Below are 288358 nucleotides of genomic sequence, written 5' to 3' on the forward strand. Positions count from 1 at the left end.
TTGTGACCCGGGCACGGGGGGACCGCAGCCTACCCTGTCTTATTTTGATATCCTGTCTGCCCTCTGTGACTTGAGATCGGTGCTGTATCATGACTCCCACAGGCTATGTGAGAAACTCGATGCCATGGCCCCCGACTCGGAGCAGACTCGGGGGAACTGTTTCCAGCAACATTCGTACACTTCCCCGTTGGTGCCTGGGATTGCAACGGTGTTATCAAGTGTTTCCAATGTTGGTGAGACCTGGAGCGACTGGATCGGCTCGCGCAGAAGGCGGCTTACTGACTCTGCCTGCGATACATTGTCTGCACATTCGGGGACTGCTTCTTTGTTTCCATCACCATCATCGGCAATGGGACGGCTGGCTGAGCAATTTCTGGCCCCCTTGAAGACTCTCTCGTTAAAGCCTACGTTTTTTCCCCTGTTGTATCTGTGCTATCGGGAAAACTTTGCGACCTTTTTAGTTGGGCTTAATGTATTGATGGGTATTCAGCGCCATCCATTTTGTAACTGTGAGTCTCCCCCTTCTTCTTCGCATCCATTTTGTCTCTTTGTTGTGGAGGGGGTTGGCACTCGGCGAGGGGTGTGTCCTGAGATATATCCGAGATCGGGCCAGGGTTAGGCGGGTTCTTTGTCCTATTGCGTTCCCCCTTCTCCCACGATTGTGACTCCTTATGGTGGATGATTACACGGGGTCACCCACGATCGGGCCAGGGCTCGGGGACTACTTTAGTGTTATAGACAAGTTGACGGACTGGGACTAGGATGGGACTGCTGTATATCTGACTTATTCGTATATTTGAAATGTCTCTCCCCACCTTCAGTTTTGATTGTCACCATTGTTGTGCTGATGATAATTGTGGTTGGGGCTGTTTACGGGGCCGGTGGAGACCGGGAGTATGTTATGTTTGGCTCCTCCCACCTCTTCTGAGAGTTAGAGAGTGGGATGGTCCTATCCCGCTCTCCTTATTCTCTTTCCCACTTGGGGGTTCTCTTGGGGCGACAGGCATGCCTATGGGGGGGGGGGTGGGCCGTGGCCTTCCGCTGGTATGCAGGGTGGGGGGTTGGGCTGTGTTTTATGTTTTCTCTTTGTTTCTATGGCCCTCTTTCTTTTTCCTCTTCTCTTCTGTTTCTTTTTCTACATTTCTTCTTTTCCTTTGGGGTCGGGGTTTGGTGTTATCAAGGGGTTTATTGCATCGTAATACTCTGTGACATAGCGGTTGGCCTTCGCTCTTTGAGGACGGTGAAATTGCTTTCTGATACATGCCTTCCTCTATTACGCCTCCTTCCGGGTGCTCCTTGAATGATGATGTCTATCCTGGTCTATTATTAGCTTCTATTTTCCTTGCAGTTTGGTAAATGGTACTCCACAAAATCATAAAATTAAACCTTTTTCTATCCTCATGTTATGGTTTTACGCTCCATACGATGCAATGTGTTCAGAGATGGCTCCAACGGCGTTCTGCCCCAATGGTTCTTTTATATCCTTCTCCGATATGTCATAGCGGCCGGCCCGGTGGGGTTGTAGGCAGATGCTGTGTACTGTGCTTTCTATAAATAAAGGTTTAAAAAAAAAAAAATAATAATTTAATGGAGTCGAGGGATTCGGGTAGAAGCGGTCTAAACGTTCTCACTTGGAACGTTAGGGGCTTCTCGCAGCCACGTAAAACAAGACAGATCTTCGCTAGCCTGACAAGGTGGAATGTGGACATAGCATTCCTACAGGAATCTCACCTGGCACCACACACGCATGCTCAGTTAGGGTCAAGGTGGGCGGAAGGGGTTTACAGGGCCTCCTACTCTTCTTACTCTAGAGGGGTGCTCATTTTGGTGAAGCGTGGGGTGGGGTTTGCGACACACACTGTAACACAGGACCCATCTGGTAGATTTGTGCTGGCATCGGGTACTTTGAGGGGTCAGCGAGTAACGTTGTTGAACGTGTACGGTCCGAACACGGACGCCCCGGACTTCTTCCGGGAGGTGTGGGAACACTTACAAAAACACAATAGCACACACATATTATGTGGGGGTGACTGGAACATGACTCTCCGTGACGGCTTAGACCGATCAACTAATTCCATAGAACAACACAAGCAATCACGCATACTGGTGGGTCACATGATGAAAGATCTGGGTTTAGAGGATCTTTGGAGGTTGAGAAACGCTAACGCATCTGGGGCTACGCACATAACAGCTTCACATAACAGCTGGTCCAGGTTGGATTACTGGCTTGGCACAAAGGACCTGGCACTATGGGTCCGTCACCTACAGGTGCTGCCCCGCACACTTTCGGACCACAATCCAGTACTATTACAATTGGATATTCCTCGATATGTGCCCCCTCCCTTTCAATGGCGCTTCAACTCGCGTGCCCTAACTGACACGGTCTATGCAGATACCATTAAAAAGGCGATAAAGGATTATTTTGACCTTAATGCTCCGTCAACTGACGACCCCTGCATCCTATGGGAAGCATTCAAAGCCACGATTAGGGGGGTCTGTATTGTCACCACTTCAGGGGTTCTTAAAGATATTCGGGCCCAAATACGCAGATGCGAGCGGCAGATGAGAGACCTGGAATCCCTATATGAGTCCACCCAGGATATCTCCCACCTAGCCAAACTGCGGGAAGTGCACACTGAGCATGCGGATTTTCTTGAATCCGAAATGAAGTACCTGAACCGTACGCATGTGGCTAGAGCCTTTGCAGAAGGGGGTAGGCCGGGAGCATTTTTGGCTCGTAAAATATGTACGGGTCGAGGTCCGACTACGATACTCAGGGTGAAGTCCAAGGAGGGAGTACCACAGACCCATGCTGCAGACATACTAAAATGCTTTGTTCATTCCTTTGAGTCACTGTACAAGTCCCAACCCACGGCCCCAGCTGCTGACACGTATGACTACCTACACGATGTGGCAATTGGATGGCTGTCAGATGCGCACAGGGAATACTTAGCTAGGCCTATCTCGGCGGAAGAGGTAACGGAGGTAATAGGTTCGCTGCAAAATGGCAAAGCACCCGGCCCGGATGGGTTCACCTCGGAATTCTATAAACAATACGCGGACATTCTCGCACCACACTTAGTAGACATGTATGGCACCTCATTTGAGAAGGCAGTGCTCCCCCCCTTGCTGCGCGAAGCCATGATCATCACTCTCCTCAAACCATCTAAAGATCCGGAAGAATGCGACTCATACCGACCACTATCCCTGATCAACGTGGACTCGAAAATACTTGCCAAGTTAATTGCAAAAAGGCTGTCACCCCTGATGACAAGTTTAGTCCTGCCGGACCAATCTGGCTTCGTGCCTTCCAGATCGACCACACACAACACTAGGACTCTGTTTGCACTCTCACACTACCTCCAGCCCTCGGTCAAAGCGGTGGCGGTCATGCTTGATGCCGCCAAAGCTTTTGACTCCATTGAATGGCGATATATGATCACTGTCCTGAATAGAATGGGGTTTCCGAAGCGATTTGTGCAGTGGGTCTCCCTGCTTTACACCAAACCACGTGCCAGAGTCAGAGTTAATGGTTACGTCTCGGATCTATTTGAAATTGAGCGGGGGACGAGGCAGGGCTGCCCACTCTCACCGCTCTTATTCGCGTTGGCACTGGAGCCGCTGGCCTGTCTGATAAGACAGAACTACAAAGATTCGGCACTACACTTCATAGCCAGGCCGCTTCATATTTCCTTATATGCGGACGACATGCTACTGTATGTCCGTGACCCTGAGACCCACTTGAACACACTACTCCGGGAATACATCCGATTTGGGGGCCACTCGGGTCTAGCTATAAATTGGACCAAATCATTTATAATACCCCTCACTGACACCACCTCTCCCTTTGTGGTAGATTTCCCACTAGAATGGCAACAAGACCCGATCAGATACCTGGGGGTCATATACCATAGAGATCCAGAGGAGGTGCTGAGAGCAAACTACGGCGTGGTGCTCTCTAAACTGGAAGACAGTATTCAGCGCTGGATACATCTGCCCCTCTCAATAGCAGATAGGATAGCGGTCGTTAAAATGAACATACTGCCCAAACTGCTATACCTGTTTAACAACATCCCGATCGCCCCTCCGCAGGCTATATTCCGGCGGATACACTCCCTGGTAAGCACCCTGATTTGGGCTGGCAAGCAGGCCCGTGTGGATCTGCGGACTCTTACACTGCCGCTTGCGCAGGGTGGTTTCAGTGTGCCTGATTTCCTCCTCTACTACCTATGTGCGCAGGCGCAATACGCGGCGTATTGGTACCATGCAGTTCCTTACCTCACCCATGTGGCTGTGGAGGAGAGTGATGCGCACCTTGTTCCCCTCACGGCAATTATCTCACATACACGCCCCCCGCTGCATGCTAGGGATATTAACACAGTGGACACTACGGTCAAGGCTTGGCACAGGCTGGGGCAGCTGGCTCATAAGACCCCACTGTACGCACCGGCCATGTTGCTGCACCATCATCAGGAGCTATCAGTCACTGGGGAGGGGGTCGGAATGTCCCTCCTGCGCAGAGCTGGAATTGACAGGATGGGGGACGTTTTTCAGGGGGGCGAATTCGTGGGTCTTGACAAGCTGGGATATGTTCAGAACCAAACACCCATGTTTCGCTTTACGTATTTCAGACTCACTAGAGCCTTGAAGGAACACTACCCAATGTTCCCTTCGGAACCTGCATCCCTTGCACCACTGCAACTATTGATCACAACTAACGATTTGTCACACCTGGTGTCCAGACTTTACTCGACTGCACAACTAGAAATAGCTGGACACACATCGAAGGCAAAGGGGAGGTGGGATGCACTACTAGACACGCCGTTAACTGATGAAGAATGGGCTAGCGCTTGTGCCCTGACACAGATACTGACACCCAGCGGCAATTTAAGGATTATTCATTTTAAATTCCTTCACCAAATTTATTACACACCGTCGAAACTGCTTAGATTTGGGTTACAGGAGGAAGATAGATGCAAGAGGTGCAACAGGGAGGGGGCGAACTTTGCACATCTGGCATGGGACTGCGCTAAGATAGAGAGTTACTGGGTAGAGGTCACTACTACATTATCTGTTATTTTGGAGGAGGAGGTGCAGTGTACGCCTAAGGTCTGTCTGCTGGGAATAGTGCCGCAGTTCAGAGCATTGAAGCGCAAGTTCTGTGCCATAGCATTATTACTGGCGAAGAGGCAGGTGGCACAATGCTGGCACAGTCGAAAGGTGCCTAAGGTGCAAACATGGTTACATGACATGTCCACATGCCGAGACAAACTACAAACGTATGAGGAGCTGCTACCGGCGAAATCCAGGCCAAAAAGTATTTGGGGCTATTTGGAGGAGTATCTCGCTTCCCTGCAGACTGATGAGGTGACCTGACACTTGCATTGGTTTGATCGAACAAATGGGTGGGACACCGCAAGTATATGTGCAGGGTGGTGGCGGGCTTTTGGAGGGACTTGTGTTATCATTACAACTGAAGAGTAGCATGTGAGGTTCAACTGTACGGTCTAAGTTGGGGAGTGTTGTTATACGGTTTTTGTTATAAAAAGTGAAAATGTGAGACTCATTTCCTTTACCAGCTAGTGGCCATACATAAGACACGCGACGAAGCACTGCATTGTAATGCAGAGGTGTTAATGCGCAACAATCATTGTCAATGTTGGTTACTGATATTAACGTAGCGAGCCGGCCCCAGGGTTGTAGGCTCATGCTGTGTCAACTGCTTTATGACAAATAAAGGTCTTACACAAAAAAAAAAAAAAAAAAAACAAGCTACAATCCTGTGGGTATAAACACCAGTATCCTCCCTGGTGCTCGCTAAACAAGCCACAATCCGGTGGGTATAACGCCGCGTTCCAACGACGATCACTTTCCTATGAATACCATTAACTCTTCTTCTATTAGGGAATCTCTGGTTACTTACTAAAGATGGAATACTACGATATTATGAGTCACCACAATAGCCAAATTAGATGATATGCGACTTATCCTTTATGTCAAGGGCTCCTCTCTCCCTCATTATTCGGTCACCTCTTACCTGATCGGGAGTTGCATCCGTTCGTGTAATAGTAACTGACTAAAAGAACAGGTTACCTTGTTTATACAAGAATAAGAGGCACATGTCGGTTCCCTAAGAACTGGGGTACTTTATTAATCATATAATAATATCAATATAACATTATACTATAACATATAGCCTGCAAAGAAAAATGAAAGGTTAAAATGTGCACATTACAAAGAAAGGGTCGACATCACCTTATTAATGTGAAGTCTGGATTCAGCAGTCATCTAGGTTCCCTTCTCGTCTGTGCCTTGGCTCTTCTTTAGGGTCACACCTCTGCAGTCACGGATACATGTCTGCACCGCTATGCTCTGTCTCCTTCTCCTCCCTCCAAGTCACTGAAACCTTCCTCTCATCAGATGCTTTCTCTCTGGCTGTTCTGCACTACTCCTCTCTCCTCTCAATCACGGACCATCTTCACTTCTCGGCTTCGTTCTTATAACTCGGTTTCAGCCACTCTGGTATTTGTTCTTCTGACTAACTGCTTCACTCGGAGTGCTCTGATCTTATAGGTCAAAGCTCGCCAGCTGCTCCAGCTAAAATGATTTCAATCTGTCTAAGAGAGTATAAGGTTCTTGGTCTTTCTCGGACTTCAAAATGGCGACTTTCTGCCCTGAAATAATTAATGGCATTGATGCTAACGGCTAGCTGCCGCCTACAGACTGACTCATTCACTGCCTCATGCTTTCAGTAATATGGAAGCTTGTTCCTTCATGGAAAGTTACGGCCATTAACCTGCCGCCCACCAAATTCTTGTACCTCCCTGTACCAAGGACACGTTCCCAGCCGGTCGGCCTGATGTTGTGTCTTCGGAGTGGAGAAAAATACAGTCTTTCGATAAGGGCCGGCCTGAGACGGTTCTCTCCAAGCGAACAACACCTCGTAACTAAAACATTACATTTGACCTAAAAGCATCTCAAGCTGCCGGGGCAGAAAGAAAGATGGAGTCTCTCCCGTTTGAGGTCTACAAGGCCCGAAATAAGAAAAACTCCATAGAAGGTATACTAACACTCTTGCAAAAGGACGGAAAATCACTAATACTAGTGAATCTATCCCCTATCATAAGTTTATAAGCCCTGATCTAAGGAAAAGGGTACGGAACTGTATTACTATGCCTGGTGAATAGGCCCTGTCTTTAGTTCTAATCCTTGCACTAGAATGATAATAGACTGGAGTCACCTCCAATCATCTTCCCTCAAAGGAGGGCCGAAAAAGTCGGTCAGAATACTTCACCCTTGACTTTAGTCTATTAATCATTCGTTAAATGGAACTCACATCTGTGGAAGAATAATATGAAACAAAACTAACTGATCTATTTCTCGTACCGAATCTACAGTATTGGAGTAGGGAAGGAATACACAGAATAAAGCAGCAAATAGCTACTAAAACACTAATAGCAATCATAATACCCCCTAATATCTGTCGTAAAGAATGTAAGTCAGGTAACCAATTGAAGAGCCAGTCAAACCAGCCCTGGTCAATGTGTTTTCTAACCTCTTCAGTCAAGTCATGAAGTTTGTCAATATGAGCCTGAATGGATTTAGTGTGATCGGACAAGTTAAAGCAACAAAGACCTTCAAAATCTGAACAATCATGTCCATGTTTAAGTAAAAGATAATCGATGGCAGCACGATTTTGCAAAATAGCTCTGCGTTCACCCTGGGCATCTAATACCATATCAGATAAAATTGTAGAAGTATGATTAATTGACTTGACCATCCAGCAGGCCATTTTCCCAATTGATTTAGCATTATAGACAGCCAATGCTGGGACACCAATAATCGAAATAGCTAGACTAAGGTATTCATACTTGGAATAGAGATGTAAGGAAGAATCACAATCCTCATGTAACATCATAGCATCACAAACTACACGGGAATAGGTATTAGGATGTGAAGAAAACATCAGTCTAGTGATGGTACATGGGCTTCCGGAAATATTTGCGGGCATATAGGGCCAAGAAGTATTGCCACAGGAGAAAAGCCAACCAGAAGGTAACAACATTGTGCGATAATGGCTAGGGGCAACTACTATACTCTTACAGGTCATATTATTTTTAACAGAAGCACATGACTTTGGAGGTCTTCGGGAACACAAAGTTCGTTCATGGGCTGAAAAAGAAGTTGCTGCCTTCAGCTTCAAGCGTACACATTCAGTAATTGCATTAGGATCACAAGTAAGGAAAAAACACAGATCACCCTGTGTGATATTATATGTAGTGATTTGGGAATGAATCGGGGGCGTTGAATCTGAAAGTATAGTACATAAAGGACAGTATTCGTGTGCGGCGAAATCACCAAGAATTACATTGGGTCGGGCATTTGATATATTAAAAATATGCGTTAAGAGTTTCCAGTGACGCAGGGACAGCAACCAAACAGGTCGCTAGAATGTCAGTTACTGAACGCATGGGTGTCAGGCAAAAATGCGGGGAATTGGTAACTCGTTTAGCTAAAGTAGTCCAAAAGTTAGATGATGAATCCCACGCAGCAAAGGAAAGCGGTACTCGGGTTCTCGAATCAACCAAAGTCTGTGGGTTCCCTCATTTCCCAACGTAGCAGACCAAAAGGAGTCCAACGCCGACACATCCTGCAGCAACAGTCCAGAGAATGATCTGAAAGAAAATCAAATACAGGCATTATTCATTCTCATAGGTAACATTTGTCAGCCGGGACAGCTTCCCAGACATATTTCCCTGGTCTCATTACTAGAATGGTGTTGTCATGACCGGTTGCAATAATTTCAGGTTGTTCAGGGGGATTCTTAGGCGAATGCACCCATATTCTCGCTCCCGGATTATCCGTAGAGCCAAATCCTTTCTGTCCTCGCACAGTTAGCAATGTTGGGGCAGTGCCTTTCTGAGTCTCACCACTGAAAACAGGCATAATTAGCAATTGAGCAACTCGGTCAGTCTTTTGAATCGATAAATCAACCTCACTGCTGTTCAGCAGGAGAACCTTAATCTCTCCCTGATAATCACTGTCAATGACTCCTCCAAGTACTTGAATGCCTTTGAAGGCCAGGCCCGATCTAGGGGCAATCAGTCCAAAATTTCCAGTTGGTATACAGACACCAACACCAGTCTCAATGATAACTCGATCCCTGCTCTTAATCACAGTGTCATTTCTGGCATGCAGGGCTAAGACTGCGGAACCTGGGGTTGCTCTGCATGGAGCCAGTGCTCCGGGGGAAATTTCCCAGTACATTACAGTATTGCCAATGGAGTTGGGCTTTGCATCAACAGCTAGAGGAAGTAAACGCATTAATGGAGATTCAGCATTCAAAAAGGGACGATTATTCAAAATTAACAGTGCTTGAAACAAATAATCTCTCCAATTCTTATATTTATTGTCAGTTAATTTTCGTAATTGATCTTTGAGCAAACCATTCATTCTCTCAATAAGGCCCGATGCCTGTGGATAATATGGTATATGAAACACCCATTCAATGTTATTTTCCACACAAAATTCCTGTACCAATATTCCACGAAAATGGGATGCATTGTCAGATTGAATTTGAAATGGGACACCATAATAGAGCATAATCAATTCCAATGTTTTAATGGTATTCACTTGGGTAGCTTGTTTACAAGGAAATGCCACTAAAAGGCCACTGTAGGTATCGACAATTGTACAAATGTATTGGCAGTTTTTACTCATAGGGAGTGGACCAATATAATCAATCTGCCAAATTTGAGCGGGCAATTTTCCTCGATGTAAATGACCTTTAACAATTTGAGGCACTTTTCGTTGCCTAGAATGTTGACAATGCAAAATGGTATCTTTAATCAAATTTAAAGGAATATAAATTCCTCGATCGGCGGCTCACCTGCTAGTGGCTTTCTCTCCAAAATGTCCTGCTTTCTGGTGGGCCCATTTTGCCAATCCCGCCAAATCAGAATCTTGCATGTCCACCACTGCCTTAGCAATTTTAGATTTCTCATCTGCAATGTTATGAAAGAATTTGTCGAGGGAGTCTATCGGGGTATGCGCCTCCACATGAAAGATTGTCACAGTACTTTGTGGGAGCATTTCCCAAATTTCTTGCCATAATTCTTTTCCCCACAGTTCTTTTGAATGCAATTCCCAATTATGAGAATGCCAGGTTGGTAACCAGACCGCCAGTCCATTAGCAGTGGACCAGGAATCAGTAAAAATGTGACATGTGCCAGGTAATTCTTGTTTCAGAACTTGGTAAACTGCATATAATTCAGCGAATTGACTACTCTTTCCCTCACCGGTTGTACTCAGCAATTTTTGTGTGATCGGATTATAGGACACTGCCTTCCAATGCCGTTTCTCTCCTATGAACCTTGCTGAACCATCCGTAAACCACACATGTTTTCTGTCCTCCAAGGACAAATGATCAAATGGCTTACCCCACTTAACAGGAGATTCCTGTACTACAGGTACGGAGCAATCACTCCCAGTCTCAATCGATGGCGCCTGCGCCACTTGCTCATGTAAAGATGCTACACCTTTTGGACCCACACGCGCCCTATCTTGAATGTACCACTTCCACTTAATCACACTCGCTTCTTGAGCATGTCCAATTCGATGAGTTTTCGGTGAACTCAGAACCCACTGCATAATAGGAATTTCAGGTCTCAAAATCACATCATGTCCCAGAGTCAATTGCTCGGTATCCACTAGAGCCCAATAACATGCAAGCAACTGTTTCTCAAAAGGTGTATAACGCTCACCAGTCTCAGGTAACTTTTTGGTCCAGAAACCCAATGGTACTTTTTGTCTACCTTGTTTTTGCCACAAACTCCAATTTGCATAAAGACCTTGCACGGACACATTTAAATCCACATCACCATCGCACACAGGCCATAAATCCAAAGCATACTGAATCGCTTCTTTTGCCAAATTGAACGCATTTTGTTGTGGTTCACCCCATTCAAACACATTCTTTTTGCGAGTGACTCGATATAAAGGGGCCAGTATCTGACTCAAATGTGGAATATGTTGGCGCCTGAAGCCAAACAAACCAATGAAGCTCCTATTTCTTGGGACTGCAAAATCCAAAACTTTTTGTTTGACCTGTGGAATCACCTCTCCATGACCTTCATGCCATTGATGCCTAAAAACTTTACACTTTGAGATGGACCTTGTAACTTATCGGGATTAATTTCCCAACCATTCTCACGTAGGCACTCAAGGATTTGATCTAATTGGGTCTGAACTTGATCTTGTGTCTCACCTTGAATCAAAATGTCGTCAATATAATGACATATCTTAATTTGCGGGTGTACAGGTACTTCGAATAAATGTTCCGCCACCAGCCAGTAACAGATCGTAGGACTGTGTACATAGCCTTGGGGAAGACTTCTAAACGTCATTTGACGTCCATTCCATGTAAAACTGAATTGTTCCTGACACTCGGGGGCAATCGGGATTGAAAAGAAAGCATTAGCAATATCAATGGACGCATACCATGTACCTGGATGCTTTTTTGATTCTTTCAATTAAAGTAATAATGTCCGGTACTGCAACAGTCAAAGGGGGTGTATGTTTTTTCAGTTCGCGGTAATCAACAGTAATGCGCTAAGAATTATCACTCTTACGCATGGGCCACACGGGATTATTCCAAGCAGAAGTAACCGGAGTTATAACTCCTGCATTCACTAAATCTTGAATTGTAGCACTAATTTCTTCATGACCACCTGGAATACGATATTGCTTCTGAGAAACAACCTTTGTAGCCTGAGGAATTTTTATGGGGGGCATTCGTAAACGACCAACCCGTACAGGTCTGGACGATATAAAATGTTTAGTTCCAAATTGATAACAGGCGTCATCTAAATGCAAAGTCATTCCTTTTAAAATGTCAATTCCAATTATGTATTCCAAAAGTGGCACAACTAATACGGAATATTCTTTTTGGGGAATTCTGCCTATTCTCATTTCAAGTGCAGTTTGCACTGCGGGGGTTTCCTTCCCACCTAAACCAGTAATTGTGAAAAATTGGCCTTTAAACTTCTTTCATTTTCCATGAATAAGAGTGGCCTCCGCTCCCGTATCTACCAATGCTCGGGCCCTTTGTATATTACGATGTTTCCAAAAAATTTCAATATCTACATAGGGTCTATTGTCTTTGTGAGCCCACCTGCGCACTAGAGCTTGACCTATTTCCTAGTCATTTTTACTGCGTTCTGTCAACCAGGACAAATCAGGATAAATACTCTCATATTTCTTGGGTGTCAAAACATCATGTTCATATCCATCACCATTACGAAATGGATTCCTGTCATCTGTATGATATTGTGAATTTCGATCGGAAAGTCTATGTCGATCCTCCCTTCTCCTCAACTCAGGGGACTGATCCTTTTCCTCTCTATATCTGCTGTTAACACAATCATCTCTCCCCCTTTCTCTTTCCCCCTCTCGCCCTCTCTCTCTTTCACGGCGAGGGGACACATTATGCTCACGTCATCTATCACCACGACGATCAGAATCATCACGATGCCTTTCATCTCCACTGTCAAGAGAATATCCACGATCACATTCATTCTTTCGCACACGTCGGGCACCCTCCTTCCGATCCAAACAACGCTTGCGAAACAAGTCCCACAAGCGATTATTAGGCTCACCATCAATGTCTTCCTGTTTTATACCATCAGCCAACAGTGCAAGAAACATATCACGTCTAGAGAATTTATGCTCACCAGGAGTACGAACTTCGGGTCTTGACTGCCTCTCAGGTTTAAACCAGTCACCCAACTCACCAAGCTGACAAACAGATTCAAGCACCATAGACAAAGCATTGCCAGTTTGATTGATCAACAAAGTCATCATAACCTGTTTATAAGCAACAGGGGAAGAACTGATGATGCGATTACGCACAGAAGAAGTTAACAACCCGTCCAGCAGCCTTTCAGCCGACTCAGAAAAATCGCAGTTTTCATCACCTCCTCTTTCAGCCGCTGCGCCGCATCGCGCAAGGTGTACCACGGCTTGTCATTCACAGGCCAATCAGATTCAGTAGGGTATTTGTGATTACAATAAAAAAGCAAGTGGGGGGGTCACAGGGGAATATTTAACGACCACGGTAGCTCAAACCCCTATACCAATTGAAAAAACACACAAGAGTTACCTGGTCCAAAAAATTGCCTGTGTGTTGTGTCGCGCCAAAAAAACGCTAAACCAACATGTCATTACAATGATAATGCTGGGTTGGAAAAAATTCCCATCAGCTCACCCTTTATGGTGGAGTATCGTCATGTGGGATACATGTCATAGACCCAGATCTCTCCCAGCGCACCTGGTAATGATGCGGAGATGGATTTTGAAAAATACTTTTCCAAACCACAGCATTTCAAAGGAAGGACTGATGGAGTGCAGTGCTCGTGAAAAAGAAAAGTGAAATATACATAAAATTGGCTCCTGAGACAAAAAATATGTTTATTAGGTATTATCTCAGGGTCAAGGTTAAAAGGTGCGCCCTATAGTCTTAAATAATAACTACATAATGGCGCAGTGCATAGAGGTCGACATGTTTCAGCTTATGTGGACCAGGAGTCCAAGCTTTCTTCAGGACCTGTTGATGTTAGGCATCTGCATTATGTGAAAAAAATCAATGTGTAGACAATATGGATTAATCCTACCAGAACTTTGAGCCCAAATGTTCAAAGGTAGTTATCCAACTATTCTTGATTTTCCTAGAGTGAAAGAAAGCAACAAAGTGTAAGGTACGCATGTGGTATATTGGTGATTAAAACACAACACAACAAAAACTGGCAAAGCGACAGATAGATTCTCTACGCCCTTCAGAAGATATACAATTCTCCTGATTATAGTCCCTTAAATTTTAAGGAATTAAACATTTAGCTGTAAGTTATCACTCACCCAGGGTTCTGTGGGAAAACACCTCACCTCACCCGGCACCTATTCGGGAAGAAGGAGGCCCCGCTCTGAAATGGAAAAGTATTGAAAGACCTCAAAAGATTTTTAAGGTACACAGTAATAATACTGAACTGATCCAAAACTATTTACTAACTAATACCAGTTGATTAAAACAGAGACTCAACCCCAAAGGAGATCATGGTAATGACTAAGCATAGAGATGGCAATGATTATAATGAAAAATCCAATTTTTTACAAAAATCAGAGCAAAAATAACTCCACTTAGGAAAGACATCCTCTCAGTCTAATGGAGGAAATGTTAACCAAGAGCCTGATGGCTCTGTGACAAATTAGTTTAGGCTCTAATAAGTTGTTGCATGTGAGCCAAGTATCCAAATCTTAAGAGCACTGGAGAAAGGCACAGCTCCCTACTTGTAAGGTGATGTGGTTGAGGAGCCCTACCTGTCCGTCGGTACCTCGAAGGCCAGCGTCCGAGCAGGAGTGAAGGTAGTTGGAAATTCCTCTGACTGCTCCTTATATACCGGAGTACGGGAGGTAATTGATTACAGCTGGCAGAGGAATGGGAAAATATCGCGCGGCTACTGCGCATGCGTCTGCAATCAGCTGTGCAAGGGGGCCGTGTTAATGCTTCTACGCGCTCGTGCAAGCGTGTAGTTCGCTGCTGTCTTACGCCCGCGCATGCGCGGAGCAGCGAAGCACGGAGCGCATGTGCGAAAAGAATAGCAAGGCTCGTGCATGCGCGCTGGCTGTACTAGCAGCGCTAGAGTGTTAGATAGAGCAAGGGAGTCGCGCAAGCGTGCTGGCTCCTGTGGCGGCGCTTGGTCTTAAAATGAATAGCGCGCTGCAGTCTAATAGTGTGGAAATACATGAGGATTGCGGTGAACTGGATTAAAGATGAATGGGTTTGTGCGCTACATATATTTCAAACCTGATGTTAAAATAGATGGAGATTAGGACAGATAAGCTCATTAGATAGTACTGAGATGAGCTTATGGTTTCTAGACATCGAGTGGTCTCGTATACTGCATGTAATATTATACCCTCATTATGCCCTTCCCAAATAAAAGGGGTTCTTCGCAAATTAAAGGGGTAAGAGTGAGAGCTCATATATGAATGTATGGTGGACATAGGTGGACTCAGGATATAATGCACTAATATACCTGTGTAGTAGAATAGTTACTACTGGAGTTGTGACACTGTATTAAAAGAATACAGATATATTGTTATTCAATGCCTTAAAGAGAAGATCAAATATGATTAAAGGCAGAAGATAGTGTACAGTACAGTATCTTGATAAACGATTGAAAACAGATGTCAGTTATAAAGACGTCCACGGTATATCATCGTTAAGCCCCTTGGAATCAGTTTGGAGCTGGAAAACCCACTTCTGTTCTTTTTTGAAAAGGAATTTAGATACATCACTTATATGAGAGGGAATATAAGGATGTTCCAGAACAACCCATCTCATTTCATCTGCTGTATGTTTGCAATTCAGGAAATGACTGGTAAGTTTTGTCGCCTGTTTGTGACACCGGATGGTACTCTTATGTTCCCCAATTCTTAATTTAATTTTGCGTGTAGTGTATCCAATGTATCTGAGGGAACATGGACAAGTGATCATGTAGATGACATTTTCTGTGTTACAATTTGTGTGTTTTCTAAGAGCCCATGTCCTCCCTGTCCCTAGATCTATCAAGTTGGTTTTGCAGGTCTGGGGACAAACACTACATGATCCGCATGGATGGTGACCAGTAACCGGAGGCAGATCCCACAGAGTTGTCGGTCTCTCAATGTTCTGTGTCCTAGGTCTTGTGTGGACCAATGTATCACGTAAGCTGGGTGCTCTTTTGAATGAGAATAGTGGTAGAGGGATATTAGCATCCGTAGTGTTCAAAATACCCCAGTGTTTCCGCACCAGTTTTTGCAGTCTGTTGGATTGTGCATTAAAAGTGCTGACAAATGTTAATCTTTCAAGAGGTGGTTTGGGTGGACGTCTGTCCAACAGAGCCTCGCGGTTGTTGTTCAAGGCTCGTTTCCACGCTCTTTTCACAAGATGTGAAGGATACTTGCGCTCCTGCAATTGGGTAGAGAGGGTAGTAGCATGCTTATTGAATAGTGTCTGAGATGAACAATTCCTCCTGACTCTGAGGAATTGTCCCACTGGAAGGTTCTCTTTCAAAGAGCGTGGGTGGTGGCTATCGAAAAGCAGTAGGGAATTTCTTGCCATAGGTTTAGAAAATAGTTCACTTTGCAAACCACCTGCTTCTGGAAAAATGGACAGATCTAGAAAGGAATTTGTGATTACAGCCATCAGTCGCTAACTGGAGCAGACTAATTTGGCCTGCCAGCACCCCTCCTGCTCACCCCTCCTGCTGATTTCAGACAGTGCTTCTTCACGCTGCGCCAGACATCGCCTGCAGTTCTAGCGCCTCAACGCTGTCTGCGCCCATTGCCTGTCCTGTGAGAGCGCCTGGTATCGTTTAGCCGAATTTGTCACTTTATGTAAATTGCGCTGCATTGAATTTAATGGTGTATGGCATTTGCGCTGCATTTATTTAAGTTTATTTGCCCCCTTGAGTGTGTTCGTGCCCAGTTTCAGTTTCCCTTCCTCCATTTGTTTTGCTCGTGGCCCGTGGCTCCTCCCCGCCTCCCAGCTGCCCCTCCGACCCACTAGCTGAGTTAGAGCACTCCTCCCCTGGCTCTCTGTGACCAGCTGGACTCGCTCCTCGACGGTCGCTCCCTGCCTCACTTCCCTACCTGCCAGCACCCCTCCTGCTCACCCCTCCTGCTGATTTCAGACAGTGCTTCTTCACGCTGCGCCAGACATCGCCTGCAGTTCCAGCGCCTCAACGCTGTCTTGGCGCCCATTGCCTGTCCTGTGAGAGCGCCTGGTATTGTTTAGCCGAATTTGTCACTTTATGTAAATTGCGCTGCATTGAATTTAATGGTGTATGGCATTTGCGCTGCATTTATTTAAGTTTATTTGCCCCCTTGAGTGTGTTCGTGCCCAGATTCAGTTTCCCTTCCTCCATTTGTTGTGCTCGTGGCCCGTGGCTCCTCCCCGCCTCCCAGCTGCCCCTCCCACGCTCCACCCCCTCCACTCACCATTTAGGACAGATGAATCAACGCGCAGCGTCCACGCGCGGCGGCCGCGCCGAAGGTGCGCCAAAGGTAAGCCCGTCTACGCCCGTCCGCGCCTGGACCCCAGGCGCCAGACCCCCTGGCCCCCGTACCACCCACCCCACCCGCACTACATACGACGCCTCCACCCTCTTAGCCCTAAACCCCGGCCGACTCCCCACTGTCCGGGACACACCCATGGACCCTTCACTTGCAACTCCTGCAAGTATGACGGCACCACGACCAACTCCTCATCCACGAACACCAAACAGAGCTCCGACACTAACCACCTTAAATGCATCTTGCTCAACACCCGCTCGGTCCACAGACACGCCATCGACCTTTGGAATCTACTTGACACCATCTCTCCGGACCTCGCCTTCCTAACAGAAACATGGATGAACGCCTCATCAGCCCCAGACATCACCATTGCCATCCCGGACGGCTACAAGATGATCCGTAAGGACCGCACCAAACAAACCGTAGGAGGCATCGCTATCGTCCACAAGAATTCCATCCGCATCTCAACCAGCTCAGACGTCAACCTCGCTAGCGCCGAACACCTTCACTTCCAGATCCACACCGACACCAAGACCACACTCAGAGGCACCCTCCTATACAGGCCTCCAGGACCCCGTGCACAATTCAGTGAAGACATCACTGACTTTATCACCCCACACGCCAGCCCCTCCGAGGACTACATTCTATTGGGAGACCTCAACTTTCACCTGGAAAAGAGCAACGACAGCAACGCCACCACCCTTCTGGACAATCTCGCCAACCTCGGACTCAAACAACTTGTTAATCCCCCCACTCACTACGCAGGCCACACACTCGACCCCATCTTCACCTCCAGCAAACATATCTCCTTCAGTCACACCACAGTTCTCCATTGGATGGACCACAGCTGCGTTCACTTTCCCTACAAAAAGACCACAACCCACAACCATCCTCAACCTACTCTGCAAAGAAACTGGAACTAAATCACCATTGACCAGATCTCCTCATCGCTTCTTCAAAACCCCCCTGCCCACTCTTCGAACCCCAACCAAGCAGCCATTAACCTCACTCAATGGCTAACCAACAGCGCCGACAACCTGGCACCTTTGAAAAAACGTCAAATCAAAATAGGCAGCAAAATCGCTCCCTGGTTCAACGATGATCTTAAGAAATCCAAGAAACTCTGTCGCTCCCTTGAGAAGGCCTGGAAAAAAGATCCAAACACCAGCACCAGGGACGCCTTCAAAAACGCCACCCGCATACACCACCAACTGATTCGGACTGCCAAGAAAGCCGCATTCAAAGACCACCTAGACAACAACGCCCACAACAGCAAGTAACTATTCAACATCGTCAAAGAATTTACCAACCCCTCAGCCAACTCCAACGACATCACTCCCTCTCAAACCCTTTGCGACTCCCTAGCTTCGTTCTTCTACAACAAAATCGCAGACATCCACAACAGCTTCAACAACCAACCCGGAGACCAACCCACCCAACCTTCTGCCGTACCTTCACCCCCCTTGAACATCCTTTATGACTGGAACCCAATCTCCACTGAGGACACCATCCGCCTGATGAACTCCATCCACTCAGGATCCCCCACAGACCCATGCCCTCACCACATCTTCAACAAAGCAGACTCCATCATTAAACCACATCTCCGAGACGTCATCAACTGCTCCGTCAACTCCGCCACCTTCCCGGAAAGCTCGAAACACGCCGAACTCAGCGCCCTTCTGAAGAACTCAAAAACTACCACCCCATCTCGCACCTTCCTTTCCCGGCCAAAGTCATCGAGAAAGCTGTCAACAACCAGCTCGCCCCCTTTCTCGAAACCAACAAATCCCTCGACTCATCACAGTCCGGAATCAGAGCAAAACACAGCACTGAGACCGCACTCATCGCAGCTACAGACGACATTCGTACTCTACTGGACAATGGAGACACAGTCGCCCTCATCCTCCTTGACCTCTCCGCAGCCTTCGACACAGTCTGTCATAGCACCCTGCTACAACGCCTCAGAAACATCGAAATCTAAGGAAAAGCACTGGAATGTATCACCTCGTTCCTTACCGGAAGAACTCAGAGAGTCCGCCTTCCATCATTCAAATCAGAGGCCACAGAAGTCATTTGCGGCGTGCCACAAGGATCTTCACTCAGCCCCACCCTCTTCAACGTATACATGAGCCCCCTCGCGACCATCGCACGCCAACACAACCTCAACATCATCTCCTACCCTGATGATACTCAACTGATCCTCTCACTCACCAAAGACCCGGACACAGCCAAAACCAACCTACATGAAGGAATGAAAGAAGTAGCCGAGTGGATGAAGCACAGCCGTCTGAAACTGAACTCAGACAAAACAGAAGTCCTTATCTTAGGTACCTCCCCCTCCGCCTGGAATGACTCTTGGTGCCCAGAGGCCCTTGGAAAAGCACCCAACCCACCGGACCACGCAAGGAACCTGGGCGTCATCCTGGACTCCTCACTCTCGATGAACGGACAAGTCAACGCCGTCTCATCATCTTACTTCAACACTCTTCGCATGCTCAAAAAAACATTTCGCTGGATTCCCACCAAAACTAGAAAAACGGTCACCCACGCACTGGTCACGAGCCACCTGGACTACGGAAACACCCTTTACGCCGGTACCACCGCAAAGCTTCAATAAAAACTCCAACGCATTCAGAACGCATCAGCCAGACTCATACTAGACATCCCGCGTAAAGACCACATTTCTAGTCACCTGAAAAACCTCCACTGGCTCCCCGTTAATAAGAGGATAACATTCCGCCTCCTAACCCACGCTCACAAAGCACTCTACGAACTTGGACCCGAATGCCTCAACACACGACTTTCCTTCTACACCCCCTCCCGCCAGCTACGCTCCTCCAACCAAGCCCTTGCTGCTTTACCTCGCATCAACAAAACCACCATGGGAGGAAGATCCTTCTCCTACCTGGCAGCTAAAACCTGGAACTCACTTCCCACTCACCTTCGCCTCACTCAGAACCACCTAGCATTCAGAAAGCAACTTAAAACTTGGATATTCGACCAGTAATTCCCCACCCTTCTCCAAGCGCCTTGAGACCCTCTGGGTATGTAGCGCGCTAAATAAATTATCTGACTTGACTTGACTTGACACCAACATTATAATTACGGAAATGATCCTGAACAGTAGAATCAGAACTCAAAGAGCAAAATTTCAAGGCATCTCCTGCATCTAACATGATACCTGCAGCGCCTAGCTCATAAAGGCGCACCATCCACGTAAGCAAGGCCTCACCAGGCCGTTGTCAAAATTGTTGCAAAATGTCACTTACTTCCTGTTGCGTAAAATCTTCCAAACTATCCATAGCAATGTCATTTGGAGCAGCAGGAGTTTGTTGTAATTTTCGCCGAAAGACCGGGTGCGCAGAAACCTCCGGACGAGCATCCGAAGAAGCCCGATCCATAGATTTAGAAGAACAAGCAGAATGAGAAACGTCATTAGAACGGGAAGAGCGACCACGGTCGCCGGAATCATCACGTGTATCACAGGAAGCAGATTTACAGTCACGTCCGGAGCGAGAAAACTCGCGCCTGTCAGATTCCTCAGCCGAGGAACCAGAATCATTCGAGTCCCAGATATTACCATCCCATTCATCAAGATTCCAGTCCTGCCCGGCTTTCGCCACGACTAGACGCACCTTCCGTTTGGAAACACGACCACGACGATTCTTATATTTGTATTTCGCAATTCAAACAGCAGCCCTTTCGGCAATTGTTTGATAAGTTTAAAGTTTGTCGGCAAGCAATTTATTTTGATATCGCAAAAGAGTATGAGCATTCTGCACTTCAACAAACTTTTCTTCCATATCCACATATTGCTTCTGCAATTTCAAAAGTTTCTCATGTACAATCCTGTACGCAGTTAAAACAATCCAACCCCTGCGTCCTAAAATAGGAAGCTCCTCACCCTTCACTACTGGTGCTTTCTGCAAACAAGAAATCACAGTAGCCGGCTCTGCCAGCTCAATTCCAATTCTCACTCAAACCAGTAGAATCGGCCCACTCACGGGCCAAGGCCTCGTAAGGCGTCGATTCCCAGCCGGGAATTTCAACAGGCAATTTAAAAGTAGATTTTGATCTCCGTTAAAACATTTTGACAAACCAAAAAGATATATACAACAATTAACAAATAATATACAAAATAAACCACGTACAAGCCGTGCGCAAACCAACAAGATAAAAACAATACAGCGCACACAGGCTTCGTAAACAGTTCGTGACGCCAGATGTAACGACCGGATTCTCGGACCAGATAGAATCAGCTCATCAGAGCACCACCAACCCAGCCAGAACGTAATCACCTCCCTCCTTAGGACCTATTTACAACAGGTATCTATGTCTTCTACCCAAGGATGGGGAATTAGCAATGTACATGCTTAGGTTTTCTACAATATCACACTCATACCAAGTAGTCTCGCGGCAACTTAGGCCCAGACTATTCTACCCTGGGGCAGTTCTGAATATATACCATTACACCCTGGCCACAACCAGTGCTCACTCAAGCCACAATCCTGTGGATATAAACACCAGTATCCTCCCTGGTGTTCACTAAACAAGCCACAATCCTGTGGGTATAAACACCAGTATCCTCCCTGGTGCTCGCTAAACAAGCCACAATCCGGTGGGTATAACGCCGCGTCCCAACGACGATCACTTTCCTATGAATACCATTAACTCTCTCTCTATTAGGGAATCTCTGGTTACTTACTAAAGATGGAATACTACGATATTATGAGTCACCACAATAGCCAAATTAGATGATATGCGACTTATCCTTTACGTCAAGGGCTCCTCTCTCCCTCATTATTCGGTCACCTCTTACCTGATCGGGAGTTGCATCCGTTCGTGTAATAGTAACTGACTAGAAGAACAGGTTACCTTATTTATACAAGAATAAGAGGCAAATGTCGGTTCTCTAAGAACTGGGGTACTTTATTAATCATATAATAATATCATTATAACGTTATACTAGAACATATAGCCTGCAAAGAAAAATGAAGGTTTAAAATTTACACACTACAAAGAAAGGGTCGACATCACCTTATTAATGTGAAGTCTGGATTCAGCTGTCATCTAGGTTCCCTTCTCGTCGGTGCCTTGGCTCGTCTTTAGGGTCACACCTCTGCAGTCACGGATACACGTCTGCACCGCTATGCTCTGTCTCCTCCTCCTCCCTCCAAGTCACTGGAACCTTCCCCTCATCAGATGCTTTCTCTCTGGCTGTTCTGCACTACTCCTCTCTCCTCTCAATAACGGACCATCTTCACTTCTCGGCTTCGATCTTATAACTCGGTTTCAGCCACTCTGGTATTCGTTCTTCTGACTAACTGCTTCACTCGGAGTGCTCTGATCTTATAAGTCAAAGCTCGCCAGCTGCTCCAGCTAAAATGACTTCAATCTGTCTAAGAGAGTATAAGCTTCTTGGTCTTTCTCGGACTTCAAAATGGCGACTGTCTGCCCTGAAATAATTAATGGCATTGATGCTAACGGCTAGCTGCCGCCTACAGACTGACTCATTCACTGCCTCATGCTTTCACTAATATGGAAGCTTGTTCCTTCATGGAAAGTTACGGCCAGTAACCTGCCGCCCACCAAATTCTTGTACCTCCCCATACCAAGGACACGTTCCCAGCCGGCCGGCCTGATGTTATGTCTTCGGAGTGGAGAAAAATACAGTCTTTCGATAAGGGCCAGCCTGAGCCGGTTCTCTCCAAGCGAACAACACCTCGTAACTAAAACATTACATTTGACCTAAAAGCATCTCAAGCTGCCGGGGCAGAAAGAAAGAAGGAGTCTCTCCCGTTTGAGACCTACAAGGCCCGAAATAAGCATAACTCCATAGAAGGTATACTAACACTCTTGCAAAAGGACGGATAATCACTAATACTAGTGAATCTATCCCTTATCATAAGTTTATAAGACCTGATCTAAGGAAAAGGGTACGGAACTGTATTACTATGCCTGGTGAATAGGCCCTGTCTTTAGTTCTAATCCTTGCACTAGAATGATAATAGACTGGAGTCACCTCCAATCATCTTCCCTCAAAGGAGGACCGAAAAAGTCGATCAGCACAGGGAGCAATTCAGAGCATTGTGGTGTGTGATGGCTGAAGCCTGCAATTTAATGATCTAGTAGCCTCAGGGAAGAGTGGTGGGTAGGTTTGTTTCCGTTTTACTGTCTGAAGAAGAATGCATGCTACAGTTTGACAAGGAGTCTGAGTGAGACTTGGGTGGGGCTGTTAAGTACAGAATACATATTTCTGAGGGGTGATAGCAGTACTGCTCAAAATAAAAAATATTCTAAAGTGCTTAAACCATCATTGCACTATTGTATTAGGTATGGATTACATTGTGCAGACACTTTAACTGGGAGGGAAAGGAAAGAACAATGGAAAAGAAGGAAGCAGGTAGAGGTGTTAAGCATGAAAGATAGGCGCAAACAAGAAAACATATAAAAAGAAACGTGAGGAAAGAGACGAGATGGATGTGAGAATCAGACAGATGGGGTAAACAAGGACTGGGAAGAGTGAAGAGTCCTGGAGAAAGCAGAGAATGAAGTGCAAGAAAACAAAAAGTGATACTAAGGGGAAGGGAAGAAAAGCAGACCTTGAGAAGCTAGAGTAAAAGAGGAGAGAAAAGAAAGTGGTGGGGAAAGACAGGAAAGTGAAAATAAATTAGTGATGCGAGAGACAGAAGACAAGCATTTGCAATGCAAAAGGTCTCACATTAGTAAAAGTTTGAGCTTTTGGCGTTGCAAATAATAATGCAACACCAATAGCTCTAATTTTCAGTAAAGCGAGACCTATAGAGTCGAATGGGGTAGAGTGAAGTGGTGTAGTATAGAATGGAGTAAAGTATTATAGAGTAGAGTGGAGTAGTGTAGCGTGGAGTGGCGTAGAGATGAGTAAAGTGGCGTGAATTGCAGTAGGGTGGCAGAGAGTGACATAGAGTGTCATAGAGTAGAATGTCAGAGTAGAGTGTCGAAGAGTTGAGTGGCATAGAATAGAGTGTCTTAGAGGGGCATAGGGTGGAGTGCCATTGAGTGTCATACGGTGGAGTATCAGAGTGGCATAGGGTGTTGTAGACTGGTGTGTGATAGAGTGGTGTAGTGTGGAGTGACGCAGAATGTTGTGGCGCAGAGTAACTGTGAGAGAAGTAAAGTGATGTAGAGTATAGTACGTTGGAGCGGGATAGAGTGTTGTAGAGTGGAGTGGCATAGAGTGGAGTAGAGTGCCATGGAGTGTAGTGGCACAGAGTGTCATAGAGTGGAATAAAGTAGTGTGTCATAACGTGGAGTGGCATAGAGTGGAAGAGAGTGGCTTGTACTGAGCTAGAGTGAAATATAGTGTTGTAGAGTGGGGTAAAGAGGCTCAGCGCCAGGTAACCTATGGTGTCAGTGCTCTTTATAAGTTTAGCTTAACATTAACATTAACATAAAGTGGAGAAAAGTGGACCATCATAGAGTGTTGTAGAGTGGAGGTCGTAGAGTGGAGTGGCATAGAGTGGAGTAGAGTGAAGAGGCATAGAGTATCACAGAGTGGAGTGGCATAGAGTGGAATAAAGTAGTGTGTAATAAACTGGAATGGAGTAGAGTGGCTTATAGCAATCTAGAGTGAAATACAGTGGAGTGGTGTAGAGTATGGTAGTAGAGTGTTGTAAAGTGGAGTAAAGTGTCATTGAGTAACAAAATAGACAGGCCTGTTTACAGAAAGCGGGCACTTCTTGTGGAAGAATACAGTAAACAGGTGCTGCTCTATGGGAGAGGGAAAAACATGCTGAACAACCTAAAACAAGTAAAGACAGCAAATAGAAAACAAGCAAATGTGAGTTACAAACTACTAATCTAATGGTTATTCATAGGCAGAATGCATTCTCAGGGAAGCTTTCAGTAGTTCCCCAAGAAGTCATAAGCAAGGATTCGACTTAAAAAGAGAGTCATTATAACTTGGGCTAGTATCACCTTGGCTGATACAGCGCCTTGTTTATTGATGCTCCCTAGCAGGGATTGGGTGATCAGCAATAGGAAAAAAGCATGAGAGGAGGTGTTGGGAAAGAGACAAAGAGAGAGAGGCATTAGCAAAGAAGGTTAAAAACAGAATGAACAGGAAAAAGAAAAGATAGAGAGCGAGATAGAGAAGATTGGAAAATAGAAGCAGTGGGAAAAAAAGAGGAGGTGGAGTAGGAGGGGCGACAGAGAAAAGTCAGATTGGTAGTGCGAATGAGAGAGAGATAACAAGCATTTACAATGCAATGGTCTCTGCATTATTAAAGGTAGAGCTATTGGCATTGCTCATGACATTCTTTTTTCATTTTCTTTTTTTTAAAACATAAATAAATGGGATTGTCATTTACGCAATAGGTGAGCATTAGAGAGTAGTAGAGAGTATTCGCGGATACAAAGCCACACACACAGAAAGCCCCACAAACACACACACACACACAGCCCCACACACACAGAGCCACCCCACCCACACACAGAGAGCCCCACACACATACTCACACAGAGAGAGCCAGACACACAGAGGGAGCCCCCCATACACACACAGAGCCCCCGACACACACACACACACAGAGCTCCCCACACACACAGAGAGCCCAACACACAGAGAGCCCCCCACACAGCGCCCCACACACACACACAAATGAAGGATTAGAAGTAAAGAAATACAAGCATTTGCACTGCAATAGGTCTCGCATTAGGAAAGTTTGAGCTATTGGTATTTTAAATGACAAATTTTATATTTATGTGTTGTGTTTGAAAATAGCGAAATTAATAGCTTTGTCATTTACAATGCCAATAGTTTTAACTTTTGCAAATGTGACACCTATAGCATTTGTAATGCAATATGTGTTGTATTTACGTGACTTAGAAGTATTGATATTACAAATAACAATGGCTTTTAATTTTTTTAAATAATTAATACTCAAATAAAAGTTATTATAATTTATAATGGCAATAGCTTAAACCTTTGTAAATAACTTTTGTGAAGATAATGTTCAGTGTATTTTATTGTGGCGAAAATCCAAGAACAGAAGTGAAATATTAACATCTTTTTGTGACATTTGTAATAAAGTTTGAAACATTGAGAGAACATATTTGAACCAGTTGTTGTTGAATGGTTGCACAGATTGATGCTGTGGTGGCGCTGAGTGATGTTGTGGTGAGGACGAGTGATGATGAGTGATAGAGTGAGGGCGATAGACAGATAGAGTGAGGGCGATAGACAGATCGAGGGTGAGAGAGGGTGAGAGGGTGAGTGAGGGTGAGAGGGTGAGTGAGGGTAAGAGGGTGAGTGATGGTAAGAGGGTGAGTGAGGGTAAGAGGGTGAGTGAGGGTGAGAGGGTGAGTGAGGGTGATTGAGGGTGAGAGGGTGGGTGAAAGGGTAAGTGAGGGTGAGAGGGTAAGTGAGGGTGAGAGGGTGAGTGAGGGTGAGAGGGTGAGTGAGGGTGGGTGAGGGTGTGATGGTGAGGGGGTGTGAGGGGGTGTGAGGGTGATGGGGTGTGAGGGTGTGTGAGGGTGAGAGGGTGTGTGAGGGTGTGACGGTGTGTGAGGGTGAGGGTGTGTGTGTGAGGGAGTGTTAGGGTGAGTGGGGCTGTGAGGGTGAGTGGGGGTGACGGTATGTGAGGCTGTGTGAGGGTGTGAGGGTGTGTGAGAGTGAGGGGCTGTGAGAGTGAGGGGTTGTGAGAGTGAGGAGGGGTGAGAGAGGGTGGGTGAGGATGTGTGAGTTGAGGGGGTGTGGGTGTGTGAGACAGAGGGTATATGAGACTGAGAGGGTGAGAAGGTGTGTGAGGGTGAGAGGGTGAGTGAGGGGAGGGTGAGTGAGGGGAGGGTGTGTGAGGGTGAGTGAGGGTGTGAGGGGGTGAGTGAGGGTGGGTGAGGGTGTGAGGGTGAGGGAGTGTGAGGGTGAGGGGGGTGAGAGGGTGTGTTAGGGTAAGAGGGTGTGTTAGGGTGAGAGGGTGTGTGAGGGTAAATGGAGGTGTGAGGGTGAATGGGTGTGTGAGGGTGAATGGGTGTGTGAGGGTGAATGGGTGAGTGAGGGTGAATGGGCGAGTGAGGGTGAGAGGGTGGGGGCGTGAGAGGGTGAGGGGGTGAGAGGGTGAGGGTGAGAGGGTGTGTGAGGGTGAGAGGGTTTGTGAGGTGAGAGGGTGTGTGAGGGTGAGAGGGGGTGTGAGGGTGAATGGGTGTGTGAGGGTGAATTGGTGTGTGAGGGTGAATGGGTGTGTGAGGTTGAATGGGTGTGTGAGGGGGTGTGAGAGGGTGAGAGGGTGTGAGAGGGTGAGAGGGTGTGACGGTGTGTCAGGGTGAGGGTGTGTGAAGGTGAGGGTGTGTGAGGGGTGTGAGGGTATCTGATGGGTGTGAGGGGTGTGAGGGTGTGTGATGTGTGTGAGGGTGTGTGAAGGTGTGTGTGAAGTTGAGGGTGTGTGAGGGGTATGAGGGTGATGCAGTGTGGGGGTGTGTGAGCAGGTGTGAGGGTGAAGGGGTGTGAGGGTGAGGGTGTGTGTGAGGGTGAGGGTGTGTGAGGGTGAGGGGGTGTGAGGGTGAGGGGGATGTGTGAGGGTGAGGATGTGTGAGGGTGTGTGTGAGGGTGAGGGGGTGTGTGAGGGTGAGGGGGTGTGAGGGTGAGGGGGTGTGAGGGTGAGGGGATGTGAGGGTGAGGGTGTGTGTGATGGTGAAAGGGTGTGTGAGGGTGAGATGGTGGGTGAGAGGGTGGGTGAGAGGGTGAGCGAGGGCAAGAACTGCCGGTTTAATGACGCCTGCATCTGTGGTTAGGTTTTATGATCAGAATCTCACATGGAAAATCTTTATACACTACAAGAACCATTACTAAATACTGTGATCAATGTGCAATACCGGAAAGGATCTGATTTCTTCCAGAGAAACCCTATGTTGAAAATATCCTGGCCTACAAGATGATCACTATTTTTGAAGATCCGGATTAATAGGAGACTGCACAATTGCTCTCCCCAGCCTGTGAGATCTTAGATCTCACATACTCCACGGATCTAGCAAAAAATTTGCAAAATGCGTGCGTTAATGAAGCGCTTCTTATCCAAAAATACAACAGTCCTAATTTTCAGTCTTTGCTGTAGAGCTCATCGAATTGACTTTGTGCACCCAGAAAGAATGGTACAGGGGTTAACAGTGGTTAATGCGATCCCTTCATTGTATTTGCTACCTGATCTTCTCAGCCAATCAAAAAAAACACAACCAGACAGAGATTCAACAGCCAACGTTGCAACTTTGCCCCTTAAAAAAGCCATTGAGAGACTCCCTCCGTCCCCTCCATTGTGATAGTCTCCTGGGTGCTTCATTTGTTTGTGGCAGTAAATCTACCTGCCACGCCCGTCCCCACCTCCAGCCCCCGCCAGGGTCCCCCAGACTCTCACCTTTAATCCTCCGGCTGTAAAGACCGAGACAATGCCTGAGACCCCTCATCAGCGGCGTCCATCAGAGGCCTCACCCTGACGGCATGCTTACCTGCATCAGGCTACCCCCTCCCGCCGCCCCTATACATTCTAGCTCGGTGAGGTCAGGCAAGCAAACACGCTGGCTAAAAATAACAAGCTCTTGCTGCAATACTACACACACGTTGTGTTTTGTAATCTTTGTTGGTGTATGTGCGCTGTGTTACTCATACAGCCCCGCTTTTGTCTGCTCAGCCTGTAAATGCTTTGCCACTTTGGTCAATACAAGTCCGACACTACTCCTCGAACTATCCCCCTCCCACCTCCAGTGTATTCCAACAGCCCTTGCAATCTACAGGTTTTTCACTTCCTGTCCGCGCCTGTTGACGACACAAGGACAAATTCCCAAGGACATGACTGGCAGGGCTATGGCAATGCGTCTTTGTAGGCTGCACAAGGCAGCGGAATTGCTTCATGCACACGTGCAACACAGTACAGAGAGGCGCTCTTGATACCAGAAATATTCAGTTCTAACCGCAGAAAGACTCTTGTCGCAGCAGAAATATCTACGATTTTCATTAGAAAAATGTTTAATTCTGATAACACAAACGGCTCCTAACAGCGGAACAATTACATTTTATCAGCAAAAAAGTAATTTAGTTATAGTATAAATAATGAATTCTAACATCAGACAAAGGGCACTAAAAAGATCTATTACGAATAGTGATTCATAGGCGATCACATTTCAGTAGCAGGGGGCACAACCAGGAACATTTTGACGTTCCTTATTTTGGTGCTAGTTCGAAAGAGAACAGCAAATAAACATCTTCATCGCCCCTCTAGGCGCCCAGGAACCATTTCCCTAATTTTCCAGTTTTCTGCCTCTTCCACAGCCATGTTTTACCTTTTGGCCACAGCGCAGCTGATGTCGGGATGTGCAGCCGGAAGTTCGGGTGCATTAAGACTGTATTGGGGCGGGACTTCCGTTTTCTATGGGAAGCCCGCGCCACGGAGTGACTGGACCAGGGAAGCAAAACTGACGCGGGGCTCCCATGCCCGAGGGAGAGCCCCGCGATGGCAGAAGTCAGAAGAGGCGGCGGCCGCCGATGCGGTGAGTGGGGCGGGGCGGGGGCAATGTGCGTGTGTTTATGTTTGTGTATGTGTGCGTGCGTGTCAGTGTGTGTGTTTTCAAGGCTGTGTGTGTGCGTTCAAGGCTGTGTGTGTGCGCGCGCCGTTAGTGCATGCTGGCTAAGTGAAAGCGGGCTGTGAGTGTATTTGGAAGCACGTCTGCGCAAGCGTGACTCTTTAGAAGCGCGTCCACGGACCACAATTTGCGCGTGCCCCAATCTATCTCCCTTGGCAGGTATTTCAACAGCAATAGGTCTCGGCCGAGACCTAAAAAGGGAAGGAGCAAGAGAAATGGGCTACAAAGGGTGTGTACGAGAGAAAGTATAAGAGAAGGGAAGAGAGGGATAGAGAAAGAAAGAAAGATTGTGTGAGTGAGAGAGAGGACTACATTAGCGCTTGGAAGATAATTTCCAATTATTCTGTTTCCAAGGCCCAGACCTGACTCTAAACCACACATTAAGCCAAGGATGCAGCTATAACTTATAACCACTGATCTGTCCCCGCATTGTGCTGTGAGCAGGATATCTGTTTGGGAGCGACCTCTGGAAGTCGTGAGTAGATACAAGATGTAGGGCAGGGAGCCCTGCGAACACATAAATAGATTATAATAACGTAGGTCACCAGAGTGTTCTAGTCAAGGACACAGGAACAGAGAGGGAACACGGAAACTGGGAGTAAGAGAGGACCGGGGAAGGACAGGACTGAGGAAGAAGAGGGGAAAGGGTGAGACGGGTCTTACGAGCAGGGAACGGAATGGTCTACAGGGAAAGATAATGGGAAAATCTAACAACAGAGGGAACAAAAATCAAAAAAGAGAGGGAAAAAAGGAGGGGAAAAGTGAGAAAGAAAAAATGAATGTAAAATGAGAAAGAGAGAGAGAGCAAGACACCGAAAGAGTGATTGAGATTAAGAGAGGAAATAAAGTGGTAAAAGAGAATAAGAGGAAAAGAGAGCAAGCAAGGTGTAAGCTGAGAAGAAATGAGGCCATTACCTGCCGCCCAGTCTCAGAGGCCATGTCTGGGCGAGTATTAGCAGGTCCATATGAGGGTTGAAAAGAGGCAGCCAGCACTGGCACAGATCTCCATCGGGCAGTGATGCTGCCTCAGAGGGCTCAACCAAAAGTACATTGGACATAGATATGGCATCCAGCGAGTAGAGAGACGAAGATGGCAGTGCAGCCTTTTGAGGAAAAGATGTAAGGAGAAAGGCGTGCATGCGTTGTGCTGAAATGTCAGAGGAAGGGAAAGCGGAAGCACGCCATTCGCGCATTTAGGGAGCCGAGCCGTATGCTTGCACATCTCCTGTCCTCCGTACGCACACATCTGCTGTCACTTATGCTAACACCGTTAGCCCTACACGTGCACATCTCCTGTCTTCCCTACACGTGCACATGTCCTGTCCCCCTTCGGCACAGAAAACGGCAACAACAGGTCTCACCACGGCGAGCAGGGCATGCTCTGCATTGCTAGGCAAGACCTTAAAAAACTGTGAGGCTCATTTAAGAGCCCTCGCGTCACTTTTACGCCGCTGGTGCGTCACTTTTTGTGACGCACCAGCAGAGTAAAAAATGTGCCTTGCTGCACCATTTTTACAAAGTGACGCATCTAGGTATTTGTGGCACTTTGTAAACCCCTGCGCCACATTATACCTGCCCCAGGTATAATGTATGCAAGGGGGGCGTTTTGACGCAAGAAAGCGTCATAGAAGTGACGCAGTGAAATCTAAAAGATTTCACTGCGTCATTTCTTGGATGCTAATGCGTCAAAATCTTACGCACCCTCATGGCAGGCGTAAGACTGATGCAGGCACTAACAACATGGGACTTGCCCATGTGAAAGTACACATTGCTGGAGTTGTGTCACTTTTGTGACACACTCCAGCAATACGTCACTTTTGCACCTACAGATACGTCAGAAATACTGATGTATCTGTAACTCCTTGCTACATGATGCGTCATACTGTAAATATGACGCATCGTTAGTGTCGCAGGGAAAGCTCAGTGAAACGTGACTCATCGCTGTTTTCACGCAGCGATGCGTCTCTTTTCATAATGAGGCCCAGTGCATGAAGGAAGAACTGGGAGCAGGGAAGAAGAGAAGCAGAGGAAGAAAAGCAGATAATGAGGGAGAGCCAGAAAGAGCATATACCTCTCTCTTATAACGTATACAGTAATAAAATATATATTTGAGGTGAGGGATGACGGCTGTAGCATTCCTGGGCCTGCCTTACCTAATGTATATTAAATCTTTCATTGACCTAGGGTTTTAATATTTTGTGGCAGCACAATAGTTATACCTGATAAGTGATAATAAAGTGTCAGTCAAAACCATCAGGATTAAGTTTTGGTGGAGAATCACAATCTGATAATTAAAACAAATAATCACATAACATGATCAGGTTTTGAGAACAAAATCCCACTGTCAGCTCTTTTGAAATGGAGTTCCACATTCAACCGCTTTCCAAGAGCCACATACGGACACACTTTTACAATAATAAAGCATAAAATTCAACTGAGCCTGCCTTGCTGGCGTTTAGCTAATACACCCCACTCAGTAGAGGCGGGCGAGCATTGATGGCTCAGGGTGAGGTCCTCTTGGAACCTCAAAACAAAATGAGACTAGCTTTCCTAGGAGATGTGGTATAGTGGCTAGAGATGACAACCCTGGCACATGGGAAACTAGCAGTGATGTAGCCACCGTGTCATGGGCCATATTGTACAGAAGGAAGCACCCTCCATGGCTGTTTGAATTGTAAAATACAGAAATATTTAGGGTTCAGTGGGGCATTGTGGTATATGTGCCCCAGTGCCACTGCACTTATGGGGGCTACACTCCTGGGACTGAAAACACATAGACCAGTCATACCCAACACTTACCACATCAGAACACTTCACAACTTCAAACATTCACTGCATCAGAATACTGAAAAACAACAACTCACTGCATCACGAGGATCACAACTGATGGAGAACTACACCATCAGGGCACTCGCAGCAACACACTACTCAAAAGGTGGAAGCTTGCATCAAAACTCCAGAGGTGAAACATGTTCATCCCTAATTTCTAGTGATCTCGATCTCAGTCTGCTCAGAACTTGTTCGCTTTGCCTTGCTCCTGATTCCTTCCCCTGTGAGTAAACTATCCAAAACATCACCAGAACGAGCTCCTCTTGTTTCAACCCACTGACTGGAATGTAACTTTCAGTTGCCTTTACAAATACTCGATTTCCCTGTCCAGTTAAAAAGGAAACGTTTCTTATTATTTTACCTTTCAGTGACATCATATATCCACTGAGGTCCCCAGAACAGCACCTACCTCTGCTCCAAGCCACTAAATCATTAAATAAATTGTAGATAATGTGAAAAGTGCAAGGATTTTACCCTCAGAAAATTGCAATTAGGATATGCACCAGTGACTTATAATTATCCCTTGAAAAATTAGAACTGTAATACAGCTTGTGCCATTAAGCATCACTTCCGGTTTTCTGCTGAGTTGCCGGTGGTGCACTTGGAAAACGTCTCCTTTAATCGGATGCAGAAGTCAATAATTCTCCACTCCATCCAAAACAGAAAGCAATTATTACCAGACCTGTCCTGCTGGCAGAGATGAGAATCCGATCTCTGTGTGCTTAGTTACAAACCATTTCCACAGCCATACACTCTGCCTGCTTGCAGAAAATGAAAAGCGCGTGAAAAACCATACCCACACTTTGAAAGTGCACAATGGCTCCCCCTCACTCTCGCTGTGTGCCAATGGCCACTGAACTGTTTGAATATTTAGGAAAAATGCTGTTAGTTTTGTATACGTATACAAGGTCAGTAATTAAAGTGAATGGAAAAGAGAGCACATTTTAAAGAAATATTCAATTCAGTCGCTAAGGTTTCTTAGGTAAGTTTACTCTTTATGTTTTAGTCGGTTTCAAACTCTATTGGAGAAGGGGTTGGAGCCCAAGTCTGGCATGTGACATATGCCATGACATATGCCACAGCATGTCACATTTTTTGGATATGTTGTTTCAGGAATAACTGTGTTAGAACCCCCTAGAAGTGGTAGTGGGTTATTTTAAAGACTTATCTTTTGTCTGGGTTGATTAAGAAAAAATATATTTAAAAAATACAAAAACATACATCTATATTTGTTTGGAGGGTCTTGAACCCGTGTCCTCACACGTGGTTACAGTTTGTACTTACCACTACACTATCTTATTCAAATACTGTAGCTAAACATTTTATGGACAACACAGACCGTTTTCCATTTCCACGCTGTTTTGCTGCTACCACAAATCTACACTTGATTTTCTTTACTTACAAACAAATAGCCACTCTTTTCTTCCACTCTCAGACTTGCCCCATGCATTTTATTTTCTTACACAACCATTCCCAAAGTCTCATTCCCAAAATTAAGGGATTCCTTTAAAAGCAAGCCTTGCCCCCACCCCCGCCAAATGCCACAGCATGTCACAAATGTCTGACATGCCCTGGCTTCACTAAATAGACCACAAATCTCACAGACACTGCTAGGGTTGATTTACAATAGGGCATCTCTCATTTGGGTAAAATAGAAGAAAAATTATAAAAGTCGAATTTTCTTTGCTGGGGTTTGAACCCTTGTCAAAAAGCACTGAGAGCCCCTGTCTGTTACCACTGGACCATCCGCCCTGCCAAAAACTGCTTGGCCAAAGCATTTATGTCATTGAAAAAAGGCTGTTGTCCGTCTTCTATGTCATTTTGCTTTCACATGCCACAAATCTACACTTGATTTTCGTTATTTATAAACAAATAGCCACTCTTTTCTTTCACTCTTACACTTGCCCCATGCATTTCTCTTTCTTACCTAACCATTCCCAAAGTCTCATCCCAGTAATTAAGGGATTTCCTCAATAGCAAGCCTTACCCCCCCTTCCACATGCCACAGCATGTCACAAATGTCTGACATGGCCTGGCTTCACTTAAAAAGCCACAAATCTCCCAGACACTGCTAGGGGTGGTTTTACAATAGGGCATCTTTCATTTGGGTAAAAAAGAAGAAAAATAGAAAAAATTATAAGAATCGAATTTTCCTAGCTGGGGTTTGAACCCTTGTCAAAAAGCACTGAGAACCCCTGTCTGTTACCAATGGACCACCTGCTATGCGCAGTTTGTTTGTCCAAAGCTTTTGTGTCATTGAACAAGGGTGGTGTCCGTCTTCTATGTCCATGTCGTTTTGCTTTCACATGCCACAAATCTACAAATAGCTACTCTTTTCTTCCACTCTCAGACTTGCCTCATGCATTTCTCTTTCTTACCTAACCATTCCCAAAGTCTCATTCCACAAATTAAGGGATTTCCTTAATAGTAAGACTTGCCCCCCTTCCACATGCCACAGCATGTCACAAATGTCTGACATGCCCTGGCTTCACCAAAAAGGCCACAAATCTCACAGACACTGCAAGGGGCGATTTACAAAAGGGCATCTTTCATTTGGGTAAAATAAAAGAAGAATTGAAAAAATTATAATAATCCAATATTCCTACCTGAGGTTTAAACCCTTGTCAAAAAACACTCAAAGCTCCTGTTAGTTACCACTGGACCATCTGTTCTGCATAAAAGCTTTTTGTCCAATGCTTTTGTGTCATTGGAAAAGGGTGCTGTGCTTCTATTTCCATGTCATTTTGCTTTACATACCATAAATCTACACTTGATTTTCGTTATTTATATACATATAGCCCTTCTTTTCTTTCACTCTCAGACTAGCCCCATGCATTTATTTTTCTTACATATCCATTCCCAAAGTCTCATTTCAGAAATGAAGGTATTTCTTTCATCGCAAACAATGTCCCCCTTCCGCATGCCACAGCATGGCACAAATGTCTGACATGCACTAGCTCGACTAAAAAGGACATAAATCTCACACACACTGCTAGAGGATGATTTACTAAGTGACAGCTAATTTTATCATTTCCATATTGCTTACAACATTGTAGTGTAGTTCCTATATTCCCAATAGGCTCTGCGCATTGGAATAATATATCCTGTAGATTAGACGTAGGACTGAGGTCTACTAGGTCTCTATCGTATACATTGGACTTAATTGTGAGTGCCAGCTAGCTCAGAGGTCACTAGAAACGTTCTCGAATTCACAAGAAGGGATTAGTTTCTGACAACGGCATAAACATGACAACTTTGTTTTCCCAAGATAAAACTGATCATCAGAGTCGTGGAAACAATAGATAGATATTTCACTCAGTCAATCGTGCATGCTTCGTTTCACCAGAGGTGCAGAGAAATAGATAGATGGGCGTTTTCAATAAAAAGGTTTTATTGAAAAGTCTTCTTTCTCAAGCATAAGAAATGAACTGCTACAATTGTAAAACTGGCTGTGAAATATAATGCATACAGTATAATGAGTAGAATAAAATAATACTGTAAGAGCATTGTATGGTTCCTAAACTATGGATAAATACATACATAAATAACAGAGGCTAAAAGTACTCAACTGGTGCTTCTAAAATACGCCTACCCCGTTTTACCTTACCTAAGCTTAGCAATAGGGAAGTAGTAAGTGAGGTGTAGCATAAATAGAGTATCCTTTTGCCAAGAATCTGTCCAAGATTTCTCTTAGGGTCTAATCAGATCGGTACCTTAGTTTGGAATGAAGAAGGTCAGGCTCAGGACTCGATTTCCCAGCAACCCGCAAGTGTAGACTTGAAACACTGGAGCTGGATTTCTCTGCAGGAGAAAAGACAGCGTCTCTCTCAGTGCTTCTGCTGGAGGGTGGCTTCCTTTGGCATTTGCTGTAGCAGGATGCGTCGAGCAAGTAGATAGTCGAACTGCTCCAAACCACTGTGTGTTTGCTCAGGCAATTGTGGGCATATTTATACCTTGAAGTTGCTGAGTTTGACGTAAAGGGTGGACATAATAACCTCATTAAAGACTCTCATTTCTTTGAAAACTCCATGCGTTCTTGGACAAGTCAGTTCTCAAGCAAGGGAAAGTCCCTAGCTGCTGAAGCCGAGTTTTCCTGGAAATCGTTGTAGATTTTTGGAACTAGTGCAAGTAGCCCTGCCGTATTTGGACTGCATGAGTTATGACTAAATATGGTTATGATTCTTATGCCTGTATAAGGACATGATGATTTATACCTATATAAGGGCATGAATCGAGAAATTTACAATGGTGTCCTAAAATGGTTTACAACACCCACTGCTAATATGGTCATCTAACAGTAAGTACTAAAACATAGAAGCTAGAGTATGTGTTTTTACAATCCCACCCAAAAAACTTGAAATGTATTTAACAAATGGTCGTTCACAAAATGAGCATTTGTACAGTATGCATCTAAAAGCAATGATTTCATTGTAAGCATATGATATATTAGCAATGCTAACCAAATGAATCACAAAATTTACATTTATGAAATGGCTCTAGATACAGAAAAAAAGTTGAGACCATCCCATAGCAGAATATACAAGCTAGTTTGATTTGTGCATTAGGTCAATTTTTTTTCTAGGAAGTATACAAAGAATTCATGTTCTCTAAGACTATTTCTACTTTAAGCAGATTACTTTGTGCCAAAGTTCAGTCTGTTTTGGAAAAAAGTCAAATTAAATTGAAATGAAATAGAGTTCCAAACTTGGAAGCTTTTGTTTTGAAAAAAGTGAAGGTCGAATTTCAGTGTTCCAAAGGAACGCTGTGTGATAATTTCAAAAGTTATTCTCGGTGTCAGGAGAAAACATTAAGTCATCAAGGCTGGCAAAGAAATCGTCTACCACAGTAGAGGAAAGTTCGACTACTTCATTAAGAAGGTCAATTGTACACAGATGTGAAACATCGCCGTCAGCATTAGCCGCATTAACAATGTTTATAGCAGATGGTACCTGTGTGCCTGTTAGTCCACCTATCTCACCTCCAGTTGGATTTGCTGGTGAGATCTCAATGAATGCCTTCATCAGGATTGGTAGCCATTGAGGGCAACACAACACATGAGCCGTTACTGGACCCAGTAATGTGTCAACATCCGTTGGCTTAGCCGATGGTAGTGTTAGACAGATATATAACACGCATTCCTCTCCACAAAGCAGGCATCGTAGAACAGGCAAGATGCAATCTTGCCAGATTGGTCTGAATGACAGAAACCATGTGGTATTCAGATCTCTCAAACGAGTCAAGCCAAGTATCTGTGTAATTCTGTCATGATACCTCATTACTGAGAAGAAGTTCCCTTGAATGAGATATTCAATAAAACAACTTAATTAACAAATCAATTAAACCGATAAACTGAAGTCAGTCACATAAAAGTGTGAAGGAAAACTGATGTCAACCCACTTATCCTTAAGCGCACATTTCCACAACTGAACATACAGGGAGTTTATCCAAACAAGAATTTAAATGGTGATCGTTCTTGACCCCAGATACACGACAGACAAAAGATAGAGTCTTGATAAAGGTGGTCCAAAACTATTTCAACCACCGAAACGCGTCGACGCACTTTCAAGTACAATTCCTAGACTCGGATACCTGTGTTGATACAATATAAAAACTGTGCACAGCACATGGGTATCACATTGAGTTTGAATGTACACCTAGTACTGTAACAATTGGATGTCGTACTGTTGTCTGTTCCCCCTTTCTGGTATCAATATTGCTGGTCGATTTTGATCTCCATGTATGTCAAAAAACCGTTTTAACAATTTTTCATCCAATTTATTTGTTTTTATTTGTGTACAGTGGTGCTTTTGCACACTTGTGTTTCTTAATATATTTTGTAATATTAATAAATTGTGTACAATTTTCTTAACTTTATTGTCCTAATTGATTTGTTAATTAAGTTGTTTTATTGAATATCTCTTTCAAGGGAACTTCTTCTCAGTATTGGTTGTTTAACCCTACTTCCCTTGAATTTATTTAAGGGGTACCTCTCACTTTGTTTCATATGATACCTCATTGCCAGGAACACATTCTCCATGCTGACTTGGGTATCGCTGGTGGCCGGATTTGCCATAACGAAACAGGAGGAATAAAAATAGTATCCCTGGTACGAGTCCTAAAATGAGAGGCAGGCCGCCGAGCACAGAGTGTACGGAATTAGGAAAAATGCCCAGGACTGCTTCAAAGGGTGCTAACAGTCCCGAACAAAACGTCTTAAATACATGTGCAATACCGCTGGTATCAGACATGTTAAGGATACAACCAAACATTTCTGCGAAATGTATTGGGCAGTTTGTTGATAATAATGCATGTACCTCTGCAGAAGTCCTTGCAACTTGCAGATCATACGTCTCTCTAGACGGGGTCAGTGGCATAGACTAAGCAGAGTGGTGGCAGCGCTCTGTGTGGTTTACTGAGAGCTTGTGCAGATTGCGAGGGGACCCTCCTCTGCATGTTATCGAGGCCGATCTGAAACGCTGATTTGCTGAACTCAGCGTGATTTTAACAAACGCATTTTACTAGATACAACTGAAGTACGAGTTGCAGAATATTGTTAATGTTTTTAAAACTTAAATACCTCACTATTATTGTTCTTCCTTTTGCACCCTTAGCCCCGTTCCATCGCGGCTCTGTGCCGTTTGTGTGGAGGGCAGGGTCAGCTCCATAGTGCCTTAGCGCTGGCTCACCAATCCCAACGGAGGTAGGGTTACAGCTGGGGGCGGGGCACAGGATATAAGTACAAGCAGGATTGGGCAGCCCTGTTGACTAAGCAGAGTGGTGGCAGCGCTCTGTGTGGTTTACTGAGAGCTTGTGCAGATTGCGAGGGGACCCTCCTCTGCATGTTATCGAGGCCGATCTGAAACGCTGATTTGCTGAACTCAGCGTGATTTTAACAAACGCATTTTACTAGATACAACTGAAGTACGAGTTGCAGAATATTGTTAATGTTTTTAAAACTTAAATACCTCACTATTATTGTTCTTCCTTTTGCACCCTTAGCCCCGTTCCATCGCGGCTCTGTGCCGTTTGTGTGGAGGGCAGGGTCAGCTCCATAGTGCCTTAGCGCTGGCTCACCAATCCCAACGGAGGTAGGGTTACAGCTGGGGGCGGGGCACAGGATATAAGTACAAGCAGGATTGGGCAGCCCTGTTGACTAAGCAGAGTGGTGGCAGCGCTCTGTGTGGTTTACTGAGAGCTTGTGCAGATTGCGAGGGGACCCTCCTCTGCATGTTATCGAGGCCGATCTGAAACGCTGATTTGCTGAACTCAGCGTGATTTTAACAAACGCATTTTACTAGATACAACTGAAGTACGAGTTGCAGAATATTGTTAATGTTTTTAAAACTTAAATACCTCACTATTATTGTTCTTCCTTTTGCACCCTTAGCCCCGTTCCATCGCGGCTCTGTGCCGTTTGTGTGGAGGGCAGGGTCAGCTCCATAGTGCCTTAGCGCTGGCTCACCAATCCCAACGGAGGTAGGGTTACAGCTGGGGGCGGGGCACAGGATATAAAATGGCCACCCGGAAGCGCAGCGGTAGAGCGCAGCGGGAGCGCCGTCTCCGCGCCGAAGCCGCGCCTAAGGGGTGCCAGTCTGCGCCAGTCCGCGCTGGACCCGCGCCCAGCGCTCCTTCCCCTGGCCGTGTTCCTCGCAAATTTAGTAAGTTCCAGAAATATACCTCTTCTGACCTGCTAGATATAAAAAACACTATGTTTTTGACAGAGTGCCCACATTTTAATTTAGCAGAGTGTTCTAACATGTCACATATAATCTGTCCAAACTGTAACTTTCACGTAACAGGTTCCCTCACCCAAAAACCACAGATATCAGGAGCCTCTAGTAACGAGATTACACGCATTAAATGCGCACTGGTGAATGCCAGATCTATGTGTAAACATAGAGATGATGTGGCCGAATTAATTTCGGCACACAAATTGGATATTCTGTTTATAACAGAGACATGGGCCGATCTGGCTTCTGACCCTGACCTGGTAGCAGCCATCCCGGAGGGCTACTATATCACTAGACAAGATAGACTGACAGGAAAAAAAGGGGGCGGCCTTGCCATTATTTTAAGGCTAGAATTAACATTGAAAACATGGGCACTAGATAACATTCCGGCAGAAACATTAGCCTTCTCCATCACTCTATCTCCTATTCAAATGTTTAATGGAGTTCTGCTCTATCGTCCCCCAGCCACTAGAATGCCTTTTCTCCAATCTATCAGTATCTTATTAGAGCCAGTAGCAGAAGCCTCTGACTATACTATACTAGGAGATTTTAATTTTCATTTAGAAGAAACAGCAGATAAAGATACACTGAGCCTTACTGAGGACTTTAAGGCCGTTGGCCTAAACCAGCTAGTCACTACAGCCACGCACAAAGCAGGTCATGTCCTTGATGGCCTATTTACAAATAACCAGGCCATTACTACCCCCACGGTTGTCCCTATTGTATGGTCAGACCATGCAGCAGTGGTCTTTCACGTCCGTATTAAAAATTATAAAAATCAACACTCGGCCAAAAAACAACTTAGAACGTGCAGGGACTGGAAAAATATAGATACAAAGACACTATCTGAGAAATTGGAAAATAACAAGCCATCTAGAACGCCAGACCCTCAACTGGCAGCAAATAACTATAATCAATGGCTTATAGATTCTTTTAATCAAGTAGCGCCTCTTAAGAAATTGCGCCCCAATCGCGCAACACCATCTGCCCCTTGGTTCTCCGAAACTCTAAGACTAGAAAGACAGAAATGCCGCAATCTAGAAAGGTGCTGGCGAATCAACTACGACAACAACGATAAAGAGAAATACAAACAAGCATTATCAATATACAGGAAGCTGTTAAGACTGGAAAAAAGTAAATATTTTACCGAACAGATAGAAAAAGCCCAGAATTCCAGTAAACAGTTATATCAGGTAGTGGCAACACTAACAAATACACCAACAGCAAATACTACAGACGTTACTCAAGAGTTCTGTGATCAGATGGCGGATTTTTTCAGAACCAAGGTCACAGAAATCTATAATAGATTCAACAATAATATAACAGGGGAATCATCAGAGAGCCAAAAGAACGCACAGCTCATATCCTCTTCTCTGAATGAATTTATCCCCCCATCACTTTCAGAAATAAAAGACCTTATTAAAACAACTATGTCAGGTTCTCCTTTGGATCCCTGCCCACCGGTCATCATTAAATCAATAACCGAGGTAGTAGCTCCAATTTTGGAGAATATCTGCAGTACCATTTGCGAAGCAGGCATCTATCCTCAAAAATGGAAAACTGCTATAATAAAGCCTTTGCTAAAGAAACCCACTCTTAACACCTTGGAATTAAAAAGTTATCGCCCTATAGCAGCCCTCCCGTTTCCATCCAAAATACTCGAAAAGGTCATAAATAAACAGCTGGCCAGTTACATTGATCACAACAATCTGCTGGATAACACCCAGTTCGGGTTTAGGAGAGGCCATGGAACGGAGACGGCGCTTATAAAGGCTTCCGAAGAGATCAGACAGATCATGGACCAGGGTGGCACGGCAATCCTGATCTTGCTGGATCTCTCGGCGGCTTTTGACACGGTCGATCACAACATCTTGATCGACCGTGTCACAGCTATGGGCATACAGGGCAAGGCTGTGGAGCTCCTGGTCTCTTTTCTATCCAACAGAGAACAGTCAGTAAAGATGGGGAATTTTTATTCACCCACATTTGTGCTGCCTTGTGGAGTCCCCCAGGGATCCTCGCTAAGTCCGACACTTTTTAACATCTATGTGTCGGACTTGGCGAGGGTCATTAAAACCCATGGAATGGGAGTGACTTCATACGCCGACGACACTCAGTTGGTGTTAGCAGTGCATAAAAACGGGAGTGAGGTAGCGGCCAACTTTCAGATAGGCATGAGAGCTATTAGTCACTGGATGGACAATAACTGTCTGAAATTGAACACCGATAAGACTGAGGTAATGGTGTTTGGGGACCTAAAACCAGCTTGGTCCCCGGTCTGGTGGCCACCAGAAATGGGTAATCCACCTAATCCAGTTTCGAAGGTGAGAAACTTAGGAGTGCTGTTTGACAGCAAACTGAGTTTTACCAATCATGCTAATGCTGTGGTCTCCTCCTCCTTTTACACGCTACGAAAAGTGAAAAAGTTATTACCTTTTCTTCCCCTGTCTGCCGGGAAAACACTTATGTCCTCCTTGGTGTTATCCAAGGTGGACTACTGCAATGGGCTTCTGTTGAATGCCCAGGAGCAGGTCTTTAAGAAACTGCAAATGGTGCAGAATGCTGCTGCACGAATCCTGACCAAAACTCCTAAATTTGCGCCCATTTCCCACATTGTCTACCAACTTCATTGGCTTCCGGTGAGAAAAAGAACTAAGTTTAAGGCATTGTGTATTATCTACAAGGCGTTGAACAGCCAAGGACCTGACTTCTTTAGGGAATCACTGTTGGTTTATGTCCCTAAGAGAGCTCTAAGATCTGCCTCATCTGCTTCCCTCTGTATTCAACGAGTCAGAACAGTTACATGGGGAGACAGACGCTTCTTGGTAGCTGCCTCGAGGCTCTGGAATACCTTGCCCCATCAAATAAAATGCAGCCCGTCACTGATGATCTTTAGAAAGCAAGTGAAGACCTGGCTATTTAGTCAATAAATGCAAAGAAGTTTTCTCGTTATCTGCCTCTCTATCAGTCTAGCGCCGAGACACCACTAGTGGTATTTGTTTGCGCTCTATAAGTTTAAAAAATAAATAAATAAATAAATAGTTTTTTTGCAAAAGATTGGCTTTCATTCTGCTTAAAGAATCAATTCGTATAGAAGAGAAGTTCAGTGATGGCCATAGTGGCGACTAACCCGTCTGTCTTGGTTTTAGGAAACAATACTTGCATACAAGTGACCCTGGCTGACACAGTAATGAGATAGCCTATTCCGGGCATCATTCCACAACAGCTGTGATCATTTAACACACTGTAGCTACCATTGGAAAGCTGCCTGAAAATTGGATCTATCACCGCTGCGGGTGAACCTTGCAGGTGGCAAGAAAGGTTATTGGAAGAACCCTTAAAGAATCCGTGTAAATTAATACCTTGACATAACAGTGTACCGTTTAGTGAGTTTTTACAATTCTCACCACTAAGAAATACCTCCTTTCCCCAACTCCAACATTTGTGTGTGTATGGTAAATCCCACTGCGACTTAATGTATTCTTTACCCAACCTTTCATACAGGCCTGCTGGTATGTGTTTTAAGCAATACTGAAACTGGAAAGTCGTCTCTGGTATCGTGATGGTGCCATGTATTATCCATTTAACTGATGGTTTCTCAGAAAAGGTCAATGGTAATCTCTCCAGTTTTTGTATGCTCAGCACCATATAGTCTGCTCCCCTTTGTGCCAAAGAGATTTGTTTATCTGCAAGGTTGAATACAGTAAACAATGACGTAGTGTTGATTAAATGCCAAGGTACATAGCCAGAACGAAGGTTTTGCAACATCCAGCCTAACAGCATTATAGAACGTAATTGAGATTGGCCATGTTGTAACATCAGCAAGTCCCCGCCCCCCGCTGCCCTAGCGGGATCTCATCCTCTGCCTGACTGTTGTCGTGTTAATCTGTTTGTCTCTCCAGTGCTCTCTGTGATTTTTCGTGCTCATTCTATTTTTGCTCCAGTGTTCTCTGTTACTTCTCGCCCCCTGTGCTTGTGATTTGTACTTTTTCCCCTTGTTGTTGTTCTCCCTGCGCCCCTGTGCCCCCCGCCCCGCTCCCCGCTTCCCGCTGACGTACTCGCAGCCACGCCCTCTTTTGTTTCTGTACCCTCACCGCTCCCGCCTCCCAGCTCCTCCCTCCCTCCCACTTCGCCATAAATGGCGACCAGGTGTACGCGCAGCGTGCACACTCAGCGGGCGCCCCGATTGTGCGCCGACAGGCACGCCAAAGGTAAGCCCGTCTGCGCCCATCCGCGCCTGGACCGCGCCCTCTGCCAGGACCCCTGGCCCCCACAGTCACTAGCCCACCCGCCGGACCGCCGACGCCACCAAACTCTACGCACTCAACGCCAGTAGAATCCCGGGCTGCTATCGAGCCACCTCGAGATGCACCCACGGACCCTTCTGCTGCCACTCCTGCAAGTTCACCTGCATTCGGACCTGCACCACACCAGCACCGACCAAGCCGAACTCCAGCAGCAACCACCTCAAGTCCATCCTGCTCAACACCCGCTCCGTCCACAGACACTCCGTCGAGCTCTGGAACCTGCTCAACACCACAGCCCCAGACGTAGCCTTCCTCACGGAAACCTGGATGAACGCCTCCTCAGCGCCCGACATCGCCATCGCCATCCCGGACGGCTCCAAGATCATCCGTAGGGACCGCATCAACCAGACAGGAGGAGGCATTGCCATCGTCCACAGGAACACCATCCGCATCACGATCAACACCGACGAAACCCTCGCACCCGCCGAACACCTGCACTTCCAGATCCACATCAACCCCAAGACCACCCTCCGCGGCACCCTCATCTACAGACCCCCGGGACCATGCACACAATTCAGCGAAGACATTGCCGACTTCATCAGCCCGCACGCCCTCCCCTCTGCTGACTACATCCTCCTCGGGGACCTCAACTTCCACCTGGAGAAAAACAACGACCGCAACACCACCACCCTGCTGGACAACCTCACCAACCTCGGTCTCAAGCAACTGGTGACCACCCCCACCCACTACGCCGGACACACACTCGACCCCGTCTTCTCATCTAGCAAGGACATCGACTTCAGCCACGCCACCGGACTCCACTGGACGGACCACAGCTGCGTCCACTTCAGCTTCAGAAGGACCACGATCCACCACCACCAGCAACAGGTTGCACGCAGAAGCTGGAACAAGATCACAGCCAACCAGCTCGCGACCTCCCTGAGCATGAACCCTCCCACCAGCGCAACGAACCCAAGCCAGGCGGCCATCAACCTCACGAAGTGGATCAGCAATTGCGCAGATGACCTCGCCCCTCTGAAGACCCCGCCTAGCAGACCCGGCAGCAAGAAAGCCCCATGGTTCACCGACGAACTCAAGAGCTCCAAGACGAACTGCCGAGCCCTCGAGAAAGCCTGGCGCAGAGACCCAACACCGAACAACATGACTGCCCTCAAGCTCGCCACCCGAAAACACCACCAACTGATCCACGCCACCAAGAAAACTGCATTCAAGGAGCGACTGGACAACAACGCACACAACAGCAAGGAACACTTCAACATCGTTAAAGAGCTCTCCAACCCCAACGCTGGAAACAACGACATCACCCCTTCGCAAGACCTCTGCAACTCCCTCGCCTCCTACTTCCACAACAAGATCGCGGACATACACAACAGCTTCAGCTCTCAACCAACGCACGCCACGACTGAACCACCGCCCCCCACCACCACCCTCCGCGCCGAGACCGCAATCAGCACCGAAGACACCATCCGCACGATGAACTCCATCCACTCCGGATCTCCGACCGACCCCTGCCCTCACCACGTCTTCAACAAGGCCGACGCTGTCATCGCACCCCACCTGCGGGACATCATCAACACCTCCTTCGATACCGCCACCTTCCCGGAGAGCTGGAAGCACGCCGAACTCAGCGCTCTACTAAAGAAGCCATCAGCCGACCCCACTGACCTCAAGAACTACCTCCCCATCTCGCTACTCCCGTTTCCTGCTAAAGTCATCGAGAAGACCGTCAACAAGCAGCTGGCCGCCTTCGTCGAGACAAACGGATCCCTCTACTCTCGCAGTCTGGCTTTCGGGCCAACCACAGCACCGAGACCGCCCTGATCGCAGCTACCGATGACATTCGAGCCCTGCTCGACAACGGAGAAACAGCGGCCCTCATCCTCCTAGACCTCTCCGCGGTCTTCAACACTGTCTGCCACCGTACCCTAGTACAGCGCCTCAGCAACGTCGGAATCCAGGAGAAGGCACTGGAATGGATCACCTCATTCCTCGCCGGAAGGACACAGAGAGTCTGCCTCCCCCCGTTCAGATCAGAAGCCACCGAAGTCATCTGCGGCGTTCCTCAAGGGTCCTCGCTCAGCCCAACCCTCTTCAACGTCTACATGAGCCCCCTCAGAGACATCGCACTCCAACACAACCTCAACATCATCTCCTACACCGACGACACCCAGCTGATCCTCTCCCTCACCAACGACCCCGCCACCGCCAGAACCAACCTACACGAAGGGATGACAGACGTAGCCAAGTGGATGATGAGCAGCCGCCTGAAACTGAACTCGGACAAGACGGAAGTCCTCATCCTGGGATCTTCACCCTCTGCCTGGGACGACTCCTGGTGGCCCACCGCCCTGGACAGCGCACCCAAACCAACAGACCACGCACGCAACCTAGACTTCATCCTGGACTCCTCCCACTCCATGACCAGAGAAGTCAACGCCGTCTCCTCGTTGTGCTTCAACATCCTGCGCATGCTACATAAGATCTTCCGGTGGATCCCCACCGAGACCAGGAAGACGGTCACCCAGGCCCTCGTCACCAGCCGTCTGGACTACGGCAACTCCCTCTACGCCGGAACCACCGCCAAACTCCAGAAGAGACTCCAGCAGATCCAGAACTCCTCAGCACGACTCATCCTGGACATCCCCCGTCGCAGCCACATCTCCGGACACCTGAGAGATCTGCACTGGCTCCCGGTCAACAAGAGAATCACCTTCCGTCTCCTCACCCACGCACACAAAGCCCTGCACAACCAAGGACCAGCATACCTCAACAGCCGCCTCAACTTCTACGCTCCCACACGCCATCTTCGATCGACCAGCCACGCCCTCGCCGCCGTCCCCCGGATCCGAAGAGCCACCACAGGAGGAAGGTCCTTCTCCTACCTGGCCGCCAAGACTTGGAACTCCCTCCCGACCCACCTCCGCCTGACCCAGGACCCCCTCGCCTTCAGGAAGCAGCTCAAGACTTGGCTGTTCGAGCAGTAGCGGACCCCTCTCCCCTAGCGCCTTGAGACCCTCCGGGTAAGTAGTGCGCTATATAAATGCTGTGATTGATTGATTGATTGGTTCTTGATCTTGATGTACTACAGTAGTTCTTCTGACAGAGCTAAATTACTGGTCCAGAAGTATCTGGTTTGGGGGGGTCAGAGCCCTTGTACTTATACCCAGTTGTGCATTTGAAGTCAAGGGTGATTTCAAAGAAGGGCCTTTTAAATGCACAGAAGCACTTTCTTCCTATCCCTAGCACCAGGTCAGCTGTAGGGGGTAATCAACCCTTTGTGTGGGGAGAGGACACTGCCTGTTCAGGTGTGTCAGCTCGCCCCTCCCTTCCTGCCCGGGAAGAGCCAACAAAATGCAGATGAGTACTCAGACACACCTAACCATCCTCTGTATGTGGCTGTTTATAGGTAATGCACAAAGTGTAGCTGTCATCCACCTCAGACGTGTATTGGAGACAGGCTGCAGGCACACAGAGATGAAGGAGAAATGTCCACTTTATAAAAGTGGCATTTAGAAAATAGTAATGTGAACTCCAACTTTACCAGTAAAGAGAAATTATCATTACCATTCTAAAAATATAAAACATGACACAGCTACACTTTTTATTCAGGAATTACAGCTTAAAAGTGTATTAAAGAGTTCATAATAAAAATTTATGGGAGGAGTAGCCCTCACAGTAGTGAAAAACGAATATAGGCGTTTTTCACTACCAGAACATGCAGAACTGAACAGTACATGTCCTACCATTTATTTACATAGCGTCTGCCCATGAGCTACCAAGGGCCTACCTTAGGGGTGACTTATGATAGGAGAGTTTAAGGCTTCTCATATGGTGTTAAATGGTAAATCGTACTGGCAGTTCAGGACTGCACACACAGGCTCTGCAGTGACAGGCCCGAGACATGTTGAAAGGGCTACTGGCGTGAGTGGCACAATCACTGCTTAAAGGCCAAATAGTACCGTTTAACTTACAAGCTGGGGTATATGATACACTACTTTACAAGGGATTTCCAAGTAACTTAAATAGTCCAAGTGGCCATTCTCCAATGTTACCATGTTTAGGGGAGAAGCGTGTGCACTTTAGCACTGGTCATCAGTGGTAAAGTACTCAGAGTTCTAAGGCCAACAAAAAGATTCAGCAAAAAGAGAAGGTGAGCAAGCAAAAAGTTTGGGTGAAGATCACCCTAAGGCTGACAGTTCTAACATTGGTATTGCTGAGACAGTCATGTCAGTCAATATTCTGGTAATGTAGTCTTCCTCAGCTCCACCAAATGTCTGTATGCAACATCCTGACAAGAAATCAAATAATTTCCAGTGGTCAGCCTTACTAGGAGAAACAAGACTTTAAGGCACTGGTCTGAGAAGGGCACAGCTGTGCCCTAGTCTTAAATGCCTTCCTGAATACTGATGGCAAGTTATAGATGCTCTCAGCTTTGATTGTGATGGCTTTTCAGAGGCACTGGTCTGTTGTGTTCTGCATTTTCTCTAGTCTGAAATGTTGCTGAGCCAATACCAGCCCTATTGATTGACACCAAACTGACACGTTACAAACTCTTTCTAATTCGATATCCTGTCGGCTATTAGAGTCCCTACCAATATGAGGTAATAGACTGACACATGACATATGACTCCTTCCTCCTGATAGGGCTCAATTATGCCAAGCTTCAGAGTTGCCAGCCTGGCATGTGACTGTCTCTTCACCAGTTCTCTAACCTCTTACAGGCATGACATGCCACGCACTATGACTTTCAGCGACACAGTATTGAATATGACTGACTGTGATCCACAGGTTTTGTAGCCAGGAGTAGGTCCAACATGCTAGCATTAATGTCAGCTCACATTAGGGGTGGCCAAGTCCAGCCACAGAAAATGTAAATATGTTGAGGGTTTCAGAATGACCAGGATATCTTAAAATACCTTTCATTGCAACTTATTGTATGTAAAATGTCCTAATATATAGTTATTGTGGGTAAGGTGAAAATATGATAAGTTCACCTCCACCTCGAGACCATCCCTACATCAGCGTGGCCACCCTTTTCACACACCCTCGTAATTGCGATTCTGAATGCCTGGTCATTTCCATCTTGCATTAACATTAATATACAGTTAGAGAACATACAATACATATGTATAAAGTTTTATATGTATGAGTTCCTGTGAGTGTGTCTGTGCGTGTGTCTACATATGTATTTATTTTCATATACTTTTAACAAATAGATTTAATTCAATAATGCTGTAACATATCAAGGAGCTCAAACACAAAGGTAAACATAAACAAGAGTAAACCTACTTGTGTAAATGTACTTCTACCCTTTTGAGTAACTTTCGTACTTTTGGGTATCCTGATGCTGAGTAGGTGTGTGTGTCTAGCTTTGCCAGAGCTTCAAGTTCTTGTGGAATTCAGGAATACAGAAAGATGATCTAATGTGGAGTAGGAGGCTGTTTGAGAATGCCCATCCACCTGAGCTTCGCGATATCCTCAGACATTCTCCATCTGATGTCACTTTGCCGTGTTTTCCCTATGGAGCCCATTGTCGTTTTCCCTAAGTTAGCCTAACTGTATATGTTGTAGACCACTTTTGCCTTGCACACATTACAAACTATCACACTTGTTTTTGTGCCACATTGTTATTTCACAAATAGGCTGCACATGTTTTTGTATTTTTCTCTTCTGCTCTGATTCAGCTGGACAATCTCATACAAGGGCAAGCGATACTGTTTCCTGTTATTCTCTGGGGTCGGATACTAGCTCCTTGACATAAAAGAGAAATCCAGCTGCTGTTTTTGAGCACAGTTTTTATCATATAACCAGGGACATTTTGCTTTGAAAACATACAGAGTGAAGACATTTTTGCAGAGCACAGGTCTGGAGACAAGAGAGAAGCCCCAGCTGAGATGCAGAACCACTACCTATGTATGCCAGGTACGGGGTTCGCCAATAATCCAAAAGGTCTATAATATACCATAGATTCCCCTAGTGATTGTAGGCTGAAGCAAATCTGTCAGCTAATATGACATGGCTTTATATTGTGTATGATCTCTCAATTATGCTGATCCCATTGTTGACCTGCATGTGTTTTCTGATAGCATAGCTGTTGCTTCATAATAGAGAACAATAGTCTTTATAAATATTGTGAGCTTTCTTCGTGTGTCTTTTTTATTTAATGTGGACATGTATGAGCGAGAGAATGAAAGGTGAATGCATGCTATCATGATCCCGGAGAGGGTCTAAGGTTTTGTGTTCTGGGGTGCCAAATCACTTGCCTCTCTGGAAAGGTGAGTAGGGCAAGTGAGGCACTAGAAGCTAGTCGCATTTGGGCCCTTAGATACTGATGCGATATGATGACTTAGTCCCTACTTACTGATGCTCTATGGTTCCAGGAATAGATATGTTTCTTGGCAGAATCACTGAAACAACTTCAGTATAAAATTATTGATAATATCAAAGGAAAGCCACCAAAAGTCTATAATTGGTGACCAGGCCGTGATTGGCATCATCCATTCATCCTCTGTACTACTTCCAGAGGACACAGATGGCGTGCACATACATGTGCACATACAAACACACACACACATCACACACACACCCTCCCAAAAATAGAAGACCACTATCAGAAGGGCAGGGTCCACTGTACCAATATACAATTGGTTCTCTGTTACATGATCTGCAAAAGAGTCAACATTTTATTTTATATTTTTATTTCTCTTCACATCAGGAGAACATTTCACACTCAGTGTAATTCATCATCGGATGCATCACTGGCGAGCTAGGAGCCAGATGTCAGGCAGGTTGAAAACACTTGATTCACAATTGGCAACCACTGTTGGCTATGTGCTTCTTACTACTTGTGACAACAACACGCATAGGAACAACTGACACAAGTTCATCAAGAGAGAGAGGTAGGATGACAAAAACTGAGGCTCAGAGAGAACAAATGCAGCACTTAAACCATCCACCCATTCTTCACGTAGAACAGATGTTCATCTGGAGTCAGGACCCTCTGTGCAGCTGTGGCATGTCGGCTTTTCCTGGGTTAGGCACTCACTGGAGGTGAATATTGGAAAACAGAGACAAGTTGTAGAAGTATGAGTAGACTTGTCCACCAACTGAGCAGCATAAAACTCTCTGATTTTCATGATACCCAACAAATATGTATAAGGCAAATTTACTGTGGTGATTACTTGCATAATATTTGATAATTCTATTATGTGAATGTGTTTTGCTGTTTATGTGAATAGTGAGTCCAGCCCATCATAAGGTTGGTCAGCAGCATTTTGGGGGCATTTAGACAGCAGTGGTCAGTCCATGGAGGCTGCTGTGGCTTCAGAAGTACTGTCTCAACCCTTACCATGGCAGGCCATTCATCCTAGTTGAATGTAACAGTTGCAGCAGAATTATTTGTGCATTCACAAACAAACCCTAAAGCAAAGATTTATTTCCAATACAAAACAAACTAACCCTATGTCTATGACATGCAGGGTGTTTTCCCCTAGCCCATTGAGACCACAGTTGTTTTTCCGAGACCCAGTTTCGCCATGTCCCCCATGGCAGAAACAGACAGGACAGATTAGAGTTGGGAGCCCCCCACAAAGAGTGTGTTTAATGCTGCATCAAGTGCAGAGACCTGTTTGAGTTGGCTTACTCCCAGTGGAGGCTGCACCTGCAGTCAATCAGCAGTTGTCCACCTCCAAATTAGAGGGTGGACTTGACTATGAGTTTCCCAGAGCAGTGTTCCCCTAATTTACAACAGGACTTCCCTCGGTAAAATGCTTATCCCCTTTGTCTTCCATATTACAAAGATGGGAGAGGAGGCTATTTATTAACTGGCACTAGTGCCCATCTTTACTGGGCATCTACATGAGACATGTCAGGCCCTAAAATGCCAATTAGCAGCAGGACTCACTGGAGGTGAATATTGGAAAACAGAGACAAGTTGTAGAAGTATGAGTAGACTTGTCCACCAACTGAGCAGCATAAAACTCTCTGATTTTCATGATACCCAACAAATATGTATAAGGCAAATTTACTGTGGTGATTACTTGCATAATATTTGATAATTCTATTATGTGAATGTGTTTTGCTGTTTATGTGAATAGTGAGTCCAGCCCATCATAAGGTTGGTCAGCAGCATTTTGGGGGCATTTAGACAGCAGTGGTCAGTCCATGGAGGCTGCTGTGGCTTCAGAAGTACTGTCTCAACCCTTACCATGGCAGGCCATTCATCCTAGTTGAATGTAACAGTTGCAGCAGAATTATTTGTGCATTCACAAACAAACCCTAAAGCAAAGATTTATTTCCAATACAAAACAAACTAACCCTATGTCTATGACATGCAGGGTGTTTTCCCCTAGCCCATTGAGACCACAGTTGTTTTTCCGAGACCCAGTTTCGCCATGTCCCCCATGGCAGAAACAGACAGGACAGATTAGAGTTGGGAGCCCCCCACAAAGAGTGTGTTTAAGGCTGCATCAAGTGCAGAGACCTGTTTGAGTTGGCTTACTCCCAGTGGAGGCTGCACCTGCAGTCAATCAGCAGTTGTCCACCTCCAAATTAGAGGGTGGACTTGACTATGAGTTTCCCAGAGCAGTGTTCCCCTAATTTACAACAGGACTTCCCTCGGTAAAATGCTTATCCCCTTTGTCTTCCATATTACAAAGATGGGAGAGGAGGCTATTTATTAACTGGCACTAGTGCCCATCTTTACTGGGCATCTACATGAGACATGTCAGGCCCTAAAATGCCAATTAGCAGCAGGACTGCCACTTAACAAACAGCTAAATGACTACCTTAGTCTTCCTCTGAAAGGGCAATGACAAATGTCACTACTACCAAAGTTAGATTGTCGTAGATGGGGTTATTTATTAATTGCCACTAGTGCCCTTTGACACATTACTTGTTACAACTACCAACATTATATAGTGGAATATGAGGCTTTTTATTAATTGGCACCAGTGCTCTTTGACACACCACTACTACAAAAGTTAGATGGTGGTAGATGAGCCTATTTAATAATGGGCACTTCTGCCCTTCCACACATTTCACTACTACCAAGGGTAGATGGTGGGAGATGAGGCCATTTATTAATGGGCACTTGTGCCCTTCCAGACATGTCACTAGTACCAAAGTTAGATGGTGGGTGATGAAGCTATTTATTAATTGCAATTGTGCCCTTTGTTATGGGCATCATCTGGAGATGTGAAAGTGCCCTACAATAGCCACAGCTGTATCTGAAAGAGTATTTGAATCACATGCACTGACTTCAGGAGTGAGTTGAAAACTACTTCAGAGCTCTCATGAATTCAAGAATGTTATTTTGTATAATCTAAACGTATAGGTGTATGTTAATCCTTTTCTGCTCCTACCACACCAGACCTCATCAATCCCCCACATTCTGAGCTTGAAATATGAATATTTAAGGTCAATTAATACATGCATATTATAGTTCATATACCACTGCTCTCCTATTTATTGAGTCTTGCTCTCTGATGTAAATTGCACAACCGTTCCCTAATTGACATCACATGTGATAGCCCAGGTATGACTGATACAATGTAAGGTACCAGGTGTTGAAACTTTGTTTGAGTATTGAGTGAAGTTTGAGTTTTTCTGCCTTCCAATGCACTAGGTTTATACCCATACATCCATTCCATGTTGAGTTTCTATAGATATTTTCCACTAACTCTTTATCCACGAGAGGCACCTTCTTGATCCCTGTGGCTAACGGGTGGGCTACAGTATCTTTTCGTGGACTTGGTACAAGCTTTATTTTTGACAGAGAATTTGGTATCTCTAAGCAGGCTCAGCATCCAGACATGCTAACAAGATTAAACACCTCCCTAATGAGTATCAGTTATAATGGCCAGTGGGTCACTTTACCGCAGATAAACTTACCGAAGGTGTAGGTTGCCTGGAATCCCTTCATGTTCACTGACTCATCACTGTGGAACTGGAGCAGAAGGGAGCTCCCGGTGGAGGTCACTGGTGGGACTAGACTGGAACCGCAGAATTTGCCAATAAGCGGAGAGGTGGTCTTGGAACCATCGAAAATAGACAAAGAGTCATAGGCGCATTGTGGATCAGGTTCAACGGCAAAAGATGTGAATGTCAATGAGACCTTCGGGGTGTAAATAAGAAGTACGTGTTAGTCCTCAAAGAGTACCTCAGTCACACCAACAGGTAGGCAGTGTGAGATTAGGAATAAAACAATGTGACAGCCAGTCCTGACCATCACTGTCCTGCCAGTAGGGGGCAGTGTGAGCTACGAAAGGAGAGGTATGCTCTAGACCTTCTGTACCATCACTGTCCGGCCAGGAGGAGACGGTGTGGCATATGGAAGGAAAAGTATGTGTTGGCATTTATTTACCATCACTCTCCTGTCAGCATGAGGTGTTGTGGCATAAGGAAGGAGATGTATGCCCCCAGCAGGGGGCAGTATGACCTAAGGAAGAAGTATGCATTGGCCCTTATTTGCCATCACTGTCCTGCCAGCAGGAGGTAGTGAGATATAAGTAAAGGGAAATATGCGTTGGGTCTTATTTACCATCACTGTCCTGCCTGCGGGAGCAGTGTGAGATAAGGAAGAAGACATATGTGTTAGCCCTTATTTACCATCACTGTCCTATCAGCAGGAGGCAGTGTGAGATATTGAAGGAGAAGTATGCATTGGCTTTACTTACCGTCACTGTCCTACCAGCAGGAGGCAGTGTGAGATCAGGAAGGAGAAGTATTTGCTGGCCCTTATTTACCATCAATGTCCTGCGAGTGGGGTCAGTGTTACATAAGTAAGGAGATCTATGTGTTGGCCCTTATTTACCATCACTGTACCGTCAGTCGGGGACTTTTGAGTTTTTCTATATACAGTTTACCGCATAGACACCTTCATCTCCCAGAAGTGATATCTGATCATCTGAGTGGAACGGCAGGCTAGGCCAATTTTTTTCAGTATATCCTAATGTCTCTGTTCTGGAATATCATTAACACCCACTCTGGCAGACAGTCTAGGAGGCATATTTACAAGCTCCTATCGCCACAGTAACGTCACTTTTTCTGACATTCCTGTGGCTATAGGGGCTTTGCCTTATTCACAAGATGGCATTAATCCACTTAACGCCGCCTTAATGAAAAAGGCACTCTTTCAAGGTATACTTAGCGTGAAAGGGGTGGGCAATAGGCATTGTAGTGGGCATTCCATTGTTGCTGGTCTTAAACAGGCGAAACGAGGAGAAATGCTCTATTTCTCCTTGTTTTTACTGTTTCTTTGTGTGCTGCATTGTGCTGCACACATATAATCAGCGAAACGCCATGTATGATTCTTTATATGCAGGAAGATGTCACTTCCTGCGCATAAAAAATAATTATAAAAATTACGAGTTACAACTTCTATGTGTGCTGCATAATCAGCACACATAGAAGTTACAAATCACCATTTATGATTATTTATGTGCAGGAAGGTACACCTACCTGCACATAAATAATGATTTCCCACAATGCAGGCACCCTTTGACTATGGTGCAAGAGTGTCTGTGTTGGCACTAGACAGCTAACTTTAGCACCAGCCAATGGAGAAATGCAGGGCTTCACCGTATTGATATAAATACTGTGCCGCTCTGTGTTTCTAAAGTGACTGAGCGCACCGTTAGCCTTCGTGGCTTATCGCCGCGCTCCACCACTTCCATTGTAAATATGCCAGCAGAAGGTTCTTCATGATTCAAGATCCTACAAGTATTTCAGTACTAGAGTGACATTGGGTAGCTCCTTCTCTTACCTTGTATCCAGCTGGAGCGGTGAGGTAGTAGCCGCAGTCCATGTTGACAGGGTAATTTTTGGGATAGTCGGGAGATGAGACGGTGCCAGGAGAGCTGGTGAACGTGCCGCCACATTTTACTTTTACTGTCAACAGAAGAAAAGACCAGCTCAAATACAGCACTTAACCAACAACTGTCTGCCAAACAGGAGCCAAGAGTGCGGTTCTGCCTGAGGCCCCCTGCACTCTGTTTGTATCTCCCCACAAATTGATACATATCATGAAATTGAAGATATCGGTGCACACCGGGGGACCAGTTGCTGTCATGACACAGGATCCAGGCCAGGAAGTATAAACTTCCTGTCATGATGTTAAATAACAGAGATCATGTCAAGGGAACAGTTCTGCCAACTAGAGGACGTCCACTATCTCTATCAGTACTCTCCCACTACACGAATCATATGTCTTGCCATATATTTTGTTCTTAGTGTGATCTTTGCCAACCCAGGTCATCACTGGGCAAGATTCCACAGGCAGGAAATCAGAAAAGAAACATTGCAAATTCTTGTACCACCCCCTGCTTCTTTCTCAGACTCAAGGGGATTATGTCAGTTCACTGGACCCACAACAGCTTCTTCCATTTCATGGTAAAACGACTATTTCCAGAAACAAGCACTTCCTGCAGTGAACCTCATACAAACACACCCAGATATCCAGAGAGTACAGCTCACCGTGCGCCAACAGGAGCCATTTGCGTCCTTCCTCCCTCAGTGCTGTAGGAGGTCTATGCGTCCTTCTCCCTCCCGTGGCTGAGTGCGTCTCGACACTAAGGGCCGTACCATTGCCTTTACAAACCACTCCGTTAACTGGGAAAAGCCTTACACCCAGTACCTTCCCATTGCTGCAAAAGGCCTGCGTCCTTCCTCCCCTTTCTGACAGTTCTCCGGCACCAGGGATTATACCATTTATGTTGGAAGCCTTTGCAAGCTACCTCCCTCGCTGAGAGCACCCAGACACCAAGGACAGTACCACTGCTGTCGGCGGCCTTTGTGTCCCCCTCCCCTCTGTGATAGCGCCCTACATCAAGGACCATGCCATTGTTGTAGAAGGCCTTTCCAACCCACTCTCTTAACTGAGAGCATCCTGACACTAAGGACCTTCCCATTGCTGAATGAGGCCTCTGCATTCCTCCTCCCTGTCTGAGAGAAGCCTGACACAAACCATACCATTGCTGTAGGAGGCCTTGAACCCACTGGAGGTGATGGAACCGTCTGTCACAAACTCAAGCAACATCTCATTTCCAGAAGAGGTGAATGGCTGGAGCTGTCCCGTCCCACACGCTTTGCTGAGTAAGACTGGGGCTGTCTTATTGTTGCCATCGTAAATTGTGAGGTAGTCAGACATGCAGTTTGGAGATGATTGGAGATCAAAGGCATCAAACTGCAGAAGAATCTGAGAAGAAAGACCAGTAAATTAGACACACAACTGGCAGACTCCCTAGAACTTCTATCTTTCATTTGTTTATGAAGAACTGATTTTCAGTTTTTTAAAGTTTTCCGCAGACTCAACTCCGTCAGTGATTTTGCTTTGACTGTCAGACCTGTATCCCTATACCTCTACTCTTTAATGTAGTGACTGCTTCTGTCTATAGCCTCCTTCACCACCATCCCTCTACTTCAATTGTGTGTTTATAGAGTCATGGCACCCTTATGCTGTTCCTGCACCTCCTGGGGCTCATTTATGAGCCCTTGCGTCACTTTTGCGCCGCAGGTGCTTCACTTTTTGTGACGCACCAGTAGGGTAAAAAATGTGCCTTGTTGTACCATATTTGCAAAGTAGATGAGTCACTTGATAACCTCTGCACCACATTATACCTGCGCCAGGTATACTTATTAAGGGGGGTTGTTCCGACGCAAAAAAAGGGTTGTAGAAGTGACCCTGTGAAATCTAAAAGATTTCATCGCGCCACCTCTAGGTTGCAAATGGTACATTATCTTACGCCTGCATCATGGAAGGCGTAAGACTGACGCAGGGACATTTCACATGGGACAGTTCGCTCCTCACTGGGCTCATAGTGAAGACCTTGCACTTCTCTGGTGCACTGCCTCTCGATTACCAAACGTCTGTGTTAGTACCTTTAAATTTGTGTGCGATGCCTAACAGCAGACCATGACTTAAAGAAACTGCAGCACTTCAGATGAAATCTCACTAAGCATTTCCACACTGGGGAACGGAAACTCATGCTTTGTGCAAGGGTTGAACATTAGAATATAGAGCAGAGAAATATCACATACAAATACATTGTAGCCAGAAAATCAACTATAGCAACATCCTGAGTATGTATAGCTAGGTATAGATGAACTACTCTCTGCATCACCTTACTTTGAAGCCATATATATAGATTGTCAAGATAAATGTCAAATTAAGTGTAGTAAGTCTATACTATACTCAGCAGCAACCTCTGCCACTAGACAATCAGGCAGGTCCTAACTCAGTGAACTACTCCACACCCACCCTCAGGCAGCTTGGACTCTGGCAGGCGGAACTCGTGACTGGCTTTATTACCTTATCATAAGGGATTCGGATCAGGTAGACACAGTTGGCATTGTTTGGGTACGAGGAGGGGTAATTGGATGACTTCACGGTGCCAGTCAGGTTAGAAAGAAGAGTGCTGCACAAACCTGAAAAACAAAAATGAAAATGAAAATTCTCTAAAATGTGATTTCTTGAAACTTTACAATGACATGACAGCTAAAACGCCCACTCTCCACCAGCTCCTACTGAGAATTTCTCAATTAGTCCCACCAGTATTTAGGCAGACATTTTATACCTCCACCAAGAAGAAGCCCCTCAACCTAAATAATGATCTCTGTAGTCAATCAGCACTTAGTGCAAGTCTTAGCAATGATATGTTAGCACAGAAGAACGCAGGTATGCACCAAAAACTACACCCAAGTCAGTCATATGCAAATCAGTCTTGTTCCTATTCCTCATTGGAACAGTCCAGCCTGAACCACCAAGCCAGATCTTCACTGGACTGGAAACAATCATCCTGGTACCGGTTTCAAGGTAACTCCCCTCGCCGGGCAAGTTTGAATCCAGTGGCAAAGCGAGAAAGGAATCCACATCTGGGCATACCTTGAAAACTTAGAGTGAACAAAGCAAACATAAGGAGATGATGTACGGGGCACTGAAACGTTACAGATACTCACCCCCAGTCACAGATCTGGGTTGAATCCATCATTGTTCTTTGGCTCTCTTCACCACCTTAGTTCAGAACCAGCCATATGTAAATCAGTCTTGATGCTGTTCCTCATGGGAAAAGTCCAGCCTGCACTGCCACACATGGTCTTCCTTGGACTAGAAACAAGCGTCCTGGGACTGGGTCTGAACTGGGGTGGTAAAGTGAGCAGAAGAACAATAATGGATTCAACCCAGATCTGTGACTAGGGGTGAATGTCTGAAAAGTTTCAGTGCTCCGTCCATCATCTCCTTATGTTTGCCTTGAGATCCAAATAAGACAAATGCCTGATTCTTATCAGGGGATACATTTGGAATCTCAAGCAGGCAAAAGAAATCTGGATCACAGTGGGCAATATTTTCTAGGATCCCATCAAGGTGATACATTCTGGGTTCCTATCAGGGGATAAATGTTGGTATCACATCAGGAGTTAAATGCTAGAATCCATCAAAGAATATATAATGGGATCCAATCAGGGAATACATGCTGGAATACAATTGGGTAAGAAATGCTAGAAGTCAATCAAGTAATAAATGCCGGGATCCAATCAGGGGATACATACTGGAATCCGATTGGATACAAAATGCTAGAATCCAATCAAGGGATACATGCTGGAATCCAAATGGGTAAAACATGCTCGAAACCAAATCTTGGGATACATGCTGGGATCCAATCAGGGGATACATACTGGAATCCAAATGGGATCCCTTTAGTAGATTAATGCTGGCATCAAGTCATTTGATACATATAGGGATCCGTCTGCGAATAAGTGCTGGGATCCCATCTGAGGATTAATGCTGTGATTGCACCAGGAGGAAAGAAAACCTAGAATTCAGCCGGGGATAAATGCTGCAAATTCATCCTATCAGCAGGAAGAATGTAAGGGGCTATCAGTAGCAGGAAATAGTTTTCAGCAGGGCAAAGGACAGTTCTAGTTGCCAGACTTAGCTGAAGATGGTGAAACATCTTTATCTTGGCTGATATCAGCCCCATTCTACACAGTGGACTATCAATTACTACTGACCAGCTCAAGAATGGTGGCCACTGTGTTGGATGCAGCTCTAGAATGATTTTGATCATTTTCTGACAGGACAGACACAAAGGGGTCTATTAGGATGGCGGTCGGAAAATCACTCAGACCGCCATGGTAGCGGGAAAGCTCCGCCCGCTAGGACCACGGCATAACTGTCGGTCCAATTAGTATACTCCGCAGTCGAAATCTGCCCTTCTTTCTCTTTATCTGTCTCCCTTGTCTTTCAAGGTACTATTTTCTATCATTAGTGCCAGAGACCTGAAATTTTGTTTATTTGCTGATGACATAATAATCCTGAAGTGCAGGTTGTTGTCCTTAAAGAAGGCATAAATAATGTGGCCAGGTGAATGAATAAACGTGGGCCAAAGCTTTGTGTCAAAAACTGAGACTCCTGAATAACCTCGTTTAGGCCCCTGACTTATTTGAGATCCCATGCACCTCAACTAAGAAATCCTAAAAGCTGGGAGTCATCTGGGAAACAGAATTGAACTTTAAAGCTTACATCAGCTCTGTACTGCTTCTGGTTTATTCAGCTTAAGATAATTGCAACATGCATTGTCCTACATCCAAAACGAATATCACATAATCATGTCTGGTTCACTGACTGATTCAATCCTGGATTTAGCCAATTCCGTTTTGAGTGGGCATCTGAATATCTAATTGCTAAGATGCAACAACGTCAAGACATGGTGACATGACTTGCTTTAACACTAGGGATACATTGTCATTTATCAGCAGGCATATTCATTGGTACCCATCCAAAAGTTATCCAGAAGGTCATTATCTTATCAGCAGGCTGGATTTCATTGGTACCCATCCAAAATCCCTATCCAAAAGGTAATTATCGTCAACACAGCATTCCTGTTTTTGAAGTGCATCAAGGAAACAGCACCCGATTGTGGGGTAAAGCAACTAGATATCTTCCCTCCTCCATCATAGGATCACTTGGCTTATATCTTCTTCACATTGCAAGTACTGATATTCAGTGGAAGGGAGATTGCAGATTCTTGCTAGTTGGCCCACTGTTTTTGAATGTAGTGCCACTGGATATTAGGCATCGACATACTTTGCTTACCTTTAGGAAAGCCTTAAAACATCCACATGTGCTCTTTTTTGCCGCACTTACATTTACATAGTATTTTGTACTATGTATATAGTGAGTCTGGCGCTCAAACACAATAATTTATTTCATAGTGTGAGCTCTATAAAGAAATTAAAAAAATAAAAATGTCCCATGATGGATTGTTTTAGTGGACATTGAGCTGTAATCAATAAGAAACATGAAGTACCCAGCTAGAAGGAACATATGCCAGGACCTCTGTGGAATTTTAGAATATTACTGCATATATGCACTCCTTACCGCACTGGTACAATGTGTTGATTTTGGAAACATCCAGGTTGCTAAGCCCATCTCTCTGTCCAATGGGCGTGTCAGGATTTGGCTTGGGGACGATGGTCGGCTGTCCAAAATTGTTACTGAACGCATACCTGTGGAAAGGAAGACCTTACAGGTAAAGCCCATCATGTTTGTGCCATTATAGTTCTTTATTCACCCATAGAAATCTACAGAAAGCCTAGCTGTGGGTCAAATATTTGGTGTTTGCTTAAAACGTTGAATTTCTAAATTTAGTCTCAAAGTTTTTCCTGAAGTAGCCCCCTGCAGAACCTGCCCTGCTCAGTCTAAAACGTCTCTATTTTCTATTGAATGACCCTCTAAGCCATAGAGGACAGAACACGCCCACCGTAGCGCCTTCACCCTCACTCAGAAAATCAGATCCTAAAAAGCACTGTTGAGTCTCACAACATTTCTGCTTTCAACAGAGGTTGTGTTAGCACTGAGGGAGAAACATCCATTACAACGCAGGCATTACATCATGCTGTTTTTAGAACACAGCTGTTACAACGCAACTGCCTTTACAACGCATGCCATTACAACGCATGCCATTACAACGCATTATAAGGTAAGTAATAGAGATTTTTTAGTTTTAGGGTGGGCTGGGTTTTGGGAGATGGGAATAATAATTTTAACCCCTACACCATCCAACACTTTCCCTACTGTTGCACTCACTGGAGTGGGAATAGTAATTTTTACCCATACTATATCCAACAATTACCCTACTGTTGCACTCACTGGAGTGGGAATAGTAATTGTTACCCCTACACTTTCCAACACTTACCCTACTGTTGCCCAACAAGTATTATGCTTTGTAATGGTATGCGTTGTAATGTTATGGGTTACAATGGAATGCGTTGTAATCGTAGTTTTTAAAAATGCGTTGTCATGGCATGCATTGTAAAACCATGTGATGTAATGGTAGTTGCGATTTAAAAAATGTGTTGTATTCATACACATATTATGGGAATGTGACCACATACAGCCATACTGGAGCAAAATAGACAACATAATTAGCGAAACATTAGCCCAGTCCATTCGTCCCAAAGCAAAGAGATGCCTCCTAAACATATGGGAGCCAATGGATTCAAATAGTAAGAGCAGGCTGTGAGTTACCCTAGGATTAATGTTAGCAAAGAGAAATATAGCACACGCATGGGGAGCCACACACCCACCCAAAATAGCAGCATGGAAGAAAGACCTAGATTGGTGTATGTTTAGAGAAAAGACAGTTTACGTTGCTCGGGGCTGCCCCAAATAGTGGTCCCAAGTCTGGAATGTATGGAATTAATACAGAGGGAATATTTGCACCCCCCCATGCAGTGACCACCCCGTAGACCCTCCCTCCCCATAAAATGTAAACAATGTTCCAATATGCACCATGCTCTGCTCCCTGTACACCCCCTCCCTCCATCAAAGGTGAAATAAACACCACCCTATGCTTCCCTTTTCTCGCAATCTCAGACATTTGCTATACCATCCCGACGGCTCTCCAACCACTAAATAAAAGGAACCATCGTCACTGCAGTTTCTTTCAATTACTAAAAGTTTTCACCCAGGCTGTGGGGGTCATTATTGTTTTCTTCCTGTCCCTCAATGTTAGGTTTTTTCTGACAGTGATGGACAAGAAAAAATTACACCATCCACCCTAAATAGGGCAGGCATTGTAATGCCATTCCTCAGATGGCCGCTACTCCATCTGGCTGTCACAGGAAGTACTTCAACAACAAAACAAACAGGGGCTCTGTCGACGGGATACCTAGGGGCCGCCCATCTTTAAATTAAGCGGGTGGTCCTAGGGTTTGGTGGAGAGGGTCATCCGTCATGTTTGCGGAGAAGGACCCTGTGCACCAGAATCTAGATCATATTCATTGTCTATATGAAAAAGCCTTTAGTGGGAGTTTTAAATACTTAGCTGCTCATAGGAGACTTACATCCCATAATGCATCACGGAGGAGTAGTCGTACTCCAGGCCAAGGTTGTTGGTGTTCTCTTTGTTAAAGTTGCCGCTGTTTCCTGTTAAGATGAACAGACAGTAAAGATGAGTTAGTGGCGACTGAGCCTGATAGGGCACATTTCAATAGAGTGAAGATCCCAGCTCACTGGGGGGCAGTGTTCCTGTGTCATCGCTGGGGTTAGAAGTAGTCCAATGGCTCAGCTTCAAACTAGGAAGATGTGGGGGTGAGTTCAATTTTTGGCCTCAGCACCAGATAGAAAAGAATGGCATTTGAGGTAAATCACTTAATCGCACCAGCGTTTGTTGTGAAGTTGTAAAATTGTAAATGTAAGTCCTATTTGATGAAGACCACCATCTTGCTCCCGAGTGAGGGTCACACAAAATAAACACCAGTGCCTACATACCTCCTGGAGTGAATCACTGGAGTTTCGGCCAATTTTAAAGATAACTCCCTATGTCTTTTTGAAGGGAAAATCATCATTTGTTTTCCTTAAGAAACATTTTTGCCTCAATGAGTGATCCAACCTCTTTGATAATCTCTAGGGTGCACCCTGCGCCTTACATTGTATAGTATTGTATCATAGTTGCTTTTATATGGATTTTATTATCCATGACAACGCACTGAAGCACTTTATGGCAGGGAGCGCACTGCTCTAGTCACCCAAGGTTTAGTGGTTCATCCATTAGTTGTTGGTTATTGGGATTAGTCTTGTGCTCTCAAGAAAACCCTTCCATGCATTTACTCCTGTTTCTTTGAGGAATTGAAAACTATAGGAGTTAGTGGTGCTCATTTGTGAACTGGAGGGGGTGTGTGACCTTTAATAGGTGATCTGTGGGATTAGGAAATGAAAGATGAGCTGAAGGTATTATTACTTTGCAGGAATGAGTTTTAAAGCAGTACTAATAGATTTGAAAATTCGGAATAAAATGAGGAAATCACCAATAATACAATTATAAAGATTAAGGCAAACATGCTTGTGACAAAGTAGGCTGTGCTCAGAGAGAGGAGACATGCAGAATTTGAAACATAAGGAGGTAGGCACTCGAATGAAATGGAGAGGGGAGTTTTTCATGCAGAGTTTGGGGATACAGGGGCGGATTTTAGGAATGCCATGTAAATGTAGAGTATTTGTATAGCGCACTTCTACCCGGAGGCCTCATAGCGCTGTATTCATACCGCTGTGGAACCCATCCTGGATTTCCTGTGAAATGTCCACTCCTGGACACCTGCAAGGTGAAGCTAGGTATCCACAGCGCTGCTGGGGCTGTTGTGGAGATTAAGCAAGCTATTGCCCAGAGTCACAGAGTGGGACCCATGATTAGACTAGGCACCGAGGCGAGAATTATCAGGTCCAGGGAAATTGAGTTCGAGAGCTGGCGAGGCAGGAATTGAACCCTGGTCCCGGGCCAGACCTCTGCATCATTGTCTGCCGCTCTAACCATTGAGCCACACTTATCCAGTAATCGGAGTATGAAAAACTGTAGAAAGAAACACCAGTATTTGCATGTGCGATAGTGGAGTGAGAAAGATTGGTGTTCAAGGCGCTGTACATCTCATCTGGCCCTTTGCCCAATTAACAACACATTCTTTGTGTTTGTGTTACTTTTCTAATACGAACTCGATGCAAAGCATTCAGGTAGAATTTACAATCCAACGCAAAGTAATAAAAAGTTGTTCTTTGCTCTTCCTTGCATTACTTTGAGTCAAAGGGGCATTCCATAAGTGGTGCACGGGCGTTACTATGCAACAACCCATGGCTTTTGACATAAATCCCTATGTACAAAAAACTGTAAACAGGAATTTGGGGCAAAACTTTGCTCCTCCTCAAGGCAAGCATACCGAGGTGATAACATTTCAATTCTCGGTTTTCCCACTTTGCAAGTGTGCTGCATTGCACAGCACACATATACAGTGGCAAAAGTCTTACAGCATAGCCTTTATATTGAAATGGACCATTTCTAGCACAAAAACCATGATTCTGACAACGCAGACACTCTCGCACCATGGCTAAAGTGACTCCGTGCTGGTGAATGTCTGCCTAAAGTCTGCCACCAGCACTGGGAGAGAGCAGAACAGGACCACATCTTAGCATTGCATTCACTTAATGCAGTGCAGCAACTTAACCTTCAAAGACCCCGTGTCTCTGAAGCGAGGCACTGCAATTAGTATTCAATGATCCTCATTATCGATTTCAGGTGAAAATCATTTTAAACATGGGTCACAATTTTTCCTGTTCTAGGAAATTTTAGGTGGGCAATGAACCAACTGTTTCAAATGAAGCATGGTTCCAGTTAATGCCCTCAGCAGTGGTGACGTTTGTGAGAAGGACGCTATCCTGGGACAGTTACAAATATTGATCACTGTAATCAAGGGTCAGATTGGTAGAAAGGATCTGTTGGTGGGTATCTTTGATCAAACTAAGCTGAACCAATCAGGTGTCTAAATCAATGCCAAGTTGAGCCAATCAGGAGTCTGAGTTGTAACAGTTTTGCTTCTCAGTAGTAAGTGGAGCCAGGGAGTTTCACTGACCCGGTGAGATGTTCTCCGTCATGATGGTCACATAGTCGTCGCGGTCGCTGCGGCTCTGCTCGTGGTAGAAGCCCAGGGCGTGGTTCAGCTCATGCTGGACGATTCCTTTCCACACACATCCGTCGGCGAGAGATACCGTCTGAACTCCCCTTACCTTCCCGACGTACGACCAGCACCTAGGGGGGAAATTGGGCGAGGGAGATCCATAAATCACTACAATGGCACCTTCAGAGAAACATCAAGTGTGTGGGGCAACATTTCACCCCACAACCCAGTGGCAGAGCAACATTCTGTTCCAAAATCATCTGAACATTCCACAGGTTTAGAAAAGGTATTCTGTACTATTTCCATCTTGTCATCTTATCAAGTCCAAACCTCTTAATATACCTTCAGAGAAACAGCATTACAATATTACCCCATACAAGGCATCGGCCTGTGCATCTCCCCACTGACTGTTGCTATCTGCAAGGGAAGAAGGGGTCTAGGACAGTGACATTGCGCATTCTAGGTTGTGTTGATACTCATTGCATGCAAAGAAAAGCTGCTTCTTACTGCACCAATCTAATTCATTTCTGGCCATCACACGATGGGGAATGAACAAAGCATACATGATCCAGCCATCAGAACCTCTAGAGAATGACACAAGTATACAGGATTCAGACATCACATCACTGGGGAAAGAACAAAGGATACATGATCCAGCTATCACAACACTAGTGACTATGCAAAGCAGGCAGGATTCAGCCATCAGAACCTCAAGGGAATAAACAAAGCATACAGGATCCAGCCATCCCAACACTAGGGAATGACAAAGGATACAGGATTCAGCCATCAGAACCTCAAGGGAATAAACAAATCCTACAGGATCCAGCCATCACAGTAGTAGGGAATGGCAAAGGATACAGGATCCAGCCATCAGAACCTCTAGGGAATAAACTTAGCATACAGTATCCAGGCATCACAACACTAGGGAATGACAAAGGATACAGGATTCAGCCATCAGAACCTCAAGGGAATAAACAAAGCATACAGGATCCAGCCATCACAATAGTAGGGAATGGCAAAGGATACAGGATACAGCCATCAGAACCTCTAGGGAATAAACTTAGCATACAGTATCCAGGCATCACAACCAACACTAGGGAATGCACAAAGCATGCAGGGTCCATTCATCACAACAAAAGGGAATAAACAAAGCATACAGGAGCCAGCTATCAGAAGACTAGGAAATAAATAAAGCATACAGGATCCAGCCATCCCAACACTAGGGAATGACAAAGAATACAGGATTCAGCCATCAGAACCTCAAGGGAATAAACAAAGCATACAGGATCCAGCCATCACCATAGTAGGGAATGGCAAAGGATACAGGATACAGCCATTAGAACCTCTAGGGAATAAACTTAGCATACAGTATCCAGCCATCCCAACACTAGGGAATGACAAAGGATACAGGATTCAGCCATCAGAACCTCAAGGGAATAAACAAAGCATACAGGATCCAGCCATCACAATAGTAGGGAATGGCAAAGGATACAGGATCCAGCCATCAGAACCTCTAGGGTATAAACTTAGCATACAGGATCCAGCCATCACAACACTAGGGAATGCACAAAGCATGCAGGGTCCATTCATCACAACAAAAGGGAATAAACAAAGCATACAGGAACCAGCTATCAGAAGACTAGGAAATAAATAAAGCATACAGGATCCAGCCATCAGAACACTAGGGAATGACCAAAGCATGCAGGATCAAGGCATCACAACACTAAGAAATAAATAAACGATAGTGGATCCAGCCATCCGGGGCTCAGAAAAATCATAAAAATGTTACTAGACGTGCCAGTCTAGTAACTTGAATAATCGATTCGACATACCTTTAACGTACTTTACAGGTGAACTGGTCTCAAATTGTGTGATCTTAGGCAAATATTTTGTCTCAAGGAACTGCCTTTTTCTTAATTATCACATAATACAGCACTTTCAAATATGCAAGTTCATTATTTCAGTCGTACAAAAAGACTAAACGTGAGCTTCATGTATAATAAGTATTGAGCCAACATATGGGGTACAAATGATCCCTGACTTACCTTTAGTTCACTAATAGCATTGTCATCAGGGCAGGAGCAGGAACATTTACCAGTTCATGTTTAAAAACACTTTTCATAAATATATTTTTGCATGTTGAGGTACGCCGGTTCAGCGCCTTGAGACCCTACGGGTAAGTAGTGCGCTCTATAAATGTCTTTGATTGATTGATTGAGTGCACTGTTATTTAAACAAAACCTTCCCATTAACATGTAGTGTTTCTAATAAAACTGTATAGTGCATAAACAATGTTTGGAATTTGGATTTCTGCAAAAATATTTAAAACTTGCACATCACCAAGTAAAGTATTCTGATTTGTATTGACATATAGAAATCTTTTTTTCCCACAGAATTACAAAAATGAGTCTTCATAACTAGTGACATACATGTGAAATGTTTGAACAGTCCACTTATGAGCTATTTCAGTGTTTGTTAGAAAGAAAGCCTACAATATTACAGCCTTTTATTTCACATGCTTTGCGCAGCGCGATTGTCACACAGTTCACTTTACAGAATCCTCTAACTTCAGTCACAGATAGAAAAGTAAATGTAGGACTGACATTTGACTTCTACCTCTGTTAGCGGAGCAAATGTGACAAGATAACAAGGAGTAAAGGCATCGTAATTGCTCATTCACTTTGTAAGCAAGCAGAATACTCATTACCAGCTCTCCAGAAGGGTGAGTAGTCCTTAAAAATGGCTCATTCTTAATAAATCTGTCTCTCCATAGTGAGTGGGTGAGTAGATATTCCGAGCCCTGCTATCACAACACTGAGGAATTAACAAAACATACAGGATCCAGCCATCAAAACCTCTAGGAAATTAACAAAGCATATAGGATCCGGCCATCACAACACTAGGGTATAAATAAAACATACAGGATGAAGCCATCAGCACCTCTAGGAAATTAACAAAGCATACAGGATCCAGCCATCAAACCCTCTAGGAAATGAACAAATCATACAGGATCCAGCCATCAAACCCTCTAGGAAATGAACAAATCATACATGATCCAGCCATCACAACACTAGGGAATAAACATAGAATACGAGATCCAGTTATCAGAACCTCTAAGCTATTTTAGTTAAGTGGTTCTCAGCATTGATAGCCGAGAACAGTAGGCGGGATTGTATGGAACTGCAGATCTATCACACAGCGTGTGCAGACCCATATGTTAGACTGTCACTGAGAGGTCAAAGACTATGTGGTATTATTTCTCACATAGAGATGAAACTACATGGCTGTTTCACCACTGAGCTCACAACACCTGGAAATTCTTCCTTTAGAGTCCACTGCCCATGCAAAGTATTTCACTGAGAGTTCTCTGCTCATAGAAGGGAATCTTCCTCAGAGAGTTTCATGTCATTTAAGGTCATATCTCAGTAGAGAATCTATCACTAAGACTCCACAGACCATGGATAGCCCTTTGATGAGTGCTCATTCGCCATGGAGGACCATTTCCTACTGAGAATACACAACACATGAAGGGTCTATAAGGTAAAATCCACAACACATTTAAGGTATTTTACTGTGTGTCCTCAACACAAAGTGGGTCATCATGGAGAGTACCGAAACGATGGAGGGTTTTTCATTTAGAGAAAAAAAGTCCTGTGGATACCTCAGTGATTGGTCACTAAACATGGATGATGATTCACTGAGGCACCCAAACCCTAGAGGGACTCTAAGTGGTGATCAGCAGCCCACGGACGAACACTAACTGAGGGCTTTCAGCACGTGTAACTCATTTATCACTGAGCGTGTATCAAGTTTTTTTATATGAACCTCAAACGATATACAAAATAGATTTAATATTCGGAACTACACCTCTTAGGGGCACATGCATCATACCGGCCTTTTGCGAATTCCAAATTGCGAAAAATAGGGAATCGCAATTTTGAATTCGCAAAATGGGATGCATGTATATTTTCCTAAAATATTTGTGATTCGGTAAAAATACCAATTTTTACCGAATTGCAAATATTATGCGATTTCCAAAGTGCAAAATCGCTATTCCCATTGATTCCTATGGGCCAAAAGGCCCATAGGGATCAATGGGAAGGCTTTAACAAATTGCGATTTTCTTTTTCAGAATCGCAATTTGTTCATGCATTACATGGGTGCAGGGGGGGGTCCAAAGGACCCCCCACTGCACCCCTGTAATGTATTTTTAAGTGCATGTTTCACACACACATGTCCTAAGGACATGTGTGTTTGTAACATTACACTTTAAAAAATGCATTTTTGTGCATATTTAAACATTTTCGCAAATTACCACGAGGTTCAACCTCGTGGTAATTTGCACTCCCTATTTTGAAATTCGCAAATTTCAAAACAATGATGCATTGCTTTTAAGGAATCGCAAAATTGCGATTCCTTAAAAGCAATCGCATTTTTGGAAATCGCTAAAATAGCGATTTTCACAAAAATGCATGATGCATCCCAAAAACTTATTTAGGAAGTGCAAACGGCTGAATTTACCGATTCGCACCGTTTGCACTTCCTAAATAGGTTGATGCATGTGCCCCCATATCCCTTGAAGATATGCATATCAATATATAATCCCCTATGGGTGCATTGTGAATCAATGTGATGCTGTGTTTTGTTCAAGGTGTAATTTGTAGATCAGAAGTGCAGAAAGACCAGTACAGACTGAGTTACAACAATCTGGTCTACTTAACGTCAAGGACTGGACCAAATTCTTCTGAGAGTCAAAAGGCAAAAGGGGGCAATCTTCTAGAGAAATTTTAACATAAAATAGCAAGTGGATATGAGTTTTAAAATTGAAAATCACTCCCAGATTGCGAGCTGACTCTATTGGATTTTAAGTGGCATCAAAAGAGCTAGGCCACCAGTGAGAGGGCCACACATCTGGTTTACCAATCTGAAGATCTCAGTTTTAGTGGTAGCACTCGATCAGGAACAGCAGCCTTAAGGAATTGAGTCATAAAGGGATTCCCTGAATCAAGCTGTCTCAGTGGACATTTAGCTTTAGCGAAAGCACAATGGGGCGTGAAGCACAACAACAACTGTATGTCATCTCTAGAAGAGACTTTTTCCACAGTTGAATGCAAATATTTTCACACCACTACCTTTAACCCCATTCTAAGCATCTTAGCTATACTGTGCAGGGATATATTGCTCTAACTTGTGTCCTATGCGAGTTGAAGATCATGCACGTTAATTTGCCTTGTCCTTTTACAATCAGGGTACATGGCTGTTAACGCTGAGTCTCTGTGATGGAGCCGTATCTGGTGTGATCTTAAATGAAGGAACAGTCCTTAGGATATCCTGTGCACTTACCCATTCACAGGCAGGGTCTGTAGGCAATAAGTCTATCTGTTGGAGATGGACCAGGTGTAATGCTGAATTTAGGTTCCGTCCTTAGAGTGTCCTCTGCTCGAAGTCATCTACAGGCACAATCTGAAGGTAATGAGTCTATCTGCTGGACCTCTACCTGGCGCGATGTTGCATGTAGGAGCAGTCCTTAGGGTGTCCTCTGCTCTTACCCATCCACAGGCAGGATATGGAGCTAATGAGTGTGTGTTTAAATGGAGCCCTGTCTGCTGTAATACTGAAATGAGGATCAGTCCTTGGAGTTCATTTGCTCTTACCCAACCACAAGTAGGGTCAGGAGGTAATGAGCCTACATGATGGAGCCCTATCTGCTGTGATGCTGAATATAGGATTAGTCCTTAGTGTGCCATCTGCCCTTAACCATCCCCAGGCAGGGTCTAGAGAAAATGAGTGTATCTGATGGAGCTGTATCTGGTCTGATGCTGAAAGTAGGATCAGTCCTTAGGGCATCCTGTGCTCTTACCCATCGCAGGCAGGAGTTGGAGGGAATGAGTGTATCTGATGGAGCTGTATCTGGTGTGATGCTGAATGTAGAATCAGTCCTTAGTGTGCCCTGTGTACTTACCCATCCGCAGGTAAGACTTGGAGGCAATACGTTTTTCTGATGGAGCTGTACATGGTGTGATGCTGAATGTGGGGTCAGTCCTTAGGGTGTCTGTAGTAATCTTCCTCCTTTTCTTCTCTATTGTTATCTGCCTCCTGCATGTTCTCACTATGTCATTCTTTATCTCTATAGCAATAGAAAGTTGATGTTTGAACACTCATCATCCGTTATGATTTGTCAGTTTCCAGGAAGATGCTGAGAATAACAGTCATTAAAATACAAGTCTCTGTCTAAATTGCATTTTTGGTGATTGCTTCAAATTGGCAACGAAGACTGACTGTTAGCCCATCTTCCCACGTGTGTTGCTGCTTCTTATGTGTCATTGTACTTAAAGAAGGTTGGAATTCTAAATTGTGTCTGTTATTCGTTGGCACTAGTCTGTTTTAATGCTGATGGAATCTTGGATCTCAGCATATTACTGAAGATGCGTTGGAAACTCAGCATATTTACTTTTATTGGTCATCATTCTGGATTTATTTTTGAAAGAATTTGTTTCACAACATCCGGAGAAGAAAATATGAACTGAGCACTGAGAGACTATCAATCTCAAGTAAGTGTATTGTGGATTGTGTCAGTATCCCTCTTATGACTCATTTAATTCAATGTCATCGTATGTGACTTACCCCGATCGATTGGTTGTCGTCCATGACTAGTGTGTGATTCCGGTCAAAAAATGGGAAGATACCCTTAAAATTATTGGTTAGGGAGGGGGTAAATAGATACAGAAAAACAAACCCTATCTTGTTGTTGCCTGCTATAATCACATGTTCTAATAATATTAGTGGAGAGAGCTAATTAATCTTATTAAGGAATCATTCAGTGCTTAAAAAGTTTGAGAATATCAATCAGTATTCTAACTAGTGTCACAAATTGCTAAAGCTACAAGATCAAATTTATAAAACAAGGAGAAATTCTATTAAGCTCCTCCCATTGGGTTACAATCTAATACACATCAGATTTACAATGCTTTAAAATATGTCATTATCTCAGTTGAGATAATGACGTATTAGCAATTTGTGACACATTAGAGTAGGGTGGAATGATTATGAGAGGTGATAAGTTTGTTCCACCTGAGTCATTGAGACATCGTATTATTGATTTTGGGCATGAGAGTCATTGTGGACAAATAAATACTAAAAAAAGAATTTGCAGTTCTTATTGGTGGCCCTCTATGGATCGTCAAATTTATGCTGTGGTGGAAGATTGCTTAACATGCAATTCAAGTGACAAGGTAGTAGAGATAGTTTTTCCTCCTATTCAAAATGTCATTTTGCCTGATGGTCCTTGGTTGAAATTGGCAGTGGGCTTTGTAGGACCATTTAACATTTTGCCAAGTAAGTACAAATTTGCTCTAGTAGTATCTGACTATTTTAGCAAACGGTGGGAGGTTCATTTCATGTATGATCCTAATTGATTGGAAGTTATAGAGTTTTTTCATAGTTTATTTGCAAGAGAAGAGTTCCCTAAAGAAATTGTTCCAGACAACAGAGTACAATTTACTTCAAGAGAAATGTCTGATTTCTTATGTCAATCGGGCATTACCCACTAACGAGTGGCTCTTTATCACCCACAGGCAAATGGTTTCATTGAGAGGACAAACCGCATTTTAGTGGAATGTATCCAGTGGGCTGTATCTTCAAAAATTGATACTAAAGAAGCGGTTCAGAGCATGTTGTGGGCACATCGTACAACACCAAATTCTATCACTGGTATTAGTCCGTTTAAATCACTAAGAGGTAGAGCAGCTTCATTTAATCTTTAATCGAAAACATGGGGTTCTCTTATCAACAAGGGGAATTCATCTATGAGCTGTGATTCTCAGTCAGTCTAGAATTGGTGACATGGAAGAAGGTGCACATCAGTCCAATGTAGATAACTCTAAACAATTCAATTCTAAGATTAGAGTAGGCGATTTGGTCAATATCAAGTCATATCATAATGTACCTAAAGGTCTATTCAAGTTTGGTTCTCCAGTAAGAGTTGGTGCTCTTGCTAGTCAATTGGAAAAATTTATGGAATCTCTCAAGAATTTATAAGATTCCAGAGAAAGTTGTGTCTCAATTGGATCTTGACATTGCTAATGAAAATGATGTCACTTCCACTTCCAAGGGAAATTTAAACAATGATCCAAGGTTGAAATATGTTCCTCCTCGAAGGAATAGTAGGATTCGTGTTTCACCTGAATGAATGGATATTTGATATGTGAAGTGTTAAATACATTATCAATGTTATTAGTATATATGTATTTGTTTTCATTATTTTTTGGATTATGTATGTACGTTTAGAATTGCTTTTTATATTTTATCTCATTATCATATTGTGGTTAATTTTTATTCTCATTTATTTTCTTATTTTAATGTCAATATCAAGAGAGAAAGGGAGATGTTGTAGTATTCTTCCTCCTTTTCTTCTCTATTGTTATCTGCTTCCTACATGTTCTCACTTTGTCATTCTTTATCTCTATAGCAATAGAATGTTGATGTTTGAACACTCATCATCTGTTATGAATTGTCAGTTTCCTGGAAGCTGCTGAGGCTAACAGTCATTAAAATACAAGTCTCTGTTTAATTGCATTTTTGGTGATTACTTCAGTGTCCTATGCTCTTACCCATCCTGAGGCACGATCTGGAGGTAATCTGGTTCCGCAGTGCGAGGCACAAAGCGGATACAGGTCACTGTTGCAAACTCACTCATTGCATCTTTGATGGTAGCTACATCTTCGGCACCTGAGAGACAACAGAGGAAAGGAGAGGATGACACATGTTCAAGCAACCTGGAAAGGTATCTATGAAAGACAATGTTAAGAATTGGAGTAAAAGTGAACTCACTGTAAGTGGGACTGAGGGTGTAGGGCACAGGGACGGTCCCATCCCTGGATTTAGGCCAGAAGCAGCTGTTGTTTGGACATACCCTGGCACTGCGGCCTGGTTGGACGGCAATGTCTCCCTCGTGGACCAGCTGTGAGCTGCCTACAATAGTGAAACAGAGTGATAGTAGTCAGTGTCTGTCATAACACTAGAAGGAACACGTGCACACAGAAGAGAAGGAAGCTGATTTTAAGCCTAAAGAACAATTTCAAGTAAAAAATAAAAAATGCAAGAACCTGTTATGATGCTGGAAGAAGCAGTAATTTCGGGTCAAACAACAAACCTTAGCATAAGCACCTACTTAAGAAAACAAATTACCCTAATGACTGAAAAGGCCTCAGCACACACATATGGACAGTAAGTGATTGCAGCTGATAATATTTAATGGAGATGGTTTCCTGTGTCATAAATCCCTATTCTGTTGTCATCTTATCATATCATATGGCACCACTAAAAGCATTTTACTGACTTGCCATATTGACATTGAGCATATTAAGACAGAAAAATCAAGTTAAAAATTGCAATGGCTGTATGTCTTCTAAGCGCTTTATGACTTCTTTCAGCAAACACCAGCAATGACATATATTGTCAGAGGCAGCAATTTCACCCTGTCACCACCCTAGATTCTGTGTAATTCTTCGTCCACATATTTGTGTTGATTAAGTCAGCAAATCTAAATTATGATTGTACATGTCGTTATCTGTGTTACATACAAGTCTGAACCAATGTATAGACTTCTTTGAATATTTATTAATTGAACTAGACCAAAGAGCAGGATCGATTCACACAATTTGTACCACACAAAGGTTAGTTTGATTTTCATTGTTATGGTTGTATTAACACAATCCTTCAAAATATGTACCCGTGTGAGTCAATGATTTGCTTTGATTAATAGTAGTAGTTCTGTGATGATGACATGATGCATATCTGTATGTTGTTACCAGATGTTTCTATGCTATGACTTGAAATGTGTTTGGGGAGGACTTTATGTCCCAGAGTGCATTTGTTTTTAAGTGTGTTACTCCACTCCTCTGTATGTTTTTAAATGGATGGCATCTGTTTCCAGATATTCCACGTTTGTAAAATATGAGCCAATGATTATGTATTGTGACCATGTGTAAATGGCTGCTTCAATCTACACTACAGGCTGAAGTGACAGGCCTGGGACATTCCTAAAAGTGTACTTTAGTGGGTACCACAAGGCGTGCTGCTGCCCCTTAGTAGAGTTTAATGTACATGCTCTGGGTACACATAGCACCAGATACTAGGGACTTATAAGTAAATTAAACGTGCCAATTAGGCGTAGGCCAATATGATCATGTTTTAGGGAGGGAGCAGTAGCACTTTACCACTGGTCAGCAGGGAAAAAGTAAACAGAATCCTAAAAGCCAACAAAAACGAGTTCAGAAAAGTACAGCAGAAGAAGGCAAAAATCAGGGTCGGCCCTGCAGAAAGGGCCACGTCTAGCAGCACAGCTGACTATCTAGTAACAAGTGTAGCGCCCAGAGGCCCTAAGGTTTTCTCTTACCTTGGTTCGCTTTGGTGATCTTGAGGATGTATCGGTTTAGTGCCACAGTTGACTATCACATAACAAAGTCTAGTGCCCAGTGTAGGACGTTAGCTCACTATATACTATTCCAAAGTACGGTACAGTGTTCAGAGATTCCAGTGGATCCCCAGAGGCTTTACAGAGGTTAAAGTAGATAATTCATTAGTCTCTTTTGTGGTAGTGTGGTTGAGCAGTTAGGCTTATTAGGGGGCTGTATTAAGCATTTGTTATACTCACTCAGGCAAGAAATAATTACACACTCTCAATGAATAAATCCAATACCAATTGTTTTGTATAAAAAATATACTTTGTTACTTTTATTCGTAGAACAAAAAAAGACCTCAGTTGCTGGTAAATGCCAGTTTTAAAATAGCAATACTTTTTATGTACAGTAAATTGTGTTTGCAAAACAGTAACAATCCTGTACAGTATGTTGAAAATATTTTATGATATCAAATCAGCAGGAATAGAACTTAGCAATTGCAACAATAGATGGGAATTAAGTGTGGAAGAAACACAAAGTAATCCTATGGAAGGAAAACAATTATGCACATTTATAGGTAAGTACTCAACTTTCTCTTCCAGTCTTTGGAGGTTTAGGCCAGCACTGGGCAAGGATCAGATCAAGGTAGGTACTGCATCACCAGCGGCACTGGGGCGGCCAGGTACAGAGGTCACTGGGCCCAATGGTAGTAAATAGAGACTGGAGGCACCCACAAGAGGTGCTAATTGCAGATAAGTACAGGTGGTTTCAGTGAACGGACCTAGGGGTTAGCACAAGCACAGGGAGGGGGGGCCACAAGGCAGCACCTACCATACACCACCAGTGCCACAGGGTGCCCAATGCAAGATAATGGGAATTTAGGTGGAACAAAGAGACTCGGACCATATGCCTGGATGAATGTGACCAACAGATGGGCAGATAAGTTGAGATTCCATGGATGCCTGGCCACAATCGGTTTTGCTCCTAATGGTCGGGGGGCTGAGGATACAGGGATACCTTTAGATGTCAGGTGTTCTTTAACTGAGCCGTCGCAGTTAGGAGGACCCTTCGTGATGAGGATGTAGGCGTCTTGGTGGAGTCCATGAGAGTACAGCCGCCAATAGAGTCGAGATCAGGATCGCTAGGGAGACTTTACTGGGCATGTGAGCCACTTAGACTTGGGACGTGGGCGTCGGGTGCTGTGTGTATAGGACTCATTGTTCACGCGGCATCCAGAGACCTTTTAGTTGTTTTCTTGTGGACAGGGCAGCTGTCTTTGCGTGATCTGGTCTTTGTTGAATAGCAGGCAATCTCCTCGGTTCTCTGCAAGTCGCTAGCTGCAGGACAGGGGTCGTCTTCTATGGAAATTTTTAAAGCGGTACACAGGCGGGTAGGGCTGGGACCAAATCAGTAGTCGTCTTCAGATTTGACTGCACAAAATCTTCTTCTTTGTCCTTCTTCTTAGGTCACAGATATCTTAGGCTCAAGATTCAGGGGTGAACCTAAATACTGAATTTAGGGGCATTACTAGCACTGGCAGTTAATGGAAGGTATCCAATGAGCTACTTACCTTTGGGCAAATTACAATCTTGGAATCGGAATTTGAAGAAGTTAATTTGGAATGAAAAAAACCAAGCAAAACAAATATTGTGGGCTAAATTATTCCATGCTAGTAAACAATCAAATGCAAGAGAGTTCTGGAAAATTATAATTGGTCTAGTACAACCAAATAAACTGGTTATATCATCAACTTTAACTGAGCAAGAATGAATCACATTCCTCGAAAAACATCTAAATCGGAATGGAGCAATAATAACAAAAACGGAGACACAATTCTCAAAGGGACCAGATTATGAGATTGAAGTTCAAATGGAAATATCAAAAGCCCAATTAGCAAAATTAATTAAGAAGCAAAAAGATGGTGCACCAGGACCAAATGGTATTCCCTTTGCTCTCTACAAAGAAAATCCGGAATTATGGTCAGGATATCTTATAAAGGTATTTAAGGAAATTATACAGAGAGGTGCTATTCCTGAGTCATGGCGAGGGTCATTAATCTTGCCAATCTTCAAAAAAGGAAATTGGGCGCTTCCGGAAAATTATAGGCTTATCACTTTACAGGTCACAGATGCTAAGCTTTTTGCCGGGATATTGCTTATGAATTTAAATGAATGGGCTGCAGAAAACAAGATACTGCCACTAAATAAGACTGGTTTTATTAAAGGGTTGGGAACAACGACAACCATCTTAGTATTATCTCTACTAATTGAGAAGTCATTCAGAGCTAAAAGGCCATTGTATTTATGTTTTGTAGATTTTAAATCTGCCTTTGATGGCGTCCAAAGCAATCTCCTATGGAAAAAGCTCCAGCAAAAAAATATTCCAACAGAACTGCTAAAACTGATTTAATTACTCTATAGTACAACTTGGATTAGAGTGAGGATGGGGGATGGCCAAACATTTTCAAAAGAAATCCCAGCAACTGAAGGACTAAAACAGGGATGTGTATTGGCCCCCCCTTCTTTTTAATTTTTTTTGGCAGACTTAACAGGAAATCTGTATGAAATAAATTCACATCCACCGAAATTAGCTGGCAAACAGATATCTAATTTACTGTATGCAGATGATACTATCCTTCTTAGCCATACCAAAGTTGGATTACAGCGGCTAATTAATCGAATAACCATATACGCAAAAGAAAATGGAATGGTAATAAACGAAACCAAAACAAAAATCATGGTGGTCACTGAGAACATAAATTTGAGACATAAATACAAATGGTATATGGAGAACACCGAATTGGAACAAGTTGAAGCATACAGATATTTGGGCGTACTATTCAATGAGAAGGGAAACTATCATCCACAAAAAACAGACATACAAAGGAAAGCAAATGCCTTGACGGCAGCCTTTAGGATTCTACAGAAGTCACTTGGTAACCTCACATATCAGCCTCTTTTGAAGATTGTAGGGGCAAAACTACTTCTGACCATTAAATATGGCAGTGAAGCACTTATGGGGAAGGATACTAAAATAATAAATAATGCTCTTACTAAAACATATAAATCTCTTTTTTATCTCCCAAATAATGCTTCACCTGCACAAATTAGATTGGAATTCGGATTAAATAATCAATACTATGCAAGAAAGGGTCATTTTATCAAAACCTGGGATCGGATTAAAAATGACCATGATAATCAGATATCACAGTTATTATGGCAATAAATAAATAATAATATAAAGTTATCTCAAGGAAGCGATAGAAGAGTTCGAGTTAATGCCAATTTGGAATAACATGATAAGTAAGGCATCTTTTAAAAAGATAGTCAAACGAACAACAAACCAGCTATCGCTTGTAAATGATAAAGATATGCTGGTAAAAAGAAAGCATGCATGGTCAGTGATAAATGGATATACGAAAAAGAAGGTACAAGAATATCTAGAAACACCCTGGTCTGAAAAATATAAGATAGTTCTTCTAAAAGCGAGATTTGAAATACTCCCGGGTCTTAGTCATCTCCCCCCGTGGATAAAAATGGAGATTTGCACATTATGTAGATTGTGTAAAAATGGTGAGGAGAATATTGTTCACCTTTTATGTATTTGTCCTGAACTTCATAAGGAAAGAAGAACTCTACTCAAACTACCTTTTACTATACGAGGAATAAGGACTTGTAGGAGCGCACTGAAAATGTGTCTCCACTCTAATGACATAATTATGCCTTTGTAAGGTTTTTATTGATAGTTAAATCAAAATTGGGAGATGAAGTTATAAAATTAAGAGGTATAAGGAATTGTAATGATTTTTATGGAGCAACTGCTTTTTTTATTTTACTGTTCTATCCAGTATAGTATATGTTTTTTGTATTGGCAATATTGTAAGATTTTGAATAATCAAACAATAAAGATTTTTACCACTACTTACCTTTAGGGCAACTACACGCTTTGTATGTCTCCTCACTTTGGGAAGGGGGAATCCCCTAATCTGATTGGTTACAAACTCTCTATTCAAAATGGAGGATTTTTTAAGGAGAGGTTCGCCCTAATCCAGGACACCAAGGGGTGGTCCTGAATGGGAGGAGACATACTTCTTTTGACTACTAACTATCTCGCTAAACTTTCAGCCAAAAGTGGGTCTTCGACAGGGGGATGAGCATCTCTACTGGCTGGACAGGCCCTGGCTAGCATAACAAAGGGCAGGAAGCCTTTGAGGCTCACCACCCTGAATGCTTTTCCTGCTTATGGTAGGTAGGGCGAACCTCCACTCCAAGCAGGCTTTGTTCCTAATCCACGAGAGCACATGAGGGGTCCTGAAACACGTCTCAGTGTGGCAGGCTGGTGCCGACCAGTCAGATGCACACTAGAGAGTTGGTTGTTTTTCACGGGGTATCTCTAAGCTCCCTCTGAGAGCATTTTACAATAAATCCAACACAGAAATCAGTGTGGGTTTATTGGGTTTATTGTGCTGAGAAGTTTGATGCATTCAGTAAAGCCTTCCTGGAGCTGTGGAGTTCAGAATGACACATTCCGAGGCCATGTACTCAATTTGGCTTTGCTGCACTTACAATGTCTAAGACTAGACATTGACACTATAGGAGCATATTGCTCATACAGCAATGCCCTCTCTTGTGGTCTAGTGCACCCTGACTTAGGGCCGTGAGGCCTGCTACAGGGGTGACTTACCTATGCCACAGGCAGTGGTTGTGGGTGTGCCATGACGCCATGTCGACTTGTCTGCACCAAAACACACAGGAGCATATTTACAAGCCCCAATCGCCACAGGAACTTCACTTTTAATGATGTTCCTCTGGCGATAGGCGCCTCGCCTTATTTTACAAAGTGGCTTAACGCTGCCTTGTAAATAATTTTCAAGGAAGTGAGCGACCCGGAATGCCCTTGAGGGCTTGGGTAATGAAAGTAAAAGGGTAAAGTTGCCTTCAAGGGACTCTATTTAGTCTATGTTTTATTGATTCAAGTTGTTACAAAAAGGACCAATCAATCGTCCTTGAAGTGAATAAATCAACAATTTAGCATCTTAACCAAAGAACATATTGTCAACATATAACATATAAACAAAGACACAAGGTGTATACGAAAAAATGTTTTTATCAAGTAGTTCATTAAAGGAATCAACTTCATATACAGATTATTAAACAAATAGAGATTAGGACTGTGGGTACACACATAAGTAAATTACTCAGTGACTCAACAGAACCTAAAAAAACGCCTATCCCAAAGTACATTGAATAAAACAAAGAAGGGAATAAGGTGTACTGTCGACGTTTCGGTTTCTCAGGGGTTAATTGCTGAAACCATCCTCAGGACTGTTATCAATAGTGATCTGTATAGAGATATTGTAATCTGTTTACAAAGTACTGTTACTGCATCCCATAGACGATTCGTTTGTGGATCGCAGTGTCTTTAAAGCCTGACTATTAATTGTGAGGCAATTGGCTTCATATGATATTCAAAGCTGTAGGTGAAGTTGGGTATTCACTCACAGAGCTCCGGTACTTTGTAAGGCAAAAAACATCTGGTGTGAACAGAGTAGAATCTTGTCAATCACCGGTATCAATATAGGATAATTAACATCAGTTCAAATTGGATTAGGTAAAACGATGAACAGTCATCAGTCCTGCACCGCCTAGTGTTCAAGCGAAGGAGTGGCTCCGTATTGACGAGACGTCCCTTAATTCTACTTCGCTTGAACACTAGGCGGTGCAGGACTGATGACTGTTCATCGTTTTAACATGGCAAAACAAGGAGAACTGCTTTATTTTTCCTCCTTTTTTGCTGTTTCAAGGTCTGCTGCTTTGCGCAGCACACATATAAACAGCTAAACACCATGAATTATTGTTTATGTGCAAGACGGAGACCTGTCTGGCACATAAACAATCATTAAAAGAATGACGATTTGCAACTTCTATCTGCGCTGCACAGTCCAGCACACATAGGAGTCACACATTGCCATTTGTGATTGTTTATGTGCAGGAAGAGACACCCTCCTGCACATAAACAATCATTCCCTTCAAGATAATCACTACCCCAAGACAGGCACCCTGGCACTATGGTGCCAGGGTGCCTGCATTGACGCTAGGCAGCTTAATTTAGCACCAGTGCTAGGGGTAATGCGTGGTTGCACTGTATCTTTGTGAATACAGTGCAACCCTGCATTTTCAGAATGGCGCAACGTGGTGTTAGCAAATGTTTCTTAACACCCCGCTCCTTCATTGGTTTGTGCATATGCCCCCTAGTCTGAAATGGCAGTGCTTATGTGTTAGGTGAGGTGTCTCTGAGGTTGGCACAATACATGCTGCCACCTTTAGAGATCCACTCTGGTCACAATGCCCTTGGTACCTTTGGTACCTTTTATGAGGGATTTATATGTGGACTAGAGGTGCGCAGTTGTGGAAACAAAGGTACAGTTTTGGGAAAGCCCACAGGCACTGGGAACCTGATTTGCAGGGACCCAGTGCACATTCGGTCAAAGTGCATCAGAAATTAGGCAAAAAGTGGGGGTTACCTATGCAAAAAGGGGCACTTTCCTACAACCATAAGCCTTAGGTTTTCTCTTACCTTGGTTCTCTTTGGTGACGATCTGGCAGACAAAGATCCCAGTGGCTATCTTGTAACATAGTGTAGCGCTCAGAGAACTGAAGTTTCTTCTTAGTTTGGTTTTGTTTGGGGATGATTCCGAAAATAACTGGGTTCCAGGGTTCGCTGACTATTGTTGAGTGTAGAGCCCAGAGGCCCTGAGGTTTGCTTTCACCTTGGTACATTTTGATCTCAAAGATACCTAGGATCAGGGTCACAGCTGAATATTGTGTAATAGAGTGTGGAGCCCAGGAGCCCTGAGGCTTCCTCTTACCTTGGTTCCTTATGGTGATGACGTTGAAAATGTCTGGGCTCAGAGTCACTGCTGACTACTGTTCACCAGAGTGTAGCGCCCAGAGGCCCGGAGGTTTCCTCCTACCTTGATTCCATTTTGATCTCAAAGCCGCTTGGAATCAGGGTCACAACTGAATTTCATTTAACCAAGTATAGCGCTCAGAGGCCCTGAGGTTATCTCTTACCGTAGTTCCCTTTGGTGTTGATGTCGAAGATGTCTGGGCTCAGGGTTCCAGCTGACTACTGTTTGACACAGTGCAGCGCCAAGAGGCCATGAGGACATGCTCTTATCTTGGTTCCATTTTGATCTCAAAGGGGCCTGGGATCAGGGTCACAGTTGAATATTGTGGAACAAAGTGTAGCGCCCAGAGGCCTCAAACTATTCTCTTACCTTGGTTCGTTTTGGTGATGATCTCGAAGATGTCTGGTCTCAGGGGCTCCTCTGAATGCCGGGTGTCTGAAAGAGAAGGCACATTCCCAACTTTACATCAGCTGCTCGGGCACTGGAATAGGCGGACTCAGAAAGCAGTGATAGGAGATGAAATATTCACTGAGTCTGAAAGTGCATCTATGTCTATACTCTAGGGGCCCGAATCACAAAGGTAAACGTAGGCCAAAGGTCTAAGCTTACAACTTTTGGTATTCATAAAGGTAAGTGATGAATAGTATTTCAATGTCCAAACTCGGTGCAGAGTATCTGCACTCAAGGCGGAATCTCCGCACTCCGGGCGCAGTGCGGAGGTTTTAATACCCACACCCAGGGTAGAGTCTATGCACCAGGAGTGGGGTCTCCAAACTCGGGGTGGAGATTCCACCCCGTGTGTAAAGATTCTGCCACAAATTTGAAAACTCTGCCCAAGTGAGGACGTAAAGATAATACTCGTAACATGTCTGTGTGAATGCCGAATACAGTAAACTTAAACTTCTGGACTAAAATGTATCTTTGTGAATATCATAAGACATACCTTTAGGGCCTCTTCTATGAGAAACTGATGCAGCACTGCAAGCCATTTCGCTGCACCACGATGCGTCATTTTCAAAGGATAGGAATGCGTCATATTAAGAAGAATGCGATGCATCCCTGTGCTCTCACCTGCGCTGGTGACCAGCTGGCTGCCATGCTGCAGCACGGGCACCCGTGGGTCATTTTGCATGGTTGCCTGCGCTGCGGGGATTATTATTTTTGTGCAGGAAGGCACGCCTTCCTGCACAAAAAACAATCATTGATGCCATTTTCCTCTTTCTACGCTTGCCGCAGAGCGTAGCACACAGAGAAAGAGAAACAACAAGGAGAAAGAAAAGTATTCCTCCTTGTTGCGCCATTCCTGTGCGTCCCCTGGGGAGGGGTCGGATTCTGACGCATTCTCAGTTTTACAAAATGTTGAATATCCGGGAATGTGTCAATTCCTGTGGATGGTGCGTGGGAACACCGACAGCAGCACCCGGGGAACGCCCCTTTCATCAGTGGCGGTGCGTCCATTGGGGGCGTTGGGGCGTTGCCCCACTTGCCATGGACGACTGTCACGCTGAGGAAGGATTAAAAATGTATATTATAAATCGGAGCGTGAGCAAACTATCTGCGGTAACCCCTAGCTCAGTTTACTGGGACAAGTCCGACATCGCAGATGGTGTGGGGGCGGGGCTGCGGTAGTGATTGACAGCGCAGCACAGCAGGCTGCAGAAACAGCGCAGCTGCAGTGTGCGCATGCCAATGTTTGGAGACTCATTTTTGGGACTTGCCTGCGCATGCGAACCTTGTACAGAACATTCCCCTCCCTCCCCAACAGCGACTCAGAGTGCGAGGGACCCCGGCCCCCTGGGTCTCATATGGGCAGGCACTAACCCTGCTCTTAGCCAATCCTGGCGTACTGGTGCTGCTAATGCAGCGACAGGATTGGCTGAGACTTTACCGCGCAGCCTGGTGCATTTAATTCAAAGTCAAAATGATGGATCTGATGCGACGGCGCAGCGCGTGATCTGATCCGGGGTGTGGAGAAGGAGCGGAGGTCCGGACTGAGGAAGGTAAGTTTAGTTTTCTTTATTTTATTACCCACTCGTCCCGTCCCCCCCCCCCCCCCCCCCCCCCGTAACTGCATGGCTATATGTAGACTAGCCCCACCGTCTCCGGAGCTCTGTTGCTTCGCATTCATACATTCAGGCATTGTAATACATCTTACATTTACAGACTGGGTGTGACATGTCAAATGTGCATTGCACACCATCAACAGCGCACACAGTGAGGGCCCCCGGCCTGGACTCGGATGCCAGGAAGCAGAGGGTGGGAGGGGGTCACAGCGCCGTGCCCTGCCCTGAGTCCATTGTGCGCGAGAGGCCTGGGCAGTGTGAAATATTCCTGCAGGTGAAAATTAAACGTCGCGGATGCCGTTGTGTGAACCGCCTTGTGTGGGGAGGTACTATTTACTTTGCAGTCACAGAGTGCTTTCGGCGTTGGTTGGTTTTTAAATAAATATTTACTTCGTTGGAAGTGCACCTAATATTATTTAGACACTATGTCGGGGGCAGTTTATAGCTGCCAAGTGCAAAGGGCCCCATTTCACATGTAGCGCCACAAGCACATCTAACCTTCTTAGCCAGGTAGTTACGCATTGCATGCTCGGATTTTGGAGGGCATACGTACAATGTTCGAGTGCAACTAGGCTGTCGTCATTTTCTCCGGGGGGCCTGTTGCCGTGAGCTATGTGCGTCATCGCCTCTTAGCACGGTATAACTATGAAGGAAATGCACATTTTGCTTGCTCCGAATGCATTTTTTTTATACACATTACTGGGGCCCCTGCAGCCACTTCGCGCAGCGGGGGATGGGGGGAGGTGACAGGAAGGCGTGACTGCAGAGGAAATGCAAGGGGCTTGCATAGCTCGAGGGGCACTTAAATACATATGTATTATGTTGCATGCATCCTGTTGCAGCCAACGGAGTCCTAGGATGGAGCGAGGAACGGTCCATCTATGGCCGGTGCAGTGTTACTTTTAGCGATCTAACAGTACACTGAATGTCAACAACACCCTCCCATTCCTGTGAGAACGCATGTTTTTCCTGTTCTGAGACTGAGTGGACTGGGGTTGATGGCCCTCGGCCTCTGTACTGTGAAGAGAACTAAGGCAGACCAAGGGCCATGCTTGACTCTACCCCAGTCCTTCTGGCGTTTCTGAAATCGTGGCCGGTCTGGAAATCCCAAGTTTCCCTATTCGACATATTAGCGCTAATGCAACTTCAGGACTTTAAAAAAGTTAACCTGTGGGGAGAGAGAGATACCCTGGTATTCAAGGGAAGCAAGGTCAAAGGACCACAAACTGCCTGTCATGCACTGTATAAGCAGTAGTAAAAAAAACACCCCGCCAGCATCTGTAGACCACGCCTCTTTGAAGATCAGAAACAGGAGAAATCTGTACTCGCATTATTGAAATCTGACCTAATCCCTGACCTTTCTTTCATCATCCGCTCGCGCCTGCTGCCCGGAAGTCTGGTGTTTTTCACTTCCTCTGTGGTCCAGCAGCTTTTGGTAAAGGACCTCCGCTTTCAGTCCTGACTTCAGCTCGAGTGGGCCTTGGCTTGCTCTATTGCTCACTAGTATTTTGACCACGTATAGAACTGGTGGTGTCGAATGTATCAGGAAGTCGTGAAGAATAAAGAGTGAGTGTGTGTGTGTTTTGGGTACTTCTGGTTCTGGGTGTGGGTGCTGGAAGACTTAATTTGTGTGTAAGTACCATCTCCCAAACGTCTTTTGGAAGCACTGGAAATAAGCATTTATTTTACTCTGTAGAGGAATAAAGAAGGTTAGGCGAACCTCTACCTTCCACTTTTTAAGAGCACTAAAACTAATTTTGGGAGAAATTATGTTTCTAAAACGTATCTTTACATGGAGAGTTTCCTCATTTCATGCTGGATTGGATGCGGACTTTAACTTGCTCAAAAACTAATTTGACCCACCGCTATATCACAGCAATAGCGCTATGAAGTTACTGAAGCACTGTATTAAACATTTCATGGCAGTGTGAGTTGAAAAGTGTGCATACTCACCTGTTGCGCGAGCGTTTGGGGACTGGGGTATTGCCGAGCACTAAGTTGTCTCTCAAACCGTGGTGCTGCTGAGTGAGCGGGAGCACGAAGCAGGCTCGCAGTGTGGTGGGCATTGCACTATAGTGAGTGGACCCGAAACCACTGGTGCTGCGAGTTTGTATCACATTGAAAAGTGAAGGGTGGCAGCATGTGCTCTCACCACGGAATATGCTCGTTTTATTTCCTGCTCAGCCCGTGCTATGGAAGAGGCGTTTCAGTGTCTTTTTAAGGATGTTAATACCCGCTGTGTTGTGACATTAATCGCTTGCTGTGTTGTTTGTTTGTTCAATGACATTAATCTCACGTTTGTTGTTTTTGCTTAATGACATTAACCTTGCGCTGCGTTCGTTTCCAGGAGTTTAAGACTTGAGGACTTTGAGTGTTTTACATCAGCTGTGAGATTGCAGCCACTGTTTGCAGAGTCCACAGTTACCACCAGTGCGGTTTGTGCTCTCACTGCTGGTCTGGTAAAGGGAGGGCTGGAGGCCGCTTGTAGCATTAGATACCAGAAGGGACTTCTGGCCCTCTGTCCCCGCCTCCCACCTGCCCACATAAAAAGACTTTGTGTGCTATTCAAGCAGCCCGGGTGTCTGTTTCAGAATACTTTTGCTTTAAAATTCACCATTTGCCAATCCTTTTCCAATTTTCTCGAGAGGAGGACCCAACCTGTCCCCACTTTTGTTAGCTGCGCTTGCTCACTTTGCTTGCGGCTTAAAAGTCGTGCCCAACCTTTACGCCCCACTGCTTTCAAATGTCACCAGCCGCCACTGCCTTTCATGCAGAGTAAGGTGTGAAAGAGGCCCATATGTATAAGGCCATGAAACGTCACCTAGGGTGACCTTACGTGGCCTTGTAAATGCGGGCAAGCCAAGTGCGCAGCCGATGCCTCACATGAAAGTTATTTACTGGTGGCGCAATGGGCTTGTAAATAGGCCCATTAGTCTATTGGTCTAAGTTTATTTACCTTTGTGAATCGAGCCACAAATGTGTATTTCTGGCAACTCGCTAAGATGTTCATGCACAGGTAGGGAGTGAGATGCTTAGAGCCCTGCAGGTGACAGGATATACATGGCAAAGTGGGAAAAATTAGCAGTTTCAACTAACTTATGGGACAGATACTCTGAAAATGTTTGACATGTTGAGTCCTTTCCCAAACACCGGTTCCAAATACTCAATGGAGCCGTCCGATCAATGAACCAGCCAAAGGTGCTCAGGGTTTTGCTTCATTGTGGGCTTTCTCCATGTTCACCTTTATTTTGTACATGCAGTCAGTGGAGTGAATGCTCCTCCTTTCATCCTCACACCTTGTGACTCATAGCAGCATTATGTTCATGCGCAAACCACACATCTTTACGAGGCACTGCATTCAGGGTGACACTCTCTCTCCCTTTGTAGATACACAAAATCTGGTTAAAAGGGAATAAGTAGATAGCACACCATGCAGCCGCCACCCTCCCAAGAGTATAGCGCTTCCTTATGTACAGGAGCTACGCTCAAGTTCAAAGATATTTGGACAAAAAATGTACTTACGATTTTTCTCCAGTTCATAGAAAATCTGCAAAAGAGAAAAATTACATTTTAATCACCCAATGTAAGTATGAGGATCTTAGAACTTTAGGGAATCCTAAAGCCATGTTTGAAAAGATGACATAAGATGTAGGTTGGGCTGTATGTCAAAATATTGAACTACACAATCTCCACCTGTAATGGTGTGGGCAGCAGGACATCGATTTTGCACAGTATCATCGAGGTAGTATTGGAGAGTGGAGATTTACTGTTCCGATGCCCCCTTGTTGACTTTCCTTGTTGATACTGTGCAGCTGATATCTTGCTGTCAGTATTTTTGTGGATCGATTTGTAAGCATCCATACTGTGGTGAAACACTGTGGCTCCTAGCCTGGTTTGGGCCCTTGTTTCAGGCACTCTGGGTTGCACAAGTGTCAAGGTTGGTTCATGCACCTATTCGGATTCTGACAACTGCTGAAGGAACATTTCGGAGAGAGTGTCACAAGAACAGATGGCCTTCAGCAGCACAGAGGGCTCCGAAGATGAACAGAGTTCTGTATAATGTAACAGAAGACTCTATGGATTTGTCCTGAGGTACCTCAAATAGACCCCTCATATGGGTGCACTAATACTGACGTGGGTGTAAACTCCTCTTTGTGCAGAAATGAGAATTCAAACAAGCTTACTAATTCTATACCCGCAGGTTTTTTGGGGGAAAAGATTCCTGGTACAAAGTGTCAGAATTCGTGCAGGCACACTCCACAAACTCCATGCAATAGCCATAATCTTTGTAAACACCACACTAAATACCCTCCCACACAGACCCATGCTTACAATGAGCTCAGTTTGATCTAGGAATTACATGGGCCAATCAGAGACGTGTCTGAGACGTGTCAGAGAATGAGAACCTTGGTACTGGAAAATGTCCATGGAGGTTCACTACAACAAACCCTCCCAAAGTCTCACTCCTTATAGGATTTTTAAAATAAGCCTGGGTGGAAATCATACTTTCAAAGTCAGTTCAAATTTGATTGGTTGGTTGGTTGATTGCTTTATTTCGATATGCATATATCATAAAAGCGATACAAAAAGTTAAAACAGCATGTCGAAGAAAGTATGACTGTGCAATAAATAAAAGCATTAAAAACACGTTAAACCATCATAAATTAGTTAAAAAGAGATTAAATTGATACTGACAGTCTTCTAAGTCTAATCAACCAAGCCCATTTTAAGAACTTAGCAACGGCACAAACAATCGAGGGGGCAGTGTCAGTTAAAAGAATCCGAAGGGCGACTGAGTGCTGGCGAGTACCCAATTCTCTGCAGATAGGGCCGAGCCAGCGTGTTCTTGGTCGGCCGTAATCAGGGCATTCAAAGAGAAAATGTGGCACAGTCTCTGGTTTGTCGGGACAGAGAGCACAGTATCGTGAAGAGGGCTGGGAGTTATTCCACCTGGAGCAGAGATCAGCCAAGGGTAGCAGCCCCAGCCGAAATTTGATATACAGGGACCGATCCATGGCAATTGTTATTAGGTCCATGTATGGCTCGTAGGCAACAACATCTTTTATCAACAGGAAAGCTGCGGTGGCTTTGCAATGGTGCTGATTACTGTTGCGCTTCATGCGGACCCACTCCCAGAACAGTCTTTTTAGGGTCTCCTTCGGGGGAGCGGAGTGGCTATCCCAACAGGAATCCAAGCCTAGGTCCCCTAGAAGGTGTTTGATGTTCTTCAACCATTTGATTCTGTGCCATCCGTCAGAGTGCATCACCTCAGCCAGGCCGTCAGCATAAGGTTTTAGCTCCGGTACCCTCCACAGTCGGGCCCAGAGCAAGAGGGGTCGAAGGCGAGCCTGGTCCCCTATCGCTTTACAGCCTGCATCCATGAGCACTGGGATAGTCGGACTACTTGATGGTAAGGCAAGGAGGTCTTTGATGAATTTGTTTTCCGCCTTGCACAGTAGATCCACTTTACCCAGACCCCATAATTCGGCTCCGTACAATGACCCAGGGACCGCACGGGCTTTGTAAATATCAAGTAGAGGGGCAACACAGTGTTTAGTTGAGTTATTAAACTCTTTGAGAAGAGCCCCCCCCACCCTTTTATGGGTCAGTACCATTTTGTTGATATGGGCGTTCCAGTTCATCACGTCATTGAGTCGGATTCCCAGATAATCAAATTCTGCCACTCTTTCTAGGGGTATTGAATTCAAAATAGGGGGGCGACCAAGCTTGCGGGGCGGGTGCAGAACCAAATACTTAGTCTTTTCAACATTGATGACAAGGCCCCTGGAGGTGCAGAAGTCCTGGAAACGATTCAGCAATGTCTGAAGGCCTTGGGGTGTTTTAGAAATGAGGAGGGTGTCATCGGCGAACAGCAAGGTTGGAATTTTTACGCCTCCCAGAGTGGGAGCGTCTGCTGGTTCGCCGAGGTAGGTGGTCTACCACCCCATTAATATAGAGGGAAAATAAGGTAGGAGCCAGGACGCAGCCCTGCCTTACTCCCCTCTCGACCCTGATCTTATCGGTCTTTTCCCCGTTCATCCCCCATCTAACCTGGGCATAGGTGTTATTGTGCAGTTTGATAAGGAGGTTTAATAAATACCGGGGCATCCCTAAATTGTGTAACACCCTCCAGAGTTCCTCCCTAGGAACCAGGTCAAAGGCAGTCTTCAGGTCAATGAAGGCCAAATAAAGACTGCCTTTGCCTAGCTCCACCACCTTCCAGTGTATTAACAGGAGCCTAAATACCTGTTCGATGGTTCCGGTACCTGAGCGGAACCCAGCTTGCATGTCGGACAGGATGTGGTTTTCATCCACCCATTGCGTAATCCTCCCCAAAATCACTTTCCCCGCTAATTTCTGGGACGAATCTATTAGGCTTATAGGCCTATAGTTCCCAGGTAGGTCCCTACTGCCCTTCTTGTAAATGGGGACCACCTCAGCACCCCTCCACGAATCTGGCACCGGACCTCCAGCGGAAATTGCGTTGAGGAGTACAGAAATTATTACCCCCCACTCTTCCGAGTATGCTCGCAGGAGATCACCTGGGAGGCCATCCGGGCCAGCTGCTTTAAGTGGGACCAGAGTTTTGATTTGGTTTGTAACCTCCAAAACTGTAAAGGATTCGAGGTCTTGGATTGGACTAGAGGGCGGGGTGGCAAAGGGGTCATTTAGTGGGCCTTCAATGGCAGAATAGAGATTTTGGAAATGCGAGAACCAAGTTTGGGCATTGATGGTACAGGGCCTCATAGAGTCGTCAGGTCGGTTCCTAATTCCCACCAGGTCCCAGAAGCGTTTTGCGTCTTTCCCGCGACTGGCGGTCAGAAGGTCCTGCCAGAAGTTATCCTCCCACTCTATTTTGGCATTTTTTTGACAGAGTGCGTAGTGCCTCCTGGCCGCCCTAGTCCTAGATGGTAGTTTAGATTTTACTGCTTCAATGAGAAGTGACTTCGCCTCCCTGCACTTCTGATTGAACCAGCCCAATCTGCCTTGTGGGCTAGGTTTCCTTCTATTTGTTTTGACTGGCACTACGAAAAGATCGCCAATGGCCTGTGTTATTGTGCAGAACCTCGAGGTCACCTCCGGCAGCCCGTCCACCTGGATGTCCAAATTAGTTAGGGCTGAGGCAAGAAGCTGCCTAATGGCAGAGGTTTTCTCCTCAGAGAGTGCTAACTTTGCCCACTTTAGCCGCCGACCACAGTTGGCAACTACTGACAGGTCCGGGGTGGGGTTACAGGGAGTTCTAGTCACGGGGCAGGACATCCACCTGTGAGACATGGTGAGAGAGAGAAGATTGTGATCACTCTCGACAGATGGTATAACCACCATGTCCTCCACCATGCTCCACAGATGAATGTCAAGGAGAAGGTAATCGATCCGTGACGTGTGCCCTGACCTATTGTAAGTGTGGACCCCGGCTTTGTCAGACCTGGTCCTGCCATTGGCGGCCCTCAGGCCAAACTCCATGACTATCGAATTAATCTGGAGGGCCACTTCTGACCACCTTTTAATGGGGTTCAGTTCAAGGGATGGAATCCCCCACCTGGCATCGAGTTCCTCTTGATCCGATAAGATTTCAAGGTCCAGGGGCTCAAAAGTGCAGTTAAAATCGCCCCCCACCAGGGTGCAGGACCTATGGGGTGATGAGCGGAGCTGGGCTTCTAAGCAGGATATTATTGGAGATTCTCTGCCCCCCTTTGTGCCTCGGGCATAAATGTTAAAAATGTTTAAAATAACTCGGCCTTGGGAGTTTTTCAGCACTATGTTCAAGAGATCAGGGCATTTAGTGTCCCGCTCCACCACCCTGCAGTTGAGTTCTGAAGCCACCCAAATTAGGAGGCCACCCGAAGGGCGGCCCCTGCCGGTTGCACTAGGGGTTGCTGGTAGGAAGTGGGTGGAGTAACCTGCCTTATGCAGGGGCACCCCGCTCCAGGTTTCCTGGAACATGCATATGGAGTATTGCTCCACCAGCGAGTTCCAGTCAGGGAGCGCTAGCTTCCTCTCGAGACCCGCCACATTCCAGCTGAAAACCCTAACCGAGGGGTCCGTCACAGCTGCAATGCTACGGATCCCGACGAGGGGCGGCGTCTCCGCAGCCCCCGCAACGGGAGGATCAACCAGTAAGCCGGGAACTTCTCCGGTTTCCCCTTGCTCTGGGGCATTCTTGTCGCTATCCTGGGATTGTAGTGCAGTCAAGGGGCAGCAGGTTTTTGGGGAGGGGATGGGCTCAGCAACAGGATTAAGAACCTCAAGATCATCCCCGGGAACGTCAAGGAGTCAGCAGCCCCAGAAGCCCCAGTTCTGCATTACTGGCGCTGGGTAGGGATGCTGCGCGAAGACTCCCAGGGAGGGAAGGCCGTGGGCGATATTTAGAGGAGGGGGCCCGACAGGGCATAGTGGAGTGGTCGGGAACGTACTAGGGTAAAAGAAGGATAGGTCGACAACATCGACCCCCATTCCAGCCGTACGGCCTTGGGAGCATATTGCGTGGGCGGCTCTTGTATCTTGAAAATTAACCACCACGCAATCGCCCTCAAAGAGTTTTTTCCCGTAGCCGATCCAGCTCACCCTGCGCACCCCAAGGATCAGGCCATCTACACCCACTGGAAGAGGTCTATTAGTTTTCATCCAGTGAATGACTTTGTTTTTCAGCGCCTGGGTTGTTTCCTGTTGGGATTCTTTTAAAAGGGGAACTTTGGTAAGGACAACCACATAGGGATGACATTCAGGTGGGAGGTTTACCGGGGGGCACCTGCGTGACGGGATGTGCTCTGGGACTGCTAGGGGAAGAGTTTGTGGCAAAGAGGGGGTTTTAGGCACAGGCGGATTTTTGGGAGGGAAGGTTGGTTTAGTAGCCCTAGCGACAGGTGCCGCTCCGATAGTTTTATCAGACGCAGCACTTGCCGAGAGGGCACCCAGGCCAGTCCCTTTCTTCTGTTGACTCTTTTGCGCAGGATTCGGCACAAGTGCCGTTACTGCTGAGGGGGTAGTACCGTGCACCTGAGCTACATGGGTGAGTTCACTGGTCGTCGACCGCTTCGCACCGGCCGGAGGGACAGAGACAAGGGCTTTCCCTGAGGCCGGTGTTTTAGCCGGCAACGACGGCTGGGCTCCAGTTGGTTGGCCAACTGGGGCCTCCCTAGCCACATTCCTATCTGGGATGAATTCAGATGGTTTAGGTTGCACTTTCAGCAGGGTTTTCAAGGAAAAAAAGTTGTCCCTTGTTGCCTGTTCAAAATTATCTAGTCTAACCCCCAGGTTCCTAACTTGGTCAAGTAACGGGTTGAACAAAGATTTTAACAAATTCTCGAGAGACTCGAGAGGAGTAACCTGATTAGCAAGAACCGGTGTGACTGGGGGCAGGGGTAACGGTAAAGGGAGCTCGACTGCATGCTGAGAGGGGACTATAGACCCAGGGGTTTCCAACTCCCCAGAGCCTTGGTGTGTAATGACCCTGTTTAATTTTGTCCTAGATCGCTTATGAAGCATGGAATAATTCCCCCTCCTAGTGTTGATTCCCCTTTTCCTTTTCCTATGGACCCGCAGTGATGGAATCTGGGGATGAGGTGATGTGTGAGGTGAGGGGTCGATAGGAGCCGCAAGAGACCTGTTTGCCAGAGGGCTGGCTGTGTATGACGGTGGGCCAGAAGCAATAGCCTCGATACAGCAGCTGCCTGTGGTAGGAAGTGATATGAGGCTTTCTATTCTGTCTAGTCCAGCCTCTAGTGCTGCAATTTGGTGCTCATCTGTTTGGGGTGAAATGGCGGGGGGGGATAGGCGGCGATAGAGCATGGGCCACCGTTCCCAAGGAGGACCGCTTAGATGAAAGAAAGTCAAGCGAAAGGCGGCGTTCCGTCATTGCGATCTCCTTTTCAATGACGTTAGCCACCCGGGTGATAAATTTGTCCATTGTTCCAATCGTCGTGGCACCCCCTATAGCATTAGCTCCGCAGCCCCTCAAGGCTTTGCCGGATCTGGTGGACATGGTGGGTCCGGAGCCTGCAGATAGACTCAGGGGGCAGAAGGAGAAAGGGGGGTGGCCCAGCCCAGCCTCAGACAGCCCCTGACTGCCACAGACTGCCCGCCCTTTGCTCGGGCTTCGCTCGGCGTCCCGCTCGCGTCCCGCTGAGCGACAGGCTGTTTGTTATGTAGTGGGCGTTGCAGGCAGGGGGCGTGTCTCAAGGTGGGCGCGTCCGCTCTCAGGGCAGGGGAAGCAGGGACTCCTGGTCTACAGAGTCCCTGCGAGCGCCTGTTAGTTGGTCCTTCCTGGCGCCTCCCAGTCCTGGCACGCAGCTCTCACCACTCCCTCCTCTGAGCCTCCAAGCCGCGAAGCGGCACCCGCGGAGCGGGTGCGGCGAGAGGCAGCGGCAGAACAAGCGGAACAGGCACACCCCGGCGAGAGGCCAGAATCCAGCGCAGGATCGACAGCAACCAAAGCACAGTTCAGGTGGGTCCCGGCGGCTTGTGGGAACACGCGCCTTTTCACCTGGTCAGGCGGGGGGCGTGTCTCAAGGTGGGCGCGTCCGCTCTCAGGGCAGGGGAAGCAGGGACTCCTGGTCTACAGAGTCCCTGCGAGCGCCTGTTAGTTGGTCCTTCCTGGCGCCTCCCAGTCCTGGCACGCAGCTCTCACCACTCCCTCCTCTGAGCCTCCAAGCCGCGAAGCGGCACCCGCGGAGCGGGTGCGGCGAGAGGCAGCGGCAGAACAAGCGGAACAGGCACACCCCGGCGAGAGGCCAGAATCCAGCGCAGGATCGACAGCAACCAAAGCACAGTTCAGTTTGATTGACACTTATCACCTGTCCAGGTAAGGTGACCTCTAATCACCGCTCGATCCTTATGGTGTCCCCAGCCTCCTGGACCGATGCCTCACAAATGCTCATAGAAGACCCTCTTGTGCCTGTCATGTGCCTCTAAGCTTTACTCTTGGGGTCTAGACACTTTGCTCAGAGGCATTGTTTAAGATGGTGCTGCAGCATTGGGGCCTGCAGGTGAGAGAGTCCTACTTTACTCCTGTTGTGGGGCCTATTATGCATGTCTTATACTACGGAACATGTGCCTACTGGGTCATTTTTAGGTCGCATAGGCAAATTGCTTCTTGTATACTTTATAGGTGGATCTCAAGCGAACAGCCTCGTGTATTCTTTAGTATACTTCTCCTGTGGGCTTAAACCCATCTGATTTGTTTGTTTCAGTGTCCTTTAAAAATCCATGCTTGCTAGTTGTCAGTCCTGCCTCTTTATCCCTCCTTTTCCTTGTCATTCCTCCTGGCATCAGGGACTAACTACAGTATCATTACTCTTTCTTGTGTTTGTTTCCCTAGTTACCTTTTGTTCCTTGGTTTCCTGCTCATTCTGGGCGAAGGTTCCCTTTTATTTTGCAGAGCATTCTTGCTCTCAGCTTAACTTTGCTGCAACGCTGTTTCTGTGAGCAGAGCTGAAAATCATGCTATTTGAAACATTTACAATGCCCTTTCCTCACTTGTGTTTTTATTTGTATTTCTCCCTCAGGCCGACTGCTGTGCTAGGTTCCTCTCGTTGCGCTGGGTCCCTCCCTCCAAATCTTCCTGGCTCATTCACTTGCTTATGGTCTGTTGCTGTGCTGAAGGTCCCCACGCCCTCTACCTAGCGTTTTGTTTCTCGTTTGTTACTCGCTCTGTGATTAGTGAGCGTTGGTGTTGTTACCAGCCATCCGCGGAAGAATAAGGGCAGAGGTCTTAAACTATCAAACTCCTCACCACTCCTCACCCTCACCTACAAATCCCTCAACAACATTGGACCCAAATACCTCAACGAGAGAGTCTCCTTCCACGTTCCCAAGAGGAGCCTCCACTCCGCCGAACTTGCCCTGATAGAGGTAACCCACATCCGCAGGAACAGAGCAGGCAGGAGAGCTTTCTCTTACATCACAGCCAAGGCCTGGAACAAGCTCACTGTGAACATCAGACGCTCCCCGACCCTACACACATTCAGGAAAGACCTCAAGACCTGGCTCTTCAACTGATCCAGAGCTGCTTCCCCCTCTAGCGCCTTGAGACCCTCACGGGTGAGTAGAGCGCTTTATAAACCCCATGATTGATTGATTGAAACTCTGCAAAGTGAGCGCCCCATGTGATGATTAAGTGCCAAAGTGCCCCATAGAGGGTATTTGGTGAAGAGCACATAGAGCTGATTGTAGTGATGGAGCAAGATTTCACTCGTAAATAGGCTTGCTTGGAATCAGCCCTCTCGAAATTAACTGTAATACACTAATAAACATGTTTTGTCTTATTAACAATACAAAATATGTAATTTCTAGTAAGCTGGGGAAGCTTGCATAGTGCTTTTTACTAACCGTAACTCGATTAACCCAAAATGGCCACAGCAACGCGGGAACGTTTCTGAGCATGCGTCTGTCATACTCACATGACATGACATACTTACTGCTTTGGTGGGAAAACTTTGCTTCTGCGCACTAGTACTAAAGATGGCTGCTCTTTGTTCTCACGTGCTAATGCTTGCATTGCTGCTTTTACTAAGTTGTTCGTCCTGCATAATCCCTAATACTGTAGTTAAAATAAAGTAATGCGAATAGAGTAGAGATAAGTGGTATACAGTGCATTCATTTAAACTATTTTTCTTTGACTTTGCTATTAACTCGTGTTGGGACCAATCAAGTACAATGTTGCTCCATCTTGGGTCCTAAAACTGAGCATGTACCGAATTCACCCGAGTCTACAAACCATGGCATTTAATTCATGCCAACTCCTGACTTGCTATAAGATGTTCATGGGAACTCGACCTCCTGAACCTCCAAGAGGATGTCAAATTATGCATTGTATTTACTATTGGAACATTCATTGCCGGGTGGAATAAAAGTGCATGGGAAAATAAAATATTGGGTGGGAACATTGATCTGAATATTGAAGAGCATGACCTCATAACTGGTATGGTGTGATGACTTCTCCTCATCCTTTGACCAATCAAATTGAGGGAATACACACATTTGCAACATTTGGGGGTGGTACACTGCCCTGGAAAAGTGTATAACTAAGGTAGGCTTAGCTAGTTAGATTGTCCGACTTGTGCGAATAGCTGACCTGTCACTGACCCAACGCACTCAATAGGTGATCGAGAGCAGAGGTGCTGGTGGAGCACTCTGTCAGAAGATTCGATAACCCAATCGGGGTTCTGGGAAGGAGTTAGTTAACCCAATCGAGTTTCCTGAGGGAGAAGATTTGCTAACCCAAATGGGGTTCCGAATGTTAGCTGCAGAGAGGGGTGTGACGCTGGCATTGCACTTTAGCTGTGGGTGCCAGTCCTGACCTGCGGTGGTCTTGTCCTGATCCAATTTGGTCCGTACTTATCCTGATTCTGGTCTGCACCTGTTCTATCTTGTTGGCACCTGCCCTATTGGGGTCCTGTCCTTTATACTAGCCCGTGGCCAGGGTTGGTTTTCACACCATTCCAGGTAAATAAAAAAGTTGCATGGGTATGTCATTGTGCTGTTTCCCTCTTCTTACCCTTCCTATGTTTCAATGCTTAAAGAACGTTTCATGATATTTTCACCTCATCTTGCTTTGATTTTATTCTTTCTAATTGATCAAGCTCTGATTGATTTAGTATGGACTCTAACATTTAAGAAAATATTTAGATAAAGCTCTTAAATCTTTCCCGGGTCTGTAGTTATTTAATGAGTGCAAATATTAATTTACTAACTATTTACTTGCTAACTCCCTTGATCCCTTAGGACTTTAGGTACCGGTGACTAGGATTGGTAAGTCAAGGAATATGTCCTAAAAAAGGTTAAAATTAAATCACTGGTTTAGCATAGGTGTACCTGTTTAAAGTGTGTATGTTTTTTTGGTCCATGTGAGTATGGTAAGATCTTGGGCAGGTGAACCCAAGCTCTATCAGTAGGCATCAGCCCAGGACAGCAGTCAGTCTGCTGTGTATCCCTGCAGAACATAGGCCAGTCCTGGAATCGCCATCAGTGTGATGTTGGCGCTTACGTGTGCAGGCATGTCTACCTGGGCTACAGTACGCGTGAAACGCGTGTATGCCTGCGGGTACCATGGTGTTGTGTCTCGCCATCGCAGAAATGATGCCGATTGGGACCACGGCCACCCTGCTGGACAAATAGCCAGCTCGCAGGGGGTCTTCACAGCAGCGACATGGGTGTTAAAATATCCACACATGTGATAGGGTGAGATATGAGCATTGATTATTAAACCGGACACATTCCTTGTGTTTACTATGCTGACTTCGAATGAATGAAAATTCCACGATCAGGCGCCGAAAACATTAATTGTCTGCACACTCAACTTTATGATTACATACATAAATCCTGTACAGAAAGAAGCCTGCTCAGGGCCATGTTCCTGGCTCCAAATAACTGCAACAAAAAAGAGATGCTCAAAGAGACGGCCGTGTCTTGTGATTTATTGAACAGGGAAAAGGTTTTTTAAAAAAATACGGACAATATATTGGTAACACTTCAAAACAAGCATTTGCAATACAATCAGTCTCGCCTTTGGAACCTTATATGTATTTAGATATGTAGCACATTAGCCTGGGTGCTGAAATATTTACTGTTCTTTAGCATGGAGGTAAAGTAAGCACCAAACTGCATGACTCAGCAGGTATGAGAACACATGGAGAGAAATATTGCTTTTCAGTGGGAAATAGTATAGTTCAAATCTCTGTTTTAATATAAAATCAGGGCCTTCTGTGGTCATATCAGTGAAAATACAAGATTTGAAAAAATATTATTGTCTAAGGGTGCTCGTGGAAGACAATTTGTATGGACTGGAATCTAGAGAATGCTACAGTGAGTCAGGTATTTTACTGACCTCTGCTGGTCGTTTTCTATCAAGAAAGTTAAATAGAGGCAGTTACCAGAAAAATTAAAAAAAAGAAAGTCCCTTAGCAGAAAGCAATTCTGGTAGTTTACTGACCTCTGCTGGTCGTTTTTCTTCAAAACAGTTAAATAGAGGCAGTTGAAAAGAAAAAAAGTCCCTAAGCGGAAGTAGACAAGTCCTTGGGCTGATCTCAGGAGCCCACAAAGTACATACACATATAAGTATATAATAAAATAAGTATATATTAAAGTATATACAAGATATCTCGAATGCTAGACCTAAAAACAGGCCACTTTTAAATTATTAATTTCGCATGTACAAATGTGAAAATGAAAATGAGTAGTTGCCTTTCTCGCTCCCCACATTGGCGAAGTAGCACATAAACAGAGAGAGAGAGAGAAAGAGAGCTATCACTGCAACAAACCTTTATAAAGCAGACATGTTAGTTGGTGAACAGTGGCCTGGCCTTAGGCCTGACACTTGCCCGTCCAGCATTGCACGCGCTGGCCACAGCTGCAGAGCGAGGTGCAGTAGTTTGTGCGGCCCTCCTTTCCAAGCACTTGTTTATGTGTGAGGTGAGCCAGGTTGACCTCTGTTAAGGAAGGGAGGGGCTTGTTTTGTTGCAGCGGTGACTATCTGTGGGTGTGAAGCTGCACTACACATAACATGGCCCCCTTCTTCCCTGGCAGTAGCCGGGTACTTGTTGGCATGGCTGCTCCAGCCTGAGAGCAGCTCAACAAGTACACCCCTGAAGTAGCTGAGATTCGCCCAACGGGACAGGCTCCGGGTGCGGCCTGGGTGTATTAGGGCTGTCCTTGCAGTGGTGACACAAGCTGCAGCCCAGGATGCCCAGAAACACCGGTCCAAATAATAGGAGCAAGACATTTGTTGATAAAAATGGAAGACAACGCCACAGCAAAACATACAATATTTATATGTTCCATCAGTTGCACACACCATGACGTCATCAACATGGTAATTTTTTAATTCTTTAAGCTGGTTTTCCTCCCAATCCTTTCTTTGTTGTTATTACCAAATATCTTGAAATTACAGTCCCTACATATACAGGAAAGTGTGTGTAGCTCTGCATAATATTTCTGCATATAGAAGAATTCTTTCATTTTATATTGCCCTGAATATTAACTGGTGCACGCTAACCCCGGGCGTAGACCTCCGCTCGGCCTGCGGAGTGTGCAGAGATTTGCCTACCCCGCATTATGTAGAAAATGTGTAGTAGGCAAATCTCCACACACTTCGCAGTGGAGCGGAGTTGGCCAGCCCTGCCTCCACCCCCCATTAAACAAGTAATTATACTACTTAAAACAAGTAAATTAAAACCACTTACCTGTTTAGCGGTGTCCCCGGGCTGCCCCCCTCATCTTCCTTGCGTCTCTTCAAATCCTTAGGAAAACTGTGCATGCGCTCACACTCGTGCATTTCATGTGAGAAATGCGCATGTGCATGCGTGCGCGCATGCGCAGTTTTTCCAAGAAGGAGATGTGAAATTCTCACATATGTAATACTGACACTGATAGTCTCCCCGGCTCAAGTGTGTTCTCTTTGAAACACAACTGAAGTACACAGGGCTATGTTATACTGCCACTGACATACTGTCCCATAGAGGTGCACTCTTTCACACCTGAGAGGCATTACATGTACACAGAGATTTGTAATACTATCACTGACATAGTCTCCTGTACAGGAGGATTCTCTGTGAAGCACATCTGAAAGGTGTTATATGTACACAGGGCTATGAGATACTGTCACATATACTCTCTTGTACAGGTGCAATACGTGCGATATGTATTATTGTATTATTGTTACCTCTGTTCTGTGCTCTACAGTTGCCCTCACAGTCAGGGGCAGTACATCAAAGAGGCTTTATGTGTACATAGGTCTATCTGACACTATTACTACCGCTCACACCTACACAGGTGTACTTACAGTGATTGGGCCCGAATCACATAACTAACTTAAGATAAAATCCTAAACGTTACTACCATTTTAGTATTCACTGAAGGCACTTACTCATTTCGGAATTCACAGAAGTTAGGAGTCCTAACTTTAGGACCCCTAAATGCCTTCTGTGAATACTGAAAGTCTTAAAGTTAGGAATTTTCTCAGTTTAGGAGTAGTAAAGTTAGGACTCCTTTCTTTAGGACTCCTAAATGCCTTCTGTGAATACCGATAGGAGTAGTAACTTTAAGACTTTTGGTATTCACAGAAGGCATTTAGGATTCCTTTTTTTTCTGTCACAAAGAAAATCCAATTACAGTGTTTCCATCACATTTTTGTTTTCCGAAACACCCCAACCCCCCCACCCAACCCTGGCACCATTCTATACTTTCCTCCAACTTCATGTCAGGACAACAGAGGGAAAAAAAGAAAGAAAAAAACAAACAAATAAGAAAACATTAGCTATACTATACACAATCATTAATTAAACAGCATAGGAGAGGCAAGAAAAATAAGTAGGATTCTGCAAAAGTGAGGCCGTAAGTTTGCTGGAAGAGAAGAAAAAGAGAAAAAGAAAAGAGGAGAGAGGACTGCTTGAACATGTAGGTATCTAGTTTTGCACCCCATCTATCCAGTTTCCTAGCTGTTCCCAAACCGCTATTCCATTTTTTCTAGCTCGTTTGCCTTTTTTGGCGTAAATAGCCTTTTCTAATTTACATGTCGCTAGTAGTCTTGCCTGCCACTATGCAAACGAAGGGGGAATCGGGTCTTTCCAGTGGCCCGCAATACAGATTCTACAAATGGTCATTGCTACAAAAGTTAAAGGACCCCCGGCCCGAGTTCAATCATCCAGTCCCAATACAACAACAGATGGAGTTAATTGTATACCTTGTCCCAGCACCACTCCCATAAAATGTTGTATTTGTTCTAAGAGTGGTTTCAGGTTTGGACAAGTAGCGAACGGATGTACGGCTTTATGACGCGTACTTTTACAACGCGTGCCGTTACAACGCGGTTTTTTCAACGCAAGTCGTTACCACGACTTGAGTTGGAGGGGGTGCGGACTTAGGAATTTTTTAATTTACTATTCCAACACCAGCCTACGTACAGTAGGGAAGGTGTTGGATAGTAAATTAAAAAATTCCTTGTCCTGCAGCGTCCTCCAGCGCAAGTCGTGGTAACGACTTGCGTTGAAAAGACTGCATTGTAACGGCACGGCGGTGTAACGCTGCGTCGTAAAGGCTGTTCCCCGTAGCGAACATATGTACCTGATCCGCTGAGTATTCTAGGCATCTGGGGCATAGTGTACCTCTTCCAGTTCCCCACTTTGCAATTTTGCTAGGTGTAATATAGAGACAAAATCCTGTTTTCTAAACCTGTGCCTGCAACTTAGTGGATAGTAAATATTTGTGAGCTAGGTTCAGTGCAGTGCAAAAGACGTTCTGGTTAATGTTCAGTTTTGTTTGCCACTTTGCGTCAATTTTCCCCATATCGTCTGGCATTTTCTCATTCAGGCTATAGTAAATTGCTCCAATCCGGAGTGGGTTATTTTCCTGTATTCTGTCAATAATTTCTATTTTATCAAAGTCAACTAGTCCACCAGTCTTGTGATCTAAAAAGTTCTTAACAGCGTAGTAGTGAAAGATCTGATTTTCTTCAATCAAAAACTGTGTCTTGATATCTGAAAAGGACCGGGTCCCATTCCGGGTGATCAAGTCCCCCAGTTTAGTTACGCCTGCATTGTACCATTTCTGTAGGTATGAATCATCAAAGATTAAAGGAAGCATTGGGTTATTTTTAGTGAGGGTGTAATAGTTCAGTATTCCGAGGCCGAAAAGTTTCCAGAAATTAGAAAAGACCCGGTATGCGTTTTTTAAAGACTTGAACCGAATACGTTTAAAGTACCCGAAGTCGAGCTGCCTCCATAGGCATCCTTTACTGTTTTTCCCAAGTAGAGCCATGTATGGGGAGGATAGCCCAGAGTGTGTCTGCCCAATGATGTCATATAGTAAAAACTGACTTTACTGTAGCACAGTCGCCCAACAATATAGCTTAAGATTTGGCAGCGCCCAGCCTCCTCTCTCCTTGGGTAGGGATAGTAGTTTGTATATTATCCTTGTGTTGGAATAGGACCATATGAATTGACAGAATATTTAATCAAATAGCTGGAGGATAGCATTGTTGAATTCTAGGGGAATTGTTCTGAAAAAAATAATAACTTCGGAAAATAGGTCAAATTCACACCCAAGTACTTTGCTTTGGAAACAACTAGTCTATCAGACCAGGTTATGTTTTCGTTCAGAATTATCTGTGTCTTTGTTTTATTAGTTTGTGTAAGTGAGGTTCGTGAGGAGCACTCCGTGTTATACTCAAATTTATTAACTATTCCAATGGTGCTGCGATTATTCAGGATAGTCACTCCTGGGAGTAAATGATAGGTTATAATGGGTTTTAGTGCCCACCTAATCGCGCACTGTTCACCTGGTGCTCCGCACCTTATTTATATAGGTATATATGACCACGCTATAAACCTTCTGTTTTCCTTGTTAACACATTTATTTTTGATGATTCAATTCTCTTTAACATTTTTTCTTGGTATTCTCAATATTCATAACAGTATGCATTTATATTCTCTATTTTGCACATAACATATTATCTTCTGTACATTGGAACATTTGACATAACATATATTATCATTCGTTTACTGATGAGCCCAATGCATTTCGGCACCTATGCGGCGCCTTCATCGGGGGCGACTCTGAAAACAACAACTGCTCTGTGTTGTTATGTCTGTGCAAGTATTCACCAATCACTAATGTTCTTACATGAAGGGAAGGTAGGGTAGAATGGTGCTAACAAAAACTAGTCACATATATGAACGATGGACAAAATATTGAGGACAAACATGTACTAAGATCGACCTCTACAGTTGGTAAGCAATGCAGCACGCAGGAATACAATAACGAAAGACAAGGTGTTATCTTAGGGCTGGAACTTTTTCATCAGAAATGTTTTACTTCTTTTTTGAAGGTGGAAGTAGACAAGATCAGACCATATATAACACTGTTATTACGGCTCTCACCTGCACAGGTGTACTTACAGTGATGTACACCCCACAAGTATACAACTGCAGAGAACTATATATAAGAGTTACATCAGCACTTACACAGAACCATATATAACACTGTCACTGCAGCTCTCACCTGTACCCGCTCTCAGCTCTAAATACCATTGGTAAAGGGGTCTCACCTGTACAGGTAAGCACCAGCAGGTGCTCACCAGGCACACTGCGACCAGGGCCCATCCTCTGCTGTCCATCCTTGGGTTCTGGGGCAGTGCTCAGGTTACCAGAGGACAATGTTTCTTCCTTCTGGGAGATGCTTTGTTGACCCCAGACCAGTCATTTATATACCCAGAAGAGGCTGAGCATCCTCCAATCAGCTCTCAGTCCCAAGGGTGATACCTCTTTCCTCACCGGTCACATGGTGTGTCTGTCATTGGGTGGATGTCCTAGAATCTCCTCAGAGGTGCTATGGCTAAACAAATAATAAGCAGCTTTCAAGTGTGGTAAATTTGGTTTGTCACAGACCCTGCACTGTGATATATTCTTGTTTGAAAAGCCTTCACTCTTTATTCTTTCTGTAAGAAGGTGAAAATTTGATTAGACACAGATGCACCTCCCAGGTTTTGGCTGCTCAAACAACAACAAAAGTCCTTGAGGCACCGAAAGACCCGGATCGGAGAAGATCACAGGAGACACAAAAAGTTCATAAGATGAACTCAATGAAGAGCAGAGTAGTAGGATGAAAGGCAGAGTGGGAGGATCAAAGGAAGGGGGAAGTATGAAAGGCAGGATTGAGGATGAAAAGATGTGTGGGAGGATCTGTGGATGAAAAACATGGTAGGAGGCTAAATGAAAGAAAAAGTGGAGTGAGGAAAAGAAGGGTGGAAGGATACTTGGAGGTTAGAAAGGTGCAAGGCTATTATGGGTGGAATGAGAGGTAAAAGAGTAAAATGATGGAAGGAAGGTTGTAACAATGGCGTCACCAGAGGCATTAGACCTTACGCCCTCGTGACGGGAATATGGTGCCCCTTCCTGAAATACATACCTGAATCTGAGCTCAACATCTTCAGACAAAGTGTATGAGAGTCCACCACCTTTTCACCAATAAGCACCCTCTTTCAGTCTCCAACCATTTGTTTTCTTGAATAGAGCATGATGATTTTTGTTTTTAGGGGTAGGTGTAACTGGTGTAATTCTCTCCAGCGCAATTACTCGTAATTATGCGGAAATATATGAGAAGCAAAATCCAGCATTTAGCACTATTTTCTTACTGCTAAATCCTCCTTTGTGCCCAAAATGGGCTCGAGGATGCATTTTGAAATTAGAAAGTAGCACTAAATTCTATAGGACATGAATAGCAGTATCTAGCATCAGCTCGATCTCTATCTCTTAGGCATGTTTACAATGCTGAAGCGTCACTTTAGAGGCGCAGTGTGCCAGGCATATTTATAAAGCCACGTGAAGCCACCCTAGCTTGGCTTTTCGTGGCCTTGTAATATGGCTCATTTCATGCATTTTTTATTTTTTATTACTCGGTGTGAAAGGGGCGTTCTATGGGTGTTGCTGTGGGTGTTCCCACGCCATCCATGGATTCTGACACATTCTCAGATGTACAAGGTTTTGTAAACCTGGGAATGCGGCCGATTCTAAAGCCTCCCCAGGGGATGCATTAAAGTGGCGCAACAAGGAGAAATACATTTATTTTTCTTCGTTTTTTGCTCTGTCTATGTGTGCTGCATTCTCTTCCTTCCTGCCCAAAAACAATCAGCCTGCAAAGCAGGCCTTCTTGCACCATGGTGCACCATGGTGCAAGGGTGCCTGCAATGGTGCTAGGCACCCAATTGTGCGCTTGTGCCTAGAAAAACACAGGGACGTGTCCTATTGCTGTAAATACGACACATCCCTGCACTTTCCTAAAGATGCAGCTCGACGCAGCAAGATGGCTTCCAGCACCACGCAGCTCCATGTTCTAGTAAATATGCCCCGTGTTTTTTTTCTCCTGTGCTCCTGCAGTAGGATTTGCCCTTACGTACTCTGAATTTCTCAGGCTGGAGAAATCGCATCATTTGTGTAATTTCTTATCACACGAGTAATGCATAATTACTGAAATTACTCTGATTACCCTGGTGTAATTAAAATCTTTGCCCAGTTTCTTTTGAGTGTATGATGTATTTTGATTTTTTCTTGGACAATGGAAGCTTCCGTTTTCTTTCATAGTGTAAGCTGAATCTGAGACAAACCCTTAATGGAAAACGTATCATTAAGAGTCCAGAACAGGGGGGTCTGACCCTTGATGCTGTCCAAGAACGAAATTGTCCTCCAAGATGTGAGGCATACATGTAGTACAAGAGATTGTAAGCTAAAGTGTAGGATACATATCAAATAGGTTAAACTCTCACAAGGAGTGGGTGTCACATGAAATGAGTGAGAAAAAGGTGTGAGACTCAAACCCAGTAAGTTACACTCTAGAGTGAGCCCTGCAACGCATGCACCCTATGATGCAGTTCGGTGCAGCAAGATGGCTTGCAGCACCACGCAGCTCCATTTTCTAGTAAATATGCCCCTTGTTTTTTTCTCCTGTGCTCCTGCAGTAGGATTTGCCATAGCTTACTCTTAATTACTCAAGCTGGAGAAATCGCATCATTTGTGTAATTTCTTATCACAAGAGTAATGCATAATTAATGAAATTACTGTGATTACCCTGGTGTAATTAAAACCTTTGCCCAGGCCAAGTTTATTTTGAGTGTATAATGTATTTTGATTTTTTCTTGGATAATGGCAGCTTCCGTTTTCTTTCATAGTGCATGCTGTACTTTGGTTTCTCTCTTAGTGTGTTATGTCTTCTCTTTTGTTTCATAGTGTGTGGTGTACTTAGTTTTTCTAAATAAACAAAGAGAGGAGTACCACTATAGAGAATCAAGAAAATTCCTAATGGGGTGTGTGACTGACAAAAGGAAAGAATTTATCCTTTTATGAAAAACCCCTCACTCACCAGCCTAGTGGTGACATGCTTCATCATCGGGGTCCACCCTGGCTGCCTAACGTCACCAGGGTGTGCTACAACACCTGAAATACAGTGGAGCAGGTTGTGAGTGTAAGTGCAGAAAAAGTGCGTTAAAAATGGTCCTGGTTTAACTTAGTGGGGAGATAAATTTTATTTACAAGCAACTGGACAATATTAAAAAAAGTGGCGAGATACTATGAGGGTAGTTACAACCAAAAGTATCTCTGTATGTGTACTGGTCTACATGTTTCAACCTTAGATAGAATATACCAGGTTTTCGTAAGGACCAAAAACAAGGAAGTGGACGGACTGTGCCCCCTAAAAGGCGCACCCAATCCTAATTCCTCGTGACCAAGTTAGCAAAACTCGCTAGTGGTGAAAAGTTCTAACCTCAGTGGGCGAGCATGTGAAGTAAAAATCAAAAGACTCCTATTCTGGTGTCTGTTGCATCGGAGGGCAGGGAGTGGTATCACCACTTGTAAAACATATTAGTTTGGTCATGATGGAAGATGCCGGTTACCTACATCTCTCCTCCGCTGCCCCGCTACCACTTACTCTTTCCCCATAGTCTATGATGTCTTCTTTTTTCTTTCGTAGTGAGTGGTGGACTTAGGGGCATATTTACGAGTTCTGGCGCATCTCTGCATATCAGCAGAGATACGCTAGAACAAATGCGTCACGCAAAACTACCCTTGCATCACGGCAGATGCGCCGCATTTACAATGCGGTGCACCGAAGCGCAAGGGTAGGCAGATGCATGACGCATCTCGTGACGTAAGGGCGGCGCATCGCTGGAGTCGCGTCGCAAGCGTGACGCAACTCTAGCAATGCTCAGGGCCGCCCAATACTTAGCATGCTGCGTCAGTCCTTATGCCTGCTTCAAGCAAGTATAAGGAATTGACGTAGCAGCGTCGCTGAAGTGCCTGAGTGAAATCTTGTAGATTTCACCCAGGCACTTTTAGGAGGCCCACAGGGGCTGGAACGCCCATCCTACGTGGGAACGCCCCCATTGTTGCGCTGGGCTTTATAACCTGACGAATCTACCTAGATGCGTCACGTTGTAAATGCCTTGCAGGAATGCGCCACGTTTACGCTCCCGTTGCGCCACGCAAGGCAGCGTAAACGTGGCGCAAGGGGCTTGTAAATCTGCCCCTCTATTTTCACACATAGTGTATGATGTGTTCTGTATTCTCTTGTAGTGCACGTGTTATATAGAGCTGTGAAACCCTTCCCCTTTGTGTGGATTGCGCTAGTCAGAAACGTCTTTTAAAATATTTACTGCTTGATCTTCTCACTCCACAAGTGGTATAATGACCATCTGAGACAACGCCTTAATGGAAAACATATCATTAAGAGTCCAGAACAAGGGGGTCTGACTATTGAGGTTTTGTATGTCAGTATTGAAGTGCACTGGCAGAGCCATGTATGACTCCATGTGCGGCAAAAGGTTGAGTAATAAAACAGACACAAACCAGCACAGGATGTTTGTAAAGAATGCAAGAAAGGGCATAGATCAAGCCACCTGCAAAAAGTGCCCATTCACCATGAAAGAAAACAAGACATCATGATGTAAGAAGGAAAAGAGAAGACATCATACACTATGGGGAAAAACACAATGTACCATGTACTGTGAAAGATAAACAAAATACATCTTACACTATGGAATACAGCAAAGAACACCATGCACTACGAAAGAAAACAAAAGACATTATACACTATCTTATTAAACAAAGTACAACAAGAAGACAAATACAAAATGGGAGAGAAAAAGCACACATGCACTACTAAACAAAACAGAGGATATCATACACTATGGAATAAAACAAAGAACATCATGTGACTGAGATCTTCACCTGTACTTGTGAAGTAAGAGGGAAGCAAACTGGAGTGGCTTTATAAACACACAGGTCTATATAACACTGCTAGAGAGGCTCCTACCTACAGCTGCCTCTACAGAGAAGTCAACAAAGCAGCTTTGCTTGTTTGTCTGTCTTTGTAGCATGGTTACTGTAGCTCTATCCTGTATGGTTCACTTACAGTGAGGCACTCCTGAGAGGCTTTACCTTCTCATCTAGCTATGTAAACCTGATACTGCAGCTTTCACCTATACAGTGAACTCAGTGAGGCACACCTAGCAGGCTTTACGTGCTTATCTATCTATGTAACCCTTTTACTCCTTCCGCTCATGAGAAAACGTTTGAAAGGATATACCAACTCGAAGTTCATGGAACATATTGAATTCCGAGTATGTCGTGACCCCTCGCAGTCTGGTTTTAGACCGAGATACTCAACCGAATCTACCCTTATCGCTGTCACAGACGGTATTATACTTTCTCTAGATAATAACAAGGCAGTATATTTAGTGCTGCTAGACTTGTCTGCAGCCTTTGATACTGTAGCCCACCATAAGACGTATCAAAATTGGTATGGTGGGGCAGCTCTTCAATGGCTTTCTAGCTTTCTATAGCAGTGCACACAAACTGTTAATTTGGGTCCCTTTTGATCTTGTGCTTAATCTCTTATGAAGGGGGTACCTCAGGGCTTGTGCCTTAGTCCTACACTATTTAACATATATGTGGCCCCCCTTGCAAATATCATCAGAGATAATGGCTTCCTTTTCGTATGTGGACAATACACACTGCTTCTTTCATTTGACAATAATTCGGTGGTGAGAAAACAGCTCTTTGCTGACGGTATGCGAGCTATTTCGGACTGACTGACAAAGAATTTTCTCCAGTTGAATGTCGATAAAACTGAAGTACTTCTCTTTGGCAAAGCACACATTTTGTGGGTCCCTGGCCGTCAGAATGAAGCCCCGCCCCCACCCCTACAGTCAAAGAAAAATTCTGGTACTCTATCTGGACCACTCCATATCTATGAAAAAGCAAGTGGCAACCACTTCAGACACCTGTTTTTTATGCTGAAGCTTCTTCTGTTAGTGTTCCACCTTCTCCCTTTAACAGTACACAAGACCTTGATCCAAGCTCTGGTAGTCAGTCAACGGAACTACTGTAATTCACTTTTGGCAGCTTCAAACAATACTGTGCTAAACAGGTTGCAAGTAGTCCAGAACACAGCAGCATGCCTGGCTCTCAATATGCCTCCTAGATTGAGATCTCTACCTTTATTTAGACGCCTCCATTGGCTCCCCATCTGTGAAAGAATCAAGTTTAAAATCTGCTGCTTGGTCCATAAAACAATCAATGATAGGGGTCCCAGGTATCTGGTGGAAAAACGTATCCATTACATTCCAAACAGATCCTTGCGCTCTGGAGGAAAGGCTCTACTCTTTGTCCCTCGGTTTAACAAACAAGCAGTGGCAAAACATTTACCTACCTTGCTCCTCGATACTTGAACTCACTGCCCATCCCCTTACGCAAGTGCCTGAATTTTCTTAAGTTCAGGAAACTTTTGAAAATTGAGCTTCTTAAAAATTGATTGCCTGCTCCCTCGTTTGTCTCTTTGCTACTTTAGCTCAGTGATACCCCTTCGGGGGTGATTCCTGCGCTCTATCAATTCCTTCATTCATTCATTTGTTTATACTGCAGCTGAGGCACACCGAGAAACTTTACCTGCTCACCTATCGATGTAACACTGTTATTATATGTTGGATCTCGCCCTTCCTGGTTGGCTGAAGCCATGCCCTAGCTGTTCTGAATCTACCACCCCTACCAGGGGCGGGTAATTGCACTCACTGTATAACCTACCCTCACCTTTGGAATGAAGCAGTCAGGCCTATCACAGAGGCAATGGGTAATGCAATGGCACAGCACTCATAAAAAATTTAAAAACCATCACAAAAAGAGACTTCATATGTGATAATTTGTATTCAACACACACAATAATTAACACAACATGAACATGTTATGTTATGTTGTAACTACTTATATAGCGCTCCGCTGCCGCAGCGAAGGGGCATCCCGGCGCTTACAGCAGAGAAAAGCAAAGCATACCATGATGAGACCCAGTAAGACAAATTCCCACGAGATTTTATTTTTATAAGGGAAAGAGATGGGTCTTAACTGCCTTCCTAAAGGTCTGCAGGTCATCTAGTTCTCGTATGTGGGTCGGTAATGAGTTCTACAATTTTGCTGCCAGATAGCGGAAGGAGCGAGCCCCCGCTCTGCAGCATTTTATCCGAGGAACCGTGACCAAATGCTGCCCCGTAGAGCGTAATGCACAAGAGGGGACGTATGGGATCAGCAGATTATCAAGCATTCTAGGCATGGCCAGTTTCAGAATTTTAAAGGACAGGCATAGCGCCTTAAACTGAATTCTTTGTGCCATAGGGAGCCAGTGGAGCCTCGGGATGGTATCGGCAGCAGAGCAGAACCATGGAAGGCCAACTAAGGCCCTGGCCGCTGCGTTCTGAATACGCTACATCCGGGTGATCTTGGCTTGATTTGCCACCAGAAGCAGGGAGCTAGCGTAGTTTCCAGTTGTGAGAGGATAATAGACTGGATTATCAGCTGTCGAGTGGATGCGTCAAAGAATTTTAGGATAGGTTTGATACCTTGTAAAATGCCGAAACAAGTGGCAGCGGCTTTTTTGTGAGGCAGCGGAAACTGAGAGAGGAGTCTATCCACACCCCCAAGTTTTTAACCTCATTCCTGGGTTCAGGTGCCTTACCTAAAGCAGTAGGCCACCACTGGTCACCCCATAAGTCAGTGTTCTTACCGACTATCAAGACTACGGTTTTGTTTGCATTTAATTGCCATCAATTAGATGTCATCTAGCCCACCATGGTGTAGTGTAGTTCCCATATTCCCAATAGGCTCTTTGCATTGGAATAACATAAACAATAGTTTAGACTTAATTGTGTGTGCCAGCCAGCTCAGAGGTCACTACAAACTTTCTCGAATACACAAGAAGGGATTAGCTTCTAACAACCATAACATGACAACTTTGTTCCCCCTGAAATAAGGAATATATCTCCAGAGACGCGGAAACAATAGATGGCTGTTTAAATCAGTCAATCGTGCATGCTTCGTTTCACCAGAAGTGCAGAGAAATAGAGAGACGGGCATTTTCAAAAAAGGGGTTATTTATTGAGCAGTCTGCTTTCTCATGCAAGAGAAGTGAATTGCTACAATCGTAATACTTGCTATGAAGTAAAGTGCGTACAGTAAAAGGAGTATTATGAAATAATACAGTAAAAGCATTTATATAGTTTCTAAGCCATATGATACTTAAAATGGATAAAATACATACAATGATAATAATGACTAAAAGTACTCAACTGGTGCATCTAAAATGCCTACCCCGGTGTACCTAACCTAAGTCTAGTACAGGGAAGAAGTAAGTGAGGTGTAGCTTGAGTTAAATAGTTTCTGCCAAGAATCTATCCAAGAATTCTCTAAGGGTCCAAACAGCTCCGTACCTTGGTTATAGAACGAATGAGGTCTCGTATCTCTCTCTCAGGACTCGATCTCCCAGTAACCTGCAAAGGTAGCAGGGAAACACTGGAGATGGATTTATCAGCAGGAGAAAAGACAGCGTCTCTCTCAGTGCGTCAGCAGGGAGGGTCGGCTTCCTTTGGCACTCGCATACATTAGGGCGTCGGGCAAGTAGTCAGTCGATCTGCTCCAAAACCACTCTGTGTTTTGCTAGGGCAGATGTGGGCATATTTATACCTGGAAGGTGGCGAGTTTTTTTTTTTGAAAACAGATTTTATTAGTTGCATGACACAAATATAGCACGTAATTCTCTGAGCACCAGAGACAATCACTAGGGCAAATGATCAATAACACAACATGCAAACATTTTCATAGGTGATAAATCGGGAAAGGAATGTAATCAAGGAAATCTCCAATAGTACAAGAAACCCCTCCGCCCATGCCCGCCCACCATCAACTCCCCCCCCTCTCATACGTGCTGCTGCCTACTCCGTCCATGTCATGCCAAGCGCTGCATATTATTCGCCAGTACAAAGGCTGTAGGACCATCAAACATACTGCAGGGCCTCCTTCTCTATGGGTGGGTCCAAGTCCAGGCCCCGATAGTCCGCCCACCTCTTCCAAATTTTATAGTGCTTGAGGGGGCCCCCCGTGTGATATAGACAGGCTGCTACAGACTCATACAATAATCCATACCCTTCTGCCAAGCTGTGAAGGTGGGGGCACGAGGTTCCTTCCAGGATCTCGCTATGTCCCTCTTGGCCAAAGTCAGACCCAAAAGTAGTAAATGACGCTTGTATCCATTGCCCCAACACCAGCTAGAACATGAAGGAGAGCCAGTTTGGGGTCCCTCTGCAATTCCCAGGCCAGCACCTCACTCAAACACCGGAACGCTCTGTCCCAAAACCTCTGAAGAGCCCCACAGCCCCACACTGTATGCAGCAGCGTACCCACCTCAGAGTCACATCTAAGACATGTCGGGGATGCAATCAAACCTGCCCTCCACAAGCACTGCCTAGTGTAATATGTACGGTGGAGGTACCTGAACTGTATTAGTCGCAAGCGCGTGGAGACGGCCGCTCCCCTGGGCCCCTCCAGGGCCTCCACCCAATCTTCCTCGTCAAGCTCCCCAACATCCCGCTCCCATTGGGTCATAAGGTGGGCAAGGTCCGAAGCGCTATGGTGCTCCAGAGTCTGGTAGATGCGGGAGATCTTTTTGTCCGGCAATTCCCCCATAAAGACTTTGGCCTCAATGGGACTGAACTCTGGCAAATCCTCCACGTCTCGGATATATGGGGCAAGGGCATGCCGGAACTGGAGGTACTTGTATGTGGCATGCCAAACTCCTCCCGCAGCATAGCAAAAGATTTGAGCGTCCCCCCAGACATAACGTCTCCCAGAGTAGAAATACGTATCCCATTGCCGAAAGCCCACCAGGGCCGCCAGTTGAGGCAGTCTATCATTCTGCCACAATGGAGTCTCCAGGGTCAGGACATTCCACCATCCCACCCTGAGCAGAGCCTGTCGCCAGACCTGGAAAACCACGCGAGTGATGGATGGCAGCGATCCCCGGAGGGGAGCCGAGTACAACAGCGTATGCAGGGAAGCAGAGCCCATAAGGTATCGCTCCACTGCGTATGCAGGATCCCCCCTGTCCGCGTACCACCAGTCGTTGAGTACAAGGAGGTGTGATGCTTGATAATATGACAGTAAGTCAGACGTGGCATGACTCCGGTATAGGTAGAGCAGAAGCAAGTCCGCAGCGCAACTCGTGCTGCGCCGCCTTCCCACAAGAAACTGCTCAAGGCCACGTTCAGGCGTCGAAACCAAGCGTGCGGGACCAATGCCGGGTGGTTTTGCAATTGATACAGTAGACGTGGGAGCGCGACCATCTTAAATATGGCCTATCTACCCTGATTGGAAATCCTGGCCACACCTTGATATCCTCTCGCGTACAGTCCCAAACCGGGGGGATGTTGTGCTCCAGGGCCACCGAGGCGTCCTCCGTGAGGTATACTCCGAGGTATTTCACACCTTCAGCCGTCACCTGCAGCCCATCGGCCCACTCACCCAGTGAGCGCGGACCCCCTAGAGTCCAGAGTGTGGACTTCCCAGGGTTCATATAGAGCCCCGATGTTTCTCCAAAAATTTGTAGGATCCGCATAATGCGAGGCCCAGAACGATTCAAGTTGGAAATAAAAAATAGCACATCGTCGGAGTATAGGGCTATTCTATCCGCCACCCCCGGTGACCACTGGAAGCCCCTCACCTGGGCGTCAATTCGCACCCATGCCGCCAGGGGCTCCATTGCGAGCGCAAAAAGGTACGGGGAGAGGGGGCACCCCTGTCTCGCTCCCCGCCGGATACTGAATGAGCGGGAGACGCCACCGCCGACGCGGACTGCCGCAGTCAGGTCAGTATAGAGGAGGCGTATATAGGCCAGAAAACGGGGACCCAGGTTCAGTCGACCCAGGAGAGCAAAATATTGTCTCTAGGTATCAAAAAATAGAAATCTTGTTCTCTAAGAATAGTTCTACATTAAGCAGATTACTCTGTGCCAAAAAAAGAAAGGGGAAAATATTTTGGTATTGAGAAAAAATAGTGTAGTTGTAGTAAAAAATAGTTCCAAATTTTAAGAAGTTCTGTTTATCAAAACTGTAAGCTGAAATCAAAGTTCAGGGAACGCTGTGTGCTCGTTTCTCAAGAGTTATCCTCATTGGTAGGAGAAAACATTAACTCAGATAGGCTGGCAAAGAATTCATCTACCACAGTAGGTGAAAGTTGAGCCATTTCCGAAAAAGTAGAAATAGTGCATATGTGAGATACATTACCGTCAGCGTTATCTGGATCAGCAATGTTCACAGAAGGTAGTACCTGTGTGCAGCTTTCATCTCGTACCTCACCGCCACCTAATCGTAATGGTGAGGTCTCAACGAATGCTGTCATCAGAATTGGTAGCCGCTGGGGACAACACGTTGCATGAGCCGTTACCAAACCAAACCCCCTAGAGTCCAGAGTGTGGACTTCCCAGGGTTCATATAGAGCCCCGATGTTTCTCCAAAAATTTGTAGGATCCGCATAATGCGAGGCCCAGAACGATCCAAGTTGGAAAGAAAAAATAGCACATCGTCGGAGTATAGGGCTATTCTATCCGCCACCCCCGGTGACCACTGGAAGCCCCTCACCTGGGCGTCAATTCGCACCCATGCCGCCAGGGGCTCCATTGCGAGCGCAAAAAGGTATGGGGAGAGGGGGCACCCCTGTCTCGCTCCCCGCTGGATACTGAATGAGCGGGAGACGCCACCGCCGACGCGGACTGCCGCAGTCAGGTCAGTATAGAGGAGGCGTATATAGGCCAGAAAACGGGGACCCAGGTTCAGTCGACCCAGGAGAGCAAATAGGTACGTCCAGCTCAGGGAGTCGAACGCCCTATCCATGTCAGCCAGCAGTAGCGCTACTCTCTCTCCCAAGCCCCGCCAGGCCGAGATCGCAACCTGGGCTCGCCTAATGTTATGCCTAGTGGAAGGTGCCGAGTTTGACGTAAGGGTGGACATAATAACGTCACTAAGAACTCGAAGTTCTTTACACACTCCAGGAGTTCTGGGACAAATCAATACTGAAGCAGGGGGATTTCCCAGGCTGCTGAAGGCTGGTTGTCTTTAAGAACTCGTTGTACTCTGGGAGCTTAGGGGAAGTAGCCATGCCGTATTTGGACTGCATTGGCTGTGTCAAAATGTGGTTATGATTTGTATGCCTATATAAGGATATTATAAGTTATATCTATATAAGGGCATGAATTGGAAAATTTACACTAGAGCCCTAAATATATTACAACACCCACTCCACGTAGAATGTCCATCTTTACTAAATACTAAGCAGTTATAACATTTCTAAGCATGTGTTTACAATCCCACCCCAAAAATACATAAAATGCATTTGAAATGATTTGTACACGAAAAAAAAGTATTGTACTGCACGTTTTCAAAACAGTGGTATCATTCAAATAATGCATATAATTTTTACATGTGAAATGCTGGCTGAATGATTCATGAAAATTACATTTATGAAATGGCTCTCAATACAGAAGAGAAGGTCGAGACCATTTCATCACAGAGTTAAAAAATACTGTACATGTGCTAGAGGCTATTTTCAAAATATTGTCTCTAGGTATCAAAAAATAGAAATCTTGTTCTCTAAGAATAGTTCAACATTAAGCAGATTACTCTGTGCCAAAAAAAGAAAGGGGAAAATATTTTGGTATTGAGAAAAAATAATTTCGTTGTAGTAAAAAATAGTTCCAAATTTTAAGAAGTTCTGTTTATCAAAACTGAAAGCTGAAATCAAAGTTCAGGGAACGCTGTGTGCTCGTTTCTCAAGAGTTATCCTCATTGGTAGGAGAAAACATTAACTCAGATAGGCTGGCAAAGAATTCATCTACCACAGTAGGTGAAAGTTGAGCCATTTCCGAAAAAGTAGAAATAGTGCATATGTGAGATACATTATCGTCAGCGTTATCTGGATCAGCAATGTTCACAGAAGGTAGTACCTGTGTGCAGATTTCATCTCGTACGTCACCGCCACCTAATCGTAATGGTGAGGTCTCAACGAATGCTGTCATCAGAATTGGTAGCCGCTGGGGACAACACGTTGCATGAGCCGTTACCAAACCAAGCAAAGTTTCGACTCCATAGGTACTGCTGATGGAAGTGAGAGACAGATGTCTAACACGCATTCTTGTCCGCAGAGCAGGCATCGAAAAACAGGTAAGATGCAATCTTGCCAGATTGGTCTGAATGATAAAAACCATGTGGTATTTAGATCTCTTAGACGAGCCAAGCCAAGAACCTGTCTTATCCTATTTTGGTACCGCAGTGCCTAGATCGCTTGTTCCATGGTAACCTGGGTATCGCTGGTGACTGGACTTGCCATATCGGAGCAGAAGAAACAAAAATAGAATTCCTGCTACGAGTCCCAAAATGAGAGGCAGGCCACCAAACACAGAGTGCACAAAATTTGGAAAAAAGACTGCTTCAAGGGGTGCTAACAGTCCTGAAAAAAGTGTCTTAAATACATGTGCAATGCCACTGGTATCTGACATGTTTAAAATTTGACCTAACATTTCTACGAAATGTACGGGGCAATTTGTTGATACTAATGTATTTATCTCTGCCGAGGTCCTTACAACTTGTAGATCATACGTTTCTTTAGACGAGGTCAAAGGCACAGTTTTTTGTAAAGGAATGGCTTTCATTCTGCTTAATGTATCAAAGAGATCTTCGAATCGAAGAGATATTCAAGGAAGGCCAAATTGTTGCCTCCTTGTCTGGCTTGCTGTTTGGATACAATACTTGCATACAACAAGTGACCCTGGATGTAACACTGACGAGATAGGGCGTTCCTGGCAACATGCCACAACAGCTGTGGTCACTTAATATAACGTAGCTATCGTTGGAAAGCTGCCTGAAAACAGGTTCTATTTGTGTTGCTGGAGTGTCGTGCAAGTGGCAAGAAAGATCATTAGATGAACCCTCACAGGCTCCATGTAAATTAATTTCTTGACACAGAAGTGTACCACTTAGTGATTTTTCACATTTTTTTCCACTAAGAAATACCTCTTTGTTACTCCCACTCCAACATCTATGTGTATAAGGTAAATTCAAGGTCGACTTGATGTATCCTTTACCCAACCTTTCATACAGGCCCGCTGGTATATGCTGTAGGCAGTATTGAAACTGGAATCTCGTTATTGATATTGTTATGGTACCATGATTATCCATTCAATGACAGGTTTCTCGGAAACTGTTAATGATAATCTTTCTAGTTTTTCAATGCTCAGCACCGTATAGTCTGCTCCTTTTTTGTGCCAAAGTGATTTGTTTATCAGTAAGGTTAAAGATAGAAAATAATGACGTTGTGTTGATTAGACGCCAAGGCACGTAGCCTGAACACAGATTTTGTAACGTCCAGCCTAACTGTACAATAGAACCTAATTGGGACTGGCCATGTTGTAACATTAGCATTTCCTGTTCTATTATATCAATAGGAGATGATACAATGCTGTCCAAAGAATACATTCTGGAGGACAGAGTCGTTAACCCATTGTTCACTACAGATATTTATTTTTTCAAATGAATACGATCAATTTCTCGTATTTTTTCTGCAGTTTCAATTTGCTTTACTTTCCAAGCTGCGTTATAAGCAGCATATATACCGGCGTATATGAAACGTTTTTGATGCTGTTTGCGAGGTCCCAATAAAAAATCTCGCAAGTCAGCACCTTCTTTAAGTAAAGTCAAGTGTTTCTTAATTTCAGGTAGTGTGGATTTCTGTAGCCATTCGAGGCATAGTTTTCCTACACTGTATGTTGTTATTATCCCTGGATGTTGTCTCTGGGAATATCTTGGGTCGTGCATGTTCTGTTTGAACCCCTGTGTTTTGTCCAGGAATCTATCTTGACAGTTATTAGTGTCTGTGGGCCAGATCAACCATTTCTTCCAATCAGGATTAGTTCTGTTTTGTTGTAAAATATGGGACACGTCTAACCCCTCATCTGTAGTGTTATTTCTATCAGGCATAGGATTTGGTATAGACTGGTTGTTTAAATCTTTTTTCTTAACTAGGCCAAGACAGGTTGTTTTTTGAATGGTGTAATTCAGGAACATTATTTGTTCTGGGATCATGCAGGCTCTGAATAATAATTCTAATCCCTGTACTTGCCAATCTTTTGAACCCCAGATTGTTTTTGTTTCAATGTTGTCTTTCCAGAATTCAAAACCAAATGTAGACAATTGTTCATAAAATTTAGCAGAATAAATCAGTTTTGTGTAGGTTAACATATTTTTCATTCCTGTGTTATTCACATTTTTGAAATAAAACATTTCTGGATCTGTGACATTAAACCCTGAGAAGTATGAACATTTCTCATAAAATGTTTTTGAGCTGCCTTTTGGCGGTTTTGGACAATGTTCCCATTGATTATAAGTTAAAACATTTCTAGGTTTTGCAGATTTATGCAAATAGTGGTGCCCAAAATGATTAAAGCAATACATTTCTTTATAATCAGATGAACCTTCTAAATAATCTTGATTAGTAAATTTTGCTGACATTTTTAAGTCAGACATCATATTATTAACAGTCTCAAAGTCCCAATCATCAGAGAAACTGCATGGTGAGATAAAGTCACTTAATGAAACCTTGAACTGATCTTGATACTGCAAGAGTTCAACCGGGCCATAGATGTCGTAATCAGTAGCGTCCCATGCTACACCACCAGGTATAGGAATGGCCGTGATGATTACTGATGACATGTCTCTTTTTTCAACATGTGATGACTTGTGTGGCTTTAGGACCAAGTTGATGTTCTGACTTGCTGTGTCCATTGCACTATATTTTCCATCAATTATTCTTCCCAAGCTTAAAATTAAAATGGGCCAGAGCAGGAGGAAAAGTACACCTAACACAATCCGCAATTCAATCCATGGTGAAATCAGATATATTTCTCCAAGCTGATGAAAGAGTTCTGTTATTTTTTCTTTGAGTGTATTTTTGCTGGCTTTTCTTCATGTTCACTAGGATCTTAAGAAAAGTCATCGAAATGGATGAAATAGCCAGAGGCAGCTCTGTCAAATGTTTGAATCGCATCAGGATTGGTATTAATCTTTGTAGTTGCTTCTTCCTTTTTCAAATAAGTATAGTCCGAGGCTACATCATTATAGACAGGTGTTTCTTGACGAACTGTTGCAATTTGTGTTTCAAGAGGCACAAGTTCCATGCCTTTGTTGCATAGTCCTTTTTTATTCACTGCAGGTTTATCAAATGTGATTAGTCTCTCAGTTTGAACCTCTTGAATTGTAGCAAGGTTTGGTCTTCTGCTACATCTTGGGAGTCCACTGGGCCTACTACTCATTATTTACCAGGTCGATTGATAAAACTCTGTTCTCCTTTTTACCAGCAAGGGGCAGTAGTACTACTGATCTTGTTCCGTTGAATGCCAAGACAGGTACTGCTTTTCGGTAAGAAGGCCCAAATTCCTTCTTCATCGCGATCTTCTCTCTGACTAGATCCCCAATCTTTGGAATCCAGACAGGTCTTGCTGGGACAGGTGGTTTTTCTTCAGTGGCCATTGGATTTTGCTTTATATTACTCAGACTTCTTCTTGTTTCATTTAAGTCCTGTAAAACAGCCAAACGATCTTTGATATCAAAGGTTTTTTGTTCCACCACTGAAGTTTGACGATCGAGGTCTTTGATTATCATTCTAGTACCAAACAAAATTCATACGAAGTGATTCCACCCAGAGAATTTCTTGACAGAATATTTAGACTACGTTGGACACTTATTAGATGTTTGATCCACCCATCACCCGAACCTAATACCCTCGCTGTTATAGATTGCTTTATGTCACGTTTTTTTGTTTCCACTACCGCATTTCGCTCAGGATGGAAGGGACTAGAGTACCGCAATGCAATGCCCAAGCTGGCCTTGGCCTCCTTGTAAGCCCGAGAGCTAAACGCAGGACCCTGGTCAGAATGTAGAGTGTCAATTGCGTATGTGCCGATAAAGACTCGCAAATCTTCTATAATAGTTCTGGCGTCAGCCGAGCGCTGGGGCCACATCCGAATGAATCTTGTCCTAGTAGTTGTGGGGCCGCATTCGTCTGTAGGGACGTCTGCGTGTAGACAGTCTAATACTATCTAACAGAGGTGTCTGGGCTGGACTGACTGTGCTATTGTCAGTCCCCTGGTCCGGTTCATGACTGCGATCTCTGTTGCAGTTTTCACAATCCATTGCAAATGTATACATTTGCACGCTCATTCCCGGCCACCAGTACTTCAGTTGTAATTCTTTTAGGGAAGTTAAAATCCCTTGGTGCCTCAGATCAACACCCATATGTGATTCTTGAATCATGAAGACTCTCAGCTTCCTGTTTGGAATTACTCTGTCCCCCACTCCAGGGATTTGAGCAAAAGGAGCGGAGTTTGCATCAATTATGTATGTATTTACGAGTGGATAATTTAGAGGTACCGCCGCATAATTGCCTTCCATTGAGGCTTTTACTACTAGTAGCGTTTGTCCGTCTATTCTGTTTTTAGAATGCTTAATTGTAGCTATGGAAGCCGTGTGGACGGCTGCCTTTTCGGCTTCGTCACTCAACTAATTCCCCGCAACGTGAATGCCATCACGTTGATGACTCAGTGTATGGATCACATGAGTCTTTTGTAGCTCTTTCTGTAAAAGAACTACTTGTTCCCAAAGCATTTTATGCTTGATTGTGCCACCTTCTGCATCTTTAAAACAGTTTTGAACCTAGTTCGGTAAATATTCATTGTAAGACTGCACGCAGTAATACGAATCGCACACTATTAGTGTGGGGAATTCGAGATCAGTATTCTCAAGCGCCATCTTGAAAACCTGTAGTTCAGCTCGCTGAGCTGTACAGTCCCCGAATGATTGAGTTTTTTGCAACAATAGGTCGGAATTTACCTTTGCCCCAGTGACCTTTTACAATCGTGCACGCAACACTATAGGCTTGTTTACCCCCAATTACGGGCTGTGCTGGTCCGTGTGTATGTATTATACAGCCGTAATGTTCAAGAGGCAGAATTTCGGTCGTCACAGTACATTCATACTCATATTGGAGAAATTCTTGTGTTTTTAAGCTAGGATCAAAAACGTATGCAACGTCTGTTGCAGCAAGAGAATTAACCCATTGTATCCATTGTGGATGTAAAGCTTTAGCATTTGAAATGCTCTCTCTTGTCACTGCCTCTAAGGCAGGTACAGGTGTTACAACTGATATGCGTTTCCCCTGTGCCAGGGCTCTTTCTTTTACTATTGCAGTTTGAACCGCTGTGAGAATTTTCTCAGTTGGAGTGAATTTTATTTCAGCTTGTGTGTACAACAGTGATTTGTAAGCTATTGGTACCGTTTCACCTTCGGTATAGGTCAGGTACGTGAATCCGCATCTTCCTGGGATGACTCGGATTACAAGGTTGCGCTCGTTTACCCGTGTTTGCAGGTTTGTTTTAACTAACATGTCTGTTTGTATTGACGGTTACATTTCTGTGACTTTCTGAGTCCAATTGTTTTGTTTAAAATAAGGTTTTATTAATTCGTAGATAGGTTTAACACTCCCTGCGTAATTTAGAACGTAAGTTCTTCCAAAATTCAGGAAACCTAGAATTGATTGTAAGTTTCTCAACGTTTTTGGTGCTTGGAGCAGCGCACATTTCTCTAAGAAATTGGCTGCCAGGCTTTTCCCTTCACTTGATAACTCATATCCTAGAAATAGGACAGTGAGGTGGGCATTCCGTGATTTTTTAAAGTTTAATTTGTACCCTTCATATGCGAACCCAAGTATAATGGTGTTCACTCTTTTCAAGTGCCTGTCCAAATCATCGTCTGTTAGATAGATGTCATTGACATAAGATAGTGCCTCATCATCATACATTTGTAGTAACTCTGTTACTCTGGCTGAAAATAATCCTGGGCTATTCTTGAATCCCTGGGGGAGACAGCAAAATTGCCTTGGGCCCCCATACTTGAGAAAGCGGTCAAATCCCTGCTTTCTGGTGCAATGTTTCGACAGAAGAAACCATTTGAAATATCTGTCGTTTTATATTTTTTGCGCACAATGTTATTCATCAGTGCTGCACTGTGTGAGTTTTGTACTGCAAATGTTTTGCAACAAGAGTTTAAGTGTCTGTAGTCCAATACTAGACAATGTGGTACTCAAGTTGATCTAAGATCCCCCTGCCTTGTTTTTTAGCTTCTTGCTTAACGGGATACGGCCTTTGTGCAGTTGGTTGATTTTTTAACTGGATTTTATGGTGATAGGATTCCTCATCCCATCCTACATGATTTTTGTATAATGCAGGGGCTTGGGCCACTGCCCATTTTCTTGCATATGTGTATTTTTTTATGAATTGGAATATGATTTGAGAAGGCAAGCATAATCATTTCTTCGCCTTGTGGGCACTTCCTAACAAATTCTGGTGGCCATTCTTTCTCAGCTAGAAGAATATCATAGCCTTTAGATAGCTTCTCCCAAAGGAGAGTTCTCATTTTCCTAGTTATGTCCCCTTCCATACAGAATGTTATTTCATATCATTTATGGGGTACACTAACTCTGGTGTCTGCAGTTTCCACCTGAATGTACTCATTCATGTCGACTGTCTCCAGAAGATTCATCAGGATCTTGCGAGCTATGGTTACTTCTGCTGCGCTGTATAGCACTGTTTGGGCCCACCCCCCGTTCTTGAGTTGTGTCCTCAGGATCCTCTGCATGTTTTATCTTTATGCTTGCTACCTTCTTTTTTGGAAATTGAGATTTTTTTACTTTGGTGAGCGGGTTCCTTGTCTTTGGACTTGACGCACTCTTCTTTATGTTCTGACCGTCCTCTTCTTTCCGTTTTCTGTGAGGAAGTCTGAAAAGATCGAGAGGGACATGTATCAATATCTTGATATCTGTCAGGTTTTTTTAAATTATCCCTATTTCTAAGGCTATATCTTTTCTCAGAGGGCTCCCGTTGTTGACACCTACCCCCTGTCTGGAGATCTATCTCTTCGTTGGGGAGACCTTCCTCTGGACTGAAATTGTTTTTCTCTGGGAAAGGTCTGTTTATTACCTTCCCACTTCTTTTTAGGAGTTATTAAATTATTTTTAATGAAACTTTTTTCAGGATTTTCTGTTAGTTGTGGTTTTAGTGGTTTCCCACCCAAACTATCTCTACCTAATTCTTCATAGGAATTTTCAATTATTCTGGCAAGTTCGAAAGGTTGGTCTGCTATTTCTGTTTCTTTTAATTTTTGGCGGATCGCCACAGATGCTGCTTCTCCTTTTATGTTGGCTAGTAATATAGCCGAGACTTGCTTAAAGTCTTTCAGTAATTTCATACCTAGATTTAAAGCAGGCTCTGGACCGTATTCATTTTGAATCTGTTCTAGTACGTCTGGTATAACCGTCATAGACGGAACACCATGTGTTTTTGTGTAGATCAAAGCAAAAACTGTTCCCCAAGTGTCACAGTCCTCCACATGTGGTGCGATCCCCATTGGTAAACAGATTGTCAGAATTCTGTGTTTTTCATGAGGTGTACTATCAGGGAATACTGCCTCTATTTGAGTAATCTCTTGAGCTAACCAAAACGGAATTTGTACCCGTTTTGCGGGTAATTTTCCAATGACTGATTGTATAGTCTGTGGTTTCATTTTATTTGTTTTCCCCTGGTAAGGGGTGTGCTGTGAAATTTTTATTGCTGGTTGGACTGTTAAAGTCTGCATGACATATTGGACTAATTGTCTATGTATTTTTAATAAATTGTTTTAATTGAACTAATAGTTCTCTATCTGACAATTCTTCAATGTCAGGATGTGGTGTGGTGTATAGCTGGCTAGAACCGGCCATGTGGCTCCTGGTCTACCTAGTGGATCAAGCCTGGTAATGTGATTTTGATGTTTTAGGGCGCCATTAAACCAGAGCTGATGCTCCCGGTAATTTAGTGGAATTTCAACGTCCTAGAAAGAAACGTATTCCGCTGGAGGTTCCTCTGCTTTGTAGTAGTGGAACTCATGTGTTACAGCATTTGCTGCTGGAAAGTTTATCCATGAATAGAATACCTCTGTCTGCCGATATTCATGTGCCTCTACCACAAATATGACTGTACCACCTCTCAATGACACACCACTATTCATTAGTTTGTAAGTTACACTCTTTCTTACATTTACCGGGATGATTATTGCATCCGGGTTGTTTTGCTGAAGACTTGTGTCTTCTTCTAATAGTTCAGTTGCTATTCTAGCTCTTTCCCTTTCGTCGCCACTCTCTGTCATTTTGCTGACAGAAAGTTTGCAGAGCAAGTTTCAAGGAAACAAAGATTAGGTGCACAATATTTTGGAACACTGTATCCTTCAACGTTGAATTAACCAAAAATCTAATAAATAGGATTCTCGTCCTATTTAGTTCTGGCGGATACTAACCTTTTACCCATTCCAGACGTCTATTGGAGTTTTTATGGAAAAAGGGGTCTGTGTTTAAAGCATGACTGAGTTACTCTAGTATCTAGCATTAAATTAACGCCTTACCAAATGTTGGGCGCCATGTAGTGTAGTTCCTATATTCCCAATAGGCTCTGCGCATTGGAATAACATAAACGATAGTTTAGACGTAGGACTTAGGTCAACTAGGTCTATATTGAATATGTTAGACTTAATTGTGTGTGCCAGCTAGCTCAGAGGTCACTAGAAACTTTCTTGAATACACAAGAAGGGATTAGCTTCTGACAACCATATAACATGACAACTTTGTTCCCCCTGAAATAAAGAATATATCCCCAGAGTTGCGGAAACAATAGATGGCTATTTTACACAGTCAATCGTGCATGCTTCGTTTCACCAGAAGTGCAGAGAAATAGAGAGACAGGCGTTTTCAATAAAAAGGTTATTTATTGAGCAGTCTGATTTCTCATGCAAGAGAAGTGAATTGCTACAATCGTAATACTTGCTATGAAGTAAAGTGTGTACAGTAAAAGGAGTATTATGAAATAATACTGTAAAAGCATTTATATGGTTTCTAAGCCATATGATACTTAAAATAGATAAAATACATACAATGATAAATAATGAATAAAAGTACTCAACTGGTGCATCTAAAATACGCCTACCCCGGTGTACCTAACTTAAGTCTAGTACAAGGGAAGAAGTAAGTAAGGTGTAGCTTGAGTTAAATAGTTTCTGCCAAGAATCTATCCAAGAATTCTCTAAGGGTCTAATCAGCTCCGTACCTTGGTTATAGAATGAAGGAGGTCTTGTATCTCTCTCTCAGGACTCGATCTCCCAGTAACCCGCAAGGGTAGCAGGGAAACACTGGAGCTGGATTTCTCGGCAGGAGAAAAGACAGCGTCTCTCTCAGTGCATCAGGAGGGGGGGTCGGCTTCCTTTGGCACTCGCATGCAGCAGGGTGTCGGGCAAGTAGTCAGTCGATCTGCTCCAAAACCACTGTGTGTTTTGCTAGGGCAGATGGGGCCATATTTATACCTGGAAGATGCAGAGTTTGACGTAAGGGAGGACATAATAACGTCACCAAGAACTCGAAGTTCTTTACACACTCCAGGAGTTCTGGGACAAATCAATACTGAAGCAGGGGGATTTCCCGGGCTGCTGAAGGATGGTTGTCTTTAAGAACTCGTTGTACTCTGGGAGCTTAGGTGAAGTAACCATGCCATATTTGGACTTCATTGGCAGTGTCTAAATATGGTTATGATTCGTATGCCTATAACAGGATATGATAAGTTATATCTATATAAGGGCATGAATCGGGAAATTTACACTAGAGCCCTAGATATGTTACAACAACGGCAGCAAGCCCATTTTTAAACTTGGAGGCGTTCAGGCTCGAGCCATCTGAAAGAACAAGCACCAGTTGCGTGTCGTCCGCATATGAGACCATGGTGAGGTCCCATTTTCTTGGGACAGCAGCTAGTGGCTGAACATAAAGATTGAACAAAGTGGGGCTTAATGCCGAGCCCTAAGGAACGCCCTGCTCAAACGATGTGCTTGGGATAGGAATGGGGGAGTGGACACACAAAAGGATCTTCCTGTCAAAAAAGATCTGAACCATTTTAGGGCCAGATCTGAGATGCCTCCCTCCTTCAGGCAGCAAAGCAGAACCTCATGCGAGACCATGTCAAAGGCAGCACTGAGATCAAGTAGAATCAGCACCGCCGTTTGACCATAGTCAGGATTGGTACGCAGGTGTTCTGCCTTAGCAAGGAGAGCCGTCTCTGTGCTATGGCCGGTGCAAAAGCCATCATGGATTTCTGGGCATAAATCACACTTGGAATCATTAAGAACAGTACTAGTCCCAACCATGTTAAAATGATATCAGTAATATGCACGCTTGGGGAAGATCCTATTCCATTCCCCCACCCCAGCCCCCTTATGTGATGCAACACATTGTCCTCTCCAAGCCCGCTTTAGTAATACTAATAATTCAATACCACACAGTTATAAGGTGCATCCCGGGTCCCAACAATATCAGAAATATGTACATACAAGGAATCATTATGCTTTTTAGCAGCACCGCGGACCGAAGCCACATGGGTAAAACCAATGTCAATCGTAATTCTCATCTGGTAAGAAATCAATGTGTAAGGCAAGAGGAAGTTGTCAAAGGGCAGTTTAGAAGCCACTTCAGAAGGTCACCCAAAGGATGCAGAGCAGAGGCAGACTGACGGCAATAGTTAGTCACTCAAAAGAGTATCACATGGGTCTTCTGGCACCAGCCCACTTCTTTGAAGCTCAGGGGGATGACACAGTCTCTTGACCCACTTCCGATAATTCTTGGAAGCTTTCTTCCAGCTCATTCCATCACTCTTACCATCCAAGCCAGTCGGGCAATACTACCTGGCATGCAAGGCCATCGAGTTGGGGTGTCTGTGAGGAGAGGGGAGTTGGTCTGTCGTGTTGAGGGCCAAAAAGGGAACAATCGATCAATGGAAAATAAAGCAGGGGAGCCTCTTGGGAGAAGGAGGTCCTGAGTCAGGTACATGTCGATCACAGTTGCACCCAAGCCATCCAAGCACAATGTCTGTTGCGCCATGATGCAGGTCACACCAGACCGTTCTGATTACACACAACAACTATTTGAAAGTTCACTACCTCCCTGGAAGTTAGGCTCATTGTCTGGTATGAATTGATAAAGGTCGCACCAGACAATTCTGGTCTCACACAACAAAGACTTAAAAATTCCGTACCTCCCTTCAAATAAGCCATAACTTCCATTGAGCGTTGATATGAGTCGCACCAGACAATTCGGGTCACACCCACACAGGTGCACGTTCAGCAATACCTCACAAGGTAGAACACTTACGCACTCACCTCTGAGGGTCGCAACCTTTGAATCAGTCATGGTATGCAATAGGCATGCAGTCGGCATGTCACATGAGAGAGATTTGGAATGATCAATGTACCGGGCCACGCAGGATCCCGCAACCGGAAATTGGCTCACCGCCAACATGACGTTTATGCGTGCTGAGGTAACCACGATTTGAGGCCCGAATGCCTTAGATGTGGGCTAGACTTTGGGGGTCCGCACAACTGCTAGTTCGACACTTATGCAGCTCTACCAGTTGGCATCCAGCAGATGATGTGATCACTTGAAAGGGCACCACCAACCAGATGTCACAAGTAGATGGAGTGGGTCCCTCGTAGGAGATCTTCGATGTCCCTGAGACCTCTTAAAGAATAGGGGGCAAGCCAACAAGCCCATGGAGACCACACTTCACGGTGCCACACAGCAACCAGTAGTTGGCCGAGGCCAGCCACTGTTTAATTAGTGCCCATGGTCTTTTTCAATGGCGGAAATCCTCCTTGTGCACAACTGATTCCTCAGGCAGTGTGCAGCATGCAGTTTCAGGTTCTTTTGTCTTTCGTCCTCAAAAGCAAATGTCTGCCTTGCTGAAGTATGGCACCAGTAGTTATACTGCAGTGTGTCTTTGAAGTTTGTGGGGTTTCAAAGGGTCTCACTTTGTACCATACATGTCTCCCCTAAATTTTAATCCTTTCTGCCATGAGGCCTTGGGGCCCGATTCACAGAACTAACTTAAGACAAAATCCTAAACTTACTACCATTTTGGTATTCACAGAAGGCACTTACTCATTTTGGTATTCACAGAAGGCACTTACTCATTTCGGTATTCACAGAAGTCCGAACTTTAGGACTCCTAAATGCCCTCTGTGAATACCGAAAGTCTTAGAGTTAGGATTTTTCTCAGTTTAGGAGTAGTAAAGTTAGGACTCCTAACTTTAGGACTCCTAAATGCCTTCTGTGAATACCGAAAGGCTTAAAGTTAGGATTTTTCTCAGTTTAGGAGTCCTAAAGTTAGGAATCTAACTTTACTACTTCTACCCGCTCACCAATCTATGTAACACAGCAGCTCTCATCTTGCATTGTTTGGTAAATCTGAATTTGTTATTGAGTTGCCAATCCAACACTTTGATAAAACTAGCCCTGAGTTTATCAAACACTCTAATGGAAGAGAGGTGAGACCCACAGGCCCTGCAAAAACATACTCTAGACATGGGGTGTGGGGGGGTCCTCCTATATGTGCTGACATAAATCACACCCTCCAATAACGCAAGCTCACCTCTGCTCCTACCACTGGCCACATATGGGATCTTATTTGACTAATATCTGTCCCTTACAGTTATAGCATACATGTTGTTTATCATACTAAAACATGCATTTCTGGCTTTGCCAATGCAGGAAAACAAGTAGTAAAACATTATTGCTTTCCATATAGAAGCATTTAGGAGACAAAGAAGTGAGTGTGGGAAACAGAGTGATGATCATCTGTTCTTTTCAGATATAAAAAGTCCCTCATACATTTCAGCGGAAGCAATTCCAGGAAGAGGGAATCATACACCAAATAGCCAATAGCATGAGGGGAGAGACATATCCTCCTCAGGGTAGATGTAAATCCCACTCTGCACATTTTTTAAATGGTAATAATGCGTCTTGCAGACAGCTGTGCCTGCAGCCAGTCCTAAAAATGAACATGCATAAATAAATCCGCCGTTCGAGGCGGAGGATGACGCCTTTTTCGGCAAGAAATGCCCGGGAGCTACTCTAGTCACGGGAACACCATGAAGAGATACTAATAAGCAGCATTTTAGTGTGATGAATTGGGTTAGCTACAGACTCTGCCTTGGAATATTGTAAAAAATATATGCTGCAAGTCCCTTGCATAAAGAGGGTGAGTCTGTGATTGGATAAGCCCCTCCTGGGCCTCGAGGCACCAAAAGACCAGGATCAGGGAGATCCACTGATGAGACAACACGCCCTACTAATGAGCTGTATGTGAACCTGAAATGGATATTTAATTTTTTCAAACCCTGGTTAAGGTTCCTTTCTAGTTATGTTCTGAAACTAGAACCAAGTTAGAGGAGGACTGCAGGCAGAGCGACAGATCGGCTGTCAGATGGAGTGACACATGGTTACAGAAAGCTGGCTGGTGAGTTACAGGTCACCACTGACATTTGGAATGGTCAGAAAGGCACACATTTGAATCAACGCAGAGCCAACACAGCCTTTCATCCTTTTAGGGTCATTAAACGAAAGAATATCACATGGCGTAACAAGAGCACCTATTATTTTTAGCCTTGTCATTTGTGACAATTCTTTCTTTAAATTGTTGGAAATACTGGATGAAATTAAACTCTGCAAAATCCACTATCTCATTCCTGAGCCAAGTAACATTTTCATCCTACGTGTACATATTCATACAGGCATTTGGATCTAATGACCCTTCTCCATTATTTCCCTCGGGGTCGAAACCCTGGTGCAATTCTATGTATGCTAAAATCATCTCATAGTCTCTCTCACAATAACGGGCAGTATCTACAGTATAGTGCATGTACATCATGGACAACAATTTAAACCAAGCCTCACAACTTCCTAAATATGATAAGGGCAAGGAAATGAATAAATCATGTCTGTGTATTACTGAGGGCAAAAGGCCACAAATCCAACAATTGGTAGAATTTGTTGCACTTTGCGTAGGATGAAGCATTTCTACAAATACATTTTTAGTATAAGTTTAACTGTGCCTTTCTTTGTGCGGGGAAAAGGTATAGAATACGTGTTCTGGGGATGGGGTCGTTGTTCCCAGGAATGTAAGTATAGGATGGCGAAATTCCAGATATACAAAAACGATCTTTAATAACATCAATAAAATCATAATAGTAACCACAAAGGCTATCTTTACACGCATGGTCCAACTAGAAAAGATGGGTACATATGTAGGGTAATAATGAGGTGCAAAAGGTCGTTCCTCCTCAGGGACAAAATGGGCAAAGGGATACATGCTAACTAAAAGTCCAATTACTAAACTCGGGCAATGCATTCCAGCCAGCCAGAGGGTTCTTCTTTCCTGTGTCCGTCTAGAGCCTCACAGGCAGGCTCCTATCGTTCATCAAAGAAAACCAAGAAACAAATCCTCGCGTTGGAGTTATGTCTTTACACAACTCTGGAAGAGTACACAGCCTGGGCCCTTTACAAGAAATTTAGTCTTTCTTTCTGAACAGAGCAAACAAAGTGTTTCAGGCTCTCAACGTGTTCAGTCCAGTTTACCGCTCAGCACCCCTGAAAGGTTTCTAACAAACCCTATTACTCAAGTCTTTCCCTATCTCCTGACGTCTTCATCTGGGGTACCGCGTTGTCTTCTGGGCCACAGTTGTATCGAACGCGACCAGGCATTTCCTGATCAGGGAATAAAACAGAGGAAGGTACATTTTCTGCAACAGGAATATCATGGACTTGTTGATCAACAAAAGGAGCAGCCGGATCCGGGGCTGTTGCTGATTCAGATGTCAAAATCCCTTCCGAGCTTGGTACTCCTTCTCCTTGCCCTTCTCTGATATCCAGAGTGTCCGAAAAAGGAACAAAACGAGTTGCTTGCTAACTCTCCTGGGTCAAAATTCCTTCCTCATTTCACTGATCATATGAAAGCTTTTAGAGGCACCCTTTTCACATGAGACCTATGAATCCAATGCCTCTTGCCGTCAACTTTCACCGCTGTCCGTGTAGCCAGGAGAATTTGATGAGGCTTTGACCAGCAAGGGTCCGGACTAGATTTCCGCTGATAGTTTCGGACTAAGACCCACTCTCCTGGTTCCAAGCGATGTCCGGGACTCTCTGACAGGGGCTGCAACACTGCTGACACCTGTTGATGAATGGAATGAAGATCTTTAGTCAAAGCATACAAATAATCTGTCATCATGAGGTAGTCAATATCTCGAAAAGTTCTAGGTCTTGGGACACCCCAAACATTGGCTGGTCGTCCAAAGATGACCTCATAAGGTGACAGGCCAGACCAGGAATGTGGGGTCATTCGTTAGGACATCAAAGTTAATGGTAGGGCATCGGGCCATTTCAGCCGAGTACCCTCTTGAATTTTGGCCAAATTTAATTTCAAAATTCCATTGTATTTCTCAACTAATCCCGCAGACTGGGAGTGTCGGGCTGCATGAAAGTTCTGCTTAATTTGCAATCCATTACAAATATGATTGATAAGCTCTGCATTAAAGTGTCCCTCGTTATCTGTCCAGATCACCTGTGGTAATCCCTAACGTGGGAAAAACTCCTTTATCAAAGCTTTTGCAGTAGCTAAAGCAGTGTTTTCCTTGGTCGGGCAGGCCTCCACCCATTTACTAAAGGCACATACCACGACCAAGACATATTTCAGATTATTCACACGGTCCAATTGGATGTAATTTATTTGGAGCAATTCAAAAGGCAAAGATGGTGGTGCAAATTTCCCAATGAGAACTGGTTCCCTTCCCCCGGATTGTGTCGCAAACAAACCATACAATACTGAACCAAATGGGCAGCGGTCTTAGAAATATTAGGATTATTCCACACGAGGTCCAAAAGAACACAGATGCCCTTTGCCCCTATGTGTGCTGGGCTATGAGCCATGGTCACGACAGCGTTAACCAATGCATTAGGTAGTAGCCACCTCTGTTTTTCAGTCAAATCAACCAAGCAATCATTTTTATCTAATCTTTCCACTTCATTTTCCCAACAAGCAAATTCAGCGGGGGTAGCTTCTTTCTGTATTTCTCGGACACTTTCCATAGTATTGTCAAACATTTCCGTTTCTGCAACCCATCTAGCAGAGGTGGTCAAAAACATAGATGACATTTTGGATTTTGCAGTTTCTTTCGCTATCTGATCGGCAAAAGCATTTCCTTCGCCCACTTCATCCACTACTGCTTTATGTGTACTACATTTAACTACAGCCAGATTTTCTGGTAGCGTTAGAGCTGTTAGTAATCTTTAAATCAAAGGACCATGTTATATTCTTTGAACGTGGGAAGTGAGAAAACCTCTCTCTGCCCATAGACGGCAGAAACTGTGAGCCATGCCGAAGACTTATTGTCTATCTGTATAGATATTTACTTTCAATCCTTCACTCAACTCGCAAGCTCAAAGTAATGCCACTAAGTTAGCTGCTTGTGCTGACTGATAGGGTACTCGAGAAGCCTCAACTACAGTGCGGAGGGTGGTAATCGCATACGCAGCTGTTGTCAAGCCATCTGGTAACTTGTAAGTGAGTAGCTGAGCGCCTTATAAATTGAATAAATAAATAATACAATTGTGTGCACTGTCGTGGGATGCTGAAGACCTGGCTCTTTAATAAATAGTTCCTCTCCCTTATTTGTTTGACCTATGCAGGCGGCGAGGGGAAAAACTTGGGTAGCTGAGCGCCTTATAAATTGAATAAATAAAATAAGAGTCATCCACATACAATTCCCCTTGGGGGTCAGATAGAGGAATGTCTGTGAGGTTTACACATCCCTTCATTTCTTCTTTGGTCCTAAATATACAATCATGTATGTCATTAGTTTTTTCATACGAAGGGAGGGGTAGCAATGTGGCAGGATTCAAAGTGGCACACCGCTTAATCGTAATATGGGGAGCAAACAAAGTCAATTCATAAACAGTAAGACGAGCACTCGTGAGGTGCTGAGTTTTTGTTTTGTTCAATAATGTGTCAACAGCGTGCGGTACCATCACTGTGAGGTCAGTATTCAGAACGAGCCCCTCCAATTGTCGAATGGCCACAGCAACAGCAGCAGTAGCTCTTAGACAGCTAGGTAGCGCTCTGGCGGCGTTATCCAAAACCACCAAGAAATACCCACAAGGTCTTTGCTTACATCCAAATCCTTGTGTTAACACTGAAAACGAACAAATGGCCACCTCATGTACATAGAGCACAGAAGGTTTTTGGTAGTCAGGAGTACCCAAGACGGGTGCAGAGCAAAGCGCAGATTTCAAAGCGTCAAAAGCTTTCTGACATTCATCGGTCCAAGGTAAAGGCTCATGCGCATCTTTAGTAGTTAAATATATGAGAGGTTTAGTAAGAAGAGAGAAATTAGGAATCCATTGCCGACAGTAGGAGGTTATGCCAAGAAATGCACGAACATCATGCTGAGTACGAGGTACAGAAATGTTAGAAATAGTAGTCACACGTTCAGGGGTTAGTCTCCTTCCCTCTTTCGACAGTAGATGACCGAGATAAGTCACCTCCTGTCGACAATATTTAAATTTGGGGAGGGATACTATGTTACCGTTGGCTGCCAAATGAGACAATAAATTAACTATGGCTTCCTTGCAGCCCTCTTCAGTATCGGAAGCCACCAACAGGTCATCAACATATTGGAGGAGCACATTGCCAGGGGGTAGAGTCAACTCGTCTAATACTGCTTACCAAGCCTGGCTATGAATGCTAGGACTCTCGGTGTACCCCCAGGGTGGGAAACATCCTTTACAACACAACTTTTATTACGCAGTGCCTTTACATTGCAACTTTTACAACGCAAACCATTGCAACGCATTGCGCTGGGGGGCGCTCTAGCATAGGGAATAGATTTAATTTACTATCCAACACCTTCCCTACTATCCACGGGGACTGGAGTTGGAATAGTAAATTAAACTATTCACTATCCAGCACCCCTCAACACTATGCGTTGTAAAGGCATGCGTTGTAAAACTTTCGATGTAAAAGCATGCGTGGTAAAAGCAAAAATATGACAGCTATCAGGATGGATCGGAATGCTGAAGAAGGCATTCTTCAGATCGATAACCGAGAAATACTTTGCAGTTGGAGGAATCATGGTAAGAATAGTAGTGATGTCCGAAACTACTGAATACTACGGCACCACTATTTTATTGACTTCTCGCAGGTCAATTACAAAATGATAAGTATATCAACATGGTCAAACTCATTTCCAACCATGGCCCTCTTAAAGATCGGTAATATAGGGCTATTGCATATATTTGCAGCTGTCTCTTCCACTACACCTTTATCAATAAAATCCTGAATGATAGCAAGCAAAGCCTGTTCACCAGCCGGTGAAGTCTTATACTGAGGTATGCGGGGCAAAAGGGGGTTGAGCTTTAATGTAATGGAGACAGGCGGAATTTTTAATAAACCAACATCCACATCTCCCTTCGCCCACAGAGTCGATAGAATAACAGCGAACTCTGGAGGGCGGGGTTCATTCTTGGTGAAACATTGTCGGGTATGTTTACCAGGTGATTGTATAGTCAAATAAACACCATCAGGAAAAAAATGAATTTTAGCATGCAATTTCTTTATCAAATCCAATCCTACTGATTTTCCCCGCAATGTGAAGTTAACATAAACGGAGAGTCCACCGTGACCGGGCCAATCGTTAACAGAACAGGTTTAGAGATGGGGCTCACTACCGGGATTCCAGAAAATCCCACAGAAATGTTATTTCGCCCAGACAGAGCAGCCCCCGGGACCATTGAACAGGCAATTGAACTATTTATTGCACCTGTATCAACGAAAAAGTTTCCAGAAGTTTTCATCAATCGCCCTTTCACATGGGGCCCTTGCTGATCAACGGGTACTGACACCTGGCCCCAACTCTGTCCATGGCTGTCCTATGTATAATTGTACCCATCGGCTCACTCAAACACACAATCCTCGTTGTAATACTGCCTTCCCCTTGAATTATCAAAGTAATTTTTTCCTGACTCACAAGGTACTACTTCTTCTCTTCACCTATCACTTCGATCCACGCCACCTCGGCCTCTTTCTCTCGCCCTCACCGCCCCATTCCGAGCCAGCAACAATGGACACTGAGCTCGCCAATGACCTTCCTGTTTACAGTAAGAGCACTGGTTTATTCATAAAGTAACAGCTGGACCTCCTCCTCGTCCTTGGGACAAACCCTCCTCCCCCTATGATCTCCGCCTCGTCCTCTCATAACTTGTTGTAGCAATACTCGTGTCTTAATATCTTTTGCTTTCTTTTCTGACTTATCCTTACTCTCATTTTCCCTATGTTCATAATACTGAACCATGCTAAGTATAATCGATGCGGTGGAAGTGGTCCCAGTACTCTCAGTGGCTTGTAGCCGTGCAGAAATCTCGGCTAATAAGTTAGTCATAAAACAATGACCAAATAAACATACACCCCCTTCCACAGACAAATACTGGCCACTAAAATCAATAAATACCCCTTCAAATCTAGTAAAGAAATCCAACACACTCTCGTCCTTTTTCTGTTTACACGCTGACAATTTTTCCCAGTCTACCTTACGAGGCGGAATCAAGGAGTGCATGGAAGTAATATTCCGACCTGGCAAAGTCAAAACTTCAGTCTAGGCTTATCGCCAGGCTTTCGTTCCTTATCCCAGTCCTTAATATGGTACCAAGTCCCTCCCATCTCTGCAGCATGATCCTGATCATGCATCTGATGCCATACTTCAACGGGGACTAGTAAGCCGAAAAATAATTCAATGTCAGCTAAGGTCATGACAGCTGAAGAGGCTGCCTCTGTGAGTTCCTTATAATAGGCAGTGGGATTTTTATGAGGATCGGGTAATTGCGCTTTCAGAGAAAGGACCTCACTCTGTTTCCAAGGGGTGTGGACCCACTGCTCCCAAAACCGTGGCTCCACACAAGCTCCAGTTACCTGATTCTGATGATCTCTTAACTCTAGTATCTTAGGATGATAAATAGGATGGACGTCCCTCATAGGATACTGGGAATCCAAATTAGGATATTTCAGGTGCAGTCGCCCTCTATATTTCACTAGAGTCTCCACATTCATAACACATCTTCCAAGCCTAATTCAAATTTATGAGCCCGGTTCAAAATATCATACATTACTTGCGGCACTCTCCCATCAGGAAAGCACTATTCCCACAAGGAAATAGGACGTGTAGTCATATGCTTCAAAGCGTGTTGTTGCATAACAGGCTCATAATCTCTAAGAGTACTCCATATATCGGTAACAGTATACACAGGGTTCCTCATCCATTGGGACGCCTGATTCATGACTATTTCTCTTCCAACCCTACCGCTGACCGAGGAAACAATCGCCGGGCATCGAGACCCCCCGGATTACGAAGAGGAGTTTGATCGGCTAAGGCAGGGTTCGTGTTTGAAGACTGAGATTCCCAAATTGGAGAAGGGGAAGCCAAGACAACCGTAGCTACGGAAGGAGGGGACAATGCGTCTGGCATTAGAGTAGCCGATCCCAATACTGAGGGAGACGAAACAGAAGGAGTCCCCGAAGTAGCCGAGATAGGAGCCACTACAGGAGCTGAGGCCACTGGGGCCGAAGCTGGAGTCAAAGGGACTGCAAGATTTATGCATTTTGGGGCGTAAGGGGGAGGTGGATGCGTATCTAACAAATCCTCTATCTCATCCTCTGGTCAGGTCCTAGTCACATAACTTTTATCCACCTGCAACCTGTGTTGTGTATTCGAGCAGTCAATATTTGTCTCAGTCTGATTTTTATCATACGCTATGGCTTTTTGCATGATTGTCTGACTTCCTTTCAATTTTCATAACCTCTCCTCCCTATTGCGCTTGCGCTTTGCTTCCTTCTGCCACATATTCAAAGAATCAAACATTGCTTGTCGACTTTGCTTAGAAAGTAATCGATTTTGCAGGTCATTTATTTTTTTCTCATCAAAAGACCCTGTTAAGGGCTATTGCAGTTCCACATTATCTTTGATATACTTGTGCCATAATGTATTAAACAAAATATGTGAAAGACCATGTTTAACATACATATCATAACTTGGACTACCCTCTGGCGGGGCAGGTTGACTTTCATCCAATCGTGAGCCCTTTCGGCGACCACAGCATCCAAAACACAATTTACTAAAATAAAACATCTTTATTTACTAACAATTTGATTTTATTCAGAAAAACAATCTTTCAAGCATGGCCATGTTCATACATTGTAGTGTAGTTCCTATTTTCCCATTAGGCCCTGCGCATTGGAATAACATAAACAGTAGTATCGACGTAGAAGTGCGGATCTTCCAGGCCTCCACTGACTATGCTAAACTTAATTGGGTTTGTTACCAACTAGCTCAAAGGTCACTGGAAACTTTCTTGACTGAATAGGAAGTGATCAGCTTCCCTGGCACAGCCAAGAAGGGATTCAGTTTTCCAACAACTGTGCAACATGACAACTTTGCTCCTCAGATCAAGAGTCAATCTCTAGGGTCGTGTGAAACAATAGACAGTTATTTTACTCAGTCAGTGGTTGTGCAGATTACTTTCACAAAATGTAGAGAATAGAGTGACGGGCGTTTTCAATAAAGGGTAACATTTATTGAACAGTCTTTCTTCTCGTACAAGAGAAATGAATTGCCACAATTGCAAGACTTGTTATTATAAAAAGTACGTACAGTAAGATGAGTATTGCGAAATAATACTGTAAAAGCATTGATATGGTCTCTTAGCCATACAATGGTTTAAAATGAATAAAACATATATACATTCATATATACATTAGGCTAAAATACTCAACTGGTGCTTCTAACTACGCCTACCCCAGTGTACCTGACCTAAGCCTAATACTTGGAGGGGAGTAAGTAAGTAGTTTTAAGTTAAGTTGGTTTTGCCAAGGTTTGCTTCAAGAATTCTCTCTAAGGGTTTAGTCAACACCATACCTCTGGAATAGAATGATGGATGTCTGGTATCTCCTTCAGGGGGTCGATATCCCAGTCACCCGCAAGGGTAGGCCGGAAACGCCGGAGCTGGATTTCTCTGCAGGAGAAAAGACAGCGTCTCTCTCAGCGCGTCAAGGAGGAGGAGGAGGGGCAGCTTGCATCTGCTGGGCTCTTGCAGGGGGACTGCTATTCAGCTCCTAAGTTCACCACACCATCGTTTGCTCGTTAGCAGCAATAGCAGTAGTGATAGCAGCGATGCTATCATCAGCATAACAGCAGCTTCTTCAGCGAAAACAGCAGCGAGACAGCGTTTGCTTAAGGCAACGTTGGTAATACTTATACCTGAAAGGTGCCTTGTTTGACGTAAGTTTTTGGACATAAGACGTCAATAAAGATGTCACTAGGAAGTGCTCATTAGAGTTCTATTACTAATGTAAACATAGCAAGCGGGGATTTCCAGATTGCTGAGTTTTTATCTTGTTGAAGAACTCGGAGTGTCAATCTAGGAATCTTAGATAGTAACTTCTGCTATGTCATTGCACTAATTGGTTGCAAAGGAAGTGGCAGAGAAAGCGATTCTGAAATGTGGCTCTGTTCGTGTGAGGCCAGAGAGGAGTTTCTGAATATTGCATTTGATCAGTCATGCCAATATAGGGAATAAATGGATTTATAGCCGTATAGGGGCATAAGATCACATTATCGATCAGGGTCCTAGATTAGAACGCTACAACATTCTCACACCTCGTTCACCAATCTGACTTCAAACAGGACAGTACAAACAGAAACATGTTCAAAGGGAAAAATTCAAAGCAACTTGTCGTCTTTAATGCAAAAGAACAGAGCCCGTCGACTCCCGTTCATGGAGAACCAATCAAAACCAGATTTTTCGGACCAGCAGATACCAAAATAAGGCAGTCCGGAGACTACCAAGAGACGTCTGACAGAGTTTTAACCACAGACCGGTGTACAAACCATCCCGCAATCTTCCTGGTTCACCCTAGAGACTATTCTGACTAAGCCCGCTGCCTTAGCGTCGCCCCAGATATGTCCCGAAGGATACCCTGGTACAACCACAGGCTTTTCCAAGAACAGTCCAGCCGGGTGCACATTACACGTGTCACACCAAGGCGTCCGATCGGTATCTCTATTATTCACCAAACAAGTCCGTGGAGCATCTACCCGTGCAGCCACAATACTGCCCCGTCAGACCACCAAAGTTCTCTGTGGTACACTGACCACTAAATCAAATACAGTTAACTGGTACAGAGCGCTGCTCAACAGCGTATTTCCAAAGATCACCAATTCGGTGTTCTTTTGAAATACGCTGTTGACGCATCCGTCGGCATCCGACGGATGCCGACGGTAACGCCTGCATGGACCTGTGTGACCCGTTTCATTTCTCTAAGTTGGAGATCTACCCATCTCGACTTGTACCCTCGAGGCGTTTGCGATTACTGCACACGCCATTGCCCCTCCTTTCGCACACAGTGCGATTGAGCCCTGATGAGTCACAGCCGCTACACGCTGTGACGAAACATGTGTCGGCTTCATCTAATTTTATCTACTTCTTGCTACTTGGGTGTACTGAACATTAATTCCACGATTAAATTCTACAATTTTCACCAGACGAATTGTGTGTATCTTTTCTTTAACATTGCTCAAATTTAAGTCTCCACCTGGAGACAACTCGAATCTTTTGTGTGCACAGGATTTTGTTCATGTTATTCGGTACAGGAGTGGCATCTCCTTACCTTTGCAGGGGCTGGTTTTCCGTTGGGTTTGTTCCCCTGACCTGCTTGCACCGGACTTTGCACTGTCATAGCAACTACCAAGTCAAGTCAAGTCAATTCATTTATATAGCGCGCTACATACCCAGAGGGTCTCAAGGCGCTTGAGGAAGGGTGGGGAATTACTTGTCGAATATCCAGGTTTTAAGTTGCTTTCTGAATGTAAGGTGGTTCTGAGTGAGGCGAAGGTGAGTGGGAAGTGAGTTCCAGGTTTTAGCTGCCAGATAGGAGAAGGATCTGCCTCCCATGGTGGTTTTGTTGATGCGAGGTACAGTTGCAAGGGCTTAGTTGGAGGATCGTAGGTGGCGGGAGGGGGTGTAGAAGGAAAGTCGTGAGTTGAGGCATTCGGGTCCAAGTTCGTAGAGTGCTTTGTGTGCGTGGGTTAGGAGGCGGAAAGTAATCCTCTTGTTAACGGGAAGCCAGTGGAGGTTTTTCAGGTGTTCGGAGATGTGGTCTTTACGCGGGATGTCTAGTATGAGTCTGGCTGAGGCGTTCTGGATGCGTTGGATTTTTTTCTGGAGTTTTGCGGTGGTACCAGCGTATGGGTGTTTCCGTAGTCCAGGCGGCTCGTGACCAGTGCGTGGGTGATCGTTTTTCTAGTTTCGGTGGGGATCCAGCGAAAAGTTTTTTTGAGCATGCGAAGAATGTTGAAGCAAGAAGATGAGACGGCATTGACTTGTCTGTTCATAGAGAGTGAGGAGTCCAGGATGACACCTAAGTTCCGTGCGTGGTCCGTCGGGATGGGTGCATTTCCAAGGGCCTCTGGCCACCAAGAGTCATCCCAGGCGGAGGGGGAGGTACCAAGGATAAGGACTTCAGTTTTGTCAGAGTTCAGTTTTAGACGGCTGTGCTTCATCCATTCGGCTACTTCTTTCATTCCTTCATGTAGGTTGGTTTTGGCGGTGTTGGGGTCTTTGGTGAGTGAGAGGATAAGTTGAGTGTCATCGGCGTAGGAGATGATGTTGAGGTTGTGTTGGCGTGCGATAGCCGCGAGGGGGCTCATGTATACGTTGAAGAGGGTGGGACTGAGTGAAGATCCTTGTGGCACGCCGCAGATGACTTCAGTAGCTTCTGATTTGAATGGTGGAAGGCGGACTCTATGAGTTCTTCCGGCAAGGAACGAGGTGATCCATTCCAGTGCTTTTCCTTGGATTCCGATGTTTCTGAGGCGTTGTATTAAGGTGCTATGACAAACTGTGTCAAAGGCTGCGGAGAGGTCGAGGAGGATGAGGGCGACTGTGTCTCCGTTGTCTAGCAGAGTTCGAATGTCGTCTGTTGCTGCGATGAGTGCGGTCTCAGTGCTGTGTTTGGCTCGGAAACCGGACTGTGAAGAGTCGAGGGATTTGTTGGTTTCGAGGAAGGCGGCGAGCTGGTTGTTGACAGGTTTCTCGATGACTTTGGCCGGGAATGGAAGGAGCGAGATGGGGCGGTAGTTTTTGAGTTCGGAGGGGTCGGCTGTGGGTTTCTTCAGCAGGGCGCTGAGTTCAGCATGTTTCCAACTTTCCGGGAAGGTGGCGGAGTTGAGGGAGCAGTTGATGACGTCTCGGAGGTGCGGTGCTATAATGGAGTCTGCTTTGTTAAAGATGTGGTGAGGGCATGGGTCTGTGGGGGATCCTGAGTGGATAGAGTTCATCAGGCGGATGGTGTGCTCAGTGGAGATTGGGTTCCAGTCATTGAGGATGTTCAAGGGGGGTGGAGGTCCTGCAGAGGGTTGGGTGGGATGGTCTTCGGGTCGGTTGTCGAAGCTTTTGTGGATGTCTGCAATCTTGTTGTGGAAGAATGAGGCTAGGGAGTTGCAGAGGGCTTGAGAGGGGGTGATGTCGTTGGAGTTGGCTGAGGGGTTGGTAAATTCCTTGACGATGTTGAATAATTCCTTGCTGTTGTGGGCGTTGCTATCTAGTCGGTCCTTGAAAGCGGCTTTCTTGGCATTCCTGATCAGTTGGTGGTGTATACGGGTGGCGTTTTTGAAGGCGTCCTTGGTGCTGGTGTTTGGGTCTTTTTTCCAGGCCTTCTCAAGGGATCGACAGAGTTTCTTGGATTTCTTAAGATCATCGTTGAACTAGGAGGCCTTCTTGCTGCCTAGTTTGATTTGATGTTTTTTCAATGGTGCTAGGATGTCGGCGCTGTTGGATAGCCAATGGGTGAGGTTAATGGCTGCTTGGTCGGGGTTTGAGGAGTGGGCAGGGGGGTTTTGAAGAAGCGATGAGGAGATCTGGTCGATGGTGATTTTGTTCCAGTTTCTTCGCAGAGTGGGTTGAGGATGGTTGTTGGTTGGGGTCTTGTTGTAGGTGAAGTGAACGCAGCTGTGATCCGTCCAATGGAGAGTTGCGGTGTGGCTGAAGGAGACATGTTTGCTGGAGGTGAAGATAGGGTCGAGTGTGTGACCTGCGATGTGGGTGGGGGTAGTGACAAGTTGTTTAAGTCCGAGGTTGGCGAGATTGTCCAGAAGGGTGGTGGCGTTGCGGTCGTTGTTCTTTTCAAGGTGAAAGTTGAGGTCTCCCAAAAGAATGTAATCCTCGGAGGGGAGGGCGTGTGGGGTGATGAAGTCCGTGATGTCCTCACTGAATTGTGCACGGGGTCCTGGTGGCCTGTAGAGGAGGGTGCCTCTGAGTGTGGTCTTGGGGTCGATGTGGACCTGGAAGTGAAGGTGTTCAGTGTTGGCGCGATTGACGTCTGAGCTGGTTGAGATGCGGATGGATTTCTTATGGACGATAGCGATGCCTCCTCCTGTTTGGTCGGGACGGTCCTTACGGATGATCTTGTAGCCTTCCGGGATGGCAATGGTGATGTCTGGGGCAGAAGAGGTGTTCATCCATGTTTCTGTAAGGAAGGCGACAACTGGAGAGATGGTGTCTAGTAGATTCCAGAGGTCGATGGCGTGCCTGTGGACTGAGCGGGTGTTGAGTAGGATGCATTGTAGGTGGTTGGTGTCAGGTGAATGTTTTGTGTTCGTGGATGAGAACTCGATCTTGGTGCCGTCGAACTTGCAGGAGTAGCAGGAGAAGGGTCCATGGATGTGTCCGGGAGCAGCTTGGACGCAGTTGTGGAGTCGGCCAGGGTTTAGGGCTAAGAGGGTGGAGGCGTCGTAAGAGAAGCGGGTGGGGTGGGGGGTACAGGGACCAGGGGGACTGGCGCTGGGCGCGGTCCAGGCGCGGACGGGCATAGACGGGCTTACCTTTGGCGCACCTTTGGCGCAATTGGGGCGCGACCGCTGCGCGTGACCGCTGCACGCATAAGCTCCTGTCATAAGTGGATGGTGGAAGGGGAGGGGCGAGGCAGGCTCAGCTGGGAGGCGGGAGCGTGATTGGAGGGACGGGCTTGGACGTCACACTAAGCAAATAGCTGCAACAATAACAACTTTAAGCAGGGGGAGCTTGGGGTGAGCAGTGGAGCGCTATTACTGCAAAATGGAATTACAAATAATAATGCTGAGTGGAGGACGCTATGATGGGCAGCACAAAGCAGCGCTATGAGCAGAGCACGTGAAAAGTAGAAAGCGGCGCTACGATTTTAGCCAGTGAAAATAAATTACAAAGCAGCGCTAAGGTCAGATCACAATTAAATCCCAATGCGGCGCAGTGATATAGTTTCAGGATGAAAGCAGGCAGAGCACAGAGCAAAGCAGCGTAGGGATAGCGCTACGATACCCAGGAGGACAGAGGGGAGCAACCGGATCTGCACGAGTCAGGACGGTCACAGCTCTCGTGGGGTGGGCTCGACCTGTTCTATCAGTGGGAGGCAGGCTCAGCTGGGAGGCGGGAGCGTGATTGGAGGGACGGGCTTGGACGTCACACTAAGCAAATGGCTGCAACAATAACAACTTTAAGCAGGGGGAGGTTGGGGCGAGCAGTGGAGCGCTATTACTGCAAAATGGAATTACAAATAATAATGCTGAGTGGAGGACGCTATGATGGGCAGCACAAAGCAGCGCTATGAGCAGAGCACGTGAAAAGTAGAAAGCGGCGCTACGATTTTAGCACAGTGAAAATTAATTACAAAGCAGCGCTAAGGTCAGATCACAATTAAATCCCAATGCGGCGCAGTGATATAGTTTCAGGATGAAAGCAGGCAGAGCACAGAGCAAAGCAGCGTAGGGATAGCGCTACGATACCCAGGAGGACAGAGGGGAGCACGCAGAGCGCCATCACTTCCTTGCACATATCCAAACCCATTCTCCCTTGCTCCAAAGGGTTTGGAAATAATTGTACCTAAATTAAGTTTATGGTTTTCAATCACTATAAGTCACCCAAAGGGTATTTGCGGCTTGGAGGACACCAATTAGACCGGGTTAAGGTATATTGACTATCTAGGAGCCAGAATGAGTGAGAACTTGACTTGGATTCCCCAAATCCGCAAGAGTGTCCTTTCATTGCATCATGTGGATTGTGCAATAGTAAAGAAAGTCAAGAAATCTCCCTATCACCCTATTTCTCCATTCTTAGACATTTACCAGGCAGAGGGTAAGGTGCAGCCTTATATGGGGTGGAATTACCACTTCGTCTTTTGGGCTAAGGTCTATTACCCACTCTGCTGTTATAAAGGTGTTAATGTTTTGGATAAGACTTTGGACCAGTAACACCCAGATACTAGTAAAGGAGGCATTGGAAGAACTATTAATGTTCCATAGACAAACAGGGTGATTAGTCTGGTCTAAAAAAGTAAGGCAATGCTTTTTAAATTGGTTTTGGGATTCATGTGGGATAACCCACAGTATATCCCTAGAAGAATGGACTCACAGCAAAAAAAAAAGGTACTGGGTATTTGTTGGTCAATTTTGCACTGAAACAAGGACACTTAGCACTTTAACTATTCGATTTTTAGATATTAAAAGTTGTTTAAGTTTGAACCATATTTGGATGATGTTGAACCCCTCACCTCCCGGCATGAGCACTTTACATACAGTTTAGAATAAGGGTTCTCCCATGGAATGCTCCTAAAAGCAGCTGGATGAACTTGACTGTATCTCCATTGTGCCACTTGTGTAGTGCCTTTAATAACACTTTGTCTTGATCTTGGGTTAAGGTCTATTACCAACTCTGCTGTTTTAAAGGTGTTAATTTTTGGACAAGACTTTGGATCAGTTACACCCAGATACCAGTAAAGGAGGCATTGGAGAAACTATTAATGCTCCTTAGGCAAAAAGGGTGATTAGTCTAGTTTACAAATGTAAGGTGATGGTTTGTGGCGGACATGGGTCAGAAGAGCTGCCAGCAGGCCTGCTTGCTTTCACCAGGTCCATAAATTCATTGTGTGAGATGTGTTGGAAGGAACGGAGAGACTGGGTTAGAGTATTCTTGGATTGTTTTGTACAAGGGTTAGTGCTGGTGCTTTGTTTATGTTTTAGGTATGAGCCCAATGTGTCTGCTTTGTCGGTGTAATGATCTGCCAGTTTGTCTGTGAAATCCTGGGTGACAAGAGGAGTTCCCTCTAGGCAGTTTGATTTGCGAAATTCATTGAGTATTTTATAGAACTCTTTATTTGCACATTTAGCATTTTGAATACTGTCTGACTAGTACAATTTGTTAGCTTATTTGATAGCTGACTTGTATAATCTGTTAATTTACTGTAGGTGAAGTTTGTCTTGCTTGGCATTTGTTTTGAGCCAAGTAAGTTGCAGCTTTCTAATTTGTTATTGTATGTCTTTTATCACTATGTTTCTCCAAGGCGCCTTTTTTCTTTTGTTCTGTTGTGTGGTTTGAGTGGTATCAGGATGTCAAAAGCTTCCTGTAGCCACTCATATAGTTTTTTAACAGAATTTATTGTTTCCAGATGTGTACTGGATGTTAGTTGTGTTTCTAAGTGTTCCAAATTGAGTTTGTTCCATGGCCAATAGGTGGATGGATGTAAGGTAGTTTTAGGTGAGTCCCTTATTTATTTATTTTATTTTATTTTAATCATTTCTAGAGCGGCTGGTTACGCCAACCGTCGTGTCCCCGCGCTAAGTGGACTAGTATAGGCAACTCCTGGAGCTTACAAGGGGGTAATAGACCTGGCTTTACTTATATCACAGTACAGAGGAAAAGAGCAATGTTTTCAGCTTTTTCCTAAATGTGGTATCACATTGTTCCATTCTTAGAGTTTCAGGGAGCTTGTTCCATGATTTTACCGCAAGGTATCTGAAGGACCTTGCCCCCATTCTAGTGCTATGTATTCTGGGGATACTTACCAGAGCCCTTCCTTCTGATCGCAGATTGCGGCCAGGGATGTAGTGTGTTATTAGAGGGTGCAGATATTGTGGTCCTTTTTTTGCAAGAATCCTATGGCAGTAACACAATGACTTAAATTGTACTCTTTTTTCTAACGGCAGACAGTCTAAGTCCTTCAAAGCTTTTTTTGCAGATGCTCTTTTGGGAAGAGCTGCAGCATTTTGTACTAACTGTAGCTTGGCTAGCCCCCTTTTTGGTGCTCCCAGGTATAATACATTCCCATAATCTAATTGGGAGGTTACCAGGGTGTGCACTATGGTTTTCCTAGTGCTGGATGGAATTAGGTCCAGTATTTTCCTTAGAGTTTCCTTAGAGTTTTTAGGGTGCCAAAGCATTTACCCACTACCTTCCTTATCTGGCATCGAAAGACAGTTTGGTGTCTAGCCAGACTCCCAGATTTTTAACCTCTGTTTTTGGTGTGGGTACGGGACCTAATATTTCTGGCCACCACGCAGAGGACCATATATTTGGGAATTTACCCACTATCATCACCTCTGTTTTCTTTCCATTCAATTTCAGGCAGTGATTGGACATCCATTTTACCACGTCCTCCAAGCATCTTGAGAAGTTGAGCGCTTTCTGTTTGTTGTTTCCCGAAAGTGTTACAATAAGCTGGGTATCATCAGCATATGATACGATGTTAACCTGATGTTTTTCCACCAATTCTGCTAATGGTCCCACATATAGGTTGAAGAGCGTAGGGCTCAATATTGACTCTTGTGGGACTCCCTGGGATAATGCCACACTTTTTGATGTTTGTGATTGTTGCAATACTTGGAAACTTTGTGATGATAAAAAGGATGTTAGTCATTGTAAAGCCGTGCTTTCTACACCACATTCTTCTAGTTTGATCAGAAGCAGCTTATGTGAGATGGTATTGAAAGCCGCAATTAAGTCCAATAAGATTATTGCAGCTGTCTGACCCGCGTCCACCCATTGTCTCATTGTGTCAGTGGCCAATAGCAAAGCTGACTCTGTAGAGTGGGCAGCTCTAAAGCCAGATTGAGATGGGTTTAGTAGGTCATTGTTCTATATATAGGCTGCTAGCTGTTTATTTACTAGTTTCTCAGCAATTTTTGCAACATACGGCAACCCTAAGATAGGTCGCAGGTTTTCTAGAACTGCTAGATCTATAGATAGTTTATTTTTCAATGTACGTACTATTGCTTGTTTCCATTTTTGTTAGGGACTTCCCCCTTCTGAAAGGAGGTGGTGATTAGTTCAGAGATGTATGGTATGATAAGATCTGCTCCCATCAATAAAGTATCTGGATGAGCCGGATTAAGCGGGGATCCGGATTTAATTCCTTTGGCAATTATTTTAAATTAGTTAAGTTCCATCATTTTGATTTCATTGAGTCTTTCTCCTGGAAACTCCTTTCTTGGTTCTATACTGCTCCCCTGTCGTGCTTCTATTGGAAAACTGCTGTATATTTTAGCCACCTTTCCTTCAAAATATTCAGCAATTTTGTTGCAATTTTCCACTGAGGGTGATTCCTTCTTCTTATGGTTTTCATAGATTTTTAATGATTTTAGTATGGAAAACATTTCTTTTGAGGAGCTACTCACGCTTTTTATCTTTATTGGGTAGAACTCGCGATTAGTTTCCTTAATTAGAGCATGGTACTTTTTTAGTTCTTTTTTATAACAGGCTTTGGCCATGTTGCAAAGGTTTTCGTGCCACTTTCGCTCTAGCTTCTTACACTCTTTCTTTCCTTTAGCAAGAGTCTCATTGTACCAAGGTGCTGATGGCTTCTGTCTCTTAGGATTCTTAGTACTCCATGGTGCTATCACATTGATAGCATCTGTTATCCATTCCTCAAATTGAACATTGGCCGTGTTAATATCCATATCTAGGACAGGTTTATTTTTCTCCAGTGCTTGTGAAAAGGTACTAGGATTAAAGCTTGCCCATTTCTAAGCATGGGCGGAAAATCCGTTCAGCTCGCGGATTTCGCGGATTTTCGGTAAATTCGCAATCCGCGAGATTCGCGAATTTCCCACAGAATCCGCAAACGAAAATCCGCGAACGGACGGATTGGGTCAAAAGTTCAAGCTGACGTTTGTAACTCTTTTAGAATGGCGCCAGCAAGCTGCCAGAGCCATTCTAAAATAGTTACAAAAGTCAGCTTCAACAGGAAGCTCTAATAGATAAAGTAAAGCAGGTGCTGTTCAAATTCAGTTACACAAATGAATCACCCCAAACTTGGGGTGATTAATGATTGTGTAACTTAATTTGACCTTCAACTGGAGCACCTGCTTTACTTTATCTATTAGTGCTTCCTCTTGAAGCTATTTCTAGCTATTTTAGAATGGCGCTGGCAGCTTGCCGGCGCCATTCTAAGTGGGGCTGAGGGCAGAAGGGCACAAAAGTGGGACAGAGGGCAGAAGGGGACAAAAAATGAGTGGGGCAGAAGGGCACAGAAACAAGTGGTACAGAGGGCAGATGGGCATAAAAAACAAGAGGGTGGCAGTGATTAAGCATGCAAAACCCCCCCCCCCTCCGCGAAATTGCAAAGCGCCTCACGAACACCCGCGAACACGCAAAGCGCCTTGCGAACACCCGCGAACACGCAAAACAAAAATCCGCAAATTCGTGCAAATTCACGAATTTCGCGGATTGCCAATTCGCAAATCCGCAAATTCGGGAATTGCCAATTCGCAAAATTCGCCCATGCTTACCCATTTCCTGTGTGTCACTTTTAAAGTAGATCCCTCTGTCCTTACTCTAGGCACATATATTGAAAAGGGGATCAAATAGTGATCTGTCCAAGGGAGCGGCCAAGGCGTTTCCACTTCTATATCCTCTTGGTTGGTAAATATGGGATCAAGAGTGTGGCCCCCTTGGTGAGTTGCGCTTTTCACCTTTTGAAAGAGATTCATTGCCATGAGATCCCTACATACTTATTGTTGTTTTTTGTTGATAGAAAGCAAGTGGTGGTCTGACCAGGTGACTGGATTTATAGTTTGAAAGGTAACTAGTTCAGTAGTAGCAAAAATCATATTTAGAATATATCCAGCGATGTGTGAAGGTTTGTGGACAATCTGATGAATGTTCAGCGCGTCTTGGCTAGGTGGAGGTCAGTGAAGGAGCAGGAAGTTACAGGAGGAAGACAGTGTAGTATTGCATCTGGTGGGAAGAGCCTCACGATTTTTTATGGGGATGTCGTCAACGTTAGTGATATGTAATGTTTGCCTCAAAAATATAGCTAAACTACCCCCTTTTTCGCTTATACGATTTTGGGTGATTGTTTGATAGCCTAGAGGAACGGCTTCATGCAGGACTGGCGCCATGTCATCTCCCAACTATGATTCAGTTATGAATAGTAAGTCTGGTTTTGCATTGGTGAGAAGTTCGTAGATGTACTGTTTGTTTTTACAGAGGGATCGAGCATTTATTAGTAGACAGTTTCGAGAATGGGTTTTGGTGATAGTGAAACTTTGTTTTGTAGAAGAGTGATCAGTTTTGTGTGGGTTTGTAGCAGGTGTGTTTTTAGTTCCGGGATAGGCTGTATGAGGATAGCAATTGTGTAGCTGTTCTGTATCATGTTATTTTCCATCATGCTAAGAAGGCATTTTGATGGGTCTGTGTGTGTATGTGGTGGGGAAGGTGTTTGAGAGTGAGTTGGTGTGCTGTGTTGTTTTCATGGTGTAAAACTGTTGTGCAGTAGACATGGGGAAGCAAAGTTGTTAGGTGTGGCGCATTGCTTATATTGTTTGAGTGTATTTTAGGCGGAAGGTGTATGAGTCAGGGGTAGTAGCACAGCATGTGGGTCATGTAGTACGGTTCTAAATTGTCCAATGGATGAGAGGCGTTTGGAAGAGAGTTGCTGTGTTGCTGGGTCTGTGTTATGTGTGGTGGAAGAGAGAAAGCTTAGAAAGGAGTTTGTTCCTTTGTGTGGTTTGAAAGGTGGGTGTATGTTTGTATTTTGTGATGGTTAGTATTATGAAGCGTTGTGCTTTGAAGATCTTGTTGAGCTGGTGTGTGTGATATGTTTGTGTTTAGGGAGTAGTGAAAAGGGGTGCTGGTGTATTTGTTTCCTCCAGTGGATTTGTTTGTATGGTATTGTTTGTCAGAGGGGGTTGTAAGGAAGAGGGGGTGGTGGAGCATTTATGAGTAGAGTATATGTTGTGTGTAGGAGGGAATGTAGTAGAGGTAAGAGTGTTTGTCTTAGACTGGTTTCTTGGAAGAGTTAAAAAGTGTGGTGCAGTGCAGTGTACGTGTTGTGCGTTAGTGTTATTATGGTAGAAGAAAGAGGAGGATGTTGGTTGGACAAATGATGGAAGGCTGAATATATGTTTGTTACTGATAAAAAGTGGTCTGTTAGGAATAATTAGAGCAGGGAGTGTGTGTCTGGATAGGATGCAGTTATGTATGGTGCTGAATGGCGTTGTGTTAGTGATGAGTGGATTGGTTAGTGGTATAGCATAGAGTTGTGTACTGTTTGTAGGTTATGGTGGAAATGTGTGGTAGCTGGAATAGAAGGGTATATAAACATGGTTTGTGTGGTATTGCAGTGTATGCAGATACATTGATTTGTGCATAGGGTTGGTTTGTAGTAAGTGTGTGGTGTACATTTGGTGTGAGTGTGTTACTCTGTTTGTGGATGGTGTAGGGTGGGTATTACTAAATGGGAAAATGGGCAGCATTTATGGCCCTAGTTCCGACAAGTCTTGAACAGGCTCAAACAGGCAACTGCCCGTGTCCTCTCCGCCCTTAGATGAGATACCCTAAGCCTCAGCCTTTTAAAGCCCTATTAATCAGGTGGCCCCTTCAGCCAATTGGCACCCGAGCCCTAACACTATCCAATCACAACACCCGCCTTAATATCTTGAACCAATAGGAGACCAGGACTTTACAGCCGTTCTGAGCCCTAGTCAATGCACCCAATCAGGTTCAGAATCCCTAATCTCAATGTCCAATAGAGGCCCTAACCCTAGTGGTAGTCCCAACCCTAATCCCAGCAACCAAAAAGGACACAGGAAGCCCAGTCCCTACTTCCAATAAAAATCTCAACCCTAGCCCTAGTCCCAAACCTAAGTCCCAGCAACCAATCACACAAGAAGCCCCAATTGCTACTTTCAATAGAAAGCAGAATTCTAGCCCTAGGCCCAACCCTGGTCCTAGCAACCAATCACACACGAATCCCTAGTCCCTACTTCCAATAGAAATCCTAACCCTACATTGATTGAGTCATAGAACCAGAAACCAATCAGAACTCTCAATTACCTAATGAGGAGTCGCTCGTAGCCGCTGCGTGTAACTTTTGGACTTTGCCATTGCTGGAAATACAGTGGACCTTTGACCCTTGCCAGGATCACTGGGGAGAGACTGAGGTTTGTCCGGTTCGTGGGCGCGGGACTGCGAGTCCCAGCAGGAGTAGCGCTTCAGCCAACAGCGCACCTGTGACTCTTCCCGCCCCTCTCCTCCCCCTGCTGCTAGAAAACGGATCGCGGCTCCCGCTCCGCAGGTGCCGCTCGTAGCTGCTGCGTGTAACTCTTGGACTTTGCCATTGCTGGAAATACAGTGGACCTTTGACCCTTGCCAGGATCACCGGGGAGAGACTGAGGTTTGTCCAGTTCGTGGGAGCGGGACTGCGAGTCCCAGCAGGAGTAGCGCTTCAGCCAACAGCGCACCTGTGACTCTTCCTGCCCCTCTCCTCCCCCTGCTGCTAGAAAACGGCTTGCGGCCCGCTCCGTGGGAGCGGATCGTAGCCGCTGCGTGTAACTTTTGGACTTTGCCATTGCTGGAAATACAGTGGACCTTTGACCCTTGCCAGGATCACCGGGGAGAGACTGAGGTTTGTCCAGTTCATGGGAGCGGGACTGGGAGTCCCAGCAGGAGTAGCGCTTCAGCCAACAGCGCACCTGTGACTCTTCCCGCCCCTCTCCTCCCCCTTACTTAATCTGACCCACTCGTGCGGACGCGGGACGCGTGCGGGACGGAGCACGGGGCGAAGCCCGGGCTAAGGGCGGGTCGTTTGAGGCTGTTCGAGGACTGGCGAGACTGGACTGGGCCACCCCCTTTTCATTTTCATTCTTCCTTCTGTTTCCCTTTGCCACCCTTCAGGTAATATGGTGGTGACCAGAGGAAACAAAACTAAGGCCCCGGGTAGTGTGGGTAAATTGCTTGGTCCTATGGATGATTTGATTACTAAGGTGAATACTTTCATAGACCAAAGCATATCACTGATAGAGGAAAGGGTTTCCCTAGACTTAGCATTTGCCAAAAGATCCTCTATGGGCAATCTGGCCGATGCCAGATCACCAGCTTCAGGGAATATTAATGAAGGGGTGAGGGTGACTCATGAGAGACGTAGCTTGCCTAATAATGTGGACTTATCGGTGTCTCACCTTGCAGACTCACAGCTAAGCACAGATCTAGAAAGAACACCCGAATTATTACCTCAAACCCGCCCACAAACGACTTCTCTGGAAAGAATCCAAGCAAGGGGAAGGAGGGAGGACGTGATAAGCAAAAGAAAGAACGATTAAAAAAACCTTTACTTCTATTACGACGGATCATATTTCTAGTGCCCCGCAGGATCGACCCCCTAGAGCAGAAAACTTAGTAGTTCCTGCGTTAATCCATCATATTGACCATGAAACCCCCACACCCGTTAATCTGGATTCCCCTATCCTTTTATCCACAAGCAAGGGACCATGTGATGGTGAAAATTTACAGCTCTTAAATAAGATCGCTGACCTTCTTAAACTATCTCTGCAACCAGTAGAACAAAAGTTAGCACAGTTGGAGATCCAGATAACTAAGTTTGTTAACCTCCAACAACATAATCAATTAGCAGGGGACCAAAAAATAGGGGGCTATAATCATAAAAAACAACCCTCCATAAAGCCTGTAAACGCCCTCTCGAAATCCACAACCGCCCAATAGAATGTACCCCAGGTAGCAACACCCACAGTAACGACTACTAAGAGTACACCGAATCCAACTACCAAGGAAGCTACTACTTTGCCACAGGGAAATGCCCAGCCACCAACTACACCTGCACTAAACTCAGTGGCAACAAACAAGGCAATAAATAAAGCAACATCTAAAACACTGGTGATTCAACCCTTGGCCCCCAATCCCCTGGCTCCAAAAGTTAACAGAAACATTGCTAGAGGCTCCGGGGAGGCCAGATTTCCAGTCGATTTGCCACCAGAGGCCTCATTGTATGTAGTGGTCATGACTGGTGTCCCAGAGTTAGCGAACCACAATACAGAACCTGGTTGGTCCCTGAAAAACAAGGCACAACACTGGCTACAAACCATTCGTCCCATGCCTCCAACTTGGCATGGAAGGATCCTGACAGTACATAGGACACCATGGGTGGGTAAAGCCAGAAAAACGATTCCTGGGGATTGCATCGTGATCACTTTTGAAGACCCCCGTATAGCAGATTATATCTGCTCCTGGGATGACATGAATGCAAACGGTGGTATTGGTGTTAAACCACTTTCCTTCTTTTACCCCTTAAGACAACCTAATGGATTCTTTCAGGATCATGATCCTCCATGGGCTGCACCAGCCCCCCGACAGGTCGATTTTCCTAATACAGATATTATGGGGGCCCCCAATATCGTGAGTATGATAATTCTTGGCATCTAGTGGGATCACGTTACCAGGGAGGAGGTTGGGAAGAATGGAGGCCTCATACGCAGAGGACGGTACATAGAGAACCGCCCGCTGGGACCCTTGGTATAATATCCCGCTGACCAATAGATTCAGTGGACTCGAAATGGTCGATTGAACACCAACGGAAAATGAATATATCAACCCTAATTAACCCCACTCCATCCTTAAAATAAGCACTCCACCGGTACCCATGGAAGTAGTAGTACTAAAAGTTGACACACTGCCCTTACCCATCCTCTTTTGGAATGTAGCGGGCCTATGCCCTAAGATTGAGGATGGGACAGCCCAAAACTTCTTAGAACCTTGTAAAATAATTTGCCTTCAAGAGTCATGGTCCATAACAGAGCTCCACCTATTAGGATATAAAACATTTTCCATCCCAGCTGTGCGTAGCACAATAGGCCGGCCCAAAGGAGGGCTAATAACGTACATAGCGAATACTTTGAACCACCTAAAAGTGTCCATTGTCTATTCTGACCCTAATTGCCAAATTCTTTCCCTTTCCTTCGCGAATAAGGAGACCATTCTCGTGGTCAACTTTTATAACAAATTAGAGGAAGATCAATTTATGACTCTTCTCAGAAACGTCCATGAGAGATTAAGTCAACTCTTTCAGTGGAAAGGTAGACATGGGGCAAACCACCTACTATGGGGAGGGGATTTCAACCTTCATCCATGCCCACTGGCGAATCTACACTGCTGTGGGATTGTGGATGAATTCGAGGCTCCTTTAGTGCATTTTATTCACAGCAAGGCGGGGAATGCCGTGAATAATCTGCTCTCCGACGTGGATCTGGTAATTGCCAATCGTCCAAGTTTGGATCTAAACTCCCTTAATCCGACCTATTTGGGCAGAGGTCACCAAACGACAGTTGATTTCATCTTCCTGTCTCCTGGATTGTTAGATATAGCTAAATATTTCCAGGTTATTGATAACTCATTGAGTGACCATTCTGCGCTGAGGATGGACCTTCATTTACCCGAGCATAAGCCCCATAACACAGAAATATCAAATACTCTTGCCCAGAACAACCTAGAGTTAGGAAAACAGAATGGTTACACAATAAAATGGGAAAAAATTAACCCTAGTGAAATCACACAAAAATTGGTCAAGTTGGCTTATCCTAACATAATTAAATGTTTGGACCTTTCGGTAAATCACGAAGAAGTCCTAAATAGTTGTAAACAAATTTTAGAGAAAATCAAGGGACTACTTTCATCTAAATCACCGTCCAAGCATCCTGCCAAGAAAGGGTGGTTCAATCATAGCTGCACTACAGCCCTTACCAAACTAAAGCTCGCCCTACACAATAGACCCAGGGATATGCTGCTTTCTGAGGAAGAAGACTGGTCCTGCTCCCATCATCCAAGGCTTTACTGAGTAACTTCAACGGTCAGTAGGCTGAGCTCATGTCTGAGATACAAGAACACCACAAGCGCCATAAACTTTCCTGCAACTCACCACCTATCCACTGGATATGCTTGGGCCTGCAACTAAACCTGCCTGAGCCAAGCTGGTGTCTGTTGGAGTGAGTTACTGATCCTCAAGAGGCACCTCCTGTAAAGAAAGGTGTAATCCTGATGTTTTGGGTGCTTCACGCTCACCAGTGTATTGTGGTCCGTTATCACCTTGAATTCCCAGCCAAAGATGTATCTGTGAAATCTGCGGGTACTGCGCTTTTGTCACCGTGATCCCTCTGCTTGCTAATGCGAGGTTGACCCACACCCCTTGCTCCTCCTCCTGTTTCAGGACAGCACCCAGGCCAACCGGGCTTCTTTCCCCAACCAGTTCCGTTGCCCTGTCGGGGCTGAAGTGCGCCATGGGTGACGTCTGCTAGTTAAAAGCCTCTTGCTACTCTGGGGCCCATATCCACCTTGTTCAAGACATTTTGTGTGCTCGGTGAGGCTCAGACAGGGTGGTGAGTTTGAGCAGAAACCAGCTGCAGTATATCACCTTGCCTATGAAGAAATTACCTCAGTCGGGTTCTTGGCTGCTGGGGCCTCTTGATCACCGTGAACTTGCGGGGGAACTACTTGCAGTCACTCTCTGGAGAATACAACCCAAAGAATTTGTCCTTGGGCTAAAATAATTAGCATTTGTCCTCCTGAAAAATTAGCCTACCATCCCTTAACCACGACGGAGTGACAATGAAGCTCTGATGAGGTTTCAACAGGGTGGTTTAATAGTTGAAAATATCCTCAATTAAGCTGGGGACCTCTTGCAGACCCAATGTTGTTTTTGGATTGCATTCTGTAATACTTTGATGGCTGAATAGATTCCAAAATCCAGTCTCTTGTATCTTCTGATCCCGAGGTGCGTTGTAATGTAATGAATGTCCGGGTAGAGTACCGTTGGCTTTAACCAGCATTCAAATTGAGCTTTGAAAAGCATCTTACCTCATTCAGGTCCACTTTGATATTCTCCCTATCGTCCATTGTTGCGGTGATGTCCCTTTCTCAGCAGATAGCCCAGGTTGGGAAGCCATAGGTCTTTGCAGAGACATGTTGCTCCAGCAGCTTTGGTTTTTCTGTTTGGGCCCTAAGATCTTTTCAAAGATATCCATGGATTTTAGGATGTTCAGTTTCATTTCGACCTGGGCTCGCAGGTGGAATAGTATCCTTCGGTGTATGAGCACTGCTGCTTGCATTGTCTTATCAATGTGTACTTTGTCTGGTACCCATTTATGGCACACTAGCCCTCAGAATATCTCCGCATATTGGTGAACCACCTGCAAGTCATAGATTTCCCGGGCAATTTAGACCACCCCTAAGTTTTCTGTCATGTTGCAGCCAGTCAGGATCTCCTCTCTGTCCAGTGTCGCATGGAACATGGTCATTACGTCTCTGTCTCCGTGTTTGACGGTCGCAGCTATTGCTACAATCAGGAATATAGTTCTTTGCCTATGTATTCATTGATTTTAGTGTGAGAAGTTCATTGGGGCTTCTGTGAGTGTAGTTGCTGAAATTGCTTTTGGGACATCACATTGATGGAGGCCCCCATATTGGTGTGCAAGAGATTGTGACCTTGCTAACCAGCTGAGGTCACTAAACTTTGGTTCCTGGAGCTGTGTAGGAGATGAGGAATGCCTCTTCTTCTACTAAGTCCTTATCTTCGTGCTCTCCTACACTCCACCACTCTCTGTTCTTACTGCTGAGCTATGAGATGTCACCTACAGTCAGGTGGCCACTAGCCTTTGTTGGTGGCTCTTCTGCCATGGGCTTCTTACCAACTTCCACAAAATATTAGGGCTTGCTTCACGCTGAGCATGTACGCCCTGCTGTGGGGCACTTTTCCATGAGGTGTTGTTCTGTCTCACAGTTTCAGCACAAGATTTTTATACCAGTGTGGAGCTTTCCCTTGTGAGGTGGGTTTGGTGTGAATATCATCACGTCTTGTTGGCTGGCATTTTTCTTCTGATGGTCAGTCCTGCCTCTTGCTTTATCACCATTTCCATTTATTCAGCCTTTGTGCTGGATAAGTCATATGTGCGGTAAGAATGAACATGTCTGCAAATGTTATCACAGATTGTCTAAGGATGAGCCTGCTCAGGTTAGCCAATCTGCATACCTGTATGCGTTGCTCTCTGACCTCCGTTTTTCTGGTCGTCAACGGTACAGGTGTTTGCAGGAGCCCAAAGGTGGTCGTAAAAATTGTTCATGTACTCCCCCCTCTTGCTGTCGGGCTTGGCACAATTTGAAACTTTTAAAAATCATATTTACATTGGGTTCAAAGGCTGCCTAGGGGGGGATATTTAAGGCATTATAGTCAACAATGTCCCCCATATCCAGGAGGTGTAGAAACAATTTGTATATGTCCTTTACAACAAAATGCGGCAGAAGTAACCTCTTTACTTAATTGTTCTTTCCCTGGTGGCTCTAAAGTAGATCTCACGCCACCAAGAAAACTGCATTCAAGGAACGACTGGACAACAACGCACACAACAGCAAGGAACTCTTCAACATCGTTAAAGAGCTCTCCAACCCCAACGCCGGAAACAACGAGATTACCCCTTCGCAAGACCTCTGCAACTTGCTCACCTCCTACTTCCACAACAAGATCGCGGACATACACAACAGCTTCAGCACTCAACCGACGCACACCACGACTGAACCACCGCCCCCCACCACCACCCTCCGAGCCTGGACCCCGATCAGCACCGAAGACACCGTCCGCACAATGAACTCCATCCAATCCGGATCTCCGACCGACCCCTCCCCTCACCACGTCTTCAACAAGGCTGACGCTGTCATCGCACCCCACCTGCGGGACATCATCAACACCTCCTTCGACACCGCTACCTTCCCGGAGAGCTGGAAGCACGCGGAACTCAGCGCTCTACTAAAGAAGCCATCAGCCGACCCCACCGACCTCAAGAACTACCGCCCCATCTCGCTGCTCCCGTTCCCTGCAAAAGTCATTGAGAAGACCGTCAACAAGCAGCTGGCCGCCTTCCTCGAGACAAACGGATCCCTCGACCTCTCGCAGTCTGGCTTCCGGGCCAACCACAGCACCGAGACCGCCCTGATCGCAGCCACCGATGACATCCGAGCCCTGCTTGACAACAGAGAAACAGCGTCCCTCATCCTCCTAGACCTCTCCGCGGCCTTCGACACTGTCTGCCACCGTACCCTAGTGCAGCGCCTCAGCAACGTTGGAATCCAGGAGAAGTCACTGGAATGGATCACCTCGTTCCTCGCCGGAAGGACACAGAGAGTCCGCCTCCCCCCGTTCAGATCAGAAGCCACCGAAGTCATCTGCGGCATTCCTCAAGGCTCCTCGCTCAGTCCAACCCTCTTCAACGTCTACATGTGCCCCCTCGCAGACATCGCACGCCAGCACAACCTCAATATCATCTCCTACGCCGACGACACCCAGCTGATCCTCTCCCTCACCAACGACCCCGCCACCGCCAGAGCCAACCTTCATGAAGGGATGAAAGAGGTAGCCGAATGGATGAAGAACAGCCGCCTGAAACTGAACACGGACAAGACGGAAGTCCTCATCCTGGGATCCTCACCCTCCGCCTGGGACGACTCCTGGTGGCTCCCCGCCCTGGGCAGCGCTCCCAAACCAACAGACCACGCACGCAACCTGGGCTTCATCCTGGACTCCTCCCTCTCCATGACCAGACAAGTCAACGCCGTCTCCTCGTCGTGCTTCAACATCCTGCGCATGCTACATAAGATCTTCCGATGGATCCCCACCGAGACCAGGAAGACGGTCACCCAGGCCCTCTTCACCAGCCGCCTGGACTACGGCAACTCCCTCTACGCCGGAACCACCACCAAACTCCAGAAGAGCCTCCAGCGGATCCAGAACGTCCTGGACATCAACCCGTCGCAGCCACATCTCCGGACACCTGAGAGATCTGCACTGGCTCCCTGTCAACAAGAGAATCACCTTCCGTCTCCTCACCCACGCACACAAAGCCCTACACAACCAAGGCCCAGGATACCTCAACAGCCGCCTCAACTTCTACGCTCCCAAACGCCAGCTTCGATCGACTGGCCACGCCCTCGCCGCCGACCCCGCATCCGAAGAGCCACCACAGGGGGACGGTCCTTCTCCTACCTCGCCGCCAAGACATGGAACTCCCTCCCGACCCACCTCCGCCTGACCCAGGACCACCTCGCCTTCAGGAAGCAACTCAAGACCTGGCTGTTCGAGCAGTAGCGGACCCCCCTCCCCTAGCGCCTTGAGACCCTCTGGGTGAGTAGTGCGCTATATAAATGCTTTGATTGATTGATTGATTTCTGGCCAAGGAGGTGCATGCTGACATCAGGGCGTGTTGTAGAGCCCGGGTGGCTCAGTACTTCTTGGGCCTGCTGACATGGAGGGATGGATCACCTACATGACAACATTTTTAAGTAGGTAAAAGCAGGATATGGGGAATTGAGTTTTCCCATTGATAGAAGCAGAAGTGATTTCACATGGAAGGCATTTTACATAAAAACATGTTGGTCTTAAAAATTCAGGATTCTCCCACCTGAATCACATTTGTTGGCATGTATGGGACCCGACTAATACCAATTTTGGCTTTCAATGTGTAGCCACAATTGAATGATGAAGTTTAGTATGGGACCATGCTGGCGACAAAAGTAAATACTAGTTTGGGACGAGGCAGTGCCATGTTAGAACGGTACAACACATACCTTTCTTGACATATAATGGGCCAAAAATAGTTAACTATTCTGAAAAGCAATGAGGGCCTGACATAAAGTTTGACAGACAGGGTACTCTGTCATAAACATGGTGGAGTACCCTGTTTGACAAAACCTCAGTCCCTGGCAGTAGTGCCCAACTTTCTCAACTTTCAGTAAAGCTTACAACGACTACTCAAAAATGTAAGGGGCATCAAAGCACCCTATTTTAAGTGGACAGTCCTGTTGTCTTTCTTTTTTTTCTGTCACAAAAAGAAGACAAGTATTGTCCCCCCCCCCCTAGAAGAAAACTCCAGTGGTGATCCAATTCCTTGGTGGGTAGTAGTTCAGCCAGGAGGTTGACAAAAACTAGGTGAAATGTACTGATCAATATTAATTGTGGATAAGCTCTTTTGCGCCCAATTGGCGTTAGAGTAACTTATAGTTCAAGGTTTGATGACCTCATGAGCCTAAGCATGGTATTGGGGGATTTCTTCCTCACTGCTCAGTAAAGCAACGGTTACTGCATGGTCTAATGGCCTGCCTTCCCCTCAATGCTGCTTTGACGAAGTGTTCACCTAGTTTTTGTTTTTGGTAGAATACACTTTGACATTCTACATTCCATGTGAGTAAGGTGAGGATAACGTACATATCCTCGTCCTGAAGAAGGAGTTGCTGTACTCTGAAACATGTCGACGCTTTCAAAGGTTGATATACCCTAATACGTATATTGTCAACCTCACTTTGCACTTTTTAATGATACCAGCCGAGGACATAATAAATTATTTTTTCCTACGAGCCAGGTATTTTTTAATTAAACCTCACTTTTTTCACCTCACCCCACTACTCACACTTCTTCCCTAATCACACACCTACACATAGTTCACTATCAAGTGCTCCCACGTATTCGTGAGTCGTAGCACGCCGCATCCCGTAGAGGGGTGCGAAGGCCCCGATGATTAAGCATGACACCAAGGGGCCTGTTGGTGTGTGAGGGGCATTTAAACAACACTGTGTGCTCCCCATCACTTTAGGGATCACCACCACTTTCTGAGTGGATTCTAATTTGTTTAATCATACTGGTCTAATTGCCTTGTTGGTTGTTAAAAATTTGGTTTCTGGTTGGCAGAGGAATGCACCTAGTTCAAGCAGGAACCACAATCCTGGTCAGTGTAAACCACATACACACTGAAAGATAACCTGTGCTAACCCTCTGGTTGCTCAGCACTGAGCAGTCAGGCTTATCTAAAGAAGCAAATAAAGGATTTGTGCAACACGGCACACAGTAACACCTTAAAAACATCACAAAATGGCTCAACGCTGGTTAAGAAAAATAGACTATAGTTTCATTAAAACATCAACAAAAATGCAATACATAGAATTTGAGATAAGAATTTTTAAAGAATAAAAAGAGTTCTAGCATTTAGAAGGATAGGCACCAATGGGGGTAATCTGGTCACGCTGGGTGGGGAACAGTTAACAGTTCAGGCCAACAGTGATGGAGTGCAGGCCAGGGACAGAAGCCACGGAGGCCCGGTAAACATAGTACCTTGATCCTAGTCGCAACATCGAGATGCAGGGAGCAGACGAGAGATGTGTTGGTTTTGATCCTACAGTAGAGGTGATGTGTCGATTTTCTCCACCCAGTGGTGACGATGTGTTGGTTTCATACTTGAAGCACTGAACTGAGATTCGTTGATTGTGACTTGCGATGAGCTGCATTTCTCTGTGTAGTCGAGGGGATGAGTTGATCTCTCCACACTACTGCAACAGCATTGGGCAGTTCCAATTTATTGAGCCCTCAAGACAATGCATTGGTTCCGAGAATGATTAATTGATTCTACTCCCCTAATAGGCTCAATCCCCTGGTTTTGCTACACGCAGACTGAAGATGTGTCAACATTTAAGATGCAAGTCTCTGAGTCCTCTTCCAGTAAATCATGCACAGGAGCAGGTGTAGAGACTTTATTAGCCCTGAGGCTCAAACATCAGGAGCAAGTCAACAAGCCTTGGAGGTCATTGAAGTTGCAAGGCAGAGTCCAGCTTTCCATCAGCAGGGCTAGAGAGCAGCAGACAGTGGTGCAGCACAACAGAAAAACAGTTATTCCAGAGCTTCAGTCCAGCAGAGTATCAGTCCTTGATCTTGATGTACTACAGCAGTTCTTCTTACAGAGCGAAATTACCGGTCTAGAAGTATCTGGTTTGGTGGGGTCAGAGCCCTAGTACTTATACCCAGTTGTGCATTTGAAGTCAAGGGTGATTTCAAAGAAGGGCCTTTTAAATGCACAGAAGCCCTTTCTTCCTATCCCTGGCACCAGGCTAGCTGTAGGGGGTAATCAACCCTTTATGTGGGGAGAGGACACTGCCTGTTCAGGTGTGTCTGCTCGCCCCTCCCTTCCTGCCCGGGAAGAGCCATCAGAATGCAGATGAGTACTCAGACACACCTAAACATCCTGTGTATGTGGCTGTTTATAGATAATGTACAAAGTGTAGTTGACATCCACCTCAGACGTGTATTGGAGACAGGCTGCATGCACATAGAGCTGTAAGAGAAATGTCCACTTTCTAAAAAAAGGAATTTATAAAATAGTAATGTGAACTCCAACTTTACCAGTAAAGATAAATTATCATTACCATTCCAAAAATATAAAACATGACACAGCTACACTTTTTAATCAGGAATTACAGCTTAAAAGTGTATTAAAGAGTTCATAATAAAAACCTATGGGAGGAGTAGCCCTCACAGTAGTGAAAAATGAATGTAGGCATTTTTCACAACCAGAACATGCAGAACTGAACAGTACATGTCTTACCATTTACTTACATAGCATCTGCTGATGAACTACCAAGGGCCTACCTCAGGGGTGACTTATGATAGGAGAGTTTAAGGCTTCACATATGGTGTTAAATGGCAAATCGTACTGGCAGTTCAGGACTGCACACACAGACTCTGCAGTGACAGGCCCAAGACATGTTGAAAGGGCTACTTGTGTGAGTAGCACCATCAGTGCTTAAAGGCCAAATAGTACCGTTTAACTCACAGGCTGGGGTATATGGTACACTACTTTGCAAGGGACTTCCAAGTAAATTAAATAGTACAAGTGACCATACCCCAATGTTACCATGTTTAGGAGAAAAGCGTTTGCACTTTAGCACTGGTCATCAGTGGAAAAGTGCTCAGAGTTCTAAGGCCAACAAAAAGATTCAGCAAAACGAGAAGGTAAGCAAGCAAAAAGTTTGGGTGAAGATCACCCTAAGGCTAACAGTTCTAACATTGGTATTGCTGAGACAGTCATGTCAGTCAATATTCTGGTAATGTAGTCTTCCTCAGCTCCACCAAACGTCTGTATGCAACATCCTGACAAGAAATCAAACAATTTCCAGTGGTCAGCCTTACTAGGAAGAACAAGACTTTAAGGCACTGGTCTGAGAAGGGCACAGCTGTGCACTAGTCTTAAATGCCTTCCTGAATAATGATGGCAAGTTATAAATGCTCTCAGCTTTGATTGTGATGGCTTTTCAGAGGCACTGCTCTATTGTGTTCTGCATTTTCTCTAGTCTGACATGTTGATGAGCCAATACCAGACCTATTGACTGACACCAAACTGACACGTTACAAATTCTTTCTAATTCGATATCCTGTCGGCTATTAGAGTCCCTACCAATATGAGGTAGTAGACTGACATTGAATATGACTGACTGTGATCCACAGGCTTTGTAGCCTGGAGTAGGTCCAACATGCTTGCATTAATGTCAACTCACATTAGGGGTGGCCAAGTCCAGCCACAGAAAATTAAAATATGTTGAGGGTTTCAGAATGACCAGGATATCTAAAATACCTTGCTCTTGCAACTTATTGTATGTAAAATGTCCTTATATCTAGTTATTGTGGGTAAGGTGAAAATATGATAAGTTCACCTCCACCTCGAGACCATCCCTACATCAGAGTGGCCACCCTTTTCACACCCCTTCGTAATTGCGATTCTGAATGCCTGGTCATTTCCATCTTGCATTAACATTAATATACAGTTAGAAAACATACATTTCCTATGTATAAAGTTTTAAATGTATGAGTTCCTGTGAGTGTGTCTGTGCGTGTGTCTACATATGAATTTATTTTCATATACTTTTAACACATACATTTAATTCAATAACGCTGTAACATATCAAGGAGCTCAAACACAAAGGTAAAAATAAACAAGAGTAAATCTACTTGTGTAAATGTACTTCTACCTGTCGTTTTCCCTAAGTTAGCCTAACTGTATATGTTGTAGTCCACTTTTTGCCTTCAAACATTACAAAATATCACACTTGTTTTTGTGCCACATTGTTATTTCACAAATAGGCTGCACATGTTTTTGTATTTTTCACTTCTGCTCTGATTCAGCTGGACAGTCTCATACAAGGGCAAGCAATACTGTTTCCTGTTATTCTCTGTGGTCGGACACTAGCACCTAGACATAAAAGAGAAACCCAGCTGCTGTTTTTGAACACACTTTTTATCATATAACCTGGGACTTTTTGCTTTGAAAACACACAGGGTGAAGACATTTTTGCAGAGCACAGGTCTGGAGACGAGAGAGAAAGCGCCAGCTGAGATGCAGAACAGTTACCTATGTATGCCAGGTACGGGGTTCGCCAATAATCCAAGAGATCTATAGCACAACATAGATTCCCCTATTGATTGTAGGCTTAAGCAAATCTGTCAGCTAATATGACAAGGCTTTATATTGTGTATGATCTCTCAATTATGCTGATCCCATTGTTGAGCTGCATGTGTTTTCTGATAGCATCGCTGTTGCTTCATAATAGAGCACAATAGTCTTTATAAATATTGTGAGCTTTCTTCATGTGTCTTTTTCATTTAATGTGGACATGTATGAGCGAGAGAATGAAAGGTGAATGCATGCTATCATGATCCCGGAGAGGGTCTAAGGTTTTGTGTTCTGGGGTGCCAAATCACTTGCCTCTCTGGAAACGTTAGGAGGGCAAGTGAGGCACTATAAGCTAGTCTCATTTGGGCCCTTAGATACTGATGCGGTATGATGACTTAAACCCTACTTACTGATGCTCTATGGTTCCAGGCATACATATGTTTCTGGGCGGAATCACTGAAACAACTTCAGCATAAAATGAATGATAATATCAAAGGAAAGGCACCAAAGTTCTTTAATTGGTGACCAGGCCGTGATTGGCATCATCCATTCACCCTCTGTGCCACTTCCAGCTGACACTGATGGCTTGCACATACACCTGCACATACAAACACACACACACATCACACACACACCCTACCAAAAATAGAAGACCCCTATCAGAAGGGCAGGGTCCACTGTACCAATATAAATAGATTCTATGTTACATGATCTGCAAAAGAGTCAACATTTTATTTTATATTTTTATTTCACTTCACATCAGCACAATATTTCACACTCAGTGTAATTCATCATCAGATGCATCACTGGCGAGCTAGGAGCCAGATGTTAGGCAGGTTGAAAACACTTGATTCACAATTGGCAACCACTGTTGGCTATGTGCTTCTTACTACTTGTGACAACAACATGCAACGGAACAACTGACACAAGTTCATCAAGAGAGAGAAGTAGGATGACAAAAACTGAGGCTCAGAGAAAAACAAATGCAGCACTTAAACCATCCACCCATTCTTCACGTAGAACAGATGTTCATCTGGAGTCAGGACCCTCTGTGCAGCTGTGGCATGTCGGCTTCTCCTGGGTTAGGCACTCACTGGAGGGGAATATTGGAAAACACAAAGAAGTTGTAGAAGTATGAGTAGACTTGTCCACCAACTGAGCAGCATAAAACTCTCTGATTTTCATTATACCCAACGAATATGTATAAGGCAAATTTACTGAGGTGATTACTTGATTACTATTTGATCACTCTAACATATGAATTTGTTTTGCTGTTTTTGTGAATAGTGAGTCCAGCCCATGATAAGGTTGATCAGCAGCATTTTGGGGGCATTTAGACAGCAGTGGTCAGTCCATGGAGGCTGCTGTGGCTTCAGAAGCACTGTCTCCACTCATACCATGGCAGGCACTTATTCTAGTTGAATGTAACAGTTGCAGGAGAATGATGTGTGCATTCACAAACAAACCCTAAAGCAAAGATGTATTTCCAATACAAAACAAACAAAACCAATGTCTATGACATGCAGGGTGTTTTCCCCTAGCCCATTGAGACCACAGTTGTTTTTCCGAGACAAGTCAAGTCAAGTCAAGTCAAGGAATTTATATAGCGCACTACATACCCAGAGGGTCTCAAGGCGCTTAGGGAGGGGAGTTTCGCCATGTGCCCCATGGTAGACACAGACAGGACAGATTAGATTTGGGAGCCCCTCCCCCCCTTTCCACAAAGAGGGTGTTTAATGCTGCATCAAATGCAGATACCTGTTTAAGATGGCTTTCTCCCAGTGGAGGCTGCACCTGCAGCCAATCAGCAGTTGTTCACCTCCAAATTAGAGGTTGGACTACGAGTTTCCCAGAGCAGTATTCCACTAATTTACAACAGGACTTCCCTCTGTAAAATGCTGATCCCCTTTGTCTTCCATATTACAAAGATGGGAGAGGAGGCTATTTATTAACTGGCACTAGTGCCCATCTTTACTGGGCATCTACATGAGACGTGGCAGGCCCTAAAATGCCAATTAGCAGGAGGACTGCCACTCCACCACCTGCTAAATGACCACCTTAGTCTTCTACTGAAAGGGCAATGACAAATATCACTACTACCACAGTTAGATAGTGATAGACGGGGTTATTTAATAATTGCCACTAGTGTCCTTTGACACATTAGTTGTTACAACTACCAAGAATATATAGTGGGATATGAGGCTATTTATCAATTGGCACCAGTGCTCTTTGACACACCAATACTACAAAAGTTAGATGGTGGGAGATGAGCCTATTTAATTATGGACACTTCTGCCCTTCCACACATTTCACTACTACCAAGGGTAGATGGTGGGAGATGAGGCCATTTATTAATAGGCACTAGTGCCCTTCCACACATGTCACTAGTACCAAAGTTAGATGGTGGGTGATAAAGCTATTTATTAATTGCAATTGTGCCCTTTGTTATGGGCATCATCTGGAGATGTGAAAGTGCCCAACAATAGCCACAGCTGTATCTGAAAGAGTATTTGAATCACATGCACTGACTTCAGGAGAGAGTTGATAACTACTTCAGAGCTCTCAAGAAGTCAAGAATTTAATTTTTTGTAATCTAAACGTATAGGTGTATGCTAATCCTTTTCTGCTGCTACCACACCAGACCTCATCAACCCCCCATATTCTGAGTTTGAAATATGAATATTTAAGGTCAATTAATACATGCATATTATAGTTCATATACCACTGCTCTCCTATTTATTGAGTCTTTCTCTCTGATCTAAATTGCACAACTGTTCCCTAATTGACATCACATGTGATAGCCCAGGTATGACTGATACAATGTAAGGTACCAGGTGTTTAAACTTTGTTTGAGTATTGAGTGAAGTTTAAGTTTTTCTGCCTTCTAATGCACTAAGTTCATACCGATACATCCATTACATGTTGAGTATCTATAGATATCTTCCACTAACTCTTTATCCAAGAGAGGCACCATCTTGATCCCTGTGGCTAACGGGTGGGCTACAGTATCTTTTCGTGGACTTGGTACAACCTTTATTTTTAACAGAGAATTTGGTATCTCTAAGCAGGCTCAGCATCCAGACATGCAAACAAGAATAAACACCTCCCTAATGAGTGTCAGTTATAATGGCCAGTAGGTCACTTTATCGCAGATAAACTTACCGAAGGTGTAGGTTGCCTGGAATCCCTTCATGTTCACTGACTCATCACTGTGGAACAGGAGCAGAAGGGAGCTCCCGGTGGAGGTCGCTGGTGGGACTATACTGGAACCGCAGAATTTGCCAATAAGCGGGGAGGTGGTCTTGGAACCATCGAAAATAGACAAGGAGTCATAGGAGCATTGTGGATCAGGTTCAACGGCAAAAGATGTAAATGTCAATGAGACCTACAGGGCGTAAATAAGAAGTACGTGTTAGTCCTCAAAGAGTACCTCAGTCACGCCAACAGGAAGGCAGTGTGATATAGGGAATAAAACAATGTGACAGCCAGTCCTGACCATCACTGTCCTGCCAGTAGGGGGCAGTGTGAGGTAAGGAAGGAGAGGTATGCTCTAGACCTTCTGTACCAACACTTTCCTGCCAGGAGGAGACGCTGTGGCATAAGGAAGGAGAAGTATGTGTTGGCATTTATTTACCATCACTCTCCTGTCAGCATGAGGCGTTGTGGCATAAGGAAGGAGAAGTATGCCCCCAGCAGGGGGCAGTTTGACCTAAGGAAGAAGTATGCATCGTCTCTTATTTACCATCACTGTCCTACCAGTCGGGACAGTGAGATATAAGGAAGAAGTATGCATTGGTCCTTATTTGCCATCACTGTCCTGCCAGCAGGAGACAGTGAGATATAAGTAGAGGGAAATATGTATTGGGTCTTATTTACCATCACTGTCCTGCCAGCGGGAGCAGTGTGAGATAAGGAAGAAGACATATGTGTTAGCCCTTATTTACCATTACGGTCCTCCCAGTAGGTGGCAGTGTGAGATATTGAAGGAGAAGTATGCATAGGCCTTACTTACCGTCACTGTCCTACCTGAAGGGGGCAGTGTGAGATAAGGAAAGAGAAGTATTACCATTATTATTTACCATCAATGTCCTGCGAGTGGGGGCTGTGTTACATAAGTAAGGAGACCTATGTGTTGACCCTTATTTACCATCACTGTACCGTCAGTAGGGGACTTTTGAGTTTTTCTATATACAGTTTACCGCATAGACACCTTCATCTCCCAGAAGTGATATCTGATCATCTGAGTGGAATGGCAGGCTAGGCCAATTTTTCTCACTTTATCCTAATGTCTCTGTTATGGAATATCATGATTCCGTAACACCCACTCTGACAGTCTAGGAGGCATATTTACAAGCTCCTATCGCCACAGTAACGCCACTTTTTCTGACCTTCCTGTGGCTATAGGGGCTTTGCCTTATTCACAAGATGGCATTAAGCCACTTAACGCCGCCTTAATGAAAAAGGCACTCTTTCAAGATATACTTAGCATGAAAGGGGTGGGCAATAGGTATTGCAGTGGGCATTCCATTGTTGCTGGTCTTAAACAGGCGAAACGAGGAGAAATGCTCTATTTCTTCTTGTTTTTACTGCTTCTTTGTGTGCTGCATTGTGCTGCTCACATATAATCTTTTATTTATTTATTTTTTCTCTTGGAGAAAATTGAAAAAGAATTTCTATCTTTTAAAGATATCACCATTAATAACAAAGCAGCCCAATACGAAAGAGATTCCAAAGCATTTACACTTGATAAAGCATACGCATTCGTGAAAGACGAATACTACACGCAGCCTGACTCTAGGGGGGCCTTGACAAACTATCAGGGTAGATCCCGATACAGATTTAAAACTTTTTCTGAGACCTCACCATCGGATTCATCCGGTTCGGACACTCGAGGGAATACTAATCAAAAACAGGTTTCTTTTTTAGAGAAGGGCAAACAACAAAAAGCAAGGTACAAAACACCATGGGAGATGCGGACAAGAAAGAACTTTTACAAATCGCGAAAAGCCCAACTACTGTAGTAAACCTAAGTCCCAAAAAACTAACAAAAGATGAAGAGTCTGTAATAAACCTTGGACTCAAGTTTGTCCCTAGTCACTATACCAACTTTACAAAAATCAAATTGGAAATAATTGAATTTTGTCAAAAAATAAGACTTAAGGTCTTTTTTTCAAATCAACCACCAAGTATAGACAATGAAACAACGGGTCTACGCAATAGGTCTAACTTTGTTCCTAACCAGGGCATTCCCAAACAGGTACACGCCTTTGAACAAACAATGTTGTCATCATTAAACAAATTGGAAAAGAGTTAAAAATATGTACAACAAAACATTAGTAGTGGACAAAGAGCGGCGCTTAAAAATCTTAAAGAAGATTCCACAATTGTGGTTAAACAGGCCGACAAAGGCGGTGCGGTAGTGCTCTGGCCGAGGGACAAATATATGATTGAAGCACTTTCCCAAGTTGAAAATCAAGTCTGGTATAGGAAACTAAAAGAAGATCCAGTTAAGGAAATACAAGGGACAATTTTAGAAATCATCAGTCAGGGGAGAAAAGAAGGGTTTGTGGGCCTCAAAGAAAGTGAGTTCTTGGTGAAAAAATTCCCAAGGACTCCCATAATATATTTCCTCCCCAAAATCAACAAAAACTCAAGAGATCCCCCAGGACGGCCTATCGTCTCTGGGTGCGACTCTTGCTTGGAGCCAATTGCTAAATACGTGGACTTCTTTTTAAAACCACATATTAGTAAAGTGAAATCGTTCCTGAGAGATACGACAGACTTTTTAATTAAAGTTGAGGGAACCGAGTTTGATCGTGAATGTCAAATAATGGTAACAATGGACGTTACGTCTAGGCCTGGGCGAAGCACTACTCTACGCTCGCGGAGTTTGCGAAGTTTGCGCAACTTCGCACTACGCGAGCTGCACGTAGCACAGTGCGATCACGCGTAGTGCAGCGTAGCGTAGTGCAGCGCTCATTTTTTGCTTGTTCGCGGTCCTGAACCTCATGTTCGCAACCGCGAGCAAGCAAAATTACATACCGGTGAGATTCTCAACGCGGGGAGGTCAGGTTTCTCATTGTGAGTGGTTGCGCATGTTCGTGACCGCTCTCAATGAGAAACTACCAGTTCGCGTTGAGAAAGCTGCAGCTCGAGTAATAATCTACTCGAGCAGCAGAAAACTACAGCTCGCACTGTGCAAGATGCCGTTTTCAATGATTGCACAGTGCCGGATGCTTGTCCGCACTGTGCAATCATTGAAAACACATCTTGCACAGTGCGAACATGCTACTACGCAGCTCGCGTAGTGCTACGTGAAGTTCGCGTAGTGCGAAGTGCACTTCGCGTAGCTTCGCGTAGCGCTACTTCGCGAACTACACCCACCCTTAGTTACGTCCTTATATACCAGATACCTCAGGACGAAGCAATTGAGGAAATGGAGCTTTACCTAGAGGCAAGGAAAAGGCCACACAGGGTCCCCACAACATTCATTCTGAAATTAACGGAGGTGGCATTAAAAAAGTACTACTTCAGATTTAATTAACAGTTCTTTATGCAAATAAAGGGCATCGCGATGGGAGAGAGATGGCCGTGCTGTTCATGGCAGAGTATGAAAAAAGATTCATCGATAACAACAATCCATATGTGACCCACATAAAACAATGGTACCGTTATATTGATGACGTGTGGCTCCTGTGGAAGGGGAGACACACTGAACTAATGGAGTTTCACACGTGGCTTAATACAAGACACCAAGACATCAAATTTTCGATCGAGTCTAGCTGTGCCAAAATGAAATTTTTAGATGTCAAAGTAACTTGCAATGAATTAGTGTTGAAATCTTCCCTTTTCAAGAAAAAAACAGATAGAAACACAATCTTACACAATCTGAGCGCACACCCAAGGAGCCTAAAGGCAAACTTGCCATACGGCCAACTGCTCCGAATACGGAGGTACTGCACTGAAATGGCAGATTTTGAACATCATGCACATAGATTTTGTGACGAATTGCAGGAGAGAGGGTACTCCAAAAAATTGCTTAAACATTCCTACAAGAGATCGTGCTATACACAGCGCGAATGTTTGCTAGAAACAAAGGACAAGAAACCATTAGACCGTATGGTGTGGGTGACCACCTTTGGTCCTGACACTCATAAATTGAGACAAATGGTATTAAAAAATTGGCACCTGCTGGAGAATTTAGAATGTCCTTTCCCTCGTCCCCTATTTGCATATAAAAAGAACAGAAGTATTGGCCAAGAAGTGGTGAGAGCAGACATAGCCCTGCCCCAAACAAAAAGTTACTTATTGTCACAATGGGGCATGAAACCAATTGAAGGGCACCATAAGTGCGGATATTGTATCTCCTGTGTAATTACAATCAAGGGAAAAGAGTTTCAACACAGAAATGTCAAATGGAAACACATGGGTTTCACGAATTGTAGAACACGCAATGTCGTGTACGCAATCGTGTGTCCTTGCCTGAAGTTATACATCGGCAAAACAAATCAGCAAGTCAATACATGCATTACCCAACATCGATCTCGCATTAAGAATGAAGTAACATCTGCCCCAATGGTTGACCATTTCGTGGAGAAACAACATGGGTATAATGATTTCAAGTGGACAGTATTGTTTACAATAAGCCAGCAACAAAGTTCTGCCGATGTCGAAAAAGCACTTTTAAAAAAGGAGCGTATTTAATCTTAAAGTTCGACAGCGCAATGAGTGGTCTCAATGCTCTGTCGGAAATTTCACGACTGTAAATACAGACTGTGTCAATTTGAAACCCCCCCACAGCAGAAATTCAACATACAGAACCACGTTCAGAGATGTCTGACACACTCGACAGAAAATCTGTATGCATAAATAGACACTAAAAGATGGCCGCCACGCCCAGAGATAGAGTCAGAGAGCCCAAAGAAGCTGTGAAAACAGGTAATCTGCTGCCATACCTGTCTCCCTGTATTTAAAAAACATAGAGTGTAGACCCGTTTTATCTTAAAATAACATCATTTATACAGATAATGGCACTCATAACAGTCCCATGAAAAAGACGCCGACTATTGCGCGTTGACTAACACGAATCCACCGCCAGGTATGTACCGTGGTCAGAGCAAGCGCAAATATGACAGAATCGGTTTAAAAAGAGGAATATTTTCCCTAAACGATTCTGCATTGTTTTCAATTTAGTATTAAATCTTTTTATTCATAGCAAAAATACTGACCCATGCTTGTGAAGTCACCGGTCACACATTTACAATGCAAAGTAAGACCATAGCGGGCACAAGTGCCATTCAAGATGCATTAAACACAGCAAGCCGCCTATAACCCAGTTGGGCCGGCCGCGTCGAAAGGTCTTGGAGCGTGTTGGATGCTGTAATTATCTGTGCAACAAAACCAAACCCCAAACAACCCCCCCCTTCCCCTACTCCCTACCCCCCATCCCACTTCTTGTCTGCTAAGTAAACCAAGCAAAACCCCATCCAGCCATGCAGCCCTAGAGTGCCGGTCCTCGAACAGTTTCATATCTGGACTCTACGCCTGCGAGCCTTGGCCTTGGGCTCAGTGAGTGGAGTGTCTGCGAGATGCAGCAATCGTAGGTATCAGGGGCAGCTCAGCTCCCTGAATTCCCCGGTGAGCAAAGTCAAAAATGGCTGCCAGAGGTCTGCAAACTCCTCACCTCGCCCTGCCGCTGTCAGGGACAGCTTCTCCATCCCCAGGATTGTCCAGAGTCTATGTAGCCAGCCAAGTTGTATGGGGGGCTGTGGGTCTCTCCAGCGGGCCACAATGTTCTGCACAGCGGTTCCCAGTGCGATGGCAATCAACTTCCCTCTCATGGATTTCAGGGGATACATCAGTGCATTTGGCAAGCCAAGGATTAAATAGGCAGGGAACCTAGGGAGCTGGGTGTCTAAGTGCACATCTACGAGATCTAGGATGGTGGACCAATATTGTCGCAACCGCTCACAACTTCATACAAGGAGTTCAAGTGTTCCCCGCTCCCCATATCCCCTCCAACAGCGATCGCTTGCCCTGATGAGAACCTGAAAATTGACGTGAGAGGGTACGAAACGCGTCGGCACATTGAGAAGCAATTGACTTGGAAGTCCTTTAGACTAATTAATTCATGTGTGGTCTTTTTGGAATGATTTGTTGCTTAGAGTATTTATTACTTTTTTCCTTGCATTAAGTTGTAATGGACAGTTAATGCACTTGGGGTCAAGATGGGGCATCCCCCAATAATTGATGTCTGTTGATGAAATTGTTTCTATGTGATGAATTCTATTTCTATATATTGTTGAATGTTCTAGAGTATATATGTTGTCTTGTACAAATTGTAAATATGTATGTATAGTGTGTTTTTTTCTTTGATGAAATAATACAGAAACATTTAAAAATAATTAAATAAAACAGGTATAAACAAAGTATAGCTTACAAACTTGAATTGATATTGGTTTGTAGTTCTCAAATATGAGACATGAAAGAAATGTGCAGCTGGTAATTCTTTGTATAAGCACACATATAATCAGCAAAAAGCCATGTATGATTTTTTATATGAAGGAAGATGTCACTTCCTGCACAAAAAAATAATTATAAAAATTACGAGTTACAACTTCTATGTGTGCTGCATAATCAGCACACATATAAGTTACAAATCACCATTTATGATTATTTATGTCCAGGAAGGTAACTCTACCTGCACATAAATATTGATTTCCCACAACGCAGGCACCCTCTGACTATGGTGCAAGAGTGTCTGTGTTGGCACTAGACAGCTAACTTTAGCAACAGCCAAGGGAGAAATGCAGGGCTTCACCGTATTGATATAAATACTGTGCCGCTCTGTGTTTCTAAAGTGACTGAGCGCACCGTTAGCCTTCTTGGCTTAACGCCGCACTCCGCCACTTCCATTGTAAATATGCCAGCAGAAGGTTCTTCATGATTCAAGATCCTACAAGTATTTCAATACTAGAGTGACGTTGGGTAGCTCCTTCACTTACCTTGTATCCAGCTGGAGCGGTGAGGTAGTAGCCGCAGTCCATGTTGACAGGGTAATTTTTGGGATAGTCGGGAGATGAGACGGTGCCAGCAGAGCTGGTGAACGTGCCACCACATTTTACTTTTACTGTCAACAGAAAAAAAGACCAGCTCAAATACAGCACTTAACCAACAACTGTCTGCCAAACAGGAGCCAAGAGTAGGGTTCTGCCTGAGGCCCCCTGCACGCTGTTTGTATCTCAGCTCACGCATCTCCACACAAATTGATGCATATCATGAAATTGAAGATATTGGTGCACACTGGGGAACCAGTTGCTGTCATGACACAGGGTCCTGGCCGGAAGTATAAACTTCCTGACATGATGTTAAATAACAGAGCTCATGTCAAGGGAACAGTTCTGCCAACTAGAGGACACCCACTATCTAATCGTATGTCTTGCCATATATTTTGTTCTTAGTGTGATCTTTGCCAACCCAGATCATGACTGGGCAATATTCCACAGGCAGGAAATCAGAAAAGAAACATTGCAAATTCTTGTACCACCCCTTGCTCCTTTCTCAGACTCAAGGGGATTATGTCAGTGCACTGGACCCACAACAGCTCCTTCCATTTCATGGTAAAACCACTATTTCCAGAAACAAGCACTTCCTGCAGTGAACCTCATACAAACACACCCAGATATCCAGAGAGTACAGCTCACCGTGCGCCAACAAGAGCCATTTGCGTCCTTCCTCCATCAGTGCTGTAGGAGGTCTATGCGTCCTTCTCCCTCCCGTTGCTGAGTGTGTCCCGACACTAAGGACCGTACCATTGCCTTTACAAACCACTCCGTTAACTGGGAGAAGCCGTACACCCAGTACCTTACCATTGCTGCAAAAGGCCTGCGTCCTTCCTCCCCTTTCTGAGAGTTCTCCGGCACCAGGGATTATACCATTTATGTTGGAAGCCTTTGCAAGCTACCTCCCCTCGCTGAGAGCACCCAGACACCAAGGACAGTACCACTGCTGTCGGTGGCCTTTGTGTCCCCCCTCCCCTCTGTGATAGCACCCTACATCAAGGACCATGCCATTGTTGTAGAAGGCCTTTCCAACCCACTCTCTTAACTGAGAGCATCCTGACACTAAGGACCTTCCCATTGCTGAATGTGGCCTATGCATTCCTCCTCCCTGTCTGAGAGAAGCCTGACACAAACCATACCATTGCTGTAGGAGGCCTTGAACCCACTGGCGGTGATGGAGCCGTCTGTTACAAACTCCAGCAACATCTCATTTCCAGAAGAGGTGAATGGCTGGAGCTGTCCCGTCCCACACGCTTTGCTGAGTAAAACTGGGGCTGTCTTATTGTTGCCATCGTAAATTGTGAGGTAGTCAGACATGCAGTTTGGAGATGATTGGAGATCAAAGGCATCAAACTGCAGAAGTATCTGAGAAGAAAGAGCAGTAAATTAGACACACAACTGGCAGACTCCCTAGAACTTCTATCTTTCATTTGTTTATGAAGAACTGATTTTCAGTTTTTTAAAGTTTTCCACCGACTCAACTGAATCAGTGATTTTGCTTTGACTGTCAGACCTGTATCCCTATCCCTCTACTCTTTAATGTAGTGACTGCTTCTGTCTGTAGCCTCCTTCACCACCATCCCTCTACTTCAACTGTGTGTTTATAGAGTCATGGCACCCTTATGCTGTTCCTGCACTTCCTGGGGCTCATTTATGAGCCCTTGCGTCACTTTTTGCGCCACAGGTGCGTCACTTTTTGTGACGCACCAGCTGGGTAAAAAATGTGCCTTGTTGTACCATATTTACAAAGTAGATGAGTCACTTGGTAACCTCTGCACCACATTATAACTGCGCCAGGTATACTTATTTAGGGGGGGTGATCAGATGCAAAAAAAGGGTTGTAGAAGTGACGCAGTGAAATCTAAAAGATTTCACTGCGCCACTTCTAGGATGCAAATGCCACATTATCTTACGCCTGCCTCATGGAAGGCGTAAGACTGACGCAGGCACATTTCACATGGGACTTGCCCATGTGTAATGACCCATCGCTGGAGTTGCGTCACTTTTGTGACACACTCCAGCAATGCGTAATTTTTGCACCTATAGATACTTCAGAAATACTGACATATCTGTAACTCCTTGCGACATGATGCGTTGTACTGTATATATGAAGCATTATTATTGTTGTCGCAAGGAGGGCGAAATGTAAAGTGACGCATCGTTGTTTTCTCACAGCGATGCGTCACGATTCATAAATTAGGCCCCATGTGTTCTCTTTTGGTGCCTCTACTTGGAACCACACCTCTGCTGAAGCTCAGGTACCTCTTGGGAAGAAGTTACATACTGGATTCTTGATTGCTTGTGCTAAGCTGTGGCTCTCCGTCATTACCACATACTTAAAGGAGTACCCGAGAGATATAGGCTGGTGTAAGCTCCAAGACATATGGTACAGTTGGCTCCTAACTGGGCTCATAGTGAAGACCTTGCACTTCTCTGGGGCACTGCCTCTCGATTACCAAACGCCTGTGTTAGTACCTTTAAATTTGTGTGCGATGCCAAACAGCAGACCATGACTTAAAGAAACTGCAGCACTTCAGATGAAATCTCACTAAGCATTTCCATACTGGGGAACGGAAACTCATGCTTTGTGCAAGGGTTGAACATTAGAATATCGAGCAGAGAAATATCACATACAAATACATTATAAACAGAATATCAACTGTAGCAACATCCAGAGTATGTATAGCTAAGTATAGATGAACTACTGTCTGCATCACCTTACTTTGAAGCCATATATATATAGATTGTCAAGATAAATGATAGATTAACCCTTACATGTCCATTTCCTTTGGTGAAATCCACTGGCATTCTCCCACCTTTGTTTACTGCCCCCATGTGGAATTTCTTCGAAGCCAAATTTGAACTTGCTGACGGTCTAGCTCACTTCCCCCTTGCAAACCCACTCTTTAAACCATATTCTGTCTTCCGTGTGGTGGTAGGACTACTGTAGGTTTAAGTAACACCTGCTAATCGGTTCTTTTCAGAAGCTCTGTGGCGATGGTGCTTACCTCATTCGAGAAAACACTCCAGGGACAGATCTTTCTCCTCCTCGCTGATGGACCACTCTAATTAGAGTGACCTCCCTCAGCAGCAACCTCTGCCACTAGTCAATCAGGCAGGTCCTAACTCAGTGAACTAATCCACGCCCACCCTCAGGCAGCTTGGACTCTGGCAGGAGGAACTCGTGACTGGCTTTATTACCTTATCATAAGGGATTCGGATCAGGTAGACACAGTTGGCATTGTTTGGGTACGAGGAGGGGTAATTGGATGACTTCACGGTGCCAGTCAGGTTAGAAAGAAGAGTGCTGCACAAACCTGAAAAACAAAAATGAAAATGAAAATTCTCTAAAATATGATTTCTTGAAACTTTACAATGACATGACTGCTAGAATGCCCACTCTCCACCAGCTTCTACTGAGAATTTCTCAATTAGCCTCACCAGTATTTAAGCAGACATTTTAGACCTCCACTAAGAAGAAGCCCCTCAACCTATATAATGATCTCTGTAGTCAATCAGCACTTAGGGCAAGTCTTAGCAATGATATGTTAGCACAGAAGAACGCAGGAATGCACCAAAAACTACACCCAAGTCAGTCATATTCAAATCAGTCTTGTTCCTCTTCCTCATTGGAACAGTCCAGCCTGAACCACCAAGCCAGATATTCACTGGACTGGAAACAATCATCCTGGTACCGGTTTCAAGGTAACCCCCCTTGCCGGGCAAGTTTGAATCCAGTAGCAAAGCGAGCAAGGGATCCACATCCGGGAATACCTTGAAAACTTAGAGTGAACAAAGCAAACATAAGGAGATGATGTACGGGGCACTGAAACATTACAGATACTCACCCCCAGTCACAGATCTGGGTTGAATCCATCATTGTTCTTTGGCTCTCTTCACCACCTTAGTTCAGAACCAGCCATATGTAAATCAGTCTTGATGCTGTTCCTCATGGGAAAAGTCCAGCCTGCACTGCCACACGAGGTCTTCCTTGGACTAGAAACAAGCGTCCTGGGACTGGGTCTGAACTGGGGTGGTAAAGTGAGCAGAAGAACAATAATGGATTCAACCCAGATCTGTGACTAGGGGTGAGTGTCTGAAAAGTTTCAGTGCTCCGTCCATCATCTCCTTATGTTTGCCTTGAGATCCAAATGAGACAAATGCCTGATTCTTATCAGGGGATACATTTGGAATCAAAAGCAGGCAAAAGAAATCTGGATCCCAGTGGGCAATATTTTCTGGGATCCCATCAAGGTGATACTTTCTGGGTTCCTATCAGGGGATAAATGTTGGGATCACATCAGGAGTTAAATGCTAGAATCCACCAAAGAATATATAATGGGATCCAATCAGGAATACATGCTGGAATACAATCGGGTAAGAAATGCTAGAAGTCAATCAAGTAATAAATGCCGGGTCCAATCAGGGGATACATACTGGAATCCGTTCGGATACAAAATGCTAGAATCCAATCAAGGGATACATGCTGGAATCCAAATGGGTAAAACATGCTCGAAACCAAATCTTGGGATACGTGCTGGGATCCAATCAGGGGATACATACTGGAATCCAATCAGATACGAAGTGCTAGAATCCAATGAAGGGATACACGCTGGAATCCAGATGGGTAAGAAATGCTAGAAACCAATCAGGGGATGCATGCTGGGATCCCTTTAGTAGATTTATGCTGGCATCAAGTCATTTGATACATATTGGGATCCCTCTGCGAATAAGTCCTGGGATCCTATCTGAGGATTAATGCTGTGATTGCACCAGGAGGAAAGAAAGCCTAGAATTCAGCCGGGGATATATGCTGCAAATTCATCCTATCAGCAGGAAGAATGTAAAGGGATATCAGTAGCAGGAAATAGGTTTCAGCCGGGCAAGTGACAGTTCTAGTTGCCAGACTTAGCTGAAGATGGTGAAACATCTTTATCTTGGCTAATATCAGCCACATTCTACACAGTGGACTGTCACCTACTACTGACCAGCTCAAGAATGGTGACCACTGTGTTGGATGCAGCTCTAGAATGATTTTGATCATTTTTTGACAGTACAGACACAAAGGGGTCTATTAGGATGGCGGTCGGAAAATCACTCAGACCGCCATGGTAGCGGGAAAGCTCCGCCCACTAGGACCACGGCATAACTGCCCGTCCAATTAGTATACTCCGCAGTCGAAATCTGCCCTTCTTTCTCTTTATCCGTCTCCCTTGTCTTTCAAGGTACTATTTTCTATCATTAGTGCCAGAGACCTGAGATTTTGTTTATTTGCTGATGACATACTAATCCTGAAGTGCAGGTTGTTGTCCTTAAAGAAGGCATAAATAATGTGGCCAGGTGAATGAATAAACGTGGGCCAAAGCTTAGTGGTCAAAAACTGAGACTCCTGAATAACCTCGTTTAGCCCCCTGACTTATTTGAGATCCCATGCACCTTCACTAAGAAATCCTAAAAGCTGGGAGTCATCTGGGAAACAGAATTGAACTTTAAAGCTTACACCAGTTCTGTACTGCTTCTGGTTTATTCAGCTTAAGATAATTGCAACATGCATTGTCCTACATCCAAAACGAATATCACATAATCATGTCTGGTTCACTGACTGATTCAATCCTGGATTTAGCCAATTCCGTCATGAGTGGGCGTCCGAATATCTAATTGCTAAGATGCAACAAGGTCAAGACATGGTGACATGACCTGCTTTAACACTAGGGATACATTGTCATTTATCAGCAGGCATATTCATTGGTACCCATCCAAGAGTTATCCAGAAGGTCATTATCTTATCAGCAGGCTGGATTTCATTGGTACCCATCCAAAATCCCTATCCAAAAGGTAATTATCGTCAACACAGCATTCCTGTTTTTTAAGTGCATCAAGGAAACAGCACCCGATTGTGGGGTAAAGCAACTAGATATCTCCCCTCCTCCATCCTAGGATCACGTGGCTTATATCTTCTTCACTTTGCAAGTACTGATATTCAGTGGAAGGGAGATTGCAGATTCTTGCTAGTTGGCCCAAAGATGTTGAATGTAGTGCCACTGGATATTAGGAATTGACATACTTTGCTTACCTTTAGGAAAGCCTTAAAACGTCCACATGTGCCCTTTTTTGCAGCACTTACATTTACATAGTATTTTGTACTATGTATATAGTGAGTCTGGCGCTCAAACACAATAATTTATTTCATAGTATGAGCTCTATAAAGAAATTAAAAAAATAAAAATGTCCCATGATGGATTATTTTAGTGGACATTGAGCTGTAATAAATAAGAAACATGAAGTACCCAGCTAGAAGGAACATATGCCAGGACCTCTGTGGAATTTTAGAATATTACTGCATATATGCACTCCTTACCGCACTGGTACAATGTGTTGATTTTGGAAACATCCAGGTTGCTAAGCCCATCTCTCTGTCCAATGGGCGTGTCAGGATTTGGCTTGGGGATGATGGTCGGCTGTCCAAAATTGTTACTGAACGCATACCTGTGGAAAAGAAGACCTTACAGGTAAAGCCTATCATGTTTGTGCCATTATAGTTCTTTATTCACCCATAGAAATCTACAGAAAGCCTAGCTGTGGGTCAAATATTTGGTGTTTGCTTAAAACGTTGAATTTCTAAATTTAGTCTCAAAGTTTTTCCTGAAGTAGCCCTCTGCAGAACCTGCCCTGCTCAGTCTAAGAAGAATTTCCAACAGGTATCATAAGAATGCAATTTTAACAATGTATGCAATCCGCATTACAAAAATAAGCAACAAGGAGTCACTAGGGTTTTTTTGAAAAAAGGCGGTATTATTCACCAATTGAAACAAGAGGAGGTCTTTCACATGGCAATACAGTTAAACAGCACTGTACAGAACAAATCATGTGACAACCCAGTGGCACTTGGTGAGTAGTGATATATACAGTTGGTGACTGTGAAGGTGCAAGTGCTAAGGTGAACAGCGTGATCGGCGCATCATGACAAATTATAAATCAATATTGGCTCTAAAAGATCAAGTTGTAGTCACTTAGAACATGATTGCATAAATTTTAACAGGAGCACAAAACGTAATATGCGTCATATAGTTATGCTGTAAAGTCGACGGCGTTTCGATCCCCCGTAGGTTGGGATCGTCATCAGGACAGGGTTGTCGATGAAGACAGTGAAAGTCACCCAAGCGAAGGCGCGTGGGTGGCTGGGATCCAGGCGGTCGCTCAGGAGTCGATAGCTGATCGTTAGTTGAATCTGGTCAGCGAGGGGGGCCGGGCAGCGCCTGTATGAGTCAGGGCGGCGGAGGGCGATTAGGGCTCTTAGGATCAAGTGGTGCTCGCAATTAATGCTGGAGCTACGTGGAGGTCCTGAGCGACCGCCTGGATCCCAGCCACCCACGCGCCTTCGCTTGGGTGACTTTCACTGTCTTCATCGACAACCCTGTCCTGATGACGATCCCAACCTACGGGGATCGAAACGCCGTCGACTTTACAGCATAACTATATGAAGCATATTACGTTTTGTGCTCCTGTTAAAATTTATGCAATCATGTTCTAAGTGACTACAACTTGATCTTTTGGAGCCAATATTGATTTATAATTTGTCATGATGCGCCAATCACGCTGTTCACCTTAGCACTTGCACCTTCACAGTCACCAACTGTATATATCACTACTCACTAAGTGCCACTGGGTTGTCACATGATTTGTTCTGTACAGTGCTGTTTAACTGTATTGCCATGTGAAAGACCTCCTCTTGTTTCAATTGGTGAATAATACCGCCTTTTTTAAAAAAAAACCCTAGTGACTCCTTGTTGCTTATTTTTGTAATGCGAATTGCAAACATTGTTAAAATTGCCTTCTTATGATACCTGTTGGGAATTGTTCTTGTTTACATTATACACCCATCCGAACGTGGTCTATGGGTTCCCTCCTGTTGCTCCTATACATACTGTTCAGTCTAAAACGTCTCTATTTTCTATTGAATGACCCTCTAAGCCATAGAGGACGCCCACCGCAGCGCCTTCACCCTCACTCAGAAAATCAGATCCTAAAAAGCACTGTTGAGTCTCACAACATTTCGGCTTTCAATAGAGGTTGTGTTAGCACTGAGGGAGAAACATCCATTACAACGCAGGCATTACATCATGCTGTTTTTAGAACACAGCTGTTACAACGCAACTGCCTTTACAACGCATGCCATTACAACGCATGCCATTACAACGCATTATAAGGTAAGTAATAGAGATTTTTTAGTTTTAGGGTGGGCTGGGTTTTGGGAGATGGGAATAATAATTTTAACCCCTACACCATCCAACACTTTCCCTACTGTTGCACTCACTGGAGTGGGAATAGTAATTTTTACCCATACTATATCCAACAATTACCCTACTGTTGCCCAACAAGTATTATGCTTTGTAATGGTATGCGTTGTAATGTTATGGGTTGCAATGGAATGCGTTGTAATCGTAGTTTTTAAAAATGCGTTGTCATGGCATGTATTGTAAAACCATGTGATGTAATGGTAGTTGCGATTTAAAAAATGTGTTGTATTCATACAAATATTATGGGAATGTGACCACAGACAGCCATTCTGGAGCAAAATAGACAACATAATTACCAAAACATTAGCCCTCACCATTCGTCCCAAAGCAAAGAGATGCCTCCTAAACATATGGGAGCCAATGGATTCAAATAGTAAGAGCAGGCTGTGAGTTACCCTAGGATTAATGTTAGCAAAGAGAAATATAGCACAGCTATCGGGAGCCACACACCCACCCAAAATAGCAGCATGGAAGAAAGACCTAGATTGGTGTATGTTTAGAGAAAAGACAGTTTACGTTGCTCGGGGCTGCCCCAAATAGTGGTCCCAAGTCTGGAATGTATGGAATTAATACAGAGGGAATATTTGCCCCCCCCCCCCATGCAGTGACCACCCTGTAGACCCTCCCTCCCCATAAAATGTAAATAATGTTCCAATATGCACCATGCTCTGCTCCCTGTACACCCCCTCCCTCCATTAAAGGTGAAATAAACACCACCCTCTGCTTCCCTTTTCTCGCAATCTCAGACATTTGCTGTACCATCCCGACGGCTCTCCAGTCGCTAAATAAAAGGAACCATCGTCACTGCAGTTTCTTCCAATTACTAAAGGTTTTCACCCAGGCTGTGGGGGTCATTATTGTTTTCTTCCTGTCCCTCAATGTTAGGTTTTGTCTGACAGGGATGGACAAGAAAAAATTACACCATCCACCCTAAATAGGGCAGGCATTGTAATGCCACTCCTCAGATAGCCGCTACTTCATCTGGCTGTCACAGGAAGTATTTCATCAACAAAACAAACAGGGGCTCTGTCGACGGGATACTTAGGTTCCGCCCATCTTTAAATGAAGCCGGTGGTCCTAGGGTTTGGTGGAGAGGGTCATCCGTCATGTTTGCGGAGAAGGACCCTGTGCACCAGAATCCAAATCATATTCATTGTCTATATGTAAAAGCCTTTAGTGAGAGTTTTAAATACAAGATCTCTTCTTAGCTGCTCATAGGAGACTTACCTCCCATAATGCATCACGGAGGAGTAGTCGTACTCCAGGCCAAGGTTGTTGGTGTTCTCTTTGTTAAAGTTGCCGCTGTTTCCTGTTAAGATGAGCAAAGAGTAAAGATGAGTTAGTGAGGACTGAGCCTGATAGGGCACATTTCAATAGAGTGAAGATCCCAGCCCACTAGGGGGCAGTGTTCCTGTTTCATCGCAGGAGTTAGAAGTAGTCCAATGGCTCAGCTTCAAACTAGGAAGATGTGGGGGTGAGTTCATTTTTTGGCCTCAGCACCAGATAGAAAAGAATGGCATTTGAGGTAAATCACTTAATCGCACCAGCGTTTGTTGTGAAGTTGTAAAATTGTAAAAGTAAGTCCTATTTGATGAAGACCACCATCTTGCTCCCAAGTGAGGGTCACACAAAATAAACACCAGTGCCTACATACCTCCTGGAGTGTTGCACTGTAGTTTCGGCCAATTTTAAAGATAACTCACTGTTGTCTTTTTTGTGTGAAAATCATCATGTTTTTTCCTTACGAAAATGTTTTGCCTCAAAAGTGATCCAACCCCCTTGATAATCTCCAGGGTTAACCCTTTACCTAAGATTGTATTGTACTGTATTGTAGTTGCATTTTTATAGCGCCTACTATCCTTGACATCGCACTGAAGCCCTTTATGGCAGGGAGCACACTGCTCCTGGGCACCCAAGGTTTAGTGGTTAATCCAGTGGTTGTTGGTTACTGGGATTAGTCTTGTGCTCTCAAGAAAACCCTTCCATGCATTTACTCCAGTTTCTTTGCGGAAGAGAAAACTATAGGAGTTAGTGGTGCTCATTTGTGAACTGGAGGGGGTATGTGACCTGATGATTTGTGGGATTAATACATGAAAGATGAGCTGAAGGTATTATTACTTTGCAGGAATGATTTTTAAAGCAGTGCTGATTGATTTGAAAATTCGGAATAAAAGGAGGAAATTACCAATAATATAATTATAAAGATTAAGGCAAACATGCCTGTGACAAAGTAGGCTGTGCTCAGAGGGAGTAGACATGCAGAATTTGAAACATAAGGAGATAGGCATTCAAATGAAATGGAGAGGGGAGTTTTTCATGCAGAGTTTGGGGAATACAGGGGAGGATTTTAGAGATGCCATGTAAATGTAGAGTATTTATATAGCGCACTTCTACCCAGAGGCCTCATAGCGCTGTATTCATACCGCTGTGGAACCCATCCTGGATTTCCTGTGAAATGTCCACTCCTGAGCACCCCCAAGGTGAAGCTAGGTATCCACAGAGCTGCTGGGGCTGTTGTGGAGATTAAGCAAGCTATTGCCCAGAGTCACAGAGTGGGACTCCATGATTAGACTAGGCACCGAGGCGAGAATTATCAGGTCCAGGGAAATTGAGTTCGAGAGCTGCCGAGGCAGGAATTGAACCCTGGTCTCGGGCCAGACCTCTGCATCATTGTCTGCCGCTCTAACCATTGAGCCACACTTCTCCAGTAATCGGAGTATGAAAAACTGTAGAAAGAAACACCAGTATTTGCATGTGCGATAGTGGAGTGAGAAAGAGTGGGGTTCAAGGCGCTGCACATCTCATCTGGCCCTTTGCCCAATTAACAACACATTCTTTGTGTTTGTGTTACATTTCTAATACGAACTCGATACAAAGCATTCAGGTAGAATTTACAATCCGACGCAAAGTAATGAAATGTTGCTCTTTGCTCTTCATTGCATTACTTTGAGTCAAAGGAGCATTTCATAAGTGATGCACGGGCGTTACTATGCAACAACCCATGGCTTTTGACATAAATCCCTAAACTGTAAACAGGAATTTGGGGCAAAACTTTGCTCCTCCTCAAGGCAAGCACAACGAGGTGAAAACATTTCATTTCTCGGTGTTCCCACTTTGCATGTGTACTTCATTGCACAGCACACATATACAGTGGCAAGCATAGCCTTTATATTGAAATGGACCATTTCTAGCGCAAAAACCATGATTCTGACAACGCAGACATTCTCGCACCAGGGCGCAAAGGTCTCTGTGTTGGTGAATGCCTGCCTAAAGTATGCCACCAGCACTGGCAGAGAGCAGAACAGACCCACATCTTAGCATTGTATTCACTCAATGCAGCACCGCAACTTAACCTTCAAAGACCCCGTGTCTCTAAAGCGAGGCACTGCAATTAGTATTCAATGATCCCCATTATCGATTTCAGGTGAAAATCATTTTAAACATGGGTCACAATTTTTCCTTTTCTAGGAAATTTTAGGTGGGCAATGAACCAACTGTTTCAAATGAAGCATTGCTCCAGTTAATGCCCTCAGCAGTGGTGACGTTTGTGAAAAGGACGCCAGCCTGGGACAGTTACAAATATTGATCACTGTAATCAAGGGTCAGATTGGTAGAAAGGATGAGTTGGTGGGTATCTTTGATCAAACTAAGCTGAACCAATCAGGTGTCTAAATCAATGCCAAGGTGAACCCATCAGGAATCTGAGTTGTACTCAGTTTTGCTTCTCTGTAGTAAGTGGAGCCAGGGAGTTTCACTGACCCGGTGAGATGTTCTCCGTCATGATGGTCACATAGTTGTCGCGGTCGCTGCGGCTCTGCTCGTGGTAGAAGCCCAGGGCGTGGTTCAGCTCATGCTGGACGATTCCTTTCCACACACATCCGTCGGCGAGAGATACCGTCTGAACGCCCCTTACCTTCCCGACGTACGACCAGCACCTAGGGGGGAAATTGGGCGAGGGAGATCCATAAATCACTACAATGGCACCTTCAGAGAAACATCAAGTGTGTGGGGCGACATTTCACCACACAACCCAGTGGCAGAGCAACATTCTGTTCCAAAATCATCTGAACATTCCACAGGTTTAGAAAAGGTATTCTGTACTTTTTCCATCTTGTCATCTTGTCAAGTCCAAACCTCTTAATATACCTTTAGAGAAACAGCATTACAATATTACCCCATACAAGGCATCGGCCTGTGCATCTCCCCACTGGCTGTTGCTATCTGCAAGGGAATAGGGGGTCTAGGACAGTGACATTGCGCATTCTAGGTTGTGTTTATACTCATTGCATGCAAAGAAAAGATGCGTCATCCTGCACCAATCTAATTCATTTCTGGCCATCACACGATGGGGAATGAACAAAGCATACATAATCCAGCCATCACAGCACTTGGGAAAGAACAAAGGATACATGATCCAGCTATCACAACACTAGTGACTATAAAAAGCATGCAGGATTCAGCCATCAGAACCTCAAGGGAATAAACAAAGCATACAGGATCCAGCCATCACAATAGTAGGGAATAAACAAAGCATACAGGATCCAGCCATCAGAACCTCTAGGGTATAAACTTAGCATACAGTATCCAGGCATCACAACCCTAGGGAATGCACAAAGCATGCAGGGTCCATTCATCACAACAAAAGGGAATAAACAAAGCATATAGGAACCAGCTATCAGAAGACGAGGAAATAAATAAAGCATACAGGATCCAGCCATCAGAACACTAGGGAATGACCAAAGCATGCAGGATCAAGACATCACAACACTAAGAAAAAAATAAACGATAGTGGATCCAGCCATCCGGGGCTCAGAAAAATCATAAAAATGTTACTAGACGAGCTAGTCTAGTAACTTTAATAATCTATTCGACATACCTTTAATGTACTTTACAGGTGAACTGGTCTCAAATTGTGTGATCTTAGGCAAATATTTTGTCTCAAGGAACTACTTTTTTTCTTAATTATCACATAATACAGCACTTTCAAATATGCAAGTTCATTATTTCAGTCGTACAAAAAGACTAAACGTGAGCTTCATGTATAATAAGTATTGAGCCCACATATGGGGTACAAATGATCCCTGACTTACCTTTAGTTCACTAATAGCATTGTCATCAGGGCAGGAGCAGGAATATTTACCAGTTCATGTTTAAAAACACTTTTCATAAATATATTACTAAAGCATGTTGAGGTGGTGCACTGTTATTTAAACAAAACCTTTCCATTAACATGTAGTGTTTTAATAAAACTGTATAGTGCATAAACAATGTTTGGAATTTGTGTTTCTGCAAAAATATTTAAAACTTGCACATCACCGAGTAAATTATTCTGATTTGTATTGACATATAGAAATCTTTTTTTCCCACAGAATTACAAAAATGAGTCTTCATAACTAGTGACATACATTTGAAATGTTTGAACAGTCCACTTATGAGCTATTTCAGTGTTTGTTAGAAAGAAAGCCTACAATATTACAGCCTTTTATTTCAAAAGCTTTGCGCAGCGCGACTGTCACACAGTTCACTTTACAGAATCCTCTAACTTCAGTCACAGATAGAAAAGTAAATGTAGGACTGACATTTGACTTCTACCTCTGTTAGCGGAGCAAATGTGACAAGATAACAAGGAGTAAAGGCATCGTAATTGCTCATTCACTTTGTAAGCAAGCAGAATACTCATTACCAGCTCGCCAGAAGGGTGAGTAGTCCTTAAAAATGGCTCATTCTTAATAAATCTGTCTCTCCATAGAGAGTGGGTGAGTAGATATTCCGAGCCCTGCTATCACAACACTGAGGAATTAACAAAACATACAGGATCCAGCCATCAAAACCTCTAGGAAATTAACAAAGCATATAGGATCCGGCCATCACAACACTAGGGCATAAACAAAACATACAGGATGAAGCCATCAGCACCTCTAGGAAATTAACAAAGCATACAGGATCCAGCCATGAAACCCTCTAGGAAATGAACAAATCATACATGATCCAGCCATCACAACACTAGGGAAGTCAAGTCAAGTCAAGTCAAAACATTTATATAGCGCACTACATACCCAGAGGGTTTCAAGGCGCTTAGGAAGGGGAGGAGGATTATTTGTCAAATATCCACGTTTTAAGCTGCTTTCTGAAAGCTAGGTGATTCTGGGTGAGGCGAAGGTAAGCGGGGAGGGAGTTCCATGTTTTGGCAGCCAGGTATGAGAAGGATCTGCCTCCCATGGTGGACTTGTTGATGCGAGGTACAGTGGCGAAGGCTTGGCTGGAAGAGCGAAGTTGGCGGGAGGGGGTGTAGAAGGACAGTCGAGAGTTGAGGCAATCTGGTCCGATGTCGTAGAGTGATTTGTGTGCGTGGGTAAGCAGTCGGAAAGTAATCCTCTTATTGACTGGTAGCCAGTGGAGGTCTTTAAGGTGACCAGAGATGTGTTCGTTGCGTGGGATGTCTAATATGAGCCGGGCTGAGGCGTTTTGGATTCGTTGTAGTTTCTTCTGGAGTTTAGCGGTGGTGCCTGCGTAGAGGGTGTTTCCGTAGTCCAGTCGGCTCGTGACTAGAGCGTGGGTGACTGTTTTCCTTGTTTCGGAGGGGATCCAGCGAAATGTTTTTCTGAGCATGCGAAGAATGTTAAAGCAGGAAGAGGATACGGCGCTGACTTGTCTGTTCATTGAGAGTGAAGAGTCCAGGATGACGCCAAGGTTCCGTGCGTGGTATGTCGGGATGGGTGCATTTCCGAGGGCTTCCGGCCACCAGGAGTCGTCCCATGCAGAGGGGGATTTACCTAAGATGAGGACTTCTGTTTTGTCTGAGTTCAGTTTCAGACGGCTTTGTTTCATCCATTCGGCGACTTCTTTCATTCCTTCGTGTAGGTTAGTTTTGGCGGTGCTGGGGTCCTTGGTGAGAGATAGGATCAGTTGAGTGTCATCCGCGTAAGAGATGATGTTGAGGTTGTGTTGGCGGGCGATGGCCGCGAGGGGGCTCATGTATACGTTGAAGAGGGTGGGACTGAGTGAGGATCCTTGTGGTACGCCGCAGATGATTTCAGAGGCCTCGGACTTGAATGGTGGGAGATGGACTCTCTGGGTTCTTCCGGTGAGGAACGATTTGATCCATTCCAGTGCCTTTCCTTGGATTCCGATGTTTTTGAGGCGTTGTAAAAGGGTGCTGTGGCAGACTGTGTCGAAGGCTGCAGAGAGGTCGAGGAGGATGAGGGCGACTGTGTCTCCATTGTCCAGTAGAGTTCGAATGTCGTCTGTTGCTGCGATTAGGGCGGTCTCGGTGCTGTGTTTGGCTCGGAAGCCAGATTGAGAGGGGTCGAGTGATTTGTTGGCTTCGAGGAAAGCGGCGAGCTGGTTGTTGACAGCTTTCTCGATGACTTTGGCCGGGAATGGAAGAAGCGAGATGGGGCGGTAGTTTTTGAGTTCGGTGGGGTCTGCTGTTGGTTTTTTCAGAAGGGCGGTGAGTTCAGCGTGTTTCCAGTCTTCTGGGAAGGCAGTGGAATTGAAGGAGCAGTTGATGACGTCTCGGAGGTGCGGAGCTATGACGGAGTCTGCTTTGTTGAAGATGTGGTGAGGGCATGGGTCTGTGGGGGATCCAGAGTGGATGGAATTCATCAGGCGGATGGTGTCCTCAGTGGAGATTGGGTTCCAGGCGTTAAGGGTGTTGACGGGGGGAAGATGGTCAGCTGATGGTGGGGTGGGTTGGCTTCCGGGTTGGTTGTCAAAGCTGTTGTGGATGTCAGCAATTTTGTTGTGGAAAAAAGAGGCTAGGGAATCGCAGAGGGTTTGAGAGGGGGTGATGTCGTTGGAGTTGGCCGAGGGGTTGGAAAATTCCTTGACGATGTTGAAAAGTTCCTTGCTGTTGTGGGCGTTGTTGTCAAGTCGATCCTTGAATGCTGTTTTCTTGGCTTTTCGGATCAGTTGGTGGTGAGTACGGATGGCGCTTTTGAAGGCGTCCTTGTTGCTGGTGGATGGGTCTTTTTTCCAGGCCTTTTCAAGGGAGCGGCACAGTTTCTTGGACTTCTTGAGGTCATCGTTGAACCATGAGGCCTTCTTGATGCCAAGTTTGCGTTGACGTTTTTTCAGTGGTGCTAAGGTGTCGGCAGTGTTGGATAACCAAAGGGTGAGGTTGGAGGCGGCTTCGTTGGCGTTAGAAGAGAGGGCTGGGGAGGTTTGAAGGAGCGATGTGGAGATCTGCTCTGTGGTGATTTTGTTCCAGTTTCTTTGTAGAGTTGGTTGGAGGTGGGTGGTGGGTTTTGGTTTGTTGTAGGTGAAGTGAACGCAGCTGTGGTCAGTCCAGAGGAGATCCGTAGTGTGGCTGAATGAGACGTGGTTGCTGGAGGTGAAGATGGGGTCGAGAGTGTGGCCTGCGATTTGGGTGGGGGAAGTGACCAGTTGTTTAAGTCCGAGGTTGGCGAGGTTGTCCAAGAGGGTGGCGGTGTTGCGGTCGTTGATCTTTTCAAGGTGGAAGTTGAGGTCTCCCAGAAGGATGTAGTCTTTGGAGGGGAGCGCGTGTGGGGTGATGAAGTCCGTGATGTCTTCACTGAATTTTGCGCGTGGTCCTGGTGGTCTGTAGAGGAGGGTGCCTCTGAGCGTGGTCTTGGGGTCGGTGTGGATCTGGAAGTGAAGGTGTTCGGAGTTAGCGGGGTTGGCGTCAGAGCTGGTTGAGATGCGGATTGATTTCTTATGGACGATAGCGATTCCACCTCCTGTATGGTCGGTGCGGTCCTTGCGTGTGATCTTATAGTCATCCGGGATAGCGATGGCGATGTCAGGGGCTGAGGAGGCGTTCATCCATGTTTCCGTTAGGAAGGCGACGTCAGGAGAGATGGTGTCTAGTAGGTTCCAAAGGTCAATGGCGTGCCTGTGGACCGAGCGGGTGTTGAGAAGGATGCATTCTAGGTGGTTGGGGTCGGGGATCTGTGTTGTGGTCGTAGCGGAGATGATGTCGGTGCCGCTAAATTTGCAGGAGAAGCAGGAGAATGGGCCATGGGTGCGTCCAGGGGCGGCTTGGACGCAGTTGGGGGCGCGACCGGGGTTAAGGGCTAGGAGGGAGGCGGCATCGTAGGTAATGCGGGAGGGATGGACATTACGAGGACCAGGGGCTCTGGCGCTGGGCGCGGTCCAGGCGCGGACGGGCGTAGACGGGCTTACCTTTGGCGCACCTTCGGCGTGGCCGTAGCGCGTGGACGCTGCGCGTGGGGACATTGGCCATAAATGGTGAGAGGAGGGGGCGGAGCGTGGGAGGGTCAGCAGGGAGGCGGGGTCTGGGAGGAGACACGGGTGAAAACAACCAACAAGTCGAAATGGCCGCCTAGAGTGAAATCGAAAGTGGGGCACAGCCGAAGCTTCACTTAAATAATCTAGTTACTAAGTAACTAAGGAGACGCTTCGCCTACAAACACAATCGCCGCTTTAGACAATAGATTGAATATCTAATGTAGCAATGCGCGCTCTAACGCTAACAAGCGCTCAAACTTGGTGAAATAATTTCGGAAATGAAATGCGGGCAAAAACGATACCAGGCGCAGAGACACGATGTATGCGCTGTAGCAGGACGACAGTCAGCTGGAATTCTGGCAGGCAAGGCAGGCAGCTAGCACAGGGCTTCTGTGGATCGAGAGGAGAGCTGTGGGAGCGACCGTGATGGATGGAATCCAGACGGTCATAAATAATAAACAAAGAATACGGGATCCAGCTATCAGAACCTCTAAGCTATTTTAGTTAAGTGATTTTCAGCATTGATAGCCTAGAACAGTAGGTGGGATTGTATGGAACTGCAGATCTATCACACAGTGTGTGCAGACCCTTATGGTAGACTGTCACTGAGAGGTCAAAGACTATGCGATATTATTTCTCACAGAGAGATGAAACTACATGGATGTTTCACCACTGAGCTCACAACACCTGAAAATTCTTCCTTTAGAGCCCACTGCCCATGGAAAGTCTGTCACTGAGAGTCCTCTGCCCATAGAATGTCTGTCCCTGAGAGCCCTCTGCCCATAGACAGTCTTTCACTGAGAGTCCTCTGCCCATGCAAAGTCTGTCACTGAGAGTCCTCTGCTCATAGAAGGGAATCTTCCTCAGAGAGTTTCATGTCATTTAAGGTCATATCCCAGTAGAGGATCTATCACTAAAACTCCACAGACCATGGATAGCCCTTTGATGAGTGCTCTTATGCCATGGAGGACCATCTCCTACTGAGAATATATTTCGGCAGGCGCGGCTCCCGCTACACGGGCTTGCCGCTCTTCCTGTTTCCACCACTGCGGGACTGCGAGGCAGGGACAGGACACACCTGCAGCCTCTTCCCGCAGCGGCTACGCCCCCCTGCCTGGCTGACCATAACTTTTCGCGGCACCTGCTTCACGGGTGCCACTCATTGCTGCTTCACTGGGCGGATTGCTGACTGCTGCTTAGACTCACCCTCAGATTTCAGCAGGCACGGCTCCCGCTACACGGGCGTGCCGCTCTTCCTGTTTCCACCGCTGCGGGGGGCTGCGAGGCAGGGACAGGACACACATGCAGCCTCTTCCCACAGCGGCTACGCCCCCCTGCCAGGCTGACCATAACTTTTTGCATCACCCGCTTCGCGGGTGCCACTCATTGCTGCTTCACTGGGCGGATTGCTGACTGCTGCTCAGACTCACCCTCGGATTTCGGCAGGCGCGGCTCCCGCTACACGGGCGTGCCGCTCTTCCTGTTTCCACCGCTGCAGGACTGCGAGCAGGGACAGGACACACCTGCAGCCTCTTCCCGCAGAGGCTACACCCTCCTGCCTTGGATGTATAAAACTACTCACCTGATTCCGCGACGCGGGACGCGCGCGGGACGGAGCACGGGGTGAAGCCCGGGCAAAGGGCGGGCCGTTTGAGGCCGTTAGAGGACGGAAGAGACTGGGACCGGGCCAACCCCCTGGTCTATCTTCGAGGATGTCCACAAGGAGCAAAACCGCGTTGTCTACAACGGGAGCGGTAAAAGGTACTCTGGACAATTACTTTGTAAAAGCGGGGTCATTACTGATTGATGAGATCACCATATTAGAGAGGCGCATGTCGCAGGAAATAGACTGGGTGAGGAGATCTTCTATGGGTCCCCTGGCACAGGCTAAGACCCCAGATTCAAGACATGAGCATATTAATACTCAGTACACTAATGGGGGAAGCAGTGACATTGATAAGACCCCGAATCTAGACTTGACCAACTCCACTTTGCACACTAGCACAAAGGACCCAAGTGATCTTGGAGACCTGCGTTTGTTAAATCTCCTACCGACCCAAGTCCACGCTGCCCACCCTATCATACCAACTCCTCGTGAATGCGCTTCTGTCGTGGGTAACACCACCGGTGGAGATGGCAACGTGTCACAGGGCGCGAGAGAAGGAGCAATCCCAAAACAGAAAAAACAGAAAAAAGGGGCCCGAAGGAATGGGGGAAGGAAGACAAAGACTCAGAAATCCAACTATCCAGGAGGCTGAAGGTCCTGTTTTAAGTATAATGGGGTCTTCGACTACTGATAGACATGAGGACTTACCCATTGAGATATTACACGTAGTCAATACAGAGCATGTCAACATGGACCCCTCTGAGATGCAAGAGGAAGACATCACCCTGGCCGACATAGGAACTCCGTTGAGGGCCCTATTGAGCCCACTGGAAGCTCGTCTAATCAAGATAGAAGCGAGGCTAGTGAATATTGAAAAATCCACGGTGCAATTAGCCGATAGCCTGAAAGCAAATATCAAGGCTGATGGGAATATCGAAAAAGGGGGGGCCGAGGCTAAGAATAAAAAGGGTACCTTGGTTATCGCCAAGGCGACCAGTAGTGTAGCGCCCCCGGCCCGACAGCCAAAATCAACTTCCACCGAAAATACTTCTACGCAGGACAGTGCTAACATACCTATTTCTAAAGAGCCCTCAGCTCGACCTCCACCACATTCCCGACACAAACAAAGCCCACATAATCAAAGGATAATCCTTCTGTTGCCAATCAACCCCAGGAAGTAGTAGCACTAATTGATGAGCTACCAGCTGAAGCTAATAAGGCAAGGGTACTTAACCTGCCCCCGGAGGCAAGCCCCTATACAGTAATCCTAGCAGGGGTCCCAGAGTTAAAAGCAACTTTTAAAGAATCTACCACCTCTTTATAGAATAAGGTTTTAAGTTGACTATCCATTTATAGACCACTCCCACAAGGTGCTATGAGCGAGGTCTTGATGGTAAGAAGGGTCCCATGGGTGGGTAACTACAGGAAATCCATTAATGGAGACTGTGTCCTGATTAGTTTCAGAGAACTGAGGACTGTTTCCCACATCTGTGGCTGGTCTCCTGATGACCAAGAGAGTAACATCCAGCCCTTACCCCTCTCTTTCTTCTACCCACCACTGACACATGAATGGGAGGAACAGAGATGGGATGGCTTACAGGAGATGGTGGGTAGGTGGGATCCAAGAGCGAGAGGAGATTTGAACCATCCAAGAACTAACTACCGATCATATTCTACATCGAATCAAGGGGAGGAGGGATGGGAAACTTGTTATGGGATGGGGGGTGACTGGAGAGGCAGAGAGAGAGGCGATTGTCGCCGCCCTAGAGCCCACCACCCCACATTGTTCCCCTTATCAAACAGTTACTCTTGCTTAGATATGGTGGATTGACAGTATATGGGTGGTGATAGTAACCACTATTCTTACTCATGGGAGGATAAGGAACCAGACATCATATCCCCTAGACCCACCACTGTTTCGATGACAGAGTTTGGGCACTCCGAAGCCATAGTGTATAGCTCGGGAGACAAGCCTGCAAATCTTGACCAGCCTTTGCCCATTGAAATGTCACTAGGTGAAGCACAGGGAGACTTGGGCACAAAAATAATGTCCCAGGGCAGCCGAATTGATATTGATCCCCCAACCACTACTGCTCTTATCCCAGGTTCCCCGCTCCTGAAATTAATATCATGGAATGTGGCTGGCCTGGGCAACAAGGTTGAACTACAGGAATGGATTGCTTTTATCAATTCAAAAGACATATGCCTACTGCAAGAAACCTGGGCATGGGACGAGTACTCTTGCCAGGGTTTCGCAGTATTTTCCATCCCAGCGAAATGTGGGGGAAAGGGTCGCCCTTCAGGAGGCCTTGTAACTTTGGTGGCTACCCATTTGGGTTGTCAAGCCACCCGCCTTCCCCTCCATTCAGAAGACATACTAGCAGTATTATTAGAATGGCCAAACTCCCTTAGATTGGCTGTAATAAATGTATATTCGAGGCCCGTAAATATAGGACGAGAATCACCCGCCATCGAGGAACTGTCAAACTTCTTGAATGAAATTCCTAAGGGGACTGCATACGTGGTAGGTGGGGACCTACATTCTCACTTTGCGCCCCTAGCAGGCCTCTTGGACGGGTCCTCCCTTGAAGAGGACGCAAGGTGGTCAGTACCTCCCACTGTGGCTCTGCCGAATAGAGCATGGACACCCCTTGCCTTACAGATTACCGCTCTGACTCTCAAATATGGTCTTAGAGCGTGCAACGGGCGTACCAAATCTGATATCCCCAGTAATTATACTTTTAATAGGCCTGGCAGGAGTCTAGATTGGATTATGTTTTAGTACAACTTTCTTCGTGGCAGCATATTATTGATTTTAAAGTAATAGATAGAACGGACAGTGACCATAATGCCCTTGAGTTGGTCTATGCCCTCCCCGGCAAGGAGGGCTCGGACCAATCCACGAGAGCGACAAATGTAGGGCTTTCACTTGAAAACAATAGAAAAAGAATAAGGTGGGAAAAATTAGTGTCTGGCAGAGAGTATATTCCCAAACTTTACGCTAGACTTATTCCAATATTGGAAAAGGTGTGCGTTTTAAGCGAGGACCTTAGAATACCGGAAACTCGCAAATCACTAGGCTTGGCACATTTGGAACTTATCAAGTCTCTGGCTACAGATCTTTTTACCATGGGAAATACTAAAGGTGGTAGACTTCATCGCAACACCTGGTACAACGCCATGTGCCGCAAGGCGAAGGGGGATCTCTTGACTAGTATTAAGAAGGGCAAAGGAAGGCAGGAGATACAGGCAAAAAGGAGGGAGTACAAGACATTGATCACGCAGGCCAAGATGGACTGGGACCAAGACAAATGGGAAAACCTGTCAAATGCGCTGGCGACTAGGGACTACCACAAGTTTTGGAGAATTGTCAATACTGGATCTGAGTATCTAGTATCGGCAATAGAACCAAATATTGCACCTGGGGTATGGAAAGAACATTTCCAGTCCCTCTACACAGAGGAAACTGCAATCAAATGCTATACTTCCCCTGAAACCATTACTTACCCCGAGGGCTTCCCCTTTACTGAAGAAGAAGTACGAGTGGCTATTGCACGTTTATCGTCAGGTAAGGGTCCAGGGTTGGATGGTCTCCCTGGCGTCCTTTTTAAACAAGAGCCTGACGTCTGGGCCCCATACCTGCTGACAATATTTAATGCCATCTTAAAAGGCATGGAGGTTCCCAGTACTTGGCTGGGGGCAGAGGTAGTTCCGATATTTAGGAAGGGCTCGCCTCTGCTCCCAGCCAACTACAGGCCCATCAGCCTAATAGACGTCTCCCAAAAACTTTTTGGTAGGCTCATCCTGGATCATCTTCAGAATTGGCTTGAGGAAACTACTATTCTGAGCCCTTACCAGGCGGGATTTAGGAGGGGGGTGTCCACAATCGATCAGATATTCCGCCTGAATCTTATTTATTGGAGATCTGCGCTAATCGAGGGCGGCAGCTTGTACACAGCTTTTGTGGACTTGTGAGCCGCCTTCGATTTGGTGCCAAGATCCAGGTTATGGAATGTCCTGGCAGACTTAGGTGTTCCATTGGATATTCTTGCTATTCTGATGAAACTGCATCGGAATAACTTTGCCCGTGTCAGATGTGGTAAAAATGGTAATCTAACTGAAAGATTCCCCCTTGACAGAGGGGTGAGACAGGGCTGTGTGCTCGCACCAACCCTGTTCTGCCTCTTTGTGAACGGGGTAATCGCCCATCTGACCGGGATTAATGATATTGACGCCCCCAAACTGAACGGCAGCAGGATGCCCGCAATTATGTTTGCGGATGACACCCTGCTGTTGTCGAAATCCCCTATGGGAATACAACGTGTACTGGATGGGTTTTTGGAATTTTGTATGGGGATGGGTCTTGAGATTAATGTTACTAAAACAAAATATATGATCTTACACCCCACCCCATCATCACGTCCCAATCCCTCCCTAGGTTCAGCGCGGCTAGAGAGGGTAGCTACATTTGAGTACCTGGGAGTAACCCTTACTGAGCACATGACCTGGGGCACACAACAGGTTAGGGCAAACATGAAATTGGTCCAGATAACGGGGGGAATCTCTAAGATGGCTAACACATCACCTTATCGCCCACTTGGCCCTGTTACCCAGATCTGCAAATCCCAGGCAAGGGGGGCAGTTATCTATGGGGCTGAGCTGTGGGGCCATACCTCTGCTAAAAACTTAACAAATACAGAAAATAAATTAATCAGGCAGTTGGTGGACTTCCACCAAGTACACCGCTAATCCCATTGAGAATGGATCTGGGTATTAGGCCAATTGCAGACGAAATGGGTTTAAAACCACTAACTTTTTGGCGACGTTTATGGAGCAGTCAAGATCTTACCAACTACAGAATGGAGCTCCAGGAGTTTTTAACTCTACCGAAAGCCTCCAACATCCCATGGTTTGGATATATAAAAAGTTCATGTGCGAGCCTGAACTTATTAGAACTTTGGACCGACCAGGCTAACGCAAGCGCCAGGATTTCTCGCAAAGCGTTGTCAAAGGCTTACTATGATCAAAAGCTGGCTAACACTCTGAGAACAGCGCGTGAGGGATCTCTAACAAACTCATTTATCCAAAGCAAAGACCTTTACCAAGTGGAATGTGTTCTGGATGGTATAACCCCTGTGCTGACCAGAAAGTTATTTTTGCAAAGGAGATATGGCACACTCCCCCTTAGATCATTCACTAGCTCATGGTCTTCCTCCCGACTACTGAGCACTGCCCGGCATGTGCGCATCCTAAAGAAAATGATCTACATGTGGTCTTCTTTTGCAAAGCCTACAAAAGAATTAAGAGAAATTGGCTAATTCCCCTTTTAAAAAATCTGGGATTCAGACAGTTCCTTCCTGCGTACAGAATCTTAAAAACTGAAGTGTCTCCCCCTATTGTGTTCGCAGTGGCAAAGTACCTTACAGCCATGTGGTTTACTCGCAACCGTCTCTTGAAAGCATAACTTACTTTTTAAACAATTTAGTTTTATCATTAATCCTTGTATCTCAATGTGATGATGAATTGACTAATGTGTAATAGTGTATTCTATATGTTTTTTTTTTACAATTTTACTGTCTGCATATCTTTAATGATTGCTAGATCGAAATAAAGATTGGAAATGAAATGAATATATAATCCCATATGGGTGCATTGTGAATCAATGTGATGCTGTGTTTTGTTCAAGGTGTAATTTGTAGATCAGAAGTGCAGAAAGACCAGTACAGACTGAGTTACAACAATCTAGTCTACTTATCGTCAAGAACTACACCAAATTCTTCTGAGAGTTAAAAGGCAAAAGGGGGCAATCTTCTGGAGTAATTTTAACATACAATAGCAAGTGGATATGAGTTTTAAAATTGAAAATTACTCCCAGATTGCAAGATGGCTCTATTGGATTTTAGGTGGCTGATGGAGCTGGAACATGGTGTGATGCTGAATGTGGGGTCAGTCCTTAGGGTGTCTGTAGTAATCTTCTTCCTTTTCTTCTCTCTTGTTCTCACTATGTCATTCTTTATCTCTATAGCAATAGATTGTTGATGTTTGAACACTCATCATCTGTTATGATTTGTCAGTTTCCTGGAAGATGCTGAGGATAACTGTCATTAAAATGCAAGTCTCTGTTTAATTGCATTTTTGGTGATTACTTCAAATTGGCAACGAAGACTGACTGTTAGCCCATCTTCCCACGTGTGTTGCTGCTTCTTATGTGTCATTGAACTTCAAGAAGGTTGGAATTCTAAATTGTGTCTGTTATTCGTTGGCACTAGTCTGTTTTAATGCTGATGGGATCTTGGATCTCAGCATATTACTGAAGATGCGTTGGCAACTCAGCATATTTACTTTTATTGGTCATCATTCTGGATTTATTTTTGAAAGAATTTGTTTCACCTCATCTGTACAAGAAAATATGAACTGAGCACTGAGAGACTATCAATCTCAAGTAAGTGTATTGTGGATTGTGTCAGTATCCCTCTTATGACTCATTTAATTCAATGTCATCGTATGTGACTTACCCCGATCGATTGGCTGTCGTCCATGACTAGTGTGTGATTCCTCCTGGTGTCAGTTACTGTTGTTGGATGAACTTGGCTGCTCCGGATCTGGTGAGTAAAGGATGACGCAATAGAACTCTCTGCGGTGTTGGTGATTCTGCATGTCGTCACTTCTACTACGTGTCATGATAGAATCTGACCATTGCGTACCACGTTTGTTGCTGCCTCCATTCTCAGTGTGAGGAATTCTATGGTTACGTGAGCCAGGAATGCCTGTTGATTGCATGGGAAGCGTGAAGACGTCTTTCTCCGCTGTAAACATACGCTGGAAATTGCCATAGTTATTACGGCATTTGCGTGTCTATCCTGTTTGCGAAGACGTCTTTCTCCTAAAGAGATTAATGTCTGGATTGCGGCGTGAGCGAACATTATTGACTACAGTCAGCTGGGTGAGCGAGCGTTATTGAGTTCAGCCAAACATTTGGTTCACTGTTATATATTTACATAGTTTGTGCTTATGTATTTACAACCAGCAAGTCAACATTCCTGTCGGATGATTGTTTTAAACTAAATACGGTTCATCATTTAAGTTTCGGCTATTTTACATTCGAGCTGTAAAGGTACACAGTTTAAAGTATTGAGTAATATTAAACTGCACATATTGAATCTTCAGCTTCAACATCATATTATTCAACGTTCAAATTTTAATTTTGAAGAACCATTTTTGTTGACTTTGGGAAAATAACTTTTTTTAAATCTAGATGTGATATAATTGGTCATTGTAATTAATTATTAACGGACTATGACTCATATGTTTTATAGGTTATAAGAATGCACTGCACTGTGATATTTTGTTCTTATTTAATTGTTTTCTATAGTGCTATTGTCTTCATTTTCATTTAATACTCATTTTTAACATACAGTTAAAATGCAGAATGTACAAACTCCTCCACCATTTTTGCAGCTTCCAGGTGATCCACCTGTTAGGTGGAAAGTTTGGTACAGGGCTTTTGAAAAATATTTAGGGGCAATAGGAGGGAGTAGGTTTAGTGCTCAGTGGAAACGGTTTATTTTAGAACACATTTTAGGTCGTGAGGGACAAGCAGTGTTAGAACATCTTCCTCCATTTGAAGTAGGTGAGGGCGAGGATGAATTAGATGAATATCAACACGCTATTAAAATGTTACATAAACAATTCGATGTAGAAGCAGTTTAGTAGTTCCAAGACATAAGTTCCTTACTAGAGAACAAGAAAAGGATGAGAGTGTAGTTGCTTATGTTGCAGCACTTCGAATACTTGCGTCTGAATGTGAGTTTCAACATTTTACAGCACAACTCATTCATGACCAGATTGTCGTCCATACTAATGATGGGAAAGTGCAGGAGAAGTTACTTACTCCAGCGTTAGAAGAGACAATTTCTATTGTTAAGAGTATTGAATTGTCTCAAAAGTCTAAAAAAGTGTTAAAACCAGATAATAACTTGGTTGGGGCTGTGGAAGATGTTGAAAAGTAAAATGTAAAGGTTCAAGCTCCATCGTGTAAGCCATTTAATGAATCAAAAGGTTCAAAATATGTTTCTAATAAGCATGAAAGAAAGAGTTTTGTTTCAAGAAACGTGTGTAGTAAATGTGGGTTTGCTGCTCATTTTCCTAATTCCTAAATTTGTCCAGCTAAGAATGCGTCATGCCACAAGTGTGGCAATCAGGGACATTTTGCAAAAGTATATAATTACAAAGGAAGTGTAAATGCTGTCTATGATGAATAGGAAAAATCATTTGAGGGTGAATGCGAGGTTGTTAGCTCGTTATCTGATCTGGTGGTTGTTGTTAAAGAAGATTCTGAAGATTGTGTTGATACAGTGGTGGAGATTATAGTGGACAATAAACCTTTAAATCAATTGGCTGATTCTGGAGCGCGTATGACTTAGCCCATCCAATAGGAGTCCAGTGTCTTATGAGGGAAGGAAAATTTAATTATCTGTTTTTTTTAAACATCTCTGGTATTTAAGAATAAACACATCAAGGGCAAAGTATATGTGGCTAAAAAAGGTCTTAATATTTTAGGATGATATCATCAAGTATTATTTGGCATGACACTTAGACCAGGCACTAAAGGAAAAGTTTCTATTATGGAGAAACACAGTGTTGAGGAGATTCCTACATCTTGGTTTCACAAATTTCCTAAGGTGTTTAGTGATGATTTAGGATGTATTACTTAATTACTTTATTAAGGGGAAAGAAGGTGCTACTCCAATTGAGCATACGTTTCGCAATGTGCCATTTAGTGTTAGAGATGATCTGTCAGATGAACAAAGGAAAATGTGTGAATCAGGTGTAATTGAACAGATTGAGTCATCTCTTTGGTTGTCTCCCTTGATTGTGAGATGGAAAAAAAATGGAAGTCTTAGGATCTGTATTAACTTACGCAGTGTCAACAGTGAAATTTTGGTTGATTCTCATCCTCTTCCTCGCATTGATGATATTTTGTCTAAGTTTTCTGGTGTCAAGTACTTTTCAAAGATCGACTTTGCATCAGCTTATCATCAAGTTGAATTAGATTCTACATGTAAACATGTAAACATGTTACAGCATTTATTTCACCCATAGGTACATTTCAATTCAAGAGGATGCCGTTTGGGCTAGCCTCCGCGGCGTCTGTATTCCAACGTATAATGGAAAAGGTGTTGAAAGGTGTCGCTGACACGGTTGTCAAGGATGATATTCTAGTTGCGGGCGATTGTAAAGAGTCACATGACAAAAATCTTCATTGTGTTTTGGACAGACTAGCGTCTAATGGTATTGTGGCGAATAAACTCAAATGTATTTTTGGGGTACGGTCCATTGAATATTTAGGACATCACATCTCAGGTGAAGGAATTGTACCTAAGGAGGGCCTTATTCAAGCTATTGTTGAGGCTCCCAGTCCTTCATCAAAAGACATTTTTGAGAATATGTGAATTTTATTCAAAGTTCATCTCAAATCTTTTAATGCAAACTGTACATATGAGAGATCTGCTTAAGAAAAGAGCTATTTTTAAATGGGATAATATTTGTCAAAATTAATTTACTAGTTTAAATAAAGAGTTGGGGTCTTGTCAAATTCTCACATCTTTTGATCCCAATTTAAAATGTACATTGTCAGTTGATGCCAGTCTTTATGGTCTGGGGGGTAAGATTTCTCAGAATAAAAATGGGAAAGAATTTACAGTGGGGATTGCATTACGTGCTTTAAGACCAAGTGAAAAAAAGTATTCTGTAATTGAGCGTGAGCTGTTAGCATGTTGTTGGGCAATTGAGAGGTTCAAATGTTTCTTGTGGGGGAGAGGTTTTAATCTCCTTATGGATCATAAACCACTAGTTCCGATTCTTCAAGGTAAAGTTGTGAAAGACCATACTCCAAGGATTGCCAGACTCATTTCTAAGTTGTTACAATACAATTTTCATGTTGCACATATACCAGGGGGAAAAAATACACGTGCAGATTTTTTATCTAGATTTCCTCTTCCGTTGTCTTCACATGATTTAGAACAAAACATTGATGAAGAATGTTTAATTGCTGTAGTAGATGCTTGCTCTGTGGGCTGTTTTAATGAACAAGAATGGTTTTTGTCCATGGAATCTGATTCAATCCTCAAAGATGTAAAAAATGTTATTGTTTCAGGTTGGCCTAAAGAAAAACATCTTGAGAACCATTTTCATCCTTTTTCAAAAATTGCTGATGAACTCACATTAGAGGAGGGTGGAATGATTATGAGAGGTGATAAGTTTGTTCCACCTGAGTCATTGAGACATCGTATTATTGATTTTGGGCATGAGAGTCATCGTGGACAAACAAATACTAAAAAAAGAATTTGCAGTTATTATTGGTGGCCCTTTATGGATCATCAAATTTATGCTGTGGTGGAAGATTGCTTAACATGTAATTCAAGTGACAAGGTAGTAAAGATAGTTTTTCCTCCTATTCAAAATGTTATTTTACCTGATGGTCCTTGGTTAACATTGGCAGTGGGCTTCGTAGGACCACTTAACATTTTGCCAAGTAAGTACAAATTTGCTCTAGTAGTAGCTGACTATTTTAGCAAACAGTGGGAGGTTCATTTCATGTCTGATCCTAATTCATTGGAAGTTATAAAGTTTTTTCAAAGTTTATTTGCAAGAGAAGGGTTCCCTAAAGAAATTGTTCCAGACAATAGAGTACAATTTACTTCAAGAGAAATGTATGATTTCTTATGTCAATCGGGCATTACCCACAAACGAGTGGCTCTTTATCACCCACAGGCAAATGGTTTCATTGAGAGGACAAACCGCATTTTAGTGGAATGTATCCAGTAGGCTGTACCTTCAAAAAATTGATATTAAAGAAGCGGTTCAGAGCTTGTTGTGGGCACATCGTACAACACCAAATTCTATCACTGGTATGAGTCTGTTTAAATCACTAAGAGCTAGAGCAGCTTCATTTCATCTTTGTCCAGCATGGATGAAAAAAAGGGGTTCTCTTATGAACATGTGGAATTCATCTATGAGCTGTGATTCTCATAGTCAGTCTAGAATTGGTTGACATGGAAGAAGGTTCACATCAGTCCAATGTAGATAACTCTAAACAATTCAATTTTAAGATTAGAGTAGGCGATTGGGTCAAAATCGAGTCATATCATAATGTACCTAAAGGTCTATCCAAGTTTGGTTCTCCAGTAAGAGTTGATGCTCTTGCTCGGTGTGCTGTAAGAGTCAATGGGAAAAATGTATGGAATCTCTCAAGAATTTATTAGATTCCAGAGAAAGTTGTGTCTCAATTGGGTCTTGACATTGCTAATGAAAAAGATGTCACTTCCACTTCCAAGGGAAATTTAAACAATGATCCAAGGTTGAAATATGTTCCTCCTCGAAGGAGTAGTAGGATTCGTGTTTCACCTGAACGAATGGATATTTGATATGTGAAGTGTTAAATACATTATCAATGTTATTAGTATATGTGTATTTGTTTTAATTATTTTTTGGATTATGTATATAAGTTTAGAATTTCTTTTTGTATTTTATCTCATTATCATATTTTGGTTAATTTTTATTCTCATTTATTTTCTTATTTTAATGTCAATATCAAGAGAGGAAGGGAGATGTTGTAGTAATCTTCCTCCTTTTCTTCACTATTGTTATCTGCTTCCTACATGTTCTCACTATGTCATTCTTTATATCTATAGCAATAGAATGTTGATGTTTGAACACTCATCATCTGTTATGAATTATCAGTTTCCTGGAAGTTGCTGAGGCTAACAGTCATTAAAGTACAAGTTTCTGTTTAATTGCATTTTTGGTGATTACTTCACTGTCCTATGCTCTTACCCATCCTGAGGCACGATCTGGAGGTAATCTGGTTCCGCAGTGCGGGGCACAAAGCGGATACAGGTCACTGTTGCAAACTCACTCATTGCATCTTTGATGGCAGCTACATCTTCGGCACCTGAAAGACAACAGAGGAAAGGAGAGGATGACACATGTTCAAGCAAACTGGAAAGGTACCTATGAAAGACAATGTTGAGCATTGGTGTAAAAGTGAACTCACTGTAAGTGGGACTGAGGGTGTAGGGCACAGGGACGGTCCCATCCCTGGATTTAGGCCAGAAGCAGCTGTTGTTTGGACATACCCTGGCACTGCGGCCTGGTTGGACGGCAATGTCTCCCTCGTGGACCAGCTGTGAGCTGCCTACAATAGTGAAACAGAGTGATAGAAGTCAGTGTCTGTCATAACACTAGAAGGAACACGTGCACACAGAAGAGAAGGAAGCTGATTTTAAGCCTAAAGAACAATTTCAAGTAAAAAATAAAAAATGCAAGAACCTGTCATGATGCTGGAAGAAGCAGTAATTTCGGGTCAAACAACAAACCTTAGCATAAGCACCTACTTAAGAAAACAAATTACCCTAATGACTGAAAAGGCCTCAGCACACAGGTATGGACAGTGAGTGATTGCAGCTGATAATATTTAATGGAGATGGTTTCCTGTGCCATACATCCCTATTCTGTTGCCCTCTTATCATATCATATGGCACCACTAAAAGCATTTTACTGTATTGCCATAATGACATTGAGCATATTAAGACCGAAAAATCAAGTTAACAATTGCAATGGCTGTATGTCTTCTAAGCGCTTTATGACTTCTTTCAGCAAACACCAGCAATGACATATATTGTCAAAGGCAGCCATTTCACCCTGTCACCACCCTAGATTCTGTGTAATTCTTCGTCCACATATTTGTGTTGATTAAGTCAGCAAATCTAAATTATGATTGTACATGTCGTTATCTGTGTTACATACAAGTCTGAACCAATGTATAGACTTCTTTGAATATTTATTATTTCAACTAGACCAAAGAGCAGGATCGATTTACACAATTTGTACCACACAAAGGTTAGTTTGATTTTCACTGATATAGTTGTATTAACACAATCCTTCAAAATATGTACCCGTGTGAGTCAATGATTTGCTTTGATTAATAGTAGTAGTTCTGTGATGATGACATGATGCATATCTGTATGTTGTTACCAGATGTTTCTATGCTATGACTTTGAAATGTGTTTGGGGAGGACTTTATGTCCCAGAATGCATTTCTTTTTAAGTTTGTTATTCCACTCCTCTATATGTTTTTAAATGGATGGCATCTGTTCCCAGATATACTACGTTTGTAAAATATGAGCCAATGATTATGTATTGTGACCATGTGTAAATGGCTGCTTCGATCTACACTGCAGGCTGAAGTGACAGGCCTGGGACATTCCTAAAAGTGTACTTTAGTGGGTACCGCAAGGAGTGCTGCTGCCCCTCAGTAGAGTTTAATGTACATGCCCTGGGAACATGTAGCACCAGATACTAGGGACTTATAAGTAAATTAAACGTGCCAATTAGGTGTAGGCCATTATTATCCTGTTTTCGGGAGGGAGCAGTAGCACTTTACCACTGGTCAGCAGGGAAAAAGTAAACAGAATCCTAAAAGCCAACAAAAACGAGTTCAGAAAAGTACAGCAGAGGAAGTCAAAAATCAGGGTCGGCCCTGCAGAAAGGGCCACGTCTAGCAGCACAGCTGACTATCTTGTAACAAAGTGTAGCGCCCAGAGGCCCTAATGTTTTCTCTTACCTTGGTTCTCTTTGGTGATCTTGAGGATGTATCGGTTTAGTGCCACAGTTGACTATCACATAACAAAGTCTAGTGCCCAGTGTAGGACCTTAGCTCTCTATATACTATTCCAAAGAACGGTACAGTGTGCAGAGATTCCAATGGATCCCCAGAGGCTTTACAGAGGTTAAAGTAGATAATTCATTAGTCTCTTTCGTGGTAGTGTGGTTGAGCAGTTAGGCTTATCAGGGGGCTGTATTAAGCATTTGTTATACTCACTCAGGCAAGAAATAATTACACACTCTGAATGAATAAATCCAATACCAATTCTTTTGTATAATAAAATATACTTTGTCACTTTTATTCGTAGAAAAAATAAAGACCTCAGTTGCTGGTAAATGGCAGTTCTAAAATAGCAATACTTTTTATGTACAGTAAATTGCGTTTGCAATTTTGTGATGTCAAATCAGCAGTAATAGAACTTAGCAATTGCAACAATAGATGGACATTAAGTGTGGAAGAAACGCAAAGTAATCCTATGGAAGGAAAACAATTATGCACATTTATAGGTAAGTACTCAACTTTCTCTTCCAGTCTTTGGAGGTTTAGGCCAGCACTGAGCAAGGTCAGATCGAGGTAGGTACTGCATCACCAGCGGCACTGGGGCGGCCAGGTACAGAGTTCACTGGGCCCAATATTAGTAAATAGAGACTGGAGGCACCCACAAGAGGTGCTAATTGCAGATAAGTACAGGTGGTTTCAGTGAACGGACCCAGGGGTTACCTCAAGCACAGGGGTGGGGGGCACAAGGCAGCACCTACCATACACCACCAGTGCCACAGGGGTGCACATGGCAAGATAATGGGAATTCAGGTGGAACATAGAGACTCGGACCAGATGCCTGGATGAATGTGACCAACAGCTGGGCAGGTAAGTTGAGATCTCCATGGATGCCTGGGCACCATCGGTTTTGCTCCTAGTGGTCGGGGGTTGAGGATACAGGGATTCCTTTAGGTGTCAGGTGTTCTTTAACTGAGCCGTCGCAGTCAGGAGGACCCTTTGTGATGAGGATGCAGGCGTCTTGGTGGAGTCCATGAGAGTACAGCCGCCAATAGAGTCGAGATCAGGATCGCTGGGGAGACTTTACTGGGCAGGTGAGCCACTTAGACTCGGGCCGTGGGCGTCGGGTGCTGTGTGTATAGGACTCATTGTTCACACGGCATCCAGAGGCCTTTTAGTTGTTTTCTTGTGGACAGGGCAGCTGTCCTTGCGAGATCTGGTCTTAGTTGAATAGCAGGCAATCTCCTCGGTTCTCTGCAAATCGCTAGCTGCAGGACAGGGGTCGTCTTCTATGGAAATTTTTAAAGCGGTACACAGGCCGGTAGGGCTGGGACCAAATCAGTAGTCGTCTTCAGATTTGACTGCACAAAATCTTCTTCTTTGTCCTTCTTCTTAGGTCACAGATATCTTAGGCTCAAGATTCAGGGGTGAACCTAAATACTGAATTTAGGGGCATTACTAGCACTGGCAGTTAATGGAAGGTATCCAATGAGCTACTTACCTTTGGGCAAATTACAATCTTGGAATCAGAATTTGAAGAAGTTAATTTGGAATGAAAAAAAAAAAGCAAAACAAATATTGTGGGCTAAATTATTCCATGCTAGTAAACAATCAAATGCAAGAGAGTTCTGGAAAATTATAATTGGTCTAGTACAACCAAATAAACTGGTTATATCATCAACTTTAACTGAGCAAGAATGAATCACATTCCTCGAAAAACATCTAAATCGGAATGGAGCAATAATAACAAAAACGGAGATACAATTCTCAAAGGGACCAGATTATGAGATTGAAGTTCAAATGGAAATACCAAAAGCCCAATTAACAAAATTAATTAAGAAGCAAAAAGATGGTGCACCAGGACCAAATGGTATTCCCTTTGCTCTCTACAAAGAAAATCCGGAATTATGGTCAGGATATCTTATAAAGGTATTTAAGGAAATTATACAGAGAGGTGCTATTCCTGAGTCATGGCGAGGGTCATTAATCTTGCCAATCTTCAAAAAAGGAAACTGGGCGCTTCCGGAAAATTATAGGCTTATCACTTTACAGGACACAGATGCTAAGCTTTTTGCCGGGATATTGCTTATGAATTTAAATGAATGGGCTGCAGAAAACAAGATACTGCCACTAAATAAGACTGGTTTTATTAAAGGGTTGGGAACAACGACAACCATCTTAGTATTATCTCTACTAATTGAGAAGTCATTCAGAGCTAAAAGGCCATTGTATTTATGTTTTGTAGATTTTAAATCTGCCTTTGATGGCGTCCAAAGCAATCTCCTATGGAAAAAGCTCCAGCAAAAAAATATTCCAACAGAACTGCTAAAACTGATTTAATTACTCTATAGTACAACTTGGATTAGAGTGAGGATGGGGGATGGCCAAACATTTTCAAAAGAAATCCCAGCAACTGAAGGACTAAAACAGGGATGTGTATTGCCCCCCCCTTCTTTTTAAATTTTTTTTGGCAGACTTAACAGGAAATCTGTATGAAATAAATTCACATCCACCGAAATTAGATATCTAATTTACTGTATGCAGATGATACTATCCTTCTAAGCCATACCAAAGTTGGATTACAGCGGCTAATTAATCGAATAACCATATACGCAAAAGAAAATGGAATGCTGATAAACAAAACCAAAACAAAAATCATGGTGGTAACTGAGAACATAAATTTGAGACATAAATACAAATGGTGTATGGAGAACACCGAATTGGAACAAGTTGAAGCATACAGATATTTGGGCGTACTATTCAATGAGAAGGGAAACTATCATCCACAAAAAACAGACATACAAAGGAAAGCAAATGCCTTGACGGCAGCCTTTGGGATTCTACAGAAGTCACTTGGTAACCTCACATATCAGCCTCTTTTGAAGATTGTAGGGGCAAAACTACTTCTGACCATTAAATATGGCAGTGAAGCACTTATGGGGAAGGATACTAAAATAATAAATAATGCTCTTACTAAAACATATAAATCTCTTTTTTATCTCCCAAATAATGCTTCACCTGCACAAATTAGATTGGAATTCGGATTAAATAATCAATACTATGCAAGAAAGGGTCATTTTATCAAAACCTGGGATCGGATTAAAAATGACCATGATAATCAGATATCACAGTTATTATGGCAATAATAAATAATAATATAAAGTTATCTCAAGGAAGCAATAGAAGAGTTCGAGTTAATGCCAATTTGGAATAACATGATAAGTAAGGCATCTTTTAAAAAGATAGTCAATCGAACAACAAACCAGCTATCGCTTGTAAATGATAAAGATATGCTGGTAAAAAGAAAGCATGCATGGTCAGTGATAAATGGATATACGAAAAAGAAGGTACAAGAATATCTAGAAACACCCTGGTCTGAAAAATATAAGATAGTTCTTCTAAAAGCGAGATTTGAAATACTCCCGGGTCTTAGTCATCTAAGACCCGAGTTGCACATTATGTAGATTGTGTAAAAATGGTGAGGAGAATATTGTTCACCTTTTATGTATTTGTCCTGAACTCATAAGGAAAGAAGAACTCTACTCAAACTACCTTTTAATATACGAGGAATAAGGACTTGTAGGAGCGCACTGAAAATGTGTCTCCACTCTAATGACATAATTATGCCTTTGTAAGGTTTTTATTGATAGTTAAATCAAAATTGGGAGATGACGTTATAAAATTAAGAGGTATAAGGAATTGTAATGATTTTTATGGAGCAACTGCTTTTTTTATTTTACTGTTCTATCCAGTATAGTATATGTATTTTGTATTGGCAATATTGTAAGATTTTGAATAATCAAACAATAAAGATTTTTACCACTACTTACCTTTAGGGCAACTACACGCTTTGTATGTCCCCTCACTTTGGGAAGGGGGAATCCCCTAATCTGATTGGTTACAAACCCTCCATTCAAAATGGAGGATTTTTTAAGGAGTGGTTCGCCCTAATCCAGGACACCAAGGGGTGGTCCTGAATGGGAGGAGACATACTTCTTTTGACTACTAACTATCTCGCTAAACTTTCAGCCAAAAGTGGGTCTTCGACAGGGGGATGAGCATCTCTATTGGCTGGACAGGCCCTGGCTAGCATAACAAAGGGCCGGAAGCCTTTGAGGCTCACCACCCTGAATGCTTTTCCTGTTTATGGTAGGTAGGGTGCACCTCCACTCCAAGCAGGCTTTGTTCCTGATCCACGAGAGCACAAGAGGGGTCCTGAAACACGTCTCAGTGTGGCAGGCTGGTGCCGACCAGTCAGATGCACACTAGAGAGTTGGTCGTTTTTCACGGGGCATCTCTAAGATCCCTCTGAGAGCATTTTACAATAAATCCAACACAGACATCAGTGTGGGTTTATTGGGTTTATTGTGCTGAGAAGTTTGATGCATTCAGTAAAGCCTTCCTGGAGCTGTGGAGTTCAGAATGACAAATTCCCAGGCCATGTACTCAATTTGGCTTTGCTGCACTTACAATGTCTAAGACTAGACATTGACACTATAGGAGCATATTGCTCATACAGCAATGCCCTCACTTGTGGTCTACTGCACCCTGACTTAGGGCCGTGAGGCCTGCTACAGGGGTGACTTACCTATGCCACAGGCAGTGGTTGTGGGTGTGCCATTTCGCCATGTCGACTTGTCTGCACCAAAACACACAGGAGCATATTTACAAGCCCCAATCGCCACAGGAACTTCACTTTTAATGATGTTCCTCTGGCGATAGGCGCCTCGCCTTATTTTACAAAGTGGCTTAACGCAGCCTTGTAAATAAGGCACCATTTCACACTATACTTAGCTTGAAAGGGGTGGACAATGCAGTGGGTGTTCCTCTGCAACAACCATTGATTTTGCTGCTGCCAGATATATACAAGGGTGGTGTAAATATGGGTAGTACCAAATGAAGACCAGGGAAAACCTGGTCTTAACATGGCAAAACAAGGAGACCTGCTTTATTTTTTCTCCTTTTTTGCTGTTTCAAGGTCTGCTGCTTTGTGCAGCACACATATAAACAGCAAAACACCATGAATTATTGTTTTTGTGCAGGACGGAGACCTGTCTCGCACATAAACAATCATTAAAAGAATGACGATTTGCAACTTCTATCTGCGCTGCACAGTCCAGCACACATAGGAGTCACACATTGCCATTTGTGATTGTTTGTGTGCAGGAAGAGACACCCTCCTGCACATAAACAATCATTCCCCTCAAGATAATCACTACCCCAAGACCCTTGCACTATGGTGCCAGGGTGCCTGCATTGGCGCTAGGCAGCTTAATTTAGCACCAGTGCTAGGGGTAATGCATGGTTGCACTGTATCTTTGTGAATACAGTGCAACCCTGCATTTTCAGAATGGCGCAACATGGTGTTAGCAAATGTTTCTAACACCACGCTCCTTCATTGTTTTGTACATATGCCCCCTAGTCTGAAATGGCAGTGCTTATGTGTTAGGTGAGGTGTCTCTGAGGTTGGCACAATACATGCTGCCACCTTTAGAGATCCACTCTGGTCACAATGCCCTTGGTACCTTTGGTACCTTGTACGAGGGATTTTTATGTGGACTAGTGGTGTGCCAATTGTGGAAACAACGGTACAGTTTTGGGAAAGCTCACAGGCACTGGGAACCTGATTTGCAGGGACCCAGTGCATATTCGGTCAAAGTGCATCAGAAATTAGGCAAAAAGTGGGGGTTACCTATGCAAAAAGGGGCACTTTCCTACAACCATAAGCCTTTGGTTTTCTCTTACCTAGGTTCTCCTTGGTGATGATCTGGCAGACAAAGATGTCTGCGCGCAGGATCACAGTGGCTATCTTGTAACATAGTGTAGCGCTCAGAGAACTGAAGTTTCTTCTTAGTTTGGTTTTGTTTGGTGATGATCCCGAAAATAACTGGGTTCCAGGGCTTCGCTGACTATTGTTTAACAGAGTGTAGCGCCCAGAGGCCCTGAGGTTTGCTTTCACCTTGGTACATTTTGATCTCAGAGATACCCAGGATCAGGGTCACAGCTGAATATTGTGTAATAGAGTTTGGAGCCCGGAGGCCCTGAGGCTTCCTCTTACTTTGGTTCCTTATGGTGATGACGTTGAACATGTCTGGGCTCAGAGTCACTGCTGACTACTGTTCAACAGAGTGTAGCGCCCAGAGGCCCGGAGGTTTCCTCCTACCTTGATTCCATTTTGATCTCAAAGCCGCCTGGAATCAGGGTTGAGAGAGCGCAATTTGAACGAAAAATATATAGTGGCCATATTTAGACTTATATGTTATAAACGTAGGAATGAAATGCATATCGTAATGAAAAGTTGGCAACTGCAGCATAAGGGCCAATGAATGTGATAACCTGTTATAGGAAATGTAAATGTATTCGCATGATGAAATGCATTAAGTTTAGAAACCCCGTATACATGAAGGGCAATTGTATAGAAATGTGTATAAATGCTTATGAAATGTAGAGCGTGCACAGGAGAATTCGTGTACGTGTGTAACTTTAAATGTGTAACTTTACATTGGGAGAAGCGGCGAGAAAATAATGTGAAAAGACGTAAACGTGGATAAATGTATAAGAGAACTCACATAAAGATGTAACCAAGGAAAATGCATAAGTTATGTTCTATGTAGTCGTATTCAATATATTTCATATATTTGATGTAGAATGTTTAAGTATAACTAGGGCTTTGCTAAAAATACGAATAGAAATGTATGCCAAAGGTTATGCTGTGTAAAGGTTTTTTGTAGGAATATTGGGAGAGTTTAGGTCATTTGTGTTTCTAACCTGACTGACCAAGAGCTCAAAGGAGCATAGTCACATGAAATGTAATTTAGTGGTCTTGTGAAGGTCGTAAATAGCTTGATGTGGACATGAGAGCCGAGAAGTCTAGCACTTGTTAGATTTAAGGTGACAATGCCGGACGGAGCTTATTGCTCGAACGTGAGGAGAGACACTTTTTAGGTGGACTATGTTTTGTCAAGACCATTCACAGGACCTAGCAGGGTCAAGTTAAGAGATATGGAGTTAAGGCCTTGTCTAAGTTTCTATGTTACATGATCTGAAAGAATCAATAAACGTCGACGATGAAATGATGAAGATGACATCCAAAGGAGAAGGGTCAACTTAACGGACGATGTGAAGAGTGGACCAATGGAAGAAGCAGGAAGTTGACATCATCGGGGGAAGTCCGTGGTGGGCGTCAAGGGGCGTTCCACCCACACGGTGATTGTGTATTTTAGGGACAGCACCCCGGGGAGGAGAGAGCAATCAGGGAAGAGCCATGTGAGGAGGTAGCAATTGGCAAGCAGGAGAGGGCAATCAGAGAAGGGCGAATTGCTCAGAGCAAGGGCGAGGGTAGATGCCTTGAGCAGATGCGCTGAGACATCATAGCGCAAGGGAGCAGTAGGCCGAGGACCCTTAGAGAGCAGATGGGTAGGCAGATAGGGTACTGCTTCTGAAACTTAAGATTTCCTTTAGAGGCTAAAGAGAGTTTGACTTCTTAGGGAGACAAACTGCTGACACCTTTTTAGGGAAGAACTTGCGAAGTAGGGTTGTCACATAGCATAGAGTAGGGACAGATTAACTTGATGATTGTTTTTGTCTTACTGCAGATGACGCAGAAGAAACCACTTCACACCGAAGCTTAAAGCAACTGAGATTTTAACTGATTTTGTATTTTGTATACTTTGAGATTTTATCCTGAGTGGATTGTATCGCATTCAAATTAATCTTTATATAAACTCTTAAAACTTCATCAGTTGTAAGTGGTTCTTCAGAGTGGCGTCAGTTAATTGGGTTTGTCTAACCAATGCGGGGGTGGTCTTTTCCTCAATGACAGATAAAAGCGGTCCAAAACAGACGAATGGGATTCTTTATTAAATTTATCATACTCATAAATTAATATCAAAATCCCGTTCCCCGCAGTTGGTAGCAGAGTTTGATGGTTATCTTCTTGAGGAAGACGACCTAGGCCAGGTTAGTTTACCCCAAGGTCCCTAGTCATCGTCGACCAGAAGAAGAATCGCAGCCGAAGACGGTGCTGACAGTGCGTCGAGAGAAAAGCAGCAGAATCGGTCGAGAGTGAGTATAAGGGTCATGCGTTGTAAGATTGCGGTGTTTTATGTTGTTCCTGTGTTGTAATGTCAAGCGGAGTTGAATGCCTGTAGTGTGATTGAGGGAAGGTTGTGAGCGCGCGCAACTGGATGAAATCTTATGTCCAGAGGACTTAAGTGGTTCGGGTGTATCGAACACCTAGAGTAATTTGTCTACCATTGAAAGGGGGTCATGAGGTACCATTGATTTCCCGACAGACCGATGATAGGGGGAGCGTATGTGTGAGTGAATGAGTAGCGAACGCTGGTCGTACGTCTACTGTGCGTAAGTAACCTATCAGTTGAGGCAAGTGTCCGACCGTAAGAGGAAAGACGCTGTGCCAGTTGAGGTAGCAATTACAGTTAGACTGTGGCCGTACAGTCAGAGAAAAGTGATCGCTTGGACGGAAGTAGTCATTTTTCAATGTATGAATGAAAACGCAGGCGAAATCGTGAGACGAGTTAAGAAACGAGGGAAGCTGCTGAAGAAGATACAAGTGACGTCAGCGTAGAACCGTGCTGGGATAGGCTGATTAGCGAGAGTCGCACAGGGATTGGTGGTTGTTATCAAGCAAAATGAAGTGTTTTAAGGGTTTAGGGAAATTCTTCAAAAAGAAAAGGAGAAATTTATATGCCGGAGAAGAAGCTCCACCAGAAGGCACACCAGCATATCATATGGCAGTAAATGTAGGCTTACATTCAATACTGTGGATTTCTGAGTGGCATAGGCTAACTGAAGGGCAAAAAGAGCTGGCGTTTCCAAGATTCGGAACATTTAAATTAGAAGTGTTGAACCAACTGAAGGCGACGATGCTTTCAATGAGACCTCTACCGAGGCCAACACAATTTGAAGCTCTTGGTGTGTGGTTTAGAACAGCACACGAAAGGGGCGTAAAGAGGCGACAAGAAAGGGTGAGAAGATCGGTAAAGGCAATGCAGGATGCTAAATGGGACGATGAAGCCAAGAAATGGAGGGTGCAAAAGATAGAAGCGGACAAATTGTTCACCATGATAGAGGCTACGGGAGAAAAGAAACCTCTAGAACAGGAGGATGAGGAAAGCGAGACAGAGGAGGAACTGCTAGAGAGGCTATTGACAGACAGACCACCTCCATACAGTGGGGAACTTGCGAGTCCCATATTACCGCAAGTAGACGGAACTAGGTGGGGAGAGTATAAGTCGATCCCGGTATCAGAGTGGGACGCTACTAAGACCGTAGAGATACCCCAAACTAGTCCGGAACAGAGAGTAGTGGGAAGGCTTGTGGTCCAGAACGTGCCAGAGACGCAATGCGCTAGGTCATACCAGATGCCGGACGCTTTGCAGGTTCCGGTCACCATAGGTCCTATTGTGTCAATCTATAACCCGGAAGGGGTCCAGCAGGATGAACAGGCACGGTGGGATAATGAAAGAGCAGAAGAGGACAATGGGAATGCCACAATGAATTCCCACAGGCAGATACGAGCACCAATAAGTCGGAGTACCCCATTTGATTCCGCAACGGGTCCCAGAGTAGAACAGCGAGGTCGAAGAGGGTCAATGGATTTGAGGGGTCCTAAACCGAAAACCTATAAGGAACTAAGGGAGTACCTGAGAGAATGGGACGCTGCCGAAGAAGCTCGGAATAAAAGTTTAGAAACAGGATCCGAGTGGAGAGAGCAGGATAACAGGATTCTCTCTCATTGTGGAGCTGGCGAAAGCAGCGCCGAGTGGGAGGGAAGAGGCCAAGAGAGCAGAAGAGATACCTATCCTACTGAGAGCAGCAATAGGCAAATGTGCGAAGACAGAAGTGCAGGGTGTGGCGAAGTGCCTCGTGTCACCTTTAGTGAAGGGGAACATAGGACACAGGAGTACCGGAATACCTTCAGGTGCACACACCATGCCCCAGGTGAGAATGCAAGACATTGGAGTCACGGAAATATGGAGAGTCGCGAAGCATCTCGACATACATCCGGAGATAGTGGTCAGAGTCACGAAAACATAGGAAGTCGCGAAACGTCTCGCCATTCTTCCGGTGATCACGAAAGAGATCACGGGAACATGGAGGGCCGTGACGGACCCTATCGTCTATTAAGTGACACCAGACAAAAAACAAGTTATAATGGGTTAGAATCGAACGGTGGATCCTATCTCACATCTGGAGAAACCGAGCTTAGAAATCGGAATGTAGGGTTGGGGGACGGAGCGTTATTCCACCATACCCCACGTGGAGATGGAAAGGCTTGGGATCTCGAAGGGTGGGAACGAAGAGAAGGAAGCAGAGCTCCTCATAACTCACCTGTGCTCAGGCGTAGGGCGCATAGTGGAGGTGAGAGGGATATGAGAGAAAAACATAGAACTGAGATGCTGAAAGCTGAAATAAAAGCGAAACGGCTTGATGTGATGAGTTTGAAGGCAGATCTGGATGAATTGATTGATGGTACAGTGCAACTAGAGAGATTAAACTCATATACACCAGCTGAGATACTGTTTCTATCCAAAGATATTACTCGAAGAGCGAGGTCAGTTCATGAGAACTTATCTAATTTAGCAAACAGGTACATGGTAGACCTGTCACGAACTAAGGCTTTACAGAGTAACCACAGGCTAACTTGCACAGATCAGGATTTGGATGATCGCAGAACGATCGCGCTGAAAGTACACATAAGGGAATTGATCGTAAGTATCAGAATATGGAGAGATCTAGATAGATGGGAGGAAAGATGGTCCAGAAAGGGCTCCGTTAGACGGAGTGTACTTGAGGGTTCCCAGGACACAGATTTGATGCGAATGGAAGCCTTCCCTTTGCGAGAGGTCGCGAATGGAAGCTACGTTCATGTGCCCTGGACCAGGGGGGATTTGGCGGCATTCACCAATTCCTTCCCAAAGCTTAGAGATAATCCTGTCGAATGGTATAAGCAGGTAGAAAGATTCGTGAAGATCTCAAAGGTACTGTGGGTCGATTTGAACACACTGTTCGACATCGTAGTACCCGGAGACTTATGGACAGCGTGCAAGCTTAGTGTTGATTGGCCCACTTGTGAGCCAACGAGAGAAGCCAGGACGAATGGTCCATCTCATAGAGTCATGGAAAAGTACGAGAGGGTAATAACGTGGCTAAAAGAGAAAGTGCCGGTGCAAGACATAGACTGGGTAAAGATAGATCGGACTACCCAAGAGCCGAAAGAGACAGTGCATGAGTTTTACGAGAGGTTGCTGAAAGCATTCAAGCAATACAGCGGGTTAGATGTGATGGATCCCAAGGACATAGGACAGTTTGTTTCAAAGTTTGTCTTAGGATTAAGACCAGAAATATGCCTAATGATCCAACAGCATCTGATCTGTTGGCAGAACAAACCTTTAGACGAGATTCTGAGGTATGCAAGGTATTGTAGTGACGAGATAGACTCGAAGGCGAAGAAGCTTAAAGAAAAGCTAATGTTAGTGCAAATGCAAGCTGCTGGAAAGGATAAACAGCGACAGCAGGGAACAGGGACGCAGGCAAAGAAACAGAATAATCAGAGCAGAGACGAGGAAGAAAGACCGAGACCGAGAATGGATATCGAGACGCTGAAAAAGAAGACAAGATGCCATCAGTGTAACGAGGTGGGACACTGGCGACGCGAGTGTCCTTACAACGTTGAGACAGGGGAATTAGAGCAGGAGGAGGAAGAGGTTCAGAACAACGTGGTTAAGGGAGCCACAGTCCCGAAGGGCAAGTTTGTCAAAGGGGGGACTCAGACTCCTCGAGCCCCGTTTCCTCAACCACCTCGCATCACGAACGGAGGAAAAACCTACAGACAGATGCCATTGTTTGTAGGGGGAGAGGAATGTTACTACGTTGATCCTCTTACAGGGCAGCGGGCTAGTAGGGACGAAGACTGTACTCTAGGAGCCGCCTTGGAAGTAGATCAGAGAGGACCATACGTAGAGGCTGAAATAGCGGGATGTCCTACAACCTTTTTGGTGGATACAGGGGCCACTCGATCTACGTTGAGATCTGCGGTAGTCCCGAGTCTGCCAATGTCAGGAGAAACGGTACAGGTGGTAGGAGTTGCGAACAAAAGGATGACAAATCCTTTGACCGAACCAGTGTCGGTGAGGATAGGGAATTACAGTGACGAACATCAGTTCGTGATCTGCGATTCTAGTCCCGTGTGCTTATTAGGGAGAGATCTGCTGTGCAAACTGAATTGCACGATACATTGCACACCAGAAGGAGTAGAAGTGCAGACCAATGATGAGGACGCTGATTTTAAAGTCATGAAGTCGCAGGAATGCGTGGAACTTTATCCTACCTTAACAGTGGAGGAGCTCCCACAGGACTTGAGGGAGAAAGTGTCAGCCGAGGTGTGGGATTTTACTGGGGAAGAAATAGGATTGATCAAAGGAGTAGAACCGGTAAAAATCTTGGTAAGACTCAATGCTGAGTATCCAAGAACACCACAATACAAGTTGACACCGGAGACGATCGCAGGAATAAAGCCCGTGATCGAATCCATGATTAAGCAGGGAATACTGAAGGAGATCGTGGGAAGTCCATGTAACTCCCCGATCATGGGTTTGCAGAAACCTAGTGGAAAATACAGAATAGTACAGGATCTTCGAAAGATTAATAACATTGTTGTCTCGTGTTGTCCAGTGGTACCGAATCCATCAGTGATATTGTTTCAGATACCGTTCCAAGCTGAATGGTTCACAGTGATAGATTTGTGTCAGGCTTTCTTTTCGATACCGTTAGACGAAGAGAGCCAGTATCTTTTCGCTTTTAAGCTGGAAGATCGCGTTTTAACATGGTGCCGTATCCCTCAGGGGTATACAGAAAGCCCATCGATTTTTAACCAGCTTTTAAAGAGAAATCTTGAGAGTCTAGTACTGCCCAAGAATTCAGTTCTGGTCCAGTACATAGACGACCTCCTTGTTGCGTCAGAAACTGAGGAAGCTTGCAGAGAAGACACCATCACCTTGTTAAATCACTTGGCTGAGAACGGACACAAGGTGTCTCCAAGTAAGTTGCAATATTGTAAGACTGAGGTGCAATACTTGGGCCACAGGATTGAGAAGGGAAAGCGGAAGGTGTCTCCAGACAGAATTGAGGCGATTATGAAAATGAACGCGCCTACGACACAAAGAGAAGTCAGGATGTTTTTAGGCATGGTTGGTTATTGTCGACAGTGGATAGCAAACTTTTCACTGAAGGCCAAACCTTTATTACAACTGACGCACAAAGGAGTAAGTGATCCGGTACCATGGGACAAAGATTGTTTGATGGCATTTTTGCAGCTGAGGGAGGACTTATGTCGTGCCCCGGCTTTAGGGATGCCAGATTACACTAAACCTTTTTTGCTTTACTGCTGCGAGAGAGAGGGATGCGCTTTAGCGGTATTAGCACAGGTCCATGGAGATGCGCGCAGGCCAGTGGCGTACTTTTCGGCTACATTAGATCCAGTAGCCGCAGCGTTGCCCGGATGTCTGAAATCCGTAGCTGCAACGGGTGTCAGCATTGAACGATCTGAGAGCGTAGTCATGGGTCATCCGTTAGAAGTGTATGTACCACATTCTGTAGAACTGTTAATGACAAGGACGAAGACTCAGCATCTGACGAATAGCAGGCTCACACGCTACGAGCAGGTCATATTGGCTGCCGAGAATGTGACCCTAAAAAGATGCTCTGTCTTGAATCCTGCAACCTTGATGCCACTTCCGAATGAAGTGGAAGATGAAAACTGTACAGAACATGACTGCCTCGATGTGACTGAACTATGTACCAAACCGAGACCTGATATCGTAGATGAGCCATTGACAGACCCAGACGAAATTTTCTTCGTTGATGGTTCATGCGTAAGAAACGATGTCGGTCAGCTGAGAGCAGCTTATGCAGTATGCACGATTACCAGAGTTATAGAAGCCGCTTGCCTGGAAGGAGTACACTCCGCACAGGTAGCTGAAATTGTGGCTTTGACTCGTGCTTGCCTAGCAGGCGACAGACTTCGAGTCACTATATACACCGATAGTCAGTATGGATTTGGCGTAGTTCATGATTACGGGCAGTTGTGGTCTCAAAGAGGTTACATGACCTCCTCGGGTTCTCCGATTAGGAATGGAGAATTCGTGAAACTTTTGTTAGAGGCTTTGCAAAAACCAATGGCCATAGCTGTGGTCAAATGTGTAGCTCATACAAAGAATACGGATTTTGTATCATTAGGAAATAAATATGCCGATGAGGTAGCGCGTTACTGCGCAGAGCAGGGATATTCTCACACTGATGCAAAAGTGGGGGGAATCCAGGAAATGACTGAATTGACCATGTTATTAGATACCGTAGATACATGGGACGAATTGAGAGCAGTACAGGAAAATGCACCAGATGAGGAGAAAAAGGGCTGGGAAACAGCTGGGTGCGAGAAAAGTGAAATGAATTTTTGGGTGTCTGCCGACGGAAGGGCAGTATTACCAAATGAACTCATTAGTCCAATGGCAAGAAAATTGCATGGATCAGCTCACATAGGAAGAGATGCTATGGTGAGAGTATTCAGGCAAACGTGGTTTAACCCTAAATTTAGAGTAGCGGCAGAAGCAGTGTGTCAGCGATGTACGATCTGTCAGCAACTAAATGTGGGTAAGAGAACACCAGTTACCTTGAGTCACATAGGAAGGTCTGGGGGGCCTTTCAATAGGATGCAGATTGACTTCATAGAAATGCCTCCATGCAACAGACTTAGATACGTGCTAGTGATTGTTTGCATATTTTCTAGATGGGTCGAGGCTTACCCTACACGTAGGTGCGATACACTTACAGTAGCAAAATTGTTACTTAGAGAGTTGATACCGAGGTTTGGGGTGCCATCCTCTTTGGAATCGGACAGAGGAACTCATTTCAATAGCGAAGTGGTAAAGATGCTGTGTTCAGCTTTAAACATCGATCAGAAGTTACACTGTAGCTATCGACCAGAAGCTTCAGGGATCGTAGAGCAAATTAACAGCACTATCAAGTCCAGACTGGCTAAAGTTTGTTCATCGACATCCCTGAGTTGGCCAGACGCACTTCCAGTAGTCCTCATGAGCATACGTAGCACACCTGATAGAAGAACAGGCCTCTCTCCACATGAAGTGCTAATGGGGAGAGCTATGAGGTTGCCATCGGTTCCAACTGCAGCGCTAGTGAACATCACAGACGATTTGATTTTGGACTACTGCAAGGGACTATCTGATGCCGTAAATTCTGTGTCCCTCCAGGTCCAGGCTGCAGAGGTTCCGTCAATACAAGATTTGTGCCATGACCTGAGTCCAGGAGACTGGGTCCTGGTGAAGAAACACGTCAGGAAGAACTGCTTAGACGTGCGTTGGCGAGGACCGTTTCAAGTCATACTTGTAACGAATACTGCAGTGAAGTGTGGAGGGCTGCCAAACTGGATACATGCTTCACACACCCGAAGAGTGCAAACACCTCCAGAAGACACAGCTCCTCTCTCGGATGAGAATCCGGCGGGAAGCGGAGAAGCCATAGAGGGGGAAAGCCAAGCTGTGGAGGTGATCGAAGAAGCTGAAACTGTGTTGGAACAGGACGACGAAGGTCAGGACACTAGCGAGACCGAAGCCGTCTCAGGAGAAGACAGTAACTGGGAGACTGAATCGGAAACTGAACAAACTGAGAGTGACCAAGAGACGGGTCCTGGAACAAGGAGCAGAAAGACGGGAAACGACAAAGCCGTTTGGCCGGAAAGAAGAAAAAGGCCGAATTCAGAAGGAAAGCAAGAAAGAACTCTTGTCCCGATCGCTGAAGAGTCGGATCAGGAGGAAGAAACGACAGATTCAGGAACTGAGAGTCCACGAAGATCAAGAAGGGTACGTGTGCCCTGCAGAAGGTACGCCACCCCAGAGTGGACTTATCTAGCAGATGTATTGGGGACAGAAATCTGGGAGAGTGAAGAGTGTGAAGGTAACCACTCTCGATCCATTCGTGACAGTGGAGATATGGATGTTGGCGCCTGGGCTTGAGACTGAGGGGTTACTGACTTTCACACTTCCCCGACCCCCACGTTTGAGTAAAATCCAAGATTTGGTGTTAAAAAGACTACAATTTCCAACAGTTGGTCAGCAAATGACGGAAGCAGAAGAAAAAGTTATTCGTTTTGAACTGTTAATTATTGTTGTGAAAGCTGCAGGTCCGACAATAATTGTTGATGCATAAAAGACTTTTTGTACGTATGTTATAAGGAAGAAGATAACCTAGCGCCGAGTGGAAAGAAGAATAAAATTAGGGATTACATTTAGAGGACGGAGAAGGGCTAGGGTTGTCTGCTGCTAAGAAGAGAAAAGACATTTTGGTGAAAAAGATACCTGTTGATAACAAGCACTTTAAAGACTGTGAACGCAAACAAGTAACCAAAGACTGGAAAGAGAACTTTCGCTGGAGAACGAGGGACGCTGTTTTGATAACATGGAGAACGGCAACCTAAACAGAAAAGCTAGATGTATAGTAGGTACACTTATAGCAATAGTGATATTTCTCATAATCATAGTAGTAACGATATCTTACATGACAGGCCATGAAAACGATAGAAGAATAGCGAATGTAAAAATTGTAACGACTTTGAAACCCACTCTTGTGGGAAAGAAGGAGGAGAGCACTGTTACACGTGAAAAAGCGTTACTTGCAGATGAAGCTCGTAGATTACACATAGATGAGTCACAGGGAAACTTTAGATCAAATGCATATGCAAAGTTATTGTATGAATATATCGATGCCATGGAGGCCAAAGATTGCTACGTTTGTATGCAATTGCCGGCTTCTGTAGACGAAGGCATTAGGTATCACCATCTCCCATTGACTTATGGGATCACATGTAGTTTACTGCTTAGTATATTTTATGGTAGAGAAGGATTTGAGTACTACTTTTCGAATTATGATTCGGTACTGCCTGAAGTTCCGAATTATAAGCAAATGAATAAGTGGGACTATTACAAAAAGGAGGATAGACTAGCTAAATTCTTTCTTCCTTGGGATACGCTAGATACATCATATGCACGTAGAAATAATCTGACTTGCAAAGTATCAGAAGTAGAGAAAAGGTTTATAGCACAAGTAGATGATCGATGCAGACGGCAGAAGATTCTAAAAATGTCAGGACAATGGAAAATAGACTGGACGGAAGAAGAGAAGGCACATAAAAAGAAAGGTAGTAATGGTCCAATCGCATTGGATAGGACGCAGAAAGGAAAGTTATGTTTAACTCGAAGCAAAACGTACTATGAGAGTGAATTTGTAGGTGAAGTTAGTTGTGAGCACTCTTTTAGGTTAGAGTACTACACAAAGGATTTTATGAAAGGGATGCAAGCTATTCCGAATGTATATTTTGTATGTGGGAGAAATGCCTACGTAAAACTTCCAGATAATTGGTATGGTTCGTGTTACTTGGCAATTGTCTTCCCCAAAATATATCATGCAAAGGATTTGGCGATAAAAGAAGGAAAGGCTTCGAGGAGAACGAAAAGGGAAGTAGGAGATGCAGAAGTAGTAGGAGATGTATTTGGAGCGATGTTTCCATTGTTAGGTTTGATTCTTAACGATGTTAAGATTAGAAGGTTAGCGACTGTCGTGGATAGATTGTCTGCCAGCACTGCAAGATCTTTAATGTTAATAGAAGGTGAGATGCAGTCGATTAGAGCAATGGTATTACAAAACAGACTTGCTTTAGATGTAATATTAGCAAAGGAAGGCGGAGTCTGTAAGGCTTTGAAAGTTCAGGAATGTTGTACTTATATTCCTGATAATTCAAAACCACTTGAGAAAGTCATACAGAACATTACACAGATTCATCAAGAAATTGAAGATTTATCAAAAATAAATGTTTGGGAAAAAGTAGGAACTGGAGTAGGCAAGGTTGGAAGTTGGTTTGCTAATATAGGCAAAAGTATAGTCTGGTACATTTTAAAGCCTGTATTAATAGTAGTAATTTGTATAATTATATTATTAGGATTAGTAAAATTGTATAAATGGTATAGGTCGAACAAGTTACAAAGATCGATGAGAGACCAAGAAAGGAGACTAGCTGTTTTACAAGATCAACAGTATAAGAGTTTGAGAACACTTGAATCGATAAAAAGAGGAACTGATGTAACTAGTTCAGTATAAACTATGTATTCAAATTGCCTTTAGTGATGACTCCTAAAAGTCATCAAAGGGGGGAACTGAGAGAGCGCAATTTGAACGAAAAATATATAGTGGCCATATTTAGACTTATATGTTATAAACGTAGGAATGAAATGCATATCGTAATGAAAAGTTGGCAACTGCAGCATAAGGGCCAATGAATGTGATAACCTGTTATAGGAAATGTAAATGTATTCGCATGATGAAATGCATTAAGTTTAGAAACCCCGTATACATGAAGGGCAATTGTATAGAAATGTGTATAAATGCTTATGAAATGTAGAGCGTGCACAGGAGAATTCGTGTACGTGTGTAACTTTAAATGTGTAACTTTACATTGGGAGAAGCGGCGAGAAAATAATGTGAAAAGACGTAAACGTGGATAAATGTATAAGAGAACTCACATAAAGATGTAACCAAGGAAAATGCATAAGTTATGTTCTATGTAGTCGTATTCAATATATTTCATATATTTGATGTAGAATGTTTAAGTATAACTAGGGCTTTGCTAAAAATACGAATAGAAATGTATGCCAAAGGTTATGCTGTGTAAAGGTTTTTTGTAGGAATATTGGGAGAGTTTAGGTCATTTGTGTTTCTAACCTGACTGACCAAGAGCTCAAAGGAGCATAGTCACATGAAATGTAATTTAGTGGTCTTGTGAAGGTCGTAAATAGCTTGATGTGGACATGAGAGCCGAGAAGTCTAGCACTTGTTAGATTTAAGGTGACAATGCCGGACGGAGCTTATTGCTCGAACGTGAGGAGAGACACTTTTTAGGTGGACTATGTTTTGTCAAGACCATTCACAGGACCTAGCAGGGTCAAGTTAAGAGATATGGAGTTAAGGCCTTGTCTAAGTTTCTATGTTACATGATCTGAAAGAATCAATAAACGTCGACGATGAAATGATGAAGATGACATCCAAAGGAGAAGGGTCAACTTAACGGACGATGTGAAGAGTGGACCAATGGAAGAAGCAGGAAGTTGACATCATCGGGGGAAGTCCGTGGTGGGCGTCAAGGGGCGTTCCACCCACACGGTGATTGTGTATTTTAGGGACAGCACCCCGGGGAGGAGAGAGCAATCAGGGAAGAGCCATGTGAGGAGGTAGCAATTGGCAAGCAGGAGAGGGCAATCAGAGAAGGGCGAATTGCTCAGAGCAAGGGCGAGGGTAGATGCCTTGAGCAGATGCGCTGAGACATCATAGCGCAAGGGAGCAGTAGGCCGAGGACCCTTAGAGAGCAGATGGGTAGGCAGATAGGGTACTGCTTCTGAAACTTAAGATTTCCTTTAGAGGCTAAAGAGAGTTTGACTTCTTAGGGAGACAAACTGCTGACACCTTTTTAGGGAAGAACTTGCGAAGTAGGGTTGTCACATAGCATAGAGTAGGGACAGATTAACTTGATGATTGTTTTTGTCTTACTGCAGATGACGCAGAAGAAACCACTTCACACCGAAGCTTAAAGCAACTGAGATTTTAACTGATTTTGTATTTTGTATACTTTGAGATTTTATCCTGAGTGGATTGTATCGCATTCAAATTAATCTTTATATAAACTCTTAAAACTTCATCAGTTGTAAGTGGTTCTTCAGAGTGGCGTCAGTTAATTGGGTTTGTCTAACCAATGCGGGGGTGGTCTTTTCCTCAATGACAGATAAAAGCGGTCCAAAACAGACGAATGGGATTCTTTATTAAATTTATCATACTCATAAATTAATATCAAAATCCCGTTCCCCGCAGGGTCACAACTCAATTTCATTTAACAAAGTATAGCGCTCAGAGGCCCTGAGGTTATCTCTTACCGTAGTTCCCTTTGGTGTTGATGTCGAAGATGTCTGGGCTCAGGGTTCCAGCTGACTACTGTTTGACACAGTGCAGCGCCAAGAGGCCCTGAGGACATGCTCTTATCTTGGTTCCATTTTGATCTCAAAGGGGCCTGCGATCAGGGTCACAGTTGAATATTGTGTAACAAAGTGTAGCGCCCAGAGGCCTCAAACTATTCTCTTACCTTGGTTCGCTTTGGAGATGATCTCGAAGATGTCTGGTCTCAGGGGCTCCTCTGAATGCCGGGTGTCTGAAAGAGAAGGCACATTCCCTCTTTACATCAGCTGCTCGGGCACAGGAATAGGCGGACTCGGAAAGCAGTGATAGGAGATGAAATATTCACTGAGTCTGAAAGTGCATCTGTGTCTAAACACCAGGGGCCCGAATCACAAAGGTAAACGTAGGCCAAAGGTCTAAGCTTACAACTTTTGGTATTCATAAAGGTAAGTGATGAATAGTATTTCAATGTCCAAACTCGGTGCAGAGTTTCTATACTCAAGGCGGAATCTCCGCACTCCGGGCGCAGTGCAGAGGTTTTAATGCACACACCGAGAGTAGAGTCTCTGCACCAGGAGTGGGGTCTCCAAACTCGGGGTGGAGATTCCACAACGTGTGTAAAGATTCTGCCACAAATTTGAAAACTCTGCCCAAGTGAGGACGTAAAGATAATACTCGTAACATGTCTGTGTGAATGCCGAATACAGTAAACATAAACTTCTGGACTAAAATGTATCTTTGTGAATATCATAAGACATACCTTTAGGGCCTCTTCTATGAGAAAATGATACAGCACTGCAAGCCATTTCGCTGCACCATGATGCGTCATTTTCAAAGGATAGGAATGCGTCATATTAAGAAGAATGCGATGCATCCCTGTGCTCTCACCTGCGCTGGTGACCGCGTGGCTGCCATGCTGCAGCACAGGCACCCATGGGTCATTTTGCATGGTTGCCTGCGCTGCGGGGATTATTATTTTTGTGCAGGAAGGCACACCTTCCTGCACAAAAAACAATCATTGATGCCATGTTCCTCTTTCTACGCATGCTGCAGAGCGTAGCACACATAGAAAGAGAAAAAACAAGGAGAAAGAAAAGTATTCCTCCTTGTTGCTCCATCCCTGTGCGTCCCCTGGGGAGGGGTCGGATTCTGACGCATTCTCAGTTTTACAAAATGTTGAATATCCGGGAATGTGTCAATTCCTGTGGATGGTGCGTGGGAACACCGACAGCAGCACCCGGGGAACGCCCCTTTCATGCAGAGTAAGGTGTGAAAGAGGCCCATATGTATAAGGCCATGAAACGTCACCTAGGGTGACCTTACGTGGCCTTGTAAATGCGGGCAAGCCAAGTGCGCAGCCGATGCCTCACATGAACGTTATTTACTGGTGGCGCAATGGGCTTGTAAATAGGCCCATTAGTCTATTGGTCTAAGTTTATTTACCTTTGTGAATCGAGCCACAAATGTGTATTTCTGGCAACTCGCTAAGATGTTCATGCACAGGTAGGGAGTGAGATGCTTAGAGCCCTGCAGGTGACAGGATATACATGGCAAAGTGGGAAAAATTAGCAGTTTCAACTAACTTATGGGACAGATACTCTGAAAATGTTTGACATGTTGAGTCCTTTCCCAAACACCGGTTCCAAATACTCAATGGAGCCGTCCGATCAATGAACCAGCCAAAGGTGCTCAGGGTTTTGCTTCATTGTGGGCTTTCTCCATGTTCACCTTTATTTTGTACATGCAGTCAGTGGAGTGAATGCTCCTCCTTTCATCCTCACACCTTGTGACTCATAGCAGCATTATGTTCATGCGCAAACCACACATCTTTACGAGGCACTGCATTCAGGGTGACACTCTCTCTCCCTTTGTAGATACACAAAATCTGGTTAAAAGGGAATAAGTAGATAGCACACCATGCAGCCGCCACCCTCCCAAGAGTATAGCGCTTCCTTATGTACAGGAGCTACGCTCAAGTTCAAAGATATTTGGACAAAAAATGTACTTACGATTTTTCTCCAGTTCATAGAAAATCTGCAAAAGAGAAAAATTACATTTTAATCACCCAATGTAAGTATGAGGATCTTAGAACTTTAGGGAATCCTAAAGCCATGTTTGAAAAGATGACATAAGATGTAGGTTGGGCTGTATGTCAAAATATTGAACTACACAATCTCCACCTGTAATGGTGTGGGCAGCAGGACATCGATTTTGCACAGTATCATCGAGGTAGTATTGGAGAGTGGAGATTTACTGTTCCGATGCCCCCTTGTTGACTTTCCGTGTTGATACTGTGCAGCTGATATCTTGCTGTCAGTATTTTTGTGGATCGATTTGTAAGCATCCATACTGTGGTGAAACACTGTGGCTCCTGGCCTGGTTTGGGCCCTTGTTTCAGGCACTCTGGGTTGCACAAGTGTCAAGGGTGGTTCATGCACCTATTCGGATTCTGACAACTGCTGAAGGAACATTTCGGAGAGAGTGTCACAAGAACAGATGGCCTTCAGCAGCACAGAGGCTCCGAAGATGAACAGAGTTCTGTATAATGTAACAGAAGACTCTATGGATTTGTCCTGAGGTACCTCAAATAGACCCCTCATATGGGTGCACTAATACTGATGTGGGTGTAAACTCCTCTTTGTGCAGAAATGAGAATTCAAACAAGCTTACTAATTCTATACCCGCAGGTTTTTTGGGGGAAAAGATTCCTGGTACAAAGTGTCAGAATTCGTGCAGGCACACTCCACAAACTCCATGCAATAGCCATAATCTTTGTAAACACCACACTAAATACCCTCCCACACAGACCCATGCTTACAATGAGCTCAGTTTGATCTAGGAATTACATGGGCCAATCAGAGACGTGTGCATCTTGGTGGGATGCAGGCCCAGAATGAGAACCTTGGTACTGGAAAATGTCCATGGAGGTTCACTACAACAAACCCTCCCAAAGTCTCACTCCTTATAGGATTTTTAAAATAAGCCTGGGTGGAAATCATACTTTCAAAGTCAGTTCAAATTTGATTGACACTTATCACCTGTCCAGGTAAGGTGACCTCTAATCACCGCTCGATCCTTATGGTGTCCCCAGCCTCCTGGACCGATGCCTCACAAATGCTCATAGAAGACCCTCTTGTGCCTGTCATGTGCCTCTAAGCTTTACTCTTGGGGTCTAGACACTTTGCTCAGAGGCATTGTTTAAGATGGTGCTGCAGCATTGGGGCCTGCAGGTGAGAGAGTCCTACTTTACTCCTGTTGTGGGGCCTATTATGCATGTCTTATACTACGGAACATGTGCCTACTGGGTCATTTTTAGGTCGCATAGGCAAATTGCTTCTTGTATACTTTATAGGTGGATCTCAAGCGAACAGCCTCGTGTATTCTTTAGTATACTTCTCCTGTGGGCTTAAACCCATCTGATTTGTTTGTTTCAGTGTCCTTTAAAAATCCATGCTTGCTAGTTGTCAGTCCTGCCTCTTTATCCCTCCTTTTCCTTGTCATTCCTCCTGGCATCAGGGACTAACTACAGTATCATTACTCTTTCTTGTGTTTGTTTCCCTAGTTACCTTTTGTTCCTTGGTTTCCTGCTCATTCTGGGCGAAGGTTCCCTTTTATTTTGCAGAGCATTCTTGCTCTCAGCTTAACTTTGCTGCAACGCTGTTTCTCTGAGCAGAGCTGAAAATCATGCTATTTGAAACATTTACAATGCCCTTTCCTCACTTGTGTTTTTATTTGTATTTCTCCCTCAGGCCGACTGCTGTGCTAGGTTCCTCTCGTTGCGCTGGGTCCCTCCCTCCAAATCTTCCTGGCTCATTCACTTGCTTATGGTCTGTTGCTGTGCTGAAGGTCCCCACGCCCTCTACCTAGCGTTTTGTTTCTCGTTTGTTACTCGCTCTGTGATTAGTGAGCGTTGGTGTTGTTACCAGCCATCCGCGGAAGAATAAGGGCAGAGGTCTTAAACTATCAAACTCCTCACCACTCCTCACCCTCACCTACAAATCCCTCAACAACATTGGACCCAAATACCTCAACGAGAGAGTCTCCTTCCACGTTCCCAAGAGGAGCCTCCACTCCGCCGAACTTGCCCTGATAGAGGTAACCCACATCCGCAGGAACAGAGCAGGCAGGAGAGCTTTCTCTTACATCACAGCCAAGGCCTGGAACAAGCTCACTGTGAACATCAGACGCTCCCCGACCCTACACACATTCAGGAAAGACCTCAAGACCTGGCTCTTCAACTGATCCAGAGCTGCTTCCCCCTCTAGCGCCTTGAGACCCTCACGGGTGAGTAGAGCGCTTTATAAACCCCATGATTGATTGATTGAAACTCTGCAAAGTGAGCGCCCCATGTGATGATTAAGTGCCAAAGTGCCCCATAGAGGGTATTTGGTGAAGAGCACATAGAGCTGATTGTAGTGATGGAGCAAGATTTCACTCGTAAATAGGCTTGCTTGGAATCAGCCCTCTCGAAATTAACTGTAATACAATAATAAACATGTTTTGTCTTATTAACAATACAAAATATGTAATTTCTAGTAAGCTGGGGAAGCTTGCATAGTGCTTTTTACTAACCGTAACTCGATTAACCCAAAATGGCCACAGCAACGCGGGAACGTTTCTGAGCATGCGTCTGTCATACTCACATGCTTTGGTGGGAAAACTTTGCTTCTGCGCACTAGTACTAAAGATGGCTGCTCTTTGTTCTCATGTGCTAATGCTTGCATTGCTGCTTCTACTAAGTTGTTCGTCCTGCATAATCCCTAATACTGTAGTTAAAATAAAGTAATGCGAATAGAGTAGAGATAAGTGGTATACAGTGCATTCATTTAAACTATTTTTCTTTGACTTTGCTATTAACTCGTGTTGGGACCAATCAAGTACAATGTTGCTCCATCTTGGGTCCTAAAACTGAGCATGTACCGAATTCACCTGAGTCTACAAACCATGGCATTTAATTCATGCCAACTCCTGACTTGCTATAAGATGTTCATGGGAACTCGACCTCCTGAACCTCCAAGAGGATGTCAAATTATGCATTGTATTTACTATTGGAACATTCATTGCCGGGTGGAATAAAAGTGCATGGGAAAATAAAATATTGGGTGGGAACATTGATCTGAATATTGAAGAGCATGACCTCATAACTGGTATGGTGTGATGACTTCTCCTCATCCTTTGACCAATCAAATTGAGGGAATACACACATTTGCAACATTTGGGGGTGGTACACTGCCCTGGAAAAGTGTATAACTAAGGTAGGCTTAGCTAGTTAGATTGTCCGACTTGTCCGAATAGCTGACCTGTCACTGACCCAACGCACTCAATAGGTGATCGAGAGCAGAGGTGCTGGTGGAGCACTCTGTCAGAAGATTCGATAACCCAATCGGGGTTCTGGGAAGGAGTTAGTTAACCCAATCGAGTTTCCTGAGGGAGAAGATTTGCTAACCCAAATGGGGTTCCGAATGTTAGCTGCAGAGAGGGGTGTGACGCTGGCATTGCACTTTAGCTGTGGGTGCCAGTCCTGACCTGCGGTGGTCTTGTCCTGATCCAATTTGGTCCGTACTTATCCTGATTCTGGTCTGCACCTGTTCTATCTTGTTGGCACCTGCCCTATTGGGGTCCTGTCCTTTATACTAGCCCGTGGCCAGGGTTGGTTTTCACACCATTCCAGGTAAATAAAAAAGTTGCATGGGTATGTCATTGTGCTGTTTCCCTCTTCTTACCCTTCCTATGTTTCAATGCTTTAAGAACGTTTCATGATATTTTCACCTCATCTTGCTTTGATTTTATTCTTTCTAATTGATCAAGCTCTGATTGATTTAGTATGGACTCTAACATTTAAGAAAATATTTAGATAAAGCTCTTAAATCTTTCCCGAGTCTGTAGTTATTTAATGAGTGCAAATATTAATTTACTAACTATTTTCTTGCTAACTCCCTTGATCCCTTAGGACTTTAGGTACCGGTGACTAGGATTGGTAAGTCAAGGAATATGTCCTAAAAAAGGTTAAAATTAAATCACTGGTTTAGCATAGGTGTACCTGTTTAAAGTGTGTATGTTTTTTTGGTCCATGTGAGTATGGTAAGATCTTGGGCAGGTGAACCCAAGCTCTATCAGTAGGCATCAGCCCAGGACAGCAGTCAGTCTGCTGTGTATCCCTGCAGAACATAGGCCAGTCCTGGAATCGCCATCAGTGTGATGTTGGCGCTTACGTGTGCAGGCATGTCTACCTGGGCTACAGTACGCGTGAAACGTGTGTATGCCTGCGGGTACCATGGTGTTGTGTCTCGCCATCGCAGAAATGATGCCGATTGGGACCACGGCCACCCTGCTGGACAAATAGCCAGCTCGCAGGGGGTCTTCACAGCAGCGACATGGGTGTTAAAATATCCACACATGTGATAGGGTGAGATATGAGCATTGATTATTAAACCGGACACATTCCTTGTGTTTACTATGCTGACTTCGAATGAATGAAAATTCCACGATCAGGCGCCGAAAACATTAATTGTCTGCACACTCAACTTTATGATTACATACATAAATCCTGTACAGAAAGAAGCCTGCTCAGGGCCATGTTCCTGGCTCCAAATAACTGCAACAAAAAAGAGATGCTCAAAGAGACGGCCGTGTCTTGTGATTTATTGAACAGGGAAAAGGTTTTTTAAAAAAATACGGACAATATATTGGTAACACTTCAAAACAAGCATTTGCAATACAATCAGTCTCGCCTTTGGAACCTTATATGTATTTAGATATGTAGCACATTAGCCTGGGTGCTGAAATATTTACTGTTCTTTAGCATGGAGGTAAAGTAAGCACCAAACTGCATGACTCAGCAGGTATGAGAACACATGGAGAGAAATATTGCTTTTCAGTGGGAAATAGTATAGTTCAAATCTCTGTTTTAATATAAAATCAGGGCCTTCTGTGGTCATATCAGTGAAAATACAAGATTTGAAAAAATATTATTGTCTAAGGGTGCTCGTGGAAGACAATTTGTATGGACTGGAATCTAGAGAATGCTACAGTGAGTCAGGTATTTTACTGACCTCTGCTGGTCGTTTTCTATCAAGAAAGTTAAATAGAGGCAGTTACCAGAAAAATTAAAAAAAAGAAAGTCCCTTAGCAGAAAGCAATTCTGGTAGTTTACTGACCTCTGCTGGTCGTTTTTCTTCAAAACAGTTAAATAGAGGCAGTTGAAAAGAAAAAAAGTCCCTAAGCGGAAGTAGACAAGTCCTTGGGCTGATCTCAGGAGCCCACAAAGTACATACACATATAAGTATATAATAAAATAAGTATATATTAAAGTATATACAAGATATCTCGAATGTTAGACCTAAAAACAGGCCACTTTTAAATTATTAATTTCGCATGTACAAATGTGAAAATGAAAATGAGTAGTTGCCTTTCTCGCTCCCCACATTGGCGAAGTAGCACATAAACAGAGAGAGAGAGAGAAAGAGAGCTATCACTGCAACAAACCTTTATAAAGCAGACATGTTAGTTGGTGAACAGTGGCCTAGCCTTAGGCCTGACACTTGCCCGTCCAGCATTGCACGCGCTGGCCACAGCTGCAGAGCGAGGTGCAGTAGTTTGTGCGGCCCTCCTTTCCAAACACTTGTTTATGTGTGAGGTGAGCCAGGTTGACCTCTGTTAAGGAACAGGGAGGGGTTTGTTTTGTTGCAGCGGTGACTATCTGTGGTGTGAAGCTGCACTACACATAACATGGCCCCCTTCTTCCCTGGCAGTAGCCGGGTACTTGTTGGCATGGCTGCTCCAGCCTGAGAGCAGCTCAACAAGTACACCCCTGAAGTAGCTGAGATTCGCCCAACGGGACAGGCTCCGGGTGCGGCCTGGGTGTATTAGGGCTGTCCTTGCAGTGGTGACACAAGCTGCAGCCCAGGATGCCCAGAAACACCGGTCCAAATAATAGGAGCAAGACATTTGTTGATAAAAATGGAAGACAACGCCACAGCAAAACATACAATATTTATATGTTCCATCAGTTGCACACACCATGACGTCATCAACATGGTAATTTTTTAATTCTTTAAGCTGGTTTTCCTCACAATCCTTTCTTTGTTGTTATTACCAAATATCTTGAAATTACAGCCCCTACATATACAGGAAAGTGTGTGTAGCTCTGCGTAATATTTCTGCATATAGAAGAATTCTTTCATTTTATATTGCCCTGAATATTAACTGGTGCGCCCTAACCCCGGGCGTAGACCTCCGCTCCGCCCGCGGAGTGTGCAGAGATTTGCCTACCCCGCGTTATGTAGAAAAGGTGTAGTAGGCAAATCTCCACACACTTCGCAGTGGAGCGGAGTTGGCCAGCCCTGCCTCCACCCCCCATTAAACAAGTAATTATACTACTTAAAACAAATAAATTAAAACCACTTACCTGTTTAGCGGTGTCCCCGGGCTGCCCTCCTCATCTTCCTTGCGTCTCTTCAAATCCTTAGGAAAACATGCGCAGTTTTCCCAAGAAGGAGATGTGAAATTTTTACATATGTAATACTGACACTGATAGTATCCCCGGCTCAAGTGTGTTCTCTTTGAAACACAACTGAAGTACACAGGGCTATGTGATACTGCCACTGACATACTATCCCGTACAGGTGCACTCTCTCACACCTGAGAGGCATTACATGTACACAGAGATGTGTAATACTATCACTGATATAGTCTCCTGTACAGGAGCATTCTCTGTGAAGCACATCTGAAAGGTGTTATATGTACACAGGGCTATGAAATACTGTCACATATACTCTCTTGTACAGGTGCAATACATACCTATGTATTTTTGTTAACTCTGTTCTGTGCTCTTCAGTTGCCCTCACAGTCAGGGGCAGTACATCAAAGAGGCTTTATGTGTACATAGGTCTATCTGACACTATTACTACCGCTCACACCTACACAGGTATACTTACAGTGATTGGGCCCGAATCACATAACTAACTTAAGACAAAATCCTAAACGTTACTACCATTTTAGTATTCCCAGAAGGCACTTACTCCTTTTGATATTCACTGAAGGCACTTACTCATTTCGGTATTCACAGAAGTTAGGAGTCCTAACTTTAGGACCCCTAAATGCCTTCTGTGAATACTGAAAGTCTTAAAGTTAGGAATTTTCTCAGTTTAGGAGTAGTAAAGTTAGGACTCCTTTCTTTAGGACTCCTAAATGCCTTCTGTGAATACTGAAAGTCTTAAAGTTAGGAATTTTCTCAGTTTAGGAGTAGTAAAGTTAGGACTGCTTTCTTTAGGACTCCTAAATGCCTTCTGTGAATACTGAAAGTCTTAAAGTTAGGAATTTTCTCAGTTTAGGAGTAGTAAAGTTAGGACTGCTTTCTTTAGGACTCCTAAATGCCTTCTGTGAATACCGATAGGAGTAGTAACTTTAAGACTTTTGGTATTCACAGAAGGCATTTAGGATTCCTTATTTTTTTCTGTCACATAGAAAATCCAATTACAGTGTTTCCATCACATATTTGTTTTCCGAAACACCCCAACCCCCCCCCCACCCCACCCTGGCCTCATTCTATACTTTCCTCCAACTTCATGTCAGGACAACAGAGGGAAAAAAAGAAAGAAAAAAACAAACAAATAAGAAAACATTAGCTATACTATACACAATCATTAATTAAACAGCATAGGAGAGGCAAGAAAAGTAAGTAGGAATCTGCAAAAGTGAGGACGTAAGTTTGCTGGAAGAGGAGAAAAAGAGAAAAAGAACATGTAGGTATCTAGTTTTGCACCCCATCTATCCAGTTTCCTAGCTGTTCCCAAACCGCTATTCCATTTTTTCTAGCTCGTTTGCCTTTTTTGGCGTAAATAGCCTTTTCTAATTTACATGTCGCTAGTAGTCTTGCCTGCCACTATGCAAACGAAGGGGGAATCGGGTCTTTCCAGTGGCCCGCAATACAGATTCTACAAATGGTCATTGCTACAAAAGTTAAAGGACCCCCGGCCCGAGTTCAATCATCCAGTCCCAATACAACAACAGATGGAGTTAATTGTATACCTTGTCCCAGCACCACCCCCATAAAATGTTGTATTTGTTCTAAGAGTGGTTTCAGGTTTGGACAAGTAGCGAACGGATGTACGGCTTTACGACGTGTACTTTTACAACGCGTGCCGTTACAACGCGGTTTTTTCAACGCAAGTCGTTACCACGACTTGCGTTGGAGGGGGTACGGACTTAGGAATTTTTTAATTTACTATTCCAACACCAGCCTACGTACAGTAGGGAAGGTGTTGGATAGTAAATTAAAAAATTCCTTGTCCTGCAGCGTCCTCCAGCGCAAGTCGTGGTAACGACTTGCGTTGAAAAGACTGCATTGTAACGGCACGGCGGTGTAACGCTGCGTCGTAAAGGCTGTTCCCCGTAGCGAACATATGTACCTGATCCGCTGAGTATTCTAGGCATCTGGGGCATAGTGTACCTCTTCCAGTTCCCCACTTTGCAATTTTGCTAGGTGTAATATAGAGACAAAATCCTGTTTTCTAAACCTGTGCCTGCAACTTAGTGGATAGTAAATATTTGTGAGCTAGGTTCAGTGCAGTGCAAAAGACGTTCTGGTTAATGTTCAGTTTTGTTTGCCACTTTGCGTCAATTTTCCCCATATCGTCTGGCATTTTCTCATTCAGGCTATAGTAAATTGCTCCAATCCGGAGTGGGTTATTTTCCTGTATTCTGTCAATAATTTCTATTTTATCAAAGTCAACTAGTCCACCAGTCTTGTGATCTAAAAAGTTCTTAACAGCGTAGTAGTGAAAGATCTGATTTTCTTAAATCAAAAACTGTGTCTTGATATCTGAAAAGGACCGGGTCCCATTCCGGGTGATCAAGTCCCCCAGTTTAGTTACGCCTGCATTGTACCATTTCTGTAGGTATGAATCATCAAAGATTAAAGGAAGCATTGGGTTATTTTTAGTGAGGGTGTAATAGTTCAGTATTCCGAGGCCGAAAAGTTTCCAGAAATTAGAAAAGACCCGGTATGCGTTTTTTAAAGACTTGAACCGAATACGTTTAAAGTACCCGAAGTCGAGCTGCCTCCATAGGCATCCTTTACTGTTTTTCCCAAGTAGAGCCATGTATGGGGAGGGTAGCCCAGAGTGTGTCTGCCCAATGATGTCATATAGTAAAAACTGACTTTACTGTAGCACAGTCGCCCAACAATATAGCTTAAGATTTGGCAGCGCCCAGCCTCCTCTCTCCTTGGGTAGGGATAGTAGTTTGTATGTTATCCTTGTGTTGGAATAGGACCATATGAATTGACAGAATATTTAATCAAATAGCTGGAGGATAGCATTGTTGAATTCTAGGGGAATTGTTCTGAAAAAAATAATAACTTCGGAAAATAGGTCAAATTCACACCCAAGTACTTTGCTTTGGAAACAACTAGTCTATCAGACCAGGTTATGTTTTCGTTCAGAATTATCTGTGTCTTTGTTTTATTAGTTTGTGTAAGTGAGGTTCGTGAGGAGCACTCCGTGTTATACTCAAATTTATTAACTATTCCAATGGTGCTGCGATTATTCAGGATAGTCACTCCTGGGAGTAAATGATAGGTTATAATGGGTTTTAGTGCCCACCTAATCGCGCACTGTTCACCTGGTGCTCCGCACCTTATTTATATAGGTATATATGACCACGCTATAAACCTTCTGTTTTCCTTGTTAACACATTTATTTTTGATGATTCAATTCTCTTTAATATTTTTTCTTGGTATTCTCAATATTCATAACAGTATGCATTTATATTCTCTATTTTGCACATAACATATTATCTTCTGTACATTTGAACATTTGACCTAACATATATTATCATTCGTTTACTGATGAGCCCAATGCATTTCGGCACCTATGCGGCGCCTTCATCGGGGGCGACTCTGAAAACAACAACTGCTCTGTGTTGTTATGTCTGTGCAAGTATTCACCAATCACTAATGTTCTTACATGAAGGGAAGGTAGGGTAGAATGGTGCTAACAAAAACTAGTCACATATATGAACGATGGACAAAATATTGAGGACAAACATGTACTAAGATCGACCTCTACAGTTGGTAAGCAATGCAGCACGCAGGAATACAATAACGAAAGACAAGGTGTTATCTTAGGGCTGGAACTTTTTCATCAGAAATGTTTTACTTCTTTTTTGAAGGTGGAAGTAGACAAGATCAGACCATATATAACACTGTTATTACGGCTCTCACCTGCACAGGTGTACTTACAGTGATGTACACCCCACAAGTATACAACTGCAGAGAACTATATATAAGAGTTACATCAGCACTTACACAGAACCATATATAACACTGTCACTGCAGCTCTCACCTGTACCTGCATTCAGCTCTAAATACCATTGGTAAAGGGGTCTCACCTGTACAGGTAAGCTCCAGCAGGTGCTCACCAGGCACACTGCGACCAGGACCCATCCTCTGCTGTCCATCCTCGGGTTCTGAGGCAGTGCTCAGGTTACCAGAGGACAATGTTTCTTCCTTCTGGGAGATGATTTGTTGACCCAGACAAGTCCTTTATATACCCAGAAGAGGCTGAGCATCCTCCAATCAGCTCTCAGTCCCAAGGGAGATACCTCTTTCCTCACCGGTCACAGGGCGTGTCTGTCCTTGGGTGGATGTCCTAGAATCTCCTCAGAGGTGCTATGGCTAAACAAATAATAAGCAGCTTTCAAGTGTGGTAAATTTAGTTTGTCACAGACCCTGCACTGTGATATATTCTTGTTTGAAAAGCCTTCACTCTTTATTCTTTCTGTAAGAAGGTGAAAATTTGATTAGACACAGATGCACCTCCCAGGTTTTGGCTGCTCAAACAACAACAAAAGTCCTTGAGGCACCAAAAGACCCGGATCGGAGAAGATCACAGGAGACACAAAAAGTTCATAAGATGAACTCAATGAAGAGCAGAGTAGTAGGATGAAAGGCAGAGTGGGAGGATCAAAGGAAGGGGGAAGTATGAAAGGCAGGATTGAGGATGAAAAGATGTGTGGGAGGATCTGTGGATGAAAAACATGGTAGGAGGCTAAATGAAAGAAAAAGTGGAGTGAGGAAAAGAAGGGTGGAAGGATACTTGGAGGTTAGAAAGGTGCAAGGCTATTATGGGTGGAATGAGAGGTAAAAGAGTAAAATGATGGAAGGAAGGTTGTAACAATGGCGTCACCAGAGGCATTAGACCTTACGCCCTCGTGACGGGAATATGGTACCCCTTCCTGAAATACATACCTGAATCTGAGCTCAACAACTTCAGACAAAGTGTATGAGAGTCCACCACCTTTTCACCAATAAGCTCCCTCTTTCAGTCTCCATTTGTTTTCTTGAATAGAGCATGATGGTTCTTTATTTTAGGGGTAGGTGTAACTGGTGTAATTCTCTCCAGCGCAATTACTCGTAATTATGCGGAAATATATGAGATGCATAATCCAGCATTTAGCACTATTTTCTTACTGCTAAATCCACCTTTGTGCCCAAAATGGGCTCGTGGATGCATTTTGTAATTAGAAAGTAACACTAAATTTTATAAGACATGAATAGCAGTATCTAGCATCAGCTCACTCTCTATCTCTTAGGGTCATATTTATAATGCCCATATGGCACGTTTACAATGCTGAAGCGTCCCTTTAGAGGTGTAGTGTGCCAGCCATATTTACAAGGCCACGTAAAGCCACCCTAGCTTGGCTTTTCGTGGCCTTGTAATATGGCTCACTTCATGCATTTTTTATTTTTTATTACTCAGCGTGAAAGGGGCGTTCTATGGGTGTTGCTGTGGGTGTTCCCACGCCATCCATGGATTCTGACACTTTCTCAGATTTAAAAGGTTTTGTAAACCTGGGATGGGGCCGAGTCTAAAGCCTCCCCAGGGGATGCATTAAAGTGGCGCCACACGGAGAAATACATTTATTTTTCTTCGTTTTTTGCTCTGTCTATGTGTGCTGCATTCTGTCCCTTCCTTGCCCACCATGGTGCAAAGCAGGCCTTCTTGCACCATGGTGCACCATGGTGCAAGGATGCCTGCATTGGTGCTAGGCACCCAATTGTGCGCTTGTGCAGAGAAAAGCGCAGGGACGTGTCCTATTGCTGTAAATACGACACATCCTTACACTTTCCTAAAGATGCAGCTCGACGCAGCAAGATGGCTTGCAGCACCACGCAGCTCCATTTTCTAGTAAATATGCCCCTAGTTTTTTTTCCTGTGCTCCTGCAGTAGGATTTGCCCTAACTTACTCTTAATTTCTCAGGCTGGAGAAATCGCATAATTTGTGTAATTTCTTATCACAAGAGTAATGCATAATTACTAAAATTACTCTGATTACCCTGGTGTAATTAAAATCTTTGTCCAGTTTCTTTTGAGTGTATGATGTATTTTCTTTTTTTCTTGGACAATGGCAGCTTCCGTTTTCTTTCATAGTGTATGCTGTACTTTGTTTTCTCCCTTAGTGTATGATGTTTTCTGTTTTGTTTCATAGTGTGTGATGTACTTAGTTTTCACACATAGTGTATGATGACTTCTGTTATGTTTCATAATGTGTGGTGCTAGGCACCCACTTGTGCGCTTGTGCTGAGAAAAGCGCAGGGATGTAGTCTACGACGTCTTCTGTTTTCTTTCGAAGTGCGTGGTGGACTTGGTTTTCACCCATAGTGTATGATGTCTTCTGTTTTCTCTTGTAGTGCATGTGTTATATAGAGCTGTGAAATCCTTCCCCTTTGTGTGGATTGAGCCAGTCAGAAATATCTTTTAAAATAATACTGCTTGATCTTCTCACTCTACAAGTGGTATAATGACCAGCTGAATCTGAGACAAAGCCTTAGTGGAAAACGTATCATTAAGAGTCCAGAACAAGGGGGTCTGACTACTGATGCTGTCCAAGAAAGAAGTTGTCCTCCAAGATGTGAGACATACATGTAGTGCATGAGATTGTAAGCTAAAGTGTAGGATACATATCAAATGGGTAAACTCTCACATGGAATGGGTGTCACATGAAATGAGTGAGAAAAAGGTGTGAGACTCACACCCAGTAAGTGACACTCTGCTCTCTAGAGTGAGACTCACGAGAAATGAGTGAGACTGTGCACAAAGGTGTTGGACGTGCATTATTAGAGTAAGTCAATGCCCAGGAAGTGTGACTTAAAAAAACATCAGATAGTGCTCCAAGATGTGATACTCACAAACAATGAGTGACGTTATCCTCCAAGAATTTGAAGTTACATCTAATAAGTGGGCCTGTACTTCAGGGTGTGAGGCTACACGCCCAAAGAGAGTGAGATTTATACCAATGAGAGAAGCTTTACGCCAAGATTCTTGGGTTCACACTGTGCTCCAAGATTATAATCAATGTGCGCTAGGGTGTGAGAATTACACCACAAACATGAGGCAGCGCACCAAGAAGTGAGACAAGCAGTGTTCGAGAGTGTAAGCCAAGACCTGTTAATACGTTGAAGACTGCCGTGGTGTGAGAGACACGACACAGTGGAAATAGCAGAACGCCTACAAAAAGAAAGGTCTTACTGAGAATAAAAATCCTACAAAGACATGAAAAATTACTTTGTTTAAAGATAAAAGAAAATATTTACAAAATCAGATGATATCAATGTCCCCAAATTTTTTTTTATCACAGACAGACACATTCTAGGGTACGGTGAGATTAAATGATTTGACCAGAATCACAGGTTGTTTGAACCTCCCACCAGTCTCGAACCAGGCTGTCTAGCTTCAAATTCAGTTGCTCTAGCCGTTAAGCCACACCTGCTCCCCTAGGGTCTGATTTACAAAGGCGAACTTAGAGCAAAAATCTAACTTAAGACCTGAAGTCTAAATTTAGACCTAGAGTCTAACTTTACTCCTGAAGTCTAACTTTACACCTAATGAGTTCCACAATTTTGCTGCCAGATAGCGGAAGGAGCAACCCCCCACTCTGCAGCGTTTTATCCGAGGCACCGTGACCAAATGCTGCCCCGTAGAGCGTAATGCACGAGAGGGGACGTATGGGATCAGCAGATTATCAAGCATTTTAGGCATGGCCAGTTTCAGAATTTTAAAGGACAGGCATAGTGCCTTAAACTGAATTCTTTGTGCCATAGGGAGCCAGTGGAGCCTCCGGATGTATAGGCAGCAGAGCAGAACTGTGGAAGGCCAACTAAGGCCCTGGCCGCTGCGTTCTGAATATGCTGCATCCGGGTGATCTTGGCTTGATTTGGCCCCAGAAGCAGGGAGCTGGTGTAGTTTCCAGTTGTGAGAGGATAATAGACTGGATTATCAGCTGTCGAGTGGATGCGTTAAAGAATTTTAGGATAGGTTTAATACCTTGTAAAATGCCGAAACAAGTGGCAGCGGCTTTTTTTGTGTGGCAGCGGAAACTGGGAGAGGAGTCTATCCACACCCCCAAGTTTTTAACCTCATTCCTGGGTTCAGGTGCCTTACCTAAAGCAGTAGGCCACCACTGGTCACCCCATAAGTCAGTGTTCTTACCGACTATCAAGACTTCGGTTTTGTTTGCATTTAATTGCAAACAATTAGATGCCATCTAGCCCACCACGGTTAAGTGTAGTTCCTATATTCCCAATAGGCTCTGCGCATTGGAATAACATAAACAATAGTTTAGACATAGGACTTAAGTCGACTACGTCTCTATTGAATATGTTAGCCATAATTGTGTTTGCCAGCCAGCTCAGAGGTCACTAAAAACTTTCTCGAATACACAAAAAGGGATTAGCTTCTGAAACCCATATAACATGACAACTTTGTTCCCCCTGAAATAAGGAATATATCTCCAGAGATGCAGAAACAATAGATGACTGTTTCATTCAGTCAATCGTGCATTGTTCGTTTCACCAGAAGTGCAGAGAAATAGAGAGACGGGCATTTTCAAAAAAGGGGTTATTTATTGAGCAGTCTGCTTTCTCATGCAAGAGAAGTGAATTGCTACAATCGTAATACTTGCTATGAAGTAAAGTGCGTACAGTAAAAGGAGTATTATGAAATACTACTGTAAAAGCATTTATATGGTTTCTAAGCCATATGATACTTAAAATGGATAAAATACATACAATGATAATAATGACTAAAAGTACTCAACTGGTGCATCTAAAATACGCCTACCCCAGTGTACCTAACCTAAGTCTAGTACAGGGAAGAAGTAAGTGAGGTGTAACTTGAGTTAAATAGTTTCTGCCAAGAATCTATCCAAGAATTTTCTAAGGGTCCAAACAGCTCCCTACCTTGGTTATAGAATGAATGAGGTCTAGTATCTCTCTCTCAGGACTCGATCTCCCAGTAACCCGCAAGGGTAGCAGTGAAACACTGGAGATGGATTTCTCGGCAGGAGAAAAGACAGCGTCTCTCTCAGTATGTCAGTAGGGAGGGTCGGCTTCCTTCGGCACTCGCATACAGCAGGGCATCGGGCAAGTAGTCAGTCGATTTGCTCCAAAACCACTCTGTGTTTTGCTATGGCAGATGTGGGCATATTTATACCTGGAAGGTGCTGAGTTTGACGTAAGGGTGGACATAATAATGGCACTAAAAACTCGAAGTTCTTTACACACTCCAGGAGTTCTGGGACAAATCAATACTGAAGCAGGGGGATTTCCCAAGCTACTGAAGGCTGGTTGTCTTTAAGAACTCATTGTACTATGGGAGCTTAGGGGAAGTAGCCATGAAGTATTTGGTCTGCATTGGCTGTATCTAAATGTGGTTATGATTTGTACGCCTATATAAGGATATGATAAGTTATATTTATATAAGGGCATGAATCGGGAAATTTACACTAGAGCCCTAAATACATTACAACACCCACTCCATGTAGAATGTCCATCTTTACTAAATACTAAGCAGTTATAACATTTCTAAGCATGTGTTTACAATCCCACCCCAAAAATACATAAAATGCATTTGAAATGGTTTGTACACGAAAAACAAGTATTGTACTGTACGTTTTCAAAACAGTGGTATCATTCAAATAATGCATATAGTTTTTACATGTGAAATGCTGGCTGAATGATTCATGAAAATTACATTTATGAAATGGCTCTTAATACAGAAGAGAAGGTCAAGACCATTTCATCACAGATTTATAAAATACTGTACATGTGCTAGAGGCTATTTTCAAAATATTGTCTCTATGTATCAAAAAATAGAAATCTTGTTCTCTAAGAATAGTTCTACATTAAGCAGATTACTCTGTGCCAAAAAAACAGGGGAAAATATTTTGGTATTGAGAAAAAATAATTTTGTTGTAGTAAAAAATATTTCCAAATTTTAAGAAGTTCTGTTTATCAAAACTGAAGGCCGAAATCAAAGTTCAGGTAACGCTGTGTGCTCGTTTCTCAAGAGTTATTCTCATTGGTAGGAGAAAACATTAACTCAGATAGGCTGGCAAAGAATTTGTCTACCACAGTAGGTGAAAGTTGAGCCATTTCCGAAAAAGTGGAAATAGTGCATATGTGAGATGCATTACCGTCAGCGTTATCTGGAACAGCAATGTTCACAGAAGGTTGTACCTGTGTGCCGCTTTCATCTCGTACCTAATCGGAATGGTGAGGTCTCAACGAATGCCGTCATCAGAATTGGTAGCCGCTGGGGACAACATGTTGCATGAGCCGATACTGAGCCAAGCAAAGTATCGACATCATAGGTACTACTGATGCAAGTTAGAGACAGATGTCTAACACGCATTCTTCTCCGCAGAGCAGGCATCGAAAAACAGGTAAGATGCAATCTTGCCAGATTGGTCTGAATGATAAAAACCATGTGGTATTTAGATCTCTTAGACGAGCCAAGCCGAGAACCTGTCTTATCCTATTTCGGTACTGCAGTGCCTGGATCGCTTGTTCCATGGTAACCTGGGTATCGCTGGTGACTGGACTTGCCATATCGGAGCAGAAGAAACAAAAATAGAATTCCTGCTACGAGTCCCAAAATGAGAGGCAGGCCGCCAATTACAGAGTGCAGAAAATCTGGAAAAATGCTCAAGACTGCTTCAAAGGGTGCTAACAGTCCTGAAAAAAGTGTCTTAAATACATGTGCGATGCCACTGGTATCTGACATGTTTAAAATTTGACCTAACATTTCTACAAAATATACGGGGCAATTTCTTGAAAATAATATATGTATCTCCACCGAGGTCCTTACAACTTGCAGATCATACGTTTCTTTAGACGAGGTCAAAGGCACAGTTTTTTGTAAAAGAATGGCTTTCAATCTGCTTAATGTATCAATTCGAATAGAAGAGATATACAAGGAAGGCCAAATTGTTGCCTCCTTGTCTGGCTTGCTGTTTGTATACAATACTTGCATACAACAAGTGACCCTGGATGTAACACTGACGAGATAGGGCGTTCCTGGCAACATGCCATAACAGCTGTGGTCACTGAATATAACGTAGCTATCGTTGGAAAGCTGCCTGAAAACAGGTTCTATTGCTGTTGCTGGAGTGTCATGCAAGTGGAAAGAAAGATCATTAGATGAACTCTCACAGGCTCCATGTACATTAATTTCTTGACACAGAAGTGTACCACTTAGTGATTTTTCACATTTTTTTCCACTAAGAAATACCTCTTTGTTACTCCCACTCCAACCTCTATGTGTATAAGGTAAATTCAAGGTCGACTTGATGTATCCTTTACCCAACCTTTCATACAGGCCCGCTGGTATATGCTGTAGGCAGTATTGAAACTGGAATCTTGTTATTGATATTGTTATGGTACCATGTATTATCCATTCAATGACAGGTTTCTCGGAAACTGTTAATGGTAATCTTTCTAGTTTTTCAATGCTCAGCACCGTATAGTCTGCTCCTTTTTGTGCCAAATTGATTTGTTTATCAGTAAGGTTAAAGATAGAAAATAATGACGTTGTGTTGATTAGACGCCAAGGCACATAGCCTGAACACAGATTTTGTTACGTCCAGCCTAACTGTACAATAGAACGTAATTGGGACTGGCGATGTTGTAACATTAGCATATCCTGTTCTATTATATCAATAGTAGATGATACAATGCTGTCCAAAGAATAAATTCTGGAGGACAGAGTCGTTAACCCATTGTCCACTACAGATATTGATTTTTCCAAATTAATACGATCAATATCTCGTATTTTTTCTGCAGTTTCAATTTGTGTTACTTTCCAAGCTTCGTTGTAAGCAGCATATATACCGGCGTATATGAAATGTTTTTGACGCTGTTTGCGAGGTCCCAATAAGAAATCTCGCAAGTCAGCACCTTCTTTAAGTAAAGTCAAGTGTTGCTTAATTTCAGCTAGTGTGGATTTCTTTAGCCATTCGAGGCATAGTTTTCCTACACTGTATGTTGTTATTATCCCTGGATGTTGTCTCTGGGAATATCTTGGGTCGGGCGTGTTCTGTTTGAACCCCTGTATTTTGTCCAGGAATCAATCTTGACAGTTATTAGTGTCTGTGGGCCAGATCAATCATTTCTTCCAATCAGGATTAGTTCTCTTTTGTTGTAAAATATGGGACACGTCTAACCCCTCATCTGTAGTGTTATTTCTATCAGGCATAGGCTTTGGTATAGACGGGTTGTTTAAATCTTTTTTCTTAACTAGGCCAAAACAGGTTGTTTTTTTAATGGTGTCATTCAGGAACATTATTTGTTCTGTGATCATGCAGGCTCTGAATAATGATTTTAATCCCTGTACTTGCCAATCTTTTGAACCCCAGATTGTTTTTGTTTCAATGTTGTTTTTCCAGAATTCAAAACCAAATGTAGACAATTGTTCATAAAATTTAGCAGAATAAATCAGTTTTGTGTAGGTTAACAAGTTTTTCATTCCTGTGTGATTCACATTTTTTAAATAAAACGTTTCTGGATCTGTGACATTAAACTCTGAGAAGTATGAAAGTTTCTCATAAAATGTTTTTGAGCTGCCTTTTGGCGGTGTTGGACAATGTCCCATTGATTATAAGTTAACACATTTCTAGGTTTTGCAGATTTATGCAAATAGTGGTGCCCAAAATGATTAAAGCAATACATTTCTTTATAATCAGATGAACCCTCTAAATAATCATGATTTGTAAATTTTGTAAATCAGACATCATAATATTAATAGTCTCAAAGTCCTAATCATCAGAGAAACTGCTCGGTGAGATAAAGTCACATAATTAAACCTTGAACTGATCTGGATACTTCAAGAGTTCAACCGGGCCATAGATGTCGTAATCATTAGGGTCCCATGCTACAACACCAGGTATAGGAATGCCTGTGAGGTTTACTGATGACATGTCTCTTTTTTCAACATGTGATGACTTGTGTGGCTTTAGGACCAAGTTGATGTTCTGACTTGCTGTGTCCATTGAACTATATTTCCCATCAATTATTCTTCCCAAGCTTAAAATTAAAATGAGCCATGAGGTTCCGTGACAATTGTAAGTGGTGCTTTCGACTCGTACGAATATGGTCGAGTCTGGTATCTATGAGCCGCAAATGACGAGTTTAGTAAGTGTGCGCAGTTTCACTGTGCTAACTTAAACCGTTCGTTTGTTATGTGGGTTTTTCATCTGTACCCACGGGTTCCATCTTAGATACGGCATCCATTTTGTCTCTTGCCCTCAAGTAGCCAGCGAACGGACGCTGTCCGCTTCGCGACCCTGGGGCTCCCAAGATATTTGCGGAAGACACATGTTCTTTGTAAGTGTGCTTTGTACGAGGGGGATGTTACTGTAAGGCAGATGGCGCCGCTCAAGGCTCATCTTGTTGCACGGACTTATTGTCTCAGCCGTGCATCTCATTAGGCACGTCCCTTTGATGCCTGTATCTCGTGTTTCCCGATACCTCCCCTTTTACACCCTTTCCGATCTCCCCACTGTCTCCGTCTTCCTCTGCACCTGTCTTTGTTCCTACTTCGATCTGTTTATTGCTGATTGGAATGCACTAATGTTGGGAAGATGGGTTTTTACAGTTGGGAACCGCCAAATGTTTCCGCACTTGTGATCCGGACCTTGTGTGTTTTAAAGTGACCAAAGCGACCCCTCTGGGGGATGATGGTGGGAACCGGGTTGTAAACTTTTGTGTATCATGTTGTCTTATGGGTAAAAACTGTATAAAAGGAGCGATCCACAGAACCAATTTGAAGCAGTCTCCCCGAACTACACTCGATGTACTTCCTGTGATATCTGTGTTCCCTGCAGCAAATAAACCTTGAATCTTTGACGTCGAAGGAAGTGTCCCGTGTCTCTGTGATTCGTACGCCGGAGCAGGTTACCCACGAAGGTTTCAGGTGTTGTGCCCTGGCACCGCTGGGTCCTACAGAACCCAGTCCTTCAGTTGGCGCCCAACGTGGGGCTGCATCAGTGGTACCGGTCCAAGCCCGACGATCGTGAGGAACTTCGTGTGAAATCTCCGAGGGAAGGTGCACCCCGCTTCATCGATCCTGTTGTCGAAATAAGTGGCCCGAAGACTTTTCCCGCGAAGATTCCCGCCTCCTGACGTCTGCGACGGACTGCTGCCCTGACTGTAGACCTGTTTTGGCGCCTGGCGTAGACCTTGGTATAGCGAGACGATAGACGGGCCTTTCTGGTGACGCCACTGATCTTTGAGTTAAGTATTTGTGGGTCGCTCCCAGAGTTCTTGGTTGTTGACACTTTTAGCGAGTGTTTTTGTTGTTAACGCTGTGTGAGTGTTTTTGTCGGTGACACTTTGCTAGCGTACTTTGTTGTGTTGTTTGACGACTGCAGCCGCCAAAAACCGAGGGTTTCGTTCTTTGCTGGGACTTGGTAAATCCCGTAACCCTTGAAGTTTGTGAAACTCGGCTAGTGTGCAAGATGCCTGGTCGCAGTACTTTGTTTAGTTGTTTCAGACCTTGTGGTACGGATTCCCGACTGAAGGACTCGTGTCCGATACCTCCGGTTGGAACTCCCACTTATGAACTATATAGTAAACATGGACTAGGTCCGATTACCTTTAATGATTATTGGATTAAATACACGAAGAAGGACGGTGACCTTCGTTGGCCACCTCATGGTAGCTTCGAGGCCCCGATCTTAGATAATCTAGAGATTAAATTGTTCGACAGAAAATCAAGGCCGGCCATGTTTGATGCCTTTCGGTTGTGGCGCAAAGAAGCCCGACAGAAAGAAATCAGACAGAATAAACGTAGTCAGCGAGATAATGTTGCTACTATAGTGAAGAAAGCTGAGCAGTTTCAGCGTGATAAGGAGGTTAAGGATAAGGAAGTGTTTGACAGACTACAGCGTATGACCATAGATAAATGTTATCCCGCTTTGCCTACGGAGTCGGACAAGAAGGAAGAGCCAGTTGAGGATCCTTTAATGTCTTATCTTATGAAGTCGCCACCTCCGTACGTACAGGGTACCGCAGCTGCAGCTCCTGTGGTTCCTGCCGTACCTATTCTTCCGCCTATTCTTCCCCCGCCTGTTCCTCAGCCTGTTCCTCAGCCTGTACCCGCTCTTCCGACTGTTCCTGCTCCTTTGTCTGTTTCTATCCCTACTGCTCCTCCGCTTCCACATACTCCTGCTCCCGCTGCTGCTCCTGTTTTGTTAACTCCTGCTGTTGCTACTGTTTCTACTCCTTCACTTGTTAGTCCTGTGTCCTATAATTCTCCCTCGACTCGTTCTCGTACTACTCCTCTTGCAGCTAGCTTCTTTCATTCGCTTGGACCTGTTCATGGGTCCGCTAGCTCCGATGGTCCTCAAAGACGTAGTCAGCTTCCTGGAAACAGAGAACGCGTTGCGCTATATAATATGGCGATGGGTTGGATGGTGAACCCTCTTAGAAATCCGCCCCGTGTTGTACTCGAAACATTTTGTCAATTCAATATACCCACCCAAAGATACGTGTTTGATGAAATGTGTAAGTTCCTTCGCGATCAGATATCGGCTGATGCGCCTGACGAGGTGCTGACCGCTTTGTCTGATCTTCAGCTTCAGTTCTCAAATGGACTGATAGTGGATAGTAATGTTCGACGTGCTATTGAGCGGTTGCTATCTTTTCGCCCCGCTCCGATACCTCATGCATTGTTTGTCGAGGATGTTGAACCACCGCCAGACGAGTCTGGCCAATATCCCATGCGCGAAGTTCCACCGGTTTGGATACCAGCCAATCCTAATGCTCAACCTCCGACATTGGCGCATTTCCAGAGAGTATGGATACATCTCCCATGGAAACGCTCGGAAGTGTTACAGGTGAAGCAATCTTTGCCTGACCCTCGCAAAAATCCTACAGGATATTATAAGGAATTATCGCAGCTCGTGGATGCTACGGTAATGAATCTCGCCGATATCGACATGTTGTTCGGCAATGTTGTACCGCAACCGGTATGGGCTAAGATTCGTCATGAAAACCATCCGAATGAATTAGGTGGTGCTTGGGCTGCCATTGTAGCGGCAGATGCCGGACAAACGGCTGCCGCTAAACCCGACCAGCTGATTGTTGATCTTCCTCAACGAATAATAACATTAATGAAAACTCTTATGCCAGCTATGAGGGTAAATTGGGATAAATTGTCAGCTTGTAAGCAAAAGAAGGACAAGAGTGTTTCTGACTTCTTTACGAGGTTCGAGGAGGCATTCATCGACCATAGTGGTCAGGATATGGGTACCGAGGGTGGTCAGCGATTGTTTGTGGATAAATTTGTTTCAAACTTATTGCCCGATTTGAGCAATAAATTAAAGAATTCGGAAAGTGCATGGGCCGTTTCTACCTCAGCTCAGATATTGGCTACAGCACAATATTATGAGAATAGAGAGAAAGAGGAGAACGACCGTGCTGATAAAAAGACGAAAGAACTAAAAACTAAAGTGTTGCTTCAACAAGCATATCCTCCGCGTTCAAATCAGAATGCACCCCAACAGAATAGGTCACAGTCGCAATCGAATCGATCTCAGCCACGTAATGATTCCTCCTCCCAAAGATCATCGTTAGGGTACAATCAATGTGCTTATTGCAGACAGGAGGGACACATTAAATTCAATTGCCCTGTTTTGAATGAACGTAATAGTGGTAACTCATCTAGAGGAGGTCGTGGTGGTTCGCAGCAGGCATCACGCGGTAGAGGTCGTGGTGCTCAGAATGACCGTTCTGATAACTCCTCTAATAATACTAATTGTTTCGATCAACGTGGATCATCGGAAGGACGATCTGCGCAGTATAATGTAGACGATTATTACGTCGATCAGGGAACTGACGACAGTAATTACTAGGACAGCCGAAGACAAGGAGAGGGAGTGGTATCAGTTCCGGTTGATCAGAGAGGGCCTTACGTCGCAGTTGCTACATCGGGCGTCGTTGAGCCTTTTCTGTTGGACACTGGTGCAGCGAAAAGTTCCATTCAGCATTCGAAACTCCCTGGCGCACCTTTGTCTGGCTTAACAAATGTTTCCGTTGGATTCTCTGGCGCCCCCGTTAGCAATCCAGTTTCGCGCCCTTTGCCCCTTACAATTGGGCCACGTGAGCTTCAGGCTCCGTTAATTTTGACTACTGGTTGTGGTGAAAATCTTTTGGGCCTGGATTTGCTTAAACGTTTGTACGCAACTTTGTATTGTTCTCCTGCGGGTGTAAAGCTTACGTTAGGAGAAAGGGTTGTCTCTCCCATGTACTTGTCTCTCGACAAGCTCCCACCGGAATTGAGTTCTCTTCCTGCGTCTTTGTGGGCGACGGGTCCGAATGACGTGGGCCTACTTGATATCTCGCCCTATGTTGTTCAGTTGAAATCTAATGGGCGATTGCCACGTATTCCCCAGTATCGTATCTCTCTTGATGGTGAACGAGCGTTGTTAGCGATCGTTTATGATTTGATCGAGAAAGATGTTATTGAAGAGACTCGGGGAAACGTGTGCAACAGCCCTGTGCTGCCCATTCTTAAACGTACGGATCCTTCCAAACCGCCTGTTTATCGTTTTGTTATCGATTTACGGGAGGTGAATAAAATAGTGGTTCCTCAATTTCCTGTTGTGCCTGACATCACGGCATTACTGACTCTGATTCCAGCCTCTGCATCGTGGTTTTCGGTAATTGACTTAAAGAATGCGTTCTTTAGTATCCCGATTGCCGAGGAGAGCAGAGACCTTTTCGGTTTCTCTCTCGGTGGACGCAGCTTCCGGTTCAAACGCGCTCCTCAGGGCTACTGTGAAAGTCCATCGATTTACAGTCAGGCCTTGAAGGGTCAACTGGATGCGTTTAGGTTGCCGGTCGGTGCGGCCTTAATCCAATATGTCGATGACTTATTGGTGGCGGCCGATACTCAGGACATTTGCAAAATTGCTACAGTGTCGTTGCTGCAACATCTCTGTGAGTTGAATCACAAGGTGTCACCTACTAAACTCCAATATTGTTGTCAAGAAGTAACCTATCTAGGTCACTTATTGTCAAAGGAGGGAAGGAGGTTGACCCCAGAGAGAATTGCAGCGATTGCGCGCATGGCTGTGCCAAAAACCCAAAGAGATGTGCGTGCCTTTCTAGGTATAACGTCATACTGCAGGCAATGGATTCCTAATTTTTCATTGCTAGCGAAACCATTGGTGGCTCTTACGTGCAAGGATGTTTCAACTCCTTTACCATGGATGGAAGAATGTCAGAAAAGTTTTTCTGAATTGCGTGATTCATTGTGTTCGGCTCCTGTGTTAGGTACTCCTGACTATAGCAAGCCGTTTACTTTATATGTTCACGGGAGGGAAGGTTGTGCTTTGAGTGTTTTGACGCAACCTTTTGGTGGTAAGCAACGTCCATGTGCATATTTTTCCTCGACCTTGGACCCAGTAGCTAGAGCATTGCCGAGTTGTTTGAGAGCAACTGCGGCAGCTGCGGTCTCCATCCGACAATCAGCAGGATTGGTCATGGATAATATGCTTACGGTGATGGTTCCGCATGCAGTCGATACTCTTTTGAATCGTACGAAAACTCAGCATTTGACGAGTGCGAGGTTGTCTGGGTACGAGTTGACGTTGTTGGCAAGCCACATTCAGATAAAACGTTGTAATGTTCTGAACCCGGCAACTTTGTTACCAATTAGCACAGAGTCAGATGAAGTAGCAGAACATGATTGCTACTTGAGGACCGAAGAAGAAACAAAAGGTCGAGTGGACCTTAAAAACACCCCATTGGAAGATCCGGATGGTACATTGTATGTGGATGGGTCATGTTTTAAGTTGCCGAATGGTGATGTGACTACTGCTTATGCTGTTGTAACGTTGAATACTGTTGTTGAGACTGCCAGGTTGAATCAGAATTCTGCCCAAGCTGCAGAATTGATCGCTCTCACTAGAGCATGTGTGTTAGCAAAAGGGAAACGTGTGAATGTGTTTACCGACAGCCAATACGCATTTGGCGTCGCACACAGTTTTGGACGATTGTGGAGAGAGAGAGGTTTTTTGACGTTGCATGGTACGAAGATTCAGCATGGACAGCTTGTGAATGATCTTTTGGATGCACTGACGTTGCCTGAGCAAGTAGCGATTGTTAAATGTAGTGCGCATCGTAAGGTGACGGACGATGTTGGTCGTGGTAATGCGTTTGCAGATGAGGTTGCTAAGGAAACTGCCCGGAACCTTAGCACTCGAATGTATGTGACGAGTTCGGTTAGGTGGCCTACAGAATCGAACATGTGTGAGGACACTATCGAAAGTGTGAAAGAAATTCAGAATGAGGCCACTGAGACTGAAAAGATGAAGTGGAAAGAAAGTACGGGAAAGTTGGATACGAATGGTTGTTGGATTGATTTGTCGGATCAGAAAAGATGGTTGTTGCCCGATGCGTATGTGCTGGCCGTTGTGACAATGGCACATGGGTTAGCACATATTAGCGCGAAAGGTATTTGTAAGTTGCTGTCTCCTGTGTGGAAGAATGATGGTATCACAAAATGTGCTGAACGTTTGGTGAAGAATTGTATGGTGTGCATGATGTACAATCCTGGCAAAGGAACCCCAACTCCTCCTGGCAGTTTTGCTCCCCCTTCATACCCCTTTGAGGTGATACAATTGGACTTCATCCATATGGAGCGATGCAATAACCTGAAATACGTTTTAGTCGTGGTTTGCGCATTCTCCCGATGGATCGAGGCCTATCCTCTCAAAGACAATACTGCTTTGTCTACTGCAAAAATCCTACTGAAGGAATATTTTCCTCGGTATGGAATGCCTAGAGTCGTGTGGTCAGATAACGGAAGTGAGTTTGTGGGTAGTGTGATGAAGAGTGTATGTAAGGGCCTTGGAATTAATCAGAAATTCCACAGCGCCAATCATCCCCAGTCAGCTGGTTTGGTTGAAGGGTACAACGGCACCCTTAAACTAAAGCTAGCGAAGATTCAGGCTACGACTGGTCTTTCGTGGCCTGACGCTTTACCTTTAGCATTACTGTCAACTAGGGCGACTGTACACTCCCGAGTAGGGCTTAGCCCCTATGAAATAGTGTTCGGCCGTCCTGCGAATGTGTGGGGGGTTCCTAGGCCAGGAATGTTCTCTGATCTTGAGTACCCAATGTTGATCGATTACCTACATGACTTGACTGCTAAACTGAGGTTAATTCACCAACAGGTTTACGAAGCATTGCCGACGCAGACGGAGGGTCCAGGCCACCAGCTCCAGCCCGGAGATTGGGTGGTGACGAGAAATTTTTCACGCAAGAATAACCTGGACCCGAGGTTTACTGGACCCTACCAGGTGCTCCTGGCCACGAGGACTGCCGTTCGTCTCGAGGGACGTAAGAATTGGGTGCATGCCACGCACACCAAGAAAGTCCCTATTCCTTTGCCGGCAGACCCGTGGGTAAGGAGAGGCTTTGCATCATCTGAATCTGAAACATTGCCGGCGTTTGTACCTTTTAGCGACGCACAGCCTGTTGGAGAATCCTCGGCGCAGCAGAAAGACACTGTCGAACAATTAGCATCAAAAGACTCAAGACCAGAACACTCGACTGATCAGCAGGACGCTGCCTCTTCAACGGATCCTTTGTTTGACGAGCAGACACGTCCTGGGAAAACCCGATACTTTCTGCGATCTCGTACTAAGAACTAATAAAGATTCTGCTTTGTTGTATTGACAATTGCATTATCCCGTTTTCCATGATCAGTTTTTGAACATTCATATTACTGTAATTATTCCTGTATATATATATATTGAGCTTCATTCCATATACTTTTTGCTTTCACAGCTGAGAGACTTTGTTTTTGCATATATACGTATTGTGCATTGAAGGCCGTAGGGCCGCGCGCGTACTTCCTTCTGGATAGTAGGTCTTGACACTAGGTTAAAGGCCGTCGGTTCCTGGGAACTCCTAGGGATTGACTATTGCTACACAGAACGAAGTGCGTCAAGAAACGTTGTGGACGGTCGTAGGGAATGGCATTCTCGAAGCTGAACGATTTGGAAGGAGCACAAGCTCATAGATTCAAGCTGCAGCAACTCAGTCGTACCAAATGTTTTATATTCCAACTGTTTGTATTGTTTTTGACTGCTTCTGCACTTTTGGCTGGTGGGGTGTATTACATGATGTCTTACTTCTTACCTTCTGCTACACCTACTCCTACTTCTGACCCTAACCTTACCTCTACTGTTTCTCCTCATTCCTTTCACATGTTACCGGAACATGAGCAGGCTAGACGTGTAGAATTCCGCAACAATTCCTTTATTCAGCTCCTTCATCAACATCAGTTAGTGGTTAACACTACTAATTGTTGGGTGTGTGGGTTGATGCCACATACTACGGATAAGGGAATTCCATATCTGGTGTTACCGTATAGCTCCCAAGGGTCCGCTCGAGCATTTCAGACAATGTTTCGAAGCGCACTGGGTTTCCACCCCATTCGAGAACCACGTTCTCCCTACTCTGGTCCTACCTCGTATCAAAAACCTTTGTCAATAGCAATAGAGGATTTAGATAGCGATATCTATGATCCCTCGCTTATTCCCGAAGAAGAGGTACAAGCCTATAGGGTCCTCAGTAGAGGTGAATATAGTGCGTTCACTAGCGAAAAGCAGCTTAAAAGCTCGCCTCCAATATGGGTCGTACCCCACACTGGTAATTTTTGTCTCATGGGTCGTGGCCGAAGATCGCAAGCCCGACTTGGAGCAAGTGCTTGCATTGAAAATTACATATTGCCGATGGTCTCGTCCCCTGTGTTTCTGGCTGCCAAGGGTACATACTTTATCTGCTATGATCGTGCATATGCATGGTTGCCCGCTGACTTCATGGGCTCATGCTTCATTGCAAATCTGTTGCCTCCGACGTTCACTGTGGATGCCGATTATCACAAGACTAGAGTTGTGCGAGGCGTAATTAGCGAAGAGGATACTGCCGGTCAAGAGGCAGGAGACTTTTTCAAGGGTTTCCTCCCGTTTTGGGGACCTATGGTTAATAGTAGGAACCTGAGACAGTTGACTCGAGTGGTAGAATCGACAGCTAATATTACTGCCAGTGCCCTTGGTAATATCACCACTGAACTTCAGGCGGAGAGACTTATGACGTTACAAAACCGTATGGTTTTAGATGTCATCTTAGCAGATCGAGGTGGGGTATGTAAGGTGATCCATTCGAGCTGCTGCATTTTCATTCCGGATAATGCTCCAACTGTTTATCAAGCCATCTCGAGGTTGCACAAGATCTCCGAATCCATACACGTGGATGTAGGGGATTGGACGTTACTTGGATGGTTTTGGGGCCTGATGTCGACTTGGGGTTGGAAGATTCTGATGATCATCGGAGTCGTTGTGGTGTTCCTGTTCACGTGTTGCCTTTGTGTGCAGTGTGGTCCTGCCTTATGTGGCCTCTGTGCTACAACGTGTATGAGACAGCCGCCTGTTACCAATGGGACTCGATTGGACAGAGCTATGCTACAGCAACATCTCGATGGTCTAATGAATATCGAATATGACTCCGACTAGTGCTTGCCTACATGAGGGCAAAAGGAGCGTCTGAGGTTCCGTGACAATTGTAAGTGGTGCTTTCGACTCGTACGAATATGGTCGAGTCTGGTATCTATGAACCGCAAATGACGAGTTTAGTAAGTGTGCGCAGTTTCACTGTGCTAACTTAAACCGTTCGTTTGTTATGTGGGTTTTTCATCTGTACCCACGGGTTCCATCTTAGATACGGCATCCATTTTGTCTCTTGCCCTCAAGTAGCCAGCGAACGGACGCTGTCCGCTTCGCGACCCTGGGGCTCCCAAGATATTTGCGGAAGACACATGTTCTTTGTAAGTGTCCTTTGTACGAGGGGGATGTTACTGTAAGGCAGATGGCGCCGCTCAAGGCTCATCTTGTTGCACGGACTTATTGTCTCAGCCGTGCATCTCATTAGGCACGTCCCTTTGATGCCTGTATCTCGTGTTTCCCGATACCTCCCCTTTTACACCCTTTCCGATCTCCCCACTGTCTCCGTCTTCCTCTGCACCTGTCTTTGTTCCTACTTCAATCTGTTTATTGCTGATTGGAATGCACTAATGTTGGGAAGATGGGTTTTTACAGTTGGGAACCACCAAATGTTTCCGCACTTGTGATCCGGACCTTGTGTGTTTTAAAGTGACCAAAGCGACCCCTCTGGGGGATGATGGTGGGAACCGGGTTGTAAACTTTTGTGTATCATGTTGTCTTATGGGTAAAAACTGTATTAAAGGAGCGATCCACAGAACCAATTTGAAGCAGTCTCCCCGAACTACACTCGATGTACTTCCTGTGATATCTGTGTTCCCTGCAGCAAATAAACCTTGAATCTTTGACGTCGAAGGAAGTGTCCCGTGTCTATGTGATTCGTACGCCGGAGCAGGTTACCCACGAAGGTTTCAGGTGTTGTGCCCTGGCACCGCTGGGTCCTACAGAACCCAGTCCTTCAGCCAGAGCAGGAGGAAAAGTACACCTAACACAATCCACAATTCAATCCATGGTAAAATCAGATATATTTCTCCAAGCTGATGAAAGAGTTCTGTTATTTTTTCTTTGAGTGTATTGTTTGCTGGTTTTTCTTCATGTTCACTAGGATCTTAAGAAAAGTCATCGAAATTGATGAAATAGCCAGAAGCAGTTCTGTCAAATGTTTGAATCGCATCAGGATTGTTATTAATCATTGTAGTTGCTTCTTCCTTTTTCAAATTAGTATAGTCCGAGGCTACATCATTATAGACAGGTCATTCTTGACGAACTGTTGCAATTTGTGTTTCAAGAGGCACAAGTTCCATGCCTTTGTTGCATAGTACTTTTTTATTCACTGCAGGTTTATCAAATGTGATTAGTCTCTCAGTTTGAACCTCTTGAATTGTAGCAAGGTTTGGTCTTCTGCTACATCTTGGGAGTCCATTGGGCCTACTACTTATTATTGGCCACATGGTTGTGGTTTTACCAGGTCGATTGATAAAACTCTGTTCCCCTTTTTACCAGCAAGGGGCGGTAGTACTACTGATCTTGTTCCGTTGATTGCCAAGACAAGTACTGCTTTTCTGTAAGAAGGACCACATTCCTTCTTCACCGCGATCTTCTCTCTGAATAGATCCCCAATCTTTGGAATCCAGACAGGTCTTGCTGGGACAGGTGGTTTTTCTTCAGTGGCCGTTGGCTTTTGCTTTTGTTACTCAGACTTCTTCTTGTTTCATTTAAGTCCTGTAAAACAGCCAAACGATCTTTGATATTAAAAGTTTTTTGTTTTACCACTGAAGTTTGACGATCGAGGTCTTTGATTATCATTCTAGTACCAAACAAAATTCATACGGAGTGTTTCCACCCAGAGAATTTCTTGACAAATTATTTAGACTACGTTGGACACTTATTAGATGTTTGATCCACCCATCACCCGAACCTAATACCCTCGCTGTTATAGATTGCTTTATGTCACGGTTTTTTCTTTTCACTACCGCATTTCGCTCAGGATGGAAGGGACTAGAGTACCGCAATGCAATGCCCAAGCTGGCCATGGCCTCCTTGTGAGCCCGAGAGCTAAACGCACGGCACTGTTCAGAATGTAGAGTGGCAATTGCGTATGTACCGATAAAGACTCGCAAATCTTTTATAACAGTTCTGGGTGTCAGCCGAGAGCTGGGGCCACATCCAAATGAATCTTGTCCTAGTAGTTGTGGGGCCGCATCCGTCTGTAGGGACGTCTGCTTGTAGACAGTCTAATGCTATCTAACAGAGGTGTCTGGGCTGGACTGACTGTGCTATTGTCAGTCCCCTGGTCAGGTTCATGACTGCGATCTCTGTTGCAGTTTTCACAATCCATTGCAAATTTATAAATTTGCACGCTCATTCCCGGCCACCAGTACTTCAGTTGTAATTATTTTAGGGAAGTTAAAATCCCTTGGTGCCTCAGACCCACTCCCATGTGTGATTCTTGAATCAAGAAGTCTCTCAGCTTCCTGTTTAGAATTACTCTGTCCCCCACTCCAGGGATTTGAGCAAAAGGAACGGAGTTTGCATCAATTATGTATGTATTTCCGAGTGAATAATTTAGAGGTAATGCTGCATAATTGCCTCCCATTGAGGCTTTTACTGCTAGTAGCGTTTGTCCGTCTATTCTGTTTTTAGAACGCTTAATTGTAGCTACGGAAGCCGTGTGGATGGCTGCCTTTTCGGCTTCGTCAGTCAATGAATTCCCTGCAACGTGAACGCCATCACGTTGATGACTCAGTGTATGGATCACATGAATCTTTTGTAGTTCTTTCTGTAAAAGAACTATTTGTTCCCAAAGCATTTTATGCTTGATTGTGCCACCTTCTGCATCTTTAAAACCGTTTTGAACCTAGATCTGTAAATATTCATTGTAAGACTGCACGCAGTAATACGAATCGCACACTATTAGTGTGGGGAATTCGCGATAAGTATTCTCAAGCGCCATCTTGAAAACCTTGCTGAGCTGTACAGTCTCCGAATTATTGAGTTTTTTGCGACAATAGGTCGGAATTTACCTTTGCCCCAGTGACCTTTTACAATCGCGCACGCAGCACTATAGGCTTGTTTATCCCCAATTGCGCGCTGTGCTGATCCGTCTGTATATATTATACAGCCGTAATGTTCAAGAGGCAGAATTTCGTTCGTCACAGGACATTCGTACTCATATTGGAGAAATTCTTGTGTTTTTAAGCTAGGATCAAAAACGTATTCAATGTCTGTTGCAGCAAGAGAATTAACCCATTAAATCCATTGTGGATGTAAAGCTTTAGCATTTGAAATGCTCGCTCCTGTCACTGCCTCTAAGGCAGGTACAGGTGTAACAACGGATATGCCTTTCCCCTGTGCCAGGGCTCTTTCTTTTACTGTAGCAGTTTGAACCGCTGTGAGAATTTTCTCAGTTGAAGTGAATTTTATTTCAGCTTGTGTGTACAAGTATGATTTGTAAGCTATTGGTACCGTTTCACCTTTGGAATAGGTCAGGTATGTGAATCCGCATCTTCCTTGGATGACTCGGATTACAAGGATGTGTTCGTTTATTGTATTGTATTGTATTGTATGTTGGATTTATATAGCGCTTATCACCCAGGGGTCTCTAAGCGCTTGCCTTGGGAACCCATCCTGGCTTTTTCCCTGTGAGATACCCCCTACAGGGCATCCCCAAGGTGAAAGCGAGGCATCCCGCCGCAGGGGGTCGTTGTGGAGATTAAGCAAGCTTAATGCCCAGAGTTGTAGAGTGTGAACCCATGATTAGGTCAGGCACCGAAGCGAGAATTATCGAGTCCGTGGACATTTGAGCTCAAGACACTGCAGCGTCGGGAATTGAACCCTGGTCCCGGGTCTGACCTCTGCTTCAGGGTCTGCCTGCTCTAACCAGTGAGCCACACTTCTCTGTGTTTGCAGTTTTGTTTTGACTAACATGTCTGTTTGTATTGACGGTAACATTTCTGTGTGTTTCTGAGTCCAATTGTTTTGTTTAAAATAAGGTTGTATTAATTCGTAGATAGGTTTAACCCTCTCTGCGTAATTTAGAACGTAAGTTCTTCCAAAATTCAGGAAACCTAGAATTGATTGTAAGTTTCTCACCGTTTTTGGTGCTTGGAGCGGCGCACATTTCTCAAGAAATTGGCTGCCAGGCTTTTCCTTTCACTTGATAACTCATATCCTAGAAATAGGACAGTGAGGTGGGCAATCCGTGATTTTTTAAAGTTTATTTTGTACCCTTCATATGCGAACCCAAGTATAATGGTGTTCACTCTTTTCAAGTGCCTGTCCAAATCATCGTCTGTTAGATAGATGTCATCGACATAAGATAATGCCTCATCATCATACATTTGTAGTAACTCTGTTACTCTGGCTGAAAATAATCCTGGGCTATTCTTGAATCCCTGGGGGAGACAGCAAAATTGCCTCTGGTCCCCCATACTTGAGAAAGCGGTCAAATACCTACTTTCTGGTGCAAGTTTCGACAGAAGAAACCATTTGAAATATCTAATGTCGTTTTATATTTTTTGCGCACAATGTTATTCATCAGTGCTGCACTGTGTAAATTTTGTACTGCAAATGTTTTGCAACAAGAGTTTAAGTGTCTGTAGTCCAATACTAGGCAATATGGTACTCAAGTTGATCTAAGATCCCCCTGCCTTGTTTTTTAGCTTCTTGCTTAACAGGATACGGCCTTTGTGCAGTTGGTTGATTTTTTAACTGGATTTTATGGTGATAGGATTCCTCTTCCCATCCTACATTATTTTCATATAATGCAGGGGCTTGGGCTACTGCCCATTTTCTTGCATATGTGTATTTTTTATGAATTGGAATATGATTTGAGAAGGCAAGCATAATCATTTCTTTGCCATGTGGGCACTCCCTAACAAATTCTGGTGGCCAGTCTTTCTCAGCTAGAAGAATATCATAGCCTTTAGATAGCTTCTCCCAAAGGAGAGTTCTTATTTTCCTAGTAATGTCCCCTTCTATACAGAATGTTATTTCATATAATTTATGGGGTACACTAACTCTGGTGTCTGCAGTTTCCACCTGAATGTACTTATTCGTGTCCACTGTCTCCAGAAGATTCATCAGGATCTTGCGAGCTATGGTTACTTCTGCTGCGCTGTATAGCACTGTTTGGGCCCACTCCCGTTCTTGAGTTGTGTCCTCAGGATCCTCGGCATGTTTTATCTTTATGCTTGCTACCTTCTTTTTTGAAAATTGAGATTTTTTACTTTGGTTAACGGGTTCCTTGTCTTTGGACTTGACGTCCTCTTCTTTATGTTCTGACCGCCCTCTTCTTTCCGTTTTCTGTGAGGAAGTCTGAAAAGATCGAGAGGGACATGTATCAATATCTTGATATCTGCCAGGTTTTTTTAAATTATCCCTATTTCTAAGGTTATATCTTTTCGCGGAGGGCTCCCGTTGTTGAGACCTACCCCCCTCCCGCCCCTGTCTGGAGATCTATCTCTTCGTTGGGGAGACCTTCCTCTGTACTGAAATTGTTTTTGTCTGGGAGAGGTCTGTTTATTACCTTCCCACTTCTTTTTAGGAGTTATGAAATTATTTTTAAGGAAAATGTTTTCAGGATTTTCTGTTAGTTATGATTTTAGTGGTTCCCCACCCAAACTATCTCTACCTAATTCTTCATAAGATTTTTCAATTATTCTGGCAAGTTCAAAAGGTTGGTCTGCTATTTCTGTTTCTTTTAATTTTTGGCTGATCGCCACAGATGCTGCTTCTCCTTTTATGTTGGCTAGTAATATAGCCGAGACTTGCTTAAAGTCTTTCAGTAATTTCATACCTAGATTTAAAGCAGGCTCTGGACCGTATTCATTTTGAATCTGTCTTAGTACTCTGGTATAACCACCATAGACGGAACACCATGTGTTTTTGTGTAGATCAAAGCAAATCTGTTCCCCAAGTGTCACAGTCCTCCACATGTGGTGCGATCCCCATTGGTAAACAGATTGTCAGAATTCTGTGTTTTTCATGAGGTGTACTATCAGGGAATACTGCCTCTATTTGAGTAATCTTTTGAGCTAACCAGAACGGAATTTGTTCCCGTTTTGCGGGTAATTTTCCAATGACTGATTGTATAGTCTGTGGTGTCATTTTATTTGTATTCCCCTGGTGAGGGGTGTGCTGTAGAATTTTTATTGCTGGTTGGACTGTTAAAGTCCGCATGACATATTGGACTAATTGTCTATGTATTTTAAATAAATCATTTTAATTGAACTAATAGTTCTCTATCTGACATTTCTTCAATGTCAGGATGTGGTGTATAGCAGGCTAGAACCGGCAATGTGGCTCCTGGTCTACCTAGTGGACCGAGCCTGGTAATGTGATTTTGATGTTTTAGGGCGCTATTAAACCAGAGCTGATGCTCCTGGTAAGTTAGTGGAATTTCAACGTCCTTGAAAGAAACGTATTCCGCTGGAGGTTCCTCTGCTTTGTAGTAGTGGAACTCATGTGTTACAGCCTTTGCTGCTGGAAAGTTTATTCATGAATAGAATACCTCTGTCTGCCGATATTCATGTGCCTCTACCACAAATATGACTGTACCACCTCTCAATGATACACCACTATTTATTAGTTTGTAAGTTACATTCTTTCTTACATATACTCGGGATGATTATTGCATCCGGGTTGTTTTGCTGAAGACTTGTGTCTTCTTCTAATAGTTGAGTTGCTATTCTAGCTCTCTCCCTTTCATCGTCACTCTCTGCCATTTTGCTGACAGAAAGTTTGCAGAGCAAGTTTCAAGGAAACAAAGATTAGGTGCACAATATTTTGGAACACTGTATCCTTCAACATTGAACTAACCAAAAAACGAATACATAGGATTCTCGTCCTATTTAGTTCTGGCGGATACTAACCTTTTACCCACTTTAGACGTCTATTGGAGTTTTTATGGGAAAAGGGGTCTGTGTGAAAAGCATGACTGAGTTACTCTAGTATCTAGCGTTAAATTATCGCCTTACCAAACGTTGGGCGCCATGTAGTGTAGTTCCTATATTCCCAATAGGCTCTGCGCATTGGAATAACATAAACGATAGTTTAGACGTAGGACTTAGGTCGACTAGGTCTATATTGAATATTTTAGACTTAATTGTGTGTGCCAGCTAGCTCAGAGGTCACTAGAAACTTTCTCGAATACACAAGGAGGGATTAGCTTCTGACAACCATATAACATGACAACTTTGTTCCCCCTGAAATAAGGAATATATCTCCAGAGTCGCAGAAACAATAGATGGCAATTTCACTCAGTCAATCGTGTATGCTTCGTTTCACCAGAAGTGCAGAGAAATAGAGAGACGGGCGTTTTCAATAAAAAGGTTATTTATTGAGCAGTCTGATTTCTCATGCAAGAGAAGTGAATTGCCACAATCGTAATACTTGCTATGAAGAAAAGTGTGTACAGTAAAAGGAGTATTATGAAATAATACTGTAAAAGCATTTATATGGTTTCTAAGCCATATGATACTTAAAATAGATAAAATACATACAATGATCTGTATAGCCCTGGATCTCAGCCAGGCGTTTGACTCCCTGACGTGGAACTTCATTTTTGAAGTCCTGCATCGCTTTGGTTTCCTTGAGGCCCTTATAAAATGGATCCGCTTATTATATACAGGTCCGACGGCCAGGGCGCGCACAGGAAGACACACATCTGACAATTATGAAGTCCACAGGGGCGCCCGACAGGGCTGCCCACTGTCGCCACTACTGTTTGTACTGACGCTGGAGCCCCTGGCTATTGCGCTCCGCAATAGAGCTGAGGAGGAGGGCATACCGGTGGGAGGCACCAACCACATGGTCTCTATATATGCCGACGATATCTTGGTGTTTCTCCGGAACCTGCGGGGGGACCACTCGCTCCTGGCAAATGTCTTCAGACACGTTGAGACCATATCTGGCTTGGCTATAAACCCGGGAAAGTCTCTAGGTGTCTTTTTCCGAGATGGACAACAGCCCCCCCACATACAGTTCGGTGCCTATGAAATCCAAGTGGCACCGACCACGTTTAAATATCTCGGAATAAATGTATACCCGGACACGGATGCCCAAATTGACGGTAATATCCATAAGGCCATTACTGGCCTCTGAGGTAGTATAGGCTTCTGGACATCCCTACCCCTATCGGTAATGGACGAGTGGCGGTCTCGAAGATGGTCATGCTCCCCCGCATACTGTATTATTTTGTAAACCTGCCGGTCCTGCTCCCGCGACAAATTTTCACCACACTAAATACATTACTGATCAACCTTATATGGGGATCGGGGAGAAGACGAATCAGCCTTAAAAAACTGCAACTGAACCCCAGACGGGGAGGCCTGGGCGTACCGGACCTACAAAGTTACTACTATGCCAGTCAGCTCCAATGGTTGACCCGATGGGTGGCGGGCAGAGATCTACATGAGATCGCTTACACGACGGACAAATTAGCACATGGAGAACTACACTCCCTCCTCTTGCCCAATGCTAGGATTCCCAGAGACTGCCACCCCCTCCTGCATGTGGCTCTGACCTGCTGGAGGAAAGCACTGTCATACACGGCTGGGACCTCTCCATACGCAGACAATATACCCCTACTGGGGCTCCCGACACCACAGGGGACCCTAACACAGCGCAGACTACGTCCCTGGACGGAGGCCGGGTTGGACAGAGTGGGAGACCTGTTCGGTGACGACACCATGCTGGATCACGCTTCATTTGTGCAAGCCACGGGAGCGCCTTCGCGCTTATACCTATTACACGCCTCGGTGACGCACTTCGTACGGGGAGCTTGGGCTCTGCAACGTACGAAACCAGAAAAACATGAATTAGTGCACCTCCTACATTATATGGGCACGGGGGGACACCTGGTGAAGTGGCTGTATGTCGGTATCAGAGAACATGTGACATCGCCGATCACCACACTTAGGGTGACCTGGACTGCAGACTCGGGAGAAAACATAACGGACGGGGAGTGGGAAATTATTCTAGGACATCATAGAAGAGTATCTAGGAATGTTAAGTTTCAGTTCATACAGGCCATGATTCTCCATAGAGCATACCTTACGCCCCAGAGACTCCATAGGATGTTCCCTGCCACTGCACACTGCTGCCCGAGATGTCAACAAGATGAGGCACATATCCCTCACATGCTATGGACATGCCGAAGTTACATACTTACTGGGGGACGATCAAACACACGCTACACTCCATAACAACACTCCGGATCCCTGAGGGGGCATTACCCTGCCTGATAGGGAACAGGAAACGACCCAAAACATGCAAAGCACAACTGAAATTTACGGACCTGGCACTCGTGTTGGCAATCAGGGTGCTCACTATGAGATGGAAATCGCCCAGGGCCCCGCAGGTAGAAATGTGGCGAGTTGACTTGCTGAAATGGGGCAAAGCAGAATCTGTGGCGCTGTGGGAAGAGGAGGACAAAGGCCTTCGCAAATACCCTATAGCACAGGACTGGGACTTAATGATGATCAAATTGGAAGGGATAGACCTGGACAGTTCGGGAGACCCGGTGGGGTGAACACATACATATAGCAGGGGGCGCCGAGGCTCACGAGCACCATTACCAGTCACGGGGGATAGACCGGGTCTAGAGCCTTTAACAATTTCCAGATAGACTGAGACACCTTGGCCCCAAATGTAGAGTGTACAAGAGAGAACGACCAGGAGACGGGGTGGGTGGGCGGGGAGGGAGGGGCAGTTGGGGTTTAGCACTTATGTAAGTCATGATTATGGTGTTTAAAGATCATTACTGAGAAACATTCGGGGTCTGATAAGAAAAACGGCTCATGTTTGAAAGGATATGCTACCAAAAGTTAATGGTAAAGAAAATGGAAAAGACTGATATGTGATATGATGAGAAAATGTAAAGAAATGTATAACATCCTGCGACAGTCACAAATAAAGAGTTAAAAAAAAAATACATACAATGATAAATAATGACTAAAAGTACTCAACTGGTGCATCTAAAATACGCCTACCCCGGTGTACCTAACCTAAGTCTAGTACAAGGGAAGAAGTAAGTGAGGTGTAGCTTGAGTTAAATAGTTTCTGCCAAGAATCTATCCAAGAATTCTCTAAGGGTCTAATCAGCTCCGTACCTTGGTTATAGAATGAAGGAGGTCTTGTATCTCTCTCTCAGGACTCGATCTCCCAGTAACTAATAAGGGTAGCAGGGAAACACGGGAGCTGTATTTCTCGGCAGGAGAAAAGACAGTGCCTCTCTCAGTCCGTCAGCAGGGAGGGTCGGCTTACTTCGGCACTCGCATGAGTATGAGTATGAGTAGTCAGTCGATCTGCTCCAAAACCACCGTGTGTTTTGCTAGGGCAGATGTGGCCATATTTATACGTCGAAGGTGCAGAGTTTGACGTAAGGGTGGACATAATAACGTCACTAAGAACTCGTAGTTCTTTACACACTCCAGGAGTTCTGGGACAAATCAATACTGAAGCAGGGGGATTTCCCGGGCTGCTGAAGACTGGTTGTCTTTAAGAACTCGTTGTAGTCTGGGAGCTTAGGTGAAGTAACCATGCCATATTTGGACTTCATTGGCAGTGTCTAAATATGGTTATGATTCGTATGCCTATAAAAGGATATGATAAGTTATATCTATATAAGGGCGTGAATCGGGAAATTTACACTAGAGCCCTAGGTACGTTACAACAACGGCAGCAAGTCCATTTTTAAACTTGGAGGCGTTCAGGCTCGAGCCATCTGAAAGAGCAAGCACCAGCTGCATGTCGTCCGCATATAAGACTATGGTGAGGTCCCATTATCTTGGGACAGCAGCTAGTGGCTGTACATAAAGATTGAACAAAGTGGGGCTTAATGCCGAGCCCTAAGGAATGCCCTGCTCAAACGATTTGCTTGGGATAGGAATGGGGGAGTGGACACACAAAAGGATCTTCCTGTCAAAAATGATCTGAACCATTTAAGGGGTGCGCAACGTTTACAACGCGCGCGTTACCACGACCTACTATTACCACGCGGTTGTAACAATGCATTGCGCTGGGGGGCACTTGAGGATAGTAAATCATTCAATTTACTATCCCAACACCTTTCCTGCTATCCACGGGGACTGGTGTTGGAATAGTAATTTAAATGTTTTAAATTTGCGCCCCCCCCAACGCAAGTCGTTGTAATGACTTGCGTTGTTACAACCGCGTTGTAATGGTAGGTCGTTGTAACGCACGCGCTGTAATGACATATATCCATTTAAGGGCCAGATCTGAGATCCTTGCCTCCTTCAGGCAGCGGAGCACAACCTCATACAAGACTGTGTCAAAGGCGGCACTGAGATCAAGTAGAATCAGCACCGCCGTTTCACCAGAGTCAAGAATGGTCCGCAGGTGTTCTGCCTTAGCAAGGAGAGCCGTCTCTGTGCTATGGCCGGTGCAAAGCCATTGTGGATTTCTGGGCATAAATCACACTTGGAATCATTAACAGCAGTACTAGTCCCAACCATGTTAAAATGACATCAGTAATATGCACGCTTGGGGAAGATCCTATTCTATTCCCTCACCCCAGCACCCTTATGTGATGCAACACATTGTCCACTCCAAGTCCACTTTAGTAATACTAATAATTCAATACCACACAGTTATAAGGTGCATCCCGGGTCCCAACAATATCAGAAATATGTACAAACAAGGAATCATTACGCTTTTTTAGTAGCACCGCGGACCGAAGCCACATGGGTAAAACTAATGTCAATCGTAATACTCATCTGGTAAGAAATCAATGTGTAAGGCACGAGGTAGTCGTCAAAGGGCAGTTTAGCTGCCACTTCACAAGGTCACCCAAAGGATGCAGAGCAGAGGCAGACTGACGGCAATAGTTAGTCACTCAAAAGAGTATCACATGGGTCTTCTGGCACCAGCCCACTTCTTTGAAGCTCAGGGGGATGACACAGTCTCTTGACCCCCTTCCGATAATTCTTGGAAGCTTTCTTCCAGCTCATTCAATCACTCTTACCACCCAAGCCAGTTGGGCAATACTACCTGGCATGTAAGGCCATCGAGTTGTCGTGTCTGTGAGGAGAGGGGAGTTGGTCTGTCGTGTTGAGGGCCAAAAAGGGAACAAACGATCAATGGAAAAATATAGCTGGGGAGCCTCTTGGGAGAAGGAGGTCCTGAGTCAGGTACATGTCGATCACAGTTGCACCCAAGCCATTCAAGCACAATGTCTGTTGCGCCCTGATGCAGGTCACACCAGACCGTTCTGATTACACACAACGACTATTTGCAAGTTCACTACCTCCCTGGAAGTTAGGCTCATTGTCTGGTATGAATTGATAAAGGTCGCACCAGACAATTCTGGTCTCACACAACAAAGACTTAAAAATTCCGTACCTCCCTTCAAATAAGCCATAACTTCCATTGAGCGTCGATATGAGTCGCACCAGTCAATTCGGGTCACACCCACACAGGCACACGTTCAGCAATACCTCACAAGGTAGAATGAGGTATAACTACACTTACGCACTCACCTCTGAGGGTCGCAACCTTTGAATCAGTCACGGTATGCAATGAGCACGCAGTCGGCATTTCACATGAGAGAGATTTGGAAAGATCAATGTACCGGGCCACGCAGGATCCCGCAACCGTGAATCGGCCCACCACCAACATGACGTTTATGCGTGCTGAGGTAACCATGATTTGAGGGCCGAATGCCGTAGATGTGGGCTAGACTTTGGGGGTCCGCACAAAGTAGTCCAGTCTCCAAGCACAACTGCTAGTTCGACACTCATGCAGCTCTACCAGTTGGCATTCAGCAGATGATGTGATTACTTGAAAGGGCACCACCAACCAGATGTCACAAGTAGATGGAGTGGGTCCCTCGTAGGAGATCTTCGATGTCCCTGAGACCTCTTAAAGAATAGGGGGCAAGCCTACAAGCCCATGGAGACCACACTTCACGGTGCCACACAGCAACCAGTAGTTGGCCGAGTCCAGCCACTGTTCAATTAGTGCGCATGGTCTTTTTCAATGGCGGAAATCCTCCTTGTGCACAACTGATTCCTCAGGCAGTGTGCAGCATGCAGTTTCAGGTTCTTTTGTCTCACGTCCTCAAAAGCAAATGTCTGCCCTGCTGAAGTATGGCACCAGTAGTTATACTGCAGTGTGTCTTTGAAGTTGGGGGGGTTTTAAAGGGTCTAACTTTGTACCATACATGTCTCCCCTAAATTTCAATCCTTTCTGCCATGAGGCCTTGGGGCCCGATTCACAGAACTAACTTAAGACAAAATCCTAAACTTACTACCATTTTGGTATTCACAGAAGGTACTTACTCATTTCGGTATTCACAGAAGCTAGGAGCCCTAACTTTAGGACTCCTAAATACCTTCTGTGAAATCCGAAAGGCTTAAAGTTAGGATTTTTCTCAGTTTAGGAGTACTAAAGTTAGGAGTTCTAACTTTACTACTCCTACCCGCTCACCAATCTATGTAACACAGCAGCTCTCTCCTTACATTGTTTGTTAAATCTGAATTTTGTATTGAGTTGTCAATCCAACACTTTGATAAAATCTGGCCCTGAGTTTATCATACATTCCAATGGAAGAGAGGTGAGACCCACAGGCACTTCAAAAACACACTCTAGACATGGGGTGTGGGGGGGTCCTCCGATATGTGCTGACACAAATCACACCCTCCAATAACGCAAGCTCACCTCTGCTCCCACCACTGGCCACATCTGGGACTCTTATTTGACTAATATCGGTCCTTTACAGTTATAGCACACCTGTTGTTTATCACACTAAAACATGCATTTCTGGCTTTGCCAAAGCTAGAAAAACAAGTAGAAAAACATTATTGCTTTCCAAATAGAATGCATTTAGGAGACAAAGAAGTGAGTGTGGGAAATAGAGTGATGACTATCTGTTCTTTTCAGATATAAAAAAGGCCCTTATACATTTCAGCGGAAGCATTTCCTGGAAGGGGGAATCATTCACCAAATAACCAATAGCATGAGGGGAGAGACATATCCTCCTCAGGGTAGATCTAGAGCCCACTCTGTATATTTTTTCAACAGTAATAATGCATCTTGCAGACAGCTGTGCCTGCAGCTAGTCCTAAAAATGAACATGCATAAATAAATCCGCCAGTCGAGGCGGACGATGACACCTTCTTCGGCAAGAAATGCTCGGAAGCTCCTCTAGTCATGGGAACACCATGAAGAGATACTAATAAGCAGCTTTTTAGTGTGATGAATTGGGTTAGCTACAGACTCGGAATATTATAAAAAATACATGCTGCATATCCCTTGCGTAAAGAGGGTGTGTCTGCGATTGGACACAGCCCCTCCTGGGCCTTGAGGCACCAAAAGACCTGGATCAGGGAAATTCACTGATGAGACAACAAGCCCTACTGATGAGCTGTATGTGAACCTGAAATGGATATTCATTTTTTTCAAACCATAGTTAAGGTTCCTTTCTAGTTTTGTTCTGAAACTAGAACCAAGTTAGAGGAGGACTGCAGGCAGAGCGACAGATCGGCTGTCAGATGGAGTGACACATGGTTACAGAAAGCTGGCTGGTGAGTTACAGGTCACCACTGACATTTGGAATGGTCAGAAAGGCACACATTTGAATCAACGCAGAGCCAACACAGCCTTTCATCCTTTTAGGGTCATTAAACTAAACAATATCACATGGCGTAACAAGAGCACCTATTATTTTTAGCGCTTAGAAAGGGCCGAAGAGCTATTTAAACATCGGAGCTTATTTCCAAGGGAATATCACCAGTAGAAAGTCACTTGAAGCAACATTCTGGTGGCGATATGCCCTTTTCCATATTTGTAAAGTGTCATTAAACCACTTTTTGTGACTTGTAAATAAGCCCCCTTAACATTCCTCACTTAGTTTGAAAGGGTGTGTAATGGGTGTTGCTGTGGATGTTCATCGGGAACATCCATTGCGTTTGACACTGCTCCAGATTTACAAGGAGATGGAAATCTGAGGCTGCACCAAAAACTAATGCCATGCAAGAGCAGGCAGTAGAATGGCCAAACAAGGAGAACTATTTTTATTTCTCCTTGATTTTAGTTGTTCTATGTGTGCTGGATTGTGCAATTATTGATTGTTTATGTTCAGGAAGGAGTCCCATATATTTATTTTTTTAAATAGTGCCAGACACTCGCAGCGTCACCAGCTGCACCGGGGATCACATCTCGCACCTTGCCACGCACCAGAAGACGCACACGTCATCTTCCCTATTCCGGGTGGTGCATAAAGGCTGCTTCAGGATTGAGCAGCGTGGGAGCCTGTATTTGTTTTTTAAATTGTGCCTAACGCTGCCTGCCTCACCCGCCGCACTGGGGACCACAACCTCCAGCTTGCCCGCGCCAGGAGGCACACACGTCATCTTCCCTCTGCAGGGGGGCACATATAGGCTGCCTTTGGGTCCCGCAGCGCATGTCGGAGCCAAGAGGAAGCTGGGCTGGGCCTATCCTCTGGGTTTTTGCCTTTTTATCCTAAACTGGGCTTTGAGTTACTTGGGGGCACGTGGACATCCGCATAAGGAACCTAAATTTTGCACCAAAGAAGTTTGCTTGTGTCATAGAGCATAAAGTCTATACCTTGTGGGGCCGGGATTGTCTATCTAATGGCTAGGTGAATGCAAACGGATGACATGGAAATACACTCAAGATATCTAAGACACCTAAGCGTCACTAAAACTTGATATTTGATTGTTTTTTAACCTGTGCTGCTGGAGCTTTGGAGAAAGAAATTGTAGTGGTTGAACGTCAGTTGTCTATGGATGGTGGATCACTTATTGCTTTGAATTCGAACCAGACTCCAAATAGGGAGCTTGGGGACATATAGTCGGAACACCAACGAGCTTACAGAAAATATCAGACAAAACTGCCTCTATGAAGGCCCGATCGCCACCTTGCCTTACTATGTCTCCAATAACTGAATTACCAGCCAAAACAAAGAGGAAAACTAAACACCTAGATCCACCACTAGGTACCAGATGTAAAAATAAAACAAAGTCGACAACACAGTAGGGGATTAAAAGTAGAACAACCGCATTAACAGTACTGACAAGAACTCACCCTACACCATCAGCCCCTACAACTCTTGCCGAGCATGATTTGGAGGCTCTAATGAAACACCTGGACAATATACTTTTAAAGAATCTTTTACCAACCATGGACAGACTTGATAAACTCGAAGCTAACATAGATGATATCCAAAAGAGTGTTAACAAACTAGTGGTAGGGCAAGGGAAAAATGGGCCTACAGGTCGGAACGATCCTGCTCTGGGGGGGGAGAAGATCAAGCTGGTCAGTCTAACATGGCAGGAAGACAAAATAGTAAAGCTTTACAACATCCTCTCCCTAATGATCTAGTACAAGGTACATCTAAAGTTCAATCCCTGATACAAGTTGATCACCCAACAGGGGGAGGAAACACAGGGGTTAGTCCAAGAGTGTGTTCAGCTGTAAAAAATGTCAATCCTACGGTACACAATAGTCATTTAAACTTACATCTAGATGGTACCCCTAGCAAGTATCCTTCCTCACATGAGACAAATCTGGATCTTCCACCAGAATGTTGCCCATATGTGGCTATTTTAACCAATGTTCCTACGTTACAGGGAAATATTGAGGAATCCACAAACCAACTAAAAAATAAAGTTTGTCACTGGCTATCTCTTAATTCTGGTTACACAAATTCTAACTATAATGACATCCTCTTTGTAATGAGAGTGAGTTGCATTGGCCCCCCTACGCAAGTCTACTCGTGGAGACTGCATGGTGATTAACTGCAGGTCCCCTGATCTAGCATGGAAATTGATCTGAGGAAGGAGTCATCTTGCTGGGTGGGGCTCTGACCAAGGGATTAGCATCATGCTTCTGGGGTTCTTCTATAAACATCGCAAATAAAAGGATCCTTTCAGTATAACAGATTTCCGTACGGCCCATTACCCTTGTCCATGTAAGGAACAATTCTCTCTTGCAAACAACAATAGATACAAAGCCCTTTCGGAGCTGGAAATCCCTGATTGACTAAAGTTGGGCAATGTTAAAAGGACGTTCTCCCATGACATGGCTATATCTAGTCAACCAAGAAAGGATACTACAGAGAACAATCTGACAGAACTAGAGACTAGGATCATGGTTACTTCCCATGGCCAGCAAATAGGTCACCAAGGCTGTCAAGTAGAACATTTCATAGTAGGACCTTAGCCTCAAGGTAAAACTGAAGAGGCCCAGCAATTAAATATAATTTCATGGAATGTTGCAGGGATAAAGTCTAAATTAAATAACCCAGAGTGGGGCAGTTTAGTGGATAGTAGTCACATAGATCATAATTGTGATTGCCGGTGCTGTTGTATGGACAAATCTTGTTCTAGTACATCGAAAGCAGAAGATATAATGTTGCCCAATGAATAAATCCTGGAAGTTAACATAGTCATGCCATTGTCAACTATGGCTAATGCCTTTTCTAAATTGATCCTATCTATTTCTCGCAGTCTCTCCGCTGCTTCTTGTTGGGAGATTTTCCAAATTTCATTATGGACAGCATAATAGAAATGTTTCTAACGTGGCTTTCTGGGACCTAGTAAAAATGCATGGGTCCGCATCCTCTTTAAGTATGGATAAGTATGCCAACTGAGGCATAACTTCCCAAGACTGTATGTTGTCACTACCCCTGGATGATCTCTTTGTACATAGAGCTGGTCTGGCCTATGGATACTTAACCCTTTGGTTGTACCCCATAATCTTTCCTGACATCTATTAGTGTCTGTGGACCAAACCAACCATCCCTTCCAATTGGGGTCCCAAATTTATGTTCTACCAAAGTTCAGGAATCCCACTATGGATTGTACATGTTTTAATGATTTTGGAGGTTGGAGCAATGCATTTTATTCTAAAAAGTTAGCTTTCAGGCTTTTTCCTTCACTCAAAAGCTCATATCCCAAAAATAGGACATTGAGGTGGGCTATTTTTGACTTTTTGAAGTTAAGTTTGTAGCCCTCAGAGGTGAATCCTAAAATGATGGTGCTCACCCTGGTCAAGTGTTCCTCCAGTTCAGCATCCATCAGATAAATATCATCTACATAGGACAATGCCTCTTCATCCAGATTCTGAAATAACTCAGTTACTCTAGCTGAGAACAACCCTGGGCTGTTCTTATACCCTTGGGGAGTCAACAAAATTGATGCTGGGAGCTACACGCCGAGAATGCTGCCAAATATCTGCTCAGGCACCATATTCTGGCAGAAGAACCCATTTGAGATATCTAATATTGTTGTGTATTTTTTCTAACCCTGGGCGTAGTTCGTGTAGTAGCGCTACTCGTAGCTACGCAAAGTGCACTTTGCACTACACCAGCTACTCTTAGCTACGCGAACTGCGTAGTGCACTGTGTAAAATGCTGTACGCACTGATTGTATAGTGCCGGATGCTTGTCCACACATTTTCTGCTGCTCAAGGAGATTTCTACCCAAGCTGCAGCTTCCTCAACATGGACTGGTAGTTTCTCATCGTGAGCGGTCGGGAGCATACGCGACCACTTGCAATGAGAAACCTGACCTCCCCGCGTTGAGAATCTTGCTGGGAATTTTTTTTTCCACGCTCGCGATTGGCAACTTGATGTTGCTGATCGCGCACGAGGAAAAAGTCTTGCCGGGATGTCATTTAGCTCGCTCGCGGTCGCCAACTTGACGTTGAGGACCGCGAGCAAGCAATAAATGACCGCTACGCTACGCGTGTTTGCACTGTGCTACGTGCAGTTCGCGTAGTGCGAAGTAGCGCAAACTTCGCAAACTACGCGAGCATAGAGTAGTACTATGCCCAGGGTTAATTTATTCCACATAATGTTGTTCATCAATGTGGCACTATGTGCTTTTTGTACTGCAAATGTTTTTGTGCATGAGTTTAGATATCTGTAATCTAAAACTAGATGATACGAGTTGTCAGGTTTCATTACGGGAAATAAAGGATTATTCATTGAAGAGGTGCAAGTTTCAATCACCCTCTGGTATTCAAGTTTTTTTTTTTTAATATATTTTTATTGCAGAGTTATAAACCACAGGATACAATTAATCAGCCAGTTCACTCGTGATATCCCCCCGTTCAATAAGAAACCCAAATTGTACACAGCCATTCAGCCCGCATCCCGGAGGCCGGGCGGCATATTGCTTCATTCAATAGGAAAACATCACGGTGCACGTCCCATAGGGACCATGGTTGAAATGTCGTTTCGCGTATCTGCTTTTACCCCCCCACCCACAACAACACTCCCGTCAGCCATCCCAGTGATAATCAGTGGTACCGCCCTCGTCGGGACCTGCCCTAGGTGCTATGGGTCTGTCACGCCCGGCCGCTCTCCCCAGCCATTCCACTCTCCACACAGTACCCACCTTCCTAGTAGATCCAAGGTGCCCTGACGGGCTACCATCTAATGGCTTCCGGCCCACCCCAAACTCCCATTAACCAAACCCCCCAAAGCCCCCCCTCCCCTGGCAACTGCTAAGGTGTATGCCTCGTCCTGTCGAGTTGGATGGATCCACTACAGTGCGGGGTACAATACTTTTGTGTTCGCCCCGCGGTGTCCACCGGCTTAGTTCTCACCATCCTCATCCTCTACCAAAGAATCACGCAGAGCTTGTACCACTAACTCCCATGCACGCGCCGCATCCAATGCCTTCTCATTCCCCATCTTGACAGCCTGCTTCATCCGGAGCACACTCTCGCAGTCAGACCACCGCAGCAATTCATTCTTCCATCTACGCAGTGAGGGTCCCCCCCTGGACTTCCAATGCCACGATATTTCCCTCTGCGCCAATATCAGGCCCAGGTCAATGAATTTGCTCGTCACCTTGGTGTGTTTAGTATGCGGAAACCAGAGCAGCAGGCACGCCGCCATATCGAATTCCACCTCCCTGTCAGCCACTTCGTTCAGGAGTTCCCCTACCTCCGCCCAATAGGTCCCCAAGTGTGAGCACCCCCAAAACAAATGGTCCATGTCTGCTCCCAGAGACGAACACCGTGGGCATCGGGCATCCGGCACCTGAAAGTACCGCTGTAATTTCTCAGGAGTTAAATAAGCCCTATGAAGCACATAGAAATGTACTTGCTGAAAGCGCGCATTTCTCGTGCCCTTCCACGTGCGCCGCAGGATGTGGCCCCATGCCGTATCCAGTATGGGCAGGCCCACGCTCTCCTCCCATTTAGCCTTGAGCCCTTGGAGCGGTTCCAGTCCCTCATTCAGCATCCTATTATGGAGGCACGTCACAGCTTTGAACGTACCTGCCGCCATCACCACATATTGGCACGCCATAGTCGTTGTTGGTTCCATGAGCCCCCCTTTCCAGTGCTTCTGTATGGCAGCCACCACTGCCGCGTGTAGGAGGAACCCCCCATCGGGCAGCCCGAACTGGTCCCGGAGCGCTTCGAATGGCGCCAAAGCCCCGTCTATGTATAAGTCGCCTACTACCTGCAGTCCCGCCTCTTCCCAATCCAGCAACGGGGACCAATCTCCCCCGTGCGGCAAGGCCGTCAGCATTCCGATCGGGATCTCCGGTGCATAAGGCCGCGATGCCTTCGCTCTCCGAAGGCTCCTCTGCCAGCACAACCGGAGCGTCCGCTCCTCCATGGTGAGGGCCCGCAACTCGAGCCTCTGTTGCATGATGATATAGGACAGCACGTGGCGTTGTATCCCCCGATCCCGGTCCTCCTCTGGACCCCGAAACACCCTAGCTACGTTCTGCGTAAGGACCTGCAGCTGCGCCGCTAGATAATACAGCTCGAAGTCGGGCACAGCCATGCCCCCTTCTAGCTTGGGGCGAAGTAGCGTGCTCAGGGCCACTCTACGGCGGCCATGCCCCCATAGGAAGCCAATAATCATTGACCGCAGGTCTCTGAAGACTCCCTGGGGAATCCAGGCAGCGTTCGGAAATAATAGAGGAAGCGGGGGAGCGCCACCATTTTCAAAAGTGCAATCCTACCCAGAACCGTCAGCGGGAGGGTCGACCAGAAAGACAAGCTGCCCCTCAGTGCCCGGACACAGCGACCAATGTTGCCCTCCAATAAGTCCGCAGTCACGTGGTAGATGCGAACACCCAGATAGGTGAGGCAAGAGGGCTCCCACACCACGCCCGAGTCACTGCCAGGGTCTGGCGATCCCGCTCGCAGCGGGAACACACAAGTCTTCGCCCAGTTGACCTTAAGGCCCGACAGCCGGCCGAACTCAGACAACAGATCCATCGCTCCGACCAATGCCCGCGAGGTGTCAGCGAGGTACAGGAGCAAGTCATCCGCATATAGCGATATATAATGCCATTGCCCGCCGCTGGCTATCCCCGCGTACCTGTCACCTGACCTCGCATGGACCGCCAAGGGTTCCATCGCCAGAGCAAACAATAAGGGGGAGAGAGAACAACCCTGTCGTGTGCCCCTGTCCACCGGGTACGCCGCAGACACCAGGCCGCCCAAACGCACTCTCGCCGTTGCCGAGGTATATAAGACCCTCGTCCATCTGCGGAACCCCTCGCCCATGCCAAACCTCTCTAACACTCCATCCAGGAAAGACCATTCCAAACTATCAAAGGCCTTCTCGATGTCCACGGACAGGACCGCCGGAGCTCCCTCCCCGTCCAAGATGGCGTCCATTATTCCCACTAGGCGGCGGATATTCAGAGCCGTACTCCTCGTGGGTATAAACCCGGCCTGGTCCCTGTGTACCAGGCCCGTCATATGTGGGGCCAGCCTGGTGGCTAGGATTCGGCTCAGAATCTTATAATCTACAGTCAGCATGGATAGCGGGCGATAAGACCTCACATCCGCGGCATCCCGGCCAGGCTTTAGGAGTGGTACAATCAAGGCCTCCCGCATGGACCCAGGCAATGCCCCAGCCTCGAAAGCTTCCGTATACACCACCAGCAGCCTGGGAGCCAAGCTGTCCACATACTGTTGATAGAATTCAATCGGCAGACCGTCCACCCCGGGCGTTTTGTTGCGGGCCATATGTTTGATGGCCACCCGTATTTCTGTGAGCGTGATCGGGCTACCCAGCTCCTTCGCGTCCTCCTCGTCCAGGACCGGAAGCTGCCTCTCCCCCAGGTATTCCGCAATGTCCTGAACCCCCACTTCCAGCTGACTCTGGTATAATTCCTCATAATACCCCCTAAAACGTTCCAATACCGCTGCCTGGGAGTACACCATTTCTCCCTGCGCATTTCTAATGCTGAAGATCGGGCAGCCCCTAAGTTCCGGGTTAGCTAGTCTGGCCAAGAGGGTACCCACCTTGTCCCTTTCTGCATGTGCCCTGATGATATACTGCCTGTAGTCATAACACCTTAATCGTTCCGTCTCGGTGGCAACCACTTCCTTCGCTTCCAATAACTGGGTCTGTAAATCTGGCCTAGCCGGCCTGCGGCGCTCCAAGTCCCTCAAAGTTTCTTCCGCTTTCATGAGGTCGTTCAACACAGTCGTGTGAGCATTCGAGAACCTACCCAAACACACCCCTCTCACCACCACTTTCATCGCATCCCATTCAGTGGACCTACTCGTGGCCGTGCCCTCATTCACTCCGAAATAGCTATCAATGCCTTGCCGAACCGCGTCGCTGAACACAGAATCCTCAAGCGTCTCCGGCCGAAGCCGCCATGTTGGTATCACTGAGCGCTCTCTCTGCCATTGAATGTGTACCAATAGGGGGTTATGATCGGAGATAGTCCTAGCCAGGTACTCCGCATGGGAAATCAATGGGGCTAGGGATCCACCGCAGAGCACCGAATCAATCCTGACATGCAGATCATGGAGAGCAGAATAAAAGGAATAATCCCTGGCTCCCCTGTGCCGCTCCCTCCAGACATCCAGCAACCCCCATCTATCCTGCCAGTCCTCCCTGTGTGCGGCCAACCTGCGCACCGGGGAGTCCACCAGGGGGGGATGGGACCTATCCAGAGCCACATCCGTGATCGAGTTGAAGTCCCCCCCTAACACTATCGGGCCCGCCAGGAAAGAGGCCAAGGACCCCGAAAGGCTGTCAAAGTATCGAGCTTGATCAGTGTTCGGTGCATATACACAGCAGAAAACCACATCCCGTCCATACAACCTCCCCTCCACCGCCACAAACCGGCCATCCGGATCCACTACTTGATTCAGCACTTGAAAGGGTATCCCCGCCCTCACCCAGATCAACAGCCCCCTGGCATACGCTGAGTAAGTGGTGCCGAACACCTGGCCCCGCCATCTTTTCTGCAAGGCAGCGCACTCTTTTTTGGTGAGATGAGTCTCCTGGAGCATAGCAATCTGAACCCCCCTGCGCACTAGATATGCATGGACTTTGTGACGTTTCACCATAGTTCGCAGCCCCCGGACATTCCACGTCAGGCATTTCAAATTAGGTAATGTCCCCATTCCAGCTTCGTACAGTCCGATTCAAATAACGAAGGTTCATAGCCCCCCCAATGCAGTTGCCCCCCCCGAACATACCCAAAACAGAAAAACTTCCCAAACCCCACTCCCCAGGACAGAGCACACGAACCCAATGTCCGCCCCCATCCAAACCTTGAACCAACTTCTCGCACTCTTACCCTGTGGTCTCCACCACAGTCGGCCTTAAGGGCCCAAGGGGGATGAGTCACCGCCGACCCCAGCAAGCGGAGCCCGCGCCCCGCGCCTTCATCCCCTCTGAAACACACAGCTCCCCCTCCCGGCATCCCGCCCTCCATCAACAGGATACCACCCTACCATGAAGTCTCGATCTAGTCCCAATTCAATCTCAGCTGCAGAAGATACCATCCGATGTCTGTGGGGTCACTATCGGCCCCTTCGAGCTTTCCGCCTCTGAGAGTTCCTCTCCCGTCCTGCTGCCTTCCCCTCCCGAGTCCGTTTCTGCCCGTTCACTGTTCTGTTGCGACCCTGTAATGGCCGCCGTCGCTGCGAGCGCATCCCTCTTCTCTGCCGCCATTTGAGCCTCCCGTTTCTCCCGCTGGCGCCTGTTGCGGGATCTGATGCGTTGTGATTGCCTCACCCGGGGCTGCTTGGGTTGGTCTCGCCTACTTTGATGCGATCTGTCCGTCCCCGCTCTATACGACTCCAGCCATTGCCAAACTTCATCCGGAGTCTGAAAAAAGTGCGTAGAGCCATCCATTATGATCCGCAGCTTAGCCGGGTAGAGCAAGGAGTACTGAATACCTTCCTCCCTGAGCTCCTTCTTCACCGCGAGGAACGATGCCCTGTTCTTCTGGACCGCTTGAGTGTAGTCCGGGAAGATCGTAACCTTACTGTTCTCCACCTCATACGGGCCCGACATCCTGGCCCGCTGGATGAGGAGATCCCGGTCCTTGTAGTGGAGGAGCTGCACCACCATCGGTCGGGGGGGGCGGCCAAGCCCCGGCGGGCGAGCAGGTACCCGGTGAGCTCGCTCCAGAGTGAAAAAAGGAGTAAGCCCCTCCGGCGCTACCACAGTGCGGAACCAGTTCTCCATATAGGCCACCGCATCCTCCCCCTCAATCCGCTCCGGCAGGCCTACGACCCGCACGTTGTTCCGTCTATTGCGGCCTTCGGCATCCTCCGCCCTCCGCTCCAGCGAGTCCAGCCGGGCCAATATGTCCGTGATCCTGTGCTCCGCGTTTACCACCGATGGCTTCAGGTCCAGCAACAGTTGGTCATGGTCCTTGACCCTGTCCGCCAGCTTCGCGTGATCCGCGCGTAGCAGCCCCAGGCCCGTGGCCACTTGGGCAATGTCTTGGTGCAATGCTTCCTTAGTCGAGGTGATCGCATCAAGTATGGCATCCAAACGCCGGTTCAGCCGCTGTTCCTGGTCAAGCTCCGGGGAGGGACTCTCGCCCAGCCGAGGTGATGTCGCCGATTCCCCCTCAGCGCGTCCCTCGGCCATCGGCCCTCCGATCGCCGCCATTCCAGGGTGCTGCGTCACTGGTCCAGGAGCCCGTTTTGCGTTGGCGCCCGTAGTTCCGTGCCAGTCTCCGGGCACCAGGCAGTGCAATGTCCCCACCGACGTTCTCAGGAGCAATGACCAGTTAGACGAGCTCCGTTCCGTCGCCCCCCTCGGAAGCCTGAGGGGGGAAGGATGAGTCTTAGGGCAGTAGCCAACGAGGGTCCCCAAGCTCCGGGCGAATCAGGTCAGCGTCCCCTGGTCCCAGGACACAGCACCGCCGATCCTAGTGCCTTGATCAGCCGATTGCAGGATCTCCTGCCAGTCGGCGACAACTTGGCTCAGGGCTGAAGTTCGGGGCCGTCGGACCTCCTCGCCGCCATTTTCTTCGCACCCTCGGCAACACCTCGGCCGCTTCTTCAACTCGGTCGTCTCGGGGCCAGCAGTCCCCCAGCGACTCTCCGATTGTGCCCAGCTGTCCCCTTACACTTCAGAGGGCAGGAGCGTCGTCTTCCGGTCACCTAGGGTTCCGAAAACAGGAGAATTAGCGGGATTCCGCGCGGAGCTGCGAGCTCACGCCGCCATCCCGATCGGCGTCCAAGCCACGCCCCACCCTCTGGTATTCAAGTTGATCTAAGATCTCCCTGACATGTTTTTTACCTTCTTGCTTAATTGAATACTGCCTCTGTGGAGTCGGTGTAGATTTTAATGGTATCACGAGGTGAGTTGTATCCTCATCCCACCGAACATGGCTGCGAAACAATGCAAGGGCAAGGGCTACAGCCCTTTCCTGCACGTATGTGTGTTTTAAGTGGTTAGGAATGAGGTCTGAAAAAGTTAGAAAAATGAGCCTTTCTCGCTTTGGGCATTCCATAACAATATAGGGCGGCCAATCTCTTTCAGCTAAAAGAATGTCATAGCCAAAAGTCATGTTCTCCCAAAAGAGACCTTTAATTTTCCTGGGCCTGTCCCTCTCTATTTGGAGTGATATTTCATATAACCTATGTGGCACACTTGCCCTAGTATCAGGGGTTTCCACAATGATATGATCTCTCAGCTCCGCTGTCACCAGAAATTCCATCAGGTTCTGGCGAGCTATTGTTACTTTTGCTGCACTGTCTAGCATTGACAGAACCCATTCCCCATTCAGTAGTTGAGTCCTCAGAATTCTGGGCATGTCTGATCTTACCTAGTTGTGCATAGCATGTATGTGCTGTGCCACTTGTCGGAATTAGGATGACGTTGGGAATTAACTTTATACATAGTTATTGAACAAAAAATAGTAGTCCTGCTGAGTTTCCAAGAATCCTCATGCATAATGTATGAGGCTTTTATCAGGGAAAATCCGCGTTCATATGTGCAGTGCTGTAGCTAGGTAAAAGGTCAGTCCCCAGGAGCCATTATGTGTGTGATGTAGGGAGAGTATAGAGGAAAGGTTATGATGTTACTTGAGCCTAGATTGGGGTAACTATATGGACTATAACACCCACTCCTCATCCAACTGGATGACATAATTAAATTCTAACACACTACTAGGCTGTATTGGCACTGGTACGCAAACAAGTACCGTAAAAAATAGTTCTACGAAAAAATGTTAACGAAATGTAAAAAATTCTTAAAATTGTCACTCAAGCAATAGCTCTAATGTGTCCATATATGTAGTTCGCACCGCTACAATCAGTGGAAAGCCATGCAGGACATAAAAAGTTTTAATTCTTTTGGAGTTCCAATTTGAGTTTTGTTTAAACAAGGTTGAATTTTTCTCAGCACACGATGAGCCAAATGTTTGTGTCCTAGCTGGTAGACACAACATCGCAGTTGCCTGCCATCACATACAAGGACCCCTTTAACACCTCGCAGATCACATCAATTGAGCACAGATATAATTCCGTACTGCCTGTAGCCAATATACCATCCAAGGCCTGGGTGTCAGTGGAGGAGCAGGTATCCATTCCAGCAGGAGCAGAGACTTCCTGTGGAGACACTACGAATGCAGCCATCTGCATAGGAATACGCTGGGGACAGGGCAGAACATGGGCCGTTATCGGGTTCAGTAAAGCATTCAATTCCGGTTGCGCAACTGATGGAAATGTCAGACAGAGATCCAACATGCATTCTTCTCTGCAAAACAGGCATCGGAGAACAGGTGGGATTCCGTCCAGCCAGACTGGTCTAAATGACAGGAACCAAGAGGCGCTTACTCCCAGTAGACAAGGTGCGCCAAGATGTTGTACCATGCGATCACTGTATTTACGCTCCAGGAGTGCTTTTTCCATCTCCTTGGTGACTGGGACGTCCATTGTGTAGAAGAAAAACTATAATCATGATACCTGCTATTAGAAACAGGATTACCGGAAGTCCCTCAACAATGCTTATAAATACGAAGTGTATAAAGTTTGGTATAACTCTGAAGACCATCTGAAAGGTGCTTAACAGTCCCGAACCTATGGTCTTAAATAGTGTTATGTTTCATATAAGTACCCTAATGTAGGCCCGGATAACCTCATAGTCCTTCACCTACATTACCTCCCCTACACTACAATGTAACAAGGCTTTTTAGGATTGAACCTTTTGCCTAGTTATAGTGGTGTGTGCAGAAGGAGGGCTTCTCCTAAACCATATAGTCCTATAACTCCATCCATAGAGTCACACAGTATGAATGAATATTCATAAGGATTCTTAGAAACCAGGCTGGGGCTACTCAACCTTCCTTCACATATCTACATACA

General features: G+C 44.7%; 2 protein-coding genes across 2 annotated transcripts; both read right to left on the reverse strand.

Annotated features, from left to right (window-relative positions):
- Positions 1–1411: 1411 nt before the first annotated feature.
- Positions 1412–106019, reverse strand: LOC147729343 (embryonic protein UVS.2-like). The gene is made up of 13 exons (XM_086959833.1): positions 105896–106019; positions 89380–89404; positions 84164–84229; positions 75314–75454; positions 75094–75211; positions 66440–66615; positions 63887–63968; positions 61920–62047; positions 58851–58966; positions 57512–57737; positions 56307–56425; positions 54434–54656; positions 1412–1548 (listed from the first exon to the last, which is right to left on the reverse strand). Exons 1-13 carry the CDS (start codon positions 105962–105964, stop codon positions 1412–1414), a joined length of 1626 nt encoding a protein of 541 aa, XP_086815959.1. The 5' UTR covers positions 105965–106019.
- A 105-nt stretch (positions 106020–106124) lies between these two features.
- Positions 106125–242426, reverse strand: LOC147729344 (embryonic protein UVS.2-like). The gene is made up of 13 exons (XM_086959834.1): positions 242303–242426; positions 231922–231946; positions 230100–230165; positions 208274–208414; positions 208054–208171; positions 189162–189337; positions 186630–186711; positions 183464–183591; positions 180307–180422; positions 178245–178470; positions 177049–177167; positions 170207–170429; positions 106125–106285 (listed from the first exon to the last, which is right to left on the reverse strand). Exons 1-13 carry the CDS (start codon positions 242369–242371, stop codon positions 106125–106127), a joined length of 1650 nt encoding a protein of 549 aa, XP_086815960.1. The 5' UTR covers positions 242372–242426.
- Positions 242427–288358: the final 45932 nt, after the last annotated feature.

Source organism: Lissotriton vulgaris, chromosome 2_2 (assembly GCF_964263255.1).
Source record: "Lissotriton vulgaris chromosome 2_2, aLisVul1.2, whole genome shotgun sequence".
Classification (NCBI taxonomy): domain Eukaryota; kingdom Metazoa; phylum Chordata; class Amphibia; order Caudata; family Salamandridae; genus Lissotriton; species Lissotriton vulgaris.

Excerpts from the sequence above, each read along its gene's own strand:
- LOC147729344 (XM_086959834.1), bottom strand. The coding sequence starts at position 242,371 with ATGGACAGCAGAGGATGGGTCCTGGTCGCAGTGTGCCTGGTGAGCACC. Across the intron at positions 186,712-189,161 it reads GACGGAGAACATCTCACCGG|GAAACAGCGGCAACTTTAAC; the intron begins GTCAGTGAAACT and ends TCATCTTAACAG. Across the intron at positions 178,471-180,306 it reads TCCGAATCCCTTATGATAAG|ATACTTCTGCAGTTTGATGC; the intron begins GTAATAAAGCCA and ends CTTTCTTCTCAG.
- LOC147729343 (XM_086959833.1), bottom strand. The coding sequence starts at position 105,964 with ATGGACAGCAGAGGATGGGCCCTGGTCGCAGTGTGCCTGGTGAGCACC. Across the intron at positions 75,212-75,313 it reads CACCCTCAGTCCCACTTACA|GTGCCGAAGATGTAGCTACC; the intron begins GTGAGTTCACTT and ends GTTGTCTCTCAG. Across the intron at positions 56,426-57,511 it reads CAAGGCCTCCTACAGCAATG|TAAAATGTGGCGGCACGTTC; the intron begins GTATGGTTTGTG and ends TGACAGTAAAAG.